The sequence below is a fragment of the Chlorocebus sabaeus genome, chromosome X, assembly GCF_047675955.1.
Source record: "Chlorocebus sabaeus isolate Y175 chromosome X, mChlSab1.0.hap1, whole genome shotgun sequence".
Classification (NCBI taxonomy): Eukaryota; Metazoa; Chordata; class Mammalia; order Primates; family Cercopithecidae; genus Chlorocebus; species Chlorocebus sabaeus.
This window is the reverse complement of record NC_132933.1, coordinates 112,662,087-112,948,521: the sequence shown is the minus strand read 5'-3', so window position 1 is coordinate 112,948,521 and position 286,435 is coordinate 112,662,087. Positions and strand designations below refer to the sequence as shown.

The window sequence follows — 286,435 nt, the reverse complement described above, 5'->3', positions numbered from 1 at the left end:
AGGAATCCACTTTGGCCCTTCTGTCCACAGCCACATCTAAGAAAATAATTAGTTCACCTAATCTTTCCTAAGCACCCACTATGTACAAAACATCCTGGAGGCCACTGGCAGGGATTCAGGAGGCTTCCGGGTACATTCTCCACCAGGGGAGGGGACAGGGCTGGAGCTTGGGGGGAGGGGAAGCAGGAACTAAATCTCCTGCCAAGTAGGACGGAAATTGCATTTCTTCCCCTCCCCCCCTTCTCCCTCCCTCAAAGCCCCTCCCTGACGACTCACTTTTTATATCTCTCCAATTACAGTTTTAAGCATTTAGGGTGTTGGTGTTTGAGTTTTAAAATTTGTTAGGCTCAATTTATGCCACTTAGTAAAACCTCTATTCCAAATGAAGCCAAATTAGAACTAAAACACTGCAAGCAATAAAATGCGAGTGTTACATCTGGGCTGGGTTGGCTTTTTGATTGTTTGTGTAAATGAAGCCTTCGGGAGCCTGTCTCAGGCCTGGGCAAGGGGAGCAATTCCCTGGGGTCCCCCTGGAGGTCTGTTAGCTGGTTGGGGCCAGCCTTCTCCCTCGCCTGCGGCTCAGGGGAAGAGCAGGTTCACGTGCAGCCAGGCGAAGAGCAGAGCGGGCCTTTAAAACAGGTCACTGTATCCCTCGGCAATGCCCTCCCTCTCGCTGACCCCTTAGCGGATGGTAGGAGCCACATGGTCTCCCCACAGCAACACGGCCAGCGCTTCCTGCTGGACGGTCAACAGCACCCTGGCAGGCCCTACGTCAGCTGGTGACAGCCATCTACTGCCACTGCACAGTGTACAATAAAAAGATGTTGAATAGAATTGAACTGGCTGTAACCACGGACACAGTCAGGAAACATCTCCTCCCCGCCCTTGCCATGCAATGCCTGAAATATGCCCCTGCCTCCAATGGCCATTCCTCTCTGCTCTGACTCTGGGGCCACCCATCAAGGTGAAGGTGGAGCCCAAAGAGAAGGAGGAAAAGGACATTCTGAGCTACTAATTAGGCGTCTGGTGTGAGGGGAGGTGGCTGCCAAGCAGGTCAGAGAAGTTCCTAACTGATGAGCCAAGGATCTAAGCTATGAGCTAGGCCTCCCTAGGGCCCTCAGGAGGTGACATCTGGGGTTCCTAGGCTGGCCCCGTCTGTGCCAGGGGAAGAGGGCAGAGAATACGGTGAGGACTGAGAGCTGGAGAGGGGAGATCAAGGCAGCGGTGATGGCCACAGTGATGAGACAGTGACTAAGGGCCGGCGTGCCGTTTGCCAAGTGATTTGGCTTGTCCCCACGCCAACAATAAAGGCCCAGTGTCTGGCAGAAGATGGGGATTTTGTGTGCAGAGGAACACCTTACGACTGACCCTGGCAGAGAGCCACAGTCATCAGGAACAAGAGAGGAGAACAGATATATGGGCGGGTGGGGGAGAGGGGGGACGTCTCCTTTAGAGGGGCAGGGCTGGCCTCAGGGCTGCGGGAGGGGTGTCTGGGGAGGACGCAATGGAGTTAAAGAAATTTCACGTGGGACTGGGGGCAGGGGTTGCCCTACTGAAGGAGTCTATTATGTTTGGAATAATCTCTCAAAGCAAGGGGAAATAAAGTACAATCAGTGGAGGAAACCTCTGGAACAATTTAAGGGAAACTGGACAAAACCCCCCAGACTGTAATAAAATGGCATCTGGAGTCCTGCTGGTTCCCAAGGACTCTACCGCAGGCTGGGGTCTCTGGAAGCAGACGCTGAGATGGAGATTGGGGGTTAAGGGGAGTTTGTGAGGGATCAGATCCTATGAAAGGAAGTGGAGGGCAAGCAGGACTTGGCAGAGGGAGTAGTGAAGCTGGGATACAGGTCCAACAGAGTCTTGACTAAACTGGAGGAGAGAGTTCTGGAACAAGAGCTCCCAGCCCAGTGCCTTGCCTTGAGCCAAAATGGCAAGCCCTTTATAATAGGCCTCCCACCCCACTTCAGCACCAGATATGGGCCACCCCAGGAGAGTGTGGCCTTGGCCGAGGCATTCTTAAACGCCCAAGGCTTGACAGCTGGAGGCTATCTGGAGACTACACAGCCTGCAGCTGGGCAGCCAAGCCTTCCACAAAGAGAGATCTGGGCGGTGCCCCTCCATGTCAGCCACTCCCTCTCCCCTCCCTCAATGTCTAGGCTTCTAGCACATCTGGACAGATCAATCTCTTTCTTTACCTCAAGGCCTGGTCGCCCACTCACTGTTCTTCCGGAGGCTGATGCCTGTCTGGAACCTGGTCTGACCCTAGCCCAGCCTGGCGTTTTAGTTGGCCCAGGCCCACAGAGAAGAATGCTGTTCTGATTTCTCCACTGTGCTTTCCTCCTACACTCAGGCACTGAGTCCCGGGAACCAACGGCCATCACAGCTTGCGACTGCAGGGGGCCTCATGCTTCCGGCTTGTTTAAGGGTTGCTTCTGCAGGGCTGGTCATTAGGCTTCCTTGTGCCACCCACCAGTGCACTGGGCAACCCAGGACGACCCTCGGACAAGCCCAACCGCAGTTAAATAAGACAACCCAATCAGCGCCACAAAATGTCCACAGCTTGGCCCATCGGCTGTGGCGAACATGTTCCTCTCCAGCCGCCAGCTCAGCCCCTCTTCTTCCCAAGCCTTGCCAGTGACCAGCTGTTACTTGTTCCCCAGCCATGTAGCTTCAGCCGCAAAGAATCCAGGGCTCCGGCTCCACTCTCCAGCCTGGTGGTTGGAATAACCAGCACATTCTTCACATACCCGCCAGCTTCCCAACTTGCCTAGGCTGTTCGGTGTCCCTACTTCTGTCTCTGGATTAATATTAAGGGTCTTGAAGAGGTACAGGACAGGTCTGGGGAAACATGGGGACTGAGTAAACATTCTGGGCAAACCCCAGCCCTCACTTCCCCTCCTGACATCTGGCCTAAACTCCCTGCTGCAAAGCCCTCAAAGCCCAGCTGGGCTGGCTACTTCCCCTGGCATAAGTTATGGCCCAGAACGACCGGTGTTGGGTGCTGAGCAGGGAAGCCAGGAGTGGCTTCCGGCTTACCTGGTAGTAGAAAAGGAATGCCTAGAGCACTTTTCTAAAACGAGCTGGGGAGAAGTTGGGGGACAGTGTGGTACTCACTATGGCTGTGCACATAAACGATGCCAGCCAATGCCAGCCACACCAGGAGGGTGGTCTTGGTTGGAACTGCCCAGCCCACTCTTGCTTATAACTTGGGTCAGCTGTGGGCTTCCGGGGGTGGAATCCTAGAGGAGGCCTCCTACAGGCCTACTTAACCCCCATTACATTCGTTCCCTAATATACTTTTCACCTTCAGCAAATAGTGCAAATTTGAATTTTTACTCACTGATCAAATATTTACCCTGTGAGCTGCCAGTCTGGCTGAGCTTGACTTCCACAATTCTCCATGTTTGTATTAGATGAATTAGCATTTTATTGTTGGCGGATTCTACAAGTGAGATAAGGAAGACCAGAGGTAGCGGCCCAAGAGATTCTCCATGAAGAGCATGTCCAGTTTAGTCTTTTGTCTTAATGTAAGGGACAGGTCTCCCAAACAATCCATCAGATATTTTAAAACATTGTTTTGGAAGGTATGAAAGATAATTGCTCACAAAGAACAACAACTTTCTGTACTTCTCATCTTCGTAACACACACCTTCAAAATCTGTTATCTGGGAACGTGGGTTTAAAGCGTGTTTCATTGTTTCGTTTTGTTTTGCTGCCACAGAAGCTTGAACAAATCAAGTCACCTCTCTGACTCTCAGTTTCCTTATTGGCATAAGGGGCACAGTCACATTACCCCTGTCAGAAGGCTGTTGTGAGGGTCAAAAGAAATATTAGAGATGACCAATGCTGTAAAATATAAAGCACTACATGAAGAATTGTATAAGACTAGAAACTGAGGCCATTTTAAAACATGGTCCCCAAAGTCTTTAATACTCCTCCCATCAAGAACTGGGGTCTATGTCCCCTCTCCTTGAATCTGAGTGGGCTCATGACTGCTTCAACCCATGGAGTATGGCGTGAATGACACTGTGTGGCTTCCAAAGCTGTGTCAGAAAGGTGCATGCAACTTCCACCTGGTTCTCGTGGCACGGTTGCTATGGGGGAAGCCAGTCGCCGCATAAGAAATCCAGCGTTCCTGAGACTGCTGTACTGAGGAGGCCGCGCACAGAGGCTCCGGGTGACATCTCCTCCCCACCGAGGCACCAAATGTGAGTGGAGCCATGTTGAAAGCCTCCAGACCCAGCTCATCTGCCACTGGGTAGTCTCAGTAGATACCATGAGGAATGAAAAGAAGGGCCCAGTTGAGCCCTGCCCAAATTGTGCACAATGAAATAGGTGTGGTGTTGTACCACTAAATTTGGGTGAAGTGTTACACAGCAGTAATAACTGGAACAAAAACTATTCACTTATTAAGTTCCTGTATCTGGCTGGGGGCGGTAGCTCATGCCTGTAATCCCAGCACTTTGGGAGGCCAAGGCAGATGGATCACTTGAGGTCAGGAGTTCAAGACAAGCCTTGCCAACATGGTGAAACCCCGTCTCTACTAAAAATACAAAAATTAGCCAGGCGTGATGGCGGGTGCCTGTAATCCCAGCTACTCGGGAGGCTGAGACATGAGAATTGCTTGAACCCGGGTGGTGGAGGTTGCAGTGAGCTGAGGTCATGCCACTGCACTCCAGCCTGGGTGATAGAGTGAGACTCTGTCCCCCTCCCCACCCCCAAAAAAAGTTCCTGTATCTGTCAAGACATCAGACACCCTTATCTCTTGTTTTGTTTCCTTGTTGCAATTGGAGTCTAAGAGACAGAGTGAGGTGGGATATCTCCTGACCCAACTTTGTAGATATGGGGCCACAACATGTTCAAGTGTCCCTGGAACAAGGGGAGACTTGAACCCAGAAGTCCTGCTGCCCAGTCCCCTGCTTTCCCCACAGGACAGGGCTGCCAAGTCCATAAAGCGAGAGGCTGTCTTCATGGGTTCTGATGCCATGTAAAAGAGTTAATAGAAAACTCCTAATTATCCAAGTAATAAAGTAGAAGAGTGCCACAGAAAACCACAAACAGCCCAGCATCCCCAATTAACTTCTTGACTGTGGAATGCTGGGGTTTTGTTGTTGAAGCATGCTGTCCTTCCCACTTATGTCTAGGCTTCTACTAAAATGCAAAAGAAAAAGGAAAAAAAAGATGGGCTTTTCCAGAACCTACACTGCCGGGAAGGAGCTTGGTGTGGCCCAGAAGGGCGTGATAAGCGTGCTGGCGGTGGCCTGTCAGGGATCTTCAAAATACCCAGCTTCAGAGACTCCGGAAAGTGAGCAATCTACACCTGGAAAACAGGTTGCTGGCTGCACAGAGCTTTCCAAGTCTGGATGCCGTTTACACTTGCCGAAGCGCAGCCTTCTAATTCCAGCCGCTCATGAAAAGGCACGTAGATCCTCCGTGACGTCAAATCGCTCTTTCAACTGAGCATAATTTCTTTCAATGATGGGCTTGGAGGGGTTTCAGCGACGGTGGGTTTTTTTTTTTTTTAATGAATCATAAACATGCAGATCAGATTTAGTGTTATGACTGTGGTGCGCAGAGCGTCACTGTTAATTCTTGCTAAGCGCTGACAGCAGGATCAACCCCCAAACAGCACAGGCAAATACACCATCCCAGCCCCGGGGGCTTAGAGGCTGCATAATTACAGACATCGCACAGTAGTCATTATCATCACCGGAACATCTCAGCCCAGGCACGGCACCCCCGATCCAGAGAGCCCCCTGGTGTGCCTGCCAGCTTCAGTTCTCTCGACCAGGGCAGAGTTTGTTCCCATCTTTAGACCAGAAGGTGGGTAAAGGTCACCAAAAGCTAGGCACAGCAGGTCAGAGCCGGAGGGCCCACTCCCCTTGTCCTGAAGGTTGCAGTTCGAGGCAGTTGATGCTTCCTCTGAAATGCTAAAGAGAAGCTGGGAGGACAGGGGTGGAGCGCGGTGCAGAGTACACGCCAGATTTTGCTAAATGCCGAACAGCTGAACAAGTCCCCAGGGCTGAGGATCACTCAGTGTCTCTCATCAAAGGCAGAGGGTGGGGGCTGGAGTCAGAGCGCTAGCTCTGGGCGTGCTGGGGTGCCAGGTCACTGTGTATGCCCCAGGATTGCCCAGGGGGGCCGCAGGAGCCACCGCCAGGCTGTTTTCACAGCAATCAATAAGGGCATCATAAAACCTCCCATCTGGGGTTCTAACACCACCTTTCCTCCCGAAGATTTAAAGGGAAAACCAAACTCCTGGGGTCTGCTGAACTCTGCTGGGCTCTCCTTCCCCTTCTGGGTCAGCCTGCGAATATTTAATAAGCCTCAGCCACTTGCAAGTCTTTGAGTTGGAGCTAAGAGGGCAAAAGAGGATAGAAAATAGGCAGCCTCAAGACCTGGAGGATGGGAAGATGATTTTAGATCTTTCAGCTCGATGTTTTCTGGTGTAGGAATGCCAGTAACCATGCATTACCCTCCAGCATTCCAGAGTACTTGCTTCATGCTGCCGCTTCGTATTTACAGTCTCGCTTTGCTCTCCCAGGGACACCACAAGGTGGGTATTATCACCACCTGCAAAACAGATGAGGAAACTGAGGCTCAACTTCAGCAGCCTACTCAAAGTCACTCTATTCTTTCTGACTCTGAAGCCAGACTCTTTACGTCAGTGGTCCCTACCCTGGGTTGCATATGGAAATCTATAGGGAGCTTTTAAAAACCCCCACGCCCAGGCCACACCTGAGACCCAAGAAGTCTGAATTTTGGGGGCTGGTACAGAGGCATCAGTACATCTTGCAGCTCCCCCAGGTGACTCCAACATGAAGTTAAGATTGAGAACCAGTGCTCTGTACCACTGGAGTCATCTTTCTTTCTCTTTCTTTCTTTCCATCCAGCTTTCCTCCCTTCCTTCCAATAAATATGCATTCAGTGCCTATTAAATGCCAGGCTCATAAATGTTCAATAAAGGAGCTTCCTTCTCTCCACAGCAGTGGATCTCAAGGGTGTGTGGGAGGGGAAGGACCCTCACAGACTATCACCCAGAGTGACAAGGAGAGATCCTGACGGAAATGGACTTGCGACAGTGGCCAGAAGGCAGAAATAGTGGTGTGGTCTAGGGAGCTGAAGGTTCCCTGAGAAGCAATCCTCCAGCTCTGCTAGAAACTCCAGCAGAAAGGGCCTGTGGTGCCAGCTACTCAGGAGGCTGAGGTGGGAGAATGGCTTGAGCCAAAGAGTTCAAGGCTGCAGTGAGCCGTGATGGCACCGCTGTACTCCAGCCTGGGTGACAGAGCAAGACTCTGCCTCTGAAAAAAAAAAGAGAGAGAGAGAGACAGACAGACTCCAGAAAGGGTAGAATTTGGTACTGACCATTCCAGCCTGGAAAATGTTACCCCTAAAGTGGCTTCCATCTTTCCGAGAGGAGAAAGGTGCACACCAACCTACAGGGCCACCTACAGAGCCACCCATAACCAAGGGGAAGGGGAGCGCTCAGGCAAGTCTAACTGTACCCATCAAGCTGCTAGTGAGGGTGCAGCCAGGCCCAAGGAGTCCCCTTCCCATTGTCTGGAACAAAGGGAGAATGGGAATGTCCTGCTGCCTATTGTAGAACCCTTGCTCCCTCCTAGAAGCCAGGGACCAGCGCTGCAAATCAATTGTTTTCCAACTAAAGAAAGCTCTCTTGACATGGGAAGCCTGGCATTGCTTTGAATGCAATATGCAAGAAGCGTGCTTATTAAAAGGAATGCCAGCCTTCTCATGTCAAGTGAGATAGGGTAAATTTTCTTGGGCAACCAGCAGAATTTTTTTTATCTTTAAGCCATAACAAGTAGAAAAACACTAACCCCTCACCCAACCAGCATCAGGAAAGAATGGGTTGTTTTAAAGAAATGAAGTTGCAGGATAAGTAAAGTTAACCCCCTGTAAACTCCAAAACTTAAAAAACAAAAAGCCTACCTATTTTTACATAAACCAAGTCTAAACTTCATTTCACATGTCCCCATTTCCTTAAATGGCACTGACAAGCTTGGTGTGTGTTTTAGTGGCCCATTCACTCAGAGCATCAACAACTGTGTCTTGCTGAAAGACAAAGAACCCTTCTGTGTCTTTGGTCCTTCACTGAATGGCCCCACCTGGCTATCCTCTTTGAGTTCTGGTTTCTATTAAATAGTTTGTTCCCATCTCTTGTTTTGCTCTAGTGTTGACCATGATCCCTTCCTGGCCAAGGCAGAAGGATCACTTGAACCCAAGAGTTCAAGGCGGTAGTGAGCTACTGCACTCCAGCCTGGGCAACAGAGTAAGACCCTGTCTCTACAAAAAGAAAGGAAAACAAAAACAAAATAATAACCCCTTCCTCCTGCATTTAGTAGCCCAGAGTCCTCTCAGTCTGTGTACAAACCTGAACTCATTTAATTATCCTTCCAACTTGTTCCTCTTTCTCTTGTATTCCTGATTTTAGTCATGGGAGTCAAAACAGAAACAAAAATGAAAGGGAGTGTTGAAGGAATTTTGGAGTCATCTAGTTCGTTAGAATAGTGTGTGAAATAAGAGTAAAGAGGTTCTGATGAAAAAGGATCGAGCATTTGTGCTATGATGACTACTTAGAACAGGGAATTCCTCACATATTTTGGTTCTTCTTGATTGTTCCAGATACTTGGGATTGCTAAATCAAGTAATTTCTGGATAAGCAAGCTGTCGTAACTCATAGTTTTTTCTTTGTTTCTTTTGGATTTAAAGCATCTATTTTGTATAATTTAAGAAACAGGCTACAATTCAGGGGCTTGATGGGAGCTTTTGACCTCTCTCCCATCTCAATTCCCCTATTACATAATCCTCCAGAGGAGATCCCCCCAGGACTCCAAGTCGGAAAGAGCAACTGCCAGACCATGACCAACGTGGATGAGGCTTACATCTCCCCCTTCCCCTCTTCTCCTTTGCTTTTCCTCCACTGTAAGTGTACTCCACCCCATTCCACCCATGCTGCCCAAGTGCCTGGGGCACCAGTTAAAAACCACGGCAGCGGGTAGGGCTGACCGGAAATAAAAGTGACCTTGCAAACAAGACTCGCTAAAGTGACAGAGGGGAGTCCTGCTCTGAGACAATAGCCAGGGGAGGGTATCCTGGCAAACCACCACAATCGGGAACTGACTCAGAAACAGGATTTGGTCAGCATACTTGCCACAGGCCTGCCTGCCAAACCTGACTCACAGTCACCAAACTCAGAAGATTGTTGGATAAGTCGGATGCCCAATACAGCTATTGGCAATGGAGCGCGTTCCTTTCCCAGGGCAGGAAAGCTCGTGACCATCTCTGCACCATCCTCTTTAAGGTTCCTGGGAAACTGAGTCTGTGATGGGAGTTGAGTGTTGCACGTGTGTCACGGAAAGAAGAAGCAGAAGTCACAACCAACATCTCTGCCCTGGGTGGATCAAGCCCTGCCAATGTCCACTTTAGACCTCTTGACTCCCTGGTGACCACTCCTGCCTTTAACACAATCTATCAAACTGGCCACGATATGACAGGCCAGGCCAGAGCCTTTCTTCACGTCCTGAGACTGTACCTCTGACGTCCTGGGTGAACCAGGCTATCCCAGCTCTCCCCAGGTGCCCCCATAACTGAGAAGGGAGGAGAAAACGTTTGGGAGATCAAGGAGGATGGACTCACCAACAGACAAGGTTCTCATTTTCCTAAGCCCTGCAGCTCTACAGTTCCTTATGGAAAGCCCCTCTAAACTGATTCCAGTGCCACTTAGAGAATCAGTCCCTCTGGCCTTTCCCTCCTGCTTTCAGGAGGGTGAACGCTAATCATCAAACTGTTTCAAAAGTTCTGAATTCTCAGAGAAAGCCTGAACAGAGACCAGGATGGGTGTTGCATCCTGCTTCTCCTGAGCACCACATTGGCCCGGCTGCTCAGGGATGCCTGGAGACCACCATGCATTGCCCTGATCTGTCACTCACCAGGACAGCCCTGCTCAACCTCGTGGGAGCTGCCCTGAGACCAGCTCACCCACAGCCTCCTCACTGACCTCCCGGGTAGCTTGTCGGAGCCGTCTCTTTGCCTAACACAGGAGCTTTGGAATGAAGCAGGGAGAGAAAGACATCAGTGGCGGCGGCGGTGGGGGACCCTTCTCTGAGCTTATTGAGAATCTTTTGTGTGCCATAGAATAAGTCCAGTCTTGTCCGTCCTGCTCCCCCTGCACTTAACTTTTTCAGGCCTGATGAGCTTAAACACTTCAGTTAGTCCATGAAACCAAAGACACTCCTTGGCCTTTGACTGTGTCTGGATTTCTTTTATGTGGCCATCATAATTAGACAGTGGCCCGACCCCGTGGCCGGAGGTGCCTGCTCTGGCGCTCCACAGCCCTGTCCTGTCTCCGAGGACTCACACACTGTGCCAGGCTGGAAGAACAGTCTGGAAGGAAAGCCTATTGTCAAACAAATCATCATTCTGGGAACACAAAGCCACAGGGACCCTCAGGGTGCTGCTGACACCCGGGCCAGCAGCATCAGAGAGCTGTGTCTCCTGTGTGCCGCTGAAGCCTCAAATTTGGAGACAGAAAGCTGGCTGGTGGCCAACAGCAGCAGCAGCAGTGGACACCTTATCTAAACAAAGGGAGAGGGCACCAAGCGTGAGGGGAAGGGGTGGGTGGACACTGCGTGGGTGGTTTCGTGTTGCGATTTTTTTTCTCTTTTGTGGCTGTTGTTTTCTTTTTTATCTATTCAGTTTTGTAGTATTCAACAGCCGGGCGCTTGGCAAAACCTGGCAGCGTTACCCACACGGCCGTTTTCAGTCCAAATGGCTCCTGTCAACTTTTACAACCCCACGCTAAAACTCCAGGCACGTCTCTTATTGCCAGCACAGGGTTATTTATTTGCCCGGACTGTCTGGCCTCACATTTTTCACGTGTGTGTTACCCCGGCAGTTGCTTCAACTTCCCTCTGGCCCTTAAAATGCTAGTAAACGCCCAGTCCGATTTAGAGCTGGGAGGTGTTGAGCATTTCATCTTTTCAGGATCCTGCACCGGTTAATGTCATTTTCGTCTCCGTTCAGCTTTTGACCTGAAGGAAGGGGAAGACTTCTCCATTGTGAAAATTGCTCTCTTTCACTGGAAACCATTGTTACTAAAAATAACCTCAACAGGCGCACCATCAAAGGGTCCGGATGCCCCCTGCCCACAGGGGTGGGGCATGCACATGACTCAGAGGGGACATGGCTGGCCCAGGTCAGCGGGTGAGGGCCACAGCCTTGGCCACTCCACGTCTGGAACCCTGGTCATGTTCTGCAACTGGGCCTTTCATTCTTTTTTAATCCTTTACACAAACAGTATGTGTGTGAACATGCGCACGCTGGTGTGTCTGTGTGTGTGTGTGTGTGTGTGTGTGTGTGCACGCTCAAGAGCATATGTGTGGCTTTGAAATCATCCAAAAAAGGGTTTTCATGGTTGAGCCTGACCTGGTGCAATGCAGAATATATTATTTCTTTCAGAGCGTGAATAGCAGATCTGCACGTGAAACACAGATCAAACACGGCCCACAGAAACAATGGTAGGAAGCATAACCAGAGTGAATCGATTCCTTGATCCTGCTCTGCCAAAAAATTAAAGAGGAGCACTCCTGGGGTTTTTAACCCAGATAAGACTTCAGCCACGGCCGTATTTCCCATGTTCCTGGATTTCTTGTTCTGGCTGTTATTCTGCGGATAAAATGTGGAATAGAGTAAGCAGTGTCAGGTTCTGCCGGTTCATCTGGCTTTTTTTAAAAAAATTAAATGGCTCTATCTCTTTGCGCTCAACACATGTGCACATGCACACGTGCGCGCACACACACACACAGGCTTGTTTTACCTTGTCTCCAGAACTAAACTGGACAGACTTTGCCATTTCTTTCAACAAGACAAGAAGGAGAAGGTAGAAAGGGCCCTCTCAAGCATCAGCCTCTTAAAAGGACAAATTTCTTGAAGCAAAGAAAGTTCTAGTCCCCAGTCTGAGGTCCATTCTGTCTCTCCATCCCCAAGTGATGACACAACCCCTTCGTTCTCAAAGATCTGTTTAAATATGTAGGTGGTCTTGCTTGAGTCAACTGGTTTTTATGTCGGCATTGACCCCAGCCTGACCTCAGTCTTGAGATCCTAGATTGCCCGGCTGGCAGAGCGCTGGAGGGTAGAGCTCGCTGCAAGTGAGGCCAGCCCTCCCCCAGCCTTCTGATGGGCCACTGAGGCCACCTCGTTGGGCTGGTCATCTGCAGCCGGTGTCCTCTCCTGACCTCTGCTCTAATCTCAAGGACACCCTTTATTTAGACACCACAGTCCAGCCTGAGCCTCAAGTCCTCGATTCATTGGCTGGACATGAGCCAGGGGCAGCCACAGGCTGGCTCCAGAGGGCTCCCCAAAAGAGGCCACAGAGGCCCCAGGAGGCAGGCGCTGGCCGAGCTGGAACAGAGAACACAGGTTTAAATTTCTGAGGCCTCAGTTCGAATTCCAACTCTCTCGCTGGCGATGACCTTGGTCCGTGGGGTAACTTCCCTGAGCCTGGTGCCTGCATCAATCAAATGGAAGAGGAGAAGACCACGTGAACGTGGAACAGAGTGAGATGTGAAGATGTTGGCCTTGACGTTTGCAGTGATTAGTGAGGCAGCCACAAGCCAAGGAAGGCCAGCAGCCACCAGAAGCCAAAAGAGGCAAGGGGCAGATTTTCTACTGGATTCTCATGAGAAAGTATGGCCCAGTGAAACTGACTTCAGGCTTCTAGTTTCCAGAACCATAAGAGAATACATTCCTATTGTTTTAAGCCACCAAATTGTGGTCATTTGTTATAGGCAGCCATAGGAAGCTAACACAGAATTTACTAAGGGCCTCCGGGAGACCTCCATGAAATGGTACTAGATATTAACTTGTATTATCTTAATGAGCCCTGACAATGAGCTTGTAAGGTAGTGGGCAAGGCAAGTCTTGTCAGTGTTTTACTCATTAGGAAATGGAGGCTCTGAGAAATTAAGTGTCTTGTTCGAGGTCACATGTTGTTTGGCGGCAGAGCTGGGACTGGAACAGAGGTCACCCAGAGCCTGGTGCTGATCCCTTTCCACCACCCGCCATGCCCTGTGCCTACCCTCCCCACTCTGACCAAGTCTAAGCAGGTGAAAAGGAGGGCTTGGCCTCCAGTGGGAGCTCAGCAAGGCCTCTCAAGGGTCTGGAGGACAAGGGCACCCTTCTCTAGCCCCCTGCCTGGCCCTGGGTGTTTGCATTCGGACATGTGCTGTGGCAGAGGCAGCACCGGGGCACTGGATGCCCCATTCGGAGTTGTATCTCTTCTCCTAGAGGAAAGGGAATCCAGGGACATGAATTCTCTCTCAGTGACTCACCTCTGAGCCCTGTCAGGTCTCTCCGGGCCTCGGATTCCTCTGTGGTGACATGGAAATACTAACAGGGCTGCCCCCTCCTTGAGGAGCTGTGGAATTAGAGAATGAGCCTGCACAGAAATGTCCACGGTGAGTCGATTACCCAGTTCCGCTCTCCTCTGGCCCAGGCGGGTGGCCCCGGGAGTCCCCTGGAACAGGAGTGCCTCAGGGAAACTTGCCAGGGGCACCACAGAGAGAGCCCGCCAGGGAGGCCTTGCTCAATATCTCACCCACGTGGGCCCCAGGGAAAGCCCGCAGCCCGGCCAGACTCCTGAGCTGCCCAGAGAGCCTGGGACAGCCCGGGACCCTGGGGACTGGAGTGCAAGGCTCGCACTGCGCTCACTCATCCTTTCTGTTTCTCTCTCTCTCTCTCTCTCTCTCATATTTTTCCCTCATTTTCTCATGCTTTCCCTCTCTTGTGCCCACACTCCAGAAGTGTGTTTCCCATCCCCTCATTTCCCTGGATTCTCTGTCCTCCTCCTCCTGTCCTCCTTCACTTGCTGGCTTTTGCTTACTCTCACCTTCTCCCTGGGGCTCTGTTCCCCACTCTGTGCCCTCTTTCATGCCCCCTGTCTATCACCCCACCACTCTCTCACTGTCTCGGCGTACTCTCTCCCGCTCGCCCTCCTGCTGCCTTACTTTCCTCTCTTGCCCTCTCACTCTCTGACTCTTCCGTGCTTTCTGCTGCCCTGGGCCCTCCATGGCCCCCACCCCTGAGCTGGGATCAGGCTGAGGCCAGGCTTCCCCTGAGTCTCCCTCCTTGCTTCACCTCTTCCCTGCCTCGCTGCTGCCCTCACTCCCTTGCTGGTTTCTCCTGCAAGGACTTGCTCCATAAAGCACTCACACGGGACTTCCCCCTCAGGCTCTGCTTCTAGAGAATTCTTTTCTTTCTTTCTTTCTTTTTTTTTTTTTTTTTTGAGTAGGAGTTTCGCTCTTGTTGCCCAGGTTGGAGTGCAGTGGCACGATCTTGGCTCACTGCAACCTACACCTCACGGGTTCAAGTCATTCTCCTGCCTCAGCCTCCCGAGTAACTGGGATTACAGGTGTGTGCCACCACGCCCAGTTAATTTTTGTATTTTTAGTAGAGACGGGGTTTCACCATGTTGACTAGGCTGGTCTCCAACTCCTGACCTCAAGTGATCCACCCGTCTTGGCCTCCCATAGTGCTGGGATCACAGTCGTTAGCTACCGCACCCTGCCCTGGAGAATTCTTACCTAAAATACCCTGGTAGGTTCTGGAGAAGGAAAATCAGGAAAGATGTGCCTGCCCCGCCTTCCAAGAGCTTCCAGCCTGGGAGGAGAAGCAGCCTGAAGGAGAATCCAGGGCAATACGCCCTGTTCCAGGTGCTGCAATTGAGGTCTACTCAGCCCACCACAGAGCACCGGGGAGCAGGTGATGTGTTGAGTGTATGGAGGGATAATCAGGGAAGGCTGCATAGAAGAGGTGGCCCAGGTTAATAAGGAAATAGGGGAGGGAAGGGAGATGGAAAGGAAACAGGAAAGAAAAAAAACACAAGACCACAGTCTCACCCACGAGGGGGCTGCCAACTGCTGTATGTGGCTGGAATATGGGATAACAGGGTGGGGGCACTAGATGAGGCCTGGAAAGGTTGCAGGGATCCATCATAGCAGGCTTTCGGGGGCTCAGCTAAGGGGTTCAAACTTACTCCTGAGGGCAATGGTGAGGCATGGAAGATTGTAGAGGGATCGAGGGTTGGTTGTGAAAGGTAACCCTGGCAGCAGAGTAGAAGGCTTTGAGCGAGGCAGCTAGAGGCAGAGATTTAGACAAAGCGAGCTCTCAGGTCCCTTTCAACTTGGAAGCTCTAGAAGTCTCCAGGGGAATTACTGAGGTGGGGCAGTGGCATGGAGAAGAAACCCAGGCCAGGGGTGACCAGTCAAATCTCCCTAACAGTGACGATGGGGAGAGATGGCCACCAGAGTCCACAGCAGGCAGTGGGCCTCCCTGTGGGCTGAGCTCAGTACATACTTCCAGCCCTGACGCAGAGCCCGTCCCACTTGGACCTATCATGTGGCTAGGCCCTGAGGGTCCCAAATGTTCCCCGGGGCTGGCAGACAGGGCAAGAGGACAGACCGGCACAGATTAGACATCAGGGCAATGATGGATGGGAGAGAAGTCGCCTCAGGCCCTGGCGCAGAACCAGGTAGGCAGTGGACCTCTGTATTCCTCCAAGGGATGTTGGTATTTGGGGCCCCTCCAGCCCTGCCACGGCTTGGCTCTGCATTCCTCTCCCCTCCCCGGCTTGGACATACGTGGGGCCAGCAGGGGCGTGAGGTGATCTGTCCACCCACAGTGCCCTGAGAGGCCCAGGCAGGGCTCAAACACAGACCCCCGCCCCTTCCCACCTAGAGGGAGGCCCGGCTTGTGACCACCCTGAATTTTTCTTGCAGCCTCTTGGCCCAAGAGCCTTGCTGCAAGTCTGGTGACAAGCTGGGAGAGCTGACAGCAAAAGGAGCTGAGGCCCAGAGTAGAGAGGCGGCACTGTGAGGAGACGCTTCGTCATTAGAATGCAGCACGATTCCGCAAGCCTTTCTCCAGTGCCCAGGCCACTCTTGCCAAGCGCTGTGTGCAGAGCTGCAGGGAACAGGGCAGGACAAGGTGCCCAGAACCAAGAGTCCCGGGAAGACAAGGAGATGCTTGTCGGGGTTCTGGGAACCGGCAGAGGCCGCAGGGCCCAGGGCAGGCCCGGGCTACGCAAGGAGCTCCAGCTCCCGGGGAGGGCCCCTGGGAGTCCGAGACCAGCCCCCCAGCCCTCAGCGCCCCCACCCACTGTCCTTTCTGCCTGACTCTCTCTTCCCTGGCTTTAAAGGAGCGATCATTAATTCTTTTCTCTGTCAATCCACAAAGGCAGAGACACCTCCTACTAAATGGGGAGGATGAGGAGGATGGGAGCAGAGCGAGGAGGAAATGGAGGTCTCTATGATGCACCTCTAAGTTATTCTTGCTCCTGCCCTCTGGGAGCTCACAGTCTAATTGGGGAGACAGATATAGTTGCCACCACCCATGATGCAATCAGATATAGAGGCTAAGTGGCGTCTGTACTTAGTAACATGAGAGAAGCGCATTGAGGGAAATTCACAGTAGCTAACACATCTAGCATCAACCTCACCCCAGGTACTGTACTAAGTGGTTGACATGCATTCACTCATTTCCTCCTCATCACAGCTCTGAGGCAGGTGCTAGTGCTAGCCCTATTTGACAGATGAGGAAACTGAGGCACAGAGACGTTGAGTAACTTGCCCAAGGTCACACAGGTGGAACCAAGATTTGTCCCTAGTGGCCTGACTCCAGAGTCTATGCCTTTAACCACCAGGCCAGACTAAAGGAGTAATGGCATCTCTTTGGTCTTTGCAGTAGCACTGGTGAGTGCTGGAGAGCACAGCACTCTGGGTCGAGCAGACCCGCAGTGGTCATCAGGTGGCGTTGCACAACTTCCGTGCCCTTTCTAAGCTTCAGTTTCCTCTCCAATAAAATGCAGAGAGCAGCAGTATAGCACCTTCCTCCCAGGGCTGCCAGGAGGAGTAAATGAGCAGAGATGTGTGGAGATCTTAGCCCAGGGCCCGCGCAGAGCAGATGCACGCAGACATTGCTCCATTTACACAGGCCTTTGAGAGCTGCAAGACCCTTCCACGCTCATTCAGTAGACTTGACAGAGAAGAAGCTGGAGAGATGAGGGCTTTGGGAATGGCTTCTGAGGAGGGGCAGTGCTTGTCTCACTAGAATAGCCAGGTCCCCAGAGATCTCTCCCTATTCCCGAATCCTGGCTTGATCTCATTCCCAGACTTCCAAGCCATCACACAAGGGCATTGATCACCTCCCCTTGCATCAGGGATAGTGCAAGGCTCAGCAGCCCCCAGCGTTCAGGAACCAATGGCCTCAAGTCAGCTGACATTCAGATGAAGGACCCAGAGAGTGAGGGAGGACAGGCCCTGGAGTTGGGGAGGGGAGGAGCCTCTATCCCCACCCCATACTGTTGAGGAGCTACAGAGCCTGCCTGGGACTCACTCCCCACAAGAAAGCCACCCCCACGCCATCGCCCTCTGCACAGATTTGCAGATGGTTCCCTGATGCGACCTAGGGCCCTCTCTGGCTGGCATCCACCAGCCTCAGATGCAACTGGGAGAAAATAATGTGTAAATGAGAGCTGAAACCTGCACTGCAGTGGGCAGGTAAAAGCCAGCTCCCTCTTGGGCTTCAACCCTGGGCTTCTACCCACCTCTGTGACCTTGCAGTTCTGTGACCTTGTGGCTCTGTGACTCTGCAGCTCTGTGACTGCACTGGCTCTTCCTTTAGTGAGCACCCTTGCATACCCCATTTTGCCTGCCTGGAAATATCAGCTTTCAGCCCCATCTCTCCCATGGCACTTTGTCTGATGAACACTCCACCCACCCTATGTCACACACATGCACATGTACACACATACACACACACACACACACACACAGAGATTAACATGTACTCTCCTGTCCTTAAGCCCATGTGTGGCATGTATACACCTTTATTGAAAAAGTACCACATGGTGGTGTTACATTTTTTTTTCTTTCACCTGTCTCCCAGTTCCAGTTACCTATTGCTGCATTTTAAAAAACCACCCAAAACTTCATGGCTTAAAACAATGACATTTATTTTGTTCACCAACCTGCAATTTCAACAGGGCATGATGGAGACAGCTCCTTTCTCCTCCACTCAGTGCCAGCTGGGGCAGCTGAGAGTCTCGGTGGGAAGCACCCAAAGGCCCCCTGTCATGTGCAGAGGCTCTCACTATCTGTTGTTTGGGATCTTGGCTGGAGCTGGGCCTCCTGGCAGGAAAGCGGGGCAAATTAAAGGGAATCTCACCCATGAGGAACTCAGAAGCTCATTGGAGGTGCTAAGAAATGGCAGTTCCTCTTCTCTACCTTTTCCTGATCTTTCACGGCCTCTGGAACGACAACAGTGCCCAGTCCAGGGCTTTCTCAGATTCCTGAAGACAGAGCTTGGGAAGAAAGAGATTGCCTGCTCTCTTAACCCCAGATGGGAAGGTAGCAGAGAGCCCAGCCTACTCAGCCATGCTCTCACTGTGGAGGGGACAGTGACTCACCAGTCTTTCTTCCTCAGCCTGGCAAGAATATCCCTCAACATCATCCAACTCCTGTTATATCACTTCCATAGTTACTAAACCCTCCAGTGAACCCTTACTGCATCACAGAGGACCCTAAAACCTAGTGGCTTAAAACAACAGCCATTTTATTATCTTTCATGATGATGGGGGTCAGGAATTAGGGCAGGGCTCAGTTGGGTGATTCTTCAGCAACACATGGCATTGAATGGGGTCACTTGATGATATTCATCTAATAACTGCTCTGGTCTGGAGGATCCAAGATGGCCCCACTCCTGTGCCAGGTGCCTTGGCAAGAGAGGCTGGAGGGCTGGCTCAGCAGAGCTTCTCTCCCTTTCCATGTAGCATTGTGACCCTTCCACGGGGTCTCTCCAGCAGTGTGGTCCAGTTTCTCACATGGTGACTTGGAGCTCCAAGGGACCAAGGCAGGAGCCTTTGAAAAGTCTAAGCCTGACACTGGCGTGGCATCACTTCTGCCATCCTCCATTAGTCAAAACACCTGGGGCCCAGCCCAGACTCAGGGAAGGGGTAACTGATCCCACTTCTCCATAGAAGAAGCCTCAAAGTTTCTGTGGTCCCTCTTTAAATGGCCAGAGCCAAGCAATCTTTGGACCCAGGGCCCAGGTTCTTGGGTAGGTCTGTCTGCCCATTAGGAAGTTCTGTGCCCAAGGTCAATCCATTACTCACTCCAGACTGAACTTATGGACTGAACTGTTCCCCTCAAATTCATATGTTAAAGTCTCAACACCCAGGACCTCAGAATGTGACCTTATTTGGAGATAGGGCCTTTACAGAGGTAATCGAGTTAAAATAAAGCTATTAGGGTGGGCTTAATCCAATCTGACTGTTGTCCTCATAAGAAGAGGGAACTTAGACACAGAGAGACACGAAGGTGTGTGTGCACAAAGGAAAGAGTGTGTCAGTACACAGTGGGAAGGCAATCATCTACAAGCCAAGGAAAGAGGCCTCCGAAGAAACCAACCCTGCAGAGACTTTGATCTTGGACTTCTAGTCTCCAGAACTGTGAGAAAATAAAATTTCTGTTGCTTAAGCCCCCCAGTAAGTGGTATTTTCTTATGGCAGCCAAAGTAGACTAATACAGAGCTCCTGCAGGTAATTAAAACATTGGCATTTTGGACTCTATTACTCTCAAGTGAATGTGGTGAAGTCTATTACTTAGCTGCTTTGAGAGTTTGATTAATGTGATAAAAGTTCACAGAATGGGAGTGGGAGTGGAACAGGGAATCGAGGTCCTGTCCTGCAAAGGTGAGGCTTGGGCCAGGCCCCTTGCAGCGCCAGGCAGGTGCCAGCAAGGTGTGTGGCAGCCCAGAGTGGACAGCCAACCAGTGCCTGCCTGCCCTCAACACACCACCATCCCAGGGTCCAGGAAGGAGGAGTCAGCCTCAGCTGGGCTGAGGTCAAGATCCTAAGACCCTTTTGGAGAGACACTGAAGGAGCAGATCAAAGAAGCAAGATCCTAGGTTTAGCATTTACAGCATCTAGGCATTGGCTGAGGTGACAGATGTTTGGCTCACAGGCATATGGCAGCTTCTCTCTGGGTCCTCCCTTCTTGGCAACTTCTGTTGCATTGGCTGCCTCTGTTTCTCCTCACTCCACCTGGAATGGTGCTGCTTGATCCAAAGGGTAAGTGATGGCCTCCAAGAGGTAATGCCCATAGACAGCTTGAGTGCCAGGAGGCAGGGATGACCGGCAGGGTGGTAAAGAGCATTATTGTTGTCCTTCCAGGTAGTGGTGCCTCTCCAGAGTGAGGCAGCTGTGGTCACTCCAAGCCCAGCTGACCCACCCCACCCCTGCCCAGGCCAAGTCCTGGTCACTGTTACTCACTGGGGTTGGGTGGCTTGGTTGGGGTTTTCTGCACCTAGTAAAACAAACAGAGCATCAAGAAGGTGGCAGCCTTGCTGAGAGCTCTGCCTCTGAGGGACAGGCCTCAGCCCCTAAGCCACCAGCCTGGGCCTTGTGTTTTCACCAGAAGCCACCCTCCCAGGGTGGCCTGGGCTCCCAGGCCCCTCAGGGATGGTGTTACACAGTGCAATCTTTCCTTATGGCTGGGGGAGAGATGGGAAGGTGGACACCCAGCAGGAAGAGGAGGTTTTTGTTTACCCTTTTCAGAAGCGTGATTGGCCTGCAGTGAGAAGAAACAAAGGAACGCAAACCACCAGCACTTTCAAACAGAGGCCTGCAGCCCCTGAGCTCTAACAAGGAGCTCAATCTGGTGGAGGACCACGACAGTGGAATCTGATTTCCTCCCCTCGGCAACTTCAACAAAGGTTACTTTATTTTAGCATCATTGTATAAGGTCAAACTGAGGCTTAGAGAGGGGAAATGATAGATTCAACGTCACCCAGATGGCAAGAGGCAGCAGAGCCTAGATTCAAAGCCAGGCCTGTCAGATGCAATTTCTCTGCCGTTAAAATCTACCCTATGTTGGCCAGGCGCAGTGGCTCATGCCTCTAATCCCAGCACTTTGGGAAGCTGAGGACGGCCGATTGAGGTCAGGAGTTCGAGACCTGGCCAACATGGCAAAACCTTGTCTCTACTAAAAATACAAAAATTATCTGGGTGTGGTGGCACGTGCCTATAATCCCAACTACTTGGGAGGCTGAGGCAGGAGAATCCTTTGAACCCAGGAGGCGGAGTTTGCATTGAGCCAAGCTCTCACCACTGCACTCCAGCCTGGTCAACAGAGCGAGACTCCATCTCAAAAAATAATAATAATAATAATTCTACCCTATCCTATGCCTCCAGGATAATGAGGCACGGTAGTATGCATGCACGCGTGTATGTGTATGTGTGCGTGAGTTTACAATAACGGAAATCAATTACAGGGCAGGTGCAGTGGCTCACGCCTGTAATCCCAGGACTTTGGGAGGCTGAGACAGGCAGATCACATGAGGTCAGGAGTTCGAGACCAGCCTGGCCAACATGGTGAAACCCCGTCTCTACTAAAAATACAAAAAGATTAACTGGGCGTGGTAGTACATGCCTGTAATCCCAGCTACCAGGGAGGCTGAGGAACCAGAATTGCTTGAACCCAGGAGGTGGAGGTTGCAGTGAGCTGAGATCATGCCACTGCACTCCGACATGGGTGACAGAGTGAGACTGTCTTAAAAAAAAAAAAAAGATTACAGCACATAATAAGTAAAAATTGACATGACACGTCATTATTTTAAAAATTCCTCAGCAGATCCAGTGAGAAATTGGGGAATTTCTCACTGACCCCAGTTCACGACCATGTTCATGGGGTTTTCTCCTTTGGTCCCCCTTCTCTCCCTGCCCCTTTCCTTCCCCACTTGCAGGCCAACCTCTGGAAAAGTCTTTCTAATTAGGCAGAGCAATTCAATCCTCACTAAGCCTCGTGAACCTTCCCAGACCAGAGAAAACCCAACAAAGCTCATCAAAGTATCAAAATAGTTTTACACCTGCCACAGAAAAGCACTCTGGGTGTCTGCCCCTCCTACCTCTCTGCTGCCTTCCCTATCTCCACAATTTGAGACTCTTTAAGCTGGAAAAAGCCCAGCAGTAGGGAGAGCAACTGTCTCACTTTACAGATGAGGACACTGAAGTTCAAGTTGGTGATGTGGTCTGACCAGCGCCAAGGAGCACATGTCTGGAGGTTTGGGGCTGGAACCCAGGAATAGAGCCGCCTAGATCTTACTTAACTTGGTACATTTCTAGGTAGAAAATTGCTCCAAAACTCCACAACTTCCACAGCCTACTTTGATCATCTCACACAGTTTCTGAGGGGCAGGAATGTGGGATCAGCTTAGCTGGTGGTTCTGGCTCCAAGTTATTCACACAAGGCTGCAATCAAGGCGTTGCCTGGGGCTGCGGTCTCTGAAGACTCCACCAGGGCTAAAGGATCCACTTCCAAGTTCACTGATGTGGCTGTTGGCAGGAGGCGTCAGTTCCTTGCTATATGCACCTCTTCATAGTGCTGCTCATGACATAACTTCCCTGGAACCAGTGATCCATGAGAGAGAGAAAGCAAACCCAAGACAGAAGCAGCAGTCTTTGTATAACCTAACCTCAGAAGTGACACACCATCACTTCTGATATATGCTTGTTACTGGTCATACAAGCCAACCCTGGCACAATGTGGGAGGGGCCTATACAAGGGCATAAATACCAGGAGGGAGAATCATTGAGATCTATCTTAGAGGCTGCCTACCAAACAACCCAAGATAGTAGCAGCTTAAACAAGAGAAAAATGTATGTTCCTCTCACACAGATATAGTCTATGGAAACACTCCAAAGTTGATAAGACGATTCCATCTTCATGTGAGATCCAGACTTCCTCCCTCTTACCTCTTTGCCACTTCATGGTCTAAGATGGCTACTCAAGCTCCAGCCATCACATCTGCACTCCAGCCAGTAGGAAGAAAAAAGATCTCTTTCTTTTTACAAACACTTCCCGGAACTTGCACGTACCATGTCTATTCATATTCCCTTAGCCAGCAGTTCATCACAAGGTTACTTCCAGCCTGCAAAGAAGGCTAAAACTTTTAGTCTTTATTTCACATGGGTTATGTGTCCAGAAAGAATTCAGAGGTTCTATTACTGAGAAGAAAGGGGGGGAAATGGAGGTTTGGGGATAATTAGCAATCTCTGTTTTTGATAACCCAATAAAGGCAATGAACTCTTTCACAGAAAAAAAAAAAAAGAAAGAAAGAAAGAAAGAAATCATGTGCATGCAAAGGTGTGCATGCAACTTCAGAGGGTTTACAGATGCCTATGAAGTCAATTTATGGACGTCACACAAAGAACCTCTGCACCTCTGGCCAGGACCTCAGCCTGTTCCTGCGTATGAACAGTGTTCACTTAGACCCTGTTGGTGAAGTCCCTCTGAGAGGGCAGGGGACTGGCCCAGCACATTTCCTCAATGGGGCATGGACCACTTAATCTAATACCTACCTGGTAGGACATACCACCTGGGGAAGAGTTGTCCTGGTTTCAGGCAGATTGTGGACCTCACTCTCCTTCAGCAACTTCATGCAAAACAAGGGCTGATGAGGAAGAAACTGAAAGGAATTGGTGTCACAGGTTATACGGCAGGACCCCCATTGGTGTTTTCAAGAATCAGCCAATAGTGTTCATTGGAATTCCAGATCAGCTTTTCTCTGCTGACATTTCAAATGCCAGGTTACAAGTACATAGGCATGGAGCCATTCTCAACACTGTTCAAATTAACAATACTTTTCCTAGGACTAAAGATAGGTCCAAGGTTAAAACCACAATGAGATACCACTTTACATTGACTAGAATGACTAAAATAATAAAAAAAAAAACAATGCCAAGTATTAACGGGAATGACAAGCGAGTGGAACTGTCGTCTGTTGCTGGAGGTGTGTAAAATAGTCCAGCCACTTTGGAGAACAGTTTGACAGTTTCTTACAAAGTTATACATGCACTTACCATAAGACCCACCTATCCCACTCCTGCAAGAGAGAGGAAAGCATTTGTTCACAAAAAGATTTGAACATGAGACCAGGTGTGGTGGCTCACGCCTGTACCAGCACTTTGGGAGGCCGAGGTGGGCAGATCACCTGAGGTCAGGAGTTTGAGACCAGCCTGGCCAACATGGTGAAACTCCATCTCTACTAAAAATACAAAATTATCTGGGCGTGGTGGCGCACGCCTGTGATCCCAGCTACTCGGGAGACGGAGACACAAGAATCTTGAACCAGGGAAGCAGAAGTTGCAGTAAGCCGAGATTGTGCCACTGCATACCAGCCTGGGCAACAAGAGTGAAACTCCGTCTCAAAAAAAAAGAAAAATTTGAACATGAGTGTTCATAGCAGCATTATTCAGAGCAGCCAAAAACTGGAAACAATGCAAACATCCATCTATAGGTTAATGAATATACAAACTGGGGTACATCTATACAATGGAAAACTACTCCGCAGTAAAAAGGAGCAAACTACTGATAGACACAACTTGGATGATCTTAAACACAATATGCCGTGTGAAAAAAAAGCTGAGCACAAAAGACTGCATGCCGTGTGCTTGCATTTATATGAAATTCAAGAACAGGCAAGATTAAGCTATGGTAATAGAAATCAGAAAAGAGAAGGAGCATGAAAGAATGTTCTGGAATGATGGAAATGAGCCATATCTTGATAGGAGGATGGATTACACAAGAAAACCCCTCAAACCATAGCACCTAAGATTGGTATATTTCACTGTATGTAAGTTACACCTAAACTTAGGAAAAAAAAAAAGATGTGGCTGAAATGCAGGAGCCAGCAGCCCACAGACCAAACCCCAGCCAACTGCTTGACCACCGTGCAGAGCAAGACTCAGTGCTGGGTCAACCATAGCAACTCAAGCTGAGAGATATTGAGGTCTGCCAAGGAAGGGAGTTATACCACAGACCTGCTCTAAGACAGCCTCGGTGAGTCAACATGCAGGTAGTAATGATACTAATAACAGAACTGACGGAGATCTGGCCCTGCCCAAATTCTGCTGAATGTAGTCCCTGTGTTCAGAACAACTAGTTCCCCTCAAATGCACAAGGGACTCAGGCTAGCATCCACCATCCTAGCAAGCCCTTTCCATACCGTTCAACCTGCACAAAGATAGCCAATGTGACCACAATGCAGCAAACGTAGACACAGAGAATGTCAGTTCCCAGAGATGCTGCTGGTCAGCTCCCCATTTCATAGAGGAGAAATCTGAGACCCAGACAGGGGAGGGCCTCTCCATCGGTCACACAGGGGCTGAGTGGCAGAGCCCAGAATAGCACCCCATCCCTGGACTCCCACTCCAGGGCCCACATGTCCATAAGCAATTTCCTCTCTTTCCCAGTACTTTCCTTCCGACTTTTCCAAAAGGACTGAAATGAACCTCAAGAAACCCTGTTTTCCTTCATTTTCTTTTAAAAATGCATGCAAAAAAAAAAAAAAAAAAAAAAGTTTTGGTGACAGTGGGCTTTCCCTCTAGTGGATTAGAGTCCATGTTGGCCACATTGGTACAAAAGTAAAAAGAAGTCCGACCAGGCACAGTGACTCAAACTTGTAATCCCCGCACTTTGGGAGGCTGAGGCGGGCGGATCACTTGAAGCCAGGAGTTCAAGACCAGCCTGGACAACACAGTAAAACCCCTTCTCTACCAAAAAATACAAAAATTAGCCAGGTGTGGTGGTGCGTGCCTATTGTCCCAGCTACTTGGGAGGCTAAGGCAGGAAAATCACTTGGACCCAGGAGGTGGAGGTTGCAATGAGCTGAGATCGTGCCACTGAACTTCAGCCTGGGAGACAGAGCGAGACTCTCTCTCAAAAAATAAACAAATAAATAAAGAAGTCCAAAAGTTGTGGGGGCTTTTCCTCATTCCACAAATCAAAAGCACCAGGTGCTTCCACACATTCCAGCAGGCACCACTAAGGCAAGTCTCAAACTGACCGCATTAGGGAGTGGGGCCTGCCTGAGCCATCGTGCCCCCTCTTGCCTGCTGAGGGATGAGATGGCCAAACAGGTACCCAGGGAGCCTCAGAAACTCTTTCTCCTTCCCAAAGAGCAGTCATCTCTTGAAGCTCTTTAATTTGCATTAAAAGAGACCAAAGTACCAAATGGGAAGCGCCTTTGCCCCAGACTTGAGTGGCCAAATGTCATTTGCATATCCACGTATCTTAGAACACTTCCCCCATCGTTCTTCCCCTTTATACACATACAGAATCTCAAAGCCTAGCCCTGCCCCTCTCCCTCCCCTCAGGACACTTTAGACTCTATAGTACTACTAATACAAGAGCAGCCGGGCGTGGTGCCTCAGCCAGGTGCAGTGGCACACACCTGTAATCCCAGCACTTTGGGAGGCTGAGGCGGGCAGATCACTTGAGGTCAGGAGTTCGAAACCAGCCCGGCCAATATGGTGAAACCCCACCTCTACTAAAAATACAAAAATTAGCCAAGCTTGATGGCACACACCTGTAATCCCAGCTACTTGAGAGGCTGAGGCAGGAGAATCGCTTGAACCCGGGAGATAGAGGCTGCAGTGAGCCGAGATCACACCACCGAACTCCAGCCTGGGTGACAGAGTGTCACTCCATCTTAAAACACACACACACACAGACACACACACACACACAAACCAGAACAACTGCAGTTCGTTGAGGACTTACTCTGTGCCAGGCACTGTATCAGTTACATACAGTTCTTTGATTGTAAATAACAGAAACAGGTTCTGACTAACTTGGGCAAAAGGGAATTGACTGGAAGATGGCGGGAGGTTGGCACAATAGATCGGAAGCCTGGAGAAGAAAGCTTAGCCTTGGCAGGGGCCAGGGCAGACCCAGGGACACCTGACCAGCTCTTGGCATTCTGGTGTCTCCGTTCTTCCACTTAAGACTTCAATGCCAGGTAGGAGTGTAAAATGGCACCGCCACTTTGAACAACGGTCTGGCAGTCTCTCACAAGGTTTAACATATGACTACCCTACAACCTAATAATTTTACTTTTGGGTATTTGCCCAAGAAAAATAAGAGCATATGTCCATAAAAACACTTGCATAGAACACGTGCATAGAAACTACATTTGTAGGCCAGGTACAGTGGTTCACACCTGTACTCCCAGCACTTTGGGAGGCTGAGGCGTGGTCATGGCTTGAGGCCAAGAGTTCGAGACCAGCCTGGATAACATAGCAAGACTTTGTCTCTATTTTTTTTTTTTTTTTTTTTGAGACAGAGTCTCGCTCTGTCACCCAGGCTGGAGTGCGGTGGCTGGATCTCAGCTCACTGCAAGCTCCGCCTCCTGGGTTTACGCCATTCTCCTGCCTCAGCCTCCCGAGTAGCTGGGACTACAGGCGCCCGCAACCTCGCCCGGCTAGTTTTTTGTATTTTTTAGTAGAGACAGGGTTTCACCATGTTAGCCAGGATGGTCTCGATCTCCTGACCTCGTGATCCACCCGTCTTGGCCTCCCAAAGTGCTGGGATTACAGGCTTGAGCCACCGTGCCCGGCCCAAGACCTTGTCTCTATTAAAAACAGAAACAATTAAAATAATGTTTTAAAGAAGAAACTATATTTGTAATTGCTCCAAATTGGAGTCAACTCCAATATCCATCCACTGATGAATGGATAAACAAATTGTGGTATAGCCATACAATGGAATTCTACTCAGCAATATAAAGGAATGTGCTACTGATACTCACAACAATGTGAATGAATCTCCTAAGACATTAGGTCATGCAAAAGGAGCCAAACGCAAGAGAGCACATGCTGTATGATCCATTTATATGAACTCCAAGAAGAGATCAAACTAATCTCTGGGGAAATCAGAATAGGAGCTGCCTATGCTGACCAGGGAGGACAGGCTGGGAAGGGAACAAGGAAATGTTTTCAGGTGATGGAAATGTTCCAGATCTTGATTGTGGTGGTGGTAGTCACACAGACGCATATATTTGCCAGAACTCATCAAACTGCACACCTTCTGTGCATTTCAATGTATGTAAATTGTGCTTTAATTAAAAATTAAATTTAAGAAGAATCGCAGGCACTGGAGATACAGTAGGGAACAGGGCAGGCAGAGCCCTGTCCAGAGGGAGCTGCCATCTGGCCCCAGAGCTAATAAGCAACAGAACTGGGGATGAACTGAGATTCTTCTGCCTCCCAAGTCACTCCCAGCTTTCTTTAGTGTTGCCCTGGACAGCACACCCCAGAGCACGATGGGAGTCGCAGCAAGGTCACTGGCAACTGCCCCCAAGACCGAAAGCCCTCCCTCCAAAGGGGCTCAAGACTGCCCAGTGCAATCTGGCAACTCAGTGAGGAGACAAACTCAGGGCCCGCAGTCTTGTCCTGCACAGGGGCTGCCGGACCTTCCCTACCTCTCCTGAAGACCTCTGGCCCACAAGACCTCGCACGAAAAGGAAATTTCATTTATTTGTTACTCAGCAGAGGAAATATAAAATACTTAGAACCAGAAATGAAAAGAGCATTGGAAAGTACCAAACTATTAAAGGATTTTCTTGCACATTCTGGCCATTGAAGAGGTGACAGGACAGAGTCAGGGGGACCCGCGGAGACTGAGGAGATGAGAAGGACCAGGCATTGGCTTTCGAGGGATGTGGTTTGTGGATCACTGTTAGATGGTCAACTGTTGGGCTGAGGGCCTCAGAGTGGCACCAGCTAATGGTCAGTTATTTAATGACTGTTCAGGCTTTTGCCACTCTGGTCCTCAAGCCCCTAGAGGCTGGAGTGACCAGGGAAGTGCACCACAGTGGAAACTGTCACCCACATAAGCAGAAAGACACTGGGCCCTCAGTCCCGGGTTTTCCAATTCCACAGGCACAGCAGGTTAGGTACAGAAGGGAATGTTCTCAAGGTCACCAACTGTCATTCCTTCTACCTTGTAGCATTATGCAGCTCATGTCATCCAACTAGCCCTGCCTCACAAGTGGGGTCAGCGTTATTGTCCCTATATTACAGATGGGGAAACTGAGTCTTCGAGAGGTTGCTCTGAGAGATACAGGCTAGAAATGGCAACGTCGGGGCAAGAACCAAGATCTTCCAAGTCCCACACGTGATTTTTTTTCTCCACGTTCACTTGTAGTGATATGGAACCTTCTCAGGCCCAAGAACCTTCTAGGACAGTGAGGCTGACAAAGGGCCTGCTCCCTGTGGCAGGAAACCTCTAAGATGGTCCCCAAATGATCTCTACCTCCTGGTATTCACACCCTTGTGGGGTCCCCTCCCTCTGAGTGTGGGCTGGAGTGAGGAACTGGCTTCTAACAAATAGAATAAGGCCTGGTATGGTGGCTCACGCCTGTAATCCCAGCACTTTGGGAGGCTGAGGTGGGTGGATCACTTGAGGCCAAGAGTTTGAGACCAGCCGGGGCAACATAGGGAGACCCCATCTCTACAGAAATACAAAAAAATTAGCAGGGCGTGATGGCAGCCACCTGTAATCTCAGCTACTCGGGAGGCTGAGGCAGGAGAATAACTTGAACCCAGGAGGCAGAGGTTGCAATGAGCTGAGATTGTGCCACTGCACTCCAGCATCAGTGACAGAGCAAGACTCTATCTCAAAAAAAAAAAAAAGAACAGAGGTGATAGGATAACATTTCTGAGATTAGGTTAAAAAGACTATGACTTTTGTCTTGGGCTCTCTCTGGCTCACTGTCTCTTGGGTCACGAGCTGACACATCATGAGGACACCAGCAGCCCATGGAGAGACCCATGTGATGAGGAACCACATGAATGAGCTTGGAGAAGGATCTTCTGAGGCCTCCTGCAGTCGCTGTGTGAGTGAACCACCTTGGAAGTGGATCCTCCAGCCCCAGTCAAGCCTTCAGATGACTGCAACCCTGGCTGACATTTTGAGTGCATTTCAGGAGAGATTGTGAACAAGAACCACCCAGCTAAGCCACTCCAGAGTCATGACTCTCAGACAGTGGGAGGAATAATAAATGTTTGTTGTTTTAAGTTGCTAAGTTTTGGGGGTAATATGTTACATAGCAACAGACAATTAACATAGCTTATAACTAATCTCCTAACACTACTACACTAATAGCTAGTACTCTGCTCACCTCCAAGTGTTCTCAGGCCAGAGCATGTAACCCTGACTTTCTTGGCCTCACATACGCACAAGCACACCCATACACATACACACACACATGCATACACACACCTGCTGCTTTGATATCGGGGCATTATTTAACTTGGTTTCCTTTTCCCTAAAACGCATGTGAAAGTTAGTCCTCCTACACAGAAAACATTTGAAATTGCAGTTGTGTCATCCTGGGAGAAAGCGAACCTTGAGGTTCCGTGCACTGTACCACTTACCTTGACTGCCTGGAATACATCCCCGTGCCTTTTGCGTGACTGCTTTTGTTTCGAGCACACCCTAAATTGCCTCTATGCCAAATGCTGAATGTGACCAGAAATGACACAGGATGAATAATGTGGCATATAATTATCACCACATTTCAGATGAGGGCAATATGCATTTTTCTCAGAGCCGAAGGGATGCAATTTTATTTTGTAACACAAAATGCTCCATTTGGGGGTCAGTTTTCGAGCAGCTCTTCATTCTGAAGCAATTTCACGTGAATAAAAGCATTTGTATTCATGTACTGTGTAAAGCACATTATCCCAGCCCCGACTCCTGGCGTACGTTTCTCTACGTGATTCCACCTCCTCTCAGTGAACCAGCTTCAGATCCGAATGAGAAGGTGAATATGACGATGTTTTTGACTTATTTCATGTCTCTGAGTCTTTGTCTCCTTTTCTGCCAACTGAGGATTAGCTGGTTTCTCTACAAACTGCTCTCAGACCCCGCCCTGGGGACTGGATCTTTAAGGCCCCAAAGAAGGCCCTGCAGACGTTAACATAGCACTAACCTTTTGGCCCTGATTGATAATGTCCTAATTTTCTTTCTCCCCAAAAGCAGACTCTGGGTCAATGATTTGGGACTGGGTAGCTTATTTGGGAGGCATATGAGTTTGTTCAGGCTGCCATAACAAAATATCACAGGCTGGGTGGGTTAAGGAAAAGATATTAGTTTTCACATAGTTCTGGAGGCTGGAAGCACAAGATCAAGGTGCCAACAGAGTCAGATTTCTCTGAGGCCTCTCTCCTTAGCTTGCAGATGGCTGCCTTCTCACTGTCCCTTCACACAATTGTCCCTCCGTGCACACTCTCCTGGTGTCTCTTTTTGTGTCCAAATTTCCTCTTCTCGTAAGGACACCAGGCATATTTCGATTAGGGCTCCACCTTAGTTGCCTTATTTTAACTTAATCATGTCTTCAAAGGCCTTAACTTCAAACACAGTCACATTTTGAAGTCCTGGGGTTAGGGCTTCAGCATATAAATTTGGCAGGACACACTTCAACCCATAGAAGGAGGTGATCATGGGTAAGGAGGACACCAATAGAAGATGCGTTGAGGAGCAGGGGTTTTCTGTGGGCAACTGGGGCTCAGGCTCTCAGGGGGCCTCACTGGGAGAGAGCACTACAGAATTATCCCAACAAAGGGCAAGGAAGATGGGATGTTGATGCACCCATGGATCCCCCATTGATCAAGTGTTCGCTACTAAGGCCAGGTGCGGTAGCTCACACCTGTAATTCCAGCACTCAGAGAGGCTGAGGCAGGAGGATTTCTTGAACCCAGGAGTTCAAGACCAGCCTGGGCAACATACGGAGACCCCATATCTACGAAAATACAAAAATTAGCCAGGCATGATGGCATGCACCTGTAGTCCCAGCTATTCAGGAGGCTGAGGTGGGAGAATCACCTGCACCTGGAAGGTCAAGGCTGCAGTGAGCTGATTGTGCCACTGCACTCCAGCCTGGGCAACAGAGAAGGACGCTGACTCTCTCCAAAAAAAAAAAAAAAAGTTCACGCTAGAGGCAGTTCCTCCCTTGTTGCTTTCCAGGCCAAGGGCATGCCCGTGACTAGAAAATACCCTCAGGCAGAGAGAGAGGAAGCCTTGGGTATATACTGGAAAGACTGCAGGTGAGATGCCCCAGAAATTCCAAAGGATAGGCAACCACTTTGAAAAGAGAGAACAACAGCTGAATTTTATTTCCAGCTGTGATATGATTATTATTTAAAAGTGATAGTTACAAGACCACCAACAGCTCAGAACAGGATCATCCACCCCAAGCTCCCTTCTTTACAGGCAGGCAGTTGTGGCCTAGCAAGGTCACCTGCCATGCCTAAAGTTGACAAAGGGGAGGAGACAAATGAGACCTAGACCCGAACGTCCAGACTTCCAGACCAGTGCCATCTCCACCCCTACAGGCTGCTTCCTCGTGTTCCTTTTGTTTTCTCAGTGAGAAGCAGCAGGCTTGGATTTGATAGTCCCTTCGCTGGTTAATAAACTCTCAGCACACCAGAAGACACAAATGAAAACAATGAAAAATCTAAAAATGGTTAATGGTCATTCCCTTCCCACACACCATTTCCACATCAAGAGCCAGCTAGAGACTCCAAGAGCCCGTCAGAAAAGAGAAGTCACCCTCCAGTCATACAAGACTGGATGTTAAACCATGCCCAAGTCCCAGATGTGAGCAGAGGAGGCTTCCAGAAGCTGCAGGACCTTACCAGAAGGCACCGAAGTCTTCTAAGTGCCCCATCCTACAGGGAAGCAGACTCTCCCTTGGGAGTCAGCACCATCAATAATAATAAAATAAGACACTTTTATAGATTTTGCAATTTATATTGCTCATTTATTCCTCACAACGACCTTGTAAGGTCAATATCACTGGCCCCATTTTATGGACATGCAAACTGCACACCCTGGCTCAGTGAATGTCACTTAGGACCATGCCTTCAGGTAAACCGAGCACTTCATCTTGAAATTTGAGTGGTCACTCGGTTGAGGCAAAAGTCTCCACTAAGGCAGCCTGCAAAGGCTGGTCAAAAATCAAGGCCCTCTCGCTTTCACTCTACAGGGCACCAAGGGCTGCTGGCACCAACATTGCAGTTAAAGCTTTTCCGTCTCTCACCAGGGCCCATGAGGTTTCTAGAATGTTCCAAGAGCAACAGCTCCAGCAGTAAGTCATGCAGAACTGCTGCTGGTTATGAGCCACAGCAGAGCAAGGAGAAAGCCATGAACGCTGGCTTGTAGTCTGAGGAAAAGGAATATGGTGGACAGTCACTCTACTGTCCACATAGGGAGCATCTTAAGTCCACTGAGGAGGAAAAAATCAAATTCCAGAACTGATGACCATGGAACTTTTGGAGTCTGCTCATGCCGAGAGGACCTAGGCATGGTGAGCAAGTCTCTCACCAGGGGCCAACCAGCATTATGCATCTTCAGATGAAGTTTGAAAGACAGAAGCCAGTGGAGCATCTGCCTACCAGCCACTCCATCCATCCATCCATCCATTCTTGCTTTCATCCAGTGAATATTTTGTAAGTGCCTGCTCAGTGCCAGGCATTGTTCTAGGCACTAAGGACACAATAGTGAACAAAACGAATGAAATATTTGCTCTCACTGAGGCTTCCATTCCAATGGGAGGAGGAATAGACAAAAAACAAGATCCATAAAAAGGGTACATATGCAGCCAGGTGCCATGACTCACACCTGTAATTCCAGCACTTTAGGAGGCTGAGGCAGGTGGATCACCTGAGGTCAGGAGTTCGAGACCAGCCTGACCAACATGGTGAAACCCCGTCTCTACCAAAAATACAAAAATTAGCCAGGGGTGGTGGTGGGCACTTGCAATTCCAGCTACTCAGGAGGTGGAGGCAGGAGAATCGCTTGAACCTGGGAGGCAGAAGTTGCAGCGAGCCGAGGTTGCGCCACTGCACTCCAGCCTGGGCAACAGAGGGATACTCCGTCAAAAAAAAAAAAAAAGATGATGATGACGATGCTATGGGTTTTGGACTGCCCAGTGGACTGCTGGGGCTGCAGGAGGCTGTAAGGAGGAGCAGGTGTGGGGGCAGGTTCAGGCTGCACTGAGTTTCTGCTGTCTACTGGACATCTAAGGCTACCTTTTCAAGTGTGGCTCACAGCAGGCCTTCCTCAAGTCGTTGGATCTCTTCTCTTCTGTTTATCCGGCCCCTTGGTGTCCTCACCCCACCTCATGGCTCTACATGCTGAACATTCCCGAAGGAGCAATGAGGCTGAAGAGGCAGCTGTGTTTCAGACGAGAGGCCCCGGACAGAGCTATGCATTTGGGTCCATCCCAAGAGTGGATGGACCCCAAGATCTAGGAGACCAAGCCTAAAAGTGAAAACAACAGGTTAGATGCCTCTGCTTGCAGGGAAGTGCCTGCACTACTAGGAAATGAGGCACAGCCCTCACTCTTGGCAACCAGGACACCTTACACCCGGGACACGGCGAGGTGAGGTGGGGGTGGGGGCGGAGTATGGAATCTGTGGGTGTGCCAGGCAAACAAAGAGCAGGGTGCAGAGGCAAGGGTGGGGCCCCTGACGCAAAGGACCCCTCTCCAGTTTCGTGATTAGCTGGGTTCAAGCAAGGCCTGAGGGCTAAGGCAAGCTATTCCAGGCTGATTCAAAGCTGTAATTGCCAGTTATATATTTCTCTGATTGACTGAAAAACAATCAAATGAATGAATTCATGACTAAACAATTTATAGACAGACGCGGGAGGTGACACTCAAGCTGCCTCCTGACAGTAGGCTGCGAGCGAGTCAGGAGGGGCTAGAGAGCAATATTATTCTAGAAAGAAAGAAAATCATTGGGGGGCAGCCATGTGGGGTGCGCTGGGTGCACTGGTAGCTTGGTGTTACTGCGGCAGAGGGCAAGGAGCATTGAGCTTGGAGAGGTAGCTCAGAGAGGGGATGATAAACCACCGCAAGGAACTTGGCCTTCATCTCTAGGCGCTGGAAACCCCACAAACGGTTTTCAGGAGGGAATAACAGAGTCCAATGTGCATTTTAAAGAGACCATTCAGGCAGTTCTGCGGAGAGTAAATTTGAATAGCATCGGGCAGGCAGCCGAGGGGCCTGGGAGTGGAGATGGGCTAGGAGGATGCTCCCACTGCGTCAGTGGCTTCCCCTACCCCCCAGCCCCAGTGGAATCCAATAGGCAAGGAATCTCTGGCCTTCCCCACATAGCCACTGTCAACCTGGTTGTCCTGGGAGAGATTTCATAAAAGGGGTCCCTGGGGGAGAAGGGTGGGGACCCACTGCTGGGGAAGCCTCATCTGTCAGTCCTCCTGTCAGCCGATGACAACAGGGCCCCTTGGGAATGCAGATGACAAGGCATCTGCAGGCAAAGCAGGAGGCTGAGAGGTGAGGCAGGAGGGGCCATGATTCTCCATTCTGCCCTGGCCAGCCCAGAAAGCAATCACAGGAACCAAGGCGTGTTCATTTCCAGCAAAAGTGGGTCACTGGGAAGAGAGGCACCCCAATTCCAGATGAAAGTTTTGATCTTCCCCAAAAAGGGAAGGCCTGTTCTTCAGGCCCCTACAGCTCAAAGGGAAGATCCAGGGCTGTCTAGAGCCCTTGGATGTGCATTCCCTGCACCCGCCCTCCATCACCCCACCCTGCCTGCTGGCTCTGAGTGCTGGGCAGATGGATAATAAGTTCACAAATCAACACATCAGAGCTGACTAAGAAAAGGCAAACCAGGGAAACTGAGGCCTAGCCCACTGCAGCTGAACTCCATGCTGAGAATTGAGGTCTAGGCTCTGGCCCACAGAGAAATCATCCCTCTCCCTGCGAGCACACCCCCACTCAGGGCCCCTCGCTCCTTTCTCACTGTTATTCTTTGTTTTCCACAAGGATTCCTTGCGCTGGTTCTAAGGCCCCAGTGCTGGTGTTAGCTCGGGTCTACACTACAGGCCTGGGAGATTAAAGAACTTTCCCCAAATCCCCCAGCAAATCAGAGTAGCGCTGGTGTAGCCAAGATTCCCAAGCAGAGAGCAGAGAGCAAATCCCATCCAGGCACCAGGGAACCCTCTCTCCGGGTCTCTCAAGGCCTCTGAAAGCCACGGGCTGGCCAGCGAGAGACCTCATTAAAAGCACTCGGTGGCCTGCGTTTGCTGCAAACCCATTAAACAGCCAACATAATCCATTCATACATAAAAATAAGGGAAGGGGAAGGAGCGTGGTCCCACAGGATGTGTGTCTGGGAGAAACCGGTTCCATAAAAATCCAAACAGAAACGAACTTCACGGGAAGGTTTTGGCTGCAGTCGTGTTTTGGCTTCTGGAAATTCCAGCTAGGAAAAGCTTCCCTTTGTGGCCCGTTTGGAAACGCTCAGGCTGGGATTCACAGAAACAAGGGAGAAGTGAGGGGGTCCCTGGTCTCTTTGCTGACCACCCTGTAGCTAAGGAATTATTCTAGAAACCTGGGATTTTTGTTGAAAAGGGCCAGTTAGGGTCCCAGTGGCAGTTCAGAGGGCTGGATTATGAGGCGAGGGCAAGGTACTAGTTAACACAGACCTACCTCGGCCACCCCAAAGCCAGGCCACTAGGCTGGGTGTCCACAACAGCTGTGGCCATGGAGACACTCCCAGAGCTTTGGAAAAGGAAGGAAGACTCCAAGATTTAAATAACTCAGGCAGCAGGATCCCTGTTCTTCCCATGGGAAACTATTTCACAGGCCAAGAAACCCCACCATAGGGACCCTTTTCTACAGCCCTCACTGAGGCCAGCAGGCCCACCATGTGTACTCAAGAACAGATGCATGTCATCTTGCAGAAGAGAAGGTTAGGAACTGTTGGATGATTTTTTTTTTTTTAATAAGCTGGTAAACCAGTATTTTTATTCTCTGTCATCTAAAAAAAAAAAAAAAAAAACAGAAGAATGCAGCTAGTTTCTTAAATTAGAGATCTGTTGTGTAATTAGTCCATTTTATCTTCTGCGAGTTGTTGCTGTTTTCCCTCTGTGGTTTCCAGAAATGTCATTGGCTGGGCTTAAAAGTAGGGTTTTTTTTTTTCTTCCAGAGAAAAATTCTATAAATATTTTCTCCCTTTTAGCATGTTTTAAATTTGAACGACATATTGTAAAGATAGCAAGAGTTATGAAAGCCTCTCTTGGCCGCCAATGAAATGCAGTGGGAAAACTGATTAGAGAGGGAACTTCTGCCCACAGAGAACGCAGTTGGGCCCTCCTCAGAGGGGTTCAGGAGCCAGAGTACCCCAGCTTCCTCTGCTCACTGGTACTCAGGCTTGGGAACTGGAAAGAAGGGGAGGCCACTCTCAAGGCGGGCAGGCAGGCTATACTTGAGGAACTGGTGTCCCTTGCTGATGGTCGTCAAGATTTCACCTTTAGTGATTAATTTCTTTGGATGGGATTTTAGGCATGAATTTGACATAGTCAGGTATATGTTAATGGTTTTCCATGTTAAAATGCATACCCTTTTCTCCAACAAAGGTATACAGGTATACCATATGTGAGTAAAAACCTATGTAAAGGGATCTTCATGACAGGATGATTTGTAACTAAAATGACCAGAAACAACCTGAGTTAAAATCCATTGATAGGAGACTGGTTAAACAAAGTCTGGCATACCCACAAAAGATGTTACGCTGCCATTAAAGAGAATGCAATGGAACTATAGATATTGGTGCAGAATGTTGGGTGAGATTACACTGTTAAGTGAAAAAACAGGAAATAGAGAATTTTATGGTATGTTTATGATATGCCATCATGTGCCTTTTTAAAAAGGACATATGTGTATAACCTTGTGTTAGAAGTTGGCAGCTGGGGTAGCCTTCAAGAAGGAAAATAGAGCCAGGAGGGGGACTTCATTTTTACTATACACACTGTTCTCCTGTTGTACTGTCCACTCACAGTGCTATCACTTGCCTTTTTAAAAAAGAACACATTTTTATATAATCATATACATATAGCCTTGTATATATGCCTCAATTATCTTGGGAGGCATATATAAGAAGTTGGGAGGCTGGGCGAGGTGGCTGACACCTGGAACCCCAGCACTTTGGGAGGCCAAGGCAGGCGGATCACCTGAGGTCAGGAGCTTGAGACCAGCCTGGCTAACATGGTGCAACCCTGTCTCTACTAAAAATACAAAAATTTGCCAGGCATGGTGGTGCACGCCTGTGATCCCAGCTGCTCGGGAGGCTGAGGCAGGAGAATTGCTTGAACCTGGGAGGCAGAGGTTGCAGTGAGCCGAGATCGTGCCACTGCACTCCCACCTGGGCGACAGAGCAAGACACTCTCAACAACAACAAAAAGAAGTTGGGGGAGGCAGGGCTGGGTATGGTAGCTCATGGCTGTAATCCCAACACTTTGGGAGGCCAAGGCAGGCAGATCACTTGAGGTCAGGAGTTCAAGACCAGTCTGGGCAACATGGTGAAACCCTATTTCTACTAAAATTGCAAAAATTAGCCAGGCGTGGTGGCAGGTGTCTGTAATCCCAGCTACTCAGGAGGCTAAGGCAGGAAAATTGCTTGAACTTGGGAGGTGGAAGTTGCAGTGAGCCGAGATTATGCCACTGCACCCCAGGCTGGGCAACAGAGCGAGACTCTGTCTCAAAAAAAAAAAAAAAGGAAGTTGGGGGCAACATAGAGAAACATCTCTTGATTCTAAGGTATGCCCTTGAAGTAATTCGACATTTGAAAGAGGCTGTTCAGCTGGGTGCAATGGCCCACGCCTGTAATCTCAGCATGTTAGGAGGCTGAAGCAGGAAGATTGCTTGAGTCCAGGAGTTCAAGATCTGCCCGGGCAACATAGCGAGACGTCACCTCTACAAATAAAAAAAAAAATCAGCCAGGCATAAGGGCTCGTGTCTGTGGTCCCAGCTACTTGGGAGGCTAAAGTGGGAGGATCATTTGAGCCACACCACTGCACTCTAGCCTGGGCAACAGAGTGAGACCCTGTCTCAAAAAAAAAAAAAAAGAGAGAGAGAGAGAGAAAGGCTATTCTGGCAATGATTCTAGATGGGTGGGCTGATCCCTCAGAAGGTGGGAGAATAAATTCTATTCTGTATGACTTTGGATCCACATAGAGAACATGGGTTAATGCTCCCAGCCATATGTTCCCAAAGGCCCCTTGGTATGTCCTAGTCTGTGCCCACAAAACCCCATGTCTACTGCTATTGCTGCATATTAGGAATCGGGTTTCTTTGCCTGTCTCCAACCGTGGACAGGATGTTCGCTGCAGTCAGGGATGGGTTTATTCCTCTTTGCAGCCCCAGGACTCAGCTCAGAGCCTGTGGCTTAGAAGTAGGTGCTAGCATCAGTTAGATCTGGGCACAGCTATGAGACTTCAGGACTCAGAGCCTCAGCTTCCTCATCTGTAAAATGGGAAGAGTACTAAATCTTCTTCCTAATGTTGGTTATAAAGATGACATCAGATAACAAGTCTGCTGGGCACATGGTGAGGGCTTAGTGATAATAGCGTAGTTTAAGATAATATCTCAGTAAATGTTTATTGAACGAATAAATTCCGCCCATGAGGTTGAGGTGGGTTAAAATGCAAATACCTGGCCTGGCAGAGTGGCCCCCGCCTGTAATCCTAGCACTTTAGAAGGCCGAGGTGGGAGGATCACTTGAGGTCAGGAGTTCAAGACCAGCCTGGGCAACATGGTGAAACCCTGTCTCTACCAAAAACACAAAAAATTAGCTGAATGTGGTGGCACATGCCTGTAGGCCCAGCTACTTGGGAGGCTGAGGTGGGAGGATCGCTTGAACCCGGGAGGTGGAGGTTGCAGTGAGCCGAGATTGAGCCACTGCACTCCAGCCTAGGTAACAGAGCAAGACCCTGTCTCAAAAAAAAAAAAAAAAAAAAAAAAAAAGCAAATACTCCCAACACTAACACTTTCAGACCCTGTTGCCAGTTAAGAATAAATTTATTAGATAAGTTCTCTCCCAAAGTCTGTGGCTGCCTGAGAACACCTTGCACCTGAAGAAAGATGGTGGGCAAACAAGGAAGAGCAAGGAGGAAGTACTTGCCAAGGATGAGAGACAAAGCACCCAGAAAGAGTCACAGCAGCTACATCCCTGAGCACTTGCCATGTGGCTGGCATTGTGCCCAGCTCTATTAAAAAAAAAAAAAAAAAAGACAACAGACAGGCATGGTGGCTCACGCCTGTAATCCCAGCACTTTGGGAGGCCAAGGCCGTCGGATCATTTGAGGTCAGAAGCTCAAGACCAACCTGCTCAACATGGTGAGACCCCATCTCTACTAAAATACAAAAATTAGCTGGGTATGGTAGCAGACACCTGTAATCTCTGCTACTCAGGAGGCTGAGGTGGGAGAATTGCTTGAACCCAGGAGATGGAGGTTGCAGTGAGCCAAGATCGCGCCACTGCACTCCAACCTGGGAGAGAGTGTGAGACTCCCTCTCAAAATAAAAATAAAAATAAAATAAAAAATAAAATTTAAAAACAAAAAAAACATGAGATGGTGTCTTGCTATGTTGAGATCGGTCTCAAACTCCTGGGCTCAAGCAATTCTCCTGCCTTGGCCTCCCAAAGTGCTGGGATTACAGGGGCCCAGCCTCAGCTCTTACAAGTGCTATCCAGTTGAAGTCTCCCAGTAACCCTGGAAGGAATCTCCTATTGTCCCCATTTTCCAGACCAGAAGACTGGGGAGCCGGGAAGGAAAATAACTCACCAAAGTATGGAGCCAAAATTTGAATCCAGTTCCATCTGACTCCAAAACCCATGCTGTCACCCAGCCTTGCCAGCCTGCCTACTGGTGGGCCTCCTGGTGGCTCTGTATAGCCTGGGCCTTGTATATGCCAGTCGCTTAGGTCTGTCACACCCCAGAGTGTTGGTTTACTGAGAGCCAGGGAAATCTTTGTGCCAAAGGGGTCTGAAAACCTCTCAGTCACGGCTGAAAAACAAATCTGTGTATGTCCATTTGGGGCTCGTGCGGCTGGTGGTGGCCAGGCCCTGGGGAGTGCCCCTTCTCTGAGCCATCACCAGGAGGCAGGCAGCCTCTTCCATGGCTCTTTCCCTTCCACATTCTGGAGGCCACTGACTGTGGGGACATCACTAAGCTCTCCAAGAGGAACAGACTCAACTGCAGGGGGTTCAGTGACTCCTCCAGCCAGGCCCTCCCAGGAAGAACCTGTGGCTGTACAACCCTCCACCCCCCAGTGCCATCATGCCAAGGTTTTGTCCGGTGTGGACCTGGGGTGCAGAGAGCAGCCAGTGAATGGAAAAAAAAAGGGGGCCTGCAGTCCGTAGGGCCTGCCTGTAACTCCCCACACAGAGAGGACCTCACTCGGGCCACCGGAGAGTGTGCTGGTACTGCCTGGAGGAGCCCAGGCAGCCAGGGAACAGCCTTCTTAGGCTGCCGTGCAGCCTGCCTGCAGGGCCAGGTCTCTCCAGCCTGCCAGGAGCCGGTGGTCCAGCACTGGCAGGAGACTCTCCTGACCTGCCCCAGCAAGCCCACAGGGGAAGGCCCAAGCTGCTAAAATGGCACTAGCAGGAGGGAAGTAATGAGCACTGGGATTCTTGACATTTCCATTCAGGCTGGTTCCGCGTTTCCCTCAAGCGAAGGTTGTGCTGTTTCTAGCACCTGAGCTCCTAGAGGAGAACGAAACATCTCTGCTCAGTGCCTGGCTGCGGAGGGAGGGGTAAGACACATAGGAGCCTACTGGAGGGTGGGGGAGGGGAAAGGGGCAGGACAGTCACCTGTGCCCAGGAGAACCATCTGCCTGGTCGCTCTTAGCCCAACAAATGGCCAAAAAAAGATGAGCTTCTGAGTGACCCTGACAGCTGAAAGCAGCCAAGGCTGAAGTCCATGGTAGAAAGCCAGAACTCTGACATCTGCTAGCTTACAGGTCAACGTTGCATTCTCTCTCTCTCTCTTTCTCTCTCTCTCTCTCTCTCTGTAGTCAGGAACAGCACTGGAAGCCAACAGGCCAGATGGAGTTAGCCCTGCAGTCAAACTTTCAGAAAGAAAAATGTCTTAGTCCTCAAGGTGAGTGTGCCAATTGCCTACCAGCAGAAGATCAATTGGTCATAGTGGACCCCAGACTGCACAGGCTTTGGAAACAGTCTGCTGTTTAGAGAGTAGTCTAGGTTCACTTTGGAGGGCTTCTGGAGACCTGCTTCCGTGTCCTCTTTGTCCCCCACCCCACCCAACCGCCTCTGCAAAGCCTGCCCCTTAGCAAACTCAATCCTTAAGTGTTGAAGCATACTAGGGTTCCTTGATTCTTAAGATAATTTGAGATCCCTCAGGGGTGGCATTTAAAAGCAAAGGTTCTAGATGTGGACAAACTTAGGTTTGAATCCCAGTTCTGCTGTCTACTAGCTGTGGACTTTGGGTAAGCTATTTGAGCTCTCTGGGCTTCACTTTCCTTATCTGAAAAATGAAACTAATAGTAATACTTACGCAGGGTGGCATTGTAAAGTTTAAAGAACAGAAGTGAAGTGTTCAGGGTTTAGCCCAGTGCCCAGCACATAGTAGACACTCAACAAATGTTGGTACCTCCAGCACCCCAGAATTCAAGCCTGGGACAATCCGGGGAGGGCTGGCTGAAGTTCAAAGCAGCAAGACGGCTGCCAAAATGTAATCTACTCACTGGCTGATTCTCCAAAATACCCTCCCAGTCTATGCGTCCTGGACTCTGTCCCTAAGAGGAAGCCAGACCCTTCTGCTCACCAACTCGTCCCCCTGCACCTTCCTGATTGAAGCCACATTCCACATCATGCCTGTACCTCTTCCCCTCTCCTTTCAGACCCAGGTAGAGGCTCTCCCTGAGCCCCCAGCGGGGAGGAGCACCCATTAGTGGAGTGCAGAGACGCTGGGCTCCTGACCTCAGCACACACAGGTGATGCTCCGAGGGGGCTGCGCTCAGATGCATCTTGAGGGGAAACCACAAGACTCAGCCATTGTGCTTATTGGTGCCATAAATCACCAACGGTTCCCATCTTGCTGCACCTCCCTGCCCCCGCTCCCTTCCAGCTAAGCTGTCCCAGGGCCCGCCCCCCCAACCGCCTCCCGCCATCACCACCACCGAGGCCTGCATGACTCCCCAATTCGGGGGCCAGAGTCAACCGCTCACTTACAAGCAGGAAGAGTTCTGCGGAGTTTATTTTTTCTTCTTCTTTTTCAAAAATCTGAACTGCCTTTGTTCCTGAACAATGAGGAGTGTGCAGCTATGGAAGGTGAGGGGCCGGGGTGGGGTGGGGTGGAGTGAGAACAAGGTCTTGGGGGGTCGAGGGCAGGCCTAGAGATCTTGGATGCTCAGCAAGCCCAGGGCCAGTGCTCCCCTGAACTCTGGCCCCTGGCCAGCCCTCCTCAAAGCTGAGATGACTTCCTGGCTTCTGTATCCAGAACACGTTCTCTATTACTCTGTCCACAGCCCTTTTTGCAAAATGGTCACGGGGTTCAACTCAGCCTAACTGAACACAGGCCTGGTCCCTGCAGCATCGAAGAAGCCAAGGGTAGCATCTTTGGCCAAGTCACCCACTGACCTCCACGGCCTGTCAACTTTCGTGCTTCCTACCTGCATGTCACCTCTGGGGATCCTTTCCCTCCAAGAACGTTGCCATCAGGTGGTCTTCCTGATTTCCTCTGCTTCAGCAAAGGCCTTCTTTTTTACTCAAGGGCCTGGCTTCCTGATCTGCACAGAGGAGACTCTCCAGAGGTGTCCTGGAAAATCCCCCAAAAGTAGGGGAAAAGATCCCGATCAAAGCCAAACCAAGAAAGAGGAAAAAGAGGAAGGAGGAAATTGTCATGGGATGAGATTTTGTCACATATCTGTAATTAAAGGTCCTCGTATATGTGCATACAGAAACAACTCACGTATATGCATCACACGGTTAACAAATACTAAGATCTTAACAGTGGCCATCTCTAGGAAAAATGGGGTTATGGGTGACTTTGATTTGCCTCTATCCTAGCTCTCCTCTTACTAGCTGTGTGATTTAGGGCAGGTTAGCTAGCCTCTCAGTTACTCAGTTTCGTCACCTGTAAAATGGGACCATCATTCTTCTCAGTGTACTATATTGTGAAGATTAAGTAAGATTATACATATCAAGATCTCAGAACAGTGCCAAGCACATGTAGTAGAGGCTGAGCATTTACCAAAAATCTGAAATGCTCCAACGTCCAAAACTTTCTGAATGCCGACGTGACACCACAAGTAGGAAATTCTACACCTGACCCCACGTGATGGCTCACAGTCAAAAGACCATCAAAACTTTGTTTCGTGAACAAAATTATTAATAATATTGTATAAAATTACCTTCAGGCTATTCATGTAAGGCGTATATGAAACATTAATAAATTTTGTGTTTAAACTTGGGCCCCAACCCCAAGATATGTCATCATACATATGCATATATTCCAAAATCCAAAAAAAAAAATCCAAAATCCAAAACACTTCTGATCCCGGGACTTAGGATAAGGGATATGCAACTTGTAACAGAATCAATAAATACAACAACTATAATTATTTCTCCCTGTCTCCTTAGCCTTTTGCAAAGGGTATGCATTGCTTTGTAAATTTTTTAAAATGTTGTTTTGTTTTAATTCAAAAAGTAGCCAGTGCAGGGGTTCACGCCTGTAATCTCAGCACTTTGGGAGGCCAAGGCGGGCAGATCACGAGGTTAGGAGATCGAGACCAGCCTGACAAACATGGTAAAAGCCCATCTCTACTAAAAATACAAAAATTAGCCAGGCGTAGTGGCGCATGCCTGTAATCCCAGCTACTCAGGAGGCTGAGGCAGGAGAATTCCTCAAACCTGGGAGGCAGAGGTTGCAGTGAGCCAAGATGGCACCACTGTAATCCAGCCTGGGCAACAGAGTGAGACTCCATCATAAAAAATAAATTAATTTTTTTAAAAAAAGTAATGTGTGCTTATTTTAAAAAGCAAACAATTCCCAGAAAAAAAGAAAAAGGCGAAACTCTCCCATCACTCTCCTTCCTGATACAGCTTTTCTCCCTAGAGGGACCACGCCTGCAGCCTGGCCAAAGGGGTTCATGGCCTTTCTCTCTGCGCTAATAAACACACACACAAGGATTATTGTGTACAAATGAACTCAGGCTATATACATGGATTTGCAATTGGCTTTTTTTCAATTCATTTCTGGAAGGACATTCTATCTCAGTCCATATTATTCTTTTTAATAGTATTTCATGACATGGATGTTGCTTATTTATGTAACCATCCCCTTCTACTGCACATATAGGTTGCTTCCAAATTTTTGTCATAAAACTATGACGCTGTAAACGTCCCTGGATATATGCCTGTCTGCTCATGTTGGTTTGAAGGAATGAGACCTAAAAGTAGAAATTCTGGACCAAAGGATATGACCACATTTAAATGCACAGATATGGTAGAATTGTTCTCCAAAGAGGCTGCCTCAGCTTAAATCCTCACAGGCAGCATGAGCGTGCCTCTTTCTTTTTTTTTCTTTTTTTCTTTTTTGAGACAGAGTCTGGCTTTGTCACCCAGGCTGGAGTGCAGTGGCACAATCTCAGCTCACTGCAACTTCCGCCTCCCAGGCTCAAGAAATTCTCCTGCCTCAACCTCCCAAGTAACTGGGACTACAGGCATGTACCACCCACACCAGGGTGATTTTTGTATTTTTAGTAGAGACAGGGTTCCACCATGTAGAATCGCTTGAACCCAGGAGGTGGAGGTTGCAGTGAGCCAATATCGTACCACTGCACTCCAGACAGAGTGAGACTCCTTCTAAAAAAGAAAGAAAGAAAGAGAGAGAGAGAGAGAGAGAGAAGAAAGAAAGAAAGAAAGAAAGAAAGAAAGAAAGAAAGAAAGAAAGAAAGAAAGAAAGAAAGAAAGGAAGGAAGGAAGGAAGGAAGGAAGGAAGGAAGGAAGGAAGGAAGGAGCTGGATGTGGTGGCTCATGCTTATAATCTCAGCACCTTGGGAGGCTGAGGCGGGAGGATTTCTTGAGGCCAGGAATTGAAGACCAGCCTGGGCAACATAGCAAGAAACAGGTTTCTACAAAAAAGAAAGAAAGATAAAAAGAAAGGCCCTCTGCATAGACACAGACACACGCGCGCGCGCACACACACACACACACACACACACACCCCAGCTGTGTGTGTGAAGCAAACAACCATCTTAGTACCTGGGGAAAAAGTACAGGGTGAACCTGGGTGTGATGCCCAGGTCAAGAGGCCTGGGGCCCCCTAGTCAGTGGTGTGCCAGGAGGTTCCTGCAGGCTGGGTCAGTGTCCCCAAACCAGGTGTCAGCTGGAAAAGGGGGAATCTGGCCATCTTTCTGGCTCAGGCTTCCACCTTCTTGCCCAGCAGGCAGGAGTCAGTCAATCATGAACATACCCCTGGCAAGTCACACTGCCAGTGGTACGCTGCCAGGCAGGAGGACCCCACAGCTAGACTTGGGCTTGGCAGGGGACTTGTCCACAGACCTAGCATTCCAGGCCACAGACTGAGAGGGAAGGTAAACCCAGACACCAGGAATGCAGTCTGCTCCTGCAAAATGCTGCTGCAAGCCGCCCAGATCCCCGTCATAAAAGCTTAACGCAATTACGCAGGAACGAGCGACTTCCGGTCTGAGTCAAGATGAAGGCATTCTAATAAGGCCAGGCCCCCCATTGGAAGACTGACTTGGCTTCCAGATCCTCCTCCCCCACCTAGCCCACCCAAAGCCTACAGGGGGCCCAGGACTGATCTCCAAAACAAAGGTCCCGCCCACAGCAGAGCTGAGGGGCTGGGGACAGCCTGAGCACCACCCAGACAGTGTGGCCCATCTATCACCCACCATTTATGGGGCTTGCCATGGGTCCTGACCTTGTCTTCAAAAAGCCTCCAAGCCAGTGAGCATATGCATGAATAGATAAGGAAGGAAGGTGCAGGGCAGCCTAATGCAGCCTTGGGAGGGCCAGGAAAGTTCTGGAGTTTACTAGTGGGGGAATAAGAAAGGTATGCCTAGCAGGAGATCCAATGGATACAAAGCAATGGTGGATCAGGAAGGCCAAAGTGAATGAGCCCGATGGAAAGGTGCAGAGGGGCTGGGGAGGGGAACAGGTACAGCGCAGGCTGCCTGGGTGTGTTGGCATCACCAACCACAGAGGGAGGGACCAGAACTGAGACAGACACTGCCTCTCGTGTGATCATCTCCTTTTCAGCTCATCCTCCCCATTACACCCCCAAAAAATCCACTCCATCCCCTAAGATAGGCCAGGTGTAGAGTGGCCCCCATAACTGGTCATAGCCTGTGGACAGTTCTTCCCCAAAACCTGCCTGAAGACTCTAAAGGTTTCTCCTCTGCATGCCAGTCCCCATGTTCTGCTCTGGTGACACCGCAGTGAATGGAACAGGCTTGGTCCCCACACTGGTGGAGCTTACATTATGGTGGGGGAGACAGAAACTCAACAACGAAACATGCAAAAGCACCTACAATTAGAAGCTATGGAAAGTATGATGGGGGAATAGTCATGGAAACAATGGAGGAATATGAAGGAATGGAATAGGGACCTGCTTCAGATGGTGGGGGGCATTGACATTTCAGCCAGGCGCTACAGCTAGCCAGGGGGAGAAAAGGGAGAATAGCAGATGCAGAGTGGCAGAGGAAGGAAAAAGTTTGGAACTTTGAGGAGACTAACAAAAAAGCCAGAGTAGCAGGGGCCAAGAGAGCAAGGAGGAAGGGACATGTGGCAGGGGGTGTCTTTGAAAGCACACTCTTCCACAATGTGACTTTGGCATTCTTCCTCCAATGAAGAGTGGGGGTCTATGTCCCCTTTCCTTGAATCCAAGTGGAAGTGACACCATGCGATTTTTTTTTTTTTTTTTTTTTTTTTTTGAGACAGAGTCTTGCTCTGTCACCCAGGATGGAGTGCAGTGGCACAATCTTGGCTCACTGCAACCTCCGCGACCCAGGTCCAAGAAATTCTCCTGTCTCAGCCTCCCCAAGTAGCTGGGATTACAGGCGTGTGCCACCATGCCTGGCTCATTTTTGTATTTTTAGTAGATATGGGGTTTCAACATGTTGGCCAAGTTGGTCTCGAACTCCTGACCTCAGGTGATCTGGCCACCTCAGCCTCCCAAAGTGCTGGGATTACAGGCGTGAGTCATTGTGCCTGGCCGACTTTCAAGGTTAGGTCAGAAAGGAAAATCAGCTTGGACCTTTTTCACTGGAACATAGGTGCTTGGGTCCCTGGGCCACCACTAAAGAAATATAACTGCTCTGAAGCTGCCATGCTGTGAGGAAGCCCAACACAAACGGTGAGGTCAGCGTAGGTGCTCTAATCAGCAGCCCTAGTCTTCAAGTCATCCCGCGTGATGTGCCTGCCATGTGAGTGCACAAGCCTTAGGATGGCCCCAGTCCCCAGCCTTCGAGGCTTCCAGCTGAAGCCCTGGACATCATGGAGCAGGGATAAGCTGTTCCCATGATGCCCTGCGCAAATTCCTGGCCCATAAAATCTGTGAGCATAAGAAAATGGTGGTAGTTTTATGCTGCTAAGTTTGGGGTGCTTTGCTCTATAGCAGCTGTAACTGGAACAAGGCTGAAGATGTGACTGAAGAGGCAGGGAGGACCTAGAGCACCTAGATTTTATGGGCCACGTGGGCATGCTGTGTACATGCACTCGGGAGTCACTGAAGGGCAGTGGGCAGGAAAGTGGATGATCAGATTTGCCTTTGCTTATCAGTTTTTCGAGGTCTCTCATGCTGCACTGTGGAGAATGGATTGGAGGAGTAAATGTAGGAGACCAAGTGACTGGCTGATACAGTGGTTCTGGAGAGAGAGGATGGGGGACTGGATGAGGAAGGGACAATGGCCATGGCGATGAGTGGATGGGCTTGAGAGATTTGCTGCAGGTAAGATGGTCAGGGATTAGAGCTGAGTTGAATAAAGTATCAAGGATGGCCCCCAGGTTTCTAGAAGGAGCCACTGGAGGGCTGGAGAAGCCATCAACTATGGTGGGAAACACTAGAGAAGTAGGTTAGGGCTGGGAGTGTGGAGATCAGGTGTTCCACTTTGGACATGTGGAGTTTGTGACACCAGTGAAACCACCACATGGGATGTCAGTAGGCAGATAGGCTGTGGCATTTGGAATTCTGGGAAGAGGTCTGGTCTCCAGTTATTAGTAAATGGACAGCATTTTAAAAGCCATGACAGAGCCTGGGCAACATAGGGAGACCCCGTCGCTACAGAAAAATCAAAAAATTAGTTGGTTGTGGTGGCACGTGCCTGTGGTCCCAGCTACTCAGGAGGCTGAGGAGGGAGGATCACAGAAGCTCAGGAGGTCAAGGCTGCAGTGAGCTGTGATTGCACCACTGTACTCCAGCCTGGGCAACAGAGCCAGACTCTGCCTCAAAAATAAACGAATAAATAGTCATGAGAGGAAATGAGATCATCGGGAGAGAGAGGCCAAGATAGGAACACAAGGGCCCAAGGACTGAGTCCTACGACAGATCAACTCATAGAGGTTGGCCAAGGAGGCGGTCAAGGAAGAGAGACAAAGAGGGAGCTGCTGAGGCCCCTGAGGGAAACCCAGACACAGTGGAGTCCTGGAAGCCAAGTCAAGAAACAGTTTCAAAATGAAAAGGGTCATCGTAGACACTCTACTGACATTCCATACATGGGACCTTTCACACAGAAACGCAGACTGCCGGCCGGGCGCGGTGGCTCATGCCTGTTATGCCACCACTTTGGGAGGCCAAGGCAGGTGGATCACCCGAGATCAGGAGTTCAAGACCAGCGTGGCCAACATAGTGAAAACCCGTCTCTACTAAAAATACAAAAATTAGGTGGGCATGGTGGCACATGTCTATAGTCCCAGCTACTTGGAAGGCTGGGGCAGGACAATCACTTGAACCCGGGAGACAGAGGTTGCAGTGAGCCCAGATCATGCCACTGCACAGCCTGGGCGACAGAGCAAGACTCCATCTCAAAAAAAAAAAGAAAGAAAGAAAGAAAAGAAACAGAAAGGAAACGAAACGAAACGCAGACTATCAGTTCACTGATTATGAAGTCATCCTTGCCATGGGGTTAATCTGGGTCACAGAAGGAGCTGCTTTGGATTCAAAGTCAGCGACTGGGCATGGTGGCTCACGCCTGTAATCCCAGCATCTTGGGAGGCCGAGATGGCCAGATCACCTGAGGTCAGGAGGTCGAGACCAACCTTGCCAACATGGTAAAACCCTATCTCTACTAAAAATACAAAAATTAGCCAGGCTTGGTGGTGCATGCCTATGATCCCAGCTACTCAGGAGGCTGAGGCAGGAGAATTGCTTGAACCTGGGAGGTGGAGGTTGCAGTGAACCAAGATGGCGCCATAGAACTCCAGCCTGGGCAACAGAGCAAGACTCCATCTCAAAAAAAAAAAATCAACAGCAAGAAAAGGAGGCCATTTCCCACTCAGGGCCCCCATAAGACACCTTCTTGAGAACTAGGAGCCCAACTTCAAGAAGCTTGTGGTCTAACTGAATAAACAAGGCCATGCAGTAAATGACAATAGCCACCTGGGTCAGGGACTCATCTGTTCTGCCTTCTTCCTCAGTTGGATTACTCCCAAATTTTACCTGCGTATATAGCCACCTTGAACAATGACTACATTTACAGGCTCCTTTGCAAGTAGGTAGGGTCCAAGTTCTGGTCACTGAGTTGTAAAAGGAGTGTATTATCCCAGGAGTGTACTATCACTCCTGGGAAGTGAGGAGCACAACAGAGGGCTTGTGAGCCCAGACACTGGCATGAGACCGTCTGAATTCAAATCTTGGCTCAACCACTTCCTAGCTATGTGATCTGCCCAAGTTACTTAACCTCTCTGTGCCTTCCTTTCCTCATTTGTGAAATGGGGCTAATAACAGGAGCTACTTCATAGCGTTACATGAGAATTAAGTGCACTTGGTTTTTCTTTGTTTTTGGGGGGGTTTTTGCAGGGGGATTGTTTGGTTTGTTTGTTTTTGTTTTTTGGGGTTTTGTTTTTTTGTTTTTTGCAGGGAAGGGTTGTTTTGTTTTGCTTTTGAGACAGGATCTCACTCTGTCACCCAGGCTGCAGTGCAGTGGCACAATCAGAGTTCACTGCAGCCTCCAACTCCTGGGCTCAAGCAATCCTCCCACCTCAACCTCCTGAGTAGCTGAGACTATAGGCACACACCGCCACATCTAGTGAATTTGTTTAAATTTTGTGTAGAAATGGGGTCTCACTATGTTGCCCAAGCTGGTCATGAACTCCTGGCCTCAACTGATCCTCCGGCCTCAGCTTCCAGAAATGCTGGGATTATAGCCACCGCACCTAGCCCAAGTGCACTTGAAACAGCAATCGGCACACAGTAAATGATGCATAGGGATTTGCTGCTATTATTATTATTATTATTATTATTATTGTTATTGTTATTATTATTATTATTATTACTAACCCTGAAGGGAGGCAGCACCTTCTCCTTCCCTTTCCTCCTTCTCACGGCCTGGAGTGAAGTCATGATGGCTGGATCTGGAGCAGGCCTCTTGGTGCATGACATGATACTAGGAACCAAGGCTACACACGGCAGGCTGGGCTAGCCAGACACCTCTTGAAGAAGTGGAATGGAAAAGAGGAGCTCCTAAGATCAGCAGGTCAAAAGCAGAGAACGAACTAGATCACACTTGCCAACAAAATCCCAGCTCAGAGTCTCAGCTGCTCAAAAAGGGAGGTAGCTTCCACCCGAGAGTAACGGCAGAACAGAAAGGGAGAGCCGGTCGGTTCAGCCTCTGGAGGTTCTTAATTCAATGTCAGGAGGAGTGCAGGCTTGAGCAGGGAGTAGGGAGCCACTGAAGGTTTGTGAGCCAAGGAGTGGCAGAACAAAAGCAGGCCCTGGGAGCTGGGCTGATGGCAGCGAGCTGATGAATCAAAGGAAAGGAGACTCTGCACGGGGCAGCTGTCAGGGGCCACCATAGGAATCCAGGAAGGGAAAGAAAGGCTTCTCTGTGGTGGAAGAGTCACCAGACCTCAGTGACTTTTCTCTTCTGCCACCATAGGCACGTTTGTAAATCACAACTTATTATTTCCAAGCCCCACCCCATATCTGGGACTGCTCCAGGCTCCTCCTGCATCCTAAGAAGTCAGCAAAGCTTCCAACCCAAGGTTACTGGCCCTGGCAGCTTGGAATAGACAAGGAATCCGATGCCACGGCTGCATCAACCTCCTGAGCCAGGGTTTGGCGGAATTGATAGATGGGCCTCCCGGTGTTGGGAGCGAAGGTGCCTGCCTCCTGGGTTGTGGATAGGGACAAAACTGGATCTACATGTCACTGGCTTTGTATTCCCTGCAGGGCTTTAACTTTCAGCCCATTGGTGGTGAGGAATGGAACAAAACAAAACCTTAACAAAAAACGGGAGGAAGACTATTGTGACACACAGCACAGCTCACACTCACAGAGATGATGTGGGGTAAAAGGAGCTAGACCCAAGGACAGGGGCAGTGGCTCGCGCCTATAACCCCAGCACTTTAGGAAGCCAAGATGGGAAGAGTGCTTGAGGCCAGGAGTTCGAGACCAGCCTGGGCAATAAAGAAAGATGCTCTCTATAAAAAACTTTTTGAATTAGCTGGGCATGGTGGCACACGCCCACAGTTTTAGTTACTCAGTAGGCTGAAGTGGGAGGATCACTTGAGCTCAGGAGGTAAAGGCTGTAGTGAGCCGTGATTGTACCACTGCACTCCAGCCTGGGTAACAGAGCAAGACCCAGTCTTTGAAAAAAAAAAAAAGCCGGACACAGAAGCAAACAGTGCTGGATGATTCCATTTTACAGTTAAAAAGCTGGCACTCAGTCTATGGTGATACAGGTCTATGGTGATAGAGGAATAGTGGTTGCCTCTGCGGGTGGGAGTACTAATAAGAAAGGGCACCAGGGAACCTTCTGGAATGATGGGGAAGTTCTCTGATATGATTTTTATCAGAGGTATAGACATATGTAAAAATTTATCGGCTGGGCGCAGTGGCTCATGCCTGTAATCCCAACACTTTGGGAGGCCAAGGTGGCCCGATCATCTGAGGTCAGGAGTTTGAGACCAGCCTGGCCAACATGGTGAAACCCCATCTCTACTAAAAATACAAAAATTAGCTGGGTGTGGTGGCAGGCTCCTGTAATCCCAACTACTAGGGAGGCTGAGGCAGGAGTATTGCTTGAACCCGGGAGGCGGAGTTTGCAGTGAGCCGAGATCGCACCACTGCACTGCAGCCTGGATGACCGAGTAAGACTCCGTCTCAAACAAACAAAAAAAATTTATCAAGCTGCACATTTACTACACTGGAAGCTCATCTTTATATCTCAAGGAAAAAGAAAAAATACAGAAAAGAGGCTTAGTAGGGGTACCACAAAAGGTTTATTAGGGGTACCACTGCCCCTTTCCCCTTAGAGTGGCACACGCCCTTAGAGTGGGAAGGGGGCAGTGGTACCCCTTATGAACCTTTTCTTTTTTCTCAAAGTCCTGTGCAGAAGCTGCAGCCACTCTGCCAAGCTCCGCCAGGCCCCTCTCCTGCAGTCCCTCTATTAGCGTAGCTCTCCTCGGCTGAAATGCAATTAGGGGAAAACAATGTCTGTGGCCCAGATGCCACTGCGGAAGTGACCAGGAAGAAGGGGAGGGGGATCAGGGAGAACCCACTGGGAGTCTCCGGGAGCTGCCGGGGAGAAGAGAAAGCAGACGCGAAGTTGAGCTGTGCCAGCCAACTATCCCCCCACCAACAGATGCAACTCTTTGCTGGGGCCCAGGGAAAATAGTCACTGAGCCTAGGAGCTCAAGGCCTTGCAGGGGGAGACGAAGTGGAAGCCACACTGTCACAGGCTCTCCAGCCTCTCCGCTGAGGTGGCGACACAGGACGTGTTTAAACATAACTAAATGAGAGTAGCGAAAGGAAGGAGCGATAACAAAGGCAGAGGGAAAGGCAAACAAGACCAACGGCTGGAAACCAGGCATGTCTCCGGCTGTAATCTGAAGTGCTCCTGGCTCCTGTCTGTACAAAGATGCTTCGGGAGCCTAGGCGCGTGGGAGAATGCAGGTACCCTGCCAAGCACCAAACTGAAACAACCCCAAATTGCCCAAATGCTCCAACCCCATTTGCCCCACCAACTTCCACTGCAAAAATGGCTGCTGCATTTTTGTGGAGTCTCAGACCCCTGATATTCTTGCTTGTCTTAAACCCATGTCCAATATGGGAGATACTGAACTTACTAAATTGCTGAGACTGAATCGTGCCATTTCAGCCTTTCCAATTAATACAGATATCTCCAGATCAGTCAGCTCCAGAAAAATCAAAATTCCAGATACTGACATCCTAGAAGGGCTCCCCCCAAAGCAGACCCTGATATAAGGATTTGAGTACAGGTTCATTTAGGAGGTGACCCCAGGAATCACAAGTGAGAGTGTAGGGAAGGAAACAGGACAGAGAGGAAAGCCAACAAAAGGTACTCTGTTCAGCGGGTTCCCACTGCGGATGACTGACTCAGTCCTTCTGGGGACTTTCAGAGAGACTGTGTAGAGCATGCCACTAGATTGTCCCCAGAGGCAAAGGAGCCAGGGTAGGTATCCATCCACCTCCATTCCTCATTGGAAGAGGGTCGTTGCTGGGATATTAATTCCCTGGCATTTTAGAATTGCCTACTTCAGCCCACCCCAGCCCCACCATATGCAGGCTAAGCATGGTCCTTGAGTCAGAGAACGCCTCAGGCAGAGCTATGCAGGAAGCCACTGGCCTGTAAGGGAACAGCCTGCCATGATCCCCAGCATGGGCCAGCAGGGCACCAACAGCACCTGCCACGCTTGGTCACCATGTAGAGGAGCTACGCTCTGCTGCTCCAAGATGCTAAAGGCAACTCCCACGTTTGCCCACTGTATTGCAAGCAACACAAAGCCAAGTCAAATTAGCTGAGACCAAAGGGGGAGAAAAAGGACAAAAAGAAGTGGGGTAGGAATTTACTGACTCTTGTAACCAAGGAGTCAAGGGAGAGGAATGGCTTCAGGTATAGCCGGATTCAGAGGCTCAAGTGGATCCAGAGCTCTGCCTTCCTCCATGGCTTGGCTCGACCTGACACTGTAGACAGGCAGACCTGCCAACCCAGGTAGCACCAGATTCACATCCTCCCAGCTTAGCAGTCCCAGCACAAAAAAAAAAGAGCCTCCCTCCCCATTGGCTGTGGCCGAGATACTCTGAGGAAGATTTTCATTGGCCTGTCTAGAATCACATGCTCATCCCTTAACCAATCAGTGCAATCAGGGGAATAGGACAATTTGATTGGCCAGGCCAGGGACACATGCTCCATTCCTGTGGCCACAGGAGGGTGAGGCACTATAACTGACAGCCCCTCTGGCTACAAGGAATGGGAAAGAGGTCCTTTCAAGAAGAAAAAGGGCCCCACAGATTAGTGACTTGCTAAACACCATGGGGTTATTCAGAAGCAAAACTCAAACCTTGACCCAGCTGCTTTATTCCCAAACAGAGACAGCCTGTTATCAATCAAGAAATACAGGCTTGCTGCCTCAACAACCAGGCTGCAACTCTAGCTGGGCATTCTTGAGCAAAGATCTTAACCTTTCCAAGCCTCAGTGTTCTCATTTATAAAATGGGACTATTAATACCTTCCCACAGCATGGTTGAGATGCTTATATGACATAACCAGTAGAAAATGCTTGGCATGTATGCCCACGGCATTACTGCCCTACTCCAAAACCACACATCTTCTCATCTTCTTTTTCAAGCTTCCAACATCATCATAAGCCAGGAATAAAGGAAAGACATCAGTGAAGTCCTTGAAACTTTTTTTTTTTTTTTTTTTTTTTGTAGAGACAGGATTTTGTCATATTAGCCAGACTCCATATTAGTCTCAAACTCCTGGCCTCAAGTGATCCACCTGCCTCAGCTTCCCACAGTGCTGGGATTACAGGCATGAGCCACCACACCGGGCCTTGGAAACTTTCAAATGACATCCTAAAGGACAAGGAGAAGGTTATCTATTACTTCATAATAAATTAGCTCAAATTTTTGCAGCTTAAACTCACGCATGCTATTATCTCACAGATTCTGTGGGTCAGGAATCTGGGAGTAGCTAGGCTCCGTGGTTCTGACCTAAGATCTCTCAGGAGGTTTCAGCCAAGGTGTGGGCCAGGGTTGCAGTCATCTGAAGGCTCAACTGGGGCTGGAGAATCTGCTTCCAAGATGGCTCCCTCATGTGGCTGTTGGCAGGAGGCCTCAGTCCTCACCATGTGGGGCTCCCCACAGGCCACTTGAGTACATTCACTATATGGCCGCTGGCTTCCCTCCTGAGGGGAAGAGTATCAAAAAACATATGGATATATATTTCAAAGCACCACAGTGTCCAGTGCAGGGCAGAGTTTTCCACCAGAAGTTTCCCCTTTCCTCACACCTGTCCAGCTGGGCTCCCCCACCCCTCTCTCCACTTGCATGGGACATATTATCAAGGACAGCAAGTTTCAGAAGCAGAACATGGCTTATCTCAGAAGCAGCCATATAGGTCATGCAGAAGAAATGGGCAGAGCAGCATGGCCGTGGGATGTGGGCAGAGTCCAGGGGTGAGGGAGCCTGAGCTGTTTTTACTACTCTGCCTCTAAGGGCCCAGGGCGTGTTGTGACAGTATTTTCTGCACTGCCCATCTGGGCATCCTCTGTACCCCCACAGTGGTGCCCTCACAGGAGCGAGGCTGTTACACAAACCCAGTGGCTATGGTGGGTCCTGCCAGGGACTGGGCTCAAACTGAATGGTTTCCATTGCCAAAGGAATTTCCCACAGGGATGCCAGCAAAAAATGGGGGAGCATGGTTCTGGGAGTTCTCAAGGGTAGGCACCTGGGCAAAATACTGGGACCAGTAGGCCCACACCATTCTCTCTTCCTGCACTTCTGGAAAAGAGATGGCCACGAGAATGTCAGCCTCCAGTCAAGCAGACTTGGCCAATTCCCACTTCGGCCACAGCATATTCCCATCTGAGCAAAGGCTGACAGATCGAGTATTTCCACATATCCTACAACTGAACCAAAATAATCACTAGCTCTCATGGAGCCATTTCTAGGGGCCGGGGGCCAGACACTCCAGCACATCTTCTTATTTTATCCTCACAAACACCCTCTAAGGAAGAAGCTGGTACCAGCCTGATTTTACAGAGGAAGAAACTGAGGCTCACAAAGGTGGAGTAACTCACCCCAAGTCACACAGTTAGTAAGCAGCAGAGCCAGGCCTTCAACCCCAGCCTTGTTTCTTGCACTAAAGCACTTCTGTGTTATACTGCATTTAGCATATTATTTAGGGCAGGGTTTCTTTCTTTCTTTCTTTCTTTCTTTCTTTCTTTCTTTCTTTCTTTCTTTCTTTCTTTCTTTCTTTTTTCTTTCTTTCTTTCTTTCTTTCTTTCTTCCTTTCTTTCTTTTCTGAGATGGAGTCTTGCTCTATGGTCCAGGCTGGAGTGCAATGGTGCAATCTCGGCTCACTGCAACCTTCATCTCCCAGGTTCAAGCGATTCTCCTGCCTCAGCCTCCTGAGCAGCTGGGAGTACAGGCGCCTGCCACCATGCCCAGCAAATGTTTGTATTTTTAGTAGAGACAGGGTTTCACCATATTGGCCAGGCTGGTCTCAAACTCCTGACCTTGTGATTTGCCTGCCTCGGCCTCCCAAAGTGCTGGGATTACAGGCGTGAGCAACCGCACGCTGCCTGAGGCAGGGTTTCTCAATCTTTGTCACCAAAAGGCGTTAACAGCCTTCTAAGGGTGTCAAGGTACAGCCCAAAGTGGCACCTCAGCAGGATGGGCACGTCTTGATGTGCTGTGTTTGGCATTGCTGTTCATGTCCATCTACATTCTATTCTATCAGAGAGCCCTGTGCTTGTTTGTATAGAAAAGCGACGTTGACAATCACTTCAAATCCAATACAATTGATCCTCCAGGAAGCGGTGCCACCTTTACCCTGTGGTTTCAAGTGCTCTAACATCCCTGAAGAGACTGCAGGTTACAGGGACCCAGTCTAAAGTCACGGAAGGCTGCCCCTACAGCCCGAGTCCTGTCCATTGCTGTTACACTTCCTTCTCTGTTGTCGCCCTTATCCCTGAGGGATTCCCAGCAGCTCTAAACTGAGGCAAGAAAGAGGGGGTGAGGGTTGGGGTGGAGGAACCACTCCTCTCACCTTGCTGCTTCGTTCACAGTTCCCTCCTCCTCCTCTTCCACCACCCCCACCCCCACAACCCCACAGCAGCCCAGAACAGAACTTGGCACATTCTAAAACTGAGTGGTTGCAGCTGCCACAGACGCCTGAGAGGAAGGGGTTAAAAACATCTTTCATCTCTCAGCAGTGCCTTTATATAGTCCATGTGTGACTCTGAATGGTTATGGCTTTATATATAGTGTGCTCTGTGTGGAGACAGAAAACACCGTAGTTAAGGGAACAAAGGCGGTTCTAGTCTAATGACCTGCTCTTATTTGTGGGGACCTCATCTCCAAAGGGCGGCCTTCAGGTGACATCTGCCATGTTGAGTGTATGCCTGAAGAATCACACCAATAAACACTGGAGATGCAAATACAAGAGAGGTAAGAACGTGCACACATAAACTAAGGCCACTCATCCAGTTTATTGTTTCTGGAAAAAAGAGAAAGCACACGTTTCCCTTTGGATGTTTTCACACATAGCCAAACCTTAAAATGTCAACTTCTGCAAGGTGTTTGACCTAAAAATAGCATAATTTCTGTGTCATTTAAAAAGCCATTTAAAATGACAGACTTAAGCCTGATTTTTCAAACATACATCTGGGATGACAAGCCGAAGTTGCATTATTTAGGGGCAGAGTCTTTGAAAGCAGCAGCTAGGCCTTCATTTTTCTAAAATCTGCCTGTTCCTGTGGTTTCTGGTAGGTGAAATCTGCTCAGATTTTTTGGACGACAGGTCTCTTCTTTGTCCCTTGGTGATTAAGAGAAACGAAAGAAAGAAGGAACAGCCCGGAGAAGGTAGAAGGAGCTGGCAGTAACATGCTGGGAAACCACGTACCTTTGCATCTTAGATGATAGCCAGCCTCTGCTCCCTCTGGGGCACTAAAGGGCTCAGACCTGCATTTACACACTGCTGCAACTCTCAAAAGGAGCAAAGCCAGGAGTTCCAATCGAACCAACCTCGCTTGGCCAGAGAATGTCACATGCACCCTGGCAGGCAGGCAGCCCGCCAGAAGCTCGCGGTTTGTTTAGACAGCATAGGTCACTCCTGTCCACACCCCAAGCTGACACGGCTTTATAAACACTGAGCGCAGAGTGCGGTCTGTGCAGCAGCTCCATCAGAGACCTGCACTGCACCAGGGGCAGGGAACTGAGGACAGGTTCAGTTGTGAGTTCAGAGGGAACCACATTTCTTCACCCACTGGAATAACCCAGCTTAAAACAAAGTGTGCCAGGCAAGGCCCCACCGGGATCCCCTTAGCAGCCCCCATAAAGCCCTGGGATCACCGGACTGGGAAGCGCGAGATGAAGGTTCAAATCTTAGCACAGCTCGTAACTGGCTGTGTGACGTGGAGCAGGTCACTTGGAGCACACCTTTCTGAGCCTTCCTTTTCCAAATACAGGGCTTAGACTACTGGCTCCAAAAGTCTTATCGTTCTGATGGATCATCAATTCACATTTATTCAATGTATGAATGAACAAATGAAGGAAGGAAGGAACTGAACCACCGAACAAATGAATAGCCTGAAATAGGGGTTCCCAGCCCGAGCCACCTCTGCCTTCCACCCAGCTCGACACCGCACCCTTCTCACCCTCTGCAACTCCCTGAGGGGAAAAGGAAAGCTTTTGAAAAAGGCTTCCTACAAACGTGAATTCACAGTCACATTGTAAAAGCCAAAGCTTCTCCCCAACCCCCCACTGCTCCAAGCATTTACCTAAGGAGATGCTCACCACCAGTTTCTCCGACTCCCTCATTCTGCCCTCCGCTTCCTGCACTGGAGCCCCTGGGAGTCCAGGCCCACAAGCTGCAGCTCCAAACTTTAGTGAAGAAACGAACGGGCTACCCTCTCTCTCCTTGCACTTCACCAGTGGGTTTGTTTCAATGCCTGTGGGTGTATTTCAATGAGAACAACATGAAAACATGGGCGGATTCTTTTCTGTCTAAAAGAAAAAACCTGGACCAATAACCTGAAGTAATAACAAAGCAGAATGTGAACATCTGCTCCCCGCCCTGAGCGACTCCCCACCTCGCATTTCCCGGGGCCTTGTCACATCCCCCAAGGCATGGATTGCCAAAGTCAAAATTAATTCCCCTACATTGACTGGGCATTGCAACCTGCTGATGTGTTGCTTGCGACTTATTTGTTCATTCATTAAACTAAAATGCAGTGAGCCCTTTCTAGGTGCAAGGCGCCGTGGAGGCTTCATTTTGAACAAGCCTTTTAGGAAGCCTGCGGTCTAATGGGAAGCTGAGACAAGCCCATTAATAACTGTGATACAGGAAGAAGCGAGGCGAGGCATCAACGCAGGAAGTGCTGGGAAAGAATAAAAAGAACGTTTGTTTGTGTGGAGGTGGGGCTGGAAGTGCTGGTCAGGAAGGCTTCATGAAGGTGGTGGCGTTTCACCTGGGCCGTACAAGTCTGGGCGAGATTACAACAAGCCTGGCTGGAAGGAAAAGCACTCTGGGTACAGGATGCTGAGTGAGGAAAGGTCCAGAGGTGGGCAGATGCCAGAAGCAGGGTCCCAGCGTCATCCACCTTTAGTGAGAGCACACAGGGGCAATGGCAGACAAGCTTAGCAAAGCGAACAGGAATAGTTCCCAGAGCAAGCAGAAAGTCAAGCTGAGGAGTCTGGAGTTCATTTGGTGGATAGAGGGGAACTACAGAAGGCTTCTTGGCCAGGCAGTATCGGTCATTTTTCTCTTCTGAGATCCATTTCCTTCCCTTTTCTTGCTCTGCTTGGTGTAGCAGGAAACTACATTTCCCAGGCTCCTTTGCAAGTGGCCTCTATCAAGGTTCAGCCAATGGGGGACACTGGTGGGAGTCAGAGGGCAGGAAGAGGGAGAAATCAGGGTATTTCTCCCCATTCCCTTTGCCTTGGGCAGCATCTCCAGCATCAGTTTCTTCTCCTGCATCTTGTCTGTGGTTCCAACTGCCGTCAGTTGACTCCAGCTCCCACGTCCCCTTAAGGCTTCCTTTCCCCTTTGTCCCTCCAGCCCTAAGGGATGCTAGCTGCCATAGCTAACCTCTAGGTTATAGGGGACCTCGCTGCCCCCTATTTGGCTTTTCAGCTTCTCAAGCATCTGTGAATCCAGTTTCCAGGATTCAATTCCTTATATTTAAATACCTGCAGTGGTTTCTCTTCTCTTGGCTAGACTCTCACTAATACAGGGTAATTGGGTCCAATTTGGTTCCAGCAGGCTCATGTTGGCTGCAGAGGGCCCCATCTGATAGTTTTTGGGGTCTCCCAGGGGAAGGGTGAGCAATGCCTGAAGTAGCACACTGGCACGAGAATAGCCAAGAGAGGACAGTCACAGAGCCACCGAAGAGGTGATCCAACATTACCACTCAGGGATGGGGACACCAATGATGATGGTGATTTGCAGCTTGAATGTCCAGGAGAATGATTGGGCCATCAGCAGAGGTGACACCACAGGGGAGAAACTGCACCGGACAATATCTCACTTTGTCATCCAGGCTGGAGTGCAGTGACACAATCTCAGCTCACTGCAACCTCCACCTCCTGGGTTCAAACGATTCTCCTGCCCCAGCCTCCCGAGTAGATGGGATTACAGGCACACACCACCACGCCCGGCTAAGTTTTGTATTTTTAGTAGAGACGGGGTTTCACCATGTTGGCCAAGCTGGTCTCGAACTCCTGACCTCAAGTGATCCACCCGCCTCAGCCTCCCAAAGTACTGGGATTACAGGCTTGAGCCACCATGCCTGGCTTGGACTTTATTCTTTTTCTCCTCTTTTATTGCTTTTTTTCTTCTTCCTTAACTAATCCATGCACCTGACTATTGGGCTTTTTCTCGCTGACTTTGGATTGAGGAGACTGAAGGAAGAGATCTCTAAAGGGAGAGAGCACCAGGAGACAGAAGCAGCAGAAGACAGCTTCAGGCCAATAGGAGGGGCTGAGCCATGGGCAAGAGCGTGAAAGAAATGTGGGGATGGGGCACACAGGAACCTGGAGAAGAGCTATTATGCAAGAGGTCGAGGGCCCAGCACTGGGCAGGGACCAAGGGGATGAAGGGAGGGAAGTGATACTGGGCACATCAGCTGTCTGGGGCCTGCCCAGAGCAGAATCAGGAGCTCAATGGAGAAGGAGTCAGACCCAGGGCAGTGAGCACAGACAAGTCTCAGACAAGAAGCCTTCCAGAGGCCAGGCGTGATGGTTCACACCTGTAATCCCAGCACTTTGGGAGGCCGAGGCAGGAGGATCACCTGAGCTCAGGCATTCAAGACCAGCCTGGGCAACATGGTGAAACTCCGTCTCTACTAAAAATACAAAAAATTAACCGGGCGTGGTGGCACACGTCTGTAGTCCCAGCTACTCAGGAGACTGAGGCATAAGAATTGCTTGAACCTGGGAGGCGGAGGTTGCAGTGAGCCAACATCGCGCCACTGCACTCCAGCCTGGGCGACAGAGCAAGACTCTGTCTCCAAAAAAAAAAAAAGAAAGAAAGAAAAGAAAAAGAAAAAAGAACGAAAGAAAGAAAGAAAAAAACACACACACAGAAAAAAAAGCCTTGCAGAGAAGAAAGGCAGGAAAAGACTTGCCCAAGGATGAGGTACATCTGAGACTCATAGAAAAGGGACCAATGAAAAGTAACAGCCCAAAGGTCCAAGGATGAGTGTGTTCATTCATTCATGTATTCATTCATTCATTCATTCATTCACTCAACAAGCATTTACTCAGTGCCTCCATGTGCCAAGTACTGTTTTGAGCTCTGGGAATGGAACAGTGAATGAAAGAGATGAAAAGCCCCTGACTGCCTAGAGTTTCTATTTCAATAAGGAGAAATAGACAATAAACAAGAACACATCAAATATGTCATATAGAAGGTGATGATAACGGCTACGGGAAAACAAGAATGGGGTTGGGGGATTGCAATTTAAATAGGTTGTTTGGGGGAGGCCCCATGGGAAGAAGGCTTAAGCAAGCAAGCCATGAGGATTTCTGCAGGAAGGGCATGTCAGACAGGGGGAACAGCCAGTGCAAGGGCCCTGAGGCAGGAATGTGCCTGGTGTGTTCTGGGAATGACAATGAGAACAAGTGGGGCCAGATGGGGCCCGGGGTGCAGGGTAACAGGATACGATGTCAGAGAGTTAGAGGAGCCAGATCAGGGAAGGCCTTGTCAAAGTAGGGACTTGGGCTTTAATCTGAGGGAAATGGGGAGCCACGGGAGGGCTTGGAGCAGGAGAGTGATGTGATCTGACTGAGGGAAGTGACTGAGTTAGGGAGGTGAGTAATCTGAGGACTGGGAAGCTACAGCAGTGAGCTGCCTTTCTGTGGGAACCACTGTCCCGGAGGCCCAGCTGGGGCACACGTATTGGGAGAGGAATGGTTTCCTGAGAGCAGGCAGAGTGGGGACAGGGCCAAGGAGTACCTCAGGCCTTTGTCATGTCTGAGGCCCAGAGATATGTGAGTGCACTGGGATTTGCCAGCTCACAGTAGGAGCCTCCCACACTATTAATGGGCCCTGAGTTCCACACCCACAATTCCATGGTACAAAGTATTTATGAGCCTCCCGAAGACTTCTCTCTTCCCTCAAAGCCCTGAACAGGGCTTTACTCCCCACCCCAGGTGTCCACCTGAGGGAGCAGGAACTATGAGCCCTCTGAACTTTGTTCCCAGAAGCCCCTGCACTGAGGCCTGCCCTCACGCCCACGCCAGGGCTCTCCAGGCTGCCCACTAGCCTATCCAAGAGGCAGCCTGCAGACAGGGCAGCCTAGATGTACCACCCGCAGCCTGACTGTGCCCCAGGAGCCCCCTTCTCCCCCAAACCCACCAGTGTTTGTGGACCTCAACACTCCTATAGCACTCCTCACTCCTAAGATGGCCCACTTCTAGGAAAACCCTGGCTGTGGCTTCTACATACCTTCAACCAGCAGCAGAACCCACAGGGCCAGGCCTTGGCTAGCTGTGTTTCATTCTACAGCCTCAGCCTAGCCTCTTCCCTTCAGTCTCTTGGAGCATCCACAAGAGTAGATATCTCAGGCCGGGCGCAGTTGCTCACACCTGTAATCCCAGCACTTTGGGAGGCCAAGGCAGGCGGATCATGAGGTCAGGAGATCGAGACCATCCTGGCTAACACAGTGAAACTCCATCTCTACTATAAAAAAAAAAAATACAAAAAATTAGCCGGACGTGGTGGCGGGAGCCTGTAGTCCCAGCTACTCAGGAGGCTGAGGCAGGAGAATGGCGTGAACCCGGGAGGCAGAGCTTGCAGTGAGCCGAGATCACGCTACTGCACTCCAGCCTGGGCAACAGAGCGAGACTCCATCTCAAAAAAAAAAAAGAAAAAAGAGTATATATCTCTGCACCTATGAGCACAGGCCTACCGGACTTCTTTTTTAGGAGAGTGGCTCCTCACAGCCTGAATCAGCAATTTACCCTCAGAACTCTGAGAATGACAGTAGTCCCTGGTAGGCACTCAACAGCCCTCATTGGCAGCCATGTTGGAACTGGTGGCCATGTTAGAACTAACTGGTGGCCCTTTCACAAAGGGTCCATCCAAAAGCAGGCATTGAGATCTCATCATGGAGGACATGGAGCTCTTTGCAGAAACGCTGCTGCCACTGTATCTCCTCACAACCCCAAACTCGGTCTCAGAGAGTCTAGGTGTATTCAGCTGGGTGCAAAAGGCACTGCCTTTGACTTTAGAGTCTGTTCCTAAATCCTCCGCAGCAATAAAGTTTAGTCTCCCTGCTTGCCTTATGAAAGTCGACACTTTTGTACTCTACATAAAGTTGAATGTTAAAAATAATAGCTTTTGTGTCGGAGTATACACTTTCAATATTCATTTTCCACGCTTCAGGATAAAATATATGACCATTAAGTCACTACAATAAGTTGAAAAACAAGATTACTGCTTTCACATCTTGTGTGAGTTGCTAATAATCTTGCTGTTATCCTGACATTATGGTCAAAAGATATTGCTTTTAAAGTTATTGGGATGCAGTGTGCCCAACACGATGGGGTTTTTTTCTTGAAAACATACAGCAGGGAAAGATGGAGGAGGGGGAGTTTTGATTTTATTGGGGGGCAGGGGTGATGTCTTTTTAAATTTTTTATTATGGAGAATTTCAGACACATGCAAAAGTCCCGGGAATCGTATAAGGAATACTGTGACCTCATCACCAGCTTCAACAACCTGCAACCTGGGGCCAATCTGACCCTACCCTCACCCCATGTCCCAGGAGGCTGTGAAGTAAGCCCCCAACAGCACAGACTTCACCCAGACGGCACCCATTTGGCTTAATAACGTAGAGGATTATTGTTGAGGGGTAAGATCCTTGTTCCTAGGCTTCTCTCTGTACTTGGGTGAAACAGAGATGAACGTCATCCTGGCCAATGCCCGGGAAGCCTGGGACATTGCTTCCTAGACCTTCATACTGCCCGGACCTTTGTGGCAGCGGCTGGAACAGAAGATGTGTCTGCAGCTTAATGAGGGCCCAAGAGGGGAGCTGGGAGGGAGACGGCATGCAAGGCCTTGCTGCCAGGGCCGCCCTCCATCCCTGCTGCCCGTGGGAAAAACACTCCATCTGCAAGAAATGACCTTTTGAAAAAAGCTCATCTGACCCCCTTCGTTTAATATCAGCTTAATATTATTTATGGGGCTTTCCATGCCCCTCACGAGAAAGGCCAGAGAGCCTGGTGTGCTCCAGCTCTGACAGTCATTCCCCCACACCATCCCTCCACCTTCATCTCTCCCCTATGGGCCTCCCACTCCGACACACATTGAACAGGTCACTCTGGGCACCTAGCGGAGGCGCTTTGGCTGGGTCCCATGGGCCAGGTTCCAGGACCTTCACATTTGCTGAGCTCTCCATCCAGAATACACAAATCCCTTCCCACTAACTATATACCTCCTGGTCCATCAAAGCTCAGCTCCTGTCACCTCCTCCAGGAAGCCTTTACTGGGCTCCCAAAAGAAGAACCAGGCCCATTCTCTGTGCTCACAGAACACCCAATATTGCTTGTCACTGAACTATTTTTTCCAACAAATATTAACTGAGCAGCTACTATATTTCAGGTACTGTTCTAGCCACTAGTGATGTAACAGCGTCAGGAAAAACTATAAATAACTGTGTTCCCTCAAGGAACTTCTACTCCAGGGGTGAAGACAGAAAATAAGATACTCATACAACAAATAAGATAAGCTGGGGTGGTGGCTCCCCCCTGTAACCCAGGGGCCTCAGGAGGCTGAGGCAGGAGGATCGCTTGAGGCCAGGAGTTTAGGACCAGCCTGGGCAACATAGTGAGACACCTCCCCACCCCACATCTAAAAAGAAAAAAAATAATAACCTTACCAAGTGTCAACAGGATATGGAGTAACTATAACTTTCTTACACTGATGATGGGGGTGGAAACTCTCCAAGAAGGAAACGCCATTCGAGGTCAGGTAAATAGTCCAGTGTTGGCCGGGCGCAGTGGCTCATGCCTGTAATCCCAGCACTTTGGGAGGCCAAGGCGGGTGGATCACCTGAAGTCAGGAGTTCGCGACCAGCCTGGCCAACATGGTGAAACCCCGTCTTTACTAAAAATACAAAAATTATCCGGACATGGTGTTACGCACCAGCAGTCCCAGCTATTCGGGAGGCTGAGGCAGGAGAATCACTTGAACCTGGGAGGCAGAGGTTACAGTGAGCCAAGATCGTACCACTGCACTCCAGCCTGGGAGACAGAGGGAGACTCTGTCTCGGGAAAAAAAAAAAAAAAAAAAAAGTCAAGTGTAGCTTCTCTCATGAGGTCCCCAGGAGACACTGGCTGTGAGGGGCAGCATGCCATCCACGGCTTCTCCCTGAGCACCTCCCGGGGCCTCTACCTCTGATGGTCTGCACACCTAGGCCAGCCCACCAGTGGCGCTAAGCAGTCTGCATTTCCCTTACCTTCTCACCTTCTTCACTGCCTCTCCTCTTCCTCTTTTCTCACCTGTAGCCCAGGTGAGCAAAAGCTTTCTGCCTTCATCTTACTGCCTCGTTGCTCACTTGACCTATGACGTCAGCCTCCCCACAAGTCTGCCTTCCTCTACCCTTCCCACACATCCATTCTCCATATAGTTGCCTAAGAGATTTTTACAAAGAAACTTTTTTTTTTCTGAGACAGAGTCTGGCTCTGTCACCCAGGCTAAAGTGCAATGGTGCAATCTTGGTTCACGGAAACCTCCACCTCGCAGGCTCAAGAGATCTTCCCACCTCAGCCTCCCGAGTAGCTGGGACTACAGGCACATGCTACCATGCCCAACTAATTTTCGTATTTTTTGTAGAGACTGGGTTTCTCCACATTGCCCAGGCTGGTCTCAAACTCCTGAGCTTAACCAATCCACCCACCGTGGCCTCCCAAAGTGCTGGGATTACAGGTATGAGTCACTGCTCTTGGCCAAGAAACTTCTAATTGAAGCAAAATGTACATAAAGAGAAGTGTACATGTCACAAGTGTACAGCTTGATGACATTTCACAAAGTGAATTTACACCCGGGTAACCAGCATTCAAATCAAGAAGCAAAGAAGGCTGAGGTTTGAATCCAGGAGTTGGAGTCTGCATTGAACTATGATTGTGTCACTGCACCCCAGCATGGGCAACAAGAGTGAGACACTGTCTCTAAAAGAAGAAGAAAAAAAAAGAAGCAATGGAGCCAGACCAGCACTCCAGAAACGCCCTGGGGCCCCTTCTGGAGACTCCTGCATAGCCAAGGATAGCCATTATTCGACCTTCCAACATCATAAATTAGTTTTGCCTGGTTTTGAACTTTGTATTGATGGAATCATACAGCATACAGTATACGCTTGTCTTAGTCTATTCCAGCTGCTGTAACAAAATGCCATACATTGAGTAATTTATAAACAACAAAAGTGTATTGCTCACAGTTCTGGGGACTGGGAAGTCCAAGAACAAGGCAGATTCTGTGTCTGGTGAAGGCTCATTCTCAGTTTCATAGATGATGCCTTCTCCCTCATCTTCACATGGCAGAAGGAGTGAGGGAGTTCTCAGGGGCCTCTTTTAAAAGGGCACCAATCTCATTCATTAAGGCAGAGCCCTCATGACCTAATCACCTCCCAAGGGTCCCACCTCCTAATACCATCATATCTGGGATTAAGCTTCAACATATGAATTAATGAGGGTGACACAAACATTCAGCCCATAGCAGTGCTCCTTTGTCTCTGGCTTCTTTTGCTCAACATGATGTTTCCGAAAGTTTCCATGTTGTCCTGAGGGGCAAAGTTTGCTCATTTTCATTGTCATTATTACTCTATTGCATTAATATGCCACATGATTCATTGATTCAATCTGTTACTGATAGCAAGCTGTGTAGTTTTCATGTTTTTTACTTGTGTCACAAGCAGTGCTATAATCATATATGGACCCTGAAGGAAGCTGTCTCAAGGAGGGCTATGATTTGAATGTTTGTCCCCTCCAAAACTCATGCTGAAATTTAACTGCAATTGTAACAGTATTAAGAGGAAGGACCTTTAAGACAGGATCAGATCATAAGGGCTCCACCCTCATGAATGGATTAATTCCAAGATAAAAAGGGCTTTGGGAATGGGTTTGGCTCCTCCCTTCCACTCTTCTGCCTTGTGAAGAATAGCGTTTCTCCCCTCTGGAAGATGCAGCATTCAAGGTGCCATCTTGGAAGTGGAGACTGGGCCCTTACCAGACACCAAGCTTGATGGTGCCTTGATCTTGGACTTCCCAGTCTCCAGAACTGTAAGCCAATAAACTCCTGTTATTCATAAATTACCCAGTCTGTGGCATTCTGTTATAGCATCAAAAACAAAGACAAGGTGCCAGGTGACATGCAAAAAAAAAACAACAGCCAAGAGATTGTCAGATAAATGGAGTTGGAGCCCTGATCACACCACACCTGAAGCTCAACCTACTGCTGGGTTTTTTAGTTATTTGAGCTTTTACATCCCCTTTATTGTTTAAGCCAGGCTGAGCTGGATTTTCTGTTGTGTGCAGTTGAAATCATTCTAGTTGGTACAGAGTGTAGGAAGGAAAGAGCCTCAAGGAAGTATAAAAAAAGCATATATAGGATGGGAAAAAGTTAGAAGCCTTGGGTCAAGATAAGTAGGAAAGAGGCTATAAGGGTTTGTTCCAAGGCCAGAGCACCTCTAGAAAGGGTGGTCATTTCAATTACAGTTTAGTAAATAGTCACCTCCTCTCCCTCCCTCTGTGGGGCAGGGTATACTGTCCTTCCCTATTGATGTTGTGCCAGACCATGAGGCCTAGTTTGTCCAATGAGATGTCAGAAGACTCTAAGGTTAGCAAAGGCTTGAAATGTGCTGGTGCAGCTGGGCTTGGCCTCTGGTGTTTCTGCCATCAGCATGAGAAGAAAGTGCCCTAGGTAGTCCAATGGTCTTGTGAGAATGAGAGACACAAGGAACAGACCTGAATCCAACTCACAGCTTGGAGCCAAAGCTAGCTAACCAGCAGATGCACAAGTATAATTAAATGCTTGGGGTCATATGCCACAGATTCTGGACGTGGTTTGTTACACAGAATGATGACAACAATAGCTGACTGATATACAAAGAAAGAAGAAGGATCAATATGACCAGGGGAAATTCGCCTAAGAGAGTGGATTTGCTTGCTAGGGCTGCAAAACCAAGTACCACAATCAGAGTGATAAACAAAAGAAATTGTGGGGTGGTAAGCAATGGAAATGTATTTTCTCATAGTTCTGGCAGCTAGAAGTCCAAGATCAAGGCATCAGTAGGGTTGGTTCCTTCCGAGGGCTGTGAGGGAAGGATCTGTTCCACATCTTTCTCCTGGGCTTTAGATGGCTATCTTCTCCCTATGTCTTTTAACATCATCTTTTCTGTATGCATGTCTGTATCCAAATTTTCCCTTCTTATGAGGACACCAGCTATATTGGATTAGGGCCCACACTAACAACCTCACTTTCACTTGATCATCTCTGTACAGACCCTGTTTCCATATAAGGTCACATTCTGAGGTATTAGGGGTTAGGACTCCAACATATGAATTTTGGAGAGACACAATTCAGCCCATGTCAGTGAGAATGTTTATGATCATGGCAAGAACACCAACCCCAATAATAAGGAAAATTCTGTCTGCTACCTCTGGGTCTCATGTCCAACATTGGTGTCCTGCTGCATATACTAGTGTCCACCACTGGGTTGATGTAGTGGGTTCTCCACTGCATGGAAGAAGTCAGTATAGAAACGGTTTACAGTCAAACAGTCCTGCACTCAAAACCCAACTCTACAACTAACTAGCTGTCTGACCTTGATTATTAGAACCCTCTGAGCCCTGGTTTCCTTATCTATGAAACAGAGTTTCTAATTCTATCCCATTGAATTGTCCTAAGGAAAAAATTGTGTGTGTCCTTTAGATGAGCATTTGGTCAGTGACAGAAAACACAACAAACCATCGCTTAAACAAGTAGAGGATTTGCTTGCTTCGTACAAAAAGAAATGGAGAGGATGGTGATCTCAGACTAGTATGGCAGCCCAACAATATCTCTAAAGACCAGATTTCTTCTCTCTTCCTTCTCTAGCATCCTCAACAGATGGCTTTTGTCCTCATGAACACAATATAGCTGCTGCACCTCCTGGCATCAAGTCTGCATTCCAGACAGGATGACAGGGGGAGGGGAAAGTATAAGGAGCTGAAGGGGCATGCCAGCTGAGATGGCCTTTTGTCAAAAGGTTCCTAAAAGACCTGCCCTGCAGCTTTTGCTTATAACCAATTGGCTGGATCTGGGTCATGTGGGCACCACCAGCTGCAAGGGAGTCTGGAAGATTGCATATTTGTGCTTTCCAGTCTCTATAATAGAAGAGCACAAGGGAGAAGGCAGTGTGTACAGCCAGTCCACAGTGTCTGCCATGTCAGATAGACCAAAAATGCAAGCATAGCACCAATACATACAAGTTTTTTTAATAAATGTTTGCTGAAGCTTATTTTGCTGAATAAAACATCTGGATGAAGTACGGGATGCCATGTGATCCACACTCCCTTATTCACTGTAATACCTCCAAACCCTATACCAAATTCACTGTAATAGCTCCAAACCCTATACCACAATGTCCCCATCACCAGTTAGATTAGAGAGTTGCAGAGATAAGTGTGAACATCCTTGAATCTGATTCCAACCCCTCCTCTCCTTCAAGCCTGGGGTCACCAGCAGAGGTTCTGGATGCTACAAAAGACATTGCAAAACCCTGTCCCAGAGTCTAGAGACAGTATCCAAAATCTGCAATTGCCAGCCAAGAGCCGGGGACATTTGAAGGTGCTGGGCTGTCTTAGAAGGGGCCCCACCCACAGAAAACCAGCTGGCATCTCCGAACACCCTTCCAGACCATAGCTGTTGGCTGACCTGACACGCAGACTCACAGTAAGAGCACAGTCCCCAACCAGAAGGGGTCGGCTCTCTGAACAGGGCTTCCCAACTTTCTCATACCCAAGGCCCACTTTTTATAAGGTCCAAAAATTCCCCTCCTTGCTGCACTTTTAGTATATGCTAAGAACAGTACATGGTGACATAAAGCAACTCAGAATTATGGAGGACCTGGTAATGACATATTTTACTCATCACAGCAGCACTATAGACATTTAGAAAATAGTCGTATTTCCACATCCAGGACATAATATTTATTCAGCCTACATATGTAGAGACTGCCTAGCACAGATATGGATTTGAAGACCCCTTGCTCTAAGCAGACAACCTAGGCATTGAGTAACGAAGTCAGCTGTCAGGGAGTCCCAGGAGGCATGGGAGGAAGAAGGCAGCTCATAAGACGAACTCAGCTTGCTCTCAGAGAGAAGCCAATGTGTGTTGGGAGGCTGAAGGCTGCAGCGAGCCCTCGTGTTGGAGAAAATGTCTTCCAAAAGCTCTCTTGGGAGAGGTGTGAGATTGCACTTAATATGTCAATAAAGGTCAGAGACCAAATAATGAGACTGTGGCACACTACATATTGTAGCTCCTTGATTAATGAACACCACCTTCTCAAAAATGTTCTGTGCTCACCCCTGTGCCTTTTACCTTTCCGAATTGGTGGGGTAGCCTGGGGAAAGTCAACTCTTCCAAATGCAGTTTGAGGAGATGACTCCGGGAAAGACAGCACGTCTGCTGCCACCACCTCTGCCATCTATGCTGTGGAGGCCAGGATCACCTTTGTGTCCCTCCTCTGTGAGTTGAGTCATTTCCCAGGTTTACAGCTCAGGCAAGTTTCCCTGCTACAAGGGGCCTCTTCCCCTTCTACTCAAACCAGCTGGGGCCAAATTGGCAAGGAAGAACCAGGTAACTATGAGGTGGCAAAAAAAAAAAACAAAAAAACAAAAAACCCGGGCACACACTCACTAGCGACCGAGAAGCAATCTTGCATGGTTTTTTTTTTGTGTTTTTTTTGCGGGGGGACGGAGTCTCGCTCTGTCGCCCAGGCTGGAGTGCAATGGCGCAATCTCGGCTCACCACAAGCCCCGTCTCCCAGGTTTATGCCATTCTCCTGCCTCAGCCTCCCGAGTAGCTGGGACTACAGGCACCCGCCACCGGGCGCCCCGCTAATTTTTTGTATTTTTAGTAGAGACAGGGTTTCACCGTGGTCTCGATCTCCTGACCTTGTGATCCGCCCGCCTCGGCCTCCCAAAGTGCTGGGATTACAGGTGTGAACCACCTCACCGACATAGTCCTGCTCTGTCACCCAGGCTGGAGTACAATGGTGTGATCTCAGCTCACTGCAATCTCCGCCTCCAGGGTTCAAAAGATTCTCCTGCCTCAGCCTCCTGAGAACCTGGGATTACAGGCACCCACCACCATGCCCAGCTAATTTTTGTATTTTTAGTAGAGACAGCTTTTTGCCATGTTGGCCAGGCTGGTCTTGAACTCCTGACCTCAGGTGATCCACCTGCCTCAGCCTTCCAAAGTGCTGGGATTACAGGCGTGAGCCACCGTGCCCAGCCCACCTTGCATGTTTAAATGCAGCTGGGTCTCCAGGCGCAAGAGCTTCCCTTCACCTCCTGTACTCAACCCTGATCCAGGCCTAACAGGTCTTTCTGCTTTTAGTCTTCCTTGTCCTTCCGCACACTGTTCTCCTGCAGTTATTTGAAATGTACAACTCATTACCTCACTCCTGGCTTAAAACCCCAGCCTGGAAAGCCTTTCCCATAGTGCTCATCTAGTTAACCCCTTCTTACCCTTCCAATTTCAATGCAAATATGGCTTCTGCAGGACAGACTTCTTAAGCAGGTGCCTCAGACCAACACCTCAGACTGAGTCAGGGCCTTTACACTGTCTTAGCTATCCCTCCCCCACCCAATCTCCCATGTCACGGACTCATGGCAGATGGCAAGTTTCTACACTCCTAGGTCGCCTAATGACTGTCACCCTGAGGCTGTCAGCTCTGGGAGGCCAGACACAGGCTCTATAGCCCCAATGTCAATGAATGCCTCCTATATGGTTGGCACTCAATACATATTTATTGAAGGGATAAAAGTAGAAAGAAAAAGACATTCATTTTCTTTTTTTTTTTTTTTTTTTTTCTTAGTCAGGGTCTTACTCTGTCACCCAGGCTGGAGTGCAGTGGTGCAATCTCGGCTCACTGCAACCTCTGCCTCCCGGGGCTCAATCCATCCTCCCACCTCAGTCACCTGGGGCTACAGGAGTGCATCATCACGCACGGCTAACTTTTGTATTTTTTGTAGAGATGGGGTTTCGCCATGTTCCCTGGGCTGGTCTCGAACCCCTGGACTCAAACGATCCTCCCATCTCGGCCTCTCAAAGTGCTGGGATTACAGACATGAGCCACTGCGCCCAGACCCAATACGTTCATTTTCAATTACTTTTTCCTAATTTCAAAAAGTAATGTGCTCCTGGCCGGGGGCAGTGGCTCACACCTGTAATCCCAGCCCTTTGGGAGGCCGAGGTGGGTGGATCACTTGCATTCAGGAGTTCGAGACCAGCCTGGACAACATGGTGAAACCCCGTCTCTACTAAAAATACAAAAAAATTAACTAGGCAGGGTGGCACGTGCCTATAATCCCAGCCTCTCAGGAGGTTGATGCAGGAGAACCGCTTGAACCTGGGAGGCAGAGGTTGCAGTGAGCCGAGATCACACAGCTACACTCCAGCAGGGGTGATAGAGCAAGACTCTGTGATAAAGAAAAGAAAAGAAAAAAGAGAAGAGAAGAGAAGAGAAAAGAAAATCAACGATATGTCTAGAGATGAACACTGACAACAATTTTGTGTGTTTCCTTTCATCCTTTCTCTATATACTTTTTGTTTTATAAAACTGAGATTCTATTGAACATATAGTACAGAGCATTATAGAACAATTATTCCCCAAAAACACAAGTGTACATTCCCTCTATTCTTTTTTCTGTCACTTTTTTTTTTTCAGATTTAACAATAGTACGTGGCCACTGTAGAAAATTTGGAAATTATCAAAAAAAAAAAAAAACATAAAAAAGAAACATGAATTACCTATAATTGAATGCTAAGGATTTTCTATGGGTAAAGTAGCCCTGTGTTTCCTTTTAGTATTTTTTTCTATGCACAAATTTTGCTGCATTTATTTCTGATAAAATCACAACAGTAAATTTCCAGGTGTTCCTCACCCAGAAAGGGAAAAAGGTGTTTCTTCCCCAAGCTGCTTAACGTGAAGGATGTCCTCTGGGGTGAGTGGGCCACTTTAGGGCCCCGGTGGGAGCGGCTTGCTCTGCCTCAGCCTCCACCTTCACTCGCCTCTGGCCCCAGGGCCTTTTGTGTGTCCCAGGCCTCCCGTGAAGCCATCAAGGCCTGGAGTGCTTTTGTAACCTGATCACCTTCAACCCTAACCATCCCTGCAGGTTTTCTTAACAAGGCCAAATTTATGTGTCCCACAGGGAACCCAAGCTGCCGACCTCCCCCAGCCCGGAGCCCACCCACCACCGCTCCCAAAGCCACAGGGCATTTACAAGGGGGTGGGGTGGGTTTTGATGAAACTGAAGTAGCCCCTGGTGTCAGGTCGGAAGCCCCACCTCTCTGAGTTCTGGATTCATAAGACACAGTCATAAACAGGAAGCATTTCCACCGCGCCTAGCGGGAAGGCAGGCAGGGCTGCTGGATGGATTCAAGTCTGAAAAATAAAGAGGGGCTAGGTAGGTGCTTGAGGCCACCTTAGTCACAGAGCTCTTGTCCTGCAGAGGATTCCAGTTGTCATTTACACAGACTTGGCAGTTAGGTGACATCAGGGCAGTTATGATGTTCAGCTCAGCCAGCAGGCAAAGAACTGGGCAGGCAGACAGCTGCTATCCACCCCTGGGGTGTGGGGATAGCTGGGCACTGTGGGCATGCAGATATGTTGGGAGTGAGGGTAACCCCAACCCCCAAAGCCCTGATTGAGTCTTCAATGGCCAGTACCTGGCTCCCAGCCTAGAGAGAAGGGGAAAGGCCAATGGCACCATGCCAATGCCAAGAAAGGCTGTCCCAAAGTCAAGCCTCCAGAAAAAGTCTTCCTGGAGTAACAAAACACAGGAAAAATGAATTTCCCGGTCCAGCCCGACAGTTCCTAGAACTATGCCTCTCAGGAAGTAATGCTTCCGGGAGGGCTCTGCTCACCCCCACCAAGGGCCGGGCAAGGTTGAGGTGAAGAAGATGGGCATCACAGGGCGAGCTGGCAGGAAACCCTTCTGAAGGGAACTTCCCACAGTGGACCGTCGGACTCAAGTTCTACCACCACCTCTGGTCTAATTCCATCCAATCAGAATGATCCAGGTTTGCTATCGGCGCCTTCATGAAACTACTCAGAGTGCAGAATCAGAGAATCAGAACTGCAAATGACTTTAAGGATTGCTAGGCTGGTGTTCCCCGAAGCATGTATTGTGAGATCCAGTCGTATAAACAAAGGCATTCCTTGGTCAAGAGACTTTGGGAAACACTTCATGGTAGAGCACCTTGATGTCCCCAATTTTTTACCCCTCCCGGAATCCACGCCCTTTGCCACAGAACTTTGCAACGCACTCCCGTCATGGGTGGGGTGACCTGCTCCACCCCTTGACACTGCCTCATGATTTGACCAACAGGATGCAAGCAAGCATGAGGGAAGCAGAGGCTTGCAGTGAGCTGGGACTCTAGGACAGGTTCTCTTGAGCATCTGCCATCACCAGGAGTGCATGCCAAGGTGGCCTGCTAGAGGCTGATAGACAGGTGGAACAGAGCAGACCTGCCCTACTCATCCCAACCAGAACCAGCCGAGATGGACCTCCGGCCACATGAGCATACCTCACCAAGAGCTGTAGAGCTGCCCACACAAACCCCAGGTGACTCCAGACACAGGAGCACTAACTATGCATTGTTGAAGGCCCTGCCATTTGTGGTTGTTTTGCAGCATTGTTGAAGCAAAAGACAACTGAGACAACACTGCATACCATTACCCTCCTTGAGGAGAGTCACAACACACATTAGCGTAGTAAAGGTCCTGACAAGACCTGTAGTAGAGAAACCTGTTCGACTCTGCTCAACCCAGCATTTCCCAAACCCATTTGCTCATGGAACCTTCTTTTCCCTAGTAATGCCTTAAAGAAGTAGTTAGTGTTCAGATGAATGCACAGCAGGGAACACTAAAGAAGACCCACCCTTCATTTTATAAGTGAGGAAACCAGACCCAGAAAGTGAGCTGTGGTGGCTTCTGGGCCACAATTTCTTTTCCTTGGTGATGCTGCCATTTGCTCTAAGCAACATTGCTATCTCCCTTTACTGTATTGAGTTTTGAGCCACACAACTTTGCATTTGACTATTTGCCATACGATATCTTCTAATTCAACAAGAACTTTTTATTGAGTACCTACTGTGCTATGCAAGGAACTGTGCTGGGCACCAAGGACAGCAGGAGGAAATATTGTTCTTATCCTCCAGCAGCTCACAGTCTAGTGGCAGAGGAAGGCAAAGAAAAAGATGATGACAATCTAACGTGAGAAGCACTGTGATGGGAAGCTTTGGACAGTATGGGGCACAAAGGATGGGGAGGTTACACATATCAGAGAAAGCTCCATGGAGGAGACAATATCTGAACTGCATCGTGAAGAATAAGTAGGAGTCACCTACACGAGAAGGATAGGATAGGAGGAGACAGGGTAGGGTGGAGCCATGGGGAAGATGTTGGAGGCACTGGGAGTAAAAGCTTAAATGAGCAGAGCTGTTAGGGGTCAGGGGTCAGTTGCAGAGAATAAAATCCACTCCAGCTAGTTGAAACAGACAGGGATTCCTTGTGGGGTATTAAGGGGCTAACAGGATTATTTGGAGAGCTAAAGAGGCCCACATGGTGCTGAAAGTCCCCCACAGCCACACCCACAGAACTGAGCTGCCAGCACTAGGGAGCCCTGACACAACTGGAAGCCATCCCCGCCAACTTGAGAACCATGTGGCCTCTGTGATGACCCATAGTAGCAAAGTGTGATCCTCTCTCTCTTTAACTGGGGTCCAAACTCCAGTTTCACACAAAACATCTGATCAGGTGAACCTCCTTATACCTGGAACCCTAGCTGCAAGGGAGTCTGGGAAATATGTGATTCAGCCATCTACAAGAGGTTAAAATGGATGCCTAACATCAAGCTGTTGTATCTTTCTCAAAAGCACATTCTAAGGAATTTAGGGCTTATCTTCATAGAAATATTCTCACTCCTTAGGGCTTCTTTTTCCTGTCTCCCTCATGGTGCCTCCCCCAACTTCTGGGCATGCCATAGGCACTCATTAAAGGCCTCCAGAAAGCCTGAGCTTATTAACTGGCCTCCTCACTACTTGATCTCTGGGGTGGGCAAGTATCAGGATGAATAAAGACAAACTTTTTTTTTTTTTTTGGTCTTGCCTAGAATAAATTGCTGCTTTCCTGAACACACAGAAGGCTGTATTATTACAAAGCTGTTCTATATTATTACTGAGAACAATTATTCAGAAGCCAGAAGCCCAGAGCTGACTAGGGTATAGGGTATATTCTCAGAGGAGAAATTCCAGAAACCATTACTCATTAACTTTTGAGCTTGTGAAAATAACCTTTTCCTTCCCCCTTCATGGCTCTCCACCCCAAGGAAGGACTCAACCCTCCATGGTCATGCTGCATGGGAGAGTTCAGGCTAGAAGGCAGTAATCTCTATTCAGAGCCCAAACTCACCAGCAGTCCCCGGATGTGCTCCACAGAGGAGGACTCTGGGAATAAAGCTTTGGCTTGGGAATACTGAACAACTGTTTTTCCAGAGAACTCCCATGAGCGTTCCTAATGAGTGAATCCACATTTGCCCCAGCCTCCCTGGCAGTGACAGGTCAGGTGGTATGATGCATTCCTCACCGTCCAACCAAACCACCCTCACCCTGCCATGGTATCAAGAAGGTGGTACCCCTGGAATCAGACATCTGTCCAAACCCCACAGGAGGCACAGGAATCCTAATTAATTAATGTCCGTGGGGTACCTATACGGCCTCAAATGAGAGGTGTGAGGTGACCACAAGCCCAGTTAATTACCACTACTGACAGAAGCTTCTAGCCCCACCTCCTCTTTCATTTCACCCAGCTTGCACTGTTGCAGGGCAAAGTCAGACAGAAGCTGAGGAGGCTACTGAGTGGGAAGAAAAGCCAGCCGAGAGAGCCTGCCCAGAGTCTCAGCTCCACCTGGCAAGGGGCCACTAGCTCTTGAGTCCTGGAGGTTTTCTGCATTTGACCTTTTTTCCTCACAGAAAATGACTATATTCCTCAGAGAATGAGTTTCTTCTTTCACGTGTAAGCCTTTTTCCTCAGAGAAAGGCACTAGCGCCAAGTGGAGACATGTACCTAAAATTCTGGCCCCTCCTTTAAAGTGAACTAGAGTCCAGACATGGTGGCACATGCCTATAATCCCAGCACTTTAAGAGGCCGAGGTGGGAGGGTTGCTTGAGCCCAGGAGTTCAAGACCAGCCTGGGCAACATGGAAAAACCCTATCTCTACAAAAAATTCAAAAATTTCCTGGGTGTGGTGGCACACGCCTATAGTCCCAGCTACTAGGGAGGCTGAGGTGGGAAGATGGCTTGAGCCCGGAAGGCAAAGGTTGCAGTGGGCCAAGATCACGCCACTGTACTCCAGCCTGGGTGACAGAGTGAGAAAAAAAAAAAAAAATTGTGGACTAGATCTCTCCCGGATGTCTGCAAAGTCCAACCAACTCCAGGGACTGTGTTTAAATTCACCAGAGTCAAATGCAGATTCCGACACACATCTATTTCTCTGCTCTTATCTTCTATATTTCTTTCCCACGCTCCAGCATCACCCCCTGGGGAGAGGGGAGGAAAAGGAAAAAATGTCCATACAGGAGAACACAGTTTTATTAAAGCAAAGTGAATGCACAACCATCCATAAATGGAGTGTGGAAAACAGGGCTATGTCACATGTGATTCCTTGTACATTTTATTGTGTGAAAGATCTTTGGTTGTTTAATTTTTCAGCTCCAAGCACAGGCTTCCGCCAGCTCAACTCCCTGAGTGGAAGTTCAAGGTTGCTTTGGCCTTCCTTTGTCCACAGGCCACCGGGGCTAAGCAGGTCTGGCGGCTAGCAGGGCTGACGCTGGAGCACGCAGGGAAGGGAGCAAGGTGAGGGTCAGCAAGGTCAGGGAGTGTGAGGCCAGGGCTTGCACGGCCAGGGGCTATGTGGCCCAGGGTTGCATAACCAGATTCTGTCTGGCCAAGGTCTGCACGGACAGAGTCTGTGTGTCATGGCCATTGCCACCCACCTTAACCAGTCTGAGGCCTCCTGACCCAGAAGAGGGAGATGCTTTGCAGGCTCTACAAAGCTTTGTAGCTAGAACTACAAAGCTGTAAGGCAGCGGGAACGGGGGCCACACTGGGGAGGTGTTAGGATGTATCTAAGCACTCCTGGGGAGTGACGACCCCCTGGAGGACTCCCAGCCCCGCTTCTCTTTAGGCAAGAAGCCTTGCCTTGGACCTCTGAGGCTGAGGTGGTTTCCTTCCCAGCCCCACGGTCCATTCCACCTTCAGCATCCACCTCCTGCTTTTCCCTCCACCTCCCCCCACCCCACCCCCAGCTGCTTTCCTGTCGACATGGAGGACAATGAGCTAGGAGCTGTGTGCGCAGTGGCCTGGGCAGGCAATCCTGCCTCTCTGGGTGACAACAGAGGGTTGTTTTCCTTACCTTCCCTGACCTCAAAGCAAAGGGGGCTCCCGCCACATTGCTCAGGCAGGGGAAGGGCCGGGGGCCTGCTGGGCTTGCAGACTAGGGAGAGACATGCTCTGAAACACCGCGAAAGGAACTGTCAGCCTTCATTATTAATACCCAGTGTTAATATTTAATGTCAGAAAACTGCAGCTCCCTTCCCTGCACCGTCATCAGACCTGCACGGGTCACACCAACCAGAACTCTTCCAACTCAGCACCCTCTGTAGCCCTGTGCCAAGACCAGCAAAGCAGTTTAGGCTTACTTGAAAGAGTAGGTGCAAAATGAATTCTAAACAAAGAAAATTCATATGAAATAAGACTAGGAAATTATTTTCTTACTTTTGAAATCAACGCTATTCTTTAAACATCTCTAATACTCTATGTTCAAGTGCGAGAAAATTTAGAAATGGGGTAAGGCATAAGTGTAACCCTTAATATAGGAAGGTTTCCATTCCTCTGAGTATTTTGTCTGTTGTTGATATTCCAGTCGTATTTCTTAATCAGCAGCAGCAGTACAGTATAGATGCAACTAACAAAATCCAAAGGATCAGGAACTGACAGACATCCCAAGATGAATGCGAGATATTGAAAGAACAGGAATATCTACCACTTAAGCAATCAACTAATTCTTACCTATTAAAACTAACTTGTTTCTCAACTTGGGGCACCATTAGCATTTGGAGAGGAATGTTCCTTCATGGCACAGGACTGCCCCACACACTGTCCCTGACTACTAACCCCAGAATGGCCCTCTGACATTGTGACTACCAAAAACACAAGGACCCATTCATTTCCAAATGCTCCTGAGTGGTGCCAGTGCAGCCTGAGAGTGGGAAGCCCAGATCCAGGTGACTAGGCTGCCGGGGTGAATTTTTTGGCAGGCACAGAGGTAGAAAGGCAAACTCAGAAATGATCAAAGCACAAGGGAAGACCAGAAGGTCTGGACCATCCTCGCGCTGAGGCCCTGGGAAAGGCGGAAGGGTCTGGAGCTTGGCTCCACAAGGTGACTGAAGTGGTACCCCACCCCCACTCCAGGGCAATGGCCTCCTCCCCTGTCTGCTGAGAGCAGGCTGCCACCTTCATCTGCGGTAGGGAGTGGCCATGGCTTGTAAAGCTTTCATCTTTATGACTTCAAAGAACAGCCTCAAAAAAAATGCCCAAGGCATAATTTTCCAGGATCCAGGAAACTGAATGACTCACCTGTGCTGGCACCAGCCTAGCGGCCTGGCTTGCCTCTCCAGACTCGAACCGCACCTACCAGGCCTCACCTGGCCACCAGCTCGTGGCAGTCATTCTTTTTTTTTTTTTTTAAGATGGTCTTGCTCTGTCACCCAGGCTGGAGTCCAGTGGTACAATCATGGCTCTCTGCAAGTTCAGCCTGCTGTGCTCAAGCGATTCTCTGGCCTCAGCCTCCTTAGTAACTGGGACTACAGACCCAGCTAAATTTTTGTTTGTTTGTTTGTTTGTAGAAACAGGGTCTCATTATGCTGCCCAGGCTGGTCTTGAACTCCTGGGCTCAAGCAATCCTCCCTCCTTGCCTCCTGAGTAGCTGAGACTACAGGCATGAGCCACTGCACCCAGCTAGCAAGCTTTTTGTTTTGAGACAGAGTCTTGCTCTGTCGCCCAGGTTGGAGTGCAGTGGCACGATCTCAGCTCACTACAACCTCTGCTTCCCAGATTCAAGAGATTCTCCTGCCTCAGCCTTCTGAGTAGTTGGGACTACAGGCGCGTGCCACCATGCCCGGCTAATTTTTGTATTTTTAGTAGAGATGGGGTTTCACCATGTTGGACAGGCTGGTCTTGAACTCCTGACCTCAGGTGATCCTAGCAAGCATTTTTTAAACAGCCTGTTATCAGAGCTTGTCCCTGACTTGGTTGGGAAGGCCATTTAGAGAGCTAAAAATAGATGGTAATTTAATTTCAAGGGAATCTTCTCCCTGTAAAATTTTTATGGTATTTTATTGAGAAATAATTTACACACAGTAAAATGCAGAAATCTCAAATGTGCAACTTGATAATTTTTACATATGTATACACTCACTTGTCTTATAAAGTTTTAAAGGACCTAAAAAGAAATGTTAATTAAAATACACACAGAGACCAGCTGGAATCACTAAACTCAAAAAGAATGACAACACCAAAAGTTGGCAGGCAGGCAGAGCAACTGGAACGCCCATACATTTCTGATAGGAATGCAAAATAGTACAACCACTTTGGAAAATAGTCTGGCAGTTTCTTATCAACTTAAACATACACCTATCCTATGACCTAGCCATTCCACTCCTAGGTATTTGCCCAAGAGAAAAGAAAGTATATGTATATAAACGTGGTGCCCAAATGTTCATAGCAGTTTTATTTGTAATAGCCAAAACTTGGAAACGACCCAGATATCCAGCAACAGATGAAGGGATAAATGAATTGTAGTATATCCATACAATGCAATGCTTCTCAGCATCAAGAGGGAACGAACACAATGCATGCAACCTGGATGAATCTCAAAGTCATCACACTCAGTAAAAGAAGCCAGAGTACATGCTGCATGATTCCATTCACATATAATTCTAGAAAATGCAAATGACAGAAAACGATCAGTGGCTGCTTGGGGATAGGGGACAGGGAGAGGCAGCAAGGATCAGAAGGGGGTACAAGGAAACTTTGGGGATGATGAATATGTTCATTATTTTGATGATGGTGATGATTTCACGGTTGTATGCATATGTTAATCCAATTGTATACTTTTCTTTTTTTTTTTTTTTTTTTTTTTGAGACCGAACCTCGCTCTGTCACCCAGGCTAGAGTGCACTGGCGTGATCTCGGCTCACTGCAACCTCCTCCTCCCAGGTTCAAGCGACTCTGGTGCCTCAGTCACCCAAGTAGCTGGGATTACAGATCTGTGCCACCAGGCCCAGCTAATTTTTTTGTACTTTTAGTAGAGAGGGTTTCACCATGTTGACCAGGCTGGTCTCGAACTCCTGATCTCAGGTCATCTGCCCACCTCAGCCTCCCAAAGTGCTGGGATTAGAGATGTGAGCCACCGTGCCCAGCTCCAACTGTATACTTTAAATATGTGCAGTTTATTGTATATCCAGTATACCTGGATAAGGCTGGGGTTTTTTTGTTTGTTGGTTTGTTTTTTGAGACAGAGTATCACTCAGTCTCCCAGGCTGGAGTGCAGTGGCGCAATCTCGGCTCACTGAAACCTCCACCTCCCGGGTTCAAGTGATTATCCTGCCTCAGTCTCCCAAGTAGCTAGGACTACAGGCGCCCGCCACCACATCCAGCTAATTTTGTATTTTCAGCAGAGACAAGGTTTTGCCATGTTGGCCAGGCTGGTCTCGAACTCCTAACCTCAAGTGATGTGCCCGCCTTGGCCTCCCAAAGTCCTGGGATCACAGGCGTGAGCCACCGTGCCTGGTCAATAAGGCTATTTTTTTAAAAGAGATATGTGTTCTACTGTATGAAAAGTACACCTCCATTTTTTTTAGGTGCTGGAATCCTTCACCAACCCCCTCAAAAAAAAAATCCAAACACATACAACAAATGCAGTTTCCAAAATTCCTTATATCATCCCTTCTTTGGGATGGAGCAAGAAAAATCCTACTTTAAGCCCAAGGCAGTGATATAACTGTCGCCGCCACACTGCAGCAGTGACAGGAAGGCAAGTCTACACAGCTGAGCCCAGACCTGCCTTCCTGTGATGTGGCCCTGGCTCTCACTTACATCACAGGCTAAGAGCACGTTAAAACCAAGCAATTATTCCCAGAGTTAAGCACATATAATACACACGTTTCCACCTTTTCTTCTCTCTGCCTCTTCCTGTTCCTTTCCTTTCGGGTGACTATTCATGGCAGGAACTCCAAACCAGCAACCGAAATACTGCACCGTGACAACTTCATCTCTTAATTACAGTAAACATTTACATAATGCTTAGGCCCAGCCAGTGAAGAAAGATTCGTTAATGCAGAAACATGCCCTTTAACCATCCCGTTTTATTACACAAACCCCCCGGGACCTGAGCAGCCCAAGATTTGCAAAAGATGATGGAGAAATTGGCTGAGATATTAAGCCCCTTTCCAGGTGCAATTAAAAGTGGGACCGAGAGACTCCTGTTCTCACAGATATATAGTATTTTTTTTTTTCATTCTGAATTCGCATTGTAAGGATTCCAAGTGCCTGGTTGCCCACCAGATTTCTGACATTCACTGGAGATGGGGCTGTGTTTTTATTCTCATCTTTACCTCTCCATTTCTGAATTGACAACCCTGCAAGTTTTGCCGTGGAGTCTAATATTTCCACAGCTGCCCAAGCACGGGGCCTATGAAATAAGCCTGAGTGGCAAAGATTCCCATAAACAATCTGAACATTCTCTTTGCTTGAAACCTTCAATTCCTTAACACAGACCCTCTCTGGAGGGACCAACTGTAATCAGAATTCCTAGAGCAACACCCAGCTAGCCCCAGGCCGGGCTTAGAGCAGGTGAGGAGGTGCTGGAATGCAACAGTGGGCTCCCCACTTTCAGGAGGATCTAGAGGGCTCTGGGAAAAGTCAAACCGGAGCTGTCTCGTAGGCTCCTCAACTTCCTCCCCACCCCCAGCCTCTCCCTGGCTGCGTGGCCTTTCAAAAGTGACCCCTCCCCGCCTCTCTGTGCCTTAGTTGCTTCATCTGTAAAGGACTGATAATGGTACCCACTTTGCCAGGATGCTGTGTGGCTCTAGTGAGATGGCTCTGTATACAGCCTGCAGCCAGGGCTGGCGGGTCAGCACCACGCCGGGCTCACTGGCTGCTCAGAGGTGCCATTAGTATTTTCTGACTATCACCGATATTATTGCCGTACATCTTAAACCTTAGGCAGCAAAAAGGATCCTGCATGTCACCTTCCTAGCAATGAACTGACAGTCGAGTGCTCTTGCATCCCCCTTGAGAAATCCTTGAGGCTTAAAAGATGGGGCCTACAGCAAATCAGCTTGAGAAGGCTGAGAGGGTCCCCACCCAGGTTGGCAAGAGAGACTCCTGGGCTGAAGCTGTGGTGGAAGAGGTGGCTCTGAGCAGTGGGCAGCTGGGTTTGGGTATGGCCATCCAGTGGGAGAGTGGCTAAATGGAAGAGGGATGGAAAGGGAGGAGAAAAGACTGAGGACAAAGCCACCCAGGAACCCAGAGAGAAATTCAGGACCTTGGAAGAGACGGGCATGGTGACTTGCACTCATGAGCCCAGCTACTCAGGAGTCTGAGGCAGAAGGATCGGTTGAGGCCAGGAGTTCAAGACCAGCCTGGACAACATAGTGAGCCCCTCAGTCTCTACAAAGAATTTTTTTTTAATTTAGCCAGCCTTGGTGGCTCATGCCTATAGTCCCAACTATTCGGGAGGCTGAGGTGGGGAGATGGCTTGAGTGCAGGAGGTCGGGGCTGCAGCAAGCTATGATCATGCCACTGCACTCCAGCCTGAGCAACAGAGCAAAATCCTGCCTCTTAAAAAAAAATTAAAGAAAATAAGACCCCAAAAGAGCAGGAGTGGCCGAGCGGCAACACCCAAGGACAATCCTTGGGAGAGGCAAGAGCCCTGGAGGTGGCTTTGATTCAGGTGCAGACACATGCAGTTGGGGATTCCCTTCCCTTTGATAACTTTCAGTTCGGTAATTTATTGCACAGACATTTATAAAGCACTTTGGCTGTGCCGGGCACTGTTTTAGTGCTTACGAATCCTCATAACTCGGATGGATGCGGTGGCTCACACCTGTAATCCTCGCACTTTTGGAGGCCGAGGCGGGCAGATCTCTTGAGGTCAGGCGTTTGAGACCAGCCTGGGCAACGTGGTGAAACCCTGTCTCTACTAAAAATACAAAATTAACCAGGCGTGGTGGCACACACCTGTAATCCCAGCTACTCGGGAGGCTGAGGCACGAGAATCACTTGAACCAGAAAGATGGAGGTTACAATGAGCCGAGATTTCACCACTGCACTCCAACCTGGGCAACAGAGCAAGACTCTGTATCCAAAAAAGAAAAAAAGAAAAAAGAAAAAATCCTCATAACTCTTTGAGACAGATACTGTTATTATTCCCATTTTACAGATACAGCAGCTGAGGCTCAAAGAGGTTCACTAACTTGTCCAAGATTGCAGAGCTAGGAGGTGGCAGAGTTGAAATTCGAATCCAGGGAGTGTGGCTTCAAAGCCACACACTCTAAACTATTACAAATATCAAGGTAGAGGCCCAGCCAGCCTAAGCTGGAACTGGAAGGATTGGATAGGATGGATGGGGGAGGAGAGAGAAGCAAAGGGCTCTGCAGGTGGGAGGAAGAATGTGAACAAAGACTTAGGGCAGAAATGAGGGTTGCTGTCAGGAAGAAAGGGGCTAGGGTGGAAAAGAATTTGTGTCATTGGGTGGGGGATGGGAAAACGGATGTCATAGATATTTTTGACTACAAGTTACAGAAAACCTCCACTCAAACTGGCTTAAACCAGTGGCTTTAGAACTCTTTGGCCATGACCCACAGTAAGGAATACAGTTTCCACTTTGGCTCTGAATGCACTAGACAAAAGTTTCACAAAGCACTACTACATGTGACATACTCTGATATTTTCCATTCTGTTCTTCCCTATTCTAGCTCAATTTTTTCATTGGTGATTGTGAGCCATTTAATTGATTTCATAGCCCACTAATCGGTTCTGATCCACAATTGGAAAAGTACTGACTCAAATACTAAGGAAATTGATGTCAGTAACATGGAGTGCATTGGTGGGCTGACTCCAGGTAGAGGACATTGAGCAGCTCAATGATGTCAACAAGGACCTGGTTGTCCCCATTTGCGCACTCAGCTGGCCTCCTGTCAGCCTCATGCTAAGACTGGTTTCTCTTAGCATGGTTGTGAGGTGCTCACAGCCATCCCAGAGGACACATCTAGGCAGACACAAGTCCAGAGGAAGAAAACTGTAAGCTAGCCAGGCACGGTGACTCACGCCTATAATCTCAGTACATTGGGAGTCCGAGGTGGGTGGATCGATTGAGCTTAGGAGTTTGAGGCCAGCCTGGGCAACATAGTGAGACCCCTGACTCTATAAAAAAACAATAATAATAATAACTGGGCATGGTGGCGTGTACCTGTAGTCCTAGCTACTCGGGAGGCTGAGGTGGGAGGGTTGCTTGAGCCCAGGAGGTTGCAGTGAGCCGAGATCATGCCACTGCAGTCCAGCCTGGGTGACAGAGCAAGACCCTGTCTCAAAAGAAAAACAAAAGAAAAAGGGTAGATTAGACTCTGAGTACCTTTCTTCAGAGTGAGTCACTATTTCCCCAAAGCCTCCATCCAGTAAACCCCCCTTCATTGGTTGGGGTTGAGCCACAAGTACATTCCCAACCCAGTCCCCAGCAAGAGAAATAGATGGAGCATGCAGAGGGGTGATAAGTGTCAAAGAGTCAGTCACCATGCCCTCCACAAGCCCACAAGGACATTCTCTCATTATGGATGCCAGCCAAGAAATGCAACTCACGGGGTTTTCAGCAGAGGTGACTGACAGGGTTAAACGTGGCAACAGACAGGGATCCACAATGGCTGCTCTGAGATAATGCTGGACTGTGGGTGTGGAAGGCATGCTGGGTATCCACCAACATGGAGTAGGGCTGTGAACCAGGAATGGGCAGAGATCAACTTCCCCCAGGGCCACCCTGACCAATACATGGAGGCTGGCTCTTGGAGGGCAGCCTGGCACAGTGTGCATGTTGGCACACAGTCCCAGTCCTACCTCTGGGAAAGACCTGCAGGGAACATCCAGTTGAGGCAAGGGAGCCAGGTGTCAGTTTGTGGGCAATTGAGAGCAGAGAGCTGTCCAGAGGGATCAGGCCTGAAAAAGTAGGGTGGGAAGAACTAGGTTGAATTTGAAGGGGGGCTCAATCTGCAAGAAGGAACATGGAAGACATCTTAGCTTTCTGCTGCTATAACAGAACACCTGACATTGACTAATTTATAATGAACAGAAATTTACTTCTCAGTTCTGGAGGCTGGAAAGTCCAAAATCAAGGCACCGGCATCTGATGAGGGCTTTCTTTCTGTGTCTTCACAGAGTGGAAGAGCAGAAAAGAGAGGAACCTACTCCTGCAAGCCCTTTTTATAACGACATAATCCATTCGTGAGAATGGAGCCCTCATGACTTACACACGTCTCATTAGGACCCACATCCCAACACTATTGCATTGGCCATTACGTTTCAACATGAGTTTTGGAGGGTACAAAAATATTCAGACCATAGCAGAATAAGATTTTTGGAGTGTTCCCCCAGAGGAATACATTAAGACAAGGATTCCAGTGCAAATAGTGCATACATGTTTCAATTATCTATTGCTGGGCAATGAACCACCCCAACACTTGGTGGCTTAAAACAAACAACAGCCATTATTTGCTCACAATTTTACAACTTGAGCATCAGCTAGGGCAGCTCAAGTGGGGCTGGAAGGCTTGTTTTCTAAAGAGCTAGCAAGTTGGCGCAGGCTGTTGCCTGGCAGCTTGACGGGGGCTATGCAGGCCTCTCCATGCAGTTGTCTGGACTCCTCCAACAGCACAGCGACTGGGTTGCAAGGCAGATGAAGTGAAAGCCACCATGCCTCTCAAGGTCTAGGCCCAGAACCAGCACAGCATTATGTTGCCACATGCTATTGCTCAAAACCATCCCAAGCCCAGCCCAGGTTCAAGGGAATGGAGAAAGACACTTCGTTCGTTTGCTAGGGCTGCCTTAGTAAAGTGCCACACAGACTGAGTGGCCTTTTTTTTTTTTTTTTTTTTTTGATAGTGTCTTGCTCTGTCGTACAGGCTGGAGTGTAGTGGTGCGATCTCGGCTCACTGCAACTTCCGCCTCCCAGGTTCAAACGATTCTCCTGCCTCAGCCTCCCAAGTAGCTGGGATTACAGGCGCCCGCCATCACGCCTGGCTAGTTTTTGTATTTTTAGTAGAGACGGGGTTTCACCATGTTGGCCAGGCTGGTCTCGAACTCCTGACCTCAAGTGATCCACCCACCTTAGCCTCACAAAGTGCTGGGATTACAGGCATGAGCCACCACGCCCGGCCAATACTGAGTGACTTTAAACAATAAAAATTCATTCTCGCACAGTTCTGAAGGCCAGAGGTCTGAATCCAAGAGGTCAACAGGGTTGGTTCCTCCGTGGGGGCTCTGAGGAAGAATCTGTCCCAGGCTTCTTTCCTGGCTTCTGTGGTTGCCAGCAATCCTTCGCATTCCTCGGTTTCAGTAGCATCACCCCGTCGCCACCTCTGCAGTCACGTGGTGTGTCTCTGCGTCTGTCTCTGCCTTTTTGCATGGCCTTCTTCTCTCTTTGTGTTTGTGTGTCTCTGTGCCCACATTTCCTCTTCTAATAAGTACATTCGTCCTTAGATTCAGGGCTGCTCGCCCTAATCCAGTATGACCTCATCTTAACTCGATTACATCTGCAAAGAGCCTGTTTCCAAACGAAGTCACATTTACAGGTACTGGGGATTGAGATCTCAACATATCTTTTTGCGGGACACAAGAATTTGCAACCATCGCTATTCCATCCCAATCAGAATGATCCCAGGAAAGGAAGCGAGGAAGCCAGCAGGGAAGGGAAGGAAGCCAAGAAAGCTTATGTAATCAAGGCAGCTGTTACTGTGGGCAACTGGGGCTCAATCCTACCGGGGATCTCTGGGAGACGGCGTAGAACACGCCTCAAAGTTTCCCCAACAGAAGGATGAGGCAGCTGGAATATTTATCTAGTGATCCCCCCGTCAGGGCTGCATTTCTGGCCCGCCCTGCGTGCAGGAAGAGGGCACAGCCAGCAAAACTCCCTCAGGCAGAGGCATGGGTGTTTGAGCGCAGAGGCCAGGCTACAGGCAGGCGGGTGGGGCACCAAAGAGCAGGTCAAGGCAAGCCACCAGGAGGAGCAGAGATGCTCCCTGGCAAAATTCCAATCCCACAGGTTGAACCACTAGCGAGGGCTGCGGGGTACATGGGGCTACAGAGATGAACCCTAGGGGCCACGCCACAACCATGTAGCTAGGGAACCAAGGCAACCAAGCTCCAGGCTGAGGCTTAAGGGAGCAGCTTCCCAGCCTGGGAAGACAGAGCAGGGCAGTGGGGAGCTGGGTCCGCCACAACCACATCCCCTACTGTGGGGGCTAAAGTCCGAGATGCGTCAGATCGGAGCATGGCTGTGCCTCGACATTCACCCTAGCAGCTTTTTCCTGTCCCAAACAGCTCTTATGACCCAAGTCTCAGGAAAAAAGAGGAGGCGGCAGGTCACAGAGAAGAGGGCTAAATGTTTTTCGCTCCCTGTTTGTCACCTCCCCTTGCTCACCCCACAAACCCTCGCAGGCTCTCGTGGCCTGCAAAGTCGCCTGCAGAAATCACAGCCATGAGTTTCTCATGAATGATTTCAAATGATTCTTGCTCTGTCCATGGAGGGAAATCACTTATTGAAAATCCAGCAAAAGCCTGGCCAACTGAGGGCTGCTCTGTCAGCATGGCCACTGGCGTTCAAACCACAAGGAGTCCTGGGAGAGAAAGGGGATCCATGGGCCAAGGCAGGCAAGAGCCCGAGGCCATACCCTCAGAAAATCAGGCCACTGTGCCCCCACTCCGTGCCTCGCACGCATGGTCTCATTTAATCCTTCCAACCCGTCATTCGCTGGCTCAGTCATTCGTTATGCAACGAATAATCACCCAGCACTTGCTATATGTCACTCGCTGTTGCGGGCCCTGGGAAACTGTGGTGAACAAAACAGATTTTTTTTAAATCCCTGCAGTCAAGAGCTTATATTTTTGTGGGAAAGAAAGATAGCAAACAAACAAATAAGCCAAACATGTAGTTTTAAGGTGGTGAATGGGAAGGAGAAAAGGAGACAGGGAATATAGGAGCTGGGGGTTTGGGGAAAGGTTGCAGTTTTCAAAAGAATAACTAGGGACTGACTTACTGAGAAGTTGACACTTCAACGAAGACCTTGAGCAGTGCAGGAGGGAGCCCTGCAGACAATACAGAAAGAGCAGGCCAGGGAACCACATAACAGCAGAGGGAATAGCTGGTGCAAAGGCCCTGAGGGAGGAGTGAGCTCAGTGTATTCCAGGAATGGCAAAGCAGCCCATGTGGCTGAAAGGGAGGAAGGGAGGGGAGGTGAGTGGCCTTCAGCTCAGAGAAGGGAGGGGGGTAGGAACCAGACCAGCCAGGGCCTTCCTAACACCCTTGACTTTCACTCATATAACACAGGAAGGCTCTGGAGGATTCTGTGCCAAAAGGGACAGGATCTGACTCGGGTTTCAGGGGATCCCTCTGGCTGTTGTTTCCAGAACAGACTGTAAGGGGTGAGGACAAAAGGGAGGACCTCAGTGAGCAGTCATTCTCCATATCCAGATACTCTGAACCATGAATGTAGTCATAAATATGATTTTAGCAAGAAGTATTTTTAACTTCACTACCAGCATTCTACAAAACCTACCTTCAGTATTGTCATTTCAAAGATAAAGTAACCGGCCATTTGGTGGGTACTTTAACCAGGAAAGCTCTGGTATGAATTTCCCATGAGGCCCAGGAATATGAAAACCCAAATTTCTGACTTTTTTTTCCCCGCTGCTTCTCCTTCCTTCAGGTAAAACACACACACACCCATAAACACACACACACACACCTGTTTCATCCCCTGGTCTTTGAGTTCATGCCCAATTCCTTCTGGTCTTTTCCTTGGGAGGCAAAATGGCATGAACCCCAGCTGAGGAATCAGATGGGCTGGGCCGAACCCCAGCTCTGCCACCACCCATGGGCAGGGCAGTTTACAGAAACACGAATCTGGGCTTTACCTCCTCCTGTTGTAGGGTCCTTTCCCCTCCACGGCCCTAGACAGTAGCCAGGCCTCCGTATTCCTCTGCCTTTGGGCTTTATGGGCAGGGCTGCATCTGATGTTCTCAGGCACCCAGGAGCCAACCCTCCTTCCCAGGCTTTTGTTTTCAACTGAAACCAAAGCATCAAAAGGATTATATGAGATCAGCCATTCCCAGAGCCTGTTTTGTATACCGATGGAGGTACACGGACCCATGTGTGTCTATGTATTTGTGTGTGTGTGTGTGTGTGTATATATATATATACATATATATATATATGTTTGTGTGGGGGGCGACCTTGCTGGGATAGACCTTTTTTTTTTTTTTTTTTTGAGATGGAGTCTGGCTCTGTCACCCAGGCTGGAAGGCAGTGCTGCAATCTCGGCTCACTGCAATCTCCGCCTCCAAGTTCAAGTAATTCTCGTGCCTCAGCCTCCCGAGTAGCTGGGATCACAGGTGTGCACCACCACACCCATCTAATTTTTGTATTTTTAGTAGAGACAGGTTTTCACCATGTTGGCCAGGCTGGTCTCGAACTCCTGACCTCACCTGATCCACCCGCCATGGCCTCCCAAAGTGTTGGGATTATAGGCATGAGTCACCACTCCCAGCGAACTCGTATTTTTTAATAATTATAATTATGTATTTTGATGTGCTAGGAGAAACAAATGGAACAGCAAACCCATAACTTCATGAATATTATTGCTCAGGAGGAGGCTAAAGTATTTAGGGTTCTTCCTTTTTAAGAGAAAAAGGTGATTATAAAAAATATTATGTTAATAATAATATATGTGGTACAAGATACAGCAAATATGGAAGAGGTAAAGAAGAACCTGTGGTAGGTTCAGGAGAAAGGGAGAAGATGAAAGGGAGTGCTTTCCACCCAGTTTTCTGAAAGATTTTTTTTAAATCTCCTTTTCAGGCCAGGCACCGTGGCTCACGCCTATAATCCCACCAGTTTGGGAGGTGGGCAGATCACGAGGTCAGGAGATCGAGACCATCCTGGCTAACACAGTGAAACCCTGTCTCTACTAAAAATACAAAAAAAATTAGCCGGGCGTGGTGGCGGGCACCTGCAGTCCCAACTACTTGGGAGGCTGAGACAGGAGAATGGCATGAACACAGGAGGCAGAGTTTGCAGTGAGCTGAGATTGCACCACTGCACTCCAGCCTGGGCGACAGTGCGAGACACCATCTCAAAAAAAAAAAAAAAATCTCGCTTTCAGGCCAGGCACAGTGGCTCATGCCTGTAATCCCAGGACTTTGAGAGGCTGAGGCAGGAGGATCGCTTGAACCCAGGAATTCCAGACCACCCTAAGCAACATAACAAAACCTTTATCTCTACAAAAAAATTAAAAATTAGCCAGGTGTAATATACAAGCCTGTGTTCCCAGCTATTCAGGAGGCTGAGGTGGGAGAATCGCTTGAGCCTGGGCATTCGAGGCTGCAGTGAGCTGTGACCACGTCACTGCATTCCAGCCTGGGTGACCGAGTGGGAAGCTGTCTAAAAAAAAAGGCCTGGCATGGTGGTTCATGCCTGTAATCCCAGCACTTTGGGAAGCCAAGGCCCAGGGATAATCTGAGGTCAGGAGTTCGAGACCGGCCTGGCCAACATAGTGAATCCCCATCTCTACTAAAAATACAAAAATTAGCCGGGTTTGGTGGCGGGGACCTGTAATCCCAGTTACTCGGGAGGCTGAGGCATGAGCATCACTTGAACTCAGGATGCGGAGGTTGCAGTGAGCCAAGATGGTACCACTGCCCTCCAGCCTGGGGGACAGAGTAAGACTCTATCTCAAAAAAAAAAAAAAACAAAAAAAACAAAAAACAAAAAGATTCTTTTAATATAATAGAAGAACAAGCACACTGTTCTAGAACATTAGCAAATATAGACCATCAAAAATATTAAAATAAAAATATCTCACTGTCACCTCCCAGGTATCCCCACCATCAACACTTTAGTGTATAGGTATCTTTCTTGTCTGCTGCTGTATAACAAATTACTACAAACTTAGTGCTTAAAACACCACCTATTGCTGGGTGGGGTGGTTCACACCTGTAATCCCAGCACTTTGGGAGGCCAAGGCGGGCGGATCACGAGGTCGGGAGATCGAGACCATCCTGGCTAACACAGTGAAACCCCATCTCTACTAAAAATACAAAAAAATTAGCCGGACGTTGTGGCGGGCGCCTGTAGTCCCAGCTACTCAGGAGGCTGAGGCAGGAGAATGGCATGAACCTGGGAGGCAGAGCTTGCAGTGAGCCGAGATCTCACCACTGCACTCCAGCCTGGGTGACAGAGCGAGACTCCGTCCAAAAAAAAAAAGCACCACCTATTTATTACCACTCCTGTAGGTCAGAAGTCTGGGTGGTTTTCTGCAATGGGTCTCAGAAGACCAAAGTCAAGGTATCAGCCAAGCTGGGCTTTCATCTGGAGAGGCCGGGGGAAACTCCACTGCCAAACACATTCAGGCTATTGCCAGAATTCAGCTCCTCGTGGCTGCAGGATGGGAGTCCTCATTTCCCTGCTGGCTGCCGAGCAAGGACTGCTCTCTGCTTTTAGAGGCCACTCTCAGGTTCTTGCACATCTTCAAGCCAGGACCAGCACTTCTAGTCCTAATGCTCCAAATCTCTCTGACTTCTCCTTCTGCCTTTCTGGTTTCTTGTTTGCATGTTTTGTTTTTGTTTTTTAAGACAGGGTCTCACTATGTTGTCCAGGCTGGTCTCAACTCCCAGGCTCAAGTGATCCTCTCACCTCGGCCTCCACAAAAGTTCCAAGATCCCAGGCCTGAGCCACTGCTCCCAACCAATCTTCCTGTTCTGCTACCAGCCAGAGAATATTCTCTGCTTTTGAAGGGCTCCTGTGATTAGATCAGGCCCATCTGTATAATCATGCCACTGAATATAACACAGTCACAGGAGTGAAATCTCATCACATTCACAGGTTCTGGGGATTAGGGTGTGGAATCTTGAGGGACCATTTTTTGGAATTCTGCCTTCTACAATATCTTTCCAGATCTTTATCTGGACAAATATATTTATAAATACATATATGTATTACAGATACAATAAATAACGTGTTTTTTCCAGTCAGTGATCTCCACTGGCACCCTCTCACCTCTAAGAGGAATGTCTGGGGTGAATTGAACCATACAAGCTGTGGGCTCAGGAGCCATGGCAAAGATCCCCATCAATGAGCCCAACAGGAAAGCAAGCATGGTGGCTAAATGCCCAGGCTCCATGCTCCTTGGGTGGGTCAGCTTTCTGCTGACTTCCACAAGTCCCAGCTAGACCGGGCTCCACCTGGCCACAGTAATAACTTGCCTGATAACCCTCTGATATGGTTTGGCTATGTCCCCACCCAAATCTCATCTGGAATGGTAGTTCCCATAATCCACACGTGTCATGGGAGGGACCCAGTGGGAAGTAATTAAATCGTGGGGGCAGTTACCCTCATGCTGTTCTCATGATAGTGAGTGAGTTCTCACAAGATCTGATGGTTTCATAAGGGGCTTTTCCCACCCTTCACTCTCATTCTTCTCCTTCCTGCCACCATGTGAAGAAAGACATGTTTGCTTCCCCTTCCACCATAATTGGGTTTGCTGAGGCCTCCCCAGCCCTGTGGAACTGCAAGTCAATTAAACCTCTTTCCTTTATAAATTACCCAGTCTCGGGCAGTTCTTATAGCAGTGTGAGAACGGACTAACACACCCTCCTTTATGGGTTTCCTTCCTTTTCTTTCCCTTCCTTTTCCCTGGTCATTTATTTGTCCCCCTCATTGGTGCATCTTGATGCTACCACCCAAATAAATGACTTGCACTCATATTCTTATGTCAGAGCCTCCTTCCTGGACCCAAGCTAAGATAGAAGGGTGCAAGAGATTGGAGTTGGCATGAGATAGCTTCAATGTTTTACATTTTTTTTATGCTGGCATGTATTCATTTATTATTAATGCAATTAGAAATCAATTTTAAATAATAAATGTTGTAAGGGGAGAAACTACAGCTGGAGGACACAGAAACCACTGAAAGAGACCACACCCTGCACCCTCCATTCCCTATCCTCTTGCACTGACTGAGACCTCACAGACCCACTGACTCCCACACCTGCCTCCACACACCCTTGGACATGACAATAGCAGGTCATCATTTTAAGAGGAGCTGACATTTGTGGCGCAGATACTGTGCAAAATGCATTGTGCATGTTATCTGTTTTACATACTTGGGGCACATGCATTTATCTCCCTTCTCCCTCCCAAGATCCCTATAATAGGATGGTGAAGGAACAAAAAAAGTATAAAGCCACAGTAAGGAAGGGGAGGTGTCAGCAGATGAGCGATTTCAACATGTTTCTGGAAGACAGAGAACAGAAGGAAGGGTGGTGACAGGTGAACAGAGCAGGGAGAGCCACAGCTAGAAACTTCCCAGTCAGGGAGATATGAGGAAGAGGTTCCTGGCTAAGATCTGGGGGGTCCCTGAGGGAAGGAGTGTGCAGTGTGGCTGGAAACTGGACTAACCAGGGGCCTTCAGCTGGATTGGCTGGTTACCCTACCACCGTCTCCATCTGCCTGGAGGAGGGGGACACAGAGAAGAGCCAGGAGCAATCTTCTTGGTTTCTTGTTTTGTTTCGTTTTGTGATGGTGTCTCACTCTGTCGCCCAGGCTGGGGTGCAGTTGCTCAATCTCGGCTCACTGCAACCTCCACCTCCCGGGTTCAAGTGATTTTCCCGCCTCAGCCTCCCAAGTAGCTGAGATTACAGGCGTGCACCACTACACCCTGGCTGATTGTGTGTGTGTGTGTGTGTGTGTGTGTTTAGCAGAGACAGGGTTTCACCATGTTGCCCAGGTTGGTCTCAAACTCCTGACCTCAAGTGATCCACCTACCTCAGCCTCCCAAAGTGCTGGGATTACAGGCGTGAGCCACCGAGCCCGGCCACTTCTTGGTTTCTTAGTCAGCCACTGGAGTCTATGCTTACGCTTCCTGATAACCACAACAACAAAAATGGGAAAGACACTTTTCTGAAGAACTGGAACACATTTTCCAAGAACTGGAACCACCTGTGTGTTTCTTAGTGCCTTGAAAGAAAGCTCCCCAACAATCCATCATTTGGAAGACCCCAGCTCACCCACCAGCGCTCCCCACCCCGTGCACATGACGCTTATGGTCCATGTTCCTCTTGCTCCGCAGGAAGTCGCAGCCACCATGGTTGCTCATCTAAAGAATGCCTGCAACATAAAAGAGAAAGACAAAGGTGAACAACAGAAAAATTGATCCTGGAAGAAACAGAGATCATTTAAAGCACAGAGGAGAACTGTTTAAAAAAGAAGAAAGCTTTACACAGTACCCTCAGAGAGATTTGTGAGGCTACTGCATCCATAAAACAAGAAGACGGTGCTAACAATTAGAAAGAAAGCAAGAGCCCTTGGAAATTAAAAACATGGAGACAGAGTGAATGACATCGATTGAAGGCCTGACAGAAAAAAAAAAAATCAAGAGACGCTTCAAGAGCATAGAGCATAAAGAAAGAGACAGAAAATGTAAGAGAAAAGATAAGAGACATAGAGAATCATTCTGGGAGGTCCAACATGTGACTAATAATAGGATTTTCTGAAAGAAAGAATATAGATGGCAGAGAGAAAGAGCCTGCGGACGGTACTGGGCAGGCTCTGCGGGGCTGGGTGTGACCCCTGTGCTTTGTAAGCCAGGGTGCCTTTATGTTTTTTGTATTCTGTGTCGATTTCCCTTTTGTCCTCTCCCTCCTTCCCTATTTAGTGGTCTCAGCTGAGCAAGGAGGAGCCAATGAGGGAAGAGTGCGTCCATGCAGGGGACCCAGCGTTGTGGTATCAGAGGAGCTGAAAATGAGGGTCCCCTAGGGGAAGGGGACTCTGGGGGGGCACAAGGTCGGAACTGTTCACTTTTCACCCTGCTAAGAGATTGTCTTTCCCAAGCTAGGTCCTGGAGGCCCTCGGTTTTGTCTAAAAAAGGAAAGCCTGAGTTTTCCCTCACAAGCTATCTTGTGGGTAGGGAAGTCAACTTCTTCTACACGCCGTCTATCCAGAGGGCACTAAGGTCAGTAGATGGACCTGATGGGAATTGATTGGAGCAGAAATTATTTTTTTAAAAAAACCTTTTTAACCACATGATTTTGATACTGGAATGGGATGTCTGCCGAAGGACTGAGCCCTCTGTCACTGAAGGTATTCAGGCAGAACTCAGACAGACATCTGTCAGGAAAACTGTAAAAGGACTTGGAACCCTAAAATAAACAAATTCGCAGACAGAAAGTAGAATAGAGGTTACCAGGGATTGGGGCAAGGGAGAACGAGGAATTTTTGTTTAATAGGTATAGAGTTTCTGTTTGAGATATGGAAAAATTCTGGAAATAGATAGTGGTGATAGCTACAAAACATTGTCAACAGACGTCAAGTCACTGAAATGTACACCCAAAGATGGTTAAGACCGTCAGTTTTGTGTTATGTATGTTTTACCCCAATTTTCAAAATAAAAAACAGAAAGATGCCGGGCACGGTGGCTCACGCTATAATCCCAGCACTTTGGGAGGCCAAGGCGGGCGAATCACGAAGTCAGGAGTTCAAGACCAGCCTGGACAACATGGTGAAACCCCGTCTCTACTAAAAATACAAAAAGTTAGCTGGGCACAATGGCGAGCACCTGTAATCCCAGCTACTCGGGAGGCTGAGGCAGGAGAATGGCTTGAACCCAGGAGGCAGAGGTTGCAGTGAGCCGAGATCGTGCCACTGCATTCCAACCTGGGCGGCAGAGCGAGACTCCATCTCAAAAAAAAAGAAAAAAAGAAAGAAAGGAATTGGAGCTCACATACACTGCTGGTGGGGATGAAAAATAGTACAACCACTGTGGAAAACAGTCTGGCAGTTTCTCAGTGAGTCAAATATAGAGTTGCTATATGACTCAATGATTGCACTCCTAGGTATAGACGCAAGAGAAATGAAAACATACATCCTGGCTGGGCACGGTGGCTCATGCCTGTAATCCCAGCACTTTGGGTGACCGAGGCAGGTGGATCACCTGAGGTCAGAAGTTCGAGATCACCCTGGCCAACATGGCAAAACCCCGTCTCTACAAAAAATACAAAAATTAGCCAAACATGGTGGCAGGCACCCGTAATCCCAGCTACTGGGGAGGCTGAGGCAGGAGAATCGCTTGAACTGGGGAGGCAGAGGTTGCAGTGAGCCGAGATCGTGCCACTCCACTCCAGCCCAGGTGATACATAGTCACATAAAACGTTTATACAAATGCTCATAGCAGCATTATCCACAATAGCCAAAAAGTGAAAACAACCCAAATATCCACGAATAGATCAATGGGTAAACAAAATGTGGTGCATCCATACAATGGAATATGATTCAGCCATAAAAAGGAATGAAGTACTGATGCGCACTACAGCATGGATGGACCTTGGAAACACTGTGCTGAGCTAAAGAAGCCAGATACAAAATGCCTTAATTGCATGATTCCATTTATATGAAATGTCCAAAATAGAGCAATCCATAGAGATAGAAAGTAGATTAAAGGTTGCCTAGGGCTGGGGTTTGGGGGCAAATTAAGAGTGACTGTTAATTGGTATCTTTTGGGGTGATAAAAAGTGGTGATGGGTGCAGTGGCAAGTGCCTGTAGTCCCAGCTTTGTGGGAGAATCCCTTGAGCCTAGGGGTTCAAGACCCACCTGGGTAACATAGCAAGACCCTTTCTCTACAAAAAAAATAAAATATATTAGTTGGGTATGGTCCCGGCTGCTCAGGAGGCTGAGGTGGGAAGATCACTTGAGTTGAGGCTACAGTGAGCCACGACCGCACCTCTGCACTCTAGCCTGGGCAACACAGTGAGACCCCATCTCAAAAAAAAACAAAAAAAACAAAGTGGTGATGGTTGCACAATTCTGAATGTACTAAAGGAAATCCCTGAATTGTACACTTTAAAAGGATGAATCATACGGCATGTGAATTATAAACTGTTTTAGGTTTGTTGTTGTTTTTTTTTGACAGGGTCTCACTCTGTCGCCCAGGCTGGAGTGCAGTGGTACCAGCTCAGCTCACTGCAACCTTCACCTCCTGGGCTCAAGCAATCCTCCCACCTCAGTCTCCCGAGTAGCTGGGATCATAGGCACGTGCCACCACGCCCAGCTAATTTTTGTATTTTTAGTGGAGACAAGGTTTCACCATGTTGGCCAGGCTGGTCTCGAACTCCAACCTCAGGTGATCCTCCTGCCTCAGCCTACCAAAGTGCTGATATTAAAGGCGTGTAATGCTGGGTTTAAAAAAAAGGGGGGGGCGGGGGAAATAGGAACTTCCTACCAAGATGGAGGTGGGGGTAAATGTAACGTCTTTCCATTCCAAGGCTCCTGGATGGATCTCTCATGTCTCTCCCTCCTTCAGGTTCCAGGCTCCTGGAGAGCTTTCTCAGCAGCGCCCCATCCCTCCCCGCCATGGTGCCTGCTAGCGGCCAGGAGGGAAGCTTCAGCAGCACCAACAAGGTACACCCTGCATCTCATCATCAGCCTGGCCCCCCGGGTTGGTTTGTTTTTCCAGGGCATAAATGTATTTTATGGAGAAATAAAATGCACAATAATAAAAAGGGGGAGGGGAGTGTTTCCACAGGCTCACATTTTATCCAAAGGGGCTGTGATTTGGCATCCCTGGCTCGAATATGAAATTATTACACAAGAATTGACTCTCGGTGTCTCCGATGCTCCCTGGGATGATTGCTTCTATAACTTATGGAGACAGCTGAGCGTTTGTATTCAAGTGATCACATAAATTAATATCCATATGTGGAAATGGTGTGCTGGGAGCTGGCCTGGTTTAAGAATGCATTCCTTGTAATGATCCTTGCACCTGAAGAAAAATGCCCATCCAAGGGCCCCGAGCGTAGATCTGGAATACTCTCGTCATGGCTCAGAAGGTTTGAAGTAAAATAAGGCATGCAAAATGTTACCCCTTTAAAGTGGTGAAGAACTGGGTGCTGTTTTCAGCAGTAATGTCATCAGAGGAAATGAAGGGAACTGCTTTATTTAAATAAATAAATACGCGTGTGCCTTAAAATGTAATGTTTCGCTCCTCAGGGATGGGTTTAGCCCAAAGTTCTAATTATACGTGTGGCAGCAAAGGCCTCCCAGTCTTCATGCTTGCCAAAAGCTTTTATTTTGCTACGTGACAGAAGACAACATTATTCCTTTCTCCTTAGGAGATTGCCAACACCATGCCAAAGGATCAACGGGGGTGGCAGCAGCACCAGCAGGAACTGATGAAGGCCTTTGTGTGGGCCAGGCAGGGGACCGGGAGGTAGAAAACCCAGGCCCTACCCTTAGATCACGTAGGTGAGGCCGCAAGCCACAGCCAGGCAACACTGCGCAAGCTGGGGCCCAGGGATCCATGGAGCCACGGCGCCTGGCACAGATCCAAAAATATTTACTGAATGAAAACACAAAAGAAAAGGAGTGGAGTCATCTGAGGCTCCTTCCACCCTCACTTGCTCACTCATTCATTCATTCACTTATTCATTCAGTAAACGTTTCTCGGGCTCTCACTGTGTGTCGGCAAAACCCTAAACAGTCCTGACTCAAGATAAAGGGGTGTGAGCCAACAGAGCCCTCTCACATGGCCAATGTTTAATTTCACCCAATTCATTCTGGAGCCTTCCAATGCTGGGTAGATTTATAGCCTTTCCAGGTGATGGATGATGAACGTGTGCTCAATAGAAAAAGATGGCTATGGGTGGCCCCTACAGATCTGGCCACTTCTTCCTATTCTTCCCCAAACAAGTCTACCTCTGTCCAGGGCAGCCAATCAGCCTCAAATGGGACTTGGCTAAATTTAAAAATAAACTGTTGCTGGGCACAAGGACTCATGCCTATAATCCCGGCGCTTTGGGAAGCTGAGGATGGAGAATCACTTGAGCCCAGGAGTTTGAGACCAGCCTGGGCAACACAGCAAGACTCCATCTCTAGAAAAAAATTAAAAATGAGCCAGATGTGGTGGTGCACGCCTGTGGTCCCAGCTACTCGGGAGGCTGAGGCAGGAGGATCACTTGAGCCCAAGAGATCCAGGCTGCAGGGAGCTGTGATCTGCCCCACTGCACTCCAGCCTGGGTGACAGAGCAAGACCCCATCTCTAAATAAATAAATAAAAAGTGTTTGAAGGCTTCCTTTTTGTATCAAGAGCCGGACAAACCTGCGATAGTGGGACTTCTTCATTCACACACACACACACACAATCACACACACACACACACACCTTGGTTCTCCTATATCCATCCCTTCACCCCACCCACCTCCATCTCACAAACTTTCACTTTGCCTTTGCAAGGAGGACGGCAGACTTCTGAGAAACCTTAAGAAAGACTCTTCTAAGGTTTCAAGGCCATGGACTTTTCCCTCAGCAGCATCAATGTGCCGGTAAATATTAAACAACTGAATCCCCAGCGTGTGGGGTGGGGGGAAGCCCGATTGTAGCATTTGCTGATTTCTGTGGTGTAAATACTCCCACCAGGGCCGATTCCAAGCTACCAGCATCACATCACTGACTGCAGGGGTTGGGAAGAGACTTGTGTCATCAGCTCTCATCGTCTGGCAAGCGCCAGCTCCCACTTGAGAGCTTCAGAAACAAGCCTGGCATTTCCCAGATGCAGCACGAAAGCAAAGAGGAGCGAGGGAGCGTGCTCGTCACTGGTCAGAGGGCCAGGTCTCTCTTTCCCTGGGACTCTGAGATGCAATACAGTCATCTCAGGGGCTGCCTTACTCCCCCGTGAAATCTGTTCCCATGAGAAAGAGAAAGGAAAACCTGGGATCACTCCAGCAGAACCTCAGCTACTCCCTCCAGTGTAGACAAGATTCCTGGCTTCTCTCTCTTCTTGCTCTCGAAGGACCCAAATGGTAAACACCCAGAAGACTCCACACTCCAGAAAGTGAATTGTGAGTTCCTTTAAAAGCCTATGCATTCCCACGGTGCAATATTTCATAATAAGAAAATGGGAATCAAAATTCTTCCCCACTAAGAAGGAACAGTGGAATGAGAGACGGAGAAATCACTGAGGCGGAAAAATTGATTTGCAATATCCACAGCAGATTCGGCGGCTTTAACAGCACCTGGATGAACCCAGCACTTCTGCCAGAGCCTGGATGTTTTTAAAGCAGTGTGCAGCTTCATTACGAGCGATTTGCATCCAAGCCATAAAGGGTATGTGGCGGGTTCCAATGCCAGCCTCCAGCTCCTCTTCACTGGCAACCTGCTGATAATCTTTACCGGGCCCCTCTTCCTTTTGGAATTCCTTATGTGGTCCCAAGCAGGTTGGGACCACCCCTCTGGCTTCCAGCCCTCAAAACTGGAACCTTGGTTTTTGCTCGTGCACTCTGGCAGACTGTATGGTTGCTCAGCAAACTTTACTTCCCTGTCCCTACTCCGACCCCTCCGTGGAAGAAGTATACTTCCCAGCCCCATGGACGTTAGATTCAATTCTATTACTTAATTTGGCCAATGGCATACAAGTAAATGTGATCCAGCTGTGCACAGTGGCTCATCTCCGTAATCCCAGCACTTTGGGAGGCTGAAGTGGGAGGACGGCTTGAGCTCAGGAGTTTGAGACCAGCCTGGCCAACGTGGCGAAACCCTGTCTCTACAAATAATACAAAAATTAGCCAGGCGTGGTGGCTGACACCTGTAGTCCTGGCTACTTGGGAGACTGAGGTGGGAGAATCACTTGAGCCTGGGGGAGTGGAGGTTGCAGTGAGCCAAGATTGCACCACTGCACTCCAGCCTGGGTGACAGAGGGAGACCCTGTCTGGGAGGAAAAAAAAAAACAAAACAGTAAATGTGATCCAGTTAGAGGTTTTTGATGTACTTGCTTTGTTGGGCCTGGCCTCCTACACTCCCACTGTCTGCCATGAGAAGAACATTCCCCTAAGGTAGCTGCTGCTACTTCAACCTGGGACCGACCCTGGAATGAGAGATGGATGGTGCTGACCTAAATCCAACCCAAAGCCTGAAGGAGAGAAGCCACAGCCATCCATGAGTGAGAAATGAGTGTCTGTGGTAAGCCACAGGGATTTGGGGTCATTTGTTATGCAGCTGGTTTGCAGTGATAGTTATTACATCCACTCCAGGTTATGTTTAAATATAGAGCCTTTACCAACTTGTTTCTGCAGAAGACTTGGCCTCTCACCAATATGGTGTCAGAGACCTTGCAAATCAACTTCCAAATATACCAGTACTTCAAGGATGTATGCGTGCCTTTGGCTACAGTAATTACACACACATATGCCTGCCTGAATTAGCAATGGTGTTTGGTTTATGCTTTATCTCTGACAATGAATCATTTGCTAAGCACCTACTGTATACCAGACACTACGTGTCATGTACCTGGACCCTATAATCAAGAACTCATGGCTACAGTTGGGAACTCGAGTTCATCAAAAGGAGAGTATTTTAAGGCCAAAGTGAATTACACAGAATACTGAGAATTCAAGAGGGGAAAAAAATCACTTCTAGGATTAGGGAGAGTGTTGGGAACCAAGAAAGGTTCCACAGAAAAGGAAGAAATTGAGATAACCCTTAAAGAAAGAGTTGGTCTCAGATGTAGGCTCAGGGCCAACATTCCAGGCAATGAGTCCAGGTGTGCTCACGGAAGATTTAAGGGGTGCTGCATGGAACAGACCAGTTAAGGAAATGGTAAACTGAGCCAATTCACAGAGGCTTTCAATGTCAAAAGGCTCACAACTCTGTTCTGTGGGCAAGAGCCATTAGCAATTTTCAAGCATGACAAAGCAGTCCTCCTATACTTTGGGTTAATCTTGTGGTAACGTGTAAAATGTGGAAGGTAGAGCAGACCTGGACATCAGGAGACCAGATGGCAGCCTCAGACAATAAGGCCTAAATACAAAGTAGAGACAATGGAAAAACACAGAAAGCTACGCTTATAAAATCAGAATAGGCCGGGCACGGTAGCTCATACCTGTAATCCCAACACTTTGAGAGGTTAAGGTGAGAGGATCACTTGAGCCCAGGAGTTTGAGATCAGCCTGGGCAACATAGGGAGACTTCATCTCTACAAACAATTTAAAATTAACTAGGCATGGTGGTATGCACCTGTAGTCCCAACAACTCAGGAGGCTGAGGTGGGAGGATCACTTCAGCTCAGGAACTCGAGGTTACAGTGAACTCTGATTGCACCACTGCACTCCAGCCTGGGCAACAGAGTGAGACATTGTCTTAAAAAAAAAAAAAAAAAAAAAAAAATCAGAATATATTAGAGTCAAAAAATCTTCTAAAACAAGTACTCACAAATATTCCCTTTACAAATGAAGAAACAGAGGCCCATAGAGGTGAAGTCACTTTCCCAGGACCACATAGTGAGTTAAGAGCTGAACTGGGAACAGAGTCTAGGAATATCAGTTAAGAATGCTAGGGCCTGGGCACAGTAACTCATGCCTGTAATCCCAGGACTCTGGGAGGCCGAGGCGGGCAGATCACTTGAGCTCAGGAGTTTGAAACCAGCTAGGCAACATGGCAAAACCCCATCTCTACAAAAAAATACAAAAATTAGTCGGGTGTGGTGATAGGCGCCTGTAATCCCAGCTACTCAGGAGACTGAGGCTGGAGAATCTCTTGGACCTGGGAAGTGGAGGTTGCAGTGAGCCGAGAGGGAGCCACTACACTCTGGCCTGGACAACAGGGTGAGACCCTGTCTCAAAAAAAAAGTCTTCTGGCCAAGTACAGTGGCTCATACCTGTAATCCCAGCACTTTAAGAGGCTTTGGCGGGCAGATCACTTGAGTTCAAGAGTGCAAGACCAGCCTGGCCAACATGGTGAAACTCCATGTCTACTAAAGAATACAAAAATTAGCTGCGCGTGGTGGTGGGTGCCTGTAATCCCAGTTACTCAAGAGGCTGAGGCAGGAGAATCACTTGAACCTGGAAGGCAGAGGCTGCAGTGGGCCGAGATGGCTCCACTGCACTCCAGCCTGGGCAACAGAGCAGGACTCCGTCTCAAAAAAAAATAGTCTTCTCCATTGAAGGTTTTGCCTTATTTGGGAAGGGAAATCCTTCCCAGTGATTTTTGCTTACCTCTAATTGACCAGCACTGAATCACATGGACTACTACTAGCTCTAAAGGATCACATGGGCTACTACTAGCTCTAAAGGAGCCTGGGGACTTGAGAATTTCACTTACGTAGCCTCTGTGGTAGAGGATGAGAAGGCAGAAAGGAGCTGGAATGGGTGTGAGTAAGACTAACTAGAGTATTTGTCTGACGCCAGCTCTCTTATCTCCTGGTCCAAGACTTGTCATATTTTACATCATGACAGGGCTGGCTGCAGTGGGGTAAAGAGGAGAGGGTGACCACACACATTTATCTAGACCAGAGCCAGGGAAGATGGCCACCTCTTTCCTAGATGTTGATAACAGCCCTCTGGGGACATTAGGAACTGCTCAAAAGAAGGGAGACAAGTTGCTAATGTATGGTGGACAAGGAGAAGGAAGCAATGTAATTCACCCCACGACAAACTAATGATTACCAGGCATTTACTACTATGTGCTAAGCATTGTATTCAGACCCAGATCTGAGTAGAATATAGAATATATATATTCTACTCAGACCCAGATCTGAGTAGAATATAATATCAAATTAACAGAAATGGCCGGGCATGGTGGCTCACGCCTGTAATCCCAGCACTTTGGGAGGCCAAGGTGAGCGGATTGCTTGAGGTCAGGAGTTCGAGACCAGCCTGACCAACATGGAGAAACTCCATCTCTACTAAAAATGCAAAATTTAGTCTGGTATGGGGGCAGACACCTGTAATCCCAGCTACTCGGGAGGTTGAGGCAAGAGAATCGCTTGAACCCAGGAGGCAGAGGCTGCAGTGAGCCAAGATGGCGCCACTGCACTCCAGCCTGGGCAACAGAGCGAGACTCTACCTCAAAAAAAAAAAAAAAAAAAATCAAAGTAAGATAATGGATAGAAGTCAAGAATATGTCCTTGGAAAGAGGGCAAGAAAACAAAACAGAAAACCAAAATAACAGAATTTCATCTTAGGAGAACAGCTTAGGAAAGGGTTTGAAAGCAAAGCATGAAATCCTGAACAGGCTCCACCAGAAATAAAAGCAAACATTCTCCTTGGCACCAACTAGGATAAAAGATGCCCCAGCACACCAGGCTCCCTTCTGGGTGGGTCCTTCAGAAAGATGTAAAAGGACCAGAAAAACAACTAAAATAATGACAAAGCTTCTTGAGCTATGCACTGTGGTAGACAGAGAGATCTGGCTTTTCATCCAGGTTCCATGCCTCTTAGATCTCATTTCTCCAAATCTCTACATTTCCCTGAGGTGGCAGGTAAATCAAGACTCTGTCAACTGCAAGCGACAGAAAACTTAAGTCAAAGTGATGTAAGTAAAGAAAGGGAATTTATTGGCACAAGTAACTGAAATATCCGGGAACAGGGCTAGCTTCAGGTTCAGCTGGATCCAGGGGCTCAAACAATGAAGAATCTGTTGCCGGCCTCTACTCTCTTTGTTGGCTCCGTTCTCAGGCTGCCAGTCATCCCAGGCTTATAGCCTATCTTTTTGGTAACCCCAGTAGGAAGTGCAACTCTCTTTTCCACTAGAAACAGCAAGTTCTGGCCGGGCGCGTTGGCTTATGCCTGTAATCCCAGCACTTTGGGAGGCCGAGGCAGGTGGATTACCTGAGGTCAGGAGTTCCAGACCAGCCGGGCCATCATGGGGAAACCCGTCTCTACTAAAAATACAAAAAATTAGCCAGGCATAGTGGCAGGCACCTGTAATCCCAGCTACTCGGGAGGCTGAGGCAGGAGAATCACTTGATCCTGGGAGGCGGAGGTTGCAATGAGCCAAGATCACGCCATTGCACTCCAGCCCAGGCAAAGAAAAGAAAAGGAAGGAAGGAAGGAAAGGAAGGAAAGGAAGGAAAGTAAGGAAGAAAAGAAAGTTCTGAAATTGTCTCTCTGGGACCCCCTTGGGGCCCACACCCACCTCTGAGTCAACTGTTGTGACCCAGGGTGGGGTGAGGGAGCAGGTTCAAATGCTCCACTTATCCCACTTCTTACAGCCAGGAGAAGGAGTCGGTTCCCTCCCCACAAAGCACAGGGACTGAGAGTCACAGAGCAGTGGTTCCCCCAAAGTGTGGGTTCTGAATCTAGAAGGGGGGTCAAATGTTAAACAAGCAAAGCCAAGGCTGTCTACCACAGAGGAGTTGCCAAAAAAGCCATAAGTACCAAAACCTCCCAATCCATCAAAAGCTGCCATTCGCCTCTACCCAGCTACATCCAGTTTTGGGGATTAGAACCCTAGCTACATCTGGCCTTATCAAAGAGAATACCAGAATGTCTAAGCTGAAAAGGCCCTTGCAAATCATCCCCCTCCGCACCCCTCAGCTCAACAGGGTGCAGAGAGGGGAGGAGGCCTGCCTAAGTGTGCAGGAATAGCTCAGCTGCAGAACAGGACAAGAACAGACCTACAAAATTGCAGCCAAGCGTTCTTTCACTTCCTCCTGCAGCCTCCTAGGGAATGGTGCATAAAGGACTAAACAAAACCCCAGAGAATGTCACCAGAAATGGGAACAGGTTCTGGCCAGTCTACTGTGATAGCTCAGTGAAGAATTTCTTTGGGGAAAACAAAATCCTCTTGGACTGAAGGAGGCCGGGGCTGCACAAAAGGCTGGGATGTCCAGGGCCCTTCCGGCCTGGATCAGGAACGGAGCTAGCATTTTTCCACGACAGGCTGATCTGGGTGGAGGAGGGGAGGTCCAGAGTTGAAAGACCCCCTCATGGACATCATAAAACATACACCAATGAGAAAGAGCTGGCTGAAGCAGCTCAGAAAACCACACACCTTCTTCCTGAGAACAGCAGTCCTGGTATCTGATCAGTAGTATCTCAAAGGCCTACCACTCTGACCTGCTCCCTGCAATGACATCTGTTTTCCACCTGCCCCCAAGGAGGCCACACGTCCCCTTCATGTTTCCACCAAGAGGGAAAAGATGGTCTCTCACCTGGCTTCCCTTTGATCTTTCCCTTCCTGGCCAACATCCAGGCCTGGCAGTAGCATTTCTCAGAAACCTGGGGACAAGGTAAGTTTATCTGAGCACCATATCCATGTCAGGGGGGATGTTTTCAGGGAGATGTGTTGCAGTGTTCTTTATTACATGATTTTACTCTCCTTGTCTTTTTTTAACAAGATTCCAGTGGGAACACCAAATGGCCTCAGACCCTAAGGAATTTGAAAGGATTATCATGATTACTTAAGCAGGGGTTTTCTGAAACTCCCAGCCAAGTGGGAAAGAGAATGAAACTTCTAAAGTTATATCCCTTCAGCGATTGGTTAGATAAGTATGGGGCCTGAGCAAACAGACAAACCAGGAGCAGCATTTCTCCAATTAACTCTTTCAAGGCCTAGAAAACACACACTGGAAGCCTCTGAAAGTCCCTCGAGGCACTGGTACTCTATAATTTACCAAGACAAGCCTTCATTCCTTAAATAAAAGTTCATGAACCGATCCTTTCTTCATCTGCTTTTATGCCTGCCCGATCCCCCAAAGCACTACAACTCCATCCACCCCAGGCCATCTCATTCTTCCAAGCAGAAAGCAGTCCCTGAGGGAGGAAGGCAGCTGCTGCAGGGCTGGCCAGAGACTGTCCGAGAAGTCTCAGATCTCGTGGCCATAAGAGGCATCCCATCTGCAAGTCACCCTAGTATCGGAACCAGATGGAAGGCCTGGCCTGGTGGCCATTCTGGTCTGGCCTCCCAAGATGGCATCACAGACCTCCCCTGGGTCTGAGAAGCACCTTCGAGAGAGCCTCAAGGCACATACAGTGACCGGAGCCTTTGCTGCTAGAAAACTGCAGGAGACAAATCTCCCTAGTTCCAGAGATATCATCCCAGATCAACATGACAAAGGTGGAGGTGGTTGCTGGCCTGTGCCCAGGCATGCAGGCATAGATAGGGCAGGGAGCCCCAATGTCAGAGCGTAAGAGCAGGGAATCTCTGCTTTCACATTCCCATCGAGTTTGCAAAAAAGGAAGAAAATATCCCACAAAAAGTGACACAAATTTGTGTAAACCCGAGGATTCAGGATCCAGAGTCCTGGCCTGTCTGGATCTGGGGGAACCCTGGTTAGCTCACGGGACAGGTTTTATCTTATTGAGGGCAGACCCGACCCCTGCAGCTTGGGTTTGGGCAACTAAAGAGAAATGGGTAAAAGACAATAATATAATAATAACTGTATAAAAACAGGTGCTTTTCAATTCTGGAAACAATCCCTACAAAGTACGAGGGGCACCAAGACAGGTTGGAGCAATAACTTTTCCAGGAATTGACGACCCTCCTGAGTCTTGCCAATCCTGGACCCAGGAAAGAGGATGGGGCAGGAGGGGTCTTAATCTGCCGCTCTACAGGCTTCCTACGAAGGGAACCACCCAAAGTCAGCCCCAGCCCGCGCGCAGGCCTCCCTCCTACCCTACAACAGCCCCGAGGGGCCTCAAGTCCCACTGCCGGGGACTCCACAATCCACCCCCGCCCCCGCGCCATTTCCAGTCCTCTGGGCGAGGGGGGTCAATGTCGTTCAAGTAATTTCTCTGCGAACACAAGATGGCAGCCTTAAATAAATGCAACCCTGCGCAGCTTTTAATCTTACACATCATTAAATTCCTAATTTACACATTATGTTTTCGTGGGCCAACCCATAACTCATTAGTGTTGAACTCACGAGGTATAAAGACCAACGCACGACGGGCGCCGGGGCGCCGTCACCTGCCTGGGTTAACAGTTCCTGCCGAGGGGGCAGGGAGGAAAGCGCTAGAGGGGCGCGGGGTGCCGGCGGGGCCAAGCCCGGGGCGCGGGCGAGCCCTGGGTGCCAGGCCCTGAGCTGCACGCCACTCTCCCAGCGCTGCCGCCGGGAAAGTGCCGGCGCTGGCTCTCCCTCCCCTCCCGGGAATAGCGGGCGCAGGCACGCACATCCACACACACACACACACACACACACACACACACCCCGCACACTCACACACCCGGGTGGCCGCGCGGGGCTCCGAGCCGCGCAGGCCTCCTTGGCAGACATCTTCCTGTGGGAGGATTTCAAACGAGCCGTGAAAGCCAGAAACTACACGGGTTACAAACTCCGGAATCCCTGGCCGGCCCCGGCCTCCCTCCCCACCTCCGGCCCGGCCCCCTCCGTTCGGCCCGTGGCCAGAAGCCCCACCAAAGAACAAAGCTCACAAGCCGAAAGCGTAGGGGAGATCCGGGGGCGCAGGGACTGCCTCGGCGGCCCTTCTGCCTTCTGACCCGGGGACCCACGGCCAAGTGCCGCGCAACTGAAGTCGGCCTTGCTGATCTGTGGTGGCCCAGGGCGACCCGAAGCGCACCGGCTTCAGGGTGCGCCCTGGCCAGGGCGTGGGGCGGAGGGTCACATAAGTCACCTGGCATCCGAGGGTGGCCGCCTCGCCCCCTCAACGCCGCTCTCCAGGGAAGGAGGCAGCGGGGTCACCGGGGTGCAGCTGACAGCCCCAGGCCCCGGCCAGGGCGCACCCTAAAGAAGAGGGAGGCTACTGCCTGAACTGGCCTGGGGGCAGAGGGAAGTGGGCCCCGCGCTGTGGAAGGCCCCAGGCTGGAGCGCCGTGGACAGCCGTCCAAGCGGCGAGGGCTAGGAGTGGCCTCGCCTAGCGCAGAGCCGGCCAGGCCCTGGAGGTGCTCCGCGCCTTCTCAGCCAAAAACCACCTCCGCGCCGCCGGCGGAGTCGGAGGGAGGAGGCCGGGCGAGCGCCCCGCCCTCGCCGCCCGCGGTCACAGGGGCAATTACACTCCTCGCTGCAGACGGTTACCAGCTCGCCCGCGCATCCCTCTCTCGGCTCCCCTCTCCTCTCCTCTCCTCTCCTCTCCTCCCCTCCCCTCCTCCGCGGAACTGCTGGCTCCATCTTAGCGAGGGCGCTCTGCAGCGCGGCCGAGGCCAACTGCCCCTGGGGACCTTCCCGAGGCTCCCCGCACCCTGCACACCCTCAAGATCGCCAAGGCGAGCCTACCGCACCCCACAGCGCGTCCCAAGGGCACCACAGCCGAGGAAGCGACTTTCGCGGTCGCGAAAGGGTGGCAGTACCCATCTCCACGGGCTGCAAGACTCTAGCAGCCGCGCTTCACCCCAAAACTCTGCCTCTAGCCAGCACAGCTCCCCTAGCGCCCCAAATCCCCAGTGCGCCTGTTTCTCTGGCGTCCCGCCGGCGTGCTTTGCTATTCGCAGCTCGACGCCTAGACCTTCTGACTGCAACCTCCGAGGCCTCTGCGCTCCCAGGCGTCCTCTGCTGCAAGCAAACAGCCCCCCAACTGCCCCCTATGGTTTGTACTCTTCTGGAAGGTGTCTTTGGCGCTGTGAATGCAAACACAGGCTTTGGATTAAGGGCTTCATTTTCAAGTAACTGTGTGATTTGAGGCCAGTTTCTTAACCTCAGTTTCTTTATCCACAAAATGGGAGGGATATTCGTGTAAGTGTGACTACGAGGTTTAAAGAAGATACAGGTATATGTCAAAAGCTTAGCACAAAGTCCTGGTGGTTAGCATTATTATTACCATATGGCCAGAACTGTGAGGACATTAAAAGTGAAGTGGGCTTTTTCCCACCAGGGGTAAGCCTCGCAGAGTCCTAGGACACATCTCACAAACCGAGGTGAGCCCAAGCCACGGGCTACGTCTGAAGGGGGGACCGACGAGGCGAGGGGCAGCCAACTGAGCGAATCACTCTGCCTTCCGCCTTTGCAAATGAATAGGGCTCTGTCTACCGCTTCCGCCATTCCTACGCCAGATCTGCAACGCCTAAGGCTTAAACTTGGCGCGGCGGTAAATTTAGCCTGAAGGCAGCAGCTCCTAAGGGGCGGGGATGTCTCCTTGGAGGAAGGAAAGGGAACAGGGTAAGAAAATGGAGTTGCCTCTAGGAAGAAGAATCAGGGAGAGGAAACATTCAGGGCCGCTGGCGGACCACTGACAAAAAGAAATCGGACGCAAAAGAAACCTCCCCAGAAGAAACTGGGCCACCGTGGGAGCCGTGTGAGACAGACTTCCCATCTGGGAAGGGCTGCCTACGGGTAATTGGGTTTGCTCGAGTTGCCTCTATAATTAATAAGTGATTTGACTTGGAGATTGGAAATAGTCATGAAAGGAAGCCGCGGGCGTAGGGGTGTGAGGCCCAGGAGCCTCCCTCCGAAATCCAAAGACCGCGGAGGAGGACGGTTTAAGGAACAGGACGAATGTGATAATATTGGCATCTAACCTTCTAGTGTTTGAGTAATTCGTTGCTTAGCTACTTTGGATAGGCCATTATTTTGCAAACTGGAAACATTTGCAAGTGGTGATATTTTGCTCTTGCCTGACGCAGGGGCTGCAAACCTACGCCGGCTCTGCTGAACTCTTCGAAATATATATGCATAAATTGTTCCTAATGAGACCATCTGTTTTTTATGGCCCCTCTGGAAGCAGGAGGAACCCGAAGCCTGCTCCGTCTTGCAGAAATCTGTGGCCAGGCAGGCCTGGGAAATAAATAGGGGAGATTAGAACGGTGTGCGTGATTTAACAATACGCAGAACGGCAAGTTCGGTGGTCGAGATGTGTGCTTCGATTCCCGGGGGTGCGGGTCATTTAGGGTGACTCCAGACATGGGGGTTCTTCCTAGGAGGCCCAGGGACTTGGCGGAGTTTCACGGCACACACGAACCTCGTTTTTCCATATCTGGAACATCGCCAGAGCCACAGCGCGAAACCAGGAGCCTGTAGTTGCTCTGGGGACCCGGAACAAGCACCCAGGTTGCAGGGGGTCCCCGACGTCGCCCGCTATCTAGGGCCTCCTTCTACGGTGGTGAAGGGAGCGGAGCCTGGGCGACAGAGACAGAGCATGAGCATCACTCCACCCCATACCCGGGTCAGAGCACAGAGCTCATTCCGGGCCTGTCCCAAAGACTGAGCTGCTCCGCGAGAGTCTGGCAGGCCCAGCGCCCCGGCCTGAGACCGCACTGAGGGTGGCAGGGCAAACACTTTGCACATTACCGCGTGGCTGTTAATTGGGGCAGTGCAAAAGACGCCGCGGCTACCCCTTTGCGGCGGGGGAGGGGGAGGGGGACGGGTCAGGAGTAGGCAGTGGGGGCTGTTTATAATAGAGGGGCTGCCCTGGGGAGCCTCAGATATCGGTAACCCCCATGATTAATTCATAACTCTCCACTGCGCCTGGCACCGTCTCGGGTCTTTAATCGGTTCTGAATGTCAGCGAGGCTTCCCCGACAGCCTGAGCACTGCCTTTTGAATGTGTTGAAAGTCGCTGAGCGCACACCAGGAGACAAAGTTGCCATCTGCTCCGGGGACCAAGGCAACTGGGCGCTGGGAGGGGCCTTCCTCCCGCGGCTCCCGCTGCCCCGGGCGGCCTCCTCTTCCCGGCCTGCCCCAAAGCCTCACTGTCACCCGGAACGTCCCCGCCCCCCGCCCCGGGCGCATGCATGGTGGAAACTCCGGCTTGCTGCGAAACAGAGCGCTGCGCGCGGGCGCGCAGGGAGCCTCGCGGTCACCCAGACGGAGGCCTATGCTAATGAGATTATGCGCCCGGGTTGTTTGTGTGCGCGGACATGGAAGGGGGGGCGCAGATAAAGTGTGGAGACCGGGATGACTTGGAGGGGGGAGGAGAAGGGAGGAGGGGGAAGGGGAAGGGAGGAGGGGGGAAGCCCCGGGAGAACAAAGCTCCCGGCCGTCGGCCTCCAAAGAGTCGCAGAAGTGACCGCCACTGGCTCGTGCGCAGGCGGAAGCGGGGGAGGGCGGGGGACGCCAGGCCTAAAGTGCCTCGTGGGTTTAGAGAACTCAGAGAGGGCACCGGGTGGGGGTGGGGGGAAGGCTCAACCCGTAGCTAAATGTTTGGCCTTTGGCTATTTTTTAAGGAAACGAATCCCAGGGAGGTTGGGGCGCGGGGGGTGGAGGCATCTTCGCACCCCGGAGAAGTAGGCGAGTTCCCCTCCGCTTTCTGGGAAAAGCCTTGTCCCCCTTCTTTCCCCTCCCCCCATCTCTGCAGAAGGTTTGCGTTGACCCATCTCTCCGCTCGGGGCCGGTAGGAGGACGGAGCCGCAGGGGGCTGACCGCGGCCCAGAGGCGGCCCAGGGGTCGCGCTGCTGCCAGCCTGCGCTTCCGCACTCCCGGATTCGGTGCGTTGCCTCTTGCGGCAGCGCCTCGCTTCCTCCAGACTGTAATTCCACACTCCCGCAAGCGCTAGGGCTGCGGAATCGTTTGAGGGAGTTGGAACAGCATCAGATGAGCACGCCGGGAGGTGAGATCGGGAAGGAAATAGCCGAAACTTTGAATTGTGCGCCACCCCACCCCCCCAACACACACACACACACACACACACACACACACACACACACACACCATTTACCCTCCTCCTTCCCAGCCGCCACCTCCCCCACCCTCTCGATTCTTCAAGGTTTGCAGCCCAGTCCTGTCATATGGTTTTGTTTCTGTGCTGCTGCTTTTTTTCAGACACGAAAATTGGACACGTGGAGAATTAGCCCTGCTGGAGAAGCGCTGGGTGCAGACTCAAACAATGGTTTCCAGCGCCAAAGCTGAGGCAGCACCTTCCCCACCTCCACCCTCAAATGTCAGCTGCCTCTATATACAGCGGGCTTACCCCTTCACTGCCCACCCCCTACCCCAGAGCCTGGGAAGGGACCTACGTGGGCTGCACGCTCTGGAACCCCTTGCCCGGACACAAGCCCTAGGTGGGCCTGGGCTGCCGGCTGAGTAGGTCATTGTGCCTGGGGTCCCCTGGGATTTAGAAGTATAGGGCTCTCTATTTTCCCTAGAAAGGTCCTGTCTCAAAGATACCACCCCCAAAAATTAATGTTTAATAACCTAACCAAGCTCACCAAGCTCCAGACTCTGTGTCCTTTGGCAAATCTGTCTTTCTTAGGGCATACTTTCCTAAGCTGCTGGGACCTTGCCCCCCATCTGATAAGCCATACCCATGTGGTTTGGCCTCTTCAGAGCAGCTTCCTTTAGCTATTGTCTTCTACAGAGGCCCCATCCTCCACTGCAGCCCTAACCTTAGCCCCCCAGCCTCTCTGAGCCCTCACCCCACCCCCACACTGCACTGAGCTGGCAGCAGCCACAGCTCCCCCAGGCAGTTCCTCTCTCACTGCTTGGCCTGTGCATCTCACTGGGGCACACACACCGCACAGAAGCTCCCTCGCCTCCTGGAGCTGGTTTCCTCTTACAGGCTCCCCTTAGAGCTGCTGGGGCTGTGGCAACGCCTGCATCTCTGTGTCTCCCTGCAGCGCTGCGAGCTGTGAATCTGCCTTCTCTTCCCTTCCTGCAAAGGTCAAGCTGCCTCCTTCTCTCGCAGGGCCGCAGTTCAGTTCTGGCCTGCAGAGCTTCTACACTGCAACTTGAATATGAGAATGGGGTGGGCATCATGCAAGGCAGCAGTCACACTCAAGCCAGGGGGCAGGGACAAAAGGGTGTGTGATTCAGGGAGGGAAACACTGAGGACAATCCTCAGAAAGCAGTACAGGATTTGCAGCTAAAGACTCAAAAGAGGGAGAGAAAACCAGGAAAAGGCTGTTATTAGGTCGTGAGTCCTGAAGTGTAGGCCTTTCTCCTCCCACCCCCGTGTGTTGCCCTAGGGGAAGGCCAGAAAAGGCCTCGAGTGTCTGCACTGTGTCCTGTGCAGTTCCTAGGGCCATGCACTTCCGGTGAGGCTGCACTTTACTCCAAGCAAGAGTCAGAAGCATGGAATTCGTGGCCGCAGGAGCTCAAGTCCGCTGCAGCCCTTTCAAAGAGGGACCCCGAAGAGGCCTTTCTGCCACCCCAGCCCCGGAGAGGCTATGAGGCTCTGCAAGCAGCAGAGAGAATGATGTGGAGAAAAATGAAAGGAAATGCCATTAAACTTGCTTCCTCTAAAGAGCGCTACCCACCGTTTTCTCTGAACTGTACCTAAAAAGTCAGGAGAGAACTCGTTAACTTTTGTTTGGTTTAACATTGCCAGCTTCAAGTCAACCGTAGGCCCCCCGAAGGTTTTGTAAAATATTTAATCTAGCTCAGACAATTTCCTGCAGTCCCTAACCAGACCACCCCACTTACTGAGCCGCTGCCAAAAAGGATGCTTGACTGCAGACTGGCAACCAGAGGCCTTCCAGTCGCCTGGCTGGCCTTGACCTCCACGAAAGACCCTTCCCGGAATCCAGAGAGACCAAGACCTGGGTAACCCTGCAGGTCTAAACCCGAGAGGAAGAAGCCCAAGAAATGGAGTTAAAGACCCTTTTCACACAACCGATTGTTGTCTGCGTGACCTTCTGCGGCCCTTGCCCTCTCTGAACCCTCTAAAATGGGCATGAGGATGTCTCACCTTCCTCTGGGTGTTATGCATTTTGAAGCGTGGGCACTACGGGAGAGGCTGACACTGTGTGTCCCCCAGCGCCCTCCACTCCCACCCCTTCACTGTTTTCTTCGACATTATCTCCCTAGAGAACACAGCAAGCGGGAGTGGGATCCTTCGACTCGGCTGAGTCTCAACTCCTTCCAAACGTGAGGCTGACGGGGAGAACTCCTGCTCTGCCCAGTTTCCATTCCCGCCTCCAGAATAACGAGCCGAAAACATGTGTACTGTAAATAAAGCCTGTCTAAATAAAGCACTCGGGTAAAGGCTACCGAGAAAACACTCCGCATCGCTCTGTGCTCAGAGCGTGAGTCAGCTTCCCAGCCCCGGGGGAACAATGCGGACCTTGCCAAGGGTCCCCTTCTGTCGACCCCTGACGGCCACCAGGCCCGTTTGGGTGGCTGCGGTGCCGGCACCCTGGGACCTTCCGGCCCGAGGTTCGGGAGAGCCAAGGGCGCTCCTGACGACCAGGGTTGGGGTCCAGCCCCAGGATTAGCGCGGCCAGGAATCCCTCTGCCCGCAGCTGCCGCGGAGGGGTTGAGGGTTAAACAAACACCGGGCAGAGGAGCGAGCCTGTCGGCTGCGGCCAGCGCGGCGCGGCGCGGCGCGGGGAGGGGGCGGGAGAGAAGGGGGCGCACGCTACCGAGCCTCCGGACGGGAAGACGCCTCCTCCCCACGTCAGGCTGGGCTCTCGCCCACTCGGCTGGCCGCCCCTGCTCCCTGGCCTCTCAAATCTCAGCGAAAAGAAATGTAGCGGCTGCCAAAAGCACCCCACTCCTTTTAGTGTCCCCATAAGCCCATACACGTACACTAGCCACCCCTCCATACACACAACACGCACACGTGTGCGGGAGACTCGAGGATGCCCTGCCTCCGTCGCTCGCAGAGTGAGCACCAAGGCCGAGCGAAACCGCACCCCTTTGGTGGAGGACACAGTGTTGGGCCTAGTGGTGGCCTCCCCGCTAAAGGTCTTCTATCGCGACCTCTGGGTTTCCTTTGCATAACTGCACACCCCAGGGCAGAGGCCATGTGGAGACCTGCGGCTTGGTCCCGACTGGCGCAGTAGCCTCTGCTCTGGTGTGGGCTGGCGGTTTCCCCGCGCCCGGTGACCTTAAGGGTCAGGGATCCACCCGGCAGGCCCGTGGTTTCCGGAGTCGCGCGGCCAGCCCTTCCTCCAAGCCTCTCCGGCCAAGGCCGCCCTCGGCTGCCCAGCCTGGTCGGGCTCGGCTAGCGGCTCCTCGCCCCGGGCAGGAGCGCGGTTGGCGAAAGCACCCGGGGCCTCACCTACGCTCTGTGCACACGCGTCCCGCCGGGGCGGGAGCCGGAGCCGCGCTCCAACAGCCTGAAATTGCCAAATGGTCGGTGGGCAGGGTTGGGGATAGAGGCTTTAGGAACCGGGTTTGAGCTAGAGAAGACGAGGAAAACGAGTGAAACGGGAGAGGCGGGGTGGGGTGACGGCTCATAAATCATCCAGCCCCACCCTCGGGCCTCAGTGCAGAGGCGCCCTAGCCCCGCGAGGAAGAGGAGGTTCACTCGGCCACTCCTGGCTGACCTCTGAGCTCTCCGGGAGCCAGCGCCCCACCCTAAGCTCAGGCCGCGCTAGGACCAGATCCCGGCCCAGATCGTAAACCACCCGCCCGATTCGGCAGAAAGCCGCCCTTGGACACAGCGCGCATCCGCCCAAGGGGAAGTTTATTTATAGCTTGTAAACGTAAAGGAAACCAGACCGCGCTACCTCGCCGCGCTCCGGCTCCTTCGCTCCCCACCTGCCCACCAGGAGGGCGCGACGGGAGGAGGGGGATGGGGTTGGTTCTATGCACCCCTCCCCCACCTCCCGCTCCGCTGCCAGGGGAGGACAGGGTCCTAAGAGGCTGGCAAGCCTTACATTCCTCTCGGGAGGCCTATCCAGTGCCATGAAAGCCGAAGGGGGCTGAGAAGGACAGGGCCCAGGCACCGGAGTGGTTAGAGTGGGGGTGGCCGAGCTGGCCCACTTGGCACGCAAGGGCAGGCAGGCCAGGCGACGCGGCGTGGGATTCCACAGCTCCCACTCCGGACCGGGGGAAATCCTGGAGTGCCAGCGAGCCCGGGGAGGGGGCGCTCCGGGAGCCTCTCCTTGAAAGGCGGAATGCTTTCCCCGTTCCTCCCGCGCACGTGTCCTCAGCGGAGCAGGGAAGCGCTGCGCGCATGGGTCTGCGATCCTCGGGTGACAGCGACTGAGAGCGCGCCCTCTCCACCCCCCACCCCCGCCGTCGCCGCCTCTCCCGGGGAGCTCCAGTCTCCAGGGTGCGCTTGGGGCAGAGGAGCCAGAGAAACGGAAAAGTGCTGGGGAGGCGATTAGGAAGAGAAGACATTAAAAAGCCCAGTCCTGAATAGACAGGCAGCCGAGCTGAAAAAGACGCCTGCGAGACCCCACCCCGCCGCCCCTCGCGCCCCGCGCCCCGACGGCCCCTCCCTGTCCCGGCTGAGCGCACCCACCACCGGCCTCGGCCGGGGCGAATTCCTGTGTGTGTGTGCGTGTGTGCGCGCGCGCGCCCGCGCGCGCTCCAGTGCCGGGAGGGCAGTTGCGAAACGGGCTCTTGGCTGCAGCGCGGCATAATGGAGGTAGCTGGAACAATGCGCGCTTTGTGCGCGCGGGGAGTTGTTTTCCACCCGCCTCGCCCCCCTTGCTCGGGCCGTATGGCACTTTAATCCCCGCCACGGCTCGGCACAAATGCACTTGTGTCCTGCGGGTCACTGGGGGCCGTGCGGCTGGAGCCGCCCCCACCCCGACCCCCGAGGACCCCACTACCGGCTGCCCCATCTTCCTGCCTGAGCACCCCCCACCACCACCTCAATTCCCGGCGTGGGCCGGTGAGCTGGCTTGGAAGCTTCCGGGCCCGCCGGCCACTTTTATTTTCCGTGAAGATAGCCCCTCCCCCCCTCCGCAAGCAAGCAAGCAAGCAAGCAAGCAAGCGCGCGCACGCACACACACACACACACACACACACACACACGCCGCCCGCAGGCCCCACACTCGCCGCCCTCTCTGGCCTAGCCTCTCCTCGGCCCGCCTGCCCCCGCCCCCGCCCCCGCCCCCGCCCCGCGCTCCGGACTCCTGCGAACAATAGTAAATGTCAACAGATTCCGCGCGGCGAGTGTCTGACTCGGCCGAGATAAGGGCGCGCGGTTGGCCCCGCGCTCCTCGTCGCCGCGGGGGGAGCCCACCCTGACCCCAGCTGGAAAGAACCGGCTGTGACTAAACCCGTGCCGGGGGAGGGGGGCGGGAGGACAGGGCACCAGTCCCAGCTCGGTGGGGCAGCCTCGCCAGGAGACCAGGCCCTGCCCCACCCCCACCCCGCTTAACCCGTTGCCGATAGGGGAACCGATGGGCACCGTAAAAGCCACGGGGTCGACGTGGCGGTCGGGCCTGCTCTCGCCCCACGACTACAGTCTCCAGAGGATGCCGGCAAAACGCTGATCCGCGTGAGGACTCAGGCAGTTTTCGACCTACTGGGAGCCGGCACCTGAAACGCAAAGGATTCGAGTCCTGATGTCCGGAGACTCATTAAAATATTTTTCTAAGCACGCACATGCTCGCAGGTCCTCCTCCTTGGTCGTCCGTAACCCACCACCCAACCGAATTAAAATTCGCAAATTGATTCCCACGCGTTGGTATTAATGGGTTGTTCCTCTTAAATTGTTGCCAACTTTGCTAATGGATTATTATTTAAATGATTTCTTTTTCATAAAGTACGTGTTGTTTTATAGATGCGTATTTACTTAAAGAAATCAACTGCATGTATTAACATATTAAAGAGAGAATAAAGCATCGGGGCCGGTGTAATGTACTGTTCAGCCTTACTTTGGGTGCTCTCGAAGATAGGAAAATCTTATTTGTTTAATAATAAGTCACTCATGAATATGCAAATGACATCGGTGCAGTACCTCACTTCTGTCACTATTAATGAGTTGCAAATTAATGTGACAACAAAAGGAAAATCTATTTAGTGGAGGAACTCGGGTTCCTACCTGGGGAGATCACAAGCAAGCGTGGAACTTGCGTCTCCAGGCAGGAGAGGACTGGGGATGGACACCTCCTCACCTAGCGCTTTCCTGGAGTCTCCACTATTTGGTTTCAGGGACCTGCTTTGTCAGGAACCCCTTAAAATTCCTGCTCCAGACCAGAGGAAGAAAGGCTGCTCCAGGGTAATCAGGACCAAGTGTGATTAATGGAAATCAACCCACAGTTTGAAGTAAAGCAGTTGGTCAAGCAGATTTTGGGGGGTCTCCTCCCCCCAGCTTAAAGATTCCCCAAAGCCTTTTTGACCTCTGTTGTTTTGGACAGGGTTGAGGACGTAAATAGCGAATTAGCCTTCACAGGCCTGATCACAGGTATTAAGACAGCACCCTATGCACTTGAATTTTACGAGGTGACTTTGCTGATGGGAGATTTAAGAGCAGATCAACTCATTTTCCTGCCGACCTCCTTCCCAGAGGTTACAGATTGAAGTCTGGTTGTCTTCCATTAGAGCCTTCGTTCTTTTCTGGCCTACACACCAGACCTTATTTTTATTTCATCGATGGTGCTGAAGAGAGTGTTTCTAATTCAGTTAAGTTTGGAAACATCGCTGAGAAAAAATAAATGTTGAACTGCCCAGAACTGTGAACGAATAGTTCAGGTGCCTGGACAGCATTTCAAAGAAGCTGTTTGACTAGGGAAACTTCTGGAAAGATGCACATATTCTATATCTAACCTGGTTAATGGTTACATGGTTTTATACATATGTAAAAATTCATCAGGCTAAGCATTTAAGATCTGTGCACTTCACTATGTCTAATCTATGACTATGTAAAGCCACCCCAAAGCTTAGTGGTCTAAAACAACAAATCTAAAACAACAATTATTTTGCTCAAAAATCTGCAGTCTAGGCAGGGCTTGGCAGGACAACTCACCGGTGCTCCAAGCTGTCAGCTGGGACAGCTCAACTGGGACTCCACTTTCAAGATAGCTCACACACATTGTTGGCAGGTTGTTGCTGACTGTGGGTTCTCCATGTGGGCCTCTCCACAGGGTGATTTGGGCTTCCTCACAGCATGGTGGCTGGGTACCAAGCATCCCAAGAGAGAGGAAATGAAAGCTGTCAGTTACTTAAGGCCTGAGCCTGGAAGCAGATTTTTGGGGGGATTTCCCCCACCCAGCTTAGATATTCCCCAAAGCTTTTTTGGCCTCTGTTGCTTTGGACAAGGTTTTGGACTATAAATCCGGAATTAGACCTAACATGCCTGATCACACCCACTCAGACAACACTCTGTGCACTCTATGGCAGTACCATATCTGCCAAGTTATTCTTTTCTAGTCTTTCTTTTGTGTGTGTGTGTGTGTGTGTGTTTGTTTTTTTGAGGCAGAGTCTCGCTTTGTTGCCTAGGCTGGAGTGCAGTGGCATGATCTGGGCTCACTGCAACTTCTACCTCCCAGGTTCAAATGATTCTCCTGCCTCCGCCTCCTGCATAGCTGGGATTATAGGCACGCGTGACCACGCCTGGTTAATTTTTATATTTTTAGTAGAGACAGGGTTTCACCACATTGGCCAGGCTGGTCTCAAACTCCCGACCTCAGGTGATCCGCCTGCCTCAGCTCCCAAAGTGCTGGGATTACAGGCGTGATCCACCGTGCCCGGTCTTTTTTTTTTTTTCCTTTCTTTTTCTTTTTTTTTTTTTTTTTTTTTTTGCCAATCTCACTCTGTCACTCAGGCTGGAGTGCAGTGGCAAGATGGTGGCTCGCTTACAGCGTCAACCTCCCGGGCTCAAGCAATCCTCCCACCTCAGGCTCCTGAGTAGCTAGGACTATAGGCACGTGTGACCGCGCCCAGCTATTTTTTTAATTTTTTTTTTTTTTTTTGTAGCGATAGAATCTCAATATGTTGCCCAGGCTGATCTCAAACTCCTAGCCTCAAGTGATCGTCCTGCCTTGGTCTCCCAAAATGCTGGAATCAGACATGAGCCACTGTACCTGGCCCACATCTGCCATATTCTATTGCACAAGTAGTCACAGAGCTCAAACTCAAGGAGGAGAGGACATAGAACCCTCCCTCCCACTTCTCAATATAAAGTGTATCAGAGATTTGAGGGGCTATTGTTTTTAAAACTACTACATATCTCATTTTAAAAGAAAATAGAATATGTGACATCAGCCGGGCATGGTGCTCACACTTGTAATTCCAGCATTTTAGAAGGTTGAGGCAGGCAGATCCCTTGAGACCAGGAGTTAGAGACCAGCCCAGGCCACATCTCAAAAACCCATCTCTACAAAAAACAAACAAAAAATTAGCCGGGCATGGTGGTGCCTGCATATACTCCCAGCTACTCAGGAGGCTGAGGTGGGAGGATTCTTTGAGCACAGGAGGTCAAGGCTGCAGTGAGCCGTGATGGCACCACTGCATTCCAGCGCCTGGACGACAGAGAAAGAGTCTGCCTCAAAATAAACAAAAAAAAGAATATGTGATTTCATTTCCTGCTTCATGTCCCAGCCCACTTTGACTTTCTTCCACATCTCTTTTCTCCCAGTCATCAATGGGTTGCTATCCCACTAAATTTGTGCGGGTGTGTATAGAAAAAGACCACTTACATTTGAGTTTTAAGTTGTTATTAATTTATCAAAGTTCCAAATTTTAAAATCTAGACTTTTACAAGTCTTAAAATTGAGTTTATTTTATTATTATTTATGTATTCATTTATTTGAGACAGGGGTCGCACTCTGTCGCCCAGACCAGAGTGCAGTGGTGCAATCACTGCTCACTGCAGCCTCCACCATCCAGGCTCAGGTGATCCTCCCACCTCAGCCTCCCAGGTAGGTGGGACTACAGGCTTGCACCACCATTCCTGGCGAATTTTTGTACTTTTTGTAGAGACAGAGTTTCACCGTGTTTCCCAGGCTGGTCTGGAATGCCTGGGGTCAAGCAATCCACTCACTTCGAACTCCCAAAGTGTTGGGATTACAGGCATGAGCCACCACGCCTGGCCAAATTCAATTTATTAACTTTGTTATTTTTACATAAAATTAGAACAGTCATTTTTCAGGAGGGCTTTCTTTTTGTTTTTGGAGACAGGGCCTTGCTCTGTCACCCAGGCTGGAGTGCATTGCTACAGTCATAATTCACTGCAGCGTCGAACTCTTGGGATCAAGCAGTAACATTTGTAAATTAAATAAACTAAATACTTAAATATTCTGAATATGTAGTTATCTTAAATAATGCAATTCTGCTATCCAAGTCAAATTGCAATTCATTTTACCTTAAAATCACAAATGTTACACAATTTTAAGGTGGAACCATAAGGATAATCTATCAAAGTCTGTTTTTTGTTTTTTTTTTTGAGACAGAGTCTCCCTCTGTCACCCAGGCTGGAGTGCAGTGGCATGATCTCAGCTCACTGCAAGCTCCGCCTTCCGGGTTGCCGCCATTCTCCTGCCTCAGCCTCCCAAGTAACTGGGACTACAGGCGTCTGCCACCACACCTGGCTAATTTTTTATATTTTTAGTAGAGACAGGGTTTCACCGTGTCAGCCAGGATGGTCTCAATCTTCTGACCTCGTGATCCACCCGCCTTGGCCTACCAAAATGCTGGAATTACAGGCGTGAGCCACTGTGCCCAGGCCTCAAAGTCTTTAATACACACAAATTGTCATAAACACTGGAAATTAAATCACAGACATAGATTGTTCCTGAACTTAACACTAAAATATCATTACAGTATATTTGATTCATTTCATCTTCTCCATATTCAATTCTCAACCTTCCCAAGGTTAAAAGGACACCCTCTGAAGAATGTGTTTTGCCATCTCAAGGGAGTTGAGGTTACTTGATGTAAGGAAAACTTTAAGGCTTTGGAATAAGCAAAACAGATTACCGGCTATTTTTTCAATGGAATGCTTCGTGGGGGTAGAGGGGTAGATTGTCTGAGCCTACAGGGATATAAGTCTTTGTCTTTGACTAGGCTATTTCACAACTCTGGAAGTGTAGATAACTAATAGCAATGTGAATACTTCTTGCCTCTAGACAAGCAAATAACTTCTATCTAGGGAGAGGAGAACCCCCACCCCCCACTCCAAAAGCCAGTTTTTCATCCATATGCAAATTTATTTCAATATTCTTGATGTATAAATATGGCTGTTCTTTGAATTCCTCTTTGAATTAGTTGTACTATCTTACCCATTCCCTCATTTAGTTAATGAATTAAACAAAATCTTTGACATGTGCTCATTTTATATTTGTATGAAAGTCATGATTTTGCCTTTTTGGTGAGAATTATCAGCCAGGCACAGTGGCTCATGCCTGTAGTCCCAAATACTCTGGAGGCTGAGGTGAGAGGATTGCTTGAGCCTGGAAAGTGAAAGTTGCAGTGATCACGCCACTATACTCCAGCCTGGGTGACAACATGAGACTCTATCTGAAAAAAAAAGAAAAGAAAAAAAAAGAAAATTATCCTTTAACATTGGTCAGGCAGGAGGCAGTGTCTCACGCCTGTAATTCCCAGCACTTTGGGAGGCCGAGGCAGGCGGATCACCTGAGGTCAGGAGTTCAAGACCAGCCTGGCCAACATGGTGAAATCCAGTCTCTATTAAAAATACAGCAAATAGCCAGGCATGGTGGCGGGCACCTGTAATCCCACCCAGCAGCTACTCATGAGGCTGAGGCAGCAGAATCTCTTGAGCCCAGGAGGCAGAGGTTGCAGGTTGAGATCGTGCCACTGCATTCCAGCCTGGGTGTCAGAGTGAGACTCCGTCCCAAAAAGAAAAAATGGTCAATAGGTTATCATTCCATATACATAATATTTATAGCCAGCTATAAATTAGAAGCCAAGATGTGGGATATGGGACCTGTAAATATTCAAGGAGGCTTTTCCTATACCCCAGACAGATCAACAGAGCTCTTTTTATCCTGTTTATAGTTGCTATGACAATTGAAGATCCAAGGTCATATCCTTCAGGTGGAACGTTTTTCTCAAACTCAGGTGCTCAGTTCAAGGTAAATCTTTTTTTTCTTTTCATTTTTTGGAAACAGGATCTCACTTCAACACCCAGGCTGGAGTACAGTGCCACAATCACAGCTCACTGCAGCCTCAACTTCCTAGACTCAGGTGATCCTCCCACCTCAGCCTCCTGAGTAGCTGGGACCACAGACATGCACAACCACCCCTGGCTAATTTTTTGTATTTTTGTAGACACGAGGTTTCACCATGTTGCCTAAGCTGGTATCAAACTCCTAGGCTCAAGCAATCCACCTGCCTTGGCCTCCTAAAGTGCTGGGATTATAGACATGAGCCACCAAGCCTGGTCAAAGTAAATTTTTACCTGATTCATTCTAACCTCTTCTCTCTCTCAGCTCTGTCATCTAATGGGTGGAAAGGAAAATATGTAGCTACTACCCGTATTGTTGCAACACTTTTTTTTTTTAGAGACAAGGTCTTGGTCTCTTACCCAGGCTGGAGTGCAGTGGCGTGATCACAGCTCACTGCACCCTCGATGTCCTGGGCTCAAGGGATTCTCATGCCTCAGCCCCTGAGTAGGTGGAACTACAGACGAGTGCCACCACACGTAGCTAAATTTTTAAAAAATTTTTTGTAAAGATGGAATCTCACTATGTTGCCTAGGCTGGTCTCGAACTCCTGGGCTCAAGTAATCTTCCCACCTTGGCCTCCCAAAGTGCTGGGATTGTAGGCATGAGCCACCACACCTAGCCTAGCTGTCGAAACTCTTGATTGGATTCCAGTAACCTATTTACCACCTGTAGTGATTTTTAAATACGTCCACAAGCTATTTGATACTCCTCCCTTCAAAAGGTGGAGACTAATTTTCCTCCCCTGAGTTGTGGGCTGTACTTAGTGACTTACATTTAATGAATAGAATGTGACACAAGTGATTGTACTGACATCCATTATTAGAATATAAAAGGCATTGTGGCTTCCTCCTTGCTATCTGAGGGAAGCCAGCTGCCGTGTCAAAGAGACATTTAAGTAGCCCTACGGAGTGAGTAATGTGTCAAAGAATTAAGGCCTTCTGGCAACAGCCTTGTGAGTGAACCATCTTGGAAGCAGATCCTGCAGCCTCAGTCGAACCTTCAGGTGACTGTAGCCCTAGCCAACATCTCAACTGTAACCTCATGAGAGACTGAGCTAGTACGATTTAGCGACACTCCTCCTGAATTCCTGACCAACAGGAACTCTGAGATAATAAATATTTGCTGTTTCAAGCCACTGAATTTTGGGGTGACTTGTTACACAACAATAGATAACGATAATAATACAGAAGTCAATCTTGCATTTGGGCATAGCTCTAAACCAAATAACACTGACCACAGTTCTATTTTGCTCAGGGGATTGGCTATCCCTTTTCCAACCTCCAAAGCAAGACATTCACCTATTTTTCTCAACCTTGAGAACCATTTTCTAAAATCCATTAGAAATAACCTAAATTACATTGCTAGGAGCAAGAGAAAAGCATGAACATGTATAGCAAAATAAAGTTTCCAGCAATAACAGTGACCGTAAACTTGCAGAAAGAGTAAAACAGTTTTAAATAGTTCTTTTGATCACTTTGCAGTTGAAAGTCAGAGCTTTGTAAGAATTCATTAGCATTTTAACTTAAAGAAAGGAACCATCCTTGTGGGTAGAGTCAGAAAGAAACCAAACACACATTCATACCTTATAAGAAGCCCCAAAGGTGTGAAGAGCAAAACTAGGATGATTAAGTTCTGGAGGAGTGAATCTCCCATAGGCATGCCCTGAAGAGTTACTTAAAGATAAAATAACTTCCTTTCTATCTGCATTGGTATTTTTCAACAACTGAAATGGTAAAACATTTGGAGTGTGACCTAAATGACTCAGGTTCCTTCCTGTCCCAAGAGCAGGGACATTGCACTCTAGCGAAGACATTGTATTCTAGCTAAAGAAGTAGGTAGACCATCCCATATTCAAATTACTTAGTCCCACTCTTTCTGTGAGCTCAGATGGAAAAAGGGAAATCGTGTGTGTGAGTGTGTGTGTGTGTGTGTGTGTGTCAGGTACTTCCACAAAGGATTTGAGTAAATATATAATAAAAATGTAACAAACTGATATAAAAGTATACGTAGTAAAAGTCCAGAATCTGGGTGAATTTAACTAGGAGTAGAAAGATGAGACAATACGAAGGCCAGAAGAGGAATACTTTTTTCCTAGCAATTTGTCAGCATTCAGTATTAATTTATTTGAACACTATTAAGCAGCTACTACAAACTACAAACCAAAGATAACAAAAACATATAAGGCACAGCCCATTGTTAAAGATGCTTGCTGGACACAGTGGCTCACGCCTGTAATCTCAGCACTTTAGGAGACTGAGGCTGGTGGATGCCTTGAGCTCAGGAGTTTGAGATCAGCCTGGCCAACATGGTGAAAACCCCATCCCTACAAAGAGTACACACAGATTAGCCAGGCATGGTGGTGCATGCCTGTAGTCCCAGCTACTTGGGAGACTGAGGTGGGAGGATCACTTGAGCCAGGGAGGTCAAGGCTGCAGTGAGCTATGATCATACCACTGCACTCTAGCCTGGACAACATAGTGAAACCCCATCTCCACACAAAAATACAAAAGTTAGCCAGGCGTGGTAGTACACGCCTGTAGTCCCAGCTACTCGGGAGGCTGAGGCAGGAGAATTGCTTGAGCCCAGGAGGTCAAGGCTGCAGTGAGCCGTGATTGTGCCACTGCACTTTAGCCTGGGCAAGAGAGTGAGACCCTGTCTCAAATTAAATAAATAAATAAATAAATAAGTCTTTGTAGGTTAGTCAGCATATGTGCCCCGAGAATTGTATATACCTGTATAGCATCACACCTGACAGCAATTAACTTAAGCATAACTTAAGCACTCTTAGACTGAAGGGTCATGGTCTAAGAAGAATGTGTGTTTGGAGCTCCGAACTAAGGAATCTGGGAGTGGCCAAACCTGAGATTTATTCCTTATCTATGAAGGACATCTGAACCCCCAGCCCATCCCTTGGAATGCAGGCTGTACAGCGGATCGAGGCCCTTCGTTTGGGGTTGGATGGAGGTTGCTAGGTGGAGGGTGCTAGGTGGCGGGTGCTAAGTGACAATGCCATATGAACAGCATGCTTGTTACAAATTGTGGTATTACAAGCTTGTTACAAGTTGTCCTGTCCAGCCCGCAGTCACTGGACCACCCCTGTATGTAAGTCCTCAATAAGCCCTATGACTCTTTTGCTAGCTCCGAGTCTCTTCTTCAGCCTCTAGGGCATGGTACCATCCCTATTGGAGTCAACAGGTGTCCAGCACGACAACATGTTCATCAACAAACATGTTCACCAAAAAGCTGCACTATGGGTAATGGCCTCAAGCTGGCTTTTATCTCAATGCCCACCCATAGCAGAACACGAGAAGAAACTGCGGTGTCGACACAATGAGATATTGCACAGCAGCAATGAGAAGAAACAACCTACAGCTACACACAACAACCCAGAGGGATCTCATAAACATAATATTGAGTGGAAGAAGCCAGATAGAAAAAGGCACAGTGGCCGGGGACCATGGCTCCCACCTGTAATCCCAGCACTTTGGGAGGCCAAGGAGGGCAGATCACCTGAGGTCAGGAGTTCAAGACCAGCTTGGCCAACATGGCAAAACCCTGTGTCTACTAAAAATACAAAAAACATTAGCTGGGCGGGGTGACAGGCACCTGTAGTCGCAGCTACTGGGGAGGCTGAGGCACAAGAATCGCTTGAAGCCGGGAGGCAGAGGTTGCAGTGAGCCAAGATCGCACCACTGAACTCCAGCCTGGACGATAGAGTGAGACCTTCCCTCAAAAATAGATACATAAAATACAAAAGGGCACAGACTGCATGATTCCATGCAGATAAAGTGTGAGACCAGGCCAGACTAACTTATGCAGTTAGAAGTCAGGAAAATAGTTACCCTTTGTGGGGAGGGGTATAGTGATGGGAGACAGCCCAAGGAGCACCTCTGGGAGACTGGGAATGTTCTGTTCCTTCATTTGGGTGTGGCTTATGTACAATTGCAACAAGTCTCTTACTTAGGAAAGTCTGTTGAACCATACACTTTTTTCACCTTTTTCTTAATTTTTTTTTTTTTTTTTTTTTTTTTTGAGAGAGACCAGGTCTCACTATGTTGCCCAGGCTGACCTTGAACCCCTGAGCTCAAGCATTCCACCTGCCTTGGCCTCCCAAATTACTGGGATTACAGGTGTGAGCCACCAAGCCCAGTCTGAGCGATATACTTAGAATACTTGCAGTTTTATGTACATGTGCAGTACTTCAATAAAATGTGCTAAAAAAAAAAAAAAAAAAAAAGCCACCCTTCAATAGAGTGGGTGGGCCAATGAAGAAGGAGTGGTTAGGGTGGAGAGCACGGGAAAAGCTTCCTGGAGGCAGTGAGGCAAGCCTTGTCTTCACAGATAAGTCCACCTTAGCCTTGGGGGTGGATAAGGGAAGGTGTTCAGAGAGAGGGGAAGCACAAAAGCAAAACCAGAGAGGCCAGAACAGACTGAGCCCCAAGGAACTGTAAGGGAAGAGTTGCAAACTAACAGTGACCAGGACAGAGGGGCCAGCCTCTGGCAAGCACTGTCAGGGAAGCTGCTCCTTCCCCATGCTCACCAGTGTCCACTAGGGTGTCAGAGCTGGAGGGGACAGAGTGACATTTGTGCTCTCAAAATTTCCCTCAATGGCCCGTCGTGGTGGCTCATGCCTGTAATCCCAGAACTTTGGGAAGCCGAGCCAGGCAGATCAATTGAGGTCAGGAGATTGAGGCCAGCCTGGCCAACATGGTAAAATCCCATCTCTACTAAATATATAAAAACTGACTGGGCATGTTGGCACGCACCTGTAATCCCAGCTACTCAGAAGGCTGAGGCAGGAGAATTGCTTGAACCCGGGAGGCAGAGGTTGCAGTGAGTTGAGATTGCGCCATTGCACTGCAGACTGGGCGACAGAGCAACACTCCGTCGCGCAAAAAAAAAAAAAAAAAAAAAGGCCAAGCCCAAGCAGTGGGGTGGGTGGCAGGTAGCACCGGGCAGGACTGAAGGCTTAGAGAACCTCCCAAAGTGAGGTCCAGGCCAGAAGTAGGGGGGTGTGGTCTGCTGGGTGGTGGAGCTGGAGAGGAGCAGAGAACACGAAGGAACTCGAAAAGGAGCTATAGAAGCTTCCAAAGAACATCAGGGAGCAAGGAGGAGCATGAAAGGTGGGGTATTTTTAAAGCTTCTGGTTACACATAAAAAATATGGTCTGTTCAGCTATCCATAAAGGCAGCTTCACTGAATTCTTAAGGACAGAATCAGTCATCAAAGGGATGCTCTGATTTCTCTCTAAAATAAGGCTTCCTAACTTGTGATCTGTAGATAGAATTTTGGGGACTTGTGAATTTGGATGGGAAATACTGGTATTTTTCTTTTCATTAACCTTGAACTGCAATTCTGCATTTCCCTTGGTCACGCATGTAAGCAACAAATACAGTTGTTTTAGCAGCACCTATGACTGTCACCATTCGAAAGTGCAGAATTTTCATATTCTATTACAGTTGATGCTAATATCTCAACATACTGATCGCACTCACCACTAATTCAAAATCATATTTATCAGGCCTGCCGTTAGATCTTACTATTTAATTCACAATTGATCTTTGCACATCTATTAGTGTTGTGGTTATCTATGCCATGTAACAAATTATCCCCAAAACTTAATGGCTGAAAACAGCAACAATCATTTCTTTAGCTCCTGAACCGGCATCTGAACAGGGCTTGGCAGGATGTTTCCTATCTGCTCCAGGCAGTCAGAAGCCTCAGATGGGATGACCCAAATGACTGGAGGCTCCTTGGGCATCTCCACCGATCTGTCCCTCTAGGCAGTCTCCTGGCCTCTCTCTGTTGTCTCTTCAAATGAGCTCTGTGGCATGGTAACCTCTGGGTAGACAGACTTCTTACATGATATCTTACAGTCCCCAAAAGAGTGCTGTGGCAAACAAGGAAGAAGCTGCAAGGCGTCTTCTGACCTAGCTTTGAAGTTCCAGAATGTCACTTCTGCCATGTTCTATTGGTCAAGTAAATCTCTTACTAAGGTCAGCCTAGATACAAGGGGAGGAGACACCTCCCCTCTTACCAACCTCTTAATGGGAGAAGTATCAAAGAATTTGTGGCCACAATGATTACATCACAAATATGTGATTTTTCAGTTTTTTGTATTTTGTTGTTTTTTTTTTTTTTTTTGTTTGTTTTTTTTTTTTTTTTTTGAGATGGAGTCTCGCTCTGTCACCCAGGCTGGAGTGCAGTGGTGCAATCTCAGGTCACTGCAACCTCTGCTTCCCAGGTACAAGTGATTCTCCTGCCTCAGCCTCCCGAGTAGCTGGGATTACAGGTGTGCACCACCATGCCTGGCTAATTTTTGTATTTTTAGTAGAGATGGGGTTTCGCCATGTTGGCCAGACTGGTCTCGAACTCCTGACCTCAGGTAATCCACCCGCCTTGTCCTCCCAAAGTGCTGGGATTACAGGCATGAGTCACTGTGCCCAGCTGTTTTTTTTTTAGTATTTCGATAACTGTATTTCAATATAATTGACTTTTTTTTGTAACCTTATTCTTTTATTCTGTGCATTTTTTTTTTTTTTTGAGACAGGGTCTCGCTCTGTCTCCCAGGCTGGAGTGTAGCAGCGTGATCACTGCTCACTGCAACCTCCACCTCCCGAGCTCAAGTGATCCTCCTGCCTCAGGCTCCTGAGTAACTGGGACCATAGTTGCAGGCCACCATGCCTGGCTAACTTTTTTTTAAAAAGTTACTTGTAGAGGCAGTGTCTCGCCATGTTGCCCCGGCAGGTCTTGAACTCTTGGCTTCAAGTGATACTCCAGCCTCGACCTCCCAAAATGTTGGGATTACAGGCCTGAGCCACTGTGCCCAGCCCATATGATCTCATTTAAACCTCACAGCAATCCTGTGGGGCAGGCATTATTCTTATTCTGGTTTACAGAAGAAGAAACTGATCATTACTCCCTTTACTTTTATTTATTTATTTTTTCCTACTACTCATTTTCAAGTTAACTTGTGATCTTCTCCTTGTGTGCATATGTCTACTATATCAATTAGTACTAGGGTTGGTTATGTGACATAGAAGTCCTAAAACAATAATTGCTTGACAAGAGAGATGCTGATTTCTTTCACTGAAAGATGTATAGGGCTGATACGGCACTCCATATCAGGGACCTGGTCTTGTATTGCTCCAGCATCCTAGGCATGATGTGGCTGCCCGAGCTGCAGCCATCATGCTCGCATTCCCATCTGTAGGATGCAGAAAAAAGGTGTTACTGTTTCATTTCTGCTTCTTGCCACTTGCCCTCAAATCCAATGTTTTCTGGGATCTTCTCCCTGTGCTATCGTGAAATATATATTTGGTGTTCTCCCCATCTCTTGGCGTACAACTCCTAAAATACTTGGAATCTCCAAAGCAATGGTATCTTTTTGTATGCTAATGAGATGACTGCTGTCTGGCAGCCCCTGTGTAGCTTTGGAATAGGGGCTGGTCACCAGAAAGACCAAGACAGGATTAGAGGGTTGGGACTTTCAGCCCTACCCCCAACCTCTGGGGAGGGGAGAGGGGTTGAAGATTGAGTTGACCACCAGTGACCAATGATTTAATCAATCACGCCTACATAATGAAGCCTCCATAAAAATGCCAAAGGACAGGGTTTGGGGAGCTTCCAGATAGCTGCACATGTGGAGGTTCCTGGAGGATGGTACACCTAACCCCATGCCTCACCCTATGTATCTCTTCATCTGTATTCTTTGTAATATTCTTTATAATAAACCGGTAAACGTGTTTCCCTGAGTTCTGAAAGTAGTTCTAGCAAATTAATTGTACCCAAGGAGGGGGTCGTGGGAATCCCGATGTACAGCCAGTAGGTAAAACAACCTGGAGCTTGCAATTGACATCTGACATGGCAGTGGGGGCAGGGAGCAGTCTTGCGGACTGAGCCCTCGACCCGGTGGGATCTGACGCTGTCTCTGGGTAAGTAGTGTTGGAACTGAATTGGAGGGCACCCAACTGGTGTCCACTGCAGGGCTGATTGCTTGCTTGCTTGCTGGTGGGGACAAAGCCTCACACATCTGGTCACGGAATTCTTCTGTGCTGATTGTTATGGTGTGAGAGCAGAGGAAAAAGAGTCTGTGTTTTTTCCACTCACTCTCCCACTAGACGGTAAGCTCCAGGAAGTTGGGAACTGTGTTTGACATTGTACCCCAGCTCCCAATATGTTGCCTGACCCCTAGTAAGTGTTCAATAAGTAGTTCTGGAATAAAGTGAATATCAGGGTGCAAGCAGCTCTGCGACTTTTATTCTATTGACTGCCTCTGTCTCTTGCCTCCTGTGTCTGCTTACAAGGGCCCTTCTCCCAGGCTTTGCTTTTGAAATGCCATTGTCCTTCAAGACCCATGTATTTTGTCACCTCTCTAGAATACATCTGCTGTGAGTTGAATTGTGTCTCTCCAGTACTCACATGTTGAAGTCCTCACCCCCAGTACATCAGAATGTGACCACATTTGGAAATAGTAGGTTGCAGATGCAATGAGTTAAGAGGAGATCATGCCAGAGTAAGGTGGCCCCTAATCCAATATGACTGGTGTCCTTATAAAGAGGGGGAATTTGGAGACATATGCACACAGAAAGAAGACCACATGAAGATGAGGGCAGGGCCGGGCGCGGTGGCTCACACCTGTAATCCCAGCACTTTGGGAGGCCGAGGCAAAAGAATCGCTTGAACCCGGGAGGCAGAGGTTGCAGTGAGGCAGAAATGGTGCCACTGCACTCCAGCCTGGGCGACAGAGCGAGACTTTGTCTTAAAAAAAAAAAAAAAAAAAAGAAGAAGAAGAAGAAGATGAGGGCAAAGATCAGCTTGATGCTTCCACAAGCCAAAGAACCCCAAAGATTGTCAGCAAGCCACCAACAACGGGGTGAGAGGCACGAACAGATTTTCCCTCACAGCCCCCAGAAGAAACTAACCCTAGCATCACCTTGATCTTAGACTTCCAGACTCCAGAAGGAAGAGACAATAACTGAGACAATAACAAAGTATCATAAATATGGCACTTGGTTACAGCAGCCCTAGGAAACTAATATAAAATCACACACCAAGCCATTGAGAGTGCTGGGCTCTCCATTCCCCTGGGCCCTTTCTTTACAAGCAGGTAGCGAAATTAGCTTTGGACAGGGGCCTGTCTGACTTAGTCCTTTATGTAAGTTCCTGAGGAATGGGCATTGTGGATCCTCCAGCGTGTAGCCATCTTTGCCTGATACCCTGCAATTCACAGATATTTATGAATTTGGCAGAGTCACACGACTGTGCAGAGCCCCAGGACTTAGGCTGTGTTTGAGGTGGTAGTGTGACTTAGCCATATTTTTCTTCCTTTTAATTAAAAAATAAAATCAAGCAGGGCACAGTGGCTCCCACCTGCAATCCCAGCTACTCCATGGGCTGAGGAGGGAGGATTGCTTGAGTCCAGGAGGTCAAGGCTGTAGTGAGCCATAATCACGCCACTACAGTCTAGACTGGGTAACAGAGCAAGACACTATCTCAAAAAAATAAAAAATAAAAAAAATAAAAATACATCGGGCAAGGTGACTCACACATGTAATCCCAGCACTTTGGGAGGCCAAGGCAGGTAGATCACCTGAGGTCAGGAGTTTGAGACCAGCCTGGTCAACATGGTAAAACCCCATCTCTGCTAAAAATACAAAAATTAGCTGGGCATGGTGGTGCGTGCCTGTAATCCCAGCTACTTGGGAGACTGAGGCAGAAAAATCGCTTGAACCCAGGAGGCAGAGGTTGCAATAAGCCGAGACTGAGCAACTGCACTCCAGCCCAGGAGACAGAGCAAGACTCCATCTCAAAACAAATAAAATAAAATAATAAATACATAATAAAATCAGCAGCCTCCAATGCAAGAGAAGTAGTGTCTTTTTAACTGTTTTAAAACCAAGCAATACAATCCAAGGAAATCTTTTTTTTTCTTTTCTTGTGGGGTGGGTGGGGGTGGGGTAGTATTACAGCTTTCAAGAAAGATTTGTCTGCTTTGTGGATTGCCCAATTAAAATGACAGAAGCCTGGGCAACATAGTGAGATCCTGCCTCTACAAAACAAGAATGGTAATTTAAAATATTAGGCAGGCATGGTAGCACATGCCTGTAGTCCCAGCTACTCGGGAGGCTGAGACGGGCAGCATGAGCCTAGAAGGTCAAGGTTGCAGTGAGTTGTGGCCGCACCATTGAGCAGCAGCTTGGGTGAAAGAGTGAGACCCTGTCTCCAAAAAAAAAAAAAAAAAAAAAAAAAAAAAAAAATGAGGAGAATAAATAAACTTGGGGAAATGATGCAAGAGGACTGGAAAGAACAGAGGTGAGTGTGAAAAGAGCAGCCCAAAATCCAGCTGGAGAAGAGAATGGAAACGTTCTAGGTATTGGTGAGCTGGCAAATACAGCACACAGCTCCCAAGGTCAAAGGCACTGCTGCCTTGGCGTGAGGACCTCAATTCTGAAATGGCTGAGCCTCTTCTTTCCAGAAAGATGTTGGATAGTTTAATTAACTAGTTCGTAAACAAACAAACATAAATAAAAGTGAAGGCATTCCTGCTTTACGCTTCTCAGAGGGACCAGTGACTCCCTGTGATTTCTCTTTGCTGAGAGGGGAAGGGTACAATTCTGCACTTTATTTATTTATTTATTATTACTATTTTTTAGACGGGGTCTTGCTTGCTCTGTCGCCCAGGCTGGAGTGCCATGGTGCCATCTCAGCTCACTGCAACCCCCCACCTTTCCAGCTCAAGCAATCCTCCCACCTCAGCCTCCTGAGTAGCTGGGAATATAGGCACCATGCCCAACTAATGTTTGCACTTCTTGGTAGAGATGGGGACCTTGCCATGTTGCACAGTCTGGTCTTGAATCACTCCTGACCTCAAGCGATCCACCCGCATCGGCCTTGGATTACAGGAGTGAGCCACCACACCCGGCCATTTCTGCACTTTTAACCAGGGCCGTCCCTGAGTCAGGCCTGGTACTAGGGCTGAGGGAATACAAAGAGAACTCTCTTCAGCCTGAAAGATCTTGCAATTTAGTGACAGACAATACAAATTCCTCCAGGTAGGTTGCCTGGGATACAAAGTGGCCAGTGTATAGAGCCTGTACAGAGAGTGGTGGAGGGCTGAGAGACGGGATTATCTCCCTTCTTTAAACCGGTAATTAAGGAACCCAGGCCAAGTCTGCCCACATCGTTGATGGAGGGGCCATTGTGTGCAGAGGGTTGAGGAGGCCTTGGTGGCTGTCCTCTGGGAACTTAGAACACACCAGGGCAGAAATACAGTGCACCTGTGCTGCTCTCAGACCTGAAAAGAAATCAGCCAAGACACCCCACCCCCGCCTCCGTTTCCAGAAACTTCATTTTAAGCATGGTGGCTTAAATTTCACTTGATTTTGTTTTGTGCATTTTTAGAACTGCAGGGTTGGGAAGGGTTTCCAAAAGGGCTAAGAGGCCAGTTTGAGGGAGAAGGTGACATTTGGAAAGTTTTGCGCGGAAGAGATGGTGGTGGTGGTGCCGCGCAGGAATTTGAAGGGAAAAGGGGCTGTGGGAGTGTGTATTTGAGGCCACACAGCCTTGCTGCCCAGCCCAGAATGGCCTGGGTTTTGGCTTTTCTGGGGGCTTGGAACTGGGGGAGGAAGAGGAGGGCAGTTCTCAGGGAGGTGTCTGCCAAACCCAGGTTGGTTTGGAGGATGACCTGGAGGGCCTCAGATATGAATACACTATGAGGGGAGCTGACAGCTGGGACTGGGGGACGTGTAAAGGGGTGGAGGGACGTCTGACTGGGGATTTCAGGAAACAGGGAGTCTTGAGCTGGGAACTGCAGAGCGTCACATGGGCCATAGGCGGGGAGAGGCTGGAGTTGGATAAAGGGGAGTGGGAGGAGACTGGGCCTAGTGTGTGGAAAATGGGGCACTTCCGGCCTCCAGAGAGTTTTTCTCAGCACGCAACTCTCCCCACCATACCCAGCCACCTGGCCCACCAAGGCCACGCTTATACACACCTCCCTCCCAGCCACTCCTTCAGCCTACCCTTAGGCATACCTTTCCCTTTCAATATGCTAAGACCTTGCAGTCTGACATTAGACTGGGGACACACAGTGAGACAGAGCCAGGCCTAACCAATGGGCCTGGCACGGTGGCTCACTCCTGTAATCTTAGCACTTTGGGAGGCCGAGGTGGGTAGATCACCTGAGATCAGAAGTTCGAGACCAGCCTCGCCAACATGGCAAAACCCCGTCTCTACTAAAAATACAAAAATTAGCTGGGCATGATGGTGGGTGCCTGTAATCCCAGCTACTCGGGAGGCTGAGGCAGGAGAATCACTTGTAGTGAATCAGGTTGCAGTGAGCCATTGCACACCAGCCTGGGTGACAATAGTGAGACTCCGTCTCAAAGCAAACAAACAAACACAAAAAACAGGCCCAATGGAAGTCTAGAAGCAAAGGCAAGAGGGCAGGGCTAGTGGTTGGCGATTTTGGTGGAGAACGGGGGTTTTGTGCAGGGCAGGGACAGAGGAGAGGGGAAAGGCAGAGAAAGGAAGGAATCTGAGGGAAGGCAGAAGTTTCTAGAAGATCCAGGTGACAGATCTGCCAGGGACTAAAGGGCCTAAGGCTAAGCCACATTTTAGTCCAGAAAGTGGGGACTTTAGGGCTCTCATGAGCTTTCAGGCCTAACCATGTGTCCTTGTCCTTTGTTCCTGGTTGTGGCTGTGTCTGATCTTTAGTCTACATGTTAGGTGTGGGAAATGACCCTGATGAGCCATAGAAAGGGTCAGGGTGGTGGTAGTGGGGTGAGTGTGGGGAAAGGATCCAGGACTCAGGGGACTAACATTCTTTTTTTCTTTTTTGAGACAGAGTCTTGCTCTGCCGCCGAGGCTGGCATGCAGTGGCATGATCTTGGCTCATTGCAACCTCCACCTCTCCAGTACAAGAAATTCTCCTGTCTCAGCTTCCTGAGTAGCTGGGACTACAGGCACATGCCACCACACCTGGCTAGGTTTTGTATTTTTTGGTAGGGACAGAGTTTCACCATGTTGGTCAGGCTGGTCTTGAACTCCTGACCTCAAATGATCCACCCATCTCATCCTCCAAAAGTGCTGGGATTACAGGCGTGAGCCACCGCACCCTGCCAGGGGACTAGCATTCTTATAATAAAGTGAGAAGGGTAATTTACGACCCAGCATTGGGGTAAATTGGTGTGTTGAAGAAGCCAGATCATTTGTCTCGAGAGCATTCTCAAAGCTGGGTTTTGCTGATGGCATTCCTCAACATGGTGGTTGACATGTTCTGCTGACATGTATTTCTTAGAAACTGGTATTTAGAATGCAAGGTTTGCTCACATTTGGATTTGAATTCTCATTTTTATTTCTGGCAAGACTACATCATAGATGCTGTTATGTTCCATCAAGTTGTCATCTCTGGCCGGGTATGGTGGCTCACACCTGTAATTTCAGCACTTTGGGAGGCTGAGGTGGATGGATCACTTGAGCCCAGGAGCCCAAGACCAGCTTGGGCAACATAGTACAACCCTGTCTCTACAAAAAATACAAAAATTAGCCAGGCATGATGGTGCATGCCTGTAGTCCTAACTACTCTGGAGACTGAGGTGGGAGGATCCCTTCAGCCTAGGAGGTGGAGGCTGCAGTGAGCTGTGATTGCGCCACTGCACTCCAGCCTTGGTGACAGATCAAGATCCCGACTCAAAAAAAAAAAAAAAAAAAAAGAAAGAAAGAAAGAAAAAGAAAAAGAAAAGTTGTTTCTCTGTTTTTGCAGCATTAGGCCCTTTGGTAATTACTGCCTGGACTCCTACTTCATCAGGAGCTGCCAAATGGTGATCTTCTATCACTTCATATATTAGCTAAGATACTTCTATAAAATACAATGGCTCTTCATCAACTGCTTGGTTAGCCTAAAGAAAGGAAAAATAAATGCTTGGTTCTTTCTCTTTATTAGCCAGCCTTCAAAATAATCAGTTTGCTCCGAGGTATCCTGCAAAATGACAAATGGGGTCTCTCTCTCTCTCTCTCTCTCTCTCTCTCTCTCTGTCTCTCTCTCTCTCTCTCCCCCCCCTTTCAGTTTCGTCACCACTCATGAAATTGAACATATGCAATATGCTTCAATTCATTGCAGTTGTTCTTATTGATGTATTGATGCTCAAATTGTACTATCTTTAGCCAGTGGAAACCCCTTCAACTTGGGTTGGCTCCTGGTCCCTCCCCTTTTCATTTCTGAGACAGGGTCTCTCCATGTTGCCCAGGCTGGACTAGAACTCTTGGACTCAAGCAATTCTGCCTCAGCATCTCGAGCAGCTGGGGCTACAGGCGTGCACCACCACACCTGGCACCTGAGCCTTTTCAGCTTAGCTTGTACTTTTCCTGACCCTGATCTTGAATCAGCCAGTTCTCCAAAGAGTACTGATGCTTTCAATGGAAAATGATATTTAGAGGCCACACTTCAGCCACTAGGATTTCTTTTTGTTGTTGTTGTTGTTTTTGTTTTAAGATTGAGTCTTGCTCTGTTGCCCGGGCTGGAGTGCAGTGGTGCAATCTTGGTTCACTGCAACCTCTGCCTCCCGGGTTCAAGCGATTCTCTTGCCTCCTCAGCCTCCTGAGTAGCTGGGACTACCAGCGCCCACCACCATGCCCGGCTAACTTTTGTACTTTTAGTAGAGACGGGGTTTCACCATGTTGACTAGGCTGGTCTCGAATTCCTGACCTTAAGTCATCCACCCACCTCGGCCTCCCAAAGTGCTGGGATTACAGGCGTGAGCCACCACACCCAGCCTGCCACTAGGATTTCTAAAACAGCACAGGACACTCAGAAAAAAGACTACATTTCCCTGCTTCCCTTGAAGCTAGATATGAGGTCTGGTCAGTGGGGATATACAGTCATGTGTTGCTTAATAACAGGAATATGTTCTGAAAAATGTGTGTCATTAGGTGATTTTGTTGTGTGAACATCATAGAGTATACTTACCAACTGAGATGGTATGTCCTACTCCACACCTGGGCTCTATGGTGTAACCTGTTGCTCCTAGGCTATAAACCTGTACTGAATACTGTAGGCAGTTGTAATGCAATGGTAAGTATTTGTGTATCTAAACATATCTAAACATAGAAAAAGATACAGTAAATAATCTTACAGGACCACCATTGTACATGTGGTCTATTGTTGACCAAAATGTTATGCGGTGCATGAGTGTAAATGGAGTTGTTGGAGATGACTTCTGGGAAATGTCCTAAAAGAGGTAGCTGTGTCTTTTTGATCTCTTCCTCCTCCCTGCTGGCTGGAATGTGGATATGATGGCCAGAGCTCCAGCATCATTGTTGAACCATGAGGTAAAAGCTCATGTGCTTTGAGAGAGACAGAGCCAAGAGCTCAAAGGAACTGGATTCCCTGAATGGTCTACTTACCACACCAACACTGTACTGTTCTCTTCTCAACTCCTCCAATGGGACTGAGACTAAACTTCTACTTCATTTAAGCCACTAGCATACATTTGTGTATTAATTAATTAATTTATTTATTTTTGAGACAGAGTCTCACATTCTCATCTGGGGTTGAGTGCAGTGGTGGAATCTCAGCTCACTGCAACCTCCTCCTCCTGGGTTCAAGCGATTCTCCTGCCTCAGTCTCCCAAGTAGCTGAGATTACAGGCACCCACCACCACGCCCAGTTAATTTGTCGTATTTTTAGTAGAGACGGTTTTTCACTATGTTGGCCAGGCTGGTCTCAAACTCCTGACCTCATGATCCGCCTGCCTCGGCCTCCCGAAGTGCTGGGATTACAGGCGTGAGCCACCGCGCCCAACTTCATTCATGTTTTGTGACTGTTATTATTGTTCTGATGGTCTTTGTTGTTTACTTTTTTGTTTTTGCAGTCAAAGCCATGGCTATTCCTGACTGGTAAAGCAGGGCACTGACGAAATAAATCCTGGAGTAGTCAAATACCACGTTAACCATCAAAAATAATAACAAAGGCCGGGCGCGGTGGCTCACACCTGAAATCCCACACTTTGGGAAGATGAGATGGGAGGATGGCTTGAGGCCAGAAGTTTGAGACCAGCCTGAACATAGCAAGATCTGTCTCTACAAAAAAATCTTTAAATTACCCGGGTGCGGTGGCACGCACCTGTAGTCCTAGCCACTTGGAAGGCTTCGGTGGGAGGATCACTTGAGCCCAGGAGTTTGAGGCTACAGTGAGCTATAATTGCACCACTGCACTCCATCCTGGGCTACAGAGCAAGACCCTATCTCGAAAAAAAGGAAAAAAAAAAAGAGCCAGGCATCCTAGCACTTTGGGAGGCCGAGGTGGGCAGATCCCTCCAGGTCAGGAGTGCAAGACCAGCTTGGTCAACATGGTGAAACCTCGTCTCTACTAAAAATACAAAAATTAGCCAGGCGTGGTGGTGGCTCCTGTAATCCCAGCGACTCGGGAGGCGGAGGCAGGAGAATCGCTTGAATCCGGGAGACGGAGGTTGCAGTGAGCCAAGATCGCACCACTGCATTCCAGCCTGGGGGACAAAGCGAGACTCATCTCAAAAAAAAAGAAAAAGAAAAAAGAAAAAAATAGTAATGGAGGAGTATATTTATGGGCTTGGAAAGGTGTTCATGATATATTAATTTTTCTTTTTTTGAGACGGAATCTCGCTGTGTCGCCCAGGCTGGAGTACGGTGGCTCGATCTCTGCTCACTGCAACCTCTGCCTCCTGGATTAATGCGATTCTCCTGCCTCAGCCTCCTGAGTAGCTGGGATTACAGGCACCCACTACCACACTTGGCTAATTTTTTGTATTTTTAGTAGAGACGGGGTTTCACCATGTTGGCCAGGCTGGTCTCAAACTCCTGACCCCAGGTGATCCACCCGCCTCAGCCTCGCAAATTGCTGGGATTACAGGCGTGAGACACCACGCCCGGCCAATATATTAAACTTCAAAAGCTAGGTATGAAACACTTGTCCAATATTAAAAAACAAAGCAAAACGGATATATGCATAGAAACAGAAAATTGAAAGGATATTCACCAAAACCTTGCCTTTTCCTTCTCTCTTTCACGAGCTGGTAGTTTGTGTAAAAAAGAATGAAAAAATTTTAAATTAAAAACATTTTGGCCAGGTGCGGTGGCTCACACCTGTAATCCCAGCACTTTGGGAGGCCGAGGCGGACCAATCACCTGAGGTCGGGAGTTCAAGACCAGCCTGACTAACATGGAGAAACTCAGTCTCTACTAAAAATACAAAATTAGCTGGGCGTGGTGGCACATGCCTGTAATCCCAGCTACTCAGGAGTCTGAGGCAGGAGAATTACTTGAACCCAGGGAGTGGAGGTTGCGGTGAGCTGAGATCATGCCATTGCACTCCAGCCTGGGCAACAAGAGTGAAACTCTGTCTCAAAAAAAAAAAAAAAAAAGATTAAATTCATGTTCTACACTGGATTCATTTATTAATTTACCAGGTAATTAACCAAGACCTGACGCTCAATAAACTCACTGTACTGTTTCTCTAGGGAGCATTTTAGATGGAGGCTCTTGAAATGAGCTCCTTGCCCCTACACAGGTGTGAATAATCTGGATCAAGGACGAGCACATTTCTGTGAACTTTCATTCCATATTTTCATGAGTGAAAAACTCTCCATAGATTGACACGAAAGTTTACAGTCTGGTGGGCCCCAGGCCTAACCTACTTTGGAGATGATTTTGTTTGGCTTTCTCAGTGTTTGATCAGTGTCATGAATAATTGTGAGGGTTCACATCAAAGTTTACATTACTGACTTCTCTTCTGAAAAGTCCGAAGACCTGGCAGCCCAGAGTGCCATTGCAGCAATGGGCTGGGGCAAAGCAGTGCCCGGTTCCTATAAACAGGGCACGTGCTGTTCGGTTTAGCAGAGTCTGTCTCCGCTATCCTCGGGGATAACCGCGAGACAGATGCAGGGGATCTGTTCGCTCAAGTTGCCTATTTACATGGCCTTGTGGTCTCTGCAGGCATTTCAGTGGGGTACCCTGGTTTCTACGTGCTGTCTGGGTTCCCCTCTGTAAATATTTGTGATGTGTATGGGGAAAAGCAAGTGTAATAAGTGCAATGTTTTTAAAACATGAACGCAAATTCTCTGATATTCTTCCCACAAAAGGTGGGGTCTAATTCATCTCTTCTTCTTCTTTTTTTTTTTTTAAGACGGAGTTTTGCTCTTGTTGCCCAGGCTGGACTGCAATGGCACAATCTCAGCTTACTGCAACCTCTGCCTCCCTCGTTCAAGCGATTCTCCTGCCTCAGCCTCCCAAGTAGCTGGGATTACAGGGATGCGCCACCACGCCCGGCTAATTTTGTATTTTTAGTAGACATGGGGTTTCTCCATGTTGGTCAGGCTGGTGTCGAACTCCCGACCTCAGGTGATCCACCCACCTCAGCCTCCCAAAGTGCTGGGATTACAGGCATGAGCCTCCGCATCTGGCCTCATCTCTTCTTGATTATGGGCTGCCCTCAGTTATTGCCCTCTAACAAACAGGGGACAATGTGTGACCATCAAAAGTAGGTCATAAAAGGAAGTACAGCTGCGTGTGGTGACTGATGCCTGTAATCCTAGCTACTCAGGAGGCGAAGGCAGGAGGATCACTTGAGGCCAGGAGTTTGAGATCGGTCTGGGCAACATACTAAGACCCCCGTCTCTTCTTAAAATTAAAAAATTAGCCAGGCGTGGTGGTGTGGGCCTGTGTTCCCAGCTACTCGGCTATGGAAGGAGGATCACTTGAGGATAGGAGTTTGAGGCTGTGGCAAGTCATGATCGAAGCATTGCACTCCAGCCTAGGTCACAGAGTGAGGCCACATCTCCAAAAATAAAAAATAAATCAAGGAAATGCAGCTTCTGAATGGCCCCCTGTCTCTTCTATGGATGCTTATCCTTTCTGGAACCCAGCCACCAGGTAGAGAAGAGTCTTAGGCCACACACAAAGTGAAAGTGTTCCGGCTGACAGCCCCAGCTATAGTCCCAGCCCATACCCAGCTTCCATCACCAGACATGTGAGTGAATGAATGAACCAGCCCCCAGAGGATTCCAGCTCCAGCCCTTGAACCATCTCAGCTGACGCCAAGTGGAGCAGAGGTGAGCTCTCCCAAGGGAGACCTGTTCAAACTGCAGATTCACGAGGAAATTAATGTTCTTGCTTTGAGACACGAAGTTCCTTTTAAAAATCTTTATTGAGATATAATTCACATACCATAAAATTAACTCATTTAAAGTGTACAATTAAATGGTTTTAGTATATTCGGAGTTGTACAGCCATCACCACAACCAACTGGAGAACATTTTCATGACTTCCCAAAAAGGGTCCAGAATCCTCCTTCTCTCCACCCTCTTACTGCCCCTGGGAACCATTAATCTACTTTCTGTTTCCATGGATTTGCCCATTTTGGAGATTAAATGGAATCACGCGATATGTGGTCCTTTCTCACTGGCTTCTTTCACTCAGCATGATGCTTTTAAGGTTCACCCATGTCGTAGCGCAGATCAGAACTTCATTCCTTTTAGTGTCAAATAATATTCTTTGCATGTTTACACCACATTTTCTTTTTAAACTGTTTTTTTTATTGTCAGACGTGGTGGCTCACTCTTGTAATCCCAGCACTTTGGGAGGCTGAGGCGGGCGGATCACCTGAGGTTGGAAGTTTGAGACCAACCTGACCAACACGGAGAAACTCCATCTCTACTAAAAATACAAAATTAGCCGGGCGTGGTGGCGCATGACTGTAATCTCAGCTACTCAGGAAGGCTGAGACCGGAGAACTGCTTGAACTCGGGAGGCAGAGGTTGTGGTGAGCCGAGATCACGCCATTGCACTCCAGCCTGGGCAATAAGAGTGAAAACCCGGTCTCAAAAAAAAAAGAAAAAAAAAGAAAAAAATTATTATGTTATTTTATTCTTTTTTTTTTTTTTTTGAGATGGAGCCTTGCTCTGTCACCCAGGCTAGAGTACAGTGGCATGATCTCGGCTCACTGCAGCCTCTGCCTCCTGGGTTCAAGCCATTCTCCTGCCTCAGCTTCCCAAGTAGCTGGGACTACAGACGTGTGCTACCACACCCAGCTAAGTTTTGTTTTTTTTTTAAGTAGAGACGGGGTTTCACTATATGTTGGCCAGGCTGGTCTCAAACTCCTGACCTCAGGTGATCTGCCCGCCTTGGCCTCCCAAAGTGCTGGGGTTACAGGTGTGAGCCACCATGCCTGGCCATTGTTATTTTATTCTTAGTTTATTTTTTGAGGCAGGGTTTCACTCCATTATCCAGGCTAGAGTGCAGTGATGTGATCATAGCTCACCGCAGCCTCGACTTCCTGGGCTCAAGTGATCCTCCAACCTCAGCCTCCTGAGTAGCTAGGACTAAAAGCTTGAGCCAACACACCTGGCCACATTTTTCTTATTCATCAGTTGATGAACATTTGATTTGTATCTACCTTTTGGCTCTTATGACTAATGCTGCTTTGAACACTCATGCACATGTTTTGGTGTAGACATATGTTTTCATATCTCTTGAGTGTATACCTAGGAGTGGAATTGCTGGGTAATATGGAAAGTCTGTATTTAACATGTTGAATGTACTGCCAAACTGTTTTCCAAAGTGGTTGCTTCATTTTGGATTCCCACCAGCAATATATGAGGTATCCAATTTCTCCATGTTCTCACCAACACTTGTTATTATGTGTCTTTTTTATTTATTAGAGCTGTCCTAATGGGTGTGAAGTGCTGCTTCATTGTGGTTCTGATTTACATTTCCCTAATGGCTAATGTTGTTGAACATATTTTCTTGTGCTTATTGGCCATTTATCTATCTTCTTTGGAAAAATGTTTATTTAAATCTTTTACCCATTTTTTAATTGGTTGACTTAATTTGTCTTATTATTGGGTTGTAAGAGTTATGCACATGTGCACACACATATATATTTACAGATGGGGTCTCTCTGTGTTGCCCAGGCTGGTTGCAAACTTCTGGGCTCAAGCAATTTTCACACCTCAGCCTCCCAAAGTACCGGGATTACAGGCATGAGCCACTGTGGCTGACCTAGAGTTTTTGTTTTTGTTTTTGTTTTGAGATGAAGTCTTACTCTCTCACTCAGGCTGGAGTGCAATGGCGCAATCTCGGCTCACTGCAACCTCTGCCTCCCAGGTTCGAGTGATTCTCCTCCCTCAGCCTCTCTAGTAGCTGGGATTACAGGTGCCAGCCATCATGCCCTGTTAACTTTGTATTTTAAGTAGAGACAGGCTTCACCATGTTAGTCAGGCTGGTCTCGAATGCCCGATCTCAGGGGATCCACCCGCCTCGGCTTCCCAAAGTGCTGGGGTTACAGGCGTGAGCCACCGCACCTGGCCTAGAGTTCTTTATATATCTTGGATACAAGTTCCTCACCGGATACATGATTTACAAATATTTTTCTCCCATTCTGTGGGTTGTCTTTGTTTTTCTTTGTTTTTTAAGAAACGAGGGACTGGGTGTGGTGGCTCATGCTTGTAACTCCAGTGCTTTGGGAGGCCGAGGCGGGTGGATCACCTGAGGTTAGGAGTTTGAGACCAGCCTGGCCAACATGGTGAAACCCTGTCTCTACTAAAAATACAAGAATTAGCCAGGCGTGGTGGCACATGCCTGTAATCCCAGCTACTCAGGAGGCTGAGGCAGGAGAATTGCTTGAACCCAAGAGGTGGAGGTTGCAGTGAGCCAAGATCACGCCAGTGCACTCCAGCCTGGGTGACAGAGAGAGTGCCCCAACTCAAAAAAAAGAAAAGAAAAGAAAAGAAAAAAAAAGAAAAGAAGGAGGGAGGGGGAGGGGAGGGGAGAGGAGGGGACAGGAGAGGAGAGGAGAGGAGAGGAGAGAGATCTCACTGTGTTGCCCAGGTTGGGCTGGGTTCAAGTGATCCTCCCACCTCAGCCTCTTGACTAGCTAGAACTATAGGTACACACCACTGTGTCTGACTGACTTGCTCGATGATTTCATTTAAAGCATAAAAATTGTTAACTTTGAGAAAGTCCAGTTTATTTTTCCTTTGGTTGCTTGAGGTTTGAGTGTTATAATGTCATATCAAAAAAGCTGTTGCCTCATGGAAGATTTACTCCCATTTTTTTTTTCTCAGAGCTTTATAGTTTTAGTTCTTACACTTAGGTCATTGATCCGTTTTGAGTTAATTTTTTTTTTTTTTTTTTTTTTTGATATGGAGTCTTGCTCTGTTGCCCAGGCTGGAGTGCAATGGCACAATCTCGGCTCACTGCAACCTCTGCCTCCTGGGTTCAAGTGATTTTCCTGCCTCAGCCTCCCAAGTAGCTGGGATTACAAGTGCCAAACACTACACCCAGCTAATTTTTGGATTTTCAGTAGAGATGGGGTTTCACCATGTTGGCCAGGTTACTCTCAAATTCCTTTTTTTTTTTTTTTTTTTTTTTGAGACAGAGTCTCATTCTATTGCTCAGGTTAGAGTGCAATGGCACGATCATGGCGCAATCTCGGCCCATTGAAACCTCTGCCTCCCGGGTTCAAGTGATTCTCCTGCCTCAGCCTTCTGAGTGGCTGGAATTACAGGCACGTACCACCATGCCCAGTTAATTTTTGTATTTTTAGTAGAGATGGGATTTCACCTTGTTGGCCAGGCTGGTCTTAAACTCCTGGCCTTGTGATCCACCCGCCTCAGCCTCTCAAAGTACTGGGATTACAGGCGTGAGCCACCACACCTGGCCCATTTTGAGTTAATTTTTGTAGACGGTGTGAGGTAGAGGCCCAACTTTATTCTCTGTATGTGGATCCAGTTCTTCCAACATCATTTGTGGAAAAGACTGTTCTTTCCCCATTAAATAATTTTGGTACCCTTGTCAAAAGTCAGTTGATTTTTGACAGTATTGTCAATAATCAGTACTGTATAATTAGTTGATTATATAGTATGTGTGAAGGTTTATTTGTGAGCTCTCTATTTTATTCTAGTCTATTCAATCCATTGGCTTATATGTCTGTCCTTATACCAGTAAAAGCCATGAAGTTTTGGAATAACTCTTTTGCCGCCATTGTAACTGGAATAGGAAGGCGTCAGGGATTAAGTGAGAGATGGGGAGGGAGAAAGGTGAATGAAAGGAGAGACAGGAACCTACCTATTATTTGCCTACATTTGTTTTTTTGTTTTTCTGTTGTTGAGATGGAGTTTCGCTCTTCTTGGCCAGGCTGGAGTGCGATGGCATGATCTCGGCTCACTGCAACCTCCACCTCCCAGGTTTGAGCAATTTTCCTGCCTCAGCTTCCCGAGTAGCTGGAATCACAGGTGCGTGCCACCATGCCCGGCTAATTCTTGTATTTTTAGTAGAGACGGGGTTTTGCTTTGTTGGCCAGGCTGGTCTCAAACTCCTAACCTCAGGTGATCCTCCCACCTCGGCCTCCCAAAATGTTGGGATTACTGGTGTGAGCCACCACACCCAGCCTATTTGCTTAAATTTGAATACCCTAAAAGTGCCAACCTTGCACAGGCATAAGCAATCATCACCCCAGGGACTAGACCACGAGGACTGCTCGCTTTTGGAGAGCTGAAATCAAGTGGTGGAACAGAACAACTAGACTGACTTCCTAATGTTTGGGACTTGTCCTTCTCAGTCCCACCCTTTTAGTCTGAAGCCTTTAGTTGGGGACATTGCCAGGACTTGTATGGACCTTGCAAATTTAGCAGAGTTGGGGTTGGGGTGGTGGAAGCAGAAATAAGTTTTGGGTCAATCAGCGAGCCTCTCAGTTGCCTCCTAAGTGTGTTCAGGGTCAGGATCCCACTCCCCGGCAATATTAATCTGTAAAAGAAAGCCAGCCAGTTAAGGAATAATTGCAAACTCTTACAATATTCCTTCTAGGACTGCAAACATAGGATGTTTCTGGAGACCAGAACCGCTGTTTACTTGTTATTTTAAGTACCACTCAGGCTACAGTGAAAAAAATGTTCTGGTACCAAAGTTCATATCTTGGCATTTTCTGCCTTTCCTTGTCCCCTCTCTCTCCCTCCCTCCCTCCCTTCTTCCCTTCCCTTCCCCTTCCCCTTCCCCTTCCCCTTCCCCTTCCCTTCCCCTTCCTTCCTTCCTTCCTCTCTCCTCCTCTTTCCCCTGCCTGGCTCCTCCTCCTTCTCCTTCTCTTAACCATTTCCTGCCCTCCACTGCCCACTCACCCAGATGTATCTACTGTCCTGGATTTGGTAGAGATCACTCCTCTTCTTGGTTTTATATCTTGACTAATTAGTCAGAAACCCATTAACAGTATAATGGTATTTTTGCCTACTTTAATATTTTATATAAATGTGTCACATTACATACATTCTTCTGCAATTTACCTTCTATTTTGGTCAATGTCATGTTTGTGACATTTATGTGTCTTGACGGGAGTAGCTGGGGTATGGCATCTTATTGTTTGACTACAAGGCAATTTATCCACTTGTCCTGCTCAAAGGCCACCTCCCCAGAGCAGCCTTCCCTGACCTGACCATTCATCCAAAGTAGACCTTTTACTGTCCTTTTCCTCTTCTTCTTTTTTTTTGAGACCGAGTCTGGCTCTGTCGCCCAGGCTGGAGTACAGCGGCCCGATCTCAGCTCACTGCAAGCTCCGCCTCCCGGGTTTACGCCATTCTCCTGCCTCAGCCTCCGGAGTAGCTGGGACTACAGGCGCCCGCCACCTCTCCCGGCTAGGTTTTTGTATTTTTTAGTAGAGACGGGGTTTCACCGTGTTAGCCAGGATGGTCTCCATCTCCTGACCTCGTGATCTGCCCGTCTTGGCCTCCCAAAGTGCTGGGATTACAGGCTTGAGCCACCGCGCCCGGCCCTCTTCTTCCTTTTAATAGAAACACACACTGAGGGCTGGGTACGGTGTCTCACACCTGTAATCCCAGCACTTGGGGAGCCCGAGGAGGGCTGATTGCTTCAGCCCAGGAGTTCGAGACCAGCCTGGGCAACATGGTAAAATCCCAACTCTACAAAAGAAAAAACCAAAAATTAGCCGGGTGTGGTGGTGTGTGCTTGTTGTTCCAGGAGGCTGAGGTGGGATCACCTGAGCCTGGGAGGTGGAGGTTGCAGTGAGCTGAGATTGCACCACTGCACTCCAGCCTGGGTGACAGAGTGAGAAAAAAGAAAGAAAGAGGAAGGAAGGAAGGGAGGAAGAGAGGAAGGAAGGAAGAAGGGAGGAAGAGAGGAAGGAAGGAAGGAAGAGAGGAAGGGAGGAAGGGAGGGAGGGAGGAGAGAGACACACTGAGGGAAAACACCAGCTTCCAGAAGCACATCTAGCCCCTGCTAACTCTGGCTCTAGCCCTCTTTTATTGGACATGTGGCAGAGAAAAAGTGTGTGCGTTTAGGTGGGACAAGAAGCAGAGGCCAAGATGGGCTTAGACAGGTAACATCCATTGGGAGAGAAAGCAGGAAAAGGTGAGGAGGACCTTCACACTGAGATGCAGGTCTGACTCCTGTGGAAGGAGAGGAGAAGGAAGGAGGGGTGTGTAGGAAGATTCAAAGTCTGCAATGTAGCTCCAAGAAAAGTAGCCAGGCTGATGGTGAGTCCTCAAGCCAAAGATGCACATCCTGCCAGAATGAACCCACCTCACTGCCCCCGTGATGCCCACTGCATGCTGAGGAGGAGCCACAGGAAGTGAGACCTCTTTGTGAGTGCGGTGGTGGCAGAGCAAGGACAGCAGGGCATTCTCACAGCCGGCCCTGCCACTCTAGCCAGTGGCTTCCTTCCTGCTGTCTGACCACAGGTGCTTAACGAGGTTGAGACCTGGCTGATGAATCCACCCTCAGAAATCCTTCCACTTATCTAAATCAAAGTGCTTTCGGAGAGACGATGACTTCAGAGTGAGGAGAAGAGACCCCCCGCCCCAATCCAACCCCAAACAGACCCAAATCCAAACCCTGAACTCTGAACCCAAGTTTTGCAGGGGAGAGGCTGCCAAACCTCTTGGGGCCTGTGTTTTTGACAGAATATTACCTTTAGAAAAGGGAGAAGAGTGACAAGGTAATAAATGTTTTAACCTGTCTTTGTTTCACCCTTCTCTGAGGAAGCAGTAATGAGGTATTGAAAAAAAGTGTGAGATGGAAATTATGATTTTTTTCCCTCAACATTATTTCGAAAAATTCCAAACCTATGTAAAACGTGAAAGAATGGGCAGTCACAGTGGCTCAAGCCTGCAATCCCAGCACTTTAGGATGCTGAGGTGGATGGATTGCTTGAGCTCAGGAGTTTGAGACCAGCCCAGGCAATATGGTGAAACCCCATCTCTACTAAAAATCCAAAAGTTAGCTGGGTGTGGTGGCACATGCCTGCAGTCCCAGCTACTTTGGAGGCTGAGGTGGGAGGATTGCTTGAGCCCAAGAGGTTGAGGCTGCAGTGAGCTGAGATCGTGCCACTGCACTTCAGCCTGGGCAACACAGTGAGACTCTCAAAAAAAAAAAAAAAAAAAAGGGGGCCAGGCACAGTGGCTCACACCTGTAATCCCAGCACTTTGGGAGGCCAAGGTGGGCATATCACCTGAGGTCGGGAGTTCAAGACCAGCCTGACCAACATGGAGAAATCCCGTCTCTACTAAAAATATAAAATTAGCCGGGCATGGTGGTGCACGTGTGTAATCCCAGCTCCTGGGGAGGCTGAGACAGGAGAATCGCTTGAACCCAGGAGGTGGAGGTTGTGGTGAGCTAAGATCATGCCATTGCACTCCAGCTTGGGCAACAAGAGCAAAACTCCGTCTCAAAAAAAAAAAAAAAATGGTGAAAGAACGATTTAATATACCCTTTACCTGGATTCCCCAATTATTAATATTTTTCTATGCTTTATCTGTGTAATAATAAACATATTAGTATTTTTCTGTGCTTTTCTTTTCTGAACCATTTGGAAGTCAATGACAGACCTCCAATAATTCATCCCTGAGCACCCTAGCATACATATATCTCAAGAGTATGAACATTCTCCTACATGACCACAATGCCATTATCATTCCTAAGAAAATGAACATTTATTCAATAATACCCTTTAATTTACAGTCTTTATTTCAATTTCACCGTTGACTCTATAGTGACAGAAACCACATCTGTGGTTGCCTGGGGTCAGGGAGGTGTTGAAAGTAAAGGGCACAAGGGAACTTTCTGGGGTGACAAATGTTAGATGCTTGATTGGGAGTGGTAGTTACATGTATGTAAAATTGCCAAAACTCAGAACTGGATGTCTTTGATTTGATATAAATTGTATCTTAATAAGATTTTTACCAATTTTACCAGTAGTCCCTTAAGTGTCTGATAGGAAATTTTACCCCAATCTAGGATTCTATCAAAGTTCATGCATTTCATTTGTCTTCTCCTCAATCTTCCCTAATCTAGAACATTCCCTCCTGCTTATTTTGTTTTCATGGCATGGATTGAAAAAAAAAGGCGGACGTAGGCGGATCGCTTGAGGTCAGTAGTTTGAGACCAGCCTGGCCAATATGGTGAAACCCCTTCTCTACTAAAAATACAAAAATTAGCCAGGTGTGCTTGCTTGAACCCAGGAGGCAGAGGTTGCAATGAGACGAGATTATGCCACTGCACTCCAGCCTGAGTTAAAAGAGAGAGACTTTGTCTCAGGGGTCGGGGGGAAGCCAAGGCAGTTGTCTTGTCTTCCAGAATGTCTGTTTCCTCATTACTGGATTCAAGTTACTTTTTTTTTTTCTTTTTTTGAGACAGGGTCTCACTCTGTGGCCCAGGCTGGAGTGCAGTAGCTTGATCATGGTTCATTGTAGCCTTGATCTCCCAGGCACAAAAGATTCTCCCAGCTCAGCCTCCCCAGTAGCTGGTACTATGGGCATGTGCCACCATGGCTGGCTAATTTTTATTTTTACTAGAGATGGGGTATCGTCACGTTGCCCAGACTGGCACATTTTCTATAATACTGTAGAGGTAATGCTGGGTCCTTCTTATCACCCCAGGCGCCATATGGAGCCAGTCTGTCACAGTACTGGCTAGGCTCACTCACCTTGTATGTTCTCTGCTATAGACTCGGGTCAATCATTCCTGCAGGAAGCCCCTGGTTCTTGACAGTAGGTTGTGACAGGTATAACTAGAACAGCCACATTCTAGCCATGAAGAGGGAGGATAGGGCAAAGGAAAGCATGTCCTGATCCTAAGGGACACCTTCAGAACTGGAATGAACCACTTCTGCTGTCTACCCGTGGTGAGCTCCATTGCACTCACGTTGACCTTCATGGAAACCCTTCTACGCTGCTGGTGGGTTCCTGGACGCCCAAGTGAGGGCCTATAAAGGTCTGCTCTGTACCTCTGGTGAGCTCTTCTAAACCCATGGTGTTTCTATACGGCCAATACGATCTCATCTATACCTGTGGTGTCTTCTACACCCACAGTGAGCTCCCTTCCCTCCAGGAGGAGTTCTACTGGAATGGGCTCTCTACCTGCAGTGGGATCTCACTTATACCTGTCTTAACATCTTCACCTGTGGAAAGCTCTTCAACCCCCGAGGTGATCTTAGATCATGATTGCTCCAAACCTGTGGAGAGCACTTGAAATACCCATACTGAGTTCCTCTCAACACACAATAAGCACCCCTGCCTTCTGGTGATGCGTCCCTCTCCCCATGGAGTGTGATCTGGTCCACATCTGTGGCCTACTCTATGTTCACGGTGAGCTCTATTACCCATGGAGAGTTCCTAAGCAGGGGTGGGGCATTGCTTTTCATCCAAACCTGTCTCAGCCATGGGGATCTCATCTATACCCCCAGTGAGTTCTACGTCCATGTTTCCAACCACCCTGACAGTTCTTGCACTAACTGTTCTGTCTACTAGCTCCTCCAACTCCAAGAACCACAGCCTTAAATGTCTCCTGCACCAAGCTGCTGCTTCTGCACACCCTAATCTTGTGGCTCTCACCTGTTTTCCTAGCTTAATTAACAGAATGACCTTCATCCAAGATGGAAACCTCAGTTGGCCTTGGGCTCTCCCTTTGCCTCCAACCCCAATACAAAGAGTCAGATGCCCTCAAGTTTTTATTATCTTTTAAATCTGGGTGTGTAGGATCTCTCGTAGCTTTGATGGTAGTTCAGGTTTACCAGTCCTCTTTTGCTTAAATCATTTCTACAGGTCTGTTTTACTGGTCTTGTTATCTGTTTTTCTGGTCTTGTTATCTGTTTTTTTCACTTCAACATTCCCCTCTGCTTTTTGAGGGGACTTCCTATAAAACAAAAATTAAGCAAACTGTTAATAGTGGTTAACATGAGTGGGGGAGGGGAGGGGATAATAGGAAACATGTCTATTTCTGACATGATTGGACTTTTTAAATAAAGAGGTATACATTTTTTGTGGCACATATACACCATGGAATACTATGCAGCCATAAAAAAGGATGAGTTTGTGTCCTTTGTAGGGACATGGATGCGGCTGGAAACCATCATTCTTAGCAAACTATCACAAGAACAGAAAACCAAACACCGCATGTTCTCACTCATAGGTGGGAACTGAACAATGAGACCACTTGGACTCGGGAAGGGGAACATCACACACCGGGGCCTATCATGGGGAGGGGGGAGGGGGGAGGGATTGCATTGGGAGTTATACCTGATGTAAATGACGAGTTGATGGGTGCAGCACACCAACATGGCACAAGTATACATATGTAACAAACCTGCACGTTATGCACATGTACCCTAGAACTTAAAGTATAATAATAATAAAAAATAAAAGAAAATTAAAAAAAAAAAAGGTATACATTTTCTATTATCAGAAAAATTAGTAAATAAGATGGTAGGCTGCCTTTTGTCTTCAGGATACACTTCAAACTTCATTTGTAGCCAACATTCCCCTGAAAAGGACTCTTGCATTCCTCGCATGGAATTTCTTCATTCCCAACAATGCCTCACTTTTCCTGTTGGGCCACAGTGTTTGCTGGCCTGACAAACACAGTGTCCTCACAGCCTTTTTCCTCTCCTTTCGCGGTCCTAGTGTTCCATGCAGGATCAGAAAGCACTGAGGGCATTCGGTGCACAAATGGATTTGACAAAAGTACCCAGATGAATAGGTCTTTGGAAGGGCTGGGGGAATAGGAGTCAGGGACAACTCTGGATCCACAGGGTTCAGGAACAATCTGCTGAGGCTGTCATCCAAGAATTAGAAAGCTGCCACTGCCACAGCCACTACTGTATCTCATCACCCACGAAGCTGAAAACCAGACACTGGAATGCTGGTCAGTCATTCCAACTGGCTGGCATGTCTCTTCAAATTTTCTTATCCACAGCCACTGTAGTAGGAAGGTGCCCCTACCTCATGCTGCCTTCCAAACTGAATATGCACTCAGAAAGCTAGCTGCAAGGGAGTCGAGTAGTTTTCAGCTTTCTAGCCTCTATAGTGAAGGACAGGCACAAAAGCAAGTGAGATGGAAATCAAGGGCCAACTGATAGTGCCCAATGCAGATACTGCTGGGAAAAGTCAAGAACAGAGGAAAGGTTGGCTCTATAGGCCTTGACTCTCAGGCCATGCAACAGAAGGGCTGCAGAAGTGACATAACAAATGCCTAGTTTCAGAAAAAACACTCCTAGAGAGTTGGCCATGACGTGGGACTGAAATAGGTCAAGGCCAAAGGCAATGCAAAAGCCTCCATAAGCATCAAAGGAAGACAGGAAAGAGAAGGTTCTAAGAGACAGGAAATATGTCTAAGAATTGGGCTTTCAGAATAGGACCTCAAATTATATTCTGAGTATAACTCCTCCAAAACCCTCCAGTCCGCTTTGGTTTCTAAAGACTATAAATTGCTCTAAAGTTACCTATAGGGAATACATCACCAGCACCATTTAAGAAGAATCAGGAACAACAATAATGCTTTAGGAATACATAGGACATAAGGTACTTCAATTTTCTCCTTTCCTCAACAGTTTTATTGCCTTTTAAGAAAATTTTTGTAAAATATAAATACAAAGGCAGAGAATTTACTTACAAAGTTAAAACACAGATTTCAAACATAAACACACGATTCAGAAAATTTTAGTTTTATGTACATTTCCGAGCAACCTCAACATATTATGTTAGTTTTCAATATTTTACAGGGTACAGAAAAAAATAGCTCAAAGTCTTCTTTAAATAAGAGCATAAAATGTTTAAACATATAAACAATCCGGTTTGATGCGTGAAAACTAATTTCACAGCTTTAAATTAGGATATAAAAGTTTCATACAATTAGTTGTTGTGTGTGGATATGGTTTGAATTTATATTACACACTACTGGATTACATCCAATAGCATATACCTGGCCCGAGCAGGTACTCTGTAAACAAAACAAAGTTATATCACCAAGTGCCTTCCCCAAATTCGCTCCCTCAAACCAACCACACAGTTCTGACCACTCTACACAGTCATGGCCTCTGTCATCAGAGCTTTGTATGAAATTAAGTCAAAGTGTGGAGCTTCTTTTACTCATTTTTTTTTCTCCTTAAAAAAGAAAAGAAACAAATGTTCCAAGTAAAAACAAACATATCCCAAAGCATGTGTGCATTGAAAAGTAAAGAAACATTATAACAACTTCATAAAAACTGACTTAAAAGTTTAAAAGGAAAAAAACATGTTTCTAAGTCCTTCTGACTGGAGTAATTTCTCTTATATAAAGAAGAGATATTTTCATATGTAATAGTGTCCTTTCTTTACAGAAATAGTCGTATTATGACACATATGCACAAGGATTAACACTATAACACACTGTACACGGTGGGTCTGGCTTGCTCACCAGTAGTTGTCTGAGACCAGATCACTGGGGTGGAGCCACTCTACAGAGGAGCCCAGCAGAGTCTGAATTTCGTTCGTGAATTCCACCAGGTCTAACAGCTCCTTACTTTCAGGGTTGAAGGCTTCCAGGTCTTTGGAGCAAGAGAACAAGAGACTTGCAGAAACCTGCCGATAAAATTCCGCCTCTGCAATGGTGACAATTTCCACGTTTGGAAAATTGCAGCGAAATATGCGGGAGGACATTTTCAATTTCTTAAGGACATCTGAAAGCAGTAGCCAGTTTCGCGGCCTACAAAACAGAAAGGAAAATGCTTTGAGTTTTCAGTAAAATGAAAAATGCTCCCAATATTAACTACCAGCCCGACCGGACCAGCCTCTAGCTATGTCCTTTCATTCTGCTCCCACTCCTCATTTCTCACCATACCTACTCTCTGATCGCCATTCTTTTTTAAGGTGAGGGAGAGTAACTACTTCTAGCAGTAGGAACTCTGGACTCATCTGTCCATCTAGGGAGGACCATCTGAATAAGCCCCATTTCTCCCCTTTCTGGTGGTAAAGTCCTGCTCATTCAGCTGTGACTACAACTCGGGTCAAGCCTATCCAAGTGCCCTGTAATCAACAGTCACTGGGGGAGTAAGTCTGTATCCCCACTTCTTTGATCTCTTCTCTCTTCAGACCCTCACTAACAGCATTATAAACACACAAGGCTGTCTCTCCTTTCCATTCAGGCATGTCCACTCCCATCCTTCCATTGTTTTGAGAGTGACACTTTGGAGAAGGAAAGTATTACATTCCTTGCATACAACCTACCATACTTTGTGATTTCCATCACTGTTTGTAATGGCATACATGTTTATAGCTTTGGGGCTGAAGAGGACGTTACTCATCAAGCAGCTCTGTCAACACACAGCAGAGCAGTCTCTTGATAAGTACACCCAAAGTGACTGGTCACTGGCATATAGGGGCTCAACCACAGGGGGCAGAGGGGATTAACTAAATCTGACGACACACCAATATCCTAAGTGTCATGTACAATGATTGTCCTAACCTTACACAAGGTGTTTTATCAGTGTAGTCCAGTACATCTCAAAACATTCTACAGTGGCCTGTTGCAGGGAGTCCTAAGGAGGACACCTTCTCAAAGTGTCTTAAGGATTGAAGTATTCGAGGTGCTGACCCTTCCATAAAGTTCCAGTCACCCACTTCTCTGGGGAGTGACAAGCCTTGGTGTTAGTGATGAAGGCAGGTTTATACCATGCTGTGCCCCACCCCTCACCACACTGGGTATAAGGAAGCTGATGTGTACCCTTTCTGGAAAATATCTACTGCATTGTGTGAGGTTCATGGACAGTTAAGGAGTTCACTCACCCACCCACCCTCATCTGCTTAAAGGGCATTTCTAACTCCTGTCACCTCAAGAGCAGCTCAGCTAGTTTTCAACCACATGATAGCCATGCTCACCCCTGAGCCACAGATACTTGGATGTTATAACATGGTAAGAGGGGGGTCTCTGAAAATTCAAATTCAAACACATCGCTATAGGCATCGTCATCATCATCCTGGTCTTCTGGTCCTGGGGGGTTGGCTAAAACATCATAGCCACTTTCATCATCTGGTTCTAATGGAGGGCAAATAAGAGAGGAAGGAATCAGTAAACTACACAGCACGATGTCCACAGTTGTCAACAACAACAAGGACTTTAACAAGATTCTTTCCCAAGTGAGTCCTGCTTCCAGTGCCCACCACCGGCTTTCCCTCACCCATACCAGACAGAAATGGACTTGAACTTGTTCACCTCCTACTGAACTAGAGCAAACAATGCAGCTTACCACAAACAGAGCTGCCATAGAAGTCCCAAGTGCCACTGGTGTCATCATCACTGCGACCCTGTAGGTCATTTAAATAATCTGGAGAGAGAGAAAAATAAAAAAACAAGATAAAACCTACTGCTGAGAACAAAATGATGGCAGAGCCACGTGGCATTTTTTCCTATAAATTCATGACAGGCTGGCAGGTCATTTCCTGTCTTCCTCTTTCTCAGCAAAATAAAGTAGCATTACACTTATGTATCTCTTTTGTTTTTTGGACAGAGTCTCGCTCTGTTGCCCAGGCTGGAGTGCAGTGGCACGATGTCGGCTCACTGCAGCCTCCACCTCCTGGGTTTAAGGGATTCTCCTGCCTCAGCCTCCCAAGCTGGGACTAGAGGCGCCCACCACTACCATGCCCAGATAATTTTTGTATTTTTAGTAGAGACAGGGTTTTGCCATGTTGGCCAGGTTGGTCTGGAACTCCTGATCTTGGGTGATCCGCCTGCCTAGGTCTCCCAAAGTGCTGGGATTACAGGCGTGAGCCAACTGTGTCCAGCCTACTTATGTATCTCTTCTTTGATAGCCTAAATAAGCTGCTTCTTTCAACAAGTGAGCGTAATTTAAGGTAAACAAGGGCGGGTCACCAGTGAGTTAGTGGCATTCTCTGGCAGGAAGTGCCTGATAAGGAATTTAAATGCAGGTGCCTGACACTCATGAAAACCTTGTGCTTCTGCTTTAGGGATTTTGTAATGCCCGGGGCTTAAGTAATGGGTTATCTGATGACCTAACACCATCAACCTGTCCAAATAATTTCATGTATGGAAGGTTTGAGTCATTTTTCCCAGACTCAGGATGTAATCCTATGAGCCATACCTAAGTTAAGAATGCATGTGTGGAAAATGAGAATGACTTTAGGAAATCTTTTAAAACATTAGGGTGAATAGATGACTTAGCTTCACTAGAATAAAGTCAAACCACACAAAAGTTCAAACACTCGGCTGCTCTCCTTTACAGTTTTGGCCTTTGTGATTTCTGCCTAGTCAAATTCCAATCATCTATTGTATCGAGTTACCATCTAATTTTTGAGTAAGACCATTTCTTGAACTTTGTCATACCTGTTAAGAACTTTTCCATAAGTTCACTGTGGGTCATTTTCATGATGGTTCTACCTGAGTACGTAGCCAAGGTGGGGTCAGCACCGTAAGAGAGAAGTAGTCGGACAATTTCCAAGTGATCATTCTCAACAGCATCGTGCAGAGGCCTAGGAAGAGAGGTGCAATAGAATTATGCTCACACAAGCCACACTTGCTTATAAAGCAGTTGTCTCCTTTAACAGCAACAGGCAAAGCTGGGTGCATGTGTACCTTGTGTACTGAGCCTCCTAAGAACAGTATTTCATCCAAGAGGTGTGCACAGTCACCGCCACTGCACAGATAGGGAAACTGAGCTACAGTGACTGGCTCAAGGTCAAGCAATGAATCACTGTTATTTTGATGACTAACCCTTTACAGGGCAGATGAAGAGACTATTTCAGGCCTAAATCTCAAACCCAAATCTATCTTTTTTGGTGGGGAGAGGAGGGTGGGGAGGCGGGGGTGGACAGGGTCTCACTCCATTGCCCAGGCTGGAGTGCAGTGGGGTGGATCATGGCTCACTGCAGCCTCGATCTCCTGGGCTCAAGTGATCCTTCTGCCTCAGCCTCCTCAGTAGCTGGGACTACAGGCGCGTGCTACCACGCCTGGTTAATGTTTTTATTTTCTGTAGGGACGGGGTCTTACTACGTTTTCCAGGCCAGTCTTGAACTCCTAGGCTCAAGTGATCCTCCTGCCTTGGCCTCCAAAGTGCTGGGATTACAGGCAAGAGAGCCACTGCCCAGCTGCAAACCCTATCTTTTTTTTTTTTTTTTTTTTTTTGAGATAGAATCTCGCTCTGTCACCCAGGCTGGAGTGCAGTGGCACGATCTCGGCTCACTGCAAGCTCCTCTTCCCGGGTTCACAACATTCTCCTGCCTCAGCCTCCCCAGCAGTTGGGACTACAGGCACCCGCCACCACACCCGGCTCATTTTTTGTATTTTTGTACAGACGGGGTTTCACCATGTTAGCCAGGATGGTCTCGATCTCCTGACCTCGTGATCCACCCGCCTCGGCCTCCCAAAGTGCTGGGATTACAGGCGGGAGCCACCGTACCCGGCCAGCAAACCCTATCTTAATCCAAGGCCTAAGAAGGAAGTCAAGCCCAAAATGAAAACATTTTCAACAAATTTAAGTAGTCATGGACCATGTGAAGGTAACTTACAGGGGAAAAAAGAGATCTCATCATCATGGAAGCCAATACAACAAGCAATTGTCACACTATTAAAAACAAAAAACAAAAAACCCACCTCTGTTTTTAAAAGAAACTAGATGCAAAGAGATTAGCAGAGACTCTCCTGAAAGCCTGATCCCAGGATCTCACACAGATCAGTGATCAGCCTCTGGCCCAGAAGCCAAGGGAACAGTCGGGAGAAGAAACAGGCCTGGTGGGGTGTGTTCTCAGCAGGGTACAGAGGCCTCCTACCTGTGTCCATGGAGCTGGGGGTTGGGGTTGGCGGGGAGAAGATGGGTCTCTGCCCAATCTGAGGGAATGCTATTTGCAAAGTGTGAAAGACCAAATACATTTCCGTTTGGCTATTTCTGTCACCTTCAAGAAACCCCCAGTGCCCAGCCTCGTGGCAGCATCCCACTCACACAACCAGGAAGATGTTCGGGCTGAGTCAGACCTGGGTCTCTGACCAATAAACCAGGGTCAAGGACAGGGTGAGGGCCACGGCTGGGAACGTGGGTGGCAATGGCAGGTCCTGCTGAACCAGCGGAGGGGCAGTTGGCCCTGTGTGTGTGTGTATTCCTGGGACTTTCAGCTCAAATATATTTTAAATACAGTGACTTCATAGATGATGATGAAGAGTCCAGGGTCTTAAAAGGCAACACCCCCAATTATTCTCGCAGGCCTCAACATTTTCAGAAGCTTTGGTTCATAGGAACATTATAGGACTGACCAAAATTGGGAGTTTTACATCTACATTTGCCAGAAAGGTCTGCTGGATTCAATTCTAGAGGACCCAGTGGTCAGTGTGCTTGCAGTCGCACTCTGTCTTTCCTCCTGGAATTTCCCGCATACCCTGAGAACCGCCACTGCACAGATAGGGAAGCTTGGTTTCAGCAGAGCCAGGCTGAGAACAAGACACATCACTGACCTGGTTCCATCCTGGGCACTGCAGTTGACATCAGCGCCATATTCAAGGAGGTGTCGCACAATGTTGAGCCAGCCCCTGGCACAAGCTTCATGCAGGGCGCAGTAACCTGCATTGTCCCGATGATTTACGTCACAAATCTTGTTCTCCAAGCAGTACAGGACCACTTCCTGTGGGGAGGGGAGGGGAGGGAGGAATGCCATCAGATCACTGCACAATGACCTTGTAAAGTGGACCTCTCTGTAGCTTTCAAAGACATACACCTTCAGGCCTGAGAACCCACTACCTCTCGGGCAGGCTGTGGATGTCTTGGCGAGGAGCAAACACATGTGCGAAGCGCCTGATGACAGGGACAGCATCATTTAGAGGTCTGTTGCCCAGCTGCCTGGCCCTGGGCAAGTTATGCTCTGAATTCTCCAAAGCTTCCTTTCCTCCTCCGGAGGAGAGTGACAGAGCCTACCAGGGGCTGCTAAGAAACTAATTAGAGACCCACACAAGCCCTTAGCTCAGTACCTGGCACAGTGAGTACAGAGGGATTTGGCTGCTAATGTTTCAGACGACGCATGAGTAAGTTCAAGGACATCCTCACTCAATCGATTCATCCAATAGGTAGTAGTGGATGGCAACACAAGTTTAGATGAAAGCAAGGCCAATCAAGGCATAATGAACAATTAAATGAGCTGGAGAACATTTCTCAGCTTCACAGAGAGGAGGATGCGCAAGAGTTTAGGCTGGTCCTCATGCCCCTTGGAAAGACCCAGAGTCGGAGCCTGGGCGGCAGTGCTTCTGTTGGTATCATACACATCATCAACAAATGACATCAATGCTTCCAATAACCCCACCCTCTTTTTGCTTCACTCTCCGCCCCACTTGGGGCTCAATCAATATATTTTCATATTTACTTAAGTTAATGACAGGAATCTAATACACCACATACCACAACCTACACATTTCAAGAACAAAATAAGACGATCCTACCCTTCCCCCTTTGCAGAACGTGTTCCGCATCAACAGTCTGCATGAGAATCACTGTTATTAATCTCACTTCTTTGGCGTGTTAATACATTAAAATGAACCGCTCCCAGTAAGCAAAGCAGTAATGTAGTCCATGTTTCATTAAGAAAGTGTTCAAACACATGGAACAGTCTCTGCCGGCAGACAACAGGTTACACTGTTTTCCTAGCAGTCATGGCCAGCAGAGAGCTGTCAGGTTCTGAAGACTAGGGGGAAAGCCAGAACATGTGGGGTAGCCCAACACACATTCCACTTGGCAAGGGGGGAGCTCGATGGGTCATAGCAGGCTCTCCTTTGTGACAACTCTTAAGTAACTCATCCGTAACCTAAAATAGGCAGCATTTGAGCCACCCATAAACGTAAGGTGAGTTCCGAAAATTCTTTTATGCCCTTTCTAGGACACATCAGTCAAAGGTGATCACTCACTTGAACACTAACTAGAATGTTCTAGATGCTCCCCCTGTGAACCTAAGGCTGCACGCTGATAACCCTGGCCACCCATACCCTGTTGCTTCAGGCCGCTGCAGCAGCTCCATTCCAAATCAAGGGGAGGAAGAGAGAAGGCCCACAGAAGCGTCTCTTGCTTCAGGCCCTCACCTGCCAGCAAGCCCACAATCCTCTGAGCTCCCAGGCCACCTGCCCCGAGCACTGGTATCCAGGATACCGCATGAAGCTGCTGCTCTTTTAGGAGGCCCTCACTAGCCAGACTCGAGTGGACGGCTGCAAGCTAATGAGTTGTGTGCCCAGCCAGGGAGAGGCCCTGTCATGTGACTCAGGGATCAGCTCTAAGCGCCACCAACTGCTGTGCACAGATCAATCTACCCGGATCCCGGCAGCTGGCCTGGTGTCCTATCAACCCAGGGTTTATTTGCTCTGACAATTATGGCCTTCACCTGGAAACCTTCATCACTACTAGGGCTGATTTGAGGGAACCTAGAAGTGAAAGATGTCGAGGCTGAAGGGTAAGTAACTGTTACCCTGGAGAATGGCAGGCAAAGCAACAGTAAACCAACAACCAGGTCAGACGTTTTGCCATTGGCCACCATAACACTTCTGATGTTCCCAAATGTGTATGTCATATCCCACAATGACCTGTGAGATCTCAGGAAGGAAAAGTGGTTATGATTCTCATTCAACACTTAAGGAAACTGAGGCCCAGACAGGTTAGGCCCCAAATTCAATGAACACAAAGTATTAGACCTGTAACTCAGGTCTTTTGGCAACGGGTCTGCTGGGAAGTTTCCAAAGGCCCAGTCAAGGGCCCTGGCTAGAAGGCTGCAATCCAGCCATGACCAGCATCCCTTGCACATTTCTGTTGGGGTCAGGCAGACTAATGACGCTCTCCTAGATGGGAGGGTGATGGGATCTTAAATGGGTGGCAACTGCTGTCACCAACAGAGAGAATGAAGAAGCCAGAGAAGTCTGTCTACCCAATACATTACTTGGTTTATTCTCCACGCTGGAAATGGGACTGTTTGAAGGGCAGCCCGCCCATTCCCAAACAAAATCAAACTGTTTTTGTTGGACAATTCTCTGTTAAGCAGCTATAAGCTGAATGCCATTAACTGCAAAATGTACCCATAAAGGCCATAAACCCGACATTGTTAATTAATTAAATGCCTCATTAACTTTTTTAAAAACATGATTTATTCGATTCATAGAAAATTTAACCATCACCACTAAATGCACATGCACGCGGTTCCACATTGGCATTTTAGCCTAAGAACAGACAGGGAAAGGTTCAACTGTAACTGGCCTTTCAGGTGGTCTATTACAGATCTGAAGAGAGAGGATGTTTCTAAACCTCAAGAACCAGCTTAAGAGAAAACAAAGCTTGAGCAGCCTTTTTATTGCATGTGGTATCTTTTTAGCTAAGCAGAAGACAACAATGATAAAGAGGGGTTTTGGGAAACCCCTCCCAAAGCTGTGCCTTCATACCACACCTTATCCTGTTAAGCAAACTATTCTTTTATTTTAAAGGGTTTACACTGCCACATCTGAATGGACTATCATCCTAACATTGTAATTTCTGACTAAACAAATCCCAGAAAGTTGAACTCAAAGTTGAAAGCTTTCATCTAGTAATTAAAACATTCAGCATTAAAACTGATGACCTGAGAAAGTTCTATAATGACATTTACATTTGAAGCGGAAAAGTTGTCCTTCCATAAACATTCTCAAGGCTTCTTGCACCAAAGGCCTGGTAGCCTAAGAAAGCATGGATCAGTGTTCCTTAGTCCAGGCCTCAGACCCACCTGCCATAGGAAAACCACCAAAATGGAAACTGTTCCTTAGAGCACCCACAATGGTCTCTTGAAGCATCTGGGCTCAGAAAGGTGAGACTGGCAGAAATGAAGCCAAGATCAAAGACCAGGCCAGGAGCCCTACCGCCCCCACAGCACCGCCCATGGTCAGCGAGTTTGCCGCCCTGGAGCTCTCCCCTACCTCTGGTGTTTGCTGGAAGCACAAGTCCATTTTCTCAACCATGTGTAGGAATGAGTGGCCCTGCCTGGCACGCTGCATCTACCCTGTCCTCATAGCTGCTGCTGCTCTCAGCTTACGCAAAAACAACTGGCTGCCACTTGGGTTTAATCTGCAAGTAACTGAGCTAATTTCCAAATCCTTCTAAAGAGTTCTCTCAAAGACAATCCAGAGATACCAAAAAGAAACAAGTTGGTACGAACAGATAAAGGCACATACAACCAAAAATACCCAGCTAGTGCTTCAAAGGACCATTCCACAGGTGTGAGCCGGCATCCCAGTTCCCACCCACACAATCACGCCCCAGAGTGGGCTCTGGGTCAAAGGGAGACTGGCAGCTGGGTCACCCCATCAGGAAAGGCTCAAGGCACAGCAGACTGCAGCCTGGTTAAGGTGCGCGAGCCTGGGCTCTGGCTGAATTCCGGGAGCCCACAGCTGAGCATGGGCCGGCATGGATCCTGTCGCCCGAGTGCTTCTCCACACTTCACACTCAGCCTGCTGAACCGCATTTTATTTTTACCACGACTCCTAGAGAGCTGACGCCAGCATAAAAAAAAAAGTCTTTGCCTTGTGGGCTATTACATCACAATCTCAACTGACAAGTGTGTGGTGGGGAGATGCACAGGGGCAGACGTAGGTTTTGAACTGTGAAAAGCGTGATTCCAATGGGAGCCAGTCCTGGAGAGGAGCCGAGTTTGGGGGGATGGGGGGAGACTGGGCTTTGGAGGCAGGCTGCTGGATTATCTGTTCAAATCATGTAACATCTCTGGGACTCAGTTTCCTCATCTGAAAGCGGGAATAATATTAGTTACTACCGCACAAAGATGATGAAAAGGTGAAATGAGTTACTCTGGATCTTAGGGGCTCTGTTAATGTAAGCTATCATTGTCATGGACCATGCTGGGAGGAGGATGGGCACGGGGCCTGGGGAGAAGCAGTGAGTTGAGGGAAAAGTCTCAGTCCCTCCTCCAGAGCCCTCAGCCCTGCCCCACCCCCCCCATCTCTGTGACCTGCACAGCTACTTCCTGCCTACTCCCTCTACACGGCCACCCCTCCACCTGAAACAGTACAAACAGTCCAAGATAGAGCTAATAACTTCTCTCCCCCTTGCTAATCAGAATCCAAAAGGGCTCATTAAAATTCCCCCAGTCGCCAAGCCCTGGGTTGTGTCAGATTTTATATCAGAGATAAGTGAGCGAGACTGGAGGATGCAGAAGCAGCCTACCTGCCTGAACATGAACTGAACATCAGAGAGGCCTTTCTTTCCACACTGCGATTGAACAAGCCACCAAAGAGACAGCAGTGAGAGTGGGGCTAACACAAACATCCTGCTGGAGCACCGGCCCTGCCCCCTAATGCGGAGGGGGCTGAGCTCTATTCTCCGTGTCCCTCCCCTCGACCACCGCAGCCCGCAGGCCCCGCCCCCCAGCCCACAGCCCTGGGGAGCGCCCACAGGGACACACCTCATAGCCAAGCCTGGCTGCCCGCTGCAGAAGGGTCTCGCCAGCGTTCTTATTGACAATAAGTCTCCGTGCTTCCGGCGGCATCGGGCGAGACTGGGTGGTCTCCTGAGGGGAACTTGAGCATGGCAGCTGTGTAGACTGGGAGGCCGGTAGCAGTTGCTGCAAGCGGTCAAAAGGCTTCGGCTCCTGCTTGGCTGGTGACAGATCATAGTCCGAACTGGGCTCCGGCCGCTTTCTGAATCTCCGGACAGTCACCTATCATAAAACCAGGCAGCGCACACGGTTAAGCCCATGTCCTTCTAACAGCCGCTGCTTCCCCTCCTCCCCTCCACGTGACAAACCTTCGTGGAGAGAGGCACTTTACTCCTTATCTTTTTTGGTGGGTGGGGGGTGCCTGTCAAAGGAGGGTTTGGGGGAAGGGGTTTCATTCTTACTAGTCTGAAACTTCACTGCCACCCAGAAGACATGCTCCTCTAGGACAGGGGAGTGACGTGTGGTATGGGGGAGGAGTCCAGGAAAAGGAAAGCTTTGTCCCCACAAGCTGGGAAGCAGGCAGGCAGGCGGGGATGTGCTCGCACAGGCCCTAGAGGGAAGCCGGGGTCAAGAGGTACCTTGCCATCGGCATTCTCCACGTAGTATTCCCCTGTCAGTGGCAATCCCCGCCTGGGCTCCTGAGGGATCAAGTGTTTGGTTTTGCACAGTCTCTTCCCGGATGGCTTCTCGCTGTTGTCGGTGTATTTCTGCAGCAGGGAGGCAGCCTGGCAATCCTCTTCTTCGTCTGCACACAGCACATCTGTCTTCTGGTTTTCTTTAATTTTCTGCTGTTTGGCAGGCGGCCTGGAGGCTGGTGCGCAGCTTGGCTGAGCCTGCTTTTTGCCGCCTGCACTGGTGGATGAAAGACTCTTCATGGGCGGAGAGCCGGAGAACATAGGCAAGCCTAAATACGGAGGGGGTGATGGGGTGGCGGGTGGGTGAGAGACGGGAGAAGAAGCAGGCGTTACACAGTTGTAGCCAGTGCAGGAAGAAAAGCCCATTGTTAACACTGATCACTGGAGCAGCTTCAGTTTTTAAAGATATACCAATTATGTTTTCAAAGCATTAATATTTTAATTATACCACATTCAAACGGCACCTAAGTTAACCCACAAAACGCCAAGTGGCAAGTTGCTTCAAAGGGCCTGGAAGAGAGGACAGAAGCCGGCTCTTCCTGCTCTCCTGCCCCCTACCCACTGGGTTTGGGTGCTCAGGACCCAGAGACTAGAGACAGCCTGAGGCTGGAATGAGGGTGCTTAAACTTCCTTCCTGTGCAGCCACAGGCAAGGACATCAAGAGAGAACTCCCTGCCTGCCACATCCTCCTTGAAGTCAATTGCTATGGCCTTCTAAGGTCCCCTCAAAAGCCCATTCCTACAGAGAGTGGATGACCCCCCCTCCAGGAGCAGGGTGAACACTCAAGGGGTGGCCCCTGCGTACCTTGTTCATTGTCACTGGGTTTGAGAGCCTCTTCCGACCAGCTTCTGTTGCCTTTGGCCTCTGCCCTTTTCCTGCCAGGTTTCTCTTCAGTGATGTTAGTCCCCTGAGGAATGGCCTCAGGCTGAGTGGCCTGGGTCACTTCCTTCCTGCTTTGCCGGCCAGGTTTGCCGTCTGCTGCTGACACCTGCTGCTCCCACCGTTCTCTAAGGTGCAGCAAGTGGCGTTGTTTTTTAGGATGGAGCCCTGTTAATTCAATGCACACCTTCAGGTTGGTCAGCTCACTATAATGTGGGTCTTCTAAGTGGTTAGAGGAACTGTTTGTCATTTCCCTCTCAGGCCAGTCATCTAATGGAGAAATAACTACAAATTAATCAAAAAGCCCCCTGGGGGGGAACAAACTGTCTTACGCATCACTAATGGGGTGGGGGAGGGGGTGTGTGGTCACTGGTCTCTGCTTTTGGGAGGGGGCCTGATAGTCTTTGGCCATCTGGGTTCTGGCTTTGGGGGAGGGGAGGTGTGGGTGGCTCCCCCCCGGGGGTCTCCAGGGTGGGAATCTCACGAGGCAGTGTGGGAATGGAGAGGTCCGCTCCACTGCTGCGCCCCACGGCTTCCCCTCACCGATTCTGTCTACAGGGGCAGCGCGCCGCACATCCACATCTCCTGTCCATCCACTGTGGCCGCATGCACAGGCCCACCCCCCAGCAGGCGGGCGAAGCGGACAGGGCTCACCTTTAGAGACTCGTCGGCGTTTGGCTTTCAGCAGAGGGTCCTCTGGCACCTCCTCCACAGTGGTCTCAGTGTGGCTGCTGTCACCTGAGACTTTGCGTTTCCTGTCCACCCGGAGGGTGGGGCTGTGTGGCATGTCCGAAGCCACCTGGTCTGTGGGAGGCTCGCTCACGGGCTGCCTCTCCACAAAGTACTTCTCCGCAGAAATATCTTTGTCCTCTGGGGCTTCAAAAGGATCGTGGTGCTTGTTTCCAACACTATACTCACCTGGGGGAGGGGAGACAAGAGGGCATTAATGAAGCCCGAAGGTCGCCATGAGAAGGCAGGATTTGGGGAGCACGTGGGACCACCGTGCCCAAGGTAATCGGCTATTGACAGCTGCTTCTTTGGAGACTGGTGTCCTCACACATAGCACAAAACCCTCAGAAACAGAATTTTCCAGAGGAAGGGTACATTGAAGACAAGTAAAGCAGAGTGAGATGCATGTCACACTCGTGACTTTCTCCTTCTCCCTTCTTATGGCTGGGGGCAAGAGGGAACCAAGAAAGATGGGGCGTCAACGCTACGTTTTTTAAAGCACTATAGTCCTTTTAGCAGAAGATGCAACCAAGCTGGGGCTGACCTAAAAATCTTCATGGGAACATCTACTGAGGTCATTATTTTGAAACAAATGGCAGGCTGATGGGATAAAAACGACCAAATATCCCCAAAATGTCATCTATCGAAGGGATAACACCAATATTCACCTAGGCCAACCGGGGAGATGAAGAGGGACAGGAGACAAGAGTGTTGAAAGAAGGCCTAGGTCCTTGATGGGCAGCAGTGATCCTCACTCCTGGGGGGCTCTGGGCCTACAGTCCAGGCCAGAGGGAGGCAGCAAATCCCGGCAGACCTAGGCTGCTGGGAAGAGGGGCCTGGCAAAGCCAAAGGCAAGGTTTCCTAACACATACACGAGTTCAGAGAAAACTTCAAAGAACTCGATTTGCTGGATGCACAGATGTGAAACCAATGGGTTGGGTTGTTCTCATTTCCTGTCCAACACAGGGGAACCCCCTTGGGGATGCTGGCCATCCCAGCTGACACTCCTCTTCACACCCTCTGTCACAAGCAAGCATCTACAGACATCCCCTCATTGTTGGTGTGTCTTTCCCATGCCAGGCCAGCGCCTGCAAAAGCGCTCATTCCAGGACCCCTATGCTTGGCCTATCATGGGCCGTGGGGCTTTTCCTTGAATCACCTCAGCCCAACATCACTTCCTACTTTTGCTCTAGCCCACGAAATAGCTCATTAACTGCTTTGCTGGTCACAAGTTTTCTAATACACAATGAATATAAACGATAACTACTTAATGACCACTGCGAGGTTAAGGTGTCAGCCCTTGGCCCGCTGAAATGATCCCTCTCATCACCAGGGTTATGAGTCTGGTGTCTTGGTAACTCTGAGCTAGGCACACAAGTCAATTTCTAGATGAAATAAGCACACACCTCATCCGCTGATCTCATTCTTCCTCTCCCCAACCCACTTCAAATATTACTCCCACTCCTGACCAGCCCCGCTCACCCGCTTCTCTCGGGGGCATTCCCAGCGGTTCACGGCAGTCAGCTGTGGGGGTGAGCTTTACCGGGGTTGTTGGCTAGCCCTGTGCTCTCAATGGTGTTAGGACCCATTCACCTCCTCTTCAAGGGTGTTCTAAGGCGGAACAGATGGGGCTGCATCTATTCTTGCAAAAGAATGGTAGAATGTCCCCAACCGTTCCTCCTCATCCTCACTCACGACAGAGCACTGTATGGACAGGGATGGCTGGGCATGGGACTCGGCATCCAAGCCTCCACCACGGAATACCACCCCAGGTCTCTGTAGGCACTGGATGGACACCCAAAAACATGGCCAAGGTGGTATTCTGTCACAGCAGCAGCAGAAGAAAACACACAAGCTGCCCAAACCCTACACTATGCAGAAGTGGTGACCGCTGCGCTCAGCCTGGCCTGGGGATGCAAAGAGTGTGGGCTGCTCTGTCTCTTAACCACTCTGGCAGTAACAGGGTCACTTTACAGTTTGGACCCCTTGAGTTGTAAAGTGGGACTATTACTGCAAGCCACCTCGCCCGGTGGGCTTCATAAACACGGTGCGGCAGGGCAGAGGGTAAGGCTGGAGAAATTACTTACAAAAGGACGCTAAGATCCCCAGACCACCTTGACTTTTAGCCCTGATATTTATGAAAGTTTAAGACGTGAACTGACTGTCCTAGTTATATACCATTTGACTTTCTGGGGTCAATCAGCCGCCCCGAAAGCCCTCTGGGAGGAACTGGGGGTACAATGTAAAAATGTAAAGACTGCGTTACGAAGCACCACATGCCAAGGTTAAAAGTGTACTTTTATACTTTTAAAGTGTACTCATTTCCCCTCCCTCTAGGTAGGAGAGACGGTTCGAGCCAAGTGGTTTGAAAGCAGAAATGACTGGGTAACGTCACCATGCCTTCCTGGGTCAAAATGAGGCAGCAGCTTAGCCAGTGTGGGGCCCCACCCAGAATGAACTGCCCTGTCTTGGCACCCTTCCCAGAGACACCCCCCATCAAACCCCCATCAGATTAAGAATCTCTCAACCCTAGTGCTTTGGATTTGACTTCCACAGCTTCCATTTGAACTCCAGGTCTCACACAGCCACCTGTATTTGTAACAATCTCAACCAAATCTAAGGCATCTTTCTCAGGGAGAAAGTTTTCCATTGGAGTTTTGACCTTCACTGCAAACTTCCTAATAGTGAAATGAGTTTATATTTCACCTACCTGGCCTTGTGCCCAAACTACCAGTATATTTTGTCCACAGAAAACCACCTAGAAGACATGTGATCACTTATTTCACACACTGGCATCAACAGGCAGTGACTGACTGGGGACCTAGTCGCTCTGCTAGGGAGCACCCCCATTGACATGGGGAGGTCTTGCCATCTGTCTTCTTTGGGGCTTCCCATCTAGAAAAGCTGCCCAGTGCGGGTGGGGAGGGCTCCCCTGCACACACCACCTTCTGCTCCCTATTCATGGGAGGCCAGCAGGCTAGGACAAGGGATGTGAAACACACATGCTTCCTCCAAGTCCCCACCATTCCCCATTCAGCCAGAGAGGGCCCCCTTTTGCCTCCTGAATAGTCCAGAACTATTATCAGGAGCTCTCCACTGCTGCATCTGGGGTTCACTGCAATCATGCCTGCTCACACACAGTGTAGATGCTTCTTGTCCGCTCTCAAGAGGATCTTTCTGCAAACGAGGCCTATTTTCCTTCCTCCAACCCCTGAGCCTCTCAATGCAAACATCCCAATTCCGCACAGTGAAGGCCCCCAAACCTTATGCTAGGGTTTCCCTCCATGGGCCAGTAATAATCCTGAAGAACACCCACCTTGACTGCCAAAGATATGCATGGCAAACAGCTATGGGGGCCCATCATGTCACTTTCCTGTACACTTCACTTGGACCTCCCTCAAATGGGGCTATTCTTACCAGTACCCACAGAAATTACTCTTGAGGGCAAAGGAGATGGGTGGATAGACAGAGATGGAAGAATAGATAGGGGTCCTAACCATCAGGGTCCTCTTCCGTTGCAGTTACTTACAGCCCTTCTATGAGTGGAACACCATGTGCCTTTGGTCACGAGATCTAGGCAGATGTGAACACGGTTGAGTCCTATACCGTCTACCACTTGCTCCCTGCATCATGGTCTTGTAAGACACAGCACATATATCACATAGTTTACCATGGCTATGCCATTGTAATACCTCATAGAAGCATCGCCATGGCAACATTTACAAGTCACCGTGGCAACAAAGGAACTTCACCACTGTTATAACCATGCCCAGTAAGCCCTAAACAAGATGGCAGAGGACTGAAATTTTTGTGGACTGCCCATGACATCTACTCCCTCTGCAGGTAACATCACCTCCAACAGAGGCCAACCATATTATAACTTCTACCCTCTCCAGCACAGGCATTGGTAGTCATCTGTCTGCCCAAACTCAAAGTAGTTTACAAAGTACATAGGGGTTGCTGTCCCGGAAGAGAAGTTTCCTGAGCCAAGAAGTCCCATGAAACCCTTTCATTTTCACTCAATGCTTTCTCCAGCTCCCACTCAGGCATTGCCACTGAGTGAGTCCTAGGTCCACACAAGTCAAGTAGCTGCCAAGGGAGACAGACACCCAAATTCAAGAAGGAAGGGCTAATATGCACATCTAATATGTATCAACAAAAGTAAATCAATCAGTAAAAATAATAAAACTGAAAAAACAAAAAACCAAAAAAAAAAGGAAGAGCCCAACACCTCTGTGTTCCCTACCCCGTCTTCAAAATGCCACTGATCATTCCTATTAATGAACCTTCAATTTCTAAATGAAAAATTCAGCAACCCATACTATCACTAAGAGTCAATGAAAATCCTAACCACGGTGTTGTCCAGTTAATTCAGTTTTCCTAAACAAGCCCTCCCAACAAGATGCACCCACATGCAGGCAGCTGAGGCCATACAGGAAGCACTTGCCATCTCAGAAGCTACTGATGCTGCAGGAGTGGAAGGGAGAGGCTTTGGGGTGGCATCCTCTACCCTCTTTGTGACCTCTGCCTGCCCCAAATCTCCACCCCAGTTTCCATATGCTCACAGCTTGGCTCTGGGCCACAATGACATCCACAAGAGACGTGATGGCCGAGACGGCTCAGTGAATTTGCAGCTGAACGGATCCAGCACCTGCTGTCCCCTGGATGAGATGGCAGTGGCAGCAGCAAGGACAATGTTTCCTCTAGGTTTCTCCTCTCGATCAACCACAAACCAATGGTGCCCCAGCTCTTCTTTGGCCCCAGTATTTAAAAAGGAGCCTTCACCCTCCCCCACCCCTTTTTCTGCTCTCCCTGCCATGGCTCATTACCTGAGGAGCACTACGTGGTGACTTATGGTTTGCGAGGCCCCGGGTGCTCCAAGAACACAGCCTGTTGGTACGAAGCTTGGAGGGACTTACAGAAGGGGAAAGGGAGGCCTTTCTAAATCATGTGGGGCTCGAGCCCTGCTCCCCATTAGCCACACCGAGTTACTCAGATGTGAATGGAGGGTCTGGCCACGTTACTCAAAAACCAGAGCAAGGGCAAGAAGGCTGGAAGCTCGCTAAGTTCCTGTCCCTTCCTCCAGGCCCCCAGCCATCTACTCAGAACAAAGAGGGATTCTCATGTATGGCATTCCCTCTCTTAGAAGCACCTTCCCCCTCAACTCGGCCTTGCCCACTTCTCCCAGGTCCCTCTGACAACCTTCCCAAGAGCTGATGTTGAGGCAACTCAGAAGGGGGACTGCGAGTTGGCAGCAATCATCAGGGAGGGGCAAGGCTTTCTTTGCCACTTCACCCAAGAGTGGCTTGGACTTCCCGCCGCCCTGTAGCCACCCTTCGAGGAAGAGTGAACAACTTCAGGTACATTGAGTCCCTGTCACTTGAGTAAGGCCACCACCTACTAGCAACAGAAACTACCTTCTTCAGCAATGACTTACAACAAATCAGTCCTGGTTTAGCTTACCCAGGATCCTGGCAGGTGGCCTTAGTCTGCTCCCAGGGATGAGCTGGAAGTGGAGGGAGGGGTGTGTGCTCCAAGTAGCAAGAAGCACACTCTCCCTGATCACACATTCTTCCCAAACTGTGTCAGGCACCAATGAACTGCGTTGTGAATGTCAAACCTCCGATGGCCCATGGTGGGGAGCTCTCAAACATACCCAACACTTTCAAGTGTCCTGTCTCAGGAGGACTCTGCACCCACTCCTCCAGTTAGTTCACCCAGACACCCTAATTCTCCTTCGCCCAATGAGGTTTCTCATGTTGCAAGCAGACCTAAAGCTTCAAGCTTGCACATTTAAAAAAGAAAGAGGAAGACCTTCTCCACTTGCTACCGACACACCTTACCACCCTGGAAGACTCCTGGGCAAATACCAAAGTCAACCCTCTTGGTTGGGGGAGCGGTGGGGATGGGACCTGCTGTAAGAACCAAAGGGAGTGTCCTGAGGAAGATACTAGCTTTCTCTTCACATCACTTCCCCTCCAAAATGCAAGTTGCCCTCTGTCCGGTGAGAAGAGCCCCCTCATGCATGCCAGGCTGTCTTGGATTCTGTGGCCAATTCTCCCCCACCCCCTATGGTAAATCATCATGCTCTTCTTTATGGTGACTTCACCATGTTCATTCTACTTCAACAACATCTATGCCTTTGGAGGGAGAATATAAGACTCTCCATTCCACATCAGACTGTCACCACAGGGGTGGGACAGGAGATGGCTGGGAAGTGTCATTCCACTGCTACAAAATACAACCTGTCCCTGTACCAAATTTGCTACTGCCATACCTCTGCTACATTGTGTTACATTAGACTGTTATCAGCTCTAGAACCAGTGCTTTTTTGGAAAAAAAGATGTGTCCCAGGAAACTGTCTTTCACAGACGCCTCATTCCTGGTTGCCACCATTCATAAGGACAGTCGGCCCTTCACTCCATGCATGGCAAAAGCAGCCCATTTCTCCGAGTAGATGCCAACACAGCAAACTGCTCGGGTTTACTTACATCTCTCACTTTCGTTCTGGTCGGCAATGGCCTCCTCCAGGGCGACCGACTTTGGCTTTTTGTCCTGATTTCCTTTTAACCTTTCCCAGTCGGCTGGGCTGAATTTGCACATCTCGGAGTCTTTGGTTGCTGGGTGGCCACCTTCTCTTTCTTTCATCTCCAACTCTGAGAAGCGCATCATTGCACGCTAGAAAGAGAATGGAGATGGGAAAAAAAAAAAAAACAACACCTTACCATAAAAGCTATTTCATTTGCCTTATCTTAAAGGAAAGTATTTTCAAAGAAAAGTGCCCAAAACCAACCACAATTTATGAGATGTAACTCAGATAAAGTTTAACAGATAAAACTTAAGAGTATCTATATGTAAGTAGTCACACATTCTTTATTCATAAAGTCATGTGTATATAGATATATATGCGGTGTGTATGTATATCCACACATACACTATTGCATACAGACAGACATTCTCTTTTGAAGGTAAATAAAACAAAACGAAAACACAACGCAAAGAAAACAAAACAAAAACACAACAGAAAAGAAACAAAATACACAATGAATAAAGACGACCATGGCCCACAAACTTCCCTTTGTATATTTGGAAATGAAATTTAACTCAAAAGGTTTATGTAAGATTCTAGTAATAAAAATTTGAAGAACTGACCTCACAGTAAGCAGCGGGTAGACATAAAATACTGTCCTCTTGTAATCCTTCCATCTATGTAATTAAAATGGGCACTCAATGGATCATTTAGATAACTTCATCCATTTTTATAAGCATAAACCAATTTTTTTCTTAACATTGCAAAACAATTTGGCTTTATTCATCTTTTAATTAAAAGTAAAATATCTTAAGGAAATTCCTATACAACATCTATCATAATTCACTAGCAAATTAAATACACACTGTATCCCTTTAAGCCACCTTTTTTTTTTTTCCTTTCTTTTTGGTGAAAAATTTGCATGAATCCCACAGACATGCGGCTGCTACACATCACCAGGTATCAAGTAAGGCATTCTAAGCAGCACTTCTAGGTATATTTGTTATCTTACAGGCAGAGAAATCAAAGCAATTGATAGGTAAACGTCATGCAGTCTTTAGATACCCTTCACAATAATTAAAACATCTGTTATCAGCAATTGAGTGGAGTTCCCTTATAATCTACAGAATAACTTAAAGCATCCAGACACGCCTCAGTGCTACCACTCACGTTCTCTTACTGGCCACATTGCATACATTCAAATTACCACAAGCTTCATTCACCAAATCTGCCTGGTGCCCTGCCCTACCATACTCCCCCAGTCCTCTTTACACATTAAAAAACTGACAACCACCGGTAAAGTAACTGAAATTCAGGTGGGGGGGGCTCACCTGCAATGCCCGTTGCTCCCGGCTGAGCTGACTGGAATCTGCATACAGTTCGGTAGTGACACATTTGAATCGGTCACCCACGTAACCCGCTGAGTTGGCGATTCTCTTTGCCAGCTTAGATGGCTTCGGTTTCAGAACTTTGCCATCATTTGATTCAGCCTCATCGGCTCCATCTTTGGTATAGGTGGGGGTCACATCCACACTTGGTGGGGCACTGCCCACACAAAATGGTTTGGGATCCTCCTGGGTTTTACCAAAAGTTACAGCAGGGCCATCGCTCCCCAGAGGTGGCTCCAGGAATGGAGTCGAGACTGGCAACCCTAGGTTCTCTTTGTTGGTACCTGCCAGAACACTGTCCTTGCTTACGCTGAAGACTGGCTGTTTGAAAGTGTAAGTTTCGTGGAAGTCACTGATGCGCCCCAACTCCTCTCTCAGGGCGATGAAATCACGGTGCTGCTGCAGGGCCGGCTCGGCTGAAGGCTTAGGGGGCTCAGAGCTCTGGCCAACGCTCTCTGCTGCAAAGCTGGGTTTGGACACGTTTGTCTCAGTTTTAGCATCTGGTTCTTCTCGGAGAAGGTCTACGTAGACAAGCTTGTCGCTTTTGACAACAGTCTTCCCTTGATTCCAGTTGGGGTTTGGCTTTAGGTTCTTGTCGGTGGGGACATCTGGATGTAACTTGGTGCTGCTAGTTTCCAAAATCTCGGAAAACCGATTCCGGAGTGTTGGGTCCTCGTAGCGGGCTCTCTCATGGGACCGGGACCTCCTCTCTGGTTTCTCCTCTTTAGTGATCTCTATGGGCGTGTGTGGTATCAACATGGGATGCACCATGCCCAAACCCAGGGCATCTTGGTAGGTCACAAACTCTGGACGGCCGGTGGGCAGCCCATAGGGCAGTCCAGGCTTTGGGGCAAGGTGCCCAGGAAACAGACTGCCATTGGGTAACAAAACTGGATGAGGGTAGACAGGTCCTTTGCCATGTAAAGAGAGGGGACTTACGGCAATGCCCTCGGGGGCTGGGTAAGGGAGGTAACTCCTGGGGTAGGGAATTGGTGGGGACCTGAATGCCTCATTTGGAGACAGAAATATAGAGCTTGGTGGAAGGCCGTTCTCGTTTGCTTTGAAACTCGGTTCTGGGTTGCTGGCTTTGGCGCCCTTGCTGCTGGTGCTGCTACTGTGCTTGGCAGGAGTGGCTGGGGGCTGGCCCACGTGCTGAATAACGGATGGTGTGGTGTCTACAGAGCTCCTGCTGGTTTTGGTGCCATCTGCATTGGCATTGGGGGCGGGTGACGCAGAGGCTGGGCGGCCTGCACTCGACACTGACCCTGAAACGTTAGTAATGACGGCATCCGTGCCGCCCATGCGCGGACACGATGAACTCCGCTGCTGTGGTATTGCCCAGTCCAATGCCTTGTTTTTCAGCGACATGCTTTTGCCATTGTTCTCTTCGTTAGGACTTGGCCCGGGCACCACCCAGGATGAGGGAGCAGTGCTGATGATTTCAGATCTATAGATAGCACAACCATTTCCTGGAGGAGATAGTGTTTCTTTCGGAATCTCACTTCCGGAGAGCACTAAGCCACTTCCAGCCCTGCTGTGAACCAGGACTGTGGGAGCCATCTTTTTCATGTGGTCAGCTTTGGAAGCATCTACATCCACCACTTTAGAAGACAAGTCTAGTGGCTTATCTGTGACATCTTTGGTAACGGTCTGCTTCTCCAACAGTGGAGGTGAGCTGCCGTCTTTTCTGTCTTGAACCGCTGTCTTCCGGGCATGCCCGGGCACTGGCTGGGCACCTTCGCCCCCTTCCGGAGCCTTGGGATACTTGCCATTGGAGAGCCTGGCCGCGGGGAACTCGCTGCTGACTGTCATGTATGGCTTCGAGAGGGCAACTGAAGGAGAGGTGGAGATCCTGGCATAGTGCTTGTGGAACTCCGAGTAGGTGTCTGCAGAAGGCTGGGTGGGAAGGTGGACTCGGGGTGAGGGCCGAGGCGAGGGAGGCAACAGGAGAGCTGTGTCCCCTGGCAGGCCACTGGTGACCGCCTTGGCAGAGGGAACCCTGGGCTGCTTACTGTTCTGGATGTGAGGATAGGCATGGGAATCAACGGGATTCCCAGGGCTGACGCCCATCTTCCACGGGAGGCTTTTGTCTGCGCAATGGACGAGAGGCGGGATGGCTGGGGAGGCCGAAGGTGTCGAGAGCCTCATGGGTGATGCCAAGGACGATGGGATGTGGGGACCGACGTAGTGAGGTGGTGGCAGGTAGAGAAAGCGCTCCCCGTTGGTGCAGACTGGAGAATACAGCGGCTGGGCCAAGCTGTAGGACTGCTGAGGTAGCAAGGCCTTGTACATGTTCAGTGAATACTTATTTGGCGAGTCGAGGAAAGGGTAGATGGCTGGCGTGGCACCCTCCATGTAAGGATTGACCCAGGGCAGCCGCAGATAACTAGCACCATTGATGTTGAGAGGGCTCTGTTTGTCGCTGGCAGGTCTGTCCAAGCCCAGTGTTTCTGCTGTGGCTACAGCACTTTTTTGTATTCCAGGCGGTGTTTTGTATATAGCACTGAAGCCATTTGGGGGTTTTCCAGAGACGGCAGAAGCCTCCACTGTCTCGGGTGTATTCGGTTTGAACTGCATCTCTGGATTTCTTTCCGAAGAAAATCCAAGGCCACCTAGGGTGCCCGTGGCAGTCTCCCGACCTTTCTCTGAGCCCAGTCCACACAAGCTAGAATAGACGATGTTTCCGGGGACCCGGAGCCCTTCCCGGATCAGGCCAGTGCGGTCCATGCTCAGTGCTGCCAGGCCATCGATTCTATGGGCCGTGCTCGCATCCACCTTTGCAGAAGAACAACACGGGTGTTACTGGGGCACTCCTTCAAGGCAGCAGTACCCAAAGACACTGCCAACTAGTTCAACGTGCCATCAGCCTTAACATTCAAGCAGAAAGGGTTAAAGACAGGCTTTAGGGGGTGGGGATCTGTTTCCCCTCCCCTTTATCCAAACCCCTTTGCTGCCTGCCTTCTCACCTCTCAACTAGTATCCTGGAAGCAGGGAAAACGTTGGTCCCTTTGGACTGGAGGCCCATACATTAATTCAGTCATTTATTAAGTCTGAAGATTTTGGCCAGGCGCAATGGCTCACGCCTGTAATCCTACCACTTTGGGAGGCCAAGGCAGGCAGATTGCCTGAGCTCAGGAGTTCAAGACCAGCCTGGGCAACACGGTGAAACCCCATCTCTACTAAAATACAAAAAAAAATTAGCTGGGTGTGGTGGTGTTCGCCTGTAGTCCTAGCTACTCGGGAGACTGAGGCAAGAGAATTGCTTGAACCCGGGAGGTGGAGGTTGCAGTGAGCCAAGATTGCACCACTGCACTCCAGCCTGGGTGACAAAGCGAGACTCCATCTCTAAAAAAATCGAAATTAAAAAATAAAAATAAAAAAGTCTAAAAATTTTTACCTTCTCAGCAAAAATTATTTGCTACAACTGAGAAGCCACCAACTCCAAAACTCTCAGCATCACCCTCATGGAGTACAGAATTCACACTAACCCACCCTGGGCCTGTCAGGTTTGGGGGTGGGTGTTCACTTCATTTCCCCTGGGTGCAGGAAGGCATGACTTAACAGAACAAGAAACAATCTTCGATGGGACAACAGGAACAGAAGACTTTAACAGCCTCATTTCTAAATCAATAAAGAGGCCATGGGTCAAACTGTGGTTGTGTCTTCTGACTTCTTCTCCCTTGTGTCTGAAGTGACAGTCCTGTGTTTCTTATTTTACTGGAAAGGTAAACCCTAAGGGGCTACTTGGAGGCTGGAAATTTATCCAGCTGGGAACGCTGATGTGGCATTCAGCTTATGGAAGAAAAGAGAGTACACATCCCACCAGTCACTAGGGGACAGGGACATGTGTGGCGAGGCAGGAAGGCAAGACAGGAAGAGCTTAGGTGGGGGCCTTGTCCTGTCACAGAGGCCTCCGACTCAGTCCTGCTCTGAACCGCCACCCCTACCCCATTCCCCACCCTTTAAAGGCCTGCAAATTAATACAATTGATTACAGATCACTGATATGCAGATATGGCATCAACAGAAGCTGTTAATCTCTTACCACGTTGTGGTTCAAGGGATTCTCTTCCCTCAGTTCCAGTCTGGCTTTTGAAGCGTCACCATCATTTACAAGGATTTTCCTATTTAAAAGGATATACCAACTTCATGAAAGCATTCCTCACTAAATCTATCTTTCACAGATCTCCCCAGAACAGACCAGTTTCTACTAACCCAATTTTAAAAACTGTCCTTAACCCTCCGTCCCCACCAGCTGTCAATGGCCCATATTGAAAGTTGCCCCCAAATGGTGATTCAACTTGACCAGGAAAAACAAAGGAAACGCAAAGCTTTCATGAATCACAAATATGATATCACCAAGGTAGGTAAGCCAGAAATTAAGCAAAACCACTTCTCCCTCAAGATCTTTTTCTCTAGAGGTCAAGTAAGCCAACTGGAGCTCGGCTGTCCCAGCCAACCCTTATAAACTCTCCTGGAGGGTAGACATGAAGTGGTAACACAGCCAAATACCAAACAGGGCTGGAAGGCTGGAGTCTACGGGCTGGTGGCCTCAACCACTTCCGTTTTACCCAGGAGGGTAGGCTTTCAAAACTTTTCCCAAAACAAAGTTAGGGACCATGTCCTACGAAACTGGTTTCCATGGTGATAAAAAAGCCATATTTGACTGCCTTTGTCAAAATGACAGGGGGATACACACTAGTATCATACAAATGTCAGCTGTTCCAGGCTGAAGAGGAAGTTGCACATCTGTGCCAGGCTGCTGCGGCTGCCCTGGGACTTGTTATCAGAGAGCATCGATAAAGAAAGTGCTTGGTGCCAACTTCCAAATCCCCAGGATAAAAATCGCTGACAAGCAGCAGAGGAAAAGTTTCCTCATTACCCCAAAGAGCAGCTTCAATCATCTACTGCTTAGCTGCCTCCACCCCACACTCCAAAATTACAGATGAGGAAGCATAACAGAGCTGTCTGGCGACCAAAAGCAGGTGCCGGTGGCCTCCTGGAACAATGAGAGATCCTGGGCTTCAACGAAGGAAAAGGGTGGCTCTCTCCCCATTTATTACTGAGCAAACTATTTGTTTTAAAAGCACATCGAATGCTGCTCCACCTGGGCCCACACTCCTGACATTTAGAGTTAAAGCAGCATATAGACTGGGATTAATTCTCCTTCATAAATATGAAATAATAAATTAAGGACGAAAGTGCATTGAAAGGCCGCTTTAGGGGCTAATCTTTTAAAGGGCGGCAATGCTTCGCTGAGCCAGGTTGCCTGTTAAAACTGTAAATCAAGAGCGGCCGACTAGGCAGGAGCTCTTTCTTTCCCACCCCTTTTGGGCCCACGGTGGCTGTGAGAAGGTGAGGGGGGCTTCAGCATGGACATGGGCTCCGCTCAGGAGCGTGAGGAAGGTGCCCACTCTCCCCTCAGGCCTGGCCCAGGTGGGTGCATTCACCTGTCTTCGCTCGCCCCACACATGCGGACCCTCTCGCTGTTCATCCAGCTGTGAACGTTCCCATACAGGGGGGTTGCTGAGAGCATGTCGTCTTCCGGGATGGCAGCTTTGCTTCAAGCGTCTAGTCTGTTTAAAGGAAAGAAAAAAAAAATCCCAGGAGGTTCAGTAAAGGAGAGCCAAACAGGGCGCTTCTTTCTAGGTGATTCATATAGGATGCAGATCGGGAAGGCAGGCTGTGCCTGCTGTCTACAGTGGTCTGGGAGCCAAGGACAGACACCTGACTCGAAGGGACAGCGAAGGGGCAGGCAGCTTCCCTGGTAGGAGGTGCTGGGGCTGGGGAAGAAGTTTAATTCGAAACAGGCAGCCTCATCCAAGGCACAGAATGCATCCAGGACACACCACAGCACCCGCCCACCCCCTTTCCTCTGAAAGTGTACAGTGGTCATTCATTCTTGCCACTTGTTAAAGAAGGTAGAGAAGACTTGACTCAACAAGGGGAGGCTCTGACATAGGTTCAGGGATGCTGCATCACTGGGAGGCACACAACTGATCTTTCCTGGGGCCAAAAGGGTGCAAGAAGGGTGGAAGGCACAATACCGAGGTGAGCAGCAGGTCCAGGTCTCAAACTACCTGCGTTTCTAGGGCTGAATTTCCAAGGCTGTCGTGTGTGCAACTTACAGATTGAGGGTGAAAAAGAATCGGTGGGCTGGTGACCTGTCCCACTGGAGCCCTGGATTAGATTAAGCACCTAACCCGGTTGGTTTTGCCTGGAAGCTACAGAGGGAGGCGGCTGAGTAATTCAATGACGCCTGCTCGCTGGGGACGAGAAATCATTAGCGAGCACAGAAGTCTTAGCAGCCCTGGCTGATGGGCTCCAAGCCGCTGGCACATGGGGAGCCAGCAGAAGCCACCCATTTTCCACCTCCTGGGAGGGGGAGGTTGCCAAGGCAGAGGAGCTCAGACCACCTCCCACCCCCTCTTACCTCCTCTGCCCATCGCCCCCACCCACATCACATTCTAGTTTGCTGCATGAGTGAAGGGTCAGGACAAGCTGCATTTTATTAACAGGATTATCACGGCGCGTGATTTATCCTCGTGCAGGATTTTAATTGCTCTTTGGAGGTTGAGCCGTTTCTTTTGACTGCGCTTCAGCCCATATCCTGCTGTTAAATGCTGGGTTAATAAGTAGGGGAGCCTTTAATGCCTGGGACCGATGGCCCTCGGCAATTCCCTGCTCACAAACACATCTCAGTGTCCCTTGTCCGGACTGGCCATGGCATTTTTCCACGGGACCCAAACCTGGGTGTGAAATAATTGGTGTGCAGATCATCAGGGGAACTTTCTTCTCCTCCCTCACACACCCACCCACACAGTTTCCGAAAGCCCAAATGTTCCCTAAGTCGACACATTTCCTTTGTTAGAAGGAAAAAATATGCAAATGCTTGCTTTTACACTTTAGCACACGGAGCAGACTGCCAGGTCGGTTGGGTTGGAGGCACCAGGTCCGGGGACTTTTCTGTGAGAGTGACTGAGGGTGGGGGTTAGGGGGACACCTGGGGGATGGAATCCCAAAGGCGGTCTGTACTTCCTCATTTCTTTGTCCTAACTAGGTCTTTTGTCCACCAGCATCCCCCATGGACCCCCATCCATAGAAGAACGTCTGTTAATCAAAATCCACATACACCGACACACCACGTATAGTTAGAGCTCAACAATGAGGCTGGAAGAGAGAGAAAGGGTCCAAGAAAAAGGCAGAAATCTGCAGAGGCATCAGGCATGATGGGGTTCTGGAAAGCTACTTCCCTAGGAAGGGTCTCCAGACAGCAGCTCTTCCAGTGGGCTAGCCATAGCGCCCCAGAAAGACTGACTCGGCTGTTGGGGAAGGTTCTATAAGGGTTCGTGGGCTTTTCTTCCATCTTGCAAATACACAAATCAAGTGGGGAAGGCCACCACTAGTGCTGGGAAGACCACAAGGCACATTCAATGTAGTGGCAGTGTCCTCTCTCCGGCCCCTGCTGCCCCTTCTAACAAAAGGAGGACATCCTGGGTAGGATAACAGAGAAGGTGGAGCATCATTCCCGGGTGCCAGTGTGTCCCTGTCATCAGGCTACAGCAGTGGGACTGCACCATGCCATCCCCTCACTGTGCCATGATGAAATGCAGAAATTATATCATGAACCAAAGGGTCACTCAATCAAACCCCCAAGAAAAGGATGAGGGAAGAAGTGTGTGCCTAATGAACCTCGATCTTCTGGTGTCCCCGTTCTTAAAAATTCGCCTCCCCTTTAAAAAAGCTGCCTCCAGCCGGGCAAGGTGGCTCACGCCTGTAATCCCAGCACTTTGGGATGCCGAAGTGGGTGGATCACCTGAAGTCAGGAGTTTGAGACCGGCCTGACCAACAAGGAGAAACCCTGTCTCTACCAAAAATACAAAATTAGCTGGGCGTGGTGGCGCGTGCCTGCATTTCCCAACTACTCGGGAGGCTGAGGCAGGAGAATCGCTTGAACCTGGGAGGCGGAGGTTGCGGTGAGCCGAGATCGCGCCACTGCACTCCAGCCTGGGCAATAAGAGCAAAACTCAAAAAAACACAAACCTGTCTCTTACCCACCTCCCTTAAGTAGACACCTCGTGCAAAGGACCTCCCGGCACCTTCTTGGGAAACAGAATCACTATACTGAGGCCCAGCCCCAAAAAGGCCAGCGGCTGCTTCCCTTCAAAGGGCCTTTCTTCAGCAAAGGCCACCTGGACTTAGCAGAAATGTGACTGCGGTTTACAGGCACCTGGACCTACTGGGTGCTTTCAAAGCATCTCCCCTTCTCTAGGGCTCCTCCTTCGGGGTTTTCCATATTTATGGTGCACAGATAAATGATACCAGCCATCAGAACGAAGTGTTCTCAAATGCACAGGGTCAGATGGAGGGTTGAGGCTAGCAGAGCGGTTCACTGTCGTGTGTGTGTTTGCGTGTTTATGTGTTTTGGGAGGAAAGGGGTGGAGGATGGGGCTGAACATAAAAGCAAAAGGGGGGAACACATTGTTGGATCCTGCTGTGGACTTATGCGTGCGCGCGCGCGCGCGCGCACACACACACACACACACACACACACTTATAATCTTTAGCTGCCCCATGAACTTTTTGTGAACTGTTTAAAAGTGGAGGTCTGTTGAACAAACAGCGGCGCCACTGCCAGCCATAATTTCATTGCAACAAGCTAAAGACTTTTAACTCTTCGGATTCCTGGCCAAAGATGGAGGAGTGGAAAGGGCCAATGAGCAACGGCCCTGGCTCGCAGGAGGCCCTCCTCCCGGGTGACAAAGAGCAGTCCAAACCCACAAAAGCAGGGGCCTCCTTTGCAAAGGCCATACGGCTCACACCAAGCCTCTACTGAAGAACAGGGGTCACCTTTACCTACACCCCACCCTGGTTTCTCTGGCATGTACAATGAAGGGGACATTGCGGTAAGAAACAAAAAGAGACTAGGAGGCAAAGTATAGGGACATCGAACTTCTAGAAGCTGCTGTTGAAATAGCTGGGGCCTTTTTTTATACCTCTAAGGCCAAGTGCTTCGAAACTGATGTTGCTGACCCTTGGCAGCAGAATATGGTGGAGAGGGCAAATGATCTGATTTCAATGACAAACAGCGCCTCAGGGTGCTTTGCAGCTACAGATGAAGCTCGTTTGCTTTTATTTTTCAATGCCCACCTCCACCCCCCACTTCTTCCAAATGCAGGCTATGCTTCCAGAAGTGCCAAGATGTGTGAAGTCACTCATGAAAAGCACTTTACAAGCACCAACCTGTTCCACTGTGAGCTGCGAAGCTGCACCTTGGATCTGGGTTTTAACCCCTTTTTCTAGTAGTGGAGAGAAGTGGATAAAGGTGCTGGATAGGGATGAAGGGGAAAGACGGCTGAGAAGAGGTCAGATGGGGAGGATGTGGGTCTCTAAAGAACAGACTGGGAACTGTTCCAGCTGCCTGCTGGAACATCCAGGGCCAAGTGGAGAAAGCTGGCTTTCGAGAAGCAGGCATGCACACTGCACACTGCGTGGTCTCTAGCTCTTAGCACCAAGGAAATGGAACGCATAGGAGAGCTTGGGTCACCCTCGACAGACTCTTGAGTACTCATTCGCTCCACAGCCAAGGGTTATCATGAGCGCACTGAGCTTGGCCTGGACACTGGGGAGAAGGGCCTGATTGGCAGAAGGGGGTCGAGGGACCAAGATCATAAGCCATCACTCCAACCTCGGCATCCCTCAGTAGGGGCACATCCACACTCTGTGAAAAGATGTGAGGGCAGACCACAGGTCCCAAGTCTTGGCCCCTTTCCTTTCCCCCCACCGCCGCCCCCTCCTGCATTAGGCCACTTTCCACTGCCCCCACCCTTGAGGCCGCGACCAGTTAAAAGTCTGCGTATTACACTTGTCAAGTGGCACTGACAATATGGAAAGCATGGCCACCAAACTACCTCTGCTCACGCCTCCCTGCTGTCCACACAGGCACTGAGAGGGTGGCCCATCTCAGGATCTTTTCTTGGGATCTCTCTCACTAGGTTCCCCTTGTCCCCACCGGCAGCTATCCAGCAGTTAATGGCCAGAAGGACTGGAGAGGTTCGTAAGCAAGGGCTTCCAGCTCAGGTGGCCAGGCAGGCATTCCCAGCCAGTGTGCTGGGGTCCTCTGGCCGAGGACTCTTCAGGGGAGGGGTCTCGCTACTGCATGGCTGGTTCTCTGTAGAGAACATGGTCACCACAGCCTCCCAGCTCCCACCCTTACCCACCGCGTGTCTCTGGGCAGGTGGCCGAACCTCTTCAACCTTGGTCCCCTCTGTAAATATTTGGCATTGTGTTTTCCAAAGGATTAAGCTGCACTATGGACTTGAGTTTTGCCTGGCAATAGCTGGTGCTGGCCACGTTTAAGCTCACTAAATAGCATCTGACTCTACTAAACATACTGTGTAGTAAGCTCCAGAATCACAGCACTGTTTCTTTGGGGGCAGTACCACCTCATCCTGCGGGGGAGACTGAGGCAGCAACAGAGAGGGGGTCAAAGCAGGGAGGGACCTTCAGCAGAACTGTGTAGATTTTACAGAAGCCCAAAGCTCACCACCCGCTAGCCTTTCCTGGGGTTGCTCCAAACACAGACTGCGTCACAGCAGCAGCGCTGTGCTCTGGGTTTCAAGGAAGGGACCGGTGAAGAAGTTCCTATTTTAGGATGTGAGGGGTGGGGGTGGGGTGTGTGGGGGTGGAAGATGAGAAGAAAAAGCTCTTCCGGATGTGCAGTGTGGCATGGGTCCTCCAGGTCTGCTGGGGAGTAAGAGACCCCAAGGCTGCCCCCCAGGTCCCTGGGAGGCAAAACCGCAGGCTTCCAGGGGTGTGGTCGAGGGAGGTGGCTGGCCTGGTCCCAGCCCGTCCCCCGAGAGAGTTGGGGGTGAGGGAAGTGATCCAGCCGGCCCAGGTGCTGCCTCTTGGCACACTCCAAGCCACAGCCGTAGCCTGCAAGGGCATCCCCGCCCACACCTCCAAGTTTTGCACTAGTAAGAGGGAGGGGGAAGGGGAAACTCGCCGGCCCGGACCATTCGAGCACCCAGAACCTTCCCTGCCTCCTTCCGGGGCGTCGGGGTCAGAGAGGAGAGCCACATAGGCTGGGAGCGAACTTGGCCCCGGCGAAGAAGAAAGGGGGAGGGGCGCCCCCTCCCCGGGCTGAGGCGCTTCAGCCCGGAGCGTGATCGGTCGGCAACAAAGGGATTTTCTCTTCCACCACACACACCCGTGCTGCTCGGGGCTCGCCCGCTCCTCCTCGCCGCTCCTCGGCGGAGGTCCCAGCGCGCGGGGCTGCACCACGGCACACACCCACGCCCTCGCGGCGCGCCCCCGCCGAGCCTTCCAGGAACTCCAGCAGGCTCCCCGGAGGCGGCCCGACCTCCCCAGTTCCCGACCCTAAGTAACCCCTCGGACCCTACGACCTGGCGCGCTCTCCGTGGTGCCCCTTCCCGAGGCCCCGCCGCACCTTCTGTCCCCATCAACGAATCTGACGAAAGGAAACTTTGGGTGGGCGCAGGGAGAATCCGAGACCTCCCGGGAAATGCCGCCGAGTCCACCGGGGGAATGGGCACGGCAGACCCCTCCTCGCCATCGTTCTGGGTTCCCTTCCGATCATACTAGAGCGCTGCTGCTCTGGACGCTTCCCCTTACAAAGATGTGAGCCAAGTGTCGCCTACTGTAACGTGGGAGGGGTGCGAATCTCGGGGATTGGGGTCCGGGGTGTAATCTGCAGGGACTGACCCTAAGGGTCGCTGCCGAACCTGTAATGCCCGCTACACTCCCCTCCTCCAGGCAGAGCCCATGGCCCGGGGTCAGGTGTCCCCAACCTCTCTCTCACAGGCCAATGGGGGACACTTGCCCTTCTCCCCGGATAATCTGTCCAGGCCACCCCACCAGCTTTTTGTTCCTTTCACTTTCCTTCATGGTTTTGCCACAGGGGGAGTCAGGGAACCACGTGTGTATTCAAGAGAGGGCGAATTTAGAAACAGGTGTCCCCTCACAGGAGGCCACCCAGCAACAGAAACCCAAGTCAAAAGCCAGGAATCCCTCCTTACTCTTCTCCCCACTCCACGCAAAAAGACACCACTTGCCCCCTTTGGTCTAGTCCTTGCAGAACTGGGTCCCCACTTGGGAGTCTACACAACCTGGGGGCAAATCCAGAATAAATGTTCCACACCACGCCTCCAAAGGCTGTGTCAATGAACTTTTGTTTTCACCAGGGCTTTGTAGGAGTAAAACACGAATGCCTTCACCGCCACCCGCCCCCCCCCCCACCACCACCACCGAAGGGAATAAGCTATACCGTAAGGCTAATAACAACAGCTATCATTAGTATACACAGGAAGCACAAAGGAACTTTTAATGCATAAAAGATGCCTAAAAGGCAGGGGTCCTGCGATCTGCAAGTGAGTCTCTCGCTGACTGTGCAGAGCCTGGGAGTCCCAGAAAGGCTGGGATGAGGGTCAGAGAAGGAGAGGGGCACCCACTTTCTTTACAAGGAACAATAGGAATCCCATGTCTGCTACTCAGTCATGGAACTCAGAGCACCCAAAACAAAGCCATGGAACAACTGCGGTAGAGATGGGGGCCCATGAATTTTTGTAGCTGTTCAGGGCTTAATTACTCCTCCTTGATCCGTGGGACTAGACACGACATCGCCAAGGTTAAAATGCCCCGAACAGCGCCGAGCAGATGTGAGCGAGCTGGCAGACGCGCAAATGAGGCCTGCCTCGGAGCACGATAACAAGTGACTAATACATTGCATATCGTTGAAAGAAAATTATTTTTCTCTAATTTGCATTTGCTTGGGGGAAAAAAAGCCAACGCGAGTCCCTCCTCACATGCACAAGTCTAATCCTGGAAATACAGCCCGGCTGCTTTAAGAGAGCTGGAAGGAGGGAAAGACTGCCAGTGTTTTGGCGTTGCAGGCTTGTTTATCTTTCCGCCTTTCCTCCAAGGCGAAACTCGTTTTGCAAGCAACATTCCTACAGAAAATGGCACACGTCATAAAAAGAGACCAATTTATAGAACTGGCACCGAAGTTCATGTCTCACTCCAGAAGCATCTCCCAGCTCCCCATCGGAAACCCAACTAGATGTAGAAGTCCATGTTAAAACTTAGAGAGTAGACTTGGGGAGGGGGCGGTGCTGGGCGGGGGGAGGAGAGAATGAACTAGATTTGCAGATACCCTGTAGGCTGTACACCCAGAGGCCAAAGTCATGCGGAAGGGTAGAATAGAGAATTAAGTCAGCCCTAAATGATCTTCCAAAACGCAGGGAGGACCAGGCAGGTGCCAGGGCTTGGAAGGCTTCAACCTTGGGATTCACGGGGGAGAGGAGTGAATTTTTACACCCAGCTTGCCCCAGGACGGTCCAGAGGCAGGTCCACATTCTTTGCCATCCTAAGTCCACCTGCTTGGGCCAGCCACGAACCTCCAGGACTGGCCTAGTGGGTAACTGCCGCCACTAACTGCTCTCCCTCCCACCCTGACGCCTCTCTGCAGGGCCTGGCAGGGTACCAGGAACTCAGAGAAAGCCTGTGGCTGTGGGCATCTAGTTGATGAAGTCAGAGTAGGTGGTGCTGTGGGCAGGCTTCAGGACGCACCTTTGCGTCCTGCAGTTGAAGGCAAATGTGTTCTTGAAAACGGGAAGGCTTGGGAGAAAAGGTTAAGGCATGTGGGTAATCAAAAGCCAGTCTGACCTCCCTTCCCCCCAAAATACACCCCCTTTAGGGTACTGAACCTGCACACTTGCATTTCCAAGCTGGAAACAGTGCCGAGTGCACAGAACACAGCACCCGCCTGTCTCTAACTTGTCTGAATAACAGGGCCATTTCAGAGGGGAACAACGGCCTTCAGAGCCTCTGCAATTTCCAGAAAGCTTTCAGTTAATAACACATTCTTTCCAATAAGCTTACTTAGGGCTGAAAGTTATTTTCCCAAATCTTAAAAACTCTGTCACCAACAGCTGAGGACCCAGTTCAACGGATCCTGGCCAAACTCCACCAACACGGTGACACTCACAGCCCCGTGGGCCTTCTCCCGCCACCTCTGCCTCACCACAAGTTCCCTAAACCACAACATACAAACCATCCTGCACCCCACCACAATCCTGGGAAGTCATAAAGATGTGTATTGGGGATGGGGGGTGGGTGTGCCGTGGAGCTTTCTCTCATCTGGGGATGCGCTGGCCAGAAAGTGGCCGCCACCTCTGCAGCTCGGCCATGGGCCTGCATAGTGCGCGCTTTGTGTAAGTGCTGAGGAGGCGCAGCGCTGCTCGCGCGCCAACAGCTGTCACATTATTTGCACTCGCTGTAAACAGCCTTCACATTCCCCCCTTACCACATAGTTAAAGCCAGACTAACAATCCACAGTTAGAGATCAAACCAACAACAGCAGCATTGTGTCTGCCTTCGCTGCCTTCGCACCAAGCCCAGCAGCTGGCAGGTTTCTCCGGAACAAGGGACCCCTTCTCCCCCTACCCCTCCAGGCTCCAGCCAAGGCTAGCCAAGGAAGCATGCGTTTGTCAGCGCTGTTTGTTAAAGCAAAAGAGCACCGCCATTTCGCAGAGATTTCCGTGTGGCTCATCAGCCCTCTCCGAGAGTTTACTCCTTCTGGAAGCTCAGGGAAGCATCATGAGAATAAAGGTTATGGAGACTCGCAAGGTTGGTTTCCATGCTCAGCAAAGTGGGGTCTGGCCAGGCTGGGGCCGGGACAGGGAGGTCTGCCCCTCTCAATGCCATGTCACAGAGGCCAGACAGGTCTGCGCTTTCTGCAGCCCTCAGCGGAATGCTTCCTGTCTTTCGGAAATTGCCCAACTCACTGAATACTTACTGGCCGCCCCACTGATCAAAATGTCTCCTTTATGATTTTTGGTTAAGTTGAACATTTCCATAATCGTCATTATTAGTGCAAATTACACGCCTAATCGGTCCTTAAATAGATTTTAATTAAATAAGCATACAAGGCTCATTTTATGACTTAAGAAAGGCATTACTTTTCGTTATAAACTTTCCACCAGGATATCGAATAACGATAGCAGACAAATACTTATTCTTTGAAAATCACCAATAACCGATGGGCAGAGTCTCATGAAATATACCCTGTTCTACCCTCTGGAATCAAAGCTGAGACCAGACATATCACAGCGGTACAACTTTCCTCCTGGGATGGGAGAGAGGATTTCTTCCTCCAAAGCACTATGTCTGTCTTCCTTGTGGCCAGTAGAAATAAACCCCCAGTGCTGCTTTCCCTACCCATCTGATGAGATTTCTCTAGCTGATGTCCTCTAGCAACCACTCCTCCCCCACCACCTCCATCCGTTTTCCACCCCTTCGCCTGCTTAGAGTCCTGGTGCAAAGCGGGCAGGCTGTGCTTGTTAAATGCTGTGTAAAATGCTGTTAATAAAATAATAAATACAAAGGATGGAGGCTGCTGGTTCCACTGGTGTTTTGACTGGAAATGCCTTGGCACTTGTCATGTGTTTATGGGAGGGCAGACAACGCTAGGATTTACATAGTTTGGACATTTCTGTACTTCATTTATTCTTTCCTAAATGACGTAGGCCTCGAGCTATTTCAAGTTTGCATTTGTACAGAACTGTTAAATGCCTAGGAGTTTCTCCAATTAAACCAAGTTTAAAATCAGACCCAAAGCTGGAACATACACTCAGACTTGCCCAACTCCACCTTCAGCCTCGGTGGCTGGAGAGAACAAACAGATCCTCGAAAACAATCAGTCCTCGAGCTCCCCACCTTCACCCCCCCCTCCAGGAGGGCCCCTAGGGCAAAGGTTAAGGCGTCTCTAGATTCCAAGCCCGGCCCAGGCTACACACTGAGGCAATCATTGCAGTTAGGCGCATCTTGTCCATAGACTACCTTTAAAATCGTGGGCTAAAATCGGGGGGAAACTGCTGGCCTGGTAAAACCCACTGTTCACAAAACAATGTCAGCAAAGGCTGTAAGGCATTCTTTAGAGAGGGACCAGGGATTCGTGCCTACTGAAGCTCTTTCAGCACAAAGGCTTTTAGGGGAAGAAGGGAAAAAGAGGGAGGAGGAGGGGGAGAGGAGGAGAGAAAGGGAGGGAGGGCTCCTGTTTCAGAGCAGGCATCCCCTGAGAGTCAAGAACCAAGTGTAGCTTCAATCAAACACTGACTTTCCCTCTGGGAGTCGAGTAGGAAACCTGATCACAGTAGCTTACTACCGGCCTGGATCCATACAGGTCTGGTTTTCTTCTCATGCTAGTAATTTTTTAAAATACATATCGATATAAAAGCAGCAATCCCTGGCAGACTTTGTTGAAAACCACATTGAGCCCTCATAACATCCGGACTTAATCCTTATCAAACAAACCACAGCACCTCTGGCCTCTGCACCAGGCCACCCCCTCTCACCTCTTCCAACCAGGTCTTGCCCCTCTAGACACCATCGTTCCCCCCCTGAAATAATGCCAGGAAGCCTTGCCAAAGGGTACCCAGATACGGGCTCTGAAATAAGTTCCTAACCATATAATGATCCCACCTGGGGGGCGGGGGAGAAGCAAGTCTTTTCATATGGAATCCTTTAAAAGGCAGAATGCAAACTACGGTAACAAAGGGAAAGAGGAACCCAGGAAGACGGACCTAGAAGAATACCCTCGTAGGAGAGATTAAATCTGCATCCTGGGGTCCCAGGACACAGACCTAGCAAGTCTCAGGGGCAGCAGGGAATGGAGGAGCAACCTATAGGAACATGACAAGTCATTCAAAGCAATTATTCATCCTTGGGGCCTACTATGTGCCAAGTATTCTATTTAGATCCTAAAGGTGGATAATTATTCCCAGTCTTACAAATGAAAAAACTTACTGGGGCTCAAAGGCCGTAAATAACTTGCCCCCAAGGTCACACAGCTAGTAAAAAATGGGCCACGGTCAAACTCAGTCCTGGAGTTGCGGAGAGGAGCCAATTATTGGTCTAATTGTGCCATTTGAAATCCTGATTTTCACATACTGTCTCCTCTGAAAAGCTTCCTTAGGCCTTATGTACCCAAGAACGAGATAAAGAGTGTTTAACACTTATGTTACTTGGTCTACAGTGAGCCTCGAACACAGTTTCTCCTATATCTAGTCATCTCCTGGTCCACTCAAAGTCTTTCACCATTTCCCCCTACATCCCACAAATCTCCCTACGTTGTTATACCCTGGTGTAAGGCCAATGCTCTCAACAAGCCTCCCCTTTCCCATCCCTCCAGCACCCCAGAATAGTCAGGAGTAGGTGGGTCGACTCCTTTCAGGTCTCTGGGAAAAGTGCTGACTACTGGTACTAGGACCTAGGCTTGCCACCCCAGTTTTGCCACATAAAGCAATAAATCAAATTATCTAGATAGAGCAAAAGCCATTTGGAGGGAGCTCCTCCATCTACCTTTCCTAGGATTTAAAGGAAAAACCCTAGGGAACAAAGTAGTGTGGTAGAGGGAATTAAGATGGAAGACGCCAGCAAGATGTTCTATTGGGCCACCCAGAGTCCCCACAAAAGCGCAAGCCGGGGGATGGGCTATCTTGTCCTTTCCCCAACCTTTCTTCACAGAAGCGCCCGGCGGCAAACCTCAGGGCCCAACACCCCCTCCCCATCTTATCCCCAATTTCCGGGTCTGCCCCAGGCTTTCAGATGCTCCGGGAACTACCTACACCCGCGGAGCCTGCCAAAGCCACCTCCGGCTCTGCTCGATGGGGAAGGGCAGGGGCACCAGACACTCGGGCTTCCCGGCCCTGGACTGGTTACTCCTCCAGACGCTGAAGCTCCGGATGTGCGAAATGGCTCCGCAGTGCGACCGGGTGTGCAGGGGCCTCGGCGGCGGGAGGGACTGAGGGGAGACGGCGGCGCCGGGGCGCTCACCCCGCTGGCCAGCTGAGCACGCCCCCGCAGGCCGGCCGCCCCTGGCTCCAGGCCAGCCCTCTGCAAGTGGCGTTCTTTCTCTTTTTTAAACTTTCCGGCCGTGGCGAACCGGCAGGGTTTCCAGCCCTCCCCGGCCCCCACCCAGTTCGGGGCGGGGCGGGGCGGGGAGGGGCGGGCCCGGCCCTCCCAACCCCTCCGGGGAGGCGATTCCCCCCCACCCAGTCCCGGGCACCGCTAGACTGCGGCCAGGGCAGACGCCTTTCTCCACCCCACCCCACACCCGCCTACTTTGGCCACCTGGAGAGGACGGCTTCCCGAAGCGATGGCCGTCCAGCCAAGCCTGGGACCGCAGCGTCCGGGGAGGAACTCCCTACAGCGCCAACGGTCCTGGCCTGCCCGCGGTGCGCTCTCTCCGAAAGGTCTAACGCTCCGGGAAGGGGGAGGGGGGGAGAGAGCGAGGCGGGAAGGGGGGGACGGGCTGCTTTTTTTTTTTTTTTTTTTTAACTCTTCAAATGCAAGAGCTTTTTGGTGTCCCTAGCACGATTGCGAGCGCCTGGCCAGGCAGAACAATAGAAATGGAGGGGGGACGCCGGAAATGGTGCTGGAAGACCCCTATAACCCTATAAACCTCTCCTCCCCCTATTAGTTCCTATTAGCATTGAAAGATCCCAGTGACTTCAATGCAAAATTGTCTTTTTATAACTTTTTTCCTAAACACATCCCTCCTCCCCACATGAAATCACAAGGGCAAAGAACGCTTCCAAAGTTGCGACCTTCCGAGGCTCCAGGGCCTCTCACCCGCTCCGCCCCTGGCACCCTGACCTGACTCAACCCCATCCCCCAACAGTTCCCCTGGTTTGCACCTAGACAATAAATTTAGTTTAATTTAGCTTCCGGTCTTTAATTTTAGCAGGTCTCCTTTTTGCATGCAAATCAATATGGCAATTACCATCTAAAAGCTCGCCCAGCCCCGGGTCAATGTAAATTGATCATTGTCCGCCTTCCACAAAATAACATCGGGAGTCTGTGGTGCATAATGAGATTATACTGGAAACTGTCTTTTAGATCACAAATTATTTTTTATGCTGTCAGTATCTTCTCCGAGTGGACTTCCCCGCTTCTCTAATCATGGAGAGCCGAGCCCGTGGGTGCCGGCTGGGGAGACACAGCTCTATAACAATGACGGAGTGAAGACCCCAGTTTCTGAGACCCTCGATTGTAAACACTTGGAGGTGAGCTTGCGCCCCAAAAGGGGGCCTTCTACAGAAATAGCGCAGAAAGGCATGGTTAATGAACTCCACCCAACAAAAAGTCAGATATCCCTTCCTGAGGAACACGTTGAGGGCAACCAGAGAAAGCCGTCGGGCAGGGCTGGAGACCAGTGGACGCCCCCGGCCAAGTGCGCGCGACAAACGCGGCTCGGCTACCACCCGGGCGGCCGCGGGGAGACCATTTACTCCCGCCCCGGCGGGTTCTCCTGGCTCCACCACCTAGGCCTCAGCAGCGCGTCCGGTTTTGCAAACAGACGGAATCCCGTCGGCCATAAACACTGGCAAAGCAGCCGGGGCGGGCCAGGGCCGGCCCAGGCCTCCCCACCCAGATCTGGGCGAGGCCCCCACCGGGCCCGATCCAGAAGATGGGCTGGGGCACCAAGGCAATAAGAAGGCTCTCTCTTGACCCGCTGCACTGCTTTCTCCCACCCATCGGCGGCCCCTGGGGCACGAGTGTGACCTCGGGGCCTAACAAAGGGCCTTCTGAGCTCCTTTCGGCCTCGGGCCGGAGGGAGAGGAGTGGGGCGGGGCGGCCAAGATGGACCCACGAAGTTCTCCGCCCCGCCGCGCCTCTCCGGGTCCGCCGGGCCCGGTGCCCTCGAGAAAACCACCGGGGTGGCATTGCCAGGGCTGCCCGCCGCTCCGGAGAACCGTTCTACCGGCTCCGAGCCTCCCGCCCAGCGCGGCCCGACCCTGCCCCACTCGGCCTGGCGCGGGCCCCACCCAAGTGCGGTCTTCCCAATAAAAGCTGGAATTCCCGGCTGGTCTTAGACAAAGAGGGACGGCAGCAAATCGACGCCGCGGGCAAGCCATACCCTAGCCGGAGTTCACATGCGCGTCTGGGGTCACCGAGGCGCCTGATAATCCACCCAACACAGGCTGTCCCCGCCACGGTCTCCTCCAGAAAAAAGAAAAGAAAAGAAAGCATACCTCCCTTTTATTCCTCCCAGAGGCCGCACTTCTTCCTGTTCTCCTTCCCAGCCCACTGGGGCCCTGCTCCACCTTAGCAAATTGGACCCCAGCAGTGCAACAGCCATTCCTCCTGACCACAAAGTGGAAAGCTACCCCTCTTGTGGCTACACGATCCAGCCACTCAAGGTCAGGAGCTCAAAATCTCTTCAGAAAAGCTCCTACCTGCTCATCACCAACCCGCTGCCCACTCCACCTCACCCCTAGAAGAGAAAGAAACTGTAACTAGAGGTAATCCTAGTTCACTGCACGCCATCCATCTTTAGGCTGCTAGCTTGGTCATCAGTTTCCTTCAAGCCAAAGACCCATTATTTCCCTGTGAATAAGTGTGTGAATGTGGTTGTGTGGCCCACTCTTCCGTACCCAAGTCGGTCTCACTCACTCGGCAGGAAAGTCTTCGTGAGGCATTGAGGAGTGTTTGTCATTCAGCCTGTGTATCTAAGCATGGATGTATGCATATGAATGCTTTTTGTGTTTCCAAGTGACCCTCTTCACACCTTTAAATGGGCTATTGTCTCTGGAACGCACTTACAGAAATTCTGCCCCCGTTTCCAGCTCAACAAAGTCTGGGATTTTTCTCTTAGAATATCGCTATACATCTCTGTATTTGCATACCCATGTTTACATTCCCCTTGGCCAGTTCTTTATCTCTTGTGTATCTCTTGTTCCATTAGGGCATCGGAGCCCAAGTGTCTTGATTTGTCTCAGCACATGTCATTCAGGAGCACATCTTAATCTGAGCATTCCTACTACTTCCATTCTTCTTGCTTTGCCTGTAACGTGGCTCTTTCCCAGGCCAGACCAATATGGGTTTGCAGTTTAACTGTAAACAGAGCATCCCTTAAGACCACAAACTCTTAAAGAAAGGAAGAGGAGGGAGGAGGAGACTGGAATGTTAGTAGTAAGTTATTTATGTATAGGGTAACCCATCCGCCCATTTCGAGCTCTAGCAAGAACTAGATAAATGTCTGCAAAGGTGTATTAAAATTTTAGACCAATTTAATATTAGCCCCTAATATATATACACAAATGATGTATATAACACATCAGTGTCCAACTCCTCTTTGAAGGCTGTCTCCTTGCACATATCTAACTCCCCACAAGTTCATGGTTAAAAGTGTGTCTATTTATATACAGACAACTCAAAGACCGCTTTGCTCTCTTCAGTGCATACCTGTACATGCTAGCAGGGCATTTCAGGCTTTGGTCCTTGGTCTGCAGCAGTCATGGTCAGAGGCCCCACCCGACTGTAGCTATGTGCAGACCTTCCCGTCCTTGAACACCCGCATGAATTCTCTTTGGGAACATTGAGTCTACATCTGTCTTCCAAACTCAGTTTTTAAAGTGAGGGTGTTCATTGTGTGTGTTCACAGCTCGCCGACTGAGAACTACCTGGTCAATCTAGATCATCTAGCAGCTGCGTTTGGTTTGTGGAAAAATCGAGCCCGATGCACCAGGATGTGACCGTGCACACATAAGAGAAAGGAAAACCCTAGGCCCAGACTCACAGCTCCTCCTCAGTGCGAGCTACTCTGCTTCCAGGAATTTCCACTAGGCTCTTTGCCCCCCCTTTCCCTGTTACACTACCCCACCACGGCCTTCAAAGGGTTAAGAGAAACCCCCACGGCCTTCCCTCCACCCAGCTCGCTGGGCCCGGAGGCTAGCTCGCTCACTCGCAGCTCACGGAGTCTACTGCCGTCTCCGCGCCCCCCTCTAGTCCTTCAGCCGGGAGGGAGCCTGCATGCCTGTCTAGACCGATCTATCACCGGCACACCAACAACACCCGCGAGAGCGCGGAGACCCTGCCCAGGTCCCCCGGCCCGCACGGTTCACGGCGGACAGAACCCGGGGAGCGTGACGGCGCCTGCAGGGTGGGGGTAAGGGGCCCACAGGGGCTGGCCGCTCCGAGCGCTCCACGGGTCCTCCCCAGCCCCGGGCCCCCGCGCTCCCACCAGCCCGGCTGCCGGGGCACAGTCACAGCTCCGCGCGCTGGGCAGTCCTATTTTTATCTTGTCTAATCCCAAACTGGGCGGGGAGCACAGGCGTCGTGCTTAGAGAACAAGAGATAGGCGAGGGAGGCGGGGAGGAGCAGCCAGGCAGCGACGCGAGCGGGAGCGAGTTAAAGACACAGTGGAGGCGACCGCGGGCAGGAAGAAAGAGCGGGCTGCGCGGGCCTCGAGGCGCCGCACGCAACGCGCCGCCCCGCGAAGTTACACTCGCTTACCCGCCGTCCCTCGCTACCGGCCCCTCCCCACTTCCCAGCGACGCTCCCCGCAGCCTGGACCGCGGGGCCCCGGCCTGTGTGGGAGGCGGAGGCCAGGACTGCCCTGCAAAGGGCTGGAGAGAATCGCTAATGAGCTGTGCAGCCCATTGATCCGGAGAACACTTCCTAATTAACTCTCAGTCACCTACTGGTGACAGCGCCTCAAAGGACAGCGCTGGGGCCAGCCGAGCCCCAGCCGCGACTTGCCGGCCGGGCGCCTGCTGCCCGAAACCCGCGCGCTCCCCTAAACACCCCAAGGCAATTCGTGTGCGTGGCGGTGTATACCCTCACACTGAAGGCCAGCCTCGGATTAAACCTGGATGGCATATTAATCATCGCCTTCTCCCCCGCCCCCCTCCGCTCTACGCGCTGAAACCGTGCCCAAAATAAACACGAAAACCAACACTGCAAAACCCAGACCAGATAACAGGTCGAGGGTGGAGTGGAAAGGGTCGAGGAACGAGCGTATTCCCTAAGTGTCCACGTACAGGAGTCTTTGAGGCTGACAATTAAAATGCCTTCCACGCAAGCAATTCTGTTGGCAAAACCGAACCCAACACTTCGTAAGGATTGATTTCGGCCCGCGGTGTCCGTTTCCAGTGCCACAGGAAGTGTCAGATGGCTAGAAATACCCGTCTGTCTGCACTCACCACCCACCACCTTCTGGGGTGGGCCATTTCCTCCTAGTCTTTACTCCCAGGCCATTTTAAGGATCTTTCTCCAAGAGGCTACCCCTAGAACCAAATACCACACTACCCCTCCCCTAGCCTCTTCTCAAAACGAAAAAAGGGGGGGGAAACACAGCTAAAACCCCGAGCTGTCTAGTCTAGACGCAGCGAGGCTGTGCGAATACCTATTTGAAGCGCGTTGGTTTCTTTTTAAGGTTTGTTTCTAAATACACATAACCCTCCTCCTTCCTTCTTCGCTCTTCCATTCCCCCCACCCCCACCCTCCAGACGCTGGCGGCGCGCGCCCTGGCGCGCGGGCACTCACAGCCTCTAGCTGGAGATCGCGGACTTTCTGGAAAAGATTCATTAACAGCAAATTACGCCTTGCCCGGCCACGGCCTACACGCTGCCAGACTCGTCCGTCTCCGGGACCCCGGGACGTGCCCACTCGAGCGTGCGAGAGGCGGGAAGCCCGCTGGGACCACGCGTGACTTCGGCCGCCCTACTCCACACACGGCGCCCCAGAGCTTGCTCCGTAAACAGCAGGCGCTCGTCACCGCCGCCGCGAGCCCCCGAGTTGGCGGAGGCTCTGCAGCGCAGCCGCCCGCCGGCTCCGAGCGCGGGCCCCGCGGCGCCTCGCCCTCCCCGCCTTGGCCGAGTATCGTGCCCCGGTGCGCAAGTTCCTCTTCGCCTGGAGCCTCCGTGCCACACGCCCTCCGAGTGGGACCAACTTCCTCCGGCCGCAGACTTTCACACGCCCATCAGGGTTACCCACCAGACTCCCCAACGCCCAGCGGAGGGCCCAGGTCTCGCCCGCCCCCGGCCTCCCTCCGCGCCGCCGCCCCCGAACAAGCACATTCTACACCCACGCCTGGGGGCTCATAACTTAAAACCTACCCGGAACAACGCGGAGAGAGAGGAGCGGGGAAGGGGGGTTGCAGATTATAATCTTAAAAGAACATTTACAAAACAAAGCGGCTGACCTGGCTGGCGGCCGGGCCAAGTCGGAACCCCACGCTCTGCTCGATTTCTTAGTTTTTTTTTTTAATCCACGTGATTTGCGCTTTGGGGCAAGCCAAGAAAAAACGGGACTCCCCTCCCGAGTTGCGCGGCAGCGGCGGCAGGTCGAGCTCGGCTCGGCCCGAGGCACTGGCCACACACCCTCGCGCACGCACACGCCGACGTTCCACTTGGAGGAACGACCGGCCCCCGGAGAGGCGAGACGAGGCGGCGGCGGCTGGGGGATTTTACAGTTCTTTCCCGAGTCGAAAAAGAAAGCAGACGGCAACCCGCCGCCCTCCCCTTCCTGCTCGCGAGCTAACGCCGAACCCAGCTTCCCAGCTTCCAGCCCACCTCCCCCCCCACTCCGCCCGACTCGCGGCGCTCAGCGGCGACCGCGCTCCCGCGCACAGACACACACAGGCTGCAAACTTCCACTCCGCGAACTCCCTGCTCTCCTCCTGACCCCCCGGGAGGCGCCAGGCCCCCAGCCGCGCCCCCTCCCTCCCTGGTGCCCACGCTGGACCGCTTAAGTTGGCTGCATTTTTAATAACTTACAGCTATGAAATAAAAACGAAAGCGAGCAAGGAAGCCAAAGGGAAGCGCGAGGCAAAAGCTTCGCGGGGTACGCAGCGGGCGGGGGCCCCGGGGGAGTGGGCTGACTGCAGCCCTCAGCGCGCCCGCCCACCCGTCCGCGGCCTCCCGGGGGAAAGGTGTTCCGGGCACTGACCTGAAATCCCCAGCCGGGGAGTAGGCAGGGAGCCTGCGATCCGGCGCTTTGAAGTTTTCCCCCGAGCGGACTCGAGGCGGCGAGGAGGAGCGGGGGGCGGTTGGGTGGGTGGAGAGAGATATGAGGGGTGGGGGGGCGGCGACGTTAACGAGCGGAGGAGCCGGGCCGGAGAAGCGCGGCGAGCAGCAAAGTTTGCAGTCCCCGGCTGCCCGCAGCCCGCTCGCGGCGCCGCGCTCGCCCGACTCCCTCGCCGTCTGCTGCCAGCCGGCTGCCCTCGGGGTCGGCCCCGCCGAGGGGTGGGCTCTGGGCCGGGTGGGGGCGGGGGCGGGGCGGGTTCGGAGCCTCCAGGCAGGTGGCGACAGCCCTGTGCGATCCTCTGGGCTCCCGCAGCTGGACTGGGCTTGGCCGGGCTCAGCAGCTCCCGCGCCGCCGCCGCCGCCCGCGCTCGGGCAGGAGCCCCAGCGCCATGTTGACGGTTCGCCGCGAGCGCCCGCTCGGGCTGGGTGTGTGTGAGTGTGTGTGAGTGTTGGCCAAGTCGTCCCTGCGCGGCGACAGCGCGGCTTGGGCTCTCCGCCCGGCGGCTCGCGGGCTCCCCCTCCGCCGCCGCCGCCTGCCTAGCTCCCGCTCTCGGTCGCGGTCTGGGCTCCGGCGCGTCTCCCCCGCAGCCGCTGAGCTCGGCCCGCGTTCAGCGAGGAGCGCAGCTCTGCCTCACCTTGCCGCTGGGAGCCCAGGCTCCGTCTGCCGCCGCACGCCGCGATCCCAACGCGTCCCCCCTCCTTGGTTCCCTCCTCTTCCTCCTCCCCCTCCCTCCGCTCGTCCTCCCTCCCGCCCGCCCTACCTCCCTCCCTCCCTCCCTCCCAACAGCCGCCTCCCCTCCCCCCGCAGGCGCAGCGCTCGGGCGACAGCCGCCCGCCCGCCGCCGCCTCCAGCTCTCGCAAGTTTGAGCTACCCCAGTCTCCGCTCACCCTCCGCTGCGGCGCCTCCGCGGTGGGGTTTCGGGAGGGGTGATTCCCCAGGAAAGGTTTGCCCGAGTTTCCCCGGCCGTCATCGATGCACGGCCCGGCACGTTTTGGCCTCTCCGGATCCGAACCCTGGACCACTTGGGTGGCGCCCTCCCTCGTCCCTCGGCCTCCCCTCCCCAGCTCGGGCCGAGTTGGCTGCGCACGCCCGGCCCGGGCGCACGTCCTGGGCGAGCCGGAGACCGACTTGGGCGGCGGCAGCGGCGAGGGCTGCCGGCAGAGCCAGAGCCGAGGGGATGGGGGCGGCGGGGGCGGCTCTCCCAGCCGCGCGCCGAGACTCCCCTCGCTACCCAGAAGGCCAGTGGAGGACCGCAATTACCATAAAGCGCCTCGCACTCCGCTCAGCCAAAGCTGTCAAACCCCAGCGGCAGCAGCCGCTGCCGCCGCCTCTTGCCACCAGCGCTGCGCTCTCCCGGCCTCGTCCCCTCCGAGACCCAGCGGAGCGTGGCCTGTGCGCGCCCGCGCCCACCCCCACCCCAGTTCGCCCCTTCCTCCCAGAGGAGCCCTTTCCCATTTCGGTGTTAAAAGCTACCTGAAAACACCACCCCAGGCAACGGTGGCCGTTCCGCCTGAACTCCGCGCCCGAGTTCCCCGGACGTTTCAATTGTGTGGGAATTGTTTGGAGGTGGGGGAAGGGGGGAGCAGCCCGTGGAGGCACTGGGAGGTGTGGGGGGCGGTCGGAGAGCGGAGATCCGCCTGTATTTCTCCCGGTTCTTGAGCATTTTCACGGTCTGTACCTCTGATGGTTGGAGGGGCTGCCCTGGCCCCTCACCCCGGCCTTGGGAGATTATCTCCCGCGTTTTATTTTCCTTGGCAAGGAGCAACTTTTGGCTTACACCGTTCGCCCCATAAATTTCCACTCGGTAACGTCGTGCTGATCGGTGCTCGGCGGCGGCGTACAGCCTGCGCCCGCAGCAGTTCAATTCAATTGACACGTATTGAGCTTCTCCAGCGCACCCGGCGCGGCGCTGGCCGCGGGGGGAGGGCGGGGGCCGGCGGGAGGGAGGGGGAAGCGGAGAAGCGAGGTTCCGGCCTCCCCGGAGCGCAGAGCCTCAAGGGCGAGCCGAGAAGCCCTAGTTGGTGAAGCTGGCGGGAAGGGGTAGGAGTGGGGGAGGGGGTATTCCGGACTAACCGCGCCCAGACTGCGGGCCCGGACTTCGCGGCCAAAGGTGACCCCATTCGGCTGCCCGCTAGGGTCTTTTTATACTGGGAAGGGGGTGGGGTGTCTCTTTCTGCCTAAGGACAAGATGGTGCAGGCTCCATGAAACATAAATCTGAAATGGAGGTGGCTTGTAAATCCACACGGAAAGTTTTTAAAATATCCTGGAGTGTCCCCATGCCAAAAATAATCAAAAGCATCTCAAGTTGATTACTAAGTCAAGGTCAAGGCCAAAATCAGCTCCAGCTAGCAGATATTTTCCCTTTTAAAAATTAGACTCACTACTGACTGTGGGACTGGTATTAGGTGCGATTTTATTCATTCTGTTTTAGTTCTCAGCACATAGTTATAAAAACAGCCCTTCTCAAAGCAGAAGTGAAACATCTCTACCGTTTGAAACCCGAAACTTCGGCAGAATTAAATCTTCATGCTCCAGAGCTGCTTATAACAACTGATGCAAAAGACAGGCGAGCAAGTGCCCCCGCGAGCAGTGCCCAGCCGGGCTGGGCCGCGAACGCTTCCAGGACCAGCGCCTGTAGAATGGAATGCACGCTTTTTTCTTCCTGGTCTTTCTGGGGGTGGATATCTCTGCAAACCAACCCACACATTTTTTTAATCTCCGGTAACAAGCAGAAAGACACCTGGACTATTATGCTGTAAAACTATTTTTTATAAAGACATTTTAGGACCAGACATTAAAAGTTATTAGATTGAACGCATGCGAGTTACAGACACAGCTGGAGAAAAGGCCTCTGGTTGTGTGTTGTAGCAACATTTCTTTTTGAAGCGACTCCTTTTATTCAAAACAAGTCAAAAATAACCGGGAAGGCTGAAGTTGGGTATTTGTGGGGAAACTCTGAACGTGGTTCCAGGCGAGGAGGCCGCTCTGCTGCTGCAGGTTGGACGCGAGAACTGGCCTGGGCCAGTGTGGAGCCGTGCCAGGCTCTTCCGGCTCGGTTAGGCCGAACCGCAGAGGCCATGGCCTGGTGCCCAGCCACCTTCTATCCACTCCCCTCGTCTCCCCAACTCTGCCCCCAGGCACAGGCTTTTCTCAGAGTTCGAAGTCGCATGTAAACGTCCAGAACTTTCAGAAAATCCAGGAACCGAGCTCGGGACCTGCAGCCTCTCGGAGTCTTACGGCCTCCCAGGGCTGCCGACAAAGAGGCCTGTTTGTCTAACTTTAAAAGTCCTAGAGTTCGGGAGGCTGAGCCAGTAGAATCGCTTGAACCCGGGAGGCGGAGGTTGCGGCGAGCCGAGATCGCGCCATGGCACTCCAGCCTGGGCAACAAGAGCGAAACTCCGTCTCAAAAAAAAAAAAAAAAAAAAAAAAAGTCCTAGACTTAAAATGAACGGGGGGTGGGGGTGCTGTAAATGCGAAGGGGCCGCGGGGAGGGCTGATTGGGGGGAAATTTGATGCTGGAGACAAACAGGCCAGTAAATTCGCCTTTGACGTAATTTGCAACATCCTCCCCCCCCTTTTTTAGGGATCTTGCCTCCACGGTAGGCTGGTAGGATTAAAGGGTTTCTCCTTCATCTCCTAGGGATACATTTTTCAACTCCGTGGGATTTTAAAAATACCTTATTAAGGGAGTCCTAAGAGGCACGAGTGGTGGGGGGATTCGTGACTCACTGGGAATTAAAATGTGGGATTCCCCGAGGCGCTATAAGGCAGAGGGGGGAGGGGAGATTACACCTACTGGCCCGACTAGTTTGAATTGTTCTGGGGAAAACAAGCGAAAGCTGTCGAAGGGCAGTCCTATCTTGTGTCCCCACTCAAGAAGGGGCTCAGAGAGCTGGGGATGCCGCGGGGCCTGCAGTGTGTGCCGGCGATTTGGCCCTTCTCCTGCCCTCCCACGAGCCCCTCGGGAGTTGACCCAGGGGTCAGGCCGCTATACCCAGCACTCAGCAAGGGGAGGATTTCAATGAAAACAGAGGAGGAGGAGTGAGTGAGCAAGGGAGTGCATGAGATGGGAGGCCGTGTAGCCCACAGAGAAATAAAGAAATAGGTGCCGAAATGAGAGGTGCTGCGGGTGGAGCAGCGGGGGCTGCCCCTCCGCCACTAGTCTCCCTCCCCATGGAAGGGTCTCCTGATTATAACAAACCACTCGACCTCAGGCTAACCAGGCCCTGCAACTGGGCAATCGAGCTGGCGCTTCTAGGAGCAGGCCTCGAGCCTGGCTGCCCTTCTCAAGGCAGGTTGACTCTGCAAGACCCGCTAGGGCCTCTCCCACACACCTCCAGCTCCACCCTGGCCTAGGGGAAAGGCCAGGCATCCTGTGTTTGGGGGGACGCTGGCCTTCTAACCTTGTGTGCAAGATTCACTTATAAAGTATGTGTAGGATCCACATCATAAAGCTCTGTAGGCCTCCGATGGCCCTCCTTGGAGGCTGTTCTCAGGGCGATGACACTCGGTACTGGAACAGGTGGGACTTGGATGAGTACAGATAATGTATTTTTACATAATGTGAGGTAGACTTTCTTTAAAAACACACCCACACTTATAGTCTTCTGGTCACTTTGTACAAGAACTCTGGGCTTATCCAATGGCACTTTTAAAAAGATCCGCTGCCCCATCCTCCAAGCACAAGGCACAGCTGGCTTCCCCTCTGAAACTCAAACGAGGTAACAACAGGAGGCGCATCCTCCTCCCAGGATTTCACTCTTCTGGAAACATCTAAAGGTAGCTGCCTCCCAGGGCAGAAGACTGCTGGACTTAAGGGTCGCCAGGCTGAACATGACTGCTCTTTCTTCTTCCTGGCCTTTGGAGGGTTATTGGGTGTTTGGGGAAGGAAGGCCCTAAGGGCAGGCTCTCCATGGTTCCTAGCAACTATTTGGAATTTCTAGTCTGGGCTCGATTTGGGTCAGGCCCTGAGCTCCCCGAACGCAGGCACGTGTGGGTGAACTAGCATCTATACTACGGGGGCCCGCAGGGTGGTTGGGTGTCGACCAAATGGGCATAAATAAGGGAAGTTTCTGGGAGGCCGGCCGCCTCTTGCGCTCGGCAAGGGCTTAAGAGCCCTCGACGCTGCTGCGCTGGGTCGGATGCTCCAGCAGATAAACCCGGACGCCACGTCCCGCCTCGGCAGCTTATTTAGCAAGGCGCCTCCTGCGGATATTTTACCCGGCTGGGGGCAGTGAGTGGGAACCGCCGGGAGAGGGGGCGGGGAACCACCAACTAATCGCCTTCGGACCCAGTGTGTCGGCCTCCGGCCCCTACCATTTTGCATCCAGCTTCCCTCCTCCACTCCCACCGGGTCCCTGCGAAGACGCACCACCCCGAACCCCTTCGTGGTGCCACTCCCGAACTGTAGGGGTAGAGAAGGCTCTGCCAGCCCCTCACCTGCAGCACGAAGGTGGGTACCGACCAGCAGAACGGAACACGGTGCTGATCTGTCTCTAAATACCTCTGCCCTCCCGCCCCCAACAAAGTCGGTCACAGAGGTGAGCGGCGTGGGATGGTTGCCTCGAGAAGGTCGCAGCCAGGAGCAAAGTTTTGGGGCTGACAACGGGCTGGGGATTCCAAACGGCGTAATCTTCGGCACATTTCACCCGCTCCCATTCCACTTTCCGAACCACTCTGCTCTCGGTGCTCATCCTCCTCTCCATCCCTGCGTTTCCAGCGCGTTAGCAGCCGCGCAGCCCCAGGCCCTGAGTGCGGGGGGTGGTGGGGGGGGCTCCGGGTGGTTTGTGTGGTGCGGCCTGACAGAACCTTCTGTGTGCGGCGGAGGGAGGAGGCTAATACATAATGCACAGCGCCTGGAAGCCCGGCCATTAGCGGCCTGTCGGTGACACAGACAAACGACTGAGAGGGAGGAGATCCAGCTCGCTCTGGAGTTTAAATAGACCAGCGTGGAAGGGAAACGCCATGATTTAAAAGTGTGTGTTTGCAGACACTCGCATATATTTTAATGATTTCCAGCAGGCTATGCGTCCCAGCCTGGCATCCCCCCCTCTCCAAAAGGAGAATGTGTCTAGTGGAGGGAGGATGAAGGCAGAGTGAGAGGCCTCAACCCAGACCCACGAGCAGCTTTTGAGAGATGGAGGGGAGAAGTTCAGAAAGCGAGGCCTGGGGAAGCCACACGACCCAAGGCCAACCCCAGATTTTGTTCTTAAAATAATAATAATAAAGAACCATCCAGCCTTCCACCCTGGACTACACCCTCTGTGTTGTACTAGAAAGGCCTGGGGGAAAGAATAAATTCTGCCACCTTTGCTTCCCCCGGGAGCCCACATTTTTGAATCTTCCTTTTCCACTGACACTCCAGAGACCTCCTTCCTCCCGGTTTAACACACCAGTGTTTTTTAGCAATTAAGGCGAGAAGGGGGTGGGGATAAAGATAAGCCAATTTTTTTTCCTCCATGCAAGTGTGAAAGATAAGATAACGCTAAGCTGGGGCAAAGCGGCTGCTTACAACCTCCCCTCAGCGATTTTGATCGGTCATTTCTTATCTCGCAAAAACGCTCTTTTCGAAAACTGCATCAAAAAAGAAAAAAAAAGAAGAGAAAGAAAGAAAACATTTTCATTTGGAAGTGACATATAAAACCCACCTCCCCTCCACCGACAACCCACTCCCCATTGGCGGGGCTCCCCAGGACAAGTCGCACCTCGACTGCAGGATTTCAGGCTTTCTTGTGGGGGGCAGGATTACTAGTGTAATTAGGCTGAATAAAACCAGGGATGCGTGATGAGGATTTATCCTGTATCCAACCCAAGCTCGCGGCCGGGTTTTCCTTCTCTTAGTTACTGGTCGATGTTTGTGTTTCGCCATCGCACTCAGTGTCTTGAAACTAAACAGGTAGTTATACTTGGGAGGGTCATATAACTATGTCAACATGAAGTGGTTGTTAATGCGAAATAAGAAGAAACTCTTCTGATATTTATAGGCCCCTATAAAGGGAGAAAAAGGAAATCACACTCTCTAGAACCCGAAAGCTCCAGCCGAACCGGACCCTCGGGGAGTTTTAGAAATCCTTCTTTCGGCACAGGAATTTCACGAAGGGGTTTCCGGAAGACTTTGTTGAGGAAGGTTTTGGTATTGGACTCCACGACCTCAGGGCGCCCTGTAAATTCTCCCCGGCCCAATGGCTAGCCCCAGAACGCAAACCTCAAGGCAGGCGCCCCAGACCAAGCTGACAGCCTCTGCCCACCTCCAGCTCACAACCCCGAGGCTCCCACCCCGTCCCCAACCGGGTCGGCACCGTGGCGTCGGGCACATGCTGAGTCTACCGTCTCCGGGCCAGGCTGCGAGATCCAAAGGCTGGGGCCTGCCGCGGCCGGATTGTCCCTGGGGAGCCGAAACCGCCCAGCGGGGAAACCCCTCCTCTCGCCCTTCCCCGAAAAGCTTGGCCGCGGTCTAAGCTCCGAGCAAGCGGGCATCCGCTGACAACCCGGCCTCACGTAAGGCCCACACGCGTCCCATTAGTCAGCCCGAGTTCCCCTCGGGCGAGCCGCCTGGCGCGGCCCCAAGGCCGGGCTCAGGCGGGGAGGGGGTGCCGGGCCTCAGCGAGCTGGGGGCGGGGGTGCGGGCCTCGCGGGGCCCGGCCAGGCTCGGTTCCGCGTTCCTGGGCCCGCGGGTAAGCTGAGCCGGCAGGGCAGGCCGCTCCCTGGCTGGCGCCGGGGCGCCGAGCTGCGCTTCACGTGCCCGCCATATCAGCGGCGGCGGCGAGGAGGGGGGCTGGGAGGCGCGCGGCCGTTCCCGCAGGGTCTCCGGCCCCCGCCTCCCCGCCGCTCCCCATGGGGGCTGGGCCGGGACCATCCCGCGGCCCCCATCCCAGCGCAAGCCGAGAGCAGCGCTGCCAGACGCAGAGGCTCCTAGGGCGCTGCTCCGAGAGCCGCGCGGCGGCGGCAGCCAGGGGAGGGTGCTCCTCGCAACCGCCCCGCCGCCGCCGCCGCAGTCACGGGGACCGGAAGCCCTCGCGCCGCCCCGAGCGGCCTCCGCTGGCCCCAGGGCAGTTCCAGACGAGGGCTGGCCGCGCGTCACCCTTGATCCCTCCTTGTCCCAGGCGACCGCCCAGGCCCTGCGGTATCCCGGTGTAAGCCGGGAGGACCCTTCCTGCGGTCCGATGAGATGTCCCTGTCCCTCTGCTACCACCATAAGCACGCCCTCCCGCACCGCTCGCAGCTCCGCAGCTGGGACGGGAGGGGCGCGGAGCCGCCACTCCGGCCGGGCAGGAACACCTGCTCCCAGGCCCTGCAGCTGGGCGCGTGGTGCTCTGAGAGGCTGCCTAGTGTTGTGTGCAGAGATCGCGGATGAGAAAATAGGGCTGCGAAGCTCAGGGTCAGGAACAGCCAAGCCTCGGCCACCCCCATCTCCCACCCACTGCGGGCGACAGAGCGCGAAGCCAGAGGGCCTGCTGCGGGCCCGGGTCTCCTTTCGAAGGTCGGAGGGCCGCCACCCCTGGGATCCGGCTTCTGGCCTGAAGAGGTCGTTCGTAAAACAGATGGGGCAAAACCTGTTTTGGGAGCCTTCCCAGTGTCCGCCCCCGCTCTCCAAACCAGACACACTCATCTCCCCCTCAGCCCTACTCTAGCCTCCGGCGGGGGACGGGAGTAGGTCATGGCGGCACCGGCACTCCCGCCCATACCCACGTAGGGACGTAGGGTCGGCTGTGGGGCTCGGACTTCGCCACTCCACCTAGGGGAGGGCCAATGGACGCTCCCGGTCTCCTCCGTGTGCAGAGGAGATCGGGCGGCGGAACTGACCTGCAAGGCTTGCCCTGCCTCACCGACCCCCCACCTCCGTCCCACCCTCCCCGACTCTCCTGGCCCAGGGCCCGGCCGGGGAAGGCGTTGTTTTGCCAGCGGGAGCCGAGCGAGTGCACAGAGAAAAGCCTCCCTGCTCTAATGAGAGTGCACACAGCGCTGCAGCGAGGAGGATGATTACCCGGCGGGCGGGGGGGGCGCGGGCCCGGGCCGCGGGCGGCGTGTGCGGCGGCCCCGCGGGCCTGGAGTCTCCGCCTGTCTGGCTGCTAATCGCACGCTTTCTGCTGTTACGGAGGCAGGCGGGAGCCGGCGGCCGAGCCCGGAGCCGGCGACTCGGCGGGTGACACGGAAACATGGCGCAGCGCCCCTCCCCCGCCCGCGCTCCCGCCTCCCGCCTCCCGCCCTCCCCGCGCTCCCGCCTCCCGCCTCGCACTTCCTCCCGCCCGCGCGGCTTTTGCAGTTCTAATGCTCTGCTTTCGGCCTGGCACCATTACGCTAGCAGCCGCTTCTCCGCGGCCCCGGGCGTCTCTTTCCCCTTTGTTTTCGGGGTCTATAGAAAACGTTTGCTTTTGTCCCGAGCTCTCGTTAAACCAAACTTGTGGTGGCAACGGAAGGCGGTGCAGGCGGGGAGGGGTCCGGGGATTTTGGCAGCAGCCGACCGGAGCGTGGTGGAAACTTCTCTCGCTGGGTTCTCCGCTCCCTCCCACTCCCCCTCCCCAACAGAGCCGCCGGCCTCCCAACGCTTCTCCCTACGCCCCCGAGAGGCCCCAGTGCTCCAGGAAGGTCTGGGCCACAGAGACTGTGACCAGGGGTGAAGAGCCCAGGGTTCGTGTCTGTGAGCCCGGAGGTTTTGGCACTCGATGACCTCGCTCCCTGCAGCCCCGACTTACCTCTCTTTTCCCCTTTGGTCATTCGGGGCTTTGTATCAGTCGGTGAAGAAGGAAGGGGAGGGAAGAGAAAGTGTTTCTTTCGTGCGTGCGGTTTTTATTTTAAGGATTTGTTGGAATCTGTCACCCCCAACTGCGCAGCCCCCTCCAGTATAGGATCTAGGGCGAAAGCAGGGAAACGTCGGCTTTACGGGGAAAGGGTCGGGTCAGAAACAGCCCTGGAGGCTGGATCTTAGTCTCCTGGCGGGCTCAGCCACACTTGCTCGGCACGCGGGGCGGGGCGACCCAGCAGAGTGGGGGACGCGAGGGCCAGGTCCCTCGGTCCAGGAGACGCCAAACGTTCCATCCTCGGGGCGAGAGAGCAGAAATCCCCGCCCCCCCCCCCGCGCGCGCTCCCTAGCTCGACGCGCAAGCCGTGGCTCTCCGCGCCAGAGCTGCTCAGGCGGCATTTTTTTAAGCCTGCAATTAAGCGAGGCGTCGCCGTGTCCTCTGCTAGTGTCGGTCCTGTCAGTCGCACATGGCCTTGGTGCTCCGGTCCGAGGCCCCGCGATTAGTCACAGGCTCGCTTCGCTCCTTCCCTAATCCGCCTCTGCAGGCAGCCTGGGGACGCGGCCGACTTGGCGGCGCTGGCAGGGAGCCACTGCCCGCGGGGTGGGCCGCCTGGCCAGTGTCAGCCCCGCTGCGCCGGAGCCGGCGCGGGCCCTGGGGTGCGGGTTTGGCGTCCCTCCCCTCTCACAGCCCCCTGGCTGGGGCGGCGGCTCCCCTCCTCCTCCCGCCCCTCTCCCGGGCTTGCGAGATCTATTTGTGTGGTGTCATTTGCATAAAAATAGGACAAGTGTTTCTGTGCGTTCGTACGCGGGAGGCGAAATCCTTATTGATGTGTCTGTGTGGAGCGTTCGGTTGTTGGAGCGGTTTGATTTAGGGTGTTGGTGTTGCCTTCTACAAGAAAGGAGAGAAAGTCCTTCGCAACTCCTTCGGCGGCCTGGGCCCCCCGAAGCATGACCCTCTGCGCGGCCGGAATGGTCCACCACTTGGGCCTCAAGCGCGCCTGATCCACAGCGAGCAGGTTGAGGGCCAGGCGGGCGGCCCATTATGACTCATAAAATCGGGCGGCCTAATCGCCAGCTGCCAACCCATTTACATGTGGAGCTTCCCAATGCTCCCTTCGCCCGGGCCCGGCTTCCTGAGGGTTCGCCCCGACACAGCTAGAGCCGCCAAGTGGGAGCTAAGCTAGTGGTCTCTCCTTCCTGTCGGCAGCGTGGCTTCCCTTCCCCGGCGACCCCCGCTCTCTTGGCCTCTGCGCTGCTCGCCAGCAACTCCTCAGCTTGGACAAATAGCTGGGAGGGCGCCGGCCGCGCGGAGCCAGTAAATCAATCATTAACTCCCAGGCGAGGCCTGGGCCAGGGGAGGGAGCGGCGGCCAGAGCCGAGTCCGCGGGGCGAGCGCAAGGCCCCCCCATCCGGGTTAGGAGCCATCCACGCGCCAACGAACCGGGTGCGTGAAGGCGGGTCCCGCCAGGGCCTCCTGGGCCCCTCCGCCCGCCGGGCCTTTCCAGCCCGCACCTAGCCTGGCCAGGCAGGTCGAGTTACGGCGCTGCCCCTGGGAGGGCTTGAACATTAACTAGCCGCTTCGGGCCTCAGCTGCCTGCTCTCCACAGGAGAGCGTCCTGCGCTTGGGCAAGCTCCTCGGATCCCGCCGGGCTCCTCCTGGCTCAGGCTTGCTAAACCAAACTGATCGCACCCCGTATCGACCAATCTCCCAGCGGCACCCTCCTCCCTGAGCCCACGATGGGGCCGGCACGCAGGGGGTTAAAAGCCCCGGTTCGCTCTGGCTCCTTGGCTGCGAGGAGAAAACGCCGATCAAAGTGCTTAAGGGAAAGCTAACACATGCACATTCGGTCCCGGGTCGAAGGAGGCCGACTGGAGACGGCTCCTGAGCCACCCGCCTCGACCCGCTTCCCACACTCCGGGGAACGCGGCGGCGGCGCTGGCCCGCACGATTCGCTCGGCGGAGCGCTGCGCGGTGGGGCTGGGAGGGCGGCGGGGAGGAGAGACGAGGGGGCGGGAGGCGAGCCTGGGCTGCGCGCCAAGAGGCCCGGAGCCGCAGATTAGTCACCGCTCGGCTCTGCGCTCCCGGGTGCGCCCGGGAACCGGGAGGGCAGGCGTCGGCCCCGCTCAGCCGGGCTCCCCGGGCCTCGGCGCCACGGCGCGGGTGCCCCCACCCCCGCGCGCTCCTGGCGCGGCTGGCTCGACTCTCGGGGACTCGCGCGGTCGAGATCCACTTGTCAGGTCAAGGGCAGGAGAGAAACTCTGCAAGCGGAGTCTTGCGAACAGGAAATTTCTCCTTGACAAGGTGCTGCCCCTCCCCCACGCCGGGCTTCAAAACAAAACTTCAGAGCCGGCTGCCCAGGCACCCAGCCTCGCTCGCCACGGCCGGCGACCCCCGCTCCTCGGCCCCGGCCCTGGGCGGCGGAGCCAAGCAAACAGAGCCAGCGGACGGACTCCGCGCGGACCCCGCGGAGGGCGCCAGGCTGCCACCCTCCGGGGCCCGGGCGGGGTCGGCAGGGGTGCAGAACGCCGGAGTCCCCGCGTCTCCCCGGGTTCTACAGCCACCGAGCGGTTTTGCGGAGCTGCCCGAGGCCTCCGGGTCATCGGCTCCCCAGAGGGCGTGGGGGGCGGGGAGGCCGCGCGGCGCCGCCGACTCGGCGAATCCCGCTGCGGGGAGCCCGGGAAGGCTGCGAGCTCGGCCTGGCAAAGTTCCTGTGGAAACTCCATGTTTTGAAACTCCAGCGGCGTCGCGGAAGGAGGGGGAGAGGGGAGCGCGGGAAGCGCGCGGGGGCGGTCTGCACCCGCCTCTCCCCGCCGGGGAGTGGGTTCCGCGGCTCCCCGGGCCTCCTGGGAAGGCTGGAGGGCGGGGACGGGTCCCCGGGCCGGTTCTTTTGTGTGTTCCCCTCTCTCTCCACACTCTAAGGGAAATTTATAAACCCGTTTCATTTAGTGAATTCACCCGGGAGAGGAAGGTTGCCTTTTTAGGGACCATGATGTTCAGGGTAATTTCGTATTTGACACATGTAAATACTTAGTACTCTCAGGTAAGGTCAAATTATTTATCATCTTAATTTATATTTCAATAGGCCTACAATTTAGAGGCGAGAAATGCCTCCTTATGAATCATTATGGTCTATTAGGGGAAGTAATGTATAAACAGCACTATTTGGGAGGGAATCACTTATGTTGACATTTAAATAGCTCTTCAATAGTTAAAAAAAAAAAAAGACATTTGAGTGCCTTTGATTAAATATACAATTTACAAGACCATCAGCATAGCCATCAGGAATATAAATTCTTCTTGGGATTTTTACTTATTTATTTCCAATTTTTGAAACCTTCCAGGGCATGCATGTCATTGAATCCCTATGGGGAAAAAAATCTTAACATTTCAGGCAAAATATGCTCCTCTCCCCCAGCTTCCTGTCTTATGAGAAACTCAGGGAACTTCTTGGAACTCTGAGCAGACTTCACCAGCAGGGACCACAGTGGGAAGTTTGTAGATCCTGTACCTCTAAGAGAATCAACTTTTTTTTTTTTTTTTTTTTTTTTGAGTCTCACTCTGTCTCCCAGGCTGGAGTGCAATGGCCTCATCTCGGCTCACTGCAACCTCCACCTCCCAGGTTCAAGTGATTCTCCTGCCTCAGCCTCCCAAGTAGCTGGGATTACAGGCTTCCGACACTACGCCCAGCTAATTTTTTTGTATTTTTAGTAGAGACCAGGTTTCACCATGTTGGTCAGGCTGGTCTCGAACTCCTGACCTCAGGTGATCCACCGGCCTGGGCCTCCCAAAGTGCTGGGATTACAGGCGTGAGCCACCGCGCCCGGCCAAGAATCAACTACTTTCTAACAATATTGCAGCCAATTTGTTTAACAGCCCAGCTTTCCTGCTGGAGTTGAACCTTCCGGAAGGCCAGTGTCTGTCCATCCATCTTGATGTTCCCACAGCGCCCAACATAGGATCTCACACTGTTTTAAGTCATCGTTTCACACTTGCTAAAATACCACCTTCTTAGAGGTTTTTCCTGGGTGCCTCCAGCCTCATCCCCATACCCTTTCTTGAAAGGCCCCCTGTTACACTTTTTTGCTTGAAGCATCCCCCATCTTCAGAATGGCCCTTCTTAACCTCATATCTCCTTTGCTGGTTCCCTATTTATCTGTTTCCCAGCTGGACTTCTTGAAAGAGGTGTCTCCATCCATGTGGAATTTCTGCGGGCTTACCTCAAGTTCACTCTAAAAATCAGCTAGTCTTGAAGTTGTTTTAAGACACTGGGATAAGTGCAGCTTTGTTTATAACAGCATAGGATTATAAACAACCTAAAGAGCCAGCAGTGACAGTGATGGCACATGCATACAATGGAATATTCTGTAGCTGTTAAAATAATAAAGAAGATCTGCTCTGTGTATTGATATGGAAAGACCCCCAAGGTCTACAGTTGAGGGGAAAAAAAAAAGGTACAGAGCAGTGTGTACCGTCTGCTACAGTTTGTGTAAAAACAAAGTAGGGGGGAATACAGACATATTTGTGTGTGCATTAGATTTCCAACACTGCTGGGGAGTGCCCCCTTCCCTCCATTTTCTTTGTACACATGTGTGTGCTCTGGTCTATTTTCAGAAATGGGAAAACACTGCACAATCTGTTCTGTACCTCACCTATGAAACTTATCTCTATATCTTACTTTTCTACCAGCACATGTAGATGGGCCTTGTCAATTTCCAGCCTGGTGGAATTTCACTGTATAGACACATGGTCATTTATCTCACTCCTCAGCCCCTCCATCCTCCCTGGCCATTCTGCAGAAAGTGCTCAACATCACTGGTTACTTCCTTGTTGCCAGGAGTGGGGGCAGTGGGGGGGGCATGGCATTGTTTTTCAGTCCTTGCCTTCCTTGGCCTCCCAGAAGCATTTAACACGCCTTGACCACTGCTCCCTTGAGCTGCTTGCTCACAGGGTTTTCATCCTAGCTGAGAACCTCTTTCAATTTCTTTGTGGGCTTTTCTATGCTCTACCAGTTGCCTTGGGCCTGGATCCTCCCACTCCTCCCCACCAATCTCATCCAGGTTTATGGCTTTAAATACCACCTACTTGTTGATGACTCTTACATTTGTTTTTGTTTTTGTTTTTGTTTTTTTTCTAGTTCCAAATCCCCATATCAAACTTCAAACTTGGTATCTCAACTTGGCATCTACATTCAGCTTAGTAACAATAGCAAGCATTTACATCACGCCTGTTAGGTTCAAGTTCTTTTCAAAGTGCTTTCTATAAATTAACTATTAATCCTTACAACTGCCCTATAAGGTAGGCAGAGTTATTATGTACATTTTTTCCAGATGAGGAAACTATTAGAGAAGTTACTGAACATTCCTAGAAAATGGTGGTGCTAGGATTCAAATCCAGGCAGTCCTATCTTCAGAGTCCATCGTCCTAATCACTTTGCCACACTGCCTTGTGGCATGTGTCTCGAACTCCTGACCTCAAGTATTCTACCCGCCTCTGCCTCCTAAAGTTCTGGGATTACAAGTATAGCACCGCGCCCAACCACAACTGAATTCTTAAAAGAGGAATTAATTTACAACTATTTGGGGGCATTTAATAAATGCCAGGCCTTGTACGGGTGCTAGGGAAACAGTGGTGAGCAGGACAAATGTCTCTTAGATAGAGAAGAGCTTTTCCCTTAGAACCTGCTCTTTGCTCTAACTCCCTTCCCCATCACAGAAAATGGCTCACCCACTCTGGTGCTTAAAGCAGAATCCTAGGGGGCCATTCTTGACCCATTCTCATTCATCTCCCCCTCACCTTCCTCCAGTCCACTGGCAAAGCTAACCTATTCTACTTCCAAATAGTCCATCCAGTAAGCCTACTACTTCCCATTTTCCTACAGCCACCTGAGGCCAGGCCACCATCTTGGGCCTGGATTATTACACAGAATGATTATTCTAGCAGTCTCTGTGCTGCCACTCTTGCTATCCTCCAGTCTACCTGCAACGTGGCAGCTAGAAAGATCTTTTATTTTTATTTATGTATTTATTTTGAGACAAGATCAAGACCTCACTCATCTCCACTTAAAAAAAAAAAAAAAAAACAACACCCTAGCCAAGCGTGGTGGTGCACGCCTGTAGTCCCAGCTACTCAGGAGGCTGAGGTGGGAGGATTGCTTAAGCCTGGAAGGTCCAGACTGCAGTGAGCCATGATTGCACCGTTGTACTCCAGCCTCGGTGACAGAGGGAGACCATGTCTCAAAAAAAAAAAAAGTGAATGTTACTACCCCACTAGTTCCCACTGCACTTAGAACAAAATCTAAATGCCTTAACAAGGCCACTTCATTGCTTGCCACTGTCTAGCTCACCCTCTGAAGGCCAACCACACAGGCCTGCTATCAGCTCCTGAATAGGCTCTGCAGGTTGGTCCCTGGGAGGTCATCTCCCTCAGCAAGACTGTATCGTCCATAACGGTACGGTGTACCATCACCAGGTGCTAAGCTTGCATCAATGTCCAGCAATGTACATATATCCATAATGTTCTCAGAATTTTGTTTCTGGCTGTATCCTCCCAGTGTGTAGCATGGTGCTCAGCACATATTGATGGGAAAAAATAATAATCTGATAATAAATGAAGTATTGCATGCCTAATACTTTTTTTAGTTTTTTTTTTTTTTTTGAGATAGAGTTTCACTCTGTCACCCAGGCTGGAGTGTAGTGGCGCGATCTCGGCTCACTGCAACCTCTGCTACCGGGTTCAAGTGATTCTGCTGCCTCGGCCTCCTGAGTAGCTGGGATTACAGGTGTGCGCCACCAAGCCTGGCTACTTTTTGTATTTTTACTAGAGACGGAGTTTCACCATGTTGGCCAGGCTGGTCTTGAACTCCTGGCCTCAGGTGATCTGCCCACCTCAGCCTCCCAAAGTGCGTGAGCCACCGCAGCTGACCACTTAATACATTTTTGCTAACTGAATCAGTATTCTATATCCTGGCCAGAGAAGAAACCAGGTTCAAGAGAACAAGACAGTTGTGGGGAGCGTGCTATAGGAAAGGGGATACCTGGACTGGTGGGGAGTGGCTCTGTAGTTCTGGTGAGGATGGGGGCAGAAGAAATTAGGAAAGTGAAGCATGAGGCTGGGGGAGCCACTGTCTTTTGGGGAGGCCCGTGGGAGTATGGAAGACCTGTGTACAGGTCTGTTTCTGCTGGAGAAGCCAAGTGACCTGGTGTGCATGCTGATGGGGAGGCCTTGGGAGTCCTATCCTTAACTAAGTCCTGCAGAATATCATCCCCAGGAGATGAGAAAGCCAAAAGCAAGACAAAACCCAAACCAGAGTCTTCTCAGAGTACTTTGCCTATTGCCAATCATTTGGTCCTTAGTGGCAGAAGATTGAGACTGTCTTTCTCCTTGAGATCCTGAGAAACCAGAAGTGTAGGTTCTTCTCACAGCTGACCCTGGGCAATTGGAGTTTTCTGAATTCCATGCCATTTGACCTGTAACAGTAACTCTGTCCCTACACTGCTTTTGATAGCAAAGCAAGTCTTTTAACAATGAATAATTCCTATGTGATTAAAATAGCCACTGTTTATTAAGGACCTTTGTTCGTTTCAGTTACTTTATCAGGTACTTTTCCAAGTTATCTCACTCACACCCCAAAATAACCCTATGGCTTAGGTATTACTATTCACTATTTTACAGTTGAGGAAACTGAAGCCCTTAGAGATGTCCCAGCAAAACACATGGCTAATCTAGCAGAGTGTGGCTACAGGGATTCTACCTGACTCCAAACCTAGGCCCTTTCCCATAGGGTATATTGTTTGTCTGTCATGCATATGCACTGTATCCCCAAACCTTAAACTATTTCTGGGATCAGATCCTACATAGCTTCTGCAATCGCATCCTTCTGGGTCCATCCTGGTAACTCGCCAACTGCAGTAAGTATCATAAAAGGAGTTTCTTTCTTTCTGGGATCAGCAGGCCTCAGCTCATCTGTGTGTTCACCATGGAAACCTAAGAATTGATCATCTGAATGAAGAGTTGCCTTCCTTCCAGGTAAGCCTTGAAAAAGTGTGGGGTCGGCCCGGGCTCGGTGGCTCATGCCTGTAATCCCAGCACTTTGGGAGGTGGAAGTAGGCGGATCTCTTGAGGTCAGGAGTTCGAGACCAGCCTGGCCAACTTGGCAAAACCTCGCCTCTACTAAAAATAAAAAAATTAGCTGGGTGTGGGGGTGCACGCCTGTGATCCCAGCTATTCAGGAGGCTAAGGCACAAGAATGGCTTGAACCCAGGAGGCGGAGACTGTAGTGAGCCGAGATCCCACCACTGCACTCCAGGCTGCGTGACAGAGTGAAACTGTGTCTTAAATAAATAAATAAATAAATAAATAAATAAATAAAAAGTGTGGGGCCAAGAAGTTCAACGGAAGGACTTCTTCCCCAGAACAAATAGATTGTTTGAAAAATACCTGTACCTCCACCAATACTAAATTATGGCTCAATGTCTGGCGAGATTATAAGCTACCTTGCCCTTTCATATTCCTGGGCGACATTTTTCCCTGTTTTGAGCTTCCATAAAGACTACTCTTGCCCTTACCATGGGAAAAGGTAGTTCACGAAGGGGTAACATGGGAAGGGGTAACATGAAGCAGAAGAGCTGTTAGGATTTGAGGAAAAGAGAGTCACTAACATTCTTCAGCTCCTAGAAGAACAATAGCTAGAATTTATTAAGGGCTTTCTCTCTACCAGGCACAGTTCTAAACACTTTATACACATTAATAATCTCATGTCATATAGAAAACTGTCCTATAATAAAGGTACTATTATCCCCATTTCACAGATGGGGAAACTGAGGCTTAGAGGATAATTAATTTGCCTGCTTGCCTGGACGCTCACTGCCCATTCCCAAAGCCCAGACTTATTCATGCCATCACGGCCCCTGCCATCACGGTGCAAGACTGGCAACTAAATTTCAGACTTTCCAGGCACCTGTGGTCAGCTTCATTACTCTGCCAATTGCACAAGTTCATGCTAATTGGGTGCTTCATTGGGATCTGAAAGCAGTGGCCTTACTGCATCCTGGCATGCAAATGATGTCCCCTGAGGACACAATGGGCAATGAATTTGTCCTGCAGGTCCCCGTGAGAGGCCTTTTCTCTTCTGTAGCTTCCTAAGCAGAAGCTATGGATGATCCACTGACAGAAGGTGGTCATCTCTAACCTGTCCTCTGACAAAGCATGCTGGTCAGCCAGTGGATGCCCCCGTCGGTTCCATGCCAGTGGCTGCACCGGGACCCCTGCTTGCAGGCACAGGGAACGCGGAGGAGAGAAGATCAGTCTCCAAGATAATTTAGGTTCAGTCTTTCTTCAAACCAACCATTGTCCTCTGCTCTAGATCTGACGCCGATGATTAATGCGCCTCGTATTTGAGTATTTCTTCTTTTCGGCTTCTTCCTTGCTTTGGGGTTTATTTTCCAGCTGCTGCCAGAGTTTCTCCTCAGAAGAAAGTAAATACAGACTGGAGCAGTGCCCTTGGTGTTGCCCTGAAAGCGTCCCAGGTGTCAGATCGCACTGGGCCATTCCTGGAGTAGGTGATGTTACTGTTTAGAGTTCAGTGCTAACCCACCACCTCCACCAATCGAGACCTAAGCTTTTAATTATTCTGAAAATACCAAAAATAAAGATTGCAGGGAAGGCAATTAATAGGACCATACGGTCTATTCCTCATTTGTAATTACATATTATTATTTTTCTCCCTACTTTGTTCCAATAATGATTTAAGGCTGCTTCCAAAGATACACAAAACCCAGCAAAGATAAATAGAAGAAGTGGAACATGAATTATAATGTCATGCCTGCTCACAACATCTCTGCCCCATTCCACATAATAGAACTGAATTCATAACGCCTTTCAAAAATGAGGTAATTCAGCTATTTTGGTGGAACACTAGGCTCTTTGTAAAGTGAAAGGGTGGTACACGATCATGGAAAAACCATGGAGGGGACACTTGATCCCCTTTCTAATGCTGGCTCTCTTGGTGTGTGACCTTGGGCAAGTCGCTCACCCTCTCTGGATTTCAGCTTCTGAAATTCTCAAATGTCTCTGCCAATCCCTGAGGCTTCCCTCCTCTTTCTGATGTCCAACGGCACCATCATAGGCAGAAACCAGCACTACTGCCCTCTGGCATGAGACTTCCTAGAACTACTATTGGAGAGATAGGTTCCCAGGAAGTACACTATGCTCACACTCTTTCTCTTTCTCCCCCCTCCCTCCCTCCCTCACCCCTTTTCCTCCCCCCCCCCCACTGCTCTTCTCTCTAACACACATAGGCACAGAGAAATCTTTCTGAAAGACTGAGATAATACAACTGAAATTGTCTCTTCCCCCAAAGCAAGGACCCCCCCCCTTTCAGGAAAGTGACTTTCAGGGTAGCACTGAGGGGATCTTTTCAGGAGGCGGGGAATCACAACCCTTCTGACCTTTCTGTCCTCCCCTCAGGTGTAAGGTTCCACTTCCTTTCCTCTTCTTGCGGTTCAAGACATTCTTTTATTTATTTTATTTATTTACTTTTTTCTGAGACGGAGTTTCGCACTTATCCCCCAGGCTGTAGTGCGTTGGTGCGATCTCGATCTCAGCTCACTGCAACCTCCGCCTCCCAGGTTCAAGCTATTCTCCTGCCTCAGCCTCCCGAGTAGCTGGGATTACAGGCGCCCACTGCCATGCCAGGCTAATTTTTTTGTATTTTTAGTAGAAATGGGGTTTCGCCATGTTATCCAGGCCGGTCTCGAACTCCTGACCTCAGGTGATCCGCCCATTTTGGCCTCCCAAAGTGCTGGGATTATAGGCATGAGTCACCATGCCTGGCCCAAGACATTTTTACAACCTGGCCGACTCTAGATCCAGTTTTATATTCCCTTCACCCCCTCTTAACCACATCTTCCACTTTTGTATCCAGGCAGCATCTAACACAATGCTTAGCATGTCATTTGCTTAAAACACCAATGTTGTCCTCTGCCCCACACAAAGTCTCCACTGACCCCCTAGCACTTCTACTGAGTATTCCACAGGCTAGAGGGGCCTCCTGAGGCTGGGTCCTGATCCCTCACCTCAGGTGGGAGGCTGCTTGGGAGACTTTGTTGTTGTTGAGACGAGTCTCGCTCTGTTGCCCAGGCTAGAGTGCAGTGGTGCGATCTCAGCTCACTGCAGCCTCTGCCTCCTGGGTTCAAGCAGTTCTCCTGCCTCAGCCTCCCGAGTAGCTGGGATTACAGGCATGTGCCACACCGCCCAGCTAATTTTTGTATTTTTGGTAGAGACAGGGTTTTGCCGTGTTGGCCAGGCTGGTCTCAAACTCCTGAGCTCAGGTGATCCGCCCACCTCGGTCTCCGAGAAAGTGCTGGGATTAAAGGTGTGAGTCATCACACTCGGCCTGAGACGCTGTTTTTTAAGATGCAAGCACACAAAACACCTCGCAAATGAAAAGAAGCCAGTCTCAAAAGAATATGAACAATAGGATTCCATTTACATCAAGTTTGGGTGTTTTTTTCTTTCTTTTTTTTTTTTTGTGGTGGTGGGGGACAGGGTCTCACTCTGTCACCTAGGCTAGAGTGCAGTGGCACTTGGCCTACGTCAAGTTTTAAAGTGGGCAAAGGTTTTAATCTGAATTGTTATAAGTCAGGATGGGCCAAGTGCCGTGGCTCACTCCTGTAATCCCAGCACTTTAGGAGGCAGAGGTGGGTGGATCGGTTGAGCCTAGGAGTTCCAGCCCTGCCCGGGCAACATAGTGAAACCCCATCTCTACACAAACCACAAAAATAAGCTGGGTGTGTTGGGCGTGCTGTAGTCCCAGCTACTCAGGAGGCTGAGGGAGGATCTCTTAAGCCCAGGAGGTTGAGGCTGCAGTGAGCTGTGATCGCACCACTGCACTCCAGCCTGGGTGACAGAGTGAGACTGTGTCTCATTAAAAAAAGAAGAGGAGTCAGGATGGAGTTATCCTTGGAGACGGGGAGCACAGCGGGGCTCCTTGGGGGCGGGGAACACTGCAGTTTGATCTGGAAGCTGGTTACATGGGTGTGCTCAGCGTGTTAAAATTCATCAAGATGTACTCTCAGGATTTGTACACTTTTCTGTGTGCTGTACTTCTAGAAAATAAAAAATAGCAACTAAAAAAACCAATAAACCGGGGAGGAATCAGTCTTAAAACTGCAATCACACTCTGGGCAGATGACCTGATAGCAGGAGTGTGGGGGTGCTCTGAGCCGAGTCGGGGGATAGGGGAGAGGGCAGTGCGCTGCTTCTAGAGACAGCAAGGAAGCAAATTTTGTTAATAAAATCACGTGACTAGAAGCAAACTTACTGCTCCACAGTTGGGGCGGGAGGAGGAGCAGGGTGAGGGTGATGCGCCAGGCAGATGCGCCGTGTTGGTGTGGAGGCTTGGCAACATTTCATCACGGCAGTCCTAGGCACGGCCCAGGCTTCCAGAGTGAAAGCGTGGAGTCAGCAGCATTAACGGGTTGGCTAGGCCCCCACCCTGTCTTCCTCACCTTCTCTGCAGGAACTTCCACTCCAACCTAAATTGGATTTTTCACTATGCCCAGAACAGACACAGCCTTTCCCCATTGTGGCCCATGCATGTCCCCCTGCAGGAATGCCCCTTCTCCCTTCCTCCGCTGAAAACTGCTTATTCTCCCTGGTCCCCACCAACCACCTGGTTACACGTTCCAGAAACCTGAGAATCACTGTTGACCTCTCCAATCCCTTCACTCCCCAAACCTGACCCTTCACCAAATCCGTTTTCTTTCCTCTGTGCAGTTTTAGGAGTTCATCCATTTCCCCCACATCCAGTGCCCTGCAGCACCCAGCACGACTCACCTACACCATAGCAACGACCTCCTAACCGGGCCCCCTCCTCTGCTCCTACCCCTCTGCAGTCCATGGCTCCCACAGCAGCCACTAGCCACCAGCCACAACCACACTCGCAAATATCCACTGCTGCTGGGTGCCAGGTGCTGCTCCAGGCTCTTGACACACCCCAGGGAACAAAACAAAATACCTGTCCTCGGGGCACTTGTATTCCAGAAGGAGAGAGATGGGCGCTAAGCAATAAAGGTAAGAGGTCACAAAATTACCTTGGATGGCAGACAGTGATGTATGCCATGGAAAGAAAAGTGGGAGCAGGAAAGTAGCAGGGTGTGGGGAGAAGGATTTGCAGTATTAAGGTGCTCAGGGGAGGTCTCCTTGGGAAAGTGAGATGTGAGCAAAGACTCAACAGAACACATGTCCTCGGTGCACATGTCTACTTTGCCAGGGGTACATGCATCAGAGTCCCAGAGGGCCTCAGACACCCAAAATGTTGATGAAACAGGACTCCCAAACCCCTCACTCTGCAGATGAGGAAACTGAGAGAGTAAGCCAAGATTTCTGGGATGAGAGTATTGCAGCAGAGGCACAGCCAGTGCAAAGGCCCTGTGGTAGGAGACTGTCTGCTGTGTTTAAGGAACAACCAGGATTCTAGGGCGTTCAGATTGCAAAAGAGGAAGAATGAGCAGACAGGTAAAAGCAGGGGCGGGGGTTGATCCTACAGCCAGAGTGAGGGTGCTCCAGTGGCTTTCACTGTTGAGATAAAGATGAAAGCCCTCAGCCAGCCCACTGGGCCCTGCCCCTCAGACCTTGGCTCTGGGCTTCTCAGTTTCCAGCCCCTTCCCACATCCAGGCGTTGCCGGGAGCTGGCTTATATTTGCAATCCCTCCACCCGCTTCACTTAGTCATTCACAACTCTGTTCAAACAGCACTTCCTCCAAGATACCTTCCCCAAACAGTCATCCAGACCAGTTTAGTCGCTCAGCCTCACCCTCTCAAACCACCCTGCCCTTCCCCTACACCACAGGCTTCCCCAGTGCACAGCCATCTAGCGTTAAGGCTATAATTACTTCATTTGGTTCATTGCGAATTTGGCAGTTGTTTACTCTGTGCCAAGCACTGTCCTGGGTGCCAGGGCACCGTGGAGAACAGGACTGACAAGGTCCTTATCCTATGGGAGATGGACCATAAACAGAGCAAATAAGGTAACCTTTTTTTTTTTTGAGACAGAGTCTCGCTCTGTCGCCCAGGCTGGAGGGCAGTGGCCGGATCTCAGCTCACCGCAAGCTCCGCCTCCCGGGTTTACGCCATTCTCCTGCCTCAGCCTCCCCAGCAGCTGGGACTACAGGCGCCCGCCACCTTGCCCGGCTAGTTTTTTGTATTTTTTAGTAGAGACGGGGTTTCACCGGGTTACCCAGGATGGTCTCGATCTCCTGACCTCATGATCCGCCCATCTCGGCCTCCCAAAGTGCTGGGATTACAGGCTTGAGCCACCGCGCCCAGCCCAAGTTAACTTTAGATTATGACATGTGCCACACAGATGAAACAGAGCAGTGTGCTGAGAGTAGTGGGAGGGAAGGCAGCGTTAGCCAGGATGGCTTGGGAGGCCTCTTTGAAAAACTGACTTTGAGCTGAGAAGGAACCAGCTGCATAAGTATGGGGGAAAGAGAATTTCAGGTAACCGAGCAACAAGGGCACAGGCCCTGAAGGAGGACCAACCGTGGACTATCTGAGGAACAGAAGGACAGCCCGCATGGCTGGAGCAGAATGGGCTGTCTCTCCAGCTGGAAACGGTGCTGCACACGACTCCAGATCCTCTCTGGTCTCTTTGTCATCGCATCCATCCCTTGGGCTTGCTGACAGTTGAAGCTCGTGGCATTCATTGAATGAAGGTGTAGCCATCTCATTTCTGCCCATCCTTCAATCCTGCTTTCTCCATGAACTCTTCCCAGCCGCTTCCAGCCCTCCAAGAACACTCTCTCCTCTATACCAAAACTTCAGAGCCCTCACTTGAGATCTGGGGCTGTCTACTTGGGGCTGGGCACCCCTGGAAATGCTGTGAAAATGGTAGCCCTCGGTGCACATGTCCACTTTGCCAGGGGTACATGCGTCAGAGTCCCAGAGGGCCTCAGACACCCAAAATGTCGATGAAACGGGACTCCCAAACCCCTCACTCTGCAGATGAGGAAACTCAGGGCTAGAGGGTAGAATGTGTACCCTGGGCCTGCCTTTCTGTCAGGCTGCCAGCTGCCAGGCCACAAGAACTACCCCATCTGGCTATGGGAAGCCAGCCTGGGGTCCCTTGTTGGCACTTGGTGTCTCAGAGACTGTTCCCTTCTGCATGGTTGTCCTCGTTTTGATCTGTTAACGCACAGTAAGTACCTCGTGGTAGGTAAATGTCTTCCCTTCTCAGATTTTTCCTTGAGGGCGTGATCAAGTGGTTGGTTTTCTTTAACGTTATTTTACTCCTTACTTTGTGTCTGCACAATTCCAGTTGAGGGACTCCACAAGCACTGGCTGCCCAGTCTGCTCCTTCTTACCATGCCCTAAGGACCATGGAAGCTGCCACTCGGGGCGTTAACTGGTTTGTGGAAAGGCCTGTGGCTGGATATTCTTAGCAGCCTTCGGTCACCCGTCCCGAAGATTGAAACTTCCCGGTCACTGGGGCTTAGATCTCTCACTGCCAGGGGAGAGATGTTTTCTATAGTATTTTCAGGCAGTCAGCTCAGTACAGAGCCAAGTGGAGTGTGCTTTTGCCATCAAAGGCTTAAGCTTTGGGGCAAGGCGGAGCATCACACTGTCGCTACCCACCACTGCCCTGGGCCTGCCTGACGAGCCAGACTGTTTGGAACTGCTTGGCATGATGGAAGTTTTTGGCCACAGCAGAGCCGTTATCACATCTGACCTCATTCCTGGGCCCTGGGGCAGCTCGGAGGCCTGGGAGTCTGGGGCACTTACTGGCCTTTCTGTAGAGATGTCCGCTGTGGGTCAAATGGCAACTTAAAAACAGGAGCATGGGGATTAGAGATCTCCGTTTGGGCCATTTCCTTAACCCGCTAGGTGAATTCCCCTTCTAAATGCAACTGCTTCTCTCACTTTCAAGGAGATACCATATTCGGCTTGCCATCAAACTCTGTGTGCAGTGGCGGGGAGTGAGAACAAGGATTGAGAAAGGGTCTCAGGGACCCTCCAACAGAGCAGTATGGAGGGGAGTGTGGTATATAGTCAGTAGGGGTGCAGTAGTCAGTTAAGCACACTTTTTTTTTTTGAGACAGTTTCACTCTTGTCACCTGGGCTGGAGTGCAACGGCGCCTCCTCGGCTCACTGCAACCCCTGCCTCCCAGGTTCAAGCGATTCTCCTGCCTCAGTCTCCCGAGAAGCTGGGATTACAGACATGCGCCACCAAGCCTAGGTAATTTTGTGTTTTTAGTAGAGATGGGATTTCACCACGTTGGCCGAGGTGGTCTCGAACTCCTGACCTCCGGCCCCCCTTTTTTTTTTCTGAGACGGAGTCTCTCTCTGTCACCCAGGCTGGAGTGCAGTGACGCAATCTCGGCTCACTGCAATCTCCGCCTCCCGGGTTCAAGCGATTCTCTTGCCTCAGGCCTCCCTAGTAGCTGGGATTATAGACATGTGCCACCATGCTCGGCTAAGTTTTTTATATTTTTAGTAGAGACGGGGTTTCATTGTATTGTCCAGGCTGGTATGGAACTCCCGACCTTGTGATCCGCCCGCCTCAGCCTCCCAAAGTGCTGGGATTACAGGTGTGAGCCACTGCGCCTGGCCTTCTTGTTTTCTTCCACGCTTTCTGATTTCTCTTGGGGTGGCTACATCTGCAGCTGTGTCTTTTCTCCATTTATCTGGCTATGGAAATGCGAGAGCACAGACTGGGAGGAGACGTGGGCTGGGGGAAGAGAAGGTTTCCTGGTGTGTGTGTGTGTGCGCGCACGCACGCGCGCGTAAGAGGGTTCAGAGGAAGCAGAAATGTTTCTTCTCTCCCAGCACTACCATTCCACTAATCCATAGCAAGCAAAACTCAGTCTCAATGTTCAAACCCCATGCTTTTAAGGATGCCACATGGTGAGAACGGGGCGCCATGTAATGAATCCTGGGAAAGGGCCAGGGCCCTTGGGATTACAGACATGCGCTCATGAGGAGAATGAGCACCAGAGAAGCTATGATAGGAGAAACCTTCAGAATCCCCACTGGCCTCTTTGCAACTCTGGGATTTGGGAGAACTCAGGGGAATATGGTGAACTACGGACTTAAGGGGACCATAAAGATTTTGAACTCTTGGTCAGGCAGGGTGGCTCATGCCTATAATCCTGGCACTTTGGGAGGCTGAAGCAGGAGAATCGCTTGAGGCCAGGAGTTCACGACCGGCCTGGGAAACATAGCAAGACCGCATCTCTATATACAATTTTTTTTTTTCTTTGAGACAGGGTCTCACTCTGTGACCCAGGCTGGAGTGCAGTGGCATGATATTGGCTCACTACAACCTTCGCCTCCCAGGCTCAAGCCATACTCCCGCCTCAGCCTCCCAAGTAGCTGAGACTACAGGCATGTACCACCATGCCCAGCTAATTTTCGTATTTTTTGTAGAGACGGGATTTTGTCATGTTGTCTGAAACTCCTGGGCTCAAGTGATCCGCCCACGTCGACTTCCCAAAGTGCTGGGATTACAGGCGTGAGCCACGGCACCTAGCCCTTATAATTTTTTTTAAAAAGGTTCTAAAATCAATTATATTCCACAAACACTTTTTTTTTTGAGACGGGGGTCTCACTCTGTCACCCAGGCTGGAATTCAGTGGCGAGATCATGGCTCACTGCAGACTTGACCTCCCGGGCTCAAGCCATCCTCCTACCTCAGCCTCCTGAGTCGCTGGGACTACAGGCACACACCACAACAACCTGGCTAGTTTTTGGGTTTTTTTTTTTTTTTTTTGTATTTTCTCAAACTCCTGGGTTCAAGTGATCCACCTGCCTCAACCTCCCAAAGTGCTAGGATTACAGGGCCACTGTGACTGGCCCACAAACTCTTCTGAAACACCCCTTACATATATGTACAGAGCTATGAAAATAAGTAAGACATACCCTTAAGGGAGGCTGCCCTGGGAAAGACACTCTAGGCATCTGGTGGGGAGTGTCGGGTCAGACAGAGGAGGGAGGGGCGTGTGTGGCGTCGGGGGTGGGAGGGTGGGGAAGCGGGGATAAAAGCAGACGTGGTCAGCCTGCTTTGTCCTGTTCTGGAAGGCCATCCAAGCAGTCCGCTCAAGGGCAGCTGAACAAGTGGGAAGAGAGGTGGCAAAGGCAGATGAGGTGGTCCCTGCAGTCTGCTGTGTGCCAGGAAGTGATGTATTAGGGGCAGCAGCTCCAGCAGCTGCCTGGAGAAGGTGGTTGATTATGGGAGAAATTGACTGTGGAGTCTCACTCTGTCACCCAGGCTGGAGTGCAGTGGCGAGATCTCAGCTCACTGCAACCTCTGTCTCCTGGGTTCAAGTGATTCTCCCACCTCAGCCTCCCTAGCAGGTGGGACTACAGGTGCACGCCACCACGCCTGGCTAATTTTTGTATTTTTACTAGAGACGGGGTTTCACCATGTTGGCCAGGCTGGTCTCGAACTCCTGACCTCAAGTTATCCATCTGCCTCGACCTCCCCAAGTGCTGTGATTACAGGCATGAGCCACCACGTCTGGCCCTCTTCAGTCTCTTCTAATCACTACATTTCTCCTCCCTCACCCCCAGCCAAGTGAATGAGCCACCATGGAAATGTATCATCCAGCATCCCAGCTTCAACTCCTCCAGCTGAAGCCCCAAACATTGTGAGCAGAGACAATACATCCCTGCTGTACCTTATCTGAATTCCTGACACACAGAAATCAAGAGATAGAATACATTTTATTGTTGATTTAGGTCACTACATTTTTGGGCAACTTGTTATGTAGCATTAGATAACTAATATGGGGGTGGGTGACTTCCCAGAGAGCTGTCACAGCGGAGTGTGTTCACAGAAGTTAATGGTAAGCCTAGAGGGCACATGTCTCAGCCTCCAGGCAGACAGAAGAAGTCACTAAAGAATCATCTGGGGCTGGGTGGTCGCTCACGCCTGGAATCTCAGCATTTTGGGAGGCCGAGGTGGGCAGATCACCTGAGGTTGGAAGATCGAGACCAGCCTGGCTAACAGGGTGAAACCCCATTTCTACTAAAAATACAAAAAATTAGCTGGGTGTGGTGGCGCATGCCTGTAATCCCAGCTATTCGGGAGGCTGAGACAGGAGAATCATTTGAACCTGGGAGGCGGAGGTTGCAGTGAGCTGAGATCGTGCCATTGCACTCCAGCTCAGGCAACAAGAGCGAAACTCCGTCTCAAAAAAAAAAAAAAAAAAAAAAAAACACGAAAACAACAACGAAGAAGGAATCATCTGGCTGGGCGCAGTGGCTCACACCTGTAATCCCAGTACTTTGGGAGGCCGAGGTGGGTAGATGGCTTGAGCACAGGAGTTTGAGAGCAGCCTGGCCAACATGGCGAAACCCTGTCTCTATTGAAAATACAAAAATTAGCCAGGTGTGGTGGCGTGTGCCTGTGGTCCCAGCTACCCAGGAGGCTGAGATGGGAGGATTGCTTGAGCCTGAGAGGCGGAGGTTGCAGTGAGCTGAGATGGCACCACTGCACTCCAGCCTGTCTCAAAAAAAAAAAAAAAAAAAAAAGAGAAGGTTAGGACACAGACACACACACATGGGAAGACCATGTGAAGACACAACAAAGAAGGCGGCCATCTTCAAGCCAAGAAGCGAGATCTCAGAAGGAACCAACCCTGCTGACAACTTGTTGGACCTGCAGTCTCCAGAACAGTGAGACAATATATTTCAGTTGTTTGAGTCACCCAGTGTATGTTACTTTGTCATGGTAGCCCCAGCAGACTAATGTAGGGTGCAATCTCCATCTCTTCCTCGGGGACCTGGGTTGGCACAATGACTTGCTCTGACCAATAGAATGCACCAGAAGTGACACTGTGTGACTTCTGAGGCAAGGCCTTAAGACACCTTGTAGCTTTCTGCTTCACACTCTCAGGCAGTTCTGAGGCTGCCACACAAGGAAGCCAGTCTCACATACTTGAGGATGTGAGGCCACAGGGAGAAGAGTGACAGTTCACTGCAGCTGACAGCTGGCACCAACTGCCACACTGTTCATGAGGCCATCTTGGATCTCCCCACAGCTGTTGGCTAGCTGACTGCAGCTGCATGAGTAAACCCAGGTGTAACCAGCAGAGGAACAGCCCAGCCAACTTACCCAATTGTGACAGAAGAAATTGTTGCTATAAGCTCCTATAGTTTAGAGTGTTTCGTTATACAGCAATAGTAAACTGATATATCTCATTGAAACATACTCCAGAAGAGTTTCCATCCAAAAGTCTTAGAAGCAAGTCTGTTGACTAGGCGGTGGCTCACACCTGTGATCCCAGCACTTTGGGAGGCTGAGGCAGGACGATCACTTGAGCCCAGGAGTTCAACACCAGCCTGGGCAACATAGTGGCACCCTGTCTTAAAAAAAAAAAAAAAATTAAAAACTAGCCAGGAGTGGTGGCTCTCGCCTGCAGTCCCAGCTACTGAGGAGGCTGAGGTGGGAGGATCACCTAAGCCCAGGAATTTGATGCTGCAGTGAACTATGATCGTGCCACTGCGCTCCAGCCTGGGTGACAGAGCAAAACCTTGTCTCAAAAAAAAGCAACAAGAATCTTGGGAAAGAGGCCAGGCGCAGTGGCTCACGTCTGTAATCCCAGCACTTTGGGAGGCCGAGGCGGGCGGATCACGAGATCAGGAGTTCAAGACCAGTCTGACCAATATGGTGAAACCCCATCTCTACTAAAAATGCAAATATTAGCGGGGAGCGGTGGCATGCACCTGTAGTCCCAGCTACTCAGGAGGCTGAGGCAGGAGAATCTCTTGAACCTGGAAGGAGGAGGTTGCAGTGAGCTGAGATCATACCACTGCACTCCAGCCTGGGCAACAGAGTGAGACTCCTTCTAAAAAACAAACAAAAAAACAAAAAAGTGGCCGGGCGTGGTGGCTCACGCCTGTAATCCCAACACTTTGGGAGGCCGAGGTGGGTGGATCATGAGATCAGGAGATCGAGACCATCTTGGCTAACACGGTGAAACCCCGACTCTACTAAAAATACAAAAAATTAGCCAGGCGTGGTGGCCGGCACCTGTAGTCCCAGCTACATGGGAGGCTGAGATAGAATGGTGTGAACCCGGGAGGCGGAGCTTGCAGTGAGCCGAGATTGCGACACTGTACTCCAGCCTGGGTGACAGAGCGAGACGCCGTTTCAAAAAAATAAAAGTAAAAACAACAACAACAACAACAAAAGTATATTGGGTTAGAAGCCAGGTGCAGTGGCTCACAGCTATAATCCCAGCACTTTGGGAGGCCGAGGCAGGCGGATCATTTGAGCTCAGGAGTTTGAGACCAGCCTGGCCAAATGACAAAACCCCGTCTCTACAAAAAATACAAAAATTAGCTGGGCTTGGTGGCACGCACCTGTGATCCCAGCTACTCAGGACGCTGAGGCTGGAGAATCGCTTGAACCTGGAAGGCAGAGGTTGCAGTGAGCCAAGATCATGCCACTGCACTCTAGCCCGGACGACAGAGTGAGACCGTCTCCAAAAAAAAGAATATTGGGGAAAATCTCTAATGGCATCTGTGCTTACTGATTCCAGTTCTAGGGCATAGCATAGATGTAACTCAGTAGATAAAAGGGAGCAGGGGCCACCTTGCCTGAATCATCAGGGGAAAGAAAAGGAATATCTCCTTTTATCGGCCCTCCAATAAGTGGCCCCCTATGCAAGTCATACCCTCAGATGGCTTTTTGTAAAAAACTATGTTGCCCAGGCTGGTGTCGAACTCCTAGCCTCAAGCAATTCTCCTGCCTCAGCCTCCGGAGTAGCTGGGATTACAGGCATGCAGATGTCTATTAATCAAATTCTCTCTGGATACACAGGCCTAGAATCACCATGGAAATAGCTGCCATTTATAAGTACCTACTATGTAGTTGTTGCATATTCAATGCATTCCCTTATTCAATCCTCATGGAAGTACGGTGAAAATGAGGCACTAGTCACAACTAAATTACCCTATTTTGCACATGATGAAACTGAGACTCAGAGAGGTTAAGCAGCTCTCCTGAGGTCACAGAGCTAGTGTGCACAGACTCCCAAATGGACAGTCTTTCCTCTTAGCCAAGGTGTGATGTTTAAGGGAGGTGACAGAGGAGAACGGGGATCTCAGCCCAAGTGAGTACAAACAGGAAAAGCTGGTCACATAATGGCGGGCGGGGGGCCAGGCCTCAGGGTCAGGCCAGGTATATAAGGAGAAGGGAGAACTGCGGGTGAGAGCTTCCAGGAAATGTCTTAGGGAGAAGGGGAAACAGTCCAAACGGAGGGAGGGAGGAGCTGCGGGGCCTTAGGTAGGTGGGGGCTGGGGTATGGGCGAAAGCTGCTTCACTGTCCTTTCCTCAGGAGCAGGAGTGGTGGCTCTACCTCTAAAAACAGACTCCTTGCCGGGTGCGGTGGCTCATGCCTGTAATCCCAGGAGGCGTGGGAGGCTGAGGCAGGCAGATAGCTTGAGGTCAGGAGTTCAAGACCAGCCTGGCCAACATAACGAAACCCCGTCTCTACTAAAAATACAAAAATTAAGGCCGGGCGCGGTGACTCACACTTGTAATCCCAGCACTTTGGGAGGCCGAGGCGGGCGGATCACAAGGTCAGGAGATGGAGACCATGGTGAAACCACGTCTCTACTAAAAATACAAAAAATTAGCCGGCCGTGGTGGCGGGCACCTGTAGTCCCAGCTACTCGGAGAGGCTGAGGCAGGAGAATGGCATGAACCCGGGAGACGGAGCTTGCAGTGAGCCAAGATCGCGCCACTGCACTCCAGCATGGGCAACGGAGTGAGACTCCATCTCGAAAAATATACATATAAAATAAAATAAAAATAAAAATACAAAAATTAGTTGGGCGTGGTGGCGCATGCCTGTAGTCCTAGCTACATGGGAGGCTGAGGCACGAGAATTGCTTGAACCAGTGAGCCAAGATCATGCCACTGCACTCCAGCCTGGGGAACAGTGAGACTCCGTCCAAAAACAGAATTAAAAAAAAGAACAGACTTCACCCGTGCAGCAGGCACCTCCTCTACCACCCTCCGGGCCTTCTCCTCCATGGCTCTGCCTCCCCTGCCCCAGCAACTCCCTATGCACCTGCCATCCTTCCCTGTCTCTCTTCATCTAAATCTTCAACAGGTGGAAAGCAGCCTGATTAAGGGTGCACCCCAATTCCCTCCTCGTGGCCACACTATGAGGTGGGCACTTAGTTACTCTCCTTTTACAGATGAGGAAACTGAGGCATGGTGACGTGAGGGGAGGGCAGCCTGCACTATGACCTAGCCTAATGACTCTATCTGGGAGGTTTCCCCTGGCCTTCCTGGTCTTCTGAGACCTGCTCTGCCAGGGATTTCAGGGTGCTGACTTGCACATCACTCCTTCAGCCCGGTGGTATGAGTTCGTCAACGAGATTATGGAGACGTGTGACCATTTTTAGCCCTTGGCTTGACGTGGGGCACATAGAAGGAGCCCCATCATGTGTCGCATCGCTGTGCAGCTCCAAGCCTACCCCCGTCTGCTCTGAGCAAGGCAGCTGCTGCATGTGAGACTTGGTGGTAATGAGGGGAGTCATGTCGGTGGGGAGGTTCAGGAGCCCCAGAAGGAAAAGGAAGAGGACCAGAGAGAGCAGGTTCCTCGGAGTGCTAAACACAGGCCCAACTGCCTTTTTCGGGAATAAGGGTGTGGGCCAGAGGGGCAAACGACCCCCTCCACAAATGCCAGTGAATTGCAGCAGGCACATAATGGCTCCTCCCTCTTGGGTCCTGCCTTCCCAGGGTACCCTATTTGGCAAATCCTACCCACTCTGGCAGTCCCTGGAACCCAGCCACCCTCTTTATGCCCCTCATCCTGAGGCATCTGTCATGCAAGTCACCCCCCACCTTCCCTGGGGAGCTGGCTTGCTGGCCCCAGTGGTCTCCACGTGACCTTTCCTCAGCTCCTCCACTGTCTTCAGACCTGAGGTAAAGAAAGCAAGGTCAGAGAAGGGGCCCCACTCATGACCGTGAGACAGAAGACCCACGCCAACCGAAGCCGCTCTCTTTCTCCAGCTGCCTGTCAGGCCACCACTGCAACAGTTGACCCTCCTGGGCCCCAAACCAGGTTGTCTGACCTGAAAACACTCAGTAGTCAGCCAGGTGTTCCTATTCAGAGCCCAGTGAGCTTGCATTTGAGATCAGGCACATGGGTAAGGCTGATATGGGGGTGACAGTGAACCACAAATCTTACAGACCCAATCTCCCGAGAGAGCTGAGCTGGTCAGAATGAGAAGGTGCTTGCACTGCAGCCCTGCATTTACTATCCAAAGGGACTAGAAATGACTAGAAACTGAGAAAAACAGACCAGTCGCAGTGGCTCACGCCTGTAATCCCACCACTTTGCAAAACAGGCCAGTGGCAGTGGCTCACGCCTGTAATCCCAGCACTTTGCGAGGCCGAGGCAGGCGGATCACCTGAGGTCGGGAGTTCGAGACCAGCATGGAGAAATCCCATCTCTACTAAAAATACAAAATTAGCCAGACATGGTGGCACATGCCTGTAATCCCAGCTACTCAGGAGACTGAGGCAGGAGAATCGCTTGAACCCGGGAGGCGGAGGTTGTGGTGAGCCAAGATCACGCCATTGCACTCCAGCCTGGGCAACAAGAGCGAAACTCTGAAAAAAAAAGAAAGAAAGAAAGGAAAGAAAGAAAGAGAGAGAGAGAAAGAGAAAGGAAGAAAGGAAGAGAGAAACAGAGAGAGGAAGGAAGGAAGGAAGGAAGGAAGGAAGGAAGGAAGGAAGGAAGGAAGGAAGGAAGGAAGGAAGGAAGGAAGAGAAAGAAAGAGAAAGAAAAGAAAAGGAAAAACGGTCCCTATGGCCCAGTAGACATGGATAACTGCAAGCGACTGGAGACCTGGTGCCTGGCACTGGCTTTACCCTGTGAGCTTCCAGGCCTCAAATTAGAAGGAGGAGGGGAACTCATGTTTGTCCAGCACTTTGGCAAGATCATCTCACTGACTCCTCATAACAACCCCATGAGATACTGTGGTGGTTTTAAACACACCTACTAGTTATTCAACACTCTTCCCACCAAGAGGTGTGGTTTCTGTCTCTACTCCTCGAAGTCTGGGTGGGCTTGTGACTGCTTTCAACACAACAGAAGTGACACTCTGAGACTTGTAAGGCAAAGCCAGAAGAAGCCATGCAGCTTGCTCCTGGCTCTTTTGGGGCACTCGCTCTGAAAGAAGTCAGTAAGAAGTCTACTGCCATGGCAGAGACTCACAACATAGGTGCTGCGGTCAACAGCCCAGCAGAGCTCCCAGCCAATAGCCAGCATCAACTGATTGTTACAGGAGTGTGCCATCTTGGATATCCTTCCGATGGCTGCGGCCCCTGTTGATGTGTGACTGCAACCGAATGAGATACCCCAAGTGAGAAGTACCCAGCTGAGTCCATTCCAGAATTCCTAACCCACAGCATTGTGAACAAAATCAGAGTTGTTTTCTTTGTTTTTGTTTTTGACACAGTATCACTGTCACCCGGGCTGGAGTGCAGTGGTGGGATCTCAGCTCACCACAGCCTCAACCTCCAGAGTTCAAGGAATCCTCTCACCCTAATTTTTGTATTTTTGTAGAGACAGGGTCTCCCCATGTTGCCCAGGCTAGTCTGCAACTCCTAGGCTCAATTGATCCATCCACCTCGGCCTCCCAAAGTGCTGAGATTACAGGCATGAGCCACCACACCCGGCCAAAGAGTTGTTTTACGTGGCAAAGTTCTGGGGTAATTTGTTGCATGGCACTAGTCATCAAAACAGATCTGTGGTGTTCCCACTTGAAACTGAGGTGCAGAGGGGCTGAAAAACTTGCCCATGGTCACACACCTGGCAAGTGGCAGAATTGAAACTCAAACCTGGTCTCTCAGAATCCAAATCATAGCCCCTTCTCACGGTGCCCCCTGACATTTTCTCACTTCCAAGAAGAGAACATTCTTTTCAGACATAGTTTCCAAACCTGGCTGTGCGTCAGAGTCAGCAGTGGCGTGTTAAAGATAGAGATTTCCAGGCCCCACCCCAGGCCTACTGAGTCAGTATTTTCAGGAATGGGGCCAGGACTCCGAATTCTGAACTGGCACCCCAGGTGACCCTGAGGCAGTTAGTGTGTGAACTGTACAGTGAAACCCACTGTCAGCCAGGTTATTACAGAAAACTGAAGGGGACCGGCAAGGTTTTCTTCAAAATATAGCAGTTTCAGAAAATCCTTCATGATCTGAGGTCATCTGCTTCCATTTCTTTTCTTTTCTTTCTCTCTCTTTTTTTTTGAGACGGTCTCGCTCTGTCGCCCAGGCTGGAGTGCAGTGGTGCGATCTCGGCTCACTGCAAGCCCCGCCTCCCGGGTTCATGCCATTTTCCTGCCTCAGCCTCCCTCCCGCATAGCTGGGACTACAGGCACCCACCACCATGCCCGGCTAATTTTTTGTATTTTTAGTAGAGACAGGGTTTCACTGTGCTAGCCAGGATGGTCTCGATCTCCTGACCTCGTGATCCGCCCGCCTCGGCCTCCCAAAGTGCTGGGATTACAGGCGTGAGCCACCACGCCTGGCCTCAATTTCAACTTTCTTGGCCCTAACATCTGGGAAGTCTTTTCTACTCCCCCACCACTAAGAGACAGAAATTGATGGGAGGCTATCCAACCAGTAAGTACATTCGTGTGTGTTAACACCTTGCTAGGCTCTGTGGTCCCTGTGCTCTAAGAACTTACAACTGAAGCGGGGAGATAAGGTGTAAAGTCGTTTCAGAGCAACCAAATGATAAGTTTTGTGGCTGTGACAACAAGCACAAAGGCATCTGGGAGAATTAGACTGAAATGTAACTCCCTAGCAATTTGGGAGGGGCTCCGCAGAGGAGGTGGGGCCTGGAGCTGGGAGTCAGGGTGAGCAGGGGGATCACTCCAGGCAGGGGGCTCAGTGGCTGAGGCTCCCTCCGAGGGCAGAACAAGCAGGAGGGCATGAGTGGGCAGAGGGACTCACTGGGCTGCCCCAGGGGTGTGCTCTGTGGCAGCTATGGAACCAGAGGAGGGGGAAGACCAGGACCAGATCAAAGAGGGGTCAGGGGACTTGAAGCCTGATCCAGAGTTTTATTTTCTCAGTTTCCAAAAGCTACTGTCATTTATAGATCAAGGACATGGCCAGGTGCGGTGGCTCACACTTGTAATCCCAGTACTTTGGGAGGCTGAGGCGGGAGGATCACTTGAGCCCAGGAGGTTGAGGCTGCAGTGAGCCATGATCACACCACTGCATTCCAGCCTGGGTGACAGAATGAGACCCTGTCTCAAAAAGGAAAACACCAAATACCAAAAACTAAAAAAGGCAGTCCCCCTTCCAGGTCTAGGCTAGGATTACTTACAGAAGATGGATCAACTCACACACCTCCTCCCAAATTAGAGACTGAATCCCCATGGGGCCCCGCCATAAAACATATCTGCCCCAGTGCCCCAGTCTCTTTGCTTACAAGAAGTAAACCTTGATGCTGCTACCTTGAATTTTTAGACAGTGGATTCCTTTGATTAGAATCACTCTGGGCAACGGTGACGAGATTCCATTAACCATTGGAATCAATTGAACCAAGAGCTTTCCTTCCTAAAGGGAAGGGCTAGGTTCCAGTACTTGGCTGACTGCAGAACCCTGGAGGAATTCATTGAAAGGAGGCCCGAAATTAGAAATCATCACTTTCTGCAGAGACACTTAGGAATCCCTCCCACATTATTCAAGGACAGCAAGAGAAAGGTGGGCAGAACTGAGGGGGGGAAAGGAGCTGCAAGGAAGAACGGGAGTCTTTGACCAGCTCACATAGCTTCATACAACAGATGAAGGTGTGTCCTGCACAGCCCGCGAGACCAGTTAAAAGTCTAGCTTTTAGTCACACCTCCTGGATCCTATGCCACATCTGTGCCACTCCAAGACATGCTTAGAGGTAAGCAAGGAAACTTGCTCGGTCTGGGGTCTCCTCTGATCTTTCCCATCTGTACTCTCCCTGCAAGGGAAGCCCCTGTAGGAAGAAAGGTCTCCATTCCATCATGGCTTTTTTACTTTCTTTTTTTTGTGGGGGGGGAAGAGTTTCATTCTTGCGCCCAGGCTGAAGTGTAGTGACACAATCTCGTCTCACCGCAGCCTCCGCTCCCGGATTCAAGTGATTCTCGTGCCTCAGCCTCTCGAGTACCTGGAATTACAGGCGCGTACCACCATGCTTGGCTAACTTTTGTATTTTTAGCAGAGACAGGGTTTCACCATGTTGGCCAGGCCGGTCTCGAACTCCTGACCTCAGGTGATCTGCCCGCCTCGGCCTTCCAAAGTACTGGGATAACAGGTGTGAGCCACCACGCCCGGCCCTTCATGGCCTTTTTGTCTCTCAGCATTGGGATGGCCAGTGGCCCATCTTTCCAGGTTTCCTGAGATTGGGGGCAATGACCCAGAAGCCTCTGGTGACATCATAAACCATCTCGGGGCGGGTAATGTAATTATTGCATGGATTTATTCAAATTTAATCTAAAACAGAAGGTTTCAACAAGGGTCGTTTTATCATTTGATATATGTGTTTGTATATATAAATGTCACAGCTAGAGATACATAGTTTTGGTTTGAACCATCTGTTTCAGATTGCATTACTCTTCCCAGTGCTTCACCTCGCCCTGTGTCCACACCCTTTAGAGGTAGAGCATGTCTCCTCATCCCACCGATGTCAGGTCACATGACTTCTTTTGGCCAAAAGATGTAGGCAGAAGTAACAGCGTGCAAATTTTGAGTCCCGGACTTAAGAGTCATCGCATTTGCATTCTACCCTCTTGCACTTTTGCCACTGTCACGAGAACAACATGTCCCAGGTAGCCCACTTGTCCATAGAAGATGAGGGACACGTGTAGCGGCTTTAGATCCAATCCACACTTGGAGTCAAGCCCTGTTGAGCACATTCTAGACCAGTGAACCACAGGTGACCCACGGACACGTATGTAAGAAATAAGTGCTTACTGATGTTTTGAGGTGGTTTGTGATACAACAGTGTTGTGGCAAGAGCTTATTGATACATTGCCTGAGCACGTTACTCTGTCAATTCAAGACTCATACTGCACAACCTACCATCTAAAAGAACACTTGTTCTACCTGCTGTAGATTGAAATAACTACATAAAAGAACATTCCATCTCTCTCTAGCCCCATATCCTTCTTAATTCTTCCGAGTATTTATTACAACCTGCAATATTATATATTTTTATTGCTCATGTACTTTTTCTCTCCCTAGTAAAATGTAGTTTTATGATGTCCAAGATACTGTTTTTGTTCCTGCTATAAATGTCCAAAGCTTTGGTAGGCGTATAGTGGGTGTTAAATAATTATGTGCACAATAGATGTATAGGGTCTTTTTTCTCCTTGGTTCATATGCCTCTTATCTAATTTACGTTCCTGTGTGCAGCTTAATGACCTTGCAGTAAGCAAAGTTGAGGAAGAAGAAAACTCTTTTTTCTTTTTTTTTGAGATGGAGTCTCGTTCTGTCGCCCAGGCTGGAGTGCAGTGGCGCAATCTCGGCTCACTGCAAGCTCCGCCTTCCGGGTTCATGCCATTCTCCTGCCTCAGCCTCCCAAGTAGCTGGAACTACAAGCACCCGCAACCACTCCCGGCTAATTTTTTGTATTTTTAGTAGAGACGGGGTTTCATTGTGTTAGCCAGGATGGTCTCGATCTCCTGACCTCGTGATCTGCCCAGCTTGGTCTCCCAAAGTGCTGGGATTACAGGCATGAGCCACCGCGCCCGGCCTGAAGAAAACATTTTGTGGAGCAAAATCTGCAAACAGGAGACCTCCTAATTTTTGTTCCTGATGAAGAATGAGTTCTCCTTCCCCAAGGAGCCACTCTTGATGGTTTTGGCCCTTAGAAACCACAACAGACCTCCAGAACTGTGGCAAACCAGCAAGTGGCTTTGCCAGTGCCATCCAATATAACCACCACGCAGCTATATTTCCGTATACCGCATCAGGGGCTGTCCTCAACCATAGGAGGTTTCTGTGTGTCAGTTCGCTGGGGGGAACTTCAAAGGGACTTATGTGGCTTCCAAGAGCTGTCAGAATGTTTGACTCTCTGGCATTGTGCCAGCATCACATGTTAATTAAATTATATGGCAGATACGCCACAATGTCAAGGTCACATATTATAGCCGTCAAAGCCTAACATTAGGTGCAGTATTTTATAGCACAGAGCAAAGTATACCTTTAAACAAATTCCTGGCCGGGCACGGTGGCTCATGCCTGTAATCCCAGCACTTTGGGAGGCCAAGGCGGGTGGATTACCTGAGGTCAGGAGTTTGAGACCAGCCTGGCCAACACAGTGAAACCCCGTCTCTACTAAAAAAATACAAAAATTAGTCGGATTAGTCGGGTGTGGTGGCACACACCTGTAATCCCAGCTACTCGGGAGGCTGAGGCTGGAGAATCACTTGAACCCAGGAGGCAGAGGTTGCAGTGAGCCAATATCGAGCTATTGCACTCCAGCCTGGATGACAGAGTGACACTCCATCTCAAAAATAAAATAAAATAAAACTTAAAATAAAATAAACAAATTCTTTTATCTTTCCCAGTCCTTTCTTGCCTCTGGCTCTTAAGACATCCACCATTCGACGCTTCCTATGTGAAGAACATTCCAGACAACTTTGTCAGACTCTCTCTGACTTGCCAGACAGTGGAGGTTTCTGGGGTTGCACCTACTTGCTCTCTCTAACCCTTCTTGGCTTTCTGACCTCAGGCTTTCGTGAGCCTAGGCTTCACCCTGAGGGAGAAGATCTTCTTACCCGTCTGTGGGTACAACAAATGCTAGCTCTTTCTTCGAAGATGGTTCTATTAGCAGGGCAGCAACTAGCCGGGCTATAAAAGGGAAGTGGATGGGGGAAGACTTTCCCTCCAAATATCTTTTTTTTTTTTTAGAGTTTCGCTCTTGTTGCCCAGGCTGGAATGCAATGGTGCAATCTTGGCTCATGGCAACCTCCGCCTTCCGGGTTCAAGCGATTCTCCTGCCTCAGCCTCCCGAGTAGCTGGGATTACAGACATGCGCCACCACACCCGGCTAATTTTGTATTTTTAGTAGAGACGGGATTTCTCCATGTTGGTCAGGCTGGTCTCGAACTCCCAAGCTCAGGTGATCTGCCCGCCTCGGCCTCCTAAAGTGCTGGGATTACAGGCGTGAGCCACCGCTCCCGGCCTCAAATATTTTTTTTAATAAGCACAGCTAGAAACTCTCCATGAGTGGAAACTGGTCACGAGAAGCCCCTGCTACTTATGTGCTGAGTGTGGGCAATCCTCTCACTAGAGGGACGACTATGAAGTCACATTCCTGGTTTTCTTGGGTCTCTCTGACGGTTACCAAGGAAAACTCGGAGCCCATCAACTCGGCCAAATGACTTACATGCAATCACCAAAGCAAAGTTAATATCAAATGTGTTTCAGTCTCAAGTGTCCCTAACACCTATTAAGCACTTTCTAGATGCCAGGCACTGTTTTATTATTTATTTATTTATTTATTTATTTATTTATTTTGAGACACAGTCTTGCTCTGTCACCCAGACTGGAGTGTAGTGGCACGGTCTCGGCTCACTGCAACCTCCGCCTCCTGGATTCAAGCGATTCTCCCGCCTCAGCCTCCCAAGTAGCTGGGGTTACAGGCACCCGCCACCACGCCTGCCTAATTTTTGTATTTTTAGTAGAGACAGGGTTTCGCCATGTTGGCCAGGTTGCTGTCGAACTCCTTACCTCAGGTGATCTGCCCGCCTCGGCCTCCCAAAGTGCTGGGATTACAGGCGTGAGACACCGTGCCTGGCCCAGGCACTATTTTACATGCTTTACGTCCATCAACTAATCCTCCCAACATCATTAAATATATTGTATCATTACCCTCCATTTCAAAGATGGGGAAAGTCAGGTGGCGAGAGTAACTGCCTCAGGTCACACAGCTGGTCAAGTCGTAGAGCCAGGTTTCGAACCCAGGCAGTTTGGCTCCCCCATACTAACTACGACATAGTCTTCGCTATTTAATCCTGCAAGCTTTAGGAAATGCCCGCTATGCACAAGGCACACAAATAAGGTGCTGGGGGCTGGGAGGAGGGGGATGAACAAGCAGGCAACATGTCTACTAAGGAAAAGTACTCCTAAGTAACAGTTTAAGATAAAGTTAAACTAATTCAGATCTTTGAAGGGGTTTTGAATTCTTTCCAAGGGTAGGCGTGTTGAATAAATATAGTGCCTTTGAAAACCTGCCTTCATATATGGGTGTTCGTTGTACTGCTCTTTCAAGTTTTCTGTGGGTTTGGGATTTTTTTCAAAATAAAATTAATATATATATTTAAAATAATCAGCCTTAATAGGCCAGGCGTGGCGGCTCATGCCTGTAATCCCAGCACTTTGGGAGGCCGAGGCGGGTGGATCACGAGGTCAGGAGATAGAGACCATCCTGGCTAACACGGTGAAACCCTGTCTCTACTAAAACTACAAAAAATTAGCCCAACATAGTGGCACACACCTGTAATCCCAGCTACTTGGGAGGGTGAGGCGGGAGAATCACTTGAACCCCGTAGGTGGAGATTGCAGTGAGCTGAGATTGTGCCACTGCACTCCAGCCTGGGTGACAGAGCGAGAATCCGTCTCAAAAAAAAAAAAAAAAAAGAAAAAAAGAAAAAAAAAAAAGATTCAGCCTTAATAGACTATCTTGGGAAGGGTAAGCAATAAACTGGGAGCAGTGGTTGCCTTCAGAGAGGCAAACTGAGTGACTGAGAAATGCGGGCAGGAGAGGCACCAAACATCCTTTTATAGCCTTAGAATTTTCTGCCAAGTGCAGGTGTTACCCATAACATCTGCCGTGAACTTGATGTCACCTGGGCGGACCCTTTGGAGAGAAAGCATGGAACTCCCAGCTCCCAAGTCCCATTCAGCAGGTCAGCCACTGGGAGTCTGAGGGAGTCTTTAGTTTCCCAGCTTTATGTGTAAAGTGGTCAGAAACACACCATCAGCCCTTTGGCTTAAATATATATATTTATATATGCCTAAGTGGGGTGCAGTGGCTCACGGCTGTAATTCCAGCACTTTGGGAGGCTGAGGTGGGAGGATCACTTGAGCCCAGGAGTTTGAGACCAGCCTGGGCAACATGGTGAGACCTAGTCTCTACAAAAAAAAAGAAGAAAAGAAAAGAAAAATGAGCCGGGTGTGGTGGCACGTGCCTGTAGTCCCACCTACTCGGGAGGCTGAGGCAGGAGAAGCACTTGAGCCTGGGAGGTCAAGGCTACGGTGAGCTGTGATCACCTCACTGCACTACAGCCTCGGCAAGAGATAGATGGAGACCCCATTAAAAAAACAAAAACAAAACAAAGCAAAGCAAAAAACTAAGACTGAGGAGTAATACCAGGGATTGCTCTTTCTCCTGGTTTTAGTGTAAGCACAATGAAGTTTTCAGCTCCATGGGGCTTATCTCCCTTGGGGAGACTTTATGTCCTCTAAGGAGGGTCCTGGGTCCTGTTAACTGGGAGTTTCCCCGAGCCACCCCCAACAGCCACAAGCACAGTGCAGGACGGACAAGAGAGGCTTGAGCGAACGTTTGTTGAATCACTGACTATGCTGTGTTCACCATCCACGAAGGACCATGTGGTCCAATATCCTTTCTATTCGTATGTGTGGGTAACTCTTGGAGCATGGATGTCAGTCACACTTACGACAAGTGAGCAGTGATTCTCAGCACAGAATGTGGTATTTTTCTGTTGCACAAGGTTAAACAGTGACCGAGTGTCCACAATTGCCCAACGTGGCCTGAAGCTGCCAGCCAAGGAACTGGGTCACCCCCGGTTCACTCTCAGGGGCTGGGGGATCCCCGTCTTGACCCACTGGCAACCCACTCACTCTTGGGAAGCTCTGGATGAAGGGATTTTGGAAGCCATTCCTTGGCTCTTGGAACTAGCAACCCACAACCAGAAGGGGGAGGGGGTGGTCTGAGAGGGCTGCCAAGGGGCAGCAGGGCTTCCTGGGGCTTGGGCTTGCTCTGGGGTGTGCCCAGGTTTTTGGGGGGCGACGGGGCCTGAGCAGTGGGCTGAAGAGGGCATGCTGCCAGCTCTGGCTGGCCCAGAGCCAGTAAGTCTGACTGAACTTGGGCCAGCCCTGTTGGCCCACAGACTCTGGAAGCTGAACTGCTCCAGCGCTCCTTGGCCTCTTTGTTTTCACTTCCCCACAGCTCTCTCTTAGTGTTTAGGAATGTGCTTTGAAGGTTCCAGCGTGTTTCGCCTCTGCTTAGGGAAACCAAGAGCAGAGACTGGGTCCAGGCCAGATGGCTTGAGGAAGGGCACCTGTGATCACACTGAGAGCGCCCCAAGGGGCAGGTGGAATGCAGGGGGCACTTAAGCCAGCCTCCTTCTCTGCTGGGAGACTCCATGTGCAGTGCTAAACCTTGGAGATTCTCAGGTTTGTTTTGTTAAGGGAGGCAGTATTCCCTTACCGGCTCCCCCAGAGAGCCTACATTTGTCCAGGAGCTTTGGGGGATAAGCTGTGCTCTTCTGCTTTTTCAGGGCAAGAGAGAGCACTGCAGTGTGTGCTTTCCTAGCTAGAAAAGTTGCCTCCTTCGTTCGCATTAGAATAAGTTTCCTGGTCTGCCTAGGGCAACAAAGTCAGGCCCTCCAAGGAAGGGGAAGTGAAGACAGCCTCTCTGGCACTTCCACCATGGGGAGGACAATCATCTTACAGGCGCAGATGCTTAGCCAGATAGGGTTTGGCTCAGGGAGGCCATAGAGGGGTCCATTGCTACAGGTTGCCCTCTGGCCTCAATGCCCACCTGTAAGCCGCTATCTTCAAAAGTGGAACCCAAAATGGTTGGCTTCCTCCTCCCATTCCCCAGCCCCTTCACCCACTGTCTTTCATGGCCTTTGTCACCAGGCACATATAAAGGGAAGGGTCTTCCCTGCTCAGTCCTTTGAGGGCTCATAGTGCTGGTAGCCCCCTTTGATGCCCAGCATAGTGCTTTGCACACAGCAAGTGCTTAATAAATGCCAAATGACTGAAATACCAGGCCTCTTCAGCGACCAAGAGCACTCTGGATCTTTCTCTAACCAGAAGTCACTTTCCTCCTCTGGCTGTTTTCTGAAGCTGGGAGCTCTGGATTCTGGTCTCACTTTTGCCACTAACATGTCACCCTGAGCTAGCATTTTCACCCTCTCAACTGATTTCCTCCACTGAGTTAAATGGGGCTCAATTAAAGTCCTGGTGGCTCTTGTATGACATCTGCACACATTCTTGTTTACCGGCTGACATTTTAGCGCCAGGTTGGGTCACTTCGATCCTGCCTGGGCCCAGGTGCTAGCAGGGTCTTCAGTCTTCAGCTCAGGGTTCTCCCCTGCTCCTCCACCGTCTGTCTGGCTTCACAACACACACCTAGTCCTTGGACTCTTGACACATCTGTTCCTATCTGTCCCCATGGCCATTTATACAGCTCCAGCTCCTGCATGAGGGGGCCGTGGCACATAAGCAATAACTACGATGCCACAAGGGCACCTGAGTCATTTTTCTGCAGCCAGCACTGTCTGTTTGGAGCTACAGCAGACCTCCCTCCTGCCCTGTGGTGACATAGGCCCTGTTCAGGTCTGTGTGGGCTATGGATTTTTTTCCCCCTGATTTCCATTTCTCTTTGATTTCAGCACCCAAGTGAACATGCACTCCAAGGCTCTGCTGAGGGTAAACAGAAAGCACCATAGCAGGGGTCCTTCCTCCTCTCTCTCCGAAGATTCTTTCTCTTCCTAGGTAATGACTGCTTTTTCCTCCCAGCTTCCTCTCAGCTTACGTATATTTAGTGCACGTTGCCCTGGATAGAGTTTAATTAGGCACCAATGCACCCAGGGGCAAAAACCAAGGACCCCTCTCGGGTTGAGCAAATGGGGCCAGCCTCCCCTGGCTGGTAAGTGATGAGCTGCCGGCAGGTAGAGGAGGTTGCCCATTCTCAGCTAATGATCGCCTTAGGCGCCAAGTGATGGAAAATCCAGGAGGACTGGCGAGCTGCAGGGGGCAGCCAGGGACAATTGTATGGACCAGTTTAACACGGCTTCCGGAGGGATGGCAGGAGGAATGCTGTGTGTGTGTGTGTGTGTGTGTGTGTGTTTCCTGGTCTCCTTTCTCTCCCTTCCCTGACTCCTTTCCCTCTCTCTTGCTTTCGGTTTTCTCTTCTGTTTCTAGCCCACACGAGTTGAAATTAGAAAAGTCTTTGAATTCATTTATTTGTTTTAATAAAAGCAGCCTTTTGAAGCAGCATATTTGTAGCAATTGAGTGTTAAACTAAACACCAAGCCAACTAAATGTGTTAGGGGGAAATGAAAAGTCGATTTACAAGAAACATATAATTAACACGTCCTTTGACTTTCCCTAAGCCTTTGTCTGGCTGGGGACAAGACAGAGGAACCATAATCAACTTTAGTAAAACGAAAGATCGTATCGAGGCCAAAGGGGAACAAAAAACTTTGGAGTAGGAAACAAAGGCCGAAGAGGGGATTCTTGAGTAATAACAAATATGTTTAAAAAATACATCTTTTGGCCAGGCGCCGGTGGCTCACGCCGGTAATCTCAGCACTTTGGGAGGCCGAGGTGGGCAGATCACGAGGTCAGGAGTTTGAGACCAGCCTGGCCAACATGGTGAAATCCCGTCTCTACTAAAAATACAAAAAATTAGCCAGGCGTGGTGGCGCGTGCCTGGTAATCTCAGCTACTCGGGAGGCTGAGGCAGGAGAATCGTTTGAACCTAGGAGGCAGAGGTTGCAGTGAGTCGAGATCAGGCCATTGCACTCCAGCCTGGGCAACAGAGCAAGACTCCATCTCACAAACAACAACAACAACAACAACAACAAATCTTTTGTTTCCTAATTTTTGGTCATCAGCCATTTTCTCCTTCCCAATAGGAATGCTCCGCTTTGAACTCTACCTGTTAACAGAGACAGATGGTGAGACCTGGAGGGGGAGAGGGAAGGTGGTACAAGGAACCTGCAGGAGACACGTGGCAGTATCAGGAGGCTGATAAATCCAGGCTAATGGAAATTACTATTGTGCAACACAAGAGTCTTCACGTGGCCTAACTTTCAATAAACTGTTCCCCTCCTCACTCTTTGGAAAAAGTGAAATAAGACATTAGACTTTCAATAATTTCATATGGTGATGATCAACCGAAACCTGGAGAAGGCAGCCAATTTATAGAAATTGTATCTGCTTCACTGGGTGGCTGGAATCAGGGAGCTGAAAAGAAAAAGGTGCTCGCCTTTGATGTGTGAAGTTGCCCCAAAATCACAAACGCCAAAAAACACTGGCTGTACATGTGGGGTTTTCAAAGGGAGAGGGTACTCGGGAGAGGCCTGTGTTAGGTGGATCATTGCCGGTACCTGACCAAAGACATATGTACATGTCCAGGCCACATAAAAGCGATTTATTTTTATTATCTTTTGGCTATTTTAAGTTGGAGTTTCCATCTTTCTTATATGTTTTATCACCAATGAAGTTTATTTACTGAATTAACTTTTAATGGACCCTCTACTTTGTTCTTCAGAGTTGGCTTTCAGGACTTGCCCCTTTTTAGCCAGGATTCCTCTTGCCTTTGTGACCCCCCTCCCCTCCAAATCCCAATCCTGGAGGTGAACGGCTCAATCTCTGTTAACTCCTTGCCTGCTGGTGTCTTTTCTCTGTAGCTACTAATCACCTCCTTTTGATCACTGCCAAGTTCTCAGGTTGAAGGAAGGAGAAAGGACCTCTTGACCATTCTGGCTGGCTTTCCACATGAGCCTGAAAATGTCGACAAATTTGAAACATCTGCCGGGCTGCTTTGGTCTGATTGCTAAAATATGCCGACCTCAACCCCCCTCCCCCCGCCCCTTTTAATCTGTTTCATATTCACAAATTAAGCATTTAGTCTGGGTAATAAATCAGGGCGGTTTACGAGACTCACACGAGACAAACAAGCGAGAAGGGCGCAACACAAGCCCCTGGAAACGGAGTGCACAGAGCTGCCAGGAGTCGGGAGCTCCCAGCGCTCGAACGCGGAGAGCAGCCCAGCGCGTCCTGACACGCCGCCAGTACCCACACTCTGGCCGGTCCCAGAGCCGGCGGGGTGGAAGGCTCAGGGGAACAGCTTCGGCCTGGGTCCACACCCCTGGAACCTTCCGCGCGAACACGCGGCGCCCAGCCCGCCCCAGCTCTGGGCAACTCCGCTCCCCCGCCCCGCCAGGGAGTGGCCGCTGGCAAAGGCGACAACCTCACCCGGCACACACCCTGTGGTGGGCCCATTAAGCCTCTCCCAGCCAAGTCGAGGAGGCTGAATCCCCCTCCCCCACCTCTTCCATCCGGCAGGGCTCGGCCTTAAAGATCCCAGGCCCATACTCACCAGAGAGGCAAAAGAGTCCCCGTTTAGGTCCACGTGTGACCTCCACTAAGCCTGGAGGCTACCCCCTCCCCATCCCAATCTCTCCGTGCTGCCTCCTCCCAGGTTTCGGTCCCAGCAGCCACAAAGCTACTTTCAGATTCAGATAGGGGTGGGAGTCTCCTGGAGAGCGGATCAAGGTTTAAGAGCGGCTGGGGAGGGTAGCAAAGGCACACACAGGGTCCAGGCCCCCTCTGCAGAAACCCCGGCCCAGGCTTTTGCGACCACCCAAACTCAGGGGGCTCCAATCTGTGCGTTTCCCGCCCTCCCCTGTGCAGCAGCGAGAAGTGGACCTGGATTAGGGGTCTGGGACCACTCGCAACCTACGAGCTTGGGAGACCCGGGTGGGGAGGGTGGCTCCAGGGTCACCTCGACCGGGCCTCTGTCGCCCGGCTATGCTCAAGTTCCCTGTCGACTGGCGTTCTCGATGCTATCGTGGGACACGGCGGCGGAGAGGCGGAGGGCGGGAAATCGGGAAGCCTGAACATGTAGCCCACCTCGGACCTAAGGGGAAGCGTAGGAACAATTCCCCACCCTGCAATACAGTACACGTCGCCTTCCTCTTCCCCAGCACACATTCCGACTGCGAAAGCCATTACCGCCAGCGCGCGAGAGACTTTTTAAATATTTACAGCCCGCTCTCCGCACGGTAGCCTGATCCATCTTGTGGGCGCGGAGGCGGGGCGCGGGGCTCCGCTCCCGCGGAGGCACGGAGCCGGGGCTGGGGAGCCCGGCGCCTCCCCCCACGGTCCTGAGGTCCCCCCTGCGCCCCCACTGTGTTTAACCCCCAGGTGGGGAGAGGCCCCCGAGACTGCACACAGCGCGCCCGGGGCCCTGCCGGGGCCTGAGCGGGCGGGGGACAGTGTCTGGGAGGAGGGAGGGCCGGGAGGCTGATTTAAAGGTTCTCACCGGGAAGCGAGCGAGGCACAGACCTGAGAGCCGCCGCGCGGTGAAATCCGAGGAGCTCTCTTGGCGAGGAGGGGCTGTCAGAGGCCATTTATCTCTCGCCAGAGTGGAGGCTCAGCTCCCACACCGCCCGCGAGTAACAATGGCAGCGATCAGCAGCTCTGCACGCGCTTCAGTGCATGAATGGATTGCGGAAGATGCCTGCGCTCCGCTCGGCTCAGGAGGCTCTAGGAGCGCCCCCTCCCCGCCCGCCGCGCCTGCCCCCGCGGCCTCCCTCGGCCCTGCGGGCGCCTCGGGGTTCGCAAGTTGGGCCCCGCGGCGCCGTCACTCTCACCCAGAACCCCCGCCGCCGTTCCCAGGGCCTTGGCACCTCGCCACGGAGTGTCATTAGGGGCTGAAATTTGACACAAGCCTTCCTGGCCTCCCCAACGCAGACACCAATGTCAGCCCCCTCCTTCCTTCGCGCCCCTCGCCCCGGGCGGCAAGTTTACTTTCAAGGAGTTGGACCGTGTTTCCGCCGCAATGGCCGGCGGCGTGCGGGCCCGGGAGGAGGGAACGGGCTCGGAATGGTTCCTTCACCTGCTCGGCCGCCTGGGGTGTTTGTAGGTCCCCGCTGGCCCCCAGCCCTAGCGTCCATACGCGGCGCTCCCCCGCTTTTGGCGGCTAATCCACCGAGCGTCCCTGCGATCCGCACATGCACGTGCACTCTGGACACCCTCGTTCCAGCCCACATCAGCAGCAAAATCATGTACCCAAATTCTCTTTCTCGGCGGCTTACAGTCTTGAAAGTTGGGAGCGCGCCACAGACCTCGAGGTCTGCCGCAGAAATGTTCCCCCTAAACTCTGCAAAGTAGGTCTCATTAAAAACAAAACAAAAAACCCCTCCAGTTTCGGCCTAGGGCTGAGAGCAGCGAGAAACGCAGTAAAGGATACCCCAATCCCTCTTGAGTTTGTTTTGGTGGAGCTAAACCAGAAACCCGGGGATATTTCTGTTTGGGGGATCGCCAAGCCCGGGATGCGTCTGCCTAAGGCGAGGTGGGGAGGAGGGGAGCGCAAGAAGTGGACTCTCGCAGCGATCCAAAGGCAAAGCCAAGTACCCCGCGGGAAGAGGCCCAGCTGACCCAGGTTGCAGGAAGACCGCCACATGTGCGCAAAGACGCACACAGAGAGGCAGAGCGCGACCCGCCGACCTAGGAGACTGGCAAGGACAGGCGAGAAGCTGGCAGCAAGACAAAGCGGGAGGAGAGACCCAGGGAGGCTGGGCCGAAGACCGGAAAACGCAGGCAGCAGCAGCCGCCCGAGTCCCGAAGCGGAGGCGTGCGCAGCCAGGCCCAGCCTGGCATAGCCCCATTCTCACACCTAAGGACGCGGACACAAACTCTTGGCATGACCTCCTGCCAGGGCTTCGGCCTACAGTCGGCTGGGGCCTTCCCAGCAGACAGTGGGGTCCCCAGGGGTGGTCTTCAAGAATCCGGGCCCTTCTGGTTTCCGCCCCCTCCCTGAGCCCAGGACAAAGGTATCGGGTTTGAGGAGCTCGGAATGTTCTCAGGGCGCCTACAAGGCCATCAGAGAGCTGGTGCCTCCACTTTCAGGACCTCGGGCAACTTTTTATCTGACTTGGCGGCGCTGGAGGGCTGCCACTTTCCACCGCATTTCCATGTGGCCTTCCCAACTGCAATACCCTGAAGGCACTGCCCACACCCTAGCCTTCCAGCAATCGGGATTCAGGCTGGACTTCCCATAACCAGAAACGGTGTAACGTGAAGAGACTCCCAGACTCAGGTTCCCCTCGACCCCTCTCCCGCTTGTCAGCACACGGGGCCGTTCAGCGCCCCCCACTCACGGCCCCTCCCCGCGGGCTCCGCAACCCAGGGCCGCAGCCACCGAGTGTGCTTCTCCTCCCTCCCGAGGCTGTTGGCTTTGCACACACTTGCTGCAACCACCCCCACCACACACACAGTCGTTTTCACCCTTCCTTTCTCCGTGCTGGGCCTCCTGCAAACCTGATTGCCTAGCCTGAATGCAGAGTCCAGGCAGGGCAGGAAGCCTGGGAGATCAAGCAGAGGTGGCCGAGGAAGCAGAAGAGGGGGCCCTTCATGGGGGAGGGGGCCCATGTCTGAGAGAGAAAGAAGGCAGCCAGGAGACACAGCCTGCAGGAGAGAGGGAGTATAAAGGGAAAGCCAGCACTAATCCCTCAGCCTGCCTACGTGGGGCCTGACAGTTTACAAAAGCCTTTTCCCCGAATATTATCTCATGTGCCGCGGCAGCCTCACCACCAGGGCTGTGAGGGAAGTAGGGCAGATAGCATCACCGCCATTGGCAAAGAAGGGAAATGGGGCCCAGCGGGTTGAGAGAGGTCTGCGCTAAGGTCACGGAGCGAAGAGTGGTGGAAGAAGCCCGAGGCCTGGGGTTTCCTGCCCCAAAGTTAACTTTCCTGTTCCATCGTTGTGTATGTGTGTCTGGGTGAGCATCTGCGTGGAGGGGAAGGACTGCCGGACAGGAATGCACAGTCCAGTTAGAGAAGTCCAGGAAGGAAGAACACAGCCCCACACCTCTTCCTCTGCCCGGGTCTCATACAACAGCCCCTGCTCTTCCCAGAGCAGCCTGGAGCCGGCCCCCCACCCGCCTGCCTGGGGGGAGCTGTTAGTGCCTGGCTGTGCCTTCAGCAGTGCCGATTTCAGAGATCTCTTATCCTCTGCTCCGCTCCGCTCAGCCCTCTTCTCAGCCTGTCATCCCCGCCCCCAGCCTCGGCTGCAGGATGCCTTGCGTCCAACTGTGGTTTCCGGGCAATAAAACAACTATTAAAGTCTCAGGCACGGCTGGTGATTTGCATCACATCCTCTTGTGCATGGATTCAATGTTTAATACACAATATTGAATACGGATATTAAAAATCAATAGCTGAGGACCCCTGGGGAGGCAGCACAGTGCGATCCTGCTTCGGGAACACAACCAGCTCTTCTAAAAAGACAGGAACGGCAAGTTCAGCCAAGCTGAGCCCAGCGCCAGGGGAAGAGAGGAGTGGTGGATGCATCTCAGCTTCCTGATATGCTTAACTGCGCCATTCCCAAGTCGAGCTAAAGGGAGGCCAAAGGAATGGTGTGCCCTTAGGCTCTACTAGCTTTGAGATGGGAGAGTGGGGAGGTACGGTTTGTTTCCAAGCAAGGTACCAGCCAGGTGCGCGGAGTTGCTTTTTTTCCTTGCTGTTTGCACTTTGGTTTGGTTCGAATCTGAGTCTTACATGCAGGCACTCAACTCTTCCCACCATGATGGCTCCTTCCTGGGCCTCATGACATCCATCACCATAGGCCCCATGGGGAGTTTTTGGCATAAGCTTTCAGAGAGATGGAACAGGAATCCCAATGGCTCGGAATATGCTTTGCACAGTAAAAAAAAAATGTGAATGCATGATACCAGGCTCTGAGTTGCAGAGTCTTCTGAGGCACTCCGAACCTTCAGAACAGAAATCCTCAGGCCATGTGACCCGCCTAAAGGCCTGGTGATGGCTGAGTGGTGACAGAGGAAAGGGGATGAGGAGAAGGCTGGGACATCGAAGGATTCCTGCTCCAGAGCCAGAATCCAGATTGTCCATTAAACAGCCAGGAGAAAAGTAAGCTCCCAGGATGCATAATTATCTTTTCAGGCCTGAAGAGGAACATACATTACTCTCTTCTTTATCAAAACATAGAAATATACCTTATCCTAAACAGAAACAAGGTTCTCACAGACTGATGGGGTAGGAGTGGAGGAGAATAAACATCTTTGACAGGATTCAGTTTTTTTTCACTATGGAAAGGGAAGAGAAACTGACAGTGGGAAACACACTTAGGTTATCTGATTGGAATGGCCTGGGGAATTTTAGATGCCAAAAACTATGTGAACTTGGACCTACTGAAATGTCATCTTAGACACCAAATTATAATAATAATTTTGTAGATTCATTTTTTATCATAGTTTAAATCAATAAGGATTGAGTTGGAAATCTTGCTCTGGTTATAAATAGATGGAGAGAATACCTCAGGAAAACTCTAAAGTAGTAATTTGGGTAAAAGTTAGAAGTGGAGGAAAGATGTGGAAAATGACAGTTAATGAGCCTGTGGCCTCCACTCTTTGTTCCCTAACAGTTGTCAGAGAACCATCAAAGGGAGGGAACAGGCGCCCTTCTCAGAACCGTCACAGGAAAAGCAGACATTCTCTGGCTGCTACAGATCCCCTTGATGGTGGTTCCTACACCCAGCCTCCTGGGAGTTTGCCTATGTGTATTTATGTGTTTCCGGGCTGGGGAGTGTAGCTACTTTCACAAGATTGGGCCCTGAGCCTGTGAAACCACTAGCGAAAGTTCTACCGCGAGGAAAAGTCGTTCTATGGCAATGCTGGAGACCAGGAACTGCTCTGGCATCATCAACAGTATCTTTGTGATTCCTGCACTAGCAAACTGCTTCACATCTTCCCACCTCGGCCATGGGGCTGAGCTCTGGGCCTCTTACAGATCCATACAGGCGAGACCTTTTGCAGCTAGCATAGATGTGTGGCTAGAGCACGAGACAGCTGGCCAAGAGGAAAGGAGGCTAAGGCTGGGGATGGCGGGGGAGGACCACGGCCCAGGGGGGCCTCCTGGTACAAGCTTAGAACTGACCTAACGTGGGGGAGTTGTACCTCCAGAACCCACTAAGGGTGGTACGTACCCCCTGGACCCACCAGGTACTCCAAACCAAGAGGAAAAGCATCCTTGTGGCATGTGGGTGGGTTAGGCCCAAGGCGCAGGTGAACTCTGCTGCAGGTGAACTCTGCTGCAGGAGGAACCTACACACCTAGTCCCAAATGCCCAAGTGCGGAGGGGGATTTGGGGCAAGTAGGAGGGAGGGGGTTCTTTCTGCCTCCCATCACCTCACCCTTCTGTAATGTTTTCCTGGAATGAACAGAAGTTGCCAGCAGAGTTGTTCCTGGAGCCCCTCCGGGACTGTCACTACCTCTTGGTGTAAGACAGGGAGGACCATGGCCTTCTGCCGGGAGGATCCTCTGGCTAGTACCGGAGCCTTAGATTCTGGCCCAAAGCCTCACTGTTCCGTTAAGACTTTACCTCCCTTCCCACGTCTCGAAGAAAAACATCCCCTGGAACTGCTGGGGTGAACTCGGAGCCTGAGGCCAGGGTCAGCTGTGGGACCGGTCCCCACCACCAACAAGTTGCTGGCCGAGATAACAGTTGTGGGAGGGGGAGGGGAACGGCAGGCAGCCACGACTGAACGGTTGCGATCTAGAAAATTCAACAAGAGGCCGCAGCGGTGGCGGCGGCGGCGGCTCCAATTAGCTGAGCCAACTGGGGAGGCAGAGAGCGAGACAGCGGCCCCGCCGATCGTGCCCCGGGCGAGCAGGCAGGCGGGGACGCGGGGCCTCGGAGCTGCCCCGGCGGCCCTCGCTCGGCCCCTCCCGCGGGCTCTCGGAGCGCGCCTGGTGTTTACACACTGTCCTTTCGACATGGGATCAAGTTTCAGGCCGCGCTGGAGGCGCCAGGGGCCGGCCACAGGCCCAGGAGAGGGGAAGAGGTGGAGCGGGATCTAAGGCAGCGCTGCGACGACGAGAAGGCCTGGCGCTCGTGGGCAAAGCTAGTGCAGCGGTCCCCACGGGGTGGAGTGGAGAAATCCACTGGGCAGGGTGGGTAGGGGCTAATGGGGTTGCAGGGGGTTATCCGGAGGGAGAAATACCTCCAAGTCACGAGAGTATTTGTCTTTCGCTCACTCGGGCGGGGGAATTTAGTCCTGCAAGGGGACAGGCGGGGGCGGGGGTATGCTCAGAACCCAGGCGCTTCGACAGCCTCGAGAGTCCCTTGTGCGCTCTTCACCTCTTCCCACCCCGTCCCTTTGATAATACTACCCGATCCAGGCCATTGTTACGGGGAGGGGTATGTGGGCCGAAGGAACTCGAGGTTGGAGACCTGGAGCTTCCCAGCGCGCCCTGGCCCTGGCGCTGCGGAAGCATCGGGTGGAGTGCCGGAGGGCTCGCCGCTGCGCATCTCCTCTGAGCTGGCAGCCAGAGGGTGCCCCACGCTGTCAAGCGGCGGCGGGTGAGCTTCCAGCAGCACAGGCACACTGTAAACAGCCGCGTGCACGCCCTCCCCGCCCGGCCTGGGAACCTCACCCAAACACCACGCCGCTTTCTCTCGGGCTACCGGGCGAGGCTTTTGTGGCCAAGCCTAGGGGAAGGGGGTCCCCACCCTACCCCCCGGGCCCGGGCCGGGGACCCAGCGTTCTGAACCTGCAGGAGTGCGGGGTGCTGCGGGGCGGGGAGGGAGTCAGCGCCTGCCCCCTCCTCACTGAATGTCTGCTTTGTTCCGGAAAACAAGAGAAGCATTAGGCGGCTACCCCCGGGGAAACACAAAACTTCTTTTTGAATCTCGGGAAGGGCAGTTGACTGCGTTAGGGAGCTCCCGAGAGAGAATGAGGAAGGGAAAAGCCGAGAGGGCGGGAGAAGACAGACTTCTGCGCGAGGCCGATGGTCAAAGTGGAGGGTAAAACCGCTCAGGGTGACCGGGCTGGAGACCCAGGAACCCGACTCGGCGCGAAGGTGCCGCCCGAGTTCCAGCGAGCAGCCTGCCCGGCCAAGTGGCGCCTGCCCAGCCGGCGGCCGTGCCAGCTTCCTGCCCTGCCCAGGACCGCGGAGCAGTCGGGGACGCCGCCGCAGGCTGGCTCAGAATCGCAGGACCACAGCGGCGGGGGGAGGGGGTAGCCAGGCCGCAAATAAACTCGGACTAGAGCTTTCTACACATCTCCGCCCTAAACGGGGGCCCGGACCCCGGGTCTGTGAGGCGTCGGCTTTGGCCTTCCAACCTGGGGGTGCGCGGGGAAGCCAAGGCCCAGGGGGCACCCCCACCCTCGTTCGAGGCCCGAGGATGGGGGACAGCCGAGATGTCTTTGGTCTTGTTTGATGACCGCTTGGCGGATCTGCTCCCATCCGGGTTCTGCCGTTCCGAGGGTGCCAGGTCAAGGCTACCCAGGCCGGTCTGAGCAGGCAAGTGGATGAGCGAAAGCAAATCTGTCGCTCCTCCGACCGCCACCCCTAACTTAACCCTTCCCGCATCCAAGGAAGGGGAGGGCACCCAAGCTCTACTCCACCCCCCGCGGGGCGCTCCCTCTGCCTCGGAAGCTGAGACTGAGAGCGAGGGTTTTCCCCCTTCCCCTGGGCTCGCTAGGTTTCTAACTTCCTCTAAACCTCCCTCCTCGCTCCGAAAAGCCCCGAGGAGAGGAGCTGAGAGGAAGCACGCCGCTAGTGTGCAAAATGAAGACCATGTGTGAGGACGGCGGCATCAGAGTGCAGTGCAGCTGCGGGGATTGGGAGTGGCAAAGGCCCCCGCGCGGCCGGAGGCTCGGGGCCGCAGCAGTCAGAGCCTCTGCTCTGCGTTGGGGACTCGGAGCTGCAGCGAGAGGCAGTGGAGAGGCAGGGCTGGCCTCGTGGCGGGAGGCGAGGAGGGGGTGCGAGGGCTGCCGCGCCGTGGGGGGCAGGGGGCGGGGACGCAGCCCCGGCTTCCTGGGCCGCAGCTGCGACCGAGGGCGCAAGAGCAGATCGTGCTCTGCTGCGGCGGCGGCGGCGGCGGCGGCTCGGGCCCGCCGCGCTCGCAGCTGAGAATCAACAAAGGGAGGCGGCGGGCGAGCGGGGGAGGGGCGCCACCGAGCGTTCGCTGGCTGCTGTGGAATAATAAAAAATAATTAATAATGATAATAAGAGAAAAATCCCCCGGCTTTCATGGCTCTGGGTTTCCGTGTGGCTGCAGCGGGAAGCGCGCTGTCCTTGAGGCGGCCTCTCTCGCCTGGCCTGCCCGCCCCTCCCCCTCCTCGCCCCCTCCCCTCCCCAGGAACCAGGGAAGAGAAAGGTCTGCAGCTGACAAATATTATCCATTCTCCCCATCGATCGCGGAGTGTACAGATGTGAGCGCTTGATGTGCCCGCGGAGCGGCGGATCCTCCCTGCTCGCTCGCTCTCGCCCAGGCTCCGCTCGCCGTCCCCCTCCTCCCCCTTTGTTCTCCTCCCCTTTCCCTCTCTTTAAATAGATTTCAGGGCGCTGCCTGTTGGAGAGCAGCTGGCGATCTCTCCCGAGAGAGGGAGCGAGCGAAGCCCGAGGTGCCCTGTCACCAGCCTCCCCTCCCCCACTCCGGCTTTTCGCTACGTTCCCCCCCCACCCCACCTTTCTCCAGTTTCCAAAATAGGAAACACCGGGAACACCCACGTCCACTGCATCGCGAGTCTCTGGGAGCCTTTGGACCCCTCGTGCTGTTCCTTGTGTGTCTGTGCAGAGGAAGGGGAGTGCAGGGAGGGGACCCAGGGCCGCGGCAGAAGAGCCAAGGGTCCGGATCTTTCCCTGGCAGCAGCAGGGACGCAGCCTGGGTCACGCTAAGAGGGTACAGTTTACCCATTAGGCAAAGTCGGCGGAGATGGCCCTTTTATTCCTCTTCTGCAGATGGCAGATTACGCCGGCAGCGCCCGGCCTCAAAGGGAGCGGCTGCTCGGGAAAGGGTTAACCCGTCGGCCGGTAATCGTGGACACGCGCGCACACACACACACGCACGCGCGCGCGCGTCCTCCCCGCCTGCCCGAGCGCCCGCCGCGGCCCGCAGTGCGCCCGGGGCTGGGGGAGTAGCGGCGGGGGGGTGGGCCAGAGGAGGGGCGGGGCGGGCTTAACCAGGCCGCTCGACTGAGCCGGGGCCACCTCGCCGTCTGTCATTTAAATGATTGTCCTCCGCTCCGCTCAGTGCGGTCAGTACGGGCTGTTAACAGGCAGTTGCAATCAGTTTCCGAAAGGTCAGCCAAGGTCCTCCGGCTCTCGCAGACGGAAGGCATTACGAAACCGCTTTTGTATCTGCAGGCACTTTAGAAAAAGAGGCGAGAAGGGGCGCACCGCAGTGCCGCGGCTGCTGCGACCGGGGGAGAGGGTCGGGGGCTGCGGGGCGGAAGAGTCTGCACCCCCGCGGCCAGGGTCAGGCGGCGTGGATATCACCCGCGGAGTGACCCAGGGCCTCCAGGTTTCGGTGGGGAAGCAGGAAGGGGGTGGGGAGCAGGCGGCAAGGGAAGGAGAAGTGGGAGGAAGTGGGAGAGGCGTCCTGGCTCCTCTCCTCACCCGGCCAACAGCCCACACCCGGACCCAGACGGGAGCGGGCGGCCTTGGGCGCGAGGAGACCACACTCGGACTCCCAGGCCCTCCTGGCGCCTGGAAGTAGGGAGGGGGTGTGTCGGGGGGGAATACCCTCGCCGAGCAAGCGACTCCCAGCGCGGCGTCTGAAGACGCCGCTGCCTCCGCCGCTAGAAGTCGTCCATCAGCAACCAGTCCAACCTGCCAGTGATAATGTGCGATCAACACCAAATCACCCCCGCCAGGCGCGATCCATCATCGCAGCGCGCCGCGGGCCCGCGTGAGGCTGACTCGCGGCTGGGGTGGGGGGGCGCGGAGCAGGAGGCGGTCGCCCAGCAGACCCGGACTCTCCGCGCACCTCGCTGCCCCTCCTGGAGGCCTGCACCCAGGCGCTCATAACTCTCCAAGTTCCCCAGCTACAGAGTGAAAACCCAGTGGCTCCGAGTTCCCGGGCACAGGTCACTTAGGAGTCCGCGCGTCCTCCGCGCCCTGCTATCGTGGTCACACCCTGCAAAGCCATCCCAGCCTCGGAGCTGCCCTACCCATCCCCTCCCCCTCCTCCGAGAAACCGTGGCTGGCAGGAAATTAATATTTAATATCGTGAAATTGATTAAAGGGCTGGAAGCCGGCGATGGGTTGGGGGGAAGGGTAGGGACTCCTAGCGTAATTAAAGATCTGAGAGTCGTGGCCGTTCCTTGTCCGCCCTGGCCGCACGTGGCCTTTGTGAAGCCGAGGCGGGGTCGGATTGGGCTGAGCCTGGCGAGCCGGGGTCAGGAGCCCGTGCAGCCTAGGTTCTGGCCCGCGCGGCCGGGTTTTTTTTGGGGAGGGGGCGAAGGGCTGGGGCAGCACAGCAGCGGATGGGCCTTAGGGCACCCGGGGCTGCGCGCAGAGCCACTCTTCCCCTGCCTGCCTGCCTGCCTGCACCGTGGGCCGCTGGAGCCCGAGGGTCGGATGCTACAGCTGTTTGCTTGCTCGTATGGCGCAGAAGCGCCTTTACTGACCAGGTGGCCTTGAGGGCGCACCGCCTCCCCCACCAACCCCCCTTCTGCAGCCTCACTTTGGGCCTCGCTTCGAGGCGCCTCCCCAACCCCTGACAGAGGTCTTCTGGGCCCCCCACGCAGCCCTTCGGGAAGGGAGAATCAGGTTCACCTTTCCCCCTGCAAATTGGAAATCCTTGGGCTGACGCGGCCTGGGGCCCCCCGCCGGTTCTCTCCTGTCCAGGCCCCACCCTGGTCCGCTCACGCCTGGGGCAGCTTAACTCGTTCAGCTGCGCTGCAGATGGGGCCTGCTCCTCGAAGCCGCTGTCTCCAAGGAGTCGTCACCGAACCAGTTCGGCCAGCCGCCTGTCCTGCCGTTTAAGGTTACTGCGCCTCCCGGGAGGGGCATCGGGACTGGACCGGGCAGGAGGTGGGTGCAGCTGAGGCTCCCTGGCCACCCGAGCTAGCGCTAGGAGAGGAATTCGGTATGCAAAAGGTCAGCGGTAACCCGTTGGCCCTGGCTACAGTTTAGAAGTCGAATGGTTGGCTTGGTGGTCGGGTGACCCCAGCTCACGGAGGCCTGGCTCCAAAGAGCTGCTTTGAAGTTTTTCTTGTATCTGATTTTTTTAGTGAAGCACTCTGAAAAGTACCAAGTGTGCAGAGGGGAGAAAACACAAAACACATCAAGCTGCGTCCTTGGCCCTAATCAGGGGAGCAGGAAGGCCCTCCAGACTCCAGGCCCGCTGTGGGGAAGGTCAGGACCACAGAGGATTAGGCCCAGTCTTGGGTTTATTGCTATACTTGAACAAAGTGCCGGGGGCTGCCTAAACTGGAGCAAGAGAGAGGTAATTAAAAGAGGGCCTGCACAAGGAAGTAAAGGCTGGTGTGGCTGCTGCCCAGGGTAGGTGGAGGAAGTGTTTTCCATAAGAATAACAAGCTGGTGCAAATGTCATGCAGAAAGACTATTTCACCAAAACAAAACCAAAAAGTTCACATTCTGCCTCTCAAGCTGAGCTGATAACATGCAAACTTTGGATGGAACCTTGAACCAGTGGGAGGTGTCAACCCAGTTTACAAAGGGTAATGGGGAAGCGTTTCTGGGTACTTCTCTGTTTCTACCATTGTGATTCTACCTGCATCAGCTGCTCCCTTTGGGGGCCCTTCTGACCTCCCAATCTGAGCCCAGCGGGAGATCACTCAGAATGCACCGCATTCATCAATGCCATTTCTGGTAAATTGGACCTCAGGTTTTGGAGTGTCCTAGGAGGCAGGCAGCCTACACAGCGCGCATACCGATGTCACAGCAAATGTGAGGAACCGCACATATTCTGTAGCCTTTACTAGAGAATACCGTGGGTTTCACAACCAGAAGTAGCAGCTTTTCCAAGACATTCCTGATTTCAAGAGCTTTGAACCCTGTGTCTTTACGGGGCGTGAAGCCCACCTGCAGTTACTAATATCGTCGAATTGCGCACCAGAGGTGTCCCAGGGCTGGAGGAAATGGCTTGGGTGTGGGGCTGGCACCCAGTGGTCCCCTCTGGTCCCCTGTCCACCATGTCTAGCCAGGCGGCCATCCTCCAGGCCGTCCCGATCCCAGCCGGGGCCCTTCCAGGTAGGGTTCCGGGAAGGGGGCCTGTCAGGACGAAGTGGCAGGACCGGGCCCTCGGGGTCCCCGTGAGTAAAGGAGGACACAGCGCACTCCCCGGCTGACACTGGGCTGCCGCCGCCTCTCCCCCGGACGCGGGCGGCTGCGCGCCGGCCGCCATCTTGGCCGGGCTGCGCAGGAGGCGCTGCCCCCGGCGGTGGGACCGCGGAGCCGCAGGCCCGGCCGGGGCTGCCGCGCGGATGTTCCCGGGCTGCCGGGGGGCGCTCCCTCTCGAGGCCCCCCTCCCCGCTGCGGGCCACGCTGACCCCAGGTCGGGGGCGATAGGGCAGCCGTCCCTGGTGAAAGCGAGGCCTGTAGTGTCGCCCCTCCCCGAAACGCTGGAACGGATCTTAATCCTGAGAAGCAACCTCTGGTTCCCGGACTCCCGCGATGGTCAACGTGTTATCGCCTCTCCCGCGCACCCCAGAATTCTGTCCCCAGCGGCAACCTGCGGAGGCAGCTGGGGGTGGGGGGCGAGGCCTACCCACCGTTCACAGGGCGCTCTTGGGGCCAGAGAGGATTTGAGAGTCACCACGGTTTAGGGCTCCTGATTGGAGAAGACTGGAACTTTTTTTTGTCCACTTTTTGAATTTAACATGCATTTATGGAGAGCTTGCTAAGGGCGAGGCGCTGTGTTAGGACCTAGGGGGATCCAAAAGTACAGAAGTGAATTTTTTAAAGACACCTCTGGCCCCCTCAAGTAATTTACAATCTAGTTGGAAAGGCAGACTTGTAAATGACTGAACACAAATAAAAGGCACCGTGAGGTGAACGTAAATAAAGGGCATGAATCTTGCAGTAAACGGTCTGGGTAAAGGCCAATTATTTTTAAAATAACCTTTATTTCTAAAAATATAGAATCAGTTCGGCGGGGAGAGGGGAGGGTACAAATACTGAATATTTCCAGGGTTCCCGGGGCTAACAGTCATTACTTCTGAAAGGTTGTTGTTTAGGAAAAATGATGAAAGTTTATTTCAGCTAAGCAAAATATCAAATATCAGAAACTCTGGATTCATTTCTTAGCTCTTGACATTAGCTGGGTGGGAGAGACACAATTTTCCACCAAAACACGATACCCCATTTGAAATCAGTAAAAACTCCCACAGCATTTCATAAAAGTTTCAGAAAACAAAACTAAATGGAAGATTGGAAACTTTTTGAAAAAGGTTTCAGATTTAAAGAAAATAGGGATTAAAAAAAGAAACACAAAACAAAAAAAGATCAGCCCATTTGCAGATGGTCTTCAAGATTTGGACATGCAGAAAATTGTCCTGAGATTAATTGTACAGAGGTTGGAAAGTATGGGGAAAGTAGTCATAGGTCAAAGAAAATTAGGCAAATATAAAAATGAGGCAATTACTAACTCCAGGAAAAAGAAAATCTTACAAGAAAGGAACTGCAATCACTGAAGCTCATTTGGCTCAGCAATGAATGATATATACGTGGTTACAAAGTAAACACTGGATATGAATTTAGTAAGACACTGTGCTCTAGTGCTATGGCAAGAATGGAGAAGGGAAAGTATGGTACAGAGATCTGAAATCCCCCTCCACGATCAGATGGTTGACATGGATTACTTTTTTTTTCCTTTTTTTTTTTTTTTTTTTTTGTTTTTGAGACGGAGTCTCACTCTGTCACCCAGGCTGGACTAGAGTGCAGTGGCGCGATCTCGGCTCACTGCAACTTCCATCTCCTGGGTTCAAGCAATTCTCATGCCTTAGACTCCCCAAGTAGCTGGGATTACCAGAGTGCGCCACCACACCCAGCTAATTTTTCTATTTTTAGTAGAGACAGGGTTTTGCCAAGTTGGCCAGGCTGGTCTCGAACTCCTGACCTGAAGTGATCCACCTGCCTCGACATCCCAAAGTGCTGGGATTACAGGGGTGAGCCACCACACCCAGCCTACTTTTTTTTTTTTTTCTTTCTTGAGACGGTATCTTGCTTGGCTGCCCAGGCTGGAGTGCAGTGGTGCGAGCTCACTGCAGCCTTCAATTCCTGGGCTCACACAATCCTCTTGCCTCAGCCTCCCATGTAGCTTTGACTACAAGCATGTCCCACCACACTCGGCACCTTTTTTATGTTTTATTGAGACAGAGTCTCACTGTGTTGCCCGGGCTAGTCTCAAACTCCTATCCTCAAGCAGTCCTGCCTCCACGTCAGTCTTTCAAAATGCTAGCATTATAAGCATGAGCCACCTCACCCAGCTGGCATGAATTACTTGAAAGAAGGCCACATCTATATATTATTTAGAAATATGATGGTGATAGTATCTACCAGAAGAAACACGTAAAGAGGGAGGTGCCCACAGGGGACTGCTTTTTTGTACCAGGCCTTTACATACTATTTGGCTTCATAAACTTTGGGCAAGTGTGACTTTGTAAAGAAATACAGGCCAGGCACAGTGGCTCATGCCTGTAATCCCAGCACTTTGGGAGGCCGAGGTGGAGGGATCACTTAGGCTCAGGAGTCCAAAACTAGCTTAGGCAACATGGTGAGACCGGTCTCTAATAAAAATACAAAACTTAGTCAGGTGTGGTGGTGCACACCTGTGGTCCCAGCTACTCGAGAGACTGACATGGGAGGATTGCTTGAGCCCGGGAGGCAGAGGTTGCAGTGAGCCGAGATCACACCAGTGCACTCCAGCCTGGGTGACAGAGTGAGACCCTGTCTCAAAAGAAAAAAAAAAAAAATCAATCAACAAAAAGAAGGCTCCCAAAGACCTCCTCAACCAGCCCATTACTGACACTAGAAAAGCTCTGTTTTGGAGTTAATTTTGATTGGAATTTCTTCAGATGATCCTCTACTTTTTTTCTCTCTCTTTTTTTTTCTTTTTTTTTTTAGATGGCGTCTTGCTCTCTCGCCCAGGCTAGAGTACAGTGGCACAATCTCGGCTTACTGCAACCTCCACCTCCCAGGTTCAAGCAATTCTCCTGCCTCAGCCTCCTGAGTAGCTGGGACTACAAGCACACTCCGCCTCACCCGGCTAATTTTTTTTGTATTTTAGTAGAGACGGGGTTTCACCATGTTGCCCAGGCTGGTCATGAACTCCTGAGCTCACGCAGTCTGCCCACCTCGGCCTCCCAAAGTGTTGGGATTACAGGTGTGAGCCACCGCACTCGGCCCTTTTTTTTTTTTCTTGAGACAGGGTCTCACTCTGTTGCCCAGGTCGAAGTGCAGTGGTGCGATTTGGGCTCATTGCAGCCTTGACCTCTCGCACTCCGGCTGGAGCGATTCTCCCACCTCAGCCTCCAGAGTAGCTGGACTACAGGTTCATGCCACCATGCCTGGCTAATTTTTTGTTTGTTTGTTTTTTGGGGTTTTTTGTTTTTTGTTTGTTTTGGGAATGTTTTTGGAAACATCATCTCACTCTGTTGCCCAGGCTGGAGTGCAGTGGCACGATCTTGGCTCACTGCAACCTCCACCTCCCAGGTTCAAGCGATTCTCCTGCCTCGGCCTCCTGAGTAGCTAGGATTACAGGTGCGTGCCACCATGCCCGGCTAATTTTTGTATTTTTAGTAGAGACGGGGTTTCACCATGTTGGTCAGGCTGGTCTGGAACGCCTGACCTCGTGATCCGCCCGCCTCAGCCTCCCAAAGTGCTGGGATTACAGGCGTGAGCCACCGCGCCCGGCCAATTTTTGTATTTTTTGGTAGAGAAGGGGTTTTGTTATGTTGCCCTGGCTGGTCTCAAAGTCCTGCACTCAAGCAATCTGCCCACCTGGCCTCCCAAAGTGCTAGGATTATAGGTGTGAGCTAGCAAGCCAGGCCAAATCTCCACTTTTTTTTTTTTTTTTTTTTTTTGAGAGAGAGTCTCACTCTGTCCCCCGGGCTGGAGTGCAGCAGTCCAATCTCGGCTCACTGCAAGCTCCTGCCCCAGCCTCCCGAGTAGCTGGGACTACAGGCGCCTGCCATCACACCCAGCTAATTTTTTGTGTTTATTTAATAGAGATGGGGTTTCACTGTGTTAGCCTGGATGGTCTAGATGGCCTGACCTCGTGATCCGCCCACCTCGGCCTCCCAAAGTGCTGGGATTACAGGCGTGTAATCGCACCCGGCCGATTCTCCACTTCTTAATGCAATTTATCCTCATCCATCACACATTAGTGTGAACTTTAGTTCACAGGTAGCTTATAAGGATGTCAAACTCTATTGTACCATCTGTTAGGTTTTGGTTTTTTTTTTTTTTTTTTTTTTTTTTTGAGACGGAGTTTCGCTCTTGTTGCCCAGGCTGGAGCGCAATGGCGTGATCTCGGCTCACCACAACCTCCGCCTTCCGGGTTCAAGAGATTCTCCTGCCTCAGCCTCCCGAGTAGCTAGGATTACAAGCACGCACCACCACGCGCAACTAATTTTGTATTTTTGGTAGAGACGGGGTTTCACCATGTTGGTCAGGCTGGTCTCGAACTCCCAACCTCAGGTGATCCGCCTGCCTCAGCCTCCCAAAGTGCTGGAATTACAGGCGTGAGCCACCGCACCCAGCCCTGTTAGGGTCTTACACTCAAACACCTATGCTAAGTACATAATGGTCTGCAGTGAACAGCATGCCTTAAAATCTTCATATTCATAAATCAAAGAAACTCCCTTTGATTTATGAAATAAAAAACAAATCCCACCTTGCTGGCTAAACAAGACACATAAGTAGGGTGACACTCCTGTCCTTCTCCCACCCATACTCCAAATAAAGCCTAGGAGGGACCCAATAACTTATGATTACCAGTACCTGCAGATGAGAGGTAACAAAACAAAGAGAGTGTATATAGGCCTACTGCACCAACATGCTGGGTCAACACTGGCTTGGCCCAGTCTTAGGCTGACCCATTGTGCTCCCAAGAGACCCTTTTAACCTGTCTGTCCTGTGTCACCTTCTCTTTTCTTCTGGATCAGAGACAGAATCTCTTTCTCCTTTGCCCTGAGAACAGAGTTGCCAGTAGCCTAGTCTGTGTTTTGGCTGGGGACCTTTGTGCAGTACACAAACTGTACAATGTAATACAGTGACCCTGCCTGAGAAGCCAGCTTATTTCAAGGGCCACCCCCTGAATGTCGCTTAGTTCTGACCCACTTGCTGGATCTGGGTTTCTTTGTTTGCAACTCCCAGGATAGGAGTTAGCCCTGCAGACCCAAAATCACCTCAAGGGAGGCTAGGGTGAACCAGATACATTCTGGGAAGTCGCGGTGAGGTCAGGAAAGGGGCAGGTGTGGCAGAGTTCACCCAGGTGTATTACACTAATTCAGGGGTCCAATGTGCATTGAGATCTAAAATCTGAATGTCATGCCCCCAAAGTCTTGCTGAAAATGAAATCTTCAGGAGGGAAGGGGAAAGCAGGCCAGAGGGTACACATGCCTTTTGGATTTTCAAAAATGGGAAAATGATGAGATTTTGGATTTAGCGAAGATGTGTCATGTTAAGGGAGCCACAGAAAATAATAACTGCCAATTCCCAAGCAAAACGAAATCATGTTTTCCACCACGTTTCTATCTCTGTCTCCTAGTTGAACCACAATAAAATAGCAGATCAAATAGCAGATCAAAGGCAGAGGCAAATACAATTATGTTGCCTGTGAAACCCCTAGCATGAAATTAGAAGTCAAACTCTCCATTCAGGGGTTAGAGACAAGGATAATGGGAACCTGGGGCCCTAGAGATGTACCCAGGCCCTTTCAGTCACAACACCATCCATGCTGGATATTTAAAACCACACCTCGGGGAGGGCACAAATAGTAAGTATTAATTTTTTTTTTCATACACACTTCAGGAAATGCATTGACTACATTCCCAGCTTTGTACCATATAAAGATAGCTGTACACTGGTGGTAGAGGGGGAGGTTACTTGTAAGGCAATAGTGAAAATAATGTTGTTGGGAGCGATGAAGGGTTACCAGATCTTCCCCAAGATAGTAGGCTAAAGATGGCGGCAGATAGACTGCTAATCTTTTACCTGCTTCCCTTTCAATGCAGAAGAGCCTGAAACCCATCTGATCCCACCACTCAGTTCTCCCTCAGTCCTTCCCACACTGGACAAGATCATAGAGACAGCTGTCTCGATATATTTTCTATTTTTCCTAAAATCCATATTTGCTTTATAGGCTCTATTACTTTTACCATGGCCTAATTTTAGCTGAGTCCCCCTGCTCCCCATATAATTTATGAGGCCTCTTGAGGGTAGAAACCCCTATTACAATGTAGACTAGTTTAGAGCCACTGCTAATTAAGCTTAGCTCTCAAAGGTGCCTGGTATGGCTTCCCCTACCACCTTCCCACCTCCCACCCCCACCCCGCCATGGACACAAGTTCTTTGACTCTCCTCCCAAGTGAGAAGTAGGGTCTCTGTCCCTTCCCCTTGAATCTGGGTGGGTTTGTGACCACAATCACAACCAATGAATATAGACTTCAAGGGTGGATTAGAAAAGGTGATGCAGCCGGCCGGGCACGGTGGCTCACACCTGTAATCCCAGCACTTTGGGAGGCCAAGGCGGGCAGATCACCTGAGGTCAGGAGTTTGAGACCAGCCTGACCAACATGCTGAAACCCCGTCTCTACTAAGAATACAAAAATTAGCCAGGCATGGTGGTGTGTGCCTGTAATCCCAGCTACTCAGGAGGCTGAGGCAGGAGAATCTCTTGAACCCGGAAGGCGGAGGTTGCAGTGAGCCGAGATGGCGCCACTGCACTCCAGCCTGGGCAATAGAGCAAGACTCCGTCTCTGGGCGGGTGGGGGGAAGGTGATGCAGCTTCCACCTTATTTACTGCAATGCCGGTTTTCTGGAGCCCTGAGCTGCCGATTTGTAACTTAAAGTCCTACTACCCTTAAGGCGAAGGCACTATACTGTGAGGAAGCCCATGCCACATGGAGAACCCTGTGGTCATGCTATGGGACACAGCTGAGGTCCCAGCCAACAGCCAGACATGCAAGTGAAGATGCCTCCGGATGCTTCCAGCCTCCAGCTGTTGAGTCTTTCCACCAAATTCTGGACCCACAGATTCCAGGAGCAGAATTAAATTGCTTCTGAGCTCCCTTGCAGCTGACATGCTGTAGGGGAGATCAATTTCATAACATATTGCTAAATCCATGGAAGAAGGTGAACTGGGTTAAAAACAAAAGTGTGATGGGCAGGAATTTTCTTTTTTTTAAGGAAATTTCTGATCATAACCCAAATCCCTCACCTTTGATAACACAATCTCTTATTCTTTCTGAAATCCCTGTAGGACAGTGACCTGTGTCTTCCTCAAATCTGATCTCACATTTTCCCTGAAGGATCTGGGTAAAGGACCCTAACTGTTGTCCCCTCCTGACCTACATTGGCTGCACAAGGGAGCCAGTTCCCTAGGCAGGAAAGGAGAGGGGCAAAGCATTTCCACCAGGCTGGTTTTGCTCTCCCTTCTCTTGTCTTCTTTTCTCTCTTGTTTTTCTTGCCTCTCCTGGAAGGTGCTCATCTCAAGGATAGGGAGGGATGAATTATGCAAGAAGTGTTAGCTTATTTCAGTTTCTTCCCAATTCCCCCACAAATCCCACACCTTTTCATTCTGACCCCAACTACCAGACTTGTGTCACACACCAAATGCATGAGCTTCCATTCACAAAGCTAGGAATGGGCAGCAGTGCAGCTGGCCTCTGTCCCCTACCATTTCCTCCTTCTCTAAGCCAGGCACTCACAGGCCCCTGATGCCCAGGCGGCCCACGGACCCTGACCCTCAGGCTGCCCTCTTGGGGAAGTGCCAAGCTCAGGGAGACTGGAGGAGGGGCTGCAAGATATCTGGAATGTGATGGACCAAGGAGGAGAATGGGGAGAGCCCAGGTCTTACCCCTACTCTCAAACAAGCAGAGCAGCCAGGGAACAGGCAGAAATGATAAAGCAGCTTGCAATGGGGAGAAAACCAGGCTACGTTGTGTGGGGCGGGGTGAGGGGGTGAGAGGTAGGGAGCTACTGAGCAGACCAGAAGGAACAACAAAGAGACGCAGGCAACCCTCCTTCCCCTCCCCACCCTGCCAAATGCCAGAGGATGAACCGGCCAAAAATAAAATACAGCCATGATTACTGGAGCAGAGGTCAAGGCTGAAGGGGCAGTTCTCCTCTTGACCACAGAAAGCCAGCACCAACTGGGATTATCTGCCAGCCACTCATCTCCAGCAGCCTGGCCCGCAGTGCACAACTAGGTCCCGGCCACAACCAGCACTGTGCAGGAAGAGTCCAAGGGTCTAGGACCTGCCCCTTCCCCAGAGCCTGAGACCAAGGCTGGCATGTCTTCCCAAGTTCACAGTTTTGGGGCTACTTGCCCTGTTGGACAGTGCAGTGGGGTCCTGTGGCTTCAATTCACACAGTTTAGAAGCAATTCCTTCTTCTGATCCAAATCCCAGTCCAGACCTGTGCCTAGCTAGGGTGTAACACAAACCTTCCTACTTACAATTCAAACAATATCAGCCCAAATCCTCTCTTCACTCCTTCCAGAGCAAGGGCATGAGATTATCTATCTATCTGTCTGTCTGTCTGTCTAGTTTTGCTTTGTTTTGTTTGAGAGAGAGTCTCACTCTGTCACTTAGTGGCACAATCTCAGCTCACTGCAGCCTCGACCTCCTGGGCTCAAGCGATCCTCCCACCTCTGCCTCCAGAGTAGCTGGGATTACAGGCCCGAGCCACCACACCCAGCTAGGGCACAGTATTTATTGAAAACTTTATTATCATCTTCCTGGTACTTCACCTGCAACTACTTCATCGAATCTTTCTCCAATCTTTTGATGTAGGCATTCTGATACCCATTTTGCAGATAAGGAAACTGAGGCTCAGATAGGCTACACAACCACTGGGGGCAGAGCTCCCATCTTAAGCCTAGATGTGTCTTGATTCAGAGTTTTCCATCATAGCTTGTGATCTCCCATTTTGATTACTTATTTTGTGTCAGGTCCCGGGGGCTGGGCCTGCAAAGGTGAATAAGATAGTCCCTCCCCTTGGGGAGTTCACAGTTTAGTAAGGGAGACAGATTGCAACACAGTGGGACAGCAGCTCTGACCTCTGAATTTGGGTTGGTGGAAGTACCATGGGAGCCTTTCTGAATATCTCCATCATCACTGCCCCTTCACCCCGGCTGTATTTCCTAGCCCCTCTGGTTCCTTCTCACAGGCTGCTCCTTCTTGTCCTTCCTTAAGATAGGCACTAGCTGCTGGCTTCCTTCCCATGCCTTTCTTTCCTCCTGTTAACGAGGTCTGCACCCACACACCTGGCAGGAATCTTGGCACCCTACCTGCTTGGAGAGGCTGCCTTAATTGAGTAGATTTTGTTGGCTTCTGGGGCCCCAGGGTAGAGGCTAGACCCTGACTGCAGCCCAGGCTGGCTCAGCTGGGAAATGGGCACAGGGGCCCCAACGCTGAGCAGGCTGGTTAGGCCCTCGAAAGGCTTTTATTGAAGCCTGTTAAAGGGCTTTGGGCTTCCTCTGATGAAAGGCGCTTAAGTGCATCTGGTTATGATTACAGGGGAGGAGAAAGCCAGGCGGTCTCTGGGGGGTTGGACCAGTCATCTGGCTCTGCCTTCCTCAGGGCAGAGCTGGCTGCTGGTGAGGCCAGGAGGCCAGGTGTGGGGGCAGGCAGGAAGCAGGACCAGTACAAAACTCTCCAACTCTCCGAGGCTCCTGACCCCAGCCTCTGGCTTTGTCAGGCTGGACTCCCAGAAACAGCATCGTGGCTCAGAAGTGCCAGGCTCCTTTGAGAAAATCAAGTTCAGAGTGGCTGCTGACCACCCCCGACCCACAGCTCTTCACTGATCTCTACCTCCCTCCATCTCCAAAATATCCTCCCAGAACCCCTGACCCTCCATCTACCTTCTCCACTGCTCTTCTCCCTCGGAGAAAGTTAAAATAAGCTTTTGCCACAAGGGTTTCTGAAAGTGATAAAAACTAAGGAAATGCAGACTTTCAAAAGTTAAAAAACCTCAACGTTTGCTTTCTCCTTTTCAACTAGCCAGGTATTGTTTCCCGTAAAACAGACATCGTTAAGGATGTTTCACGTCACTGTAACTGACAACCATGCTGAATTAAGGGAAGAGATTAATATGAACATAACGTGTCTACCCTGGAACGTCATCGGGCAGTCCCAGGCCACTCTGTGCCCGGCACCTGTCCCTGCGCAAAACTCCACGTGGGCACAAAACGCTCTGGGGAGGGAAGGATCGGATGGGTTAAACACAGTCCGCGGTTCTAGAAACGAAAATACATTTTCTTATTCCCGCCCTGATTTAATCCTGCTGCGTGTTATTATTGTCAAGTCTCTTCGCACCACTGTTTCTAAAAAGAAAACCCGTGGGTCTGCGCGGCCCTCCGCCGCCTGCTCGGCTTTTATTGTGCACGCAGCCTAGTCTGCGTGGATCCAGCACGTCGTGACCGCCTCGCAGGCGCGCACGGACACCCTCGGATTGGCATTTCGATAAGAGCTGGGCGCATTGTCTCTGCGGCGACACCCACACAGATAATAAAGGGCCACGGACTCCTGGCCAACCCTCCTCGCAACCCATAATTAGAGATGACCTTTACGAAAGGCAATTAAAATATGGTAATGATCGATGGGCTCGCCTGTTTCAAAAAAGGAAAATACACAGGTGTTGGCTTCAGGAGGCTCCACCTGGCCGGGCCGGGAGGCCTCCTACAGCTCATGAATGAACTCTTTCTCCTGGGAAGCTTCGATTCCCCGCTACCTACGCTAGCGCTGTCGCCTCTCCTCCCTTTCCCCTCCCCCACCAGAGCTCTGGCAGCCAGGAGCTTGCTGGCGGCGGCGGGGCTTTGTCATCGGAACGCACACACAGACACGCACACGCGCGCACCCGGCCACCACGGGACCGCGGCGGCCGCGTCCTTCCTCGCTGCGCTTCCTTCCCTGCCCCCTCTTTTAAAGAGCTCCTCCAGACCCTTTCTTCCGTCCTTTATATGTGCAGTCCTTTACATAGAGGAGCTCAGGAAGCATTTTAGGGGGGCCTTCCGCGGAGCGCCGGACAGCTCCTGGGAGGGAGAAATCAGGACCCTACACGCGCGGAGAGGACGCGTGGGCAGCCGGGCTTTGTTTTGTCTCTTGCCTCTGCCGGGAGGGCGGAGAAGCCTCGGCCGAGCTTGGGCCCACTGGCGAACTGGCGGCGGCAAACACCCCCCTCCCAGCCTAAGAGGAACCTGAAACTCCGGACTTGGTCCAGGTGGGGCACAAAGCCACGTGGAGGGTCTCCCAGTCCACAAGTGGCTCTCCCCACACAGACAAATGTGCAGTGTCATTATGGTGGCTCCTGTTGCTCGAGGCCTCGGGGGTGCTCCGGCGGTGCGCGCACACCTCACCTCTACAAGGCTCGGAGGGCGAGAGGGGGTCCCAGGGGAAGGGGCTCCCCGGGGGGCTGCCTGGAAGAGACGCCTCATCGGGCCTTCCCGCACCCCCGGCTGCCTTCCTGGACCGCGAGCACGGAGCCAGGGCGGCCTCTCGCCTTTCATTACAGGGCCTACGAAAGCAGCAGCCCAGGCAAATATGTAGCTATTAAAATTAATCGCCCCGCGTTGTCAGCTGAACATAATGCAAATTATTTATGGGCTGTCTGCGCAATATTTATCATCGTGCAGGCTCCAGGCGCTTCGTGCCTCCTGGCCTCCCCCGCCCGCCCTGGCCCGCGCAGGGCGAAGCTGCGCGCAGGCTGCGGCGGCCCGGGGGCTCTGGGAACCCGAATGGGGTTCCAAGGGTGAGGCCGTGCGTCAGGCCGTCTTCCAGGCCGAGGGCCTCACTTTAGTTTCTGACATTCAGTACACATCTATCGGAGGCCTACTACGTTCAAAATTAGGAGGTCCGCGAAATCAGGGGATGAAAACCAATTTGGAGAAATCTGAACCAAACAGACGAGCTCGGGCTCGAGGGGCGATGCAGGCAGAAGCTCCTCAGCTGCCCAAGAATTTTCTCTGGCTCAAGTCGGTCCTCCAACCTGGGAAACCCATGTTTGCTAAAGCTGGATTCGCTCTAGGAGAAACCGGGAGCATCTGATGTGCTCAACGGATTCGAGTACAACGCTGTCGACTGGAACAGGAATTCGGTGTCCTTCGAGCCTCAAAACTTGTTTGCTGATCGCAGATAACAGATTAACTGCTAATTGTCGAAATCGGCCAACCATTTAGTTTATCACTGTTGGGGGCCCCTTGGTATTCGCTGCACTTTTTATATGTAAAAACAGTCTTGGTACCTCCTAAACGGCTTTTGTGTGGCTTTTGTTTCTCTTTCAAATACGGTGTTTTAAAAAACAGCAGCAACACGCCACCCCACCCCCTCTTCAACCAAGCCTTCTAGTTTAAAAAAAACAAAAACAAAAACCAGGAGAAATAATCTATAGGACAATCCCCCCCTACTGGTCGGCGCTGGCGTTGGGGCTTTTTACGCAGATCGAGTCGCCCAGGGCTGCAGAGGTAAACAGGCTTTCTGCACCGCTGCTAAATGAATCACGAGGGGGAAGAACCGAGACTGCGGGGCGAGGGAGGCCTCGGGATCTGGGCCGGGAGCCAGGGCGGGGAGGGCGCTGCACGAGGGGCAGTGGCGTGGAGGCGGGACCAGGGTTAACCCTGGTCCAAGGCCCCAAGGCCAGGGAAGGGAGAGGAAGGCCGGTGGGCGGTCCAGCCGGAGGCCCCTGCTCGCTATCTGCGAGGCAGGGTGAACGCGCAGCCTGGGCCTCCATCCCCAGCGCGCCTGGGCACCACCTGGGGCCGGTCACGCTGCGTGAGCCCATCTGCGGGGAAGGAGGTCAGGAGGCACCCCCTCCCACACAGTTTTAACAACTCCAGGCCTTCAAGACGCAGTAGCAGGCCTGGGTCTTCTGATGTTCATTTAAAGCAGAATGATCGCCTTTCTTCACTGTCCCCATCCCAGACGCCACCACCACCTTGTACCTAGCAGACCAAACCTGAGTCAAGACCGCCTTCGGTCCTGGGACTGGGGGAGTGGCTACCAACGGGCATCTCCTCTCCAGACTAACAGAAGGGGATATAGCCAGGAAGCTATATGAATTTATATTCTTCTTCCGGTTTTTTTTCTTTCTTTCTTTTTTTTTTGAGACGGAGTTTAGCTCTTTTGCCCAGGCTGGAGTGAAGTGACAAGATCTCGGCTCACTGCAACCTCTGCCTCCCAGGTTCAAGTAATTCTCCTGCCTCAGCCTCACCAGTAGCTGGGATTACAGGCGCCCGCCACCTTGCCCGGCTAATTTTTTGTATTTTTAGTAGAGACGGGGTTTCGCCATGTTGGCCAGGCTGGTCTCGAACCCCTGACCTCAGGTGATCCACCCGCCTCGCCTCCCAAAGTCCTATGATTACAAACGTGAACCACCGCGCCCGGCCTTATTCTTAAAATGTGATGTGACTCAATTTAAAGCCTCCCTTTCTTCCCCATTAACCCCCAGTTTTTGACAGATTTTTCTTAGAACATTTCAAAGATTCTCTCATTACTTCAGAAACATCTTGAAATGATGTAAAAGAAGGTTAAAAATATTAGGTTGCTTTTGGGTTCCCTTCATCTCGAACATTGTTGCGTAGATTTGAGAAAGGGCTGATTTTTACTTTTTTCAAATCAGCAAGTCACTGGTTTTTCTACCTAAGAGAGACCGAACATTGACCACAGTGAAGCGGAAGGGTTGAGCGGCATTTACAAAGTGCCTTCACATTTTGGTCCTCAGAAACCCATCCGAGGAGGGTAGAATAGGTGTTACTGTTGTGATTTTACAGATGAAGAGACTGGCCACTCGCCCCCACAAATTTCTGGAAGCTAGTCTTCCTCACTGAACCAGGTGAAGCCTGCCTGCTCTTGCCTACACCCTCCTTCCTCCAGGTCAATGTCATTTAGAACATATTGCATCCTTTTCTGGGATCTGTCTGCTAGGACCCGGGCCACCCTCCTGCTGGAGACAGCCCCGACAACCCATATTTTAGGCAGCTCTTTCCACAGCCTGCAAACCTTACGGATTGTCTCTTACAACTGTCTGTTTACTCACTTCCCTCCACCCAGTCAATTCCGACTCCAGACCCGGGAGGACAATTTTAAAGTGTTTCTGCAGACGGACCCTCTGGCCGTGCCGGAAGTGTTTTATGGACCTGTGAGCCGAGTTAATCCCAGGAGGCGCGGCTGGATTAGTCCCGGGTGTGGGTGGGGGATTCATGTGTTTAGGTTTAATCCCCATGGTGTGTGGGGGGGGCGTAAGGAGAATGGGGGTCGGGTGGCTTCAGCAATGTGTGCCCCCTCCCCATTAAACTCCGAGATTTGAGCTAGAGCGGATGGAAACCGAGGCATGCAGCCCTCGACCCCCGGCCAGGCGTGGAGTAGGGGGGCAGGGAGCGCCCCGCGTGGGTGCACCCTAGGAAACCAGTGCTTACATGGCGATGGAGACCAGAGCGCAGTTGTGTGTGGTTTTTCCCCAGGTTTTTATTCTTCCAGCCCTGTGGAAAGGAGGAGAGCCGCAACCCGAGGAGAGAGCCGGAAAGAAACACTTAATCACCGGCGTCTCGCTGCTCGTCACGCGAAGATGGCAGCGGCTCCCCTGGGTTTCAAGGTTCCGGGAAAGGCGTGTGTTCTGCCTGGAGGCGCACGGACTGATGCGCTCTCTCCCTCGGCTCGGCGGCCAGCTCGGGCTCACAGAGCCTCTCTCAACACCGGCAAGTGCAGCCGGGCCGCCCAGCCCCCAGGCCAGCCTGGCCCCCTCAGGGCCCCGGGTTGGCGAGGGCAGCTGGGCGTCTGCGCTGCCCAGCCCAGCCGCGGATCCATGGGGTTTCGCGAGCTGAAAGTAAAGGCCTGAGGGAGTGGGGACACCCACACGGCCCACGGCACGCAGGGGAGTCAAGCTGCGGCCAATGCAAGACGAGCAGGGTAGACCCCTACTAGTGGTGGCCGGAGGTTCAGCCACCTTCGCGAGAGAGGGGATTTACCGCCACCCTCATCCACGCGCAGGCCCCACCGCCCGGCCCTCTCCTATGATCCCCGGGCCATTGCGAAACACGGAGCGAACAGGTCCTCGCCAGCAGCCGTCACTTCTCGCTAAGATGGGAACCCACAAGCCTGACTGTGCTTCCCAAGGGTACTAGCGTGCGCGCAGACCTTGGGGGGGAAAGAGAGCAGCGCGGTCTCCCCGACCCGGACTCTTCCCTGGCGCAGCACACAGCCGCCACGGGCTTCCGAAGCGCCCGAGCGGGGAGGAGGAAGGAAAAGCGGAGGCCCGGGAGGCGGGCTGCGCGCTTGGAAGCCGTTTGTGTTTGTGTGTCTGCGCGCGCGCCCCGGCCGGACGGGTGTTGAGGGGAGAGTGATCGTGAGCAACCCGGAACCAGCAGTCCCAACCTGGACTGAGGAACTGGGCTCTCCAATCCTGGGCCGTGGGGCTTCATGCCTCGGGCTGGCGGGGCAAGTGGCGGGGAGCCCGGAGCTTCGGAGCCGCCGCCGGGCATCTTGCCAGCTCCGCCGGAGGAGCCCTGGGGCGCGTCGGGAGCCAGGGGACTGGTGTGAACCAGCCGCCCCCGCAAGCGGACGTTTAGCTCCGGCACCCGGGAGCACTGACACTAGGCGATAAGGAGTTCCTCGGCAATCGGCTGTCCCCAGTCCCCAGTCACCTCCGCCGGACGTGACCGCCGGATGCTATGCGGCTAGGTGGGCCAGGGAGGCCTTTGCACTGCCTTCCCTGACCTCTTCCTTGCCGCGGAAGAGTCACAGTAACATGCCTCCGTACAACTCTACAGACCTTTGTTTTGCAAAACAAAGGCCAAATGTTGGGCCTTCTGATCTCTTCATATTTTCCTTTGGAAGGCTGGGGTCCAGGCAGTCCTCTCGAGACACCTCCCAAACAGCTCACTTTCATTACAAAACGCTAGAGAGGCAACACAGCCCTATCTCTCCCTCTGGTCAATCAGGCCCTATCCCAAGCTGTGCAGCTTTGGGCAAACCGCTTAACAGTTCGGAACCTCAGAGTCCTCATCTGTAAAACAAGGCCAATACTAGTATCTACCTCGTAGGGCTGTTCTGAGAATAACATGCCTCCATACATAAGGCGCTTAGAACGCTGCCTCCAGTACAATACTACATGTGCTTGTTGCTATAATCTGGTACTCCCTTTGGATGGGGAGGGAGTAAAGAACAAGGTCCAGGTTAACGTTCCTGGAGGTTTACATGGAGCCAGTGGTCTTGGCAGGGTGGAAAGGACACTATTGTATGGCCACTGAAAAGTGAAGGCCAAATGCCCTCAAACTGTCTCCACTAGACCTTCCTGTAAAGGCTTGTGTGTGTGGTGGTGGATAGGAGGGAGAGTCCTCTTTAATGGTGCTCATTTAGACTGGATTAATGGCAAGTTCCGTCAGGGCTCAGGCAACATTACCCACTCTCTCCCTGCAGCCCTGGGGAAGAGCGCCGGTTTCCAGGACCTCCAGCCTACTCTTCCAGGCCACCTTTTTTGATGGCTGAAGGCCACCTCTTTAAATCAGTTCTCCGAGGAGTTGGCCAAAAGCCATGTCCTCTGGGATGTACTTTGGTCTAACACTGGTCCAGGACTGGCGTATGGCAGGCCTTGTCCCTGGGCTGCTGGCGGGCCACATTTTACTGATGCACAGATGCAAATACCACTTCTGTAGAAAGAATCCGTCAGACTTCTAATTTCAAAACGCTTCCATTACCTTCGAAATGGGGACTCTGGCACAAAGGGGAGGAGTTGCGGCGAATAACAGCCTAGGGAGGCCTCGGCCTCCCCTGCTTGGCCTCTCCAGGGTCACCCATAATTCATTAGGTGAGGCTGCCTTTTCCTTTTCAAAGACAACGCAAATGGCCTTTGCCTTAAGTGGCTACCGGCGTTTGCCTAATCACTGAAATGTGCTGGCAGTGCGCTCTAGCTCTCAGTAGATCCTTATCGGACTGTGCGTGCCAAGCTGCCAGCCCCGAGAAAGACAAAGAACACGGGCGCCTCCAGGTTTGTTCCTGAGGCCTCAGGGTCACCTCTGGGGCTTCCCCTTCACAGCCTCCGGCCCCTACAAGCCGCTCCCAGCCAGCCTCCGGAACAAACCCGCAGCCCTATATCAGAATTCCAGTTCTCGAGCGCCACCCGGAGAGTTCACATTTCCCCTCCTCCGAGGCCGCGTGGTGCGCAAGTAAGAGCCCGAGGGCGGCGGCAGCACACGTTTGGGCAGCCCCCTCCCCGCATCCACCAGCGTGTACACAGGAAAAGAAAAAGCCAAGAGAAAAACGTGGACTGTAAAAGCCAAAACGCAGGACCATCTACTACTAACTACCGACAACCCCAGGCAGGAGTTTGCAAGGATTAAGCAACCCCCAAATAGAAACTACAACTAAAATAAATCCTCTCTTCGCGTTCTATTAAGGTCCTTGAAGGTGGAACGCAAAGGGGACCCTGACTCTTGAGGACACAGACTGGCTGCGCCGGTAGTGCTCAGCCCCGCACCTCCTGAGCATACATTTAACACCAGGCAAAGAGCAAGTTTCCTATCTATCGTTTGACCAGTTCTCACAGTATTTCTAATTGACTCAACGTATATTAGATTGAAACAAAAATGATCTTGGTTGGAATATACATGGGCAACCTGTATTTAGATGGGGTAAGTTCCTGCAGCTGTCTGACCACATTTGTCTGGTTCCTCTGAGAATCCACGTTTTCTAGCCCGGGAAGAGGCAGGCGGCCCTCATGGCTCCTCCTTCGGCGGTTTCCTGGCGAAGCGCCCATCCTCCCCAAGCACCGGGAACGGAGGCCGCCCGCATTAATACTCGCGGGCAGCCTGTTCTAACCTATACTGTCATTTTTTCCATCGGTCGGGATCGGGCTGGGGGTGGGGTGGGGCGGGGACTCTCCTCCGAGGGGCTCTGCACGGATCGTTGGGTTTTCCCCGGCGAACTTAACACGGAGGCAAAAGGGGCAGATGGAAACCAGGCCCCGGCTGGCCCCGCGCGCGTAAGCGCGGCACTCAGCAGCTCGACGCAAAGCCAGGGCTGGATTTTCGCGGCCCGGGCCCGGCGGCCTCCCAGCGCCGGCGCGATTCTCTCTCCTTCGGGCTGAGCAAACGTAGTCGCCTAATTCCGCCCTGGAGACAGCAGCTGTGCGGCGAGAAGGGGAGAAAAAAAAAAAACCGCAACTTTTCCAACAGAAAGTGTGTGCGCAGAGAGGTGAAGGCCCACCCCGATTCTGTGCACGTATCGACACAGCATCTAATCAGTGTCACTGCCAGGAATACGCTTCCGCGGCGGGCGACACCGCCGCCCCCGCCAACCTGCAGGAGGGAGGGGGGATGCAAATGGCGTCTCGCGTCGTCCTAGACTCCGCGCAGCACCCGCTGCCGCGACTCCGAGCAGACGTTGCAGCAAACTGGGGTGCAGCGTCTGGGGACGCGAACGCGCCGGCTGCCCGAGCGATCGCGGGGAAGAGGAACTAGCACCACTCCCTGCTCCGAGGCCGTTCCCCGCCCCCACCTCCGGAAGAGCCGCTCTTCCTCGACTGGGGTGAGGGGCGGGAAACTTTGCAAGAAAACTGTTCCGCGCCTTCCCCGCGTGGCACCTGAGAATAACGTGGGTGGGTTTCCCATCCGAGGCCAGACCACGCGACCCTACTTTTCCAGGCCTCGGACTTGAACCTCGTGGACTATGGGAGGGAGAGTACATTTCGGGCCACTGCGGGGGGCGGGGGGACACCAAAGTCAGGCGTCCTCAAGGGTTCTGGCAGATGGCCAAGTTTGTGTCCTTTCCCTCCCACGCTGGAGTAGCGCGCGCCACTTTGGGGAAGCGTGAGACCGTTCACCACCGGCCACGAGGCCACCAATGTCTTCCAGGTGGAGTCGATGGTTTCTCTGCAGCACCCCCTCCCGCTTTGCGGTCCCCGCCTGGCTCCCACAGTCCTGGGGAGCCCCCAGAGCTAGCCCGCGTCTTCCCTAGCCCGCACTTCCTGGGGAATGGGAGGCTGTTTGTGTGGTGTGCAGCTCCGCTCCGGCTCGCACACCCGCGAGCCACCTCGCAGCCCTCCCCGGCCTCAGCCTCACGGATCCCCTCTCGGAGTAGCCCCGCGGGACGCACCCTCCCCCATGCGTAATGGGGCGCCCCTGGGACGCAGGCGGGGATGGCGGTTCCGGTCGTTCCGGGATTTGCGTTCAAGAAGAAAACAAGGCCGGCGACTACAAGAGCGGCGCCTCCATTCTTGGGGTTCAGACGCCCGCGCAGCCTCCGCGTCGGTTCCGCTCTCGCCCAGGGAGCCCGCTTCCGTGTCCCTGCCCCCGCCCCCCCACGATCCTCGTCCCGCCCGTGCCGCACCACGCGGAGCTCCGAGCGCCCTGGCTCCCACACGGGTCCCTCCATAACTAGCGCGCCTCCCTCGCTCCAGGCTCGGGGAGCCGCTCGCTCCCAGCGCCCAGAGTCAGCCGGTTCCACCTTCGGCTGCGAGAGTCGCCGCCCCGCGCCACCCCCGCCCGGCCCGGCCCGGCCCGGCCCGGCCCGGCCCTTGTCCCAGCCCGGCTCCCCCGCCAGCTGCGCCGCCACCGCCGCACGTGACCCGCCCCCGTCGCGGCTTCCGCTGAGCTGACTGTTCCGGAGCACAAACAATTTTTGCTCTGACGCGGGGTCTCTCGGGGGCCCTGGCGTCCTCTACTCCCTGCTCCCCACCCCACCCCCTACCTTCCGGGTAGGAGAACTCAAAACAACTCGCTGACCTTCGGGCCGACCAGCTCCGTCTTCCACTGACTCCGGCATTCCGTTCAAACCCAGCAGCCGCGGCTTCTAAGATTTCACTCCGCGCTGGGCTTAGGGGGAGGGGGCGAGTTCTCCGGGAGGGGGTGTCTCAGATCGAAAGAGCCACTTCACGCTCTTTCCCCTCCTCCGAGGTGAGTTTTTAGACTTATCTGGAGGCCTTGGGGAAACGCGAGCAGCCGCGTGCAAAGGAGCCCCCCCCGCCCCGCCTTCTCCCCGCACATGCAGCCTTGTCTAGTGTGACCCGATTTCCAGGGTCAGCAGCAGAGGGCCTGGCCAGCTTCGGAAATACCACCAAGCGGTGGACTGTGGCACCAGGCAGAGCTGGGGTGGGAGGACTGTGCTAAATAATGGTAGCTCCCACTCCCATGGTCTGTGCTAAGTTCTTCACAAGCCCTCAAACTTTACAGAGTGAGAAACTGAGGCATAGGGAAAGGTCAATCGTGTAAAACTGGGTAAAGCTCAGTTACTCAGCTAAGTAAGTGACTTAGGATTTGAACCCAAGTCTCTTGAGTTCAGGGTGGCTAAACATGCTGTAAGTATGTTACAGTGCATATCTTGGTATCAATAGTACAAACCTGTCTACAAAACCCAGTGTTTGCTTGAGAGCTGTATATTTGGTGTGTAACATTGTGGCTGGCATATAGTAGGCACTCAATAAATATTTGTGGAATGAATGGGTGTCAGAATAAATGATTGACAGAATCATTGATGACAAGTGATGAGAGAAAACAGCCCTAACCCTTGTTCTTCCTAAGAAGAATAAAAACCTCTAGCTCTTTTTTGAGTGTTTGCAGGTAACAGGAAACTCTTATTCAAAAATATATTAACCTCCTACCCCTATCCGCTAGCCAACCATCCTGGTAGTCATTTGAACTTGCTAGGGACACATAGCCAAAGCACCTTCTACTTTGTCCCGGCCATTTTTTCCCCACCCTGTTCCTGTTCTGTAGGATTCTGCTCAGGGTCAGGCAGCCAGGAACTGCAATTGACGTGATTCTGAACACATAAGCAACAGGGAATGAGGGTACACCCACCAAACGTGGTTCTTTGGATTCCCTTCTATCGGCTGGTGGGGGTTCGGGGGAGCGTGGCTTATAGCTCTGTGGTTATTTTTTAATTCACGGACCACCCTGTGCAGCTGGCTTCAACCCTCACCAGCTGTGAGGTTGCATCTCGAAGTGTAGGCAGTCATCTACTTTAACTGACAGCTCCGCAATCCCAGTCAGTGGGACCACATCTGTGATTTGAAGAGCTGCCACTGGTGCTCTGTGCTGTCCTGCTCCTCCTCGTGGCCCAAGAAAGGATGCATTAAAAACACATATTTAGATAGCTCAATAGAATAGATTTTCATACCATATATTGGGAGTAAGTAGTACAAAGTTTAGACAATCTCCCCTCTCCCTACTTCATTTTCTAAACCTTACCAGTTATCCTGTGTTACTAGTTGGGCAACCTGAAATGAGGCCAAATTCCACTTCAGGTTACCTGAAAGTGAACTTTTTCCTTTCCAATTTGATCCATTCACTATCTATTGACTACTGTCCTTTCCTCCCTCAATCCTTCCTTTTTTCTTTCCCCACCCTCATAGTTACATATTTTTGCTCACATTCCTATGATTATCAATGGAGAAACGAAAATGTGTATTTTCTCCAAGTTACAACCCAATCTTGATTATAAGGCTGGGGTTTCTGCCACCTCTTTTTTTGGGGGGGGAACAGAGTTTCGCTCTTGTCACTGAAGCTGGAGTGCAATGGCGCAATCTCAGTTCACTGCAACCTCTGCCTCCCAGGTTCAAGCAATTCTCCTGCCTCAACCTCCCAAGTAGCTGGGATTACAGGTGTGCACCACCATGCCTGGCTAATTTTTGCATTTTTAGTAGAAATGAGGTTTCACCATGTTGGCCAGGCTGGTCTCAAACTCCTGACCTCAGGTCATCCACCTGCCTCAGCCTCCCAAAGTGCTGGGATTACAAGCATGAGCCACCACACCCAGCCTCTGCTGCCTCTTTTACAGTCTGGTCTGGAGTGACCAGCAAGACCTCATGACCTCAACTTGTGGCCAGCCCAGGTTGGAAGCATCTGATGATTCCCAAGGAGGTCACAAGCCTCAATCCCACATTGCTGGGTTGTAGTTGAGAACAGCCTTGCCAAAACCCACCCTTCATGCCGAGGGGCTGGTGTCAAGTGATGCTGAACCAGAGGTTCGGGATGCTAATTTGATGTATTATCTGTGTACAGCCTGGGGAGGAGAAAAGGCTCATAAAAGTGTTCTAGGCTGGTCATTCTGAATGTGAGCATTTATTTATCTGCAAAGCTGCCGAATATCCCTGCAGGAAGTCGCAGGCGCAGCAACCCCTGACTGCACAGACAAAAGTCTCCCCTTTACACAGGGCTGCTTTTATTGTTTCCAACAGCTTTGTGCTTTCCCTGGGGGAAGAGGAGAGCCACATAGCGAGTGTTCTTCCTCTTTTCTCACGCTGCAGAGGAAGTGATGTTGTGGAAACAGTGACATTAACTTGGCCTTCGAACCACACGGGAGCCAGAGTTGGGAAAAGCTCAGTGCAGGCAGGTACTCCTATGGCTCATTTAGGCCCTGAGAAACTCCAGTCTGGGCCTGGGTGTGGGGATGATGGGTGCACACAATGCAAGAGAAACTATACTTAGGAATTATTCCCCGGGTCCAAGGGTCCCCTGAGGTATGGATGTTCTTGACCCCTTGAACCTGCTTCCAGTTAGGAGTAAAGCCCCCAAGGGATGTATGGAGCATGTTTCATTCTACAT

General features: G+C 50.8%; 2 protein-coding genes across 11 annotated transcripts; both read right to left on the bottom strand.

Moving 5' to 3' along the window:
• Positions 1-157,279: 157,279 nt before the first annotated feature.
• On the bottom strand, positions 157,280-283,946 carry BCOR (BCL6 corepressor). 10 transcript variants are annotated; one of them, XM_007991417.3, is made up of 15 exons: positions 283,616-283,946; positions 183,790-183,915; positions 182,385-182,463; positions 178,284-181,115; positions 177,576-177,629; positions 176,915-177,101; positions 170,349-170,612; positions 169,620-169,862; positions 168,759-169,084; positions 168,148-168,402; positions 163,193-163,359; positions 161,075-161,220; positions 159,981-160,058; positions 159,613-159,769; positions 157,280-158,440 (listed from the first exon to the last, which is right to left on the bottom strand). In XM_007991417.3, the coding sequence occupies exons 2-15, from the start codon at positions 183,873-183,875 to the stop codon at positions 158,149-158,151; spliced, it is 5,166 nt and encodes a 1,721-aa protein (XP_007989608.1). In that variant the 5' UTR covers positions 183,876-183,915; positions 283,616-283,946; the 3' UTR covers positions 157,280-158,148. The 10 variants fall into 10 exon arrangements, with proteins under 10 accessions (XP_007989608.1, XP_007989598.2, XP_007989601.2 ...); XM_007991407.3 differs by having other exon boundaries at positions 169,620-169,964; positions 283,616-283,822; XM_007991410.3 differs by lacking the exon at positions 283,616-283,946 and adding an exon at positions 252,249-252,363 and having other exon boundaries at positions 169,620-169,964.
• Positions 206,627-212,300, bottom strand: LOC103231809 (uncharacterized). Its single transcript, XM_037992914.2, has one exon. It carries the CDS (start codon positions 211,777-211,779, stop codon positions 210,694-210,696), a length of 1,086 nt encoding a protein of 361 aa, XP_037848842.1. The 5' UTR covers positions 211,780-212,300; the 3' UTR covers positions 206,627-210,693.
• Positions 283,947-286,435: the final 2,489 nt, after the last annotated feature.

Excerpts from the sequence above, each read along its gene's own strand:
- BCOR (XM_007991407.3), bottom strand. The coding sequence starts at position 183,875 with ATGCTCTCAGCAACCCCCCTGTATGGGAACGTTCACAGCTGGATGAAC. Across the intron at positions 169,965-170,348 it reads ACGCCGACGAGTCTCTAAAG|ATGACTGGCCTGAGAGGGAA; the intron begins GTGAGCCCTGTC and ends TTTCTCCATTAG. Across the intron at positions 158,441-159,612 it reads CAAGTATCTGTGGCTCAGGG|GCCGCGAAACTGGCTACTGC; the intron begins GTGAGCATGGCT and ends TCTGTTTTGTAG.
- LOC103231809 (XM_037992914.2), bottom strand. The coding sequence starts at position 211,779 with ATGAGTGTGTCTGGTTTGGAGAGCGGGGGCGGACACTGGGAAGGCTCC.